Source organism: Coregonus lavaretus (assembly GCF_964263955.1).
Source record: "Coregonus lavaretus genome assembly, chromosome: 11".
Lineage (NCBI taxonomy): Eukaryota > Metazoa > Chordata > Actinopteri > Salmoniformes > Salmonidae > Coregonus > Coregonus lavaretus.
Window position 1 is genome coordinate 19,439,302 of NC_139998.1, and position 277,101 is coordinate 19,716,402.

Consider the following 277,101-nt stretch of genomic DNA (forward strand, 5'->3'; position numbering starts at 1 on the left):
CAGCCGGAACCCAGCTCCTCAGGACCATACCAATCCCAGTCCACCAGGTAACGGAGCCCTCCCCCACAGAACCTGGAGTCCAGCAGATCCCTCACCGCATACGCCGGACTCCCGTCAATGTCCAGGAGCAGGGGATGCGTCCCCCGGGGGACGGCATCCACCAGAGGACCAGGATCCACCGGCCTGAGGAGAGACACATGAAAAGTGGGTGAGACACGGTAGTGAGGGGGAAGGAGCAGCCGGTACGATACCTAATTTATCCGCCGGAGGACCTTAAATGGCCCCACAAACCAGGGGCTCAGTTTCTTGCAGGGCAGGCGGAGAGTTTTTTTTTTAGAGGTCAGCCAGACACGATAACCAGGCTGGAATACGGGGGCTTTACTGAGGTGGCGGTCGGCTTGGTCCTTCTGCTGACGAATGGCCCTCTGGAGATGGATATGGGCAGGTGTCCCAGACCTGTCCGGCCCTGCGGAACCACTCGTCAACAGCAGGCGCATCGGTCTGGCTGGGTGACCAAGGGGCCAGGGCCGGCTGGTACCCCAGGATGCACTGGAAGGGAGTGAGCCCCGTGGAGGAGTGAACGAGGGAGTTCTGGGCATATTCTGCCCAGGGAAGAAACCTCACCCACTCACCCTGCCAGTCCTGACAGTGGCAATGAAGAAACCTCCCCAGCTCCTGGTTCATGCGCTCCACCTGCCCATTCGACTGAGGCCTATACCCGGAAGTGAGGCTGGCCATGGCTCCGATCTTCTCCAGGAAAGCCTTCCACACTCGGGAGGTGAATTGGGGGTCACGATGTCCTCCGGAAGTCCATAATGCCGGAAGACCTGTTGGAACAGGATCTCAGCGACCTGGAGAGCAGAAGGAAGACCAGTTAGTGGCAAAAAATTGCATGATTTGGAGAACCGATCTACGACCACCAGGACTGTGGTGAAGCCATCACAACGTGGGAGGTCGGTGACAAAGTCTATGGACAGGTGTGACCAAGGTCGCTGAGGCACTGGGAGAGGAACTAGTTTGCCTGCCGGGGCGTTCCGAGGTGTCTTCGTTTGGACACATACGGAACAGGAGTTGCTATAGTGGGAGACATCAGTAGCCAAGGTCGGCCACCAGTATTTTTGTGAGAGAGAATGTAGGGTGCGCGTAATACCGGAGTGCCCTGCCGTAAGGGTGGTGTGCGCCCAGATCAGCAGGTGGTCACGGACCCTGGTGGGTACATACACGCGCCCCGGAGGGCCGTTGGCAGGCGCTGGGTCCTCCTGAGCCGCCAGGCGGATGTCTTCGTCCACATCTCAAACGACAGGTGCCACGATGAGAGACAGAGGCAGGATAGGACCCCCCCCAGATCCTTCCTTTCTCCGGTATGGTGCATCCTGGAGAGAGGTCGGCTTTCACATTCTGGGATCCTGGGCGGTTGGACAGAATAAACTAAAATCGAGTAAGAAATTGGGCCCACCTGGCTTGACGAGAGTTCATCCGTTTTGCTGCCCGTATGTGCTCCAAATTCCGGTGGTCAGTGAGAATCTGGAATGGATGGACTGCGCCCTCCAGCCAGTGTCTCCATTCCTCCAGAGCGAGGACCACCGCCAACAGCTCCCTGTCTCCAACTCCATAGTTCCTCTCTGCGGGGATAAGCGTTTTCGAGGAAAAGGCACAGGGATACATTTTCTCTGGCTTACCTTGCCGCTGGGAGAGGACCCCACCCACGCCCTCCTCAGATGCGTCCACCTCAGGGATGAAAGGACGAGCTGGATCTGGGTGTTTTAGGAGGGGCGCTGTGGTGAACCTCTCCTTCAGCCTCTTCAAGGCAGCGTCAGCCTCAGGGTTCCAGGCCAGCTTCTGAGGACCACCCTTAAGGAGAGAGGTGAGCGGGGCGGCTATGGAGCTGAAGGACCTGATGAAACGCCGGTAGAAATTGGCGAAGCCCAGGAAGCTCTGTAGACCCTTGATGGTGGTGGGGACTGGCCATGACCTGACAGCGTCCGTCTTCGCTCTTTCCATGAACACCCCCTGAGGACTGATCCTGTTTTTTCCATGAAGGAGATGGCCTGTTGGTGGAATTCGCATTTCTCCCCCTTCACCAACAGGCTGTGTTCCCGGAGGCGGAGTAGGACTGCTCGGACGTCCCTGACGTGCTCCTCGAATGTAGCCGAGTAGATCAGGATATCGTCGATGTACACCACCACCTGTCTACTCAACATGTCTCGGAACACGTCATTGACGAAGGACTGGAACACGGAAGGTGCGTTAGCGAGGTCGTAGGGCATGATGCAGTATTCATAGTGGCCTGAGGTAGTGCTGAATGCCGTCTTCCACTCGTCTCCTTCCCAGATTCGGATCAGGTTGTAGGCACTCCTCAGGTCCAACTTGGTAAAGTACCGGGCCCCTCACAGCTGCTCGATGGCCGACAGAACCAGAGGGAGGGGGTACCGGTACTTGGTGGTGACTGCGTTCAGCCTCCGGTAGTCAATGCATGGTCTCAGTCCTCCGTCTTTTTTGGCCATGAAGAAGAAGCTGGCGGAGGCAGGAGAGGTAGAGCGTCTGATGAACCCCTGTTTCAGGGTCTCCACCACATACTTCTCCATGGCCTCAGTCTCCACTATGGAGAGGGAGTAAATGCGACTCTTCGGGGGGTGTTGTCCCTCCAGCAGGTCAATGGCGCAGTCCCAGGGCCTGTGAGGAGGGAGACACTTAGCCTTGGAGGCTGAGAAGACATCGGAGAGATCTGCATACTCACGTGGAATGTTGGGCTGGAGGGCGGACTCCGGACTCTCTACTGACGTGGAACAACAAACCACCGGCAGGCAGGTCCTCCGGTGGTTCAACTGATGGTGGGGTTGTGTGGTCTGAGCCAGGGCAATCCCAAGACGATCCGGTGAAGGGGTGACGTGACGATGTGGAAGGACAGCTCCTCATGGTGCTCCGGTAGTGTAGGAATGGGGGTGGTGATGGGGAGAGTGACATGCGTAATGGTGCCTGATCCAAGTGGTTTATTGTCCAGCGAGGTGACATGTAGCGGAGAAGGCAGTGGCACAGTGGGCAACCCCCATTCAGAGACCAGCTCCCTATCGATAAGGTTCCCCGCTGATCCGGAATCTATCATTGCCGTGGAAAGCAAAGAGAAGGAAGAACCATTCACCGTTAGGGAAACTAAAAACAATGGTTTGGGGACAGGTGATGACGGAACACTCACGGAGCGGTGATGGGAGTCATGCCGCCTAGATAGGAAGCCACCAGGAGATCTGTGGTCCGTGGTGGTGTAGGGGGTGCTGCCCACCTCCCTGGGTGAGGACTCGGAGGCAGGGCGGCTTCCATAGCTCAGATGGGGTGAGCATCGAGGCTCCAGGTGGTGTTGGGAACGCCGTCGGTCTCTCAACATGTCTTCAAGACTAATGGACGTGGCGATGAGGGTATCAAGGTCCATCTCGTCGTCCCGACACGCGAGTTCCGTTGTGATGTCCTCCCGTAAGCATCTCCTGAAGGTTGTGCGCAGAGCACGCTCATTCCAGCCAGAAGACGCCGCCACCGTGCAAAAGCTCAGGGCGTACTCGAACGCAGCCTCCTCTCCCTGCTGTAGCCGGAGGAGACGCTCACCCCTGTCCTTTCCCTCCATGGGATGATCGAACACCGCCCTGAACCGAGCGAGGAAGGTGGAGTAGGGAAGCGCCGCGGCCTCACCTCCTTCCCAGACTGCCGTGGCCCAATCCAGCCCAATCTAGTCGTTTTCCCGTCGTACCGCTGCGGAAGGGCGAGGGGTCCCTCAGACGTTGGTGATAGCACGGGAGGAGGTGGACTGGGTGCACTCGCCGCTCTCTAAGGTGGAACCAGAGCGATGGTCAGTTTATGCAGCGTTTGGAGCACTTCCTGCATGGCGGTGTTCAGCTGGGCAATCTGCTGCTGGTGCTGGTCGAGGTGCTGGGAAACTCCAGGAGGATCACCATCCATCTTCGTGACTGGTGTGTGATTCTGTGACGAATACTGAGGAACGAAGAGGCAGACGCAGGAATCAACAATGTAAAGGTTTACTTAACACTGAGCAATAGAACAACAAAGAGAGAGTACACAACATGACACTAACAATCATACACAACACAACACTGAACAGTCCAGGGCTATATAGGGGTGGTGATGAGATGGTGAGGTGCAGGTGCGCTGAAGGTGATTAGGGTGTGTTGGGTTTCCATTCCGGTGTTGCCGAGGTGGTGCGCTCAGACCGGTGGCTCAGTAGACCGGCAAATCAGAGCGCCGGAGGGGAGCAACGGGAGGAGACGTGACAGAATACTTGTTCCTGAACTTGTTTTTATGGCTCTGCTCTGCATTGTCATGTAGCCTACTTTATTTTTGTATTTTATTATTTTATTTTAAATAAATGTTTTAGACTTAATTTTAGTATTTTGCTAAGCTTTTTCTGATAAATAAAGGTTTTATAGTGAATGGTTGGTGTTAATGGATGGTGTAAAAAACTAGATAAAACGAAAATACATTATTTAAAACAAAAAAAAATACATTGTAGAAACTAGATATTGGCAATTTTTAGCATTTAGCCTTTATATAACCCTATGAACTAATATATATACAACATTCTGCCCATATGAACAAATGTATATAGGCCAAGGGAACAATATTCTGCCCATATGAAGGAATGTATATACAATATTTGTAGCCATACATGATTTAATGAAATGCAGTAAACATGTACATTTAATAACAGACTCATGAATACAATCAGGCAATAGTTAACGTACACAACATTGTTTAACATTCTTTAATAACTGACTCATATAAATACAATCATACAATAGTCTACAGCTGGCTTCACAGCTTCCGCAGTGCTTCACAGCTTCTCGGGGAAACTCGACTTACTGTAGCCTCAAGCGGATGAAAGAGTAGCAGAAGGAGTTTGCTTCTGCTGCAGTGTTTGAGGTAAAATATAATGCGTTGTGGCGGTGCTTCGGACCATCCCGCAGGTGAAGAAGCCGGATGTGGAGGTCTTGGGCTGGCGTGGTCACACGTGGTCTGCGGTTGTGAGGACGTTTGGAAGTACTGCCAAATTCCTCTGCTGCAGAGGATACATTCATAAGAGTTACCAGCCTCAGAAATTGCAGCCCAAATAAATGCTTCACAGAGTTCAAGTAACAGACACCTCTCAACATCAACTGCTCGGAGGGGACTGTGTGAATCAGGCCTTCATGGTCGAATTGCTGCAAAGAAACCACTACTAAAGGACACCAATAAGAAGAAGAGACCTTCTTGGGCCAAGAAACACGAGCTATGGACATTAGACCTTTGGAAATGTGTCCAAATTTGAGATTTTTGGTTCAAACCGCTGTGTCTTTGTGAGACGCGGTGTGGGTGAACGGATGATCTCCTTATGTGTAGTTCCCACCGTAAAGCATGGAGGAGGAGGTGTTATGGTGTGGGGGTGCTTGCTGGTAACACTGTCAGTGATTTATTTAGAATTCAAGGCACACTTAACTAGCATGGCTACCACAACATACGCCAACCCATCTGGTTTGGGCTTAGTGGGACTAGCATTTGTTTTTCAACAGGACAATGACCCAACACACCTCCAGGCTGTGTAAGGGCTATTTTACCAAGAAGGAGAGTAATGGAGTGCTGCATCAGATGACCTGGCCTCCACAATCCCCTGACCTCAACCCAGTTGAGATGGTTTCGGATGAGTCGGACAGCAGCGTGAAGGAAAAGCAGCCAACAAGTGCTCAGCATATGTGCATTCCAGGTGAAGAGGTGGAGAGAATGCCAAGAGTGTGCAAAGCTGTCATCAAGGCAAAGGGTGGCTATTTGAAGAATCTCAAATATAAAATATATTTTGATTTGTTCAACACTGTTTTGGTTACTACATGATTCCATATGTGTTATTTCATAGTATTGATGTCTTCACTATTATTCTACAATGTAAAAAAATTGTACAAATAAAGAAAAACCCTTGAACGAGTAGGTGTGTCCAAACTTTTGACTGGTACTGTATGTAAATGAGATATTTCTGTATTTCATTTTCAATAAATGTGAAAACATTTCAAAAAACATGTTTTCACTTGTCATTATGGGGTGTGTAGATGGGTGAGAAGAAAAATCAATTTAATCAATTTTGAATTCAGGCTGTAAGACAACAACATTTGGAATAAGTAAACGGGTATGAATTCTTTCTGAAGGCACTGTTTGTCTTAACACACAGCACTCGCTAGCATCCTAAAATCACCACATAAAAATCTTCTAATCTAAAAAATGTGGTAAACAGAAACCAAATGAACAGATCTCTTAAAACCTCAAAATATTCTGCATCCAATTATAGCATTGTCATATCATGAATACTAACCTAGAACTACAAATTAATTGTTGGAAATTACATGGGAATGCAGATGGGAGACTCCATCCTTCCAAAGCCTATTCAAAATGTATTTTGAATTTGAAGCTTGCTGGCTATACCCTATCTTGAGTCTAAATCAATGTTGATCAGTTATATAAGCTAGATTTGAATGTTTCCCAGTAAAATAATAGGCCTACAGAATATTAGGTTACAGACAAAAGTGAACTATTCGCTGCTCTTAGTCTGGCATGTGATAATCATCACATAAAAAAATCATCCTACTCAAATACTGTATTTGGTCAACAGAAATAAGGAAAACATTTCAGAAAACCTCATAATGTTCTCCATCTAGCTATAGGAATGTAAATATGAAAATGCTAAGCTGTAGACCACAAATCAATTATTTTAGATATAACTGAAAATGCACATTAAAGTTCACTACCAGACAAGTCAAAACAATTTCCCTGGCTTACATGGCAATAAAGCTGCATTATTAATCTTTCGGATCCATTTGGGTAGGATACAGACCCGACCCAATTTGGATCCGATTCTCTCTCAGCTCTGACATGTCAGATGACGCAGATGCTAAGCTACAGGACTGTTTTGCTAGCACAGACTGGAACATGTTCCGGGATTCTTCAGATAGCATTGAGGAGTACACTACATCAGTCACTGGCTTCATCAATAAGTGCATTGATGATGTCGTCCCCACAGTGACTGTACGTACATACCCCAACCAGAAGCCATGGATTACAGGCAACATCCGCACTGAGCTAAAGGGTAGAGCTGCCACTTTCAAGGAGCGGGATTCTAACCCGGACGCTTATAAGAAATCCCGCTATGCCCTCCGACGAACCATCAAACAGGCAAAGAGTCAATACAGGACTAAGATTGAATCGTACTACACCGGCTCTGACGCTCGTCGGATGTGGCAGGGCTTTGCAAACTATTACAGACTACAGAGGGAAGCACAGCCGCGAGCTGCCCAGTGACACAAGCCTACCAGACAAGCTGAACCACTTCTATGCTCGCTTCGAGGCAAGCAACACCGAAGCATGCATGAGAGCACCAGCTGTTCCGGATGACTATGTGATCACGCTCTCCATAGCCGATGTGAGTAAGACTTTTAAGCAGGTCAACATTCACAAGGCCGCAGGGCCAGACAGATTACCAGGACGTGTACTCCGAGCATGTGCTGACCAACTGGCAAGTGTCTTCACCGACAATTTCAACATGTCCCTGACTGTGTCCGTAATACCAACATGTTTCAAGCAGACCACCATAGTCCCCTTGCCCAAGGACATTAAGATAACCTGCCTAAATGACTACCGACCCGTAGCACTGACGTCTGTAGTCATGAAGTGCTTTGAAAGGCTGGTCATGGCTCACATCAACACCATTATCCCAGAAACCCTAGACCCACTCCAATTTGCATACCGCCTCAACAGATCCACAGATGATGCAATCTCTATTGCACTCCACACTGCCCTTTCCCACCTGGACAAGAGGAACACCTATGTGAGAATGCTATTCATTGACTACAGCTCAGCGTTCAACACCATAGTGCCCTCAAAGCTCATCACTAAGCTAAGGATCCTGGGACTAAACACCTCCCTCTTCAACTGGATCCTGGACTTCCTGACGGGCCGCCCCCAGGTGGTAAGAGTAGGTAACAACACATCTGCCACACTGATCCTCAACATGGGGGCCCCTCAGGGGTGCGTGCTCAGTCCCCTCCTGTACTCCCTGTTCACTCATGACTGCATGGCCAGGCACGACTCCAACACCATCATTAAGTTGGCCGACAACGATGAGACAGCCTATAGGGAGGAGGTCAAAGACCTGGCCGTGTGGTGCCAGGATAACAACCTCTCCCTCAACGTGACCAAGACAAAGGAGATGATTGTGGACTACAGGAAAAAAAGAGAACTGAGCATGCCCCCATTCTCATCGACGGGGCTGTAGTGGAACAGGTTGAGATCTTCAAGTTCCTTGGTGTCCACATCACCAACGAACTATCATGGTCCAAACACACCAAGACAGTCGTGAAGAGGGCACGACAAAGCCTATTCCCCCTCAGGAGACTGAAAAGATTTGGCATGGGTCCTCAGATCCTCAAAAAGTTCTACAGCTGCACCATCGAGAGCATCCTGACTGGTTGCATCACCGCCTGGTATGGCAACTGCTCGGCCTCCGACTGCAAGTGCGTAAGGCCCAGTACATCTGTCACGCCCTGGCTCTGGGGACTCTAGTATGTTGAGCCAGGGTGTGAGTTTTCATTTGTTTTGTTCTAGTTGTTGTATATCTATGTTGGCCAGGGTGGCTCCCAATCAGAGACGGCTGTAGCTCGTTGTCTCTGATTGGGAGTCATACTTAGGTAGCCGTTAGGCATTCATTATTTGTGGTTTCTTGTTCGTGTTGGTTTGTGTTTAAACCGTAGACGTCACGTTATCGTTTGTTGTTTTGATCGTGTGATCATTAATTTAATAAATATGTTCACCTTCAACGCTGCGCCTTGGTCCTCCTCCTTAGACGATCGTGACAGAAGAAACCACCTCGACTGGATCAAGCAGCGTGACGAGGAGAGAGGATGGACTTGGGAGGAGATGAGTGCGAGTCTGGCAAGAGGGATGGAGGCCTTGGCCACGGGTAGGAGTGAAGCCCATAAATTTTTTAGGGGGGGGCTAACGCCGTGGACGAAGGGGCAGCAGGAGGCCGCCAGGTTACGGGAGTCACTGGTCACCAGGGGGAAGGAGGATGTAGAGGCACGGCGAGAGGTACTGGCGTGTGTTGCCAGTCCGGTCCGGCCTGTTCCTGATCCCCACGTAGGGCCAGTGGTGTGTGTTCCCAGTACGGTCCGGCCTGTTCCTGCCACTCGCACCAAGTCAGTGGTGCGCTTCGTCAGCCCGGCTCGGCTCGTTCCTGCTCCCCGCACCAAGTCAGTGGTGCGCTTCGTCAGCCCGGCTCGGCTCGTTCCTGCTCCCCGCACCAAGTCAGTGGTGCGCTTCGTCAGCCCGGCTCGGCCCGTTCCTGCTCCCCGCACCAAGTCAGTGGTGCGTTTCGTCAGCCCGGCTCGGCCCGTTCCTGCTCCCCGCACCAAGTCAGTGGTGCGCTTCGTCAGCCCGGCACGGCCCGTTCCTGCTCCCCGCACCAAGTCAGTGGTGCGTTTCGTCAGCCCGGCTCGGCCCATTCCTGCTCCCCGCACCAAGTCAGTGGTGCGCTTCGTCAGCCCGGCACGGCCCGTTCCTGCTCCCCGCACCAAGTCAGTGGTGCGCTTCGTCAGCCCGGCTCGGCCCGCTCCTGCTCCCCACACCAAGCCAGTGGTGTGCGTCGTCAGTCCGGCACGGCCCGTGCCTGTTCCACCGGTGGCTGGTCCGGCACCGGTCAGATGCTTCACGCCGGAGCTAGAGCAATCCGCTCCACCAGTGTGCAGTCCAGCTCCGGCCAGCGGGGAGAGGGAGCGGGGATCAGGCCCGGAGCCGGATCCGCCGCCTAGGCGGAGTGCCCACCCGGTCCCTCCCCTGTGGTATTTGGTTGGCGCGGTCGGAGTCCGCGCCTTTAGGGGGGGGTACTATCACGCCCTGGCTCTGGGGACTCTAGTATGTTGAGCCAGGGTGTGAGTTTTCATTTGTTTTGTTCTAGTTGTTGTATATCTATGTTGGCCAGGGTGGCTCCCAATCAGAGACGGCTGTAGCTCGTTGTCTCTGATTGGGAGTCATACTTAGGTAGCCGTTAGGCATTCATTATTTGTGGTTTCTTGTTCGTGTTGGTTTGTGTTTAAACCGTAGACGTCACGTTATCGTTTGTTGTTTTGATCGTGTGATCATTAATTTAATAAATATGTTCACCTTCAACGCTGCGCCTTGGTCCTCCTCCTTAGACGATCGTGACAACATCACTGGGGCCAAGCTTCCTGCCATCCAGGCCCTCAAAATTGTCAAAGACTCCAGCCACCCTAGTCATAGACTGTTCTCTCTGCTACCGCACGGCAAGCGGTACCGGAGCGCCAAGTCTAGGTCCAAAAGGCTTCTCAACAGCTTCTACCCCCAAGCCATAAGACTCCTGAACAGCTAATCATGGCTACCCGGACTACTTGCACCCCCACCCCATCTATTTACGCTGCTGCTACTCTGTTAATTGTTTATGCATAGTCACTTTAACTCTACCCACATGTACATATTACCTCAACTACCTCAACTAGCCGGTGCCCCTGCACATTGACTCTGCACCGGTACCCCCCTGTATATAGCCTCCCTACTGTTATTTTATTTTACTTCAGCTCTTTTTTTCTCAACACTTTTTTGTTGTTGTTGTTTTATTTTACTTTTTTTATTAAGAAATAAATGCATTGTTGGTTAAGGGCTGTAAGTAAGCATTTCACGGTAATGTCTACACCTGTTGTATTTGGCGCATGTGGCAAATTCAATTTGATTTGATTTGTTTTGGGTCGGATCTGGTCCACCTGGGATCCGAATCGGATCAGATATATATATATTTTTTAAATGACCGGATCCTTTCAGGAATTTTACGGATCCAATTTGGTTCGGATCTCAATATTCATTATTTATTTTCATTTATTTTCCTGAGCCTCCTTTTGCCATTGAAATGCTCAGTCTGATTATGTGGGTGTGTATTTAAATATATTTACATACACAGCCCTGATTGGCGGATAGGATCGTCTAGACTGTAGAGCCATTACCCCTTCAAAGTAGGAGGATATCAATCAATCAATCAATCAAATGTATTTATAAATCCCTTTTTACATCAGCAGATGTCAGAAAGTGCTATACAGAAACCCAGCCTAAAACCCAAACAGCAAGCAATGCAGATGTAGAAGCACAGTGGCTAGGGAAAACTCCCTAGAAAGGCAGGAACCTAGGAAGAACCAGGCTCTAATGGGTGGTCAGTCATCTTCTGGCTGTGCAGCAGCACGACCAGGTGGACTGGGGACAGCCAGGAGTCATCAGGCCAGGTGGGTCGGGGGACACTGTGGCCCCGTCCGACGATAGCCCCGGACAGGGCCAACCAGGCAGGATATAACCCCACCCACTTTGCCAAAGCACAGCCCCCACACCACTAGAGGGATATCAACAGACCACCAACTTACTACCCTGAGACAAGGCTGAGTATAGCCCACGAAGATCTCCTCCACTGCACAAGCCCGAGGGGGCACAAAACCAGACAGGAAGATCACGTCTGTGACTCAACCCACTCAAGTGACACACCCCTCCTAGGGAGAGTATGGAAGAGTACTAGTAAGCCAGTGACTCATCCCCCGTAATAGGGTCAGAGGCAGAGAATCCTAGTGGAGAGAGGGGAGCCGGCCAGGCAGAGACAGCAAGGGCGGTTCGTCGCTCCAGTGCCTTGCCGTTCACCTTCGCACCCCTGGGCCAGACTACACTCAATTATAGGACCTACTGAAGAGATGAGTCTTCAGTAAAGACTTAAAGGTCGAGACCGAGTCTGCGTCTCTCACATGGATAGGCAGACCATTAAATTTGATGGCTAGAGCAGCAGCGGCCATCTGAAGCTGAATTTGCCTCAATTCTTCGTCCGAATACTCAGGCTCAAATACAGTTTGACAACACCATGGGCACCTCTCCAGTAGTTTTCTTCACCACTCGTACGTTTTCGTTGTCAGACATATTTGTAGGTTGTTGTTTACTTTGTATAACTAATGTGTAACGTTGTCTTCATTTCTCTGCCGAAAAAAACTTAAGGGCATAACGTGCCGTTTCTACGTAGCAGGGATTCCCCCGAGAGCAAATGCGCAGTTGTTACCCATCTCCGCTGCTGTGGCAGTCGGCTACATAAAATAATGATATAAAATAATCGCAAATGTTTTAGGTGAAAAAGTACACATTTCTTGACTCAAGACAATTAGCTCATTTGGGGCGTACACTTTCAATAAAACAACGAATTTGTCCATACTTCGCAGATTTCTGAATCATGAATTCACTGCCAACAGAGCAGCTGCAAAACGGGTTTTGCAGCTGTTTCAGTACAGCACTACAGGGAGAGAGAGGGGGAGAGGGCAAACTCCACTGAACTAGTTTCAATGTATTGAATCACTTGGGAGTTTCTGGATTTTGGGTAAACTTTTCCTTTAATTAATATTCTTTCACTATGCATTCAGAATAGATCAAACATTCATAACTACATCATATTCAGGTTATCTAACTACATACAGGCATTCAGGAAAACTATGCAGTATTTACACAGTAGTCTCTACTCAATGCAATCACTACACAAGTTAAATGATTAGTTTTGCTGAGTCTTTGCAAAAACATCTGCTCAGTAAGGATATATAATTCTGTCACTAAGCAAGTCTGCATTTATAAAGATTACATAGGAAAGTTCTACTTATTATACCCCATAGCCTTTGGTGAATTAGAGAAAATAAACATGAGGTATCCAAGGAATCCTGAGGATCCAGCATCATATACTAACATATAACCTATAACTTTGGTTTAAACGCAGCCAAAAACAAAACATAAAATGTTCCACTGAAAATGTGGTAATAAAGAGAAACATTACATGATTATGTGTGATAATGTTAACTCACAGCTCCATCTTGTGGAATGATTTAATACTTTGAAGGAAATGGCTATGGAATCAATATAGAAGGGCAAACAAATGTGTATCTGTGTATAAGATGTGTATAATATATGTACATCTCTGCCCCATTTTTCAGAGTTTGCTGCTGTTGTTGTTCCATCCACACCCAGAAGCTGACTACAGCGGTTCTACACAAAGCCTATGAAGCATAGTGTAACTTAGCACTGACATTCACACTTTCACAAGTTTGATTTTGTAACCATAGCACCATGTACATTTCAAGGAGGGTCCAGTGTGTTTTGAAGAACTCAGAACCCTCAGAAGTGAGTTTTGTCAAGGTCCTGGCTGGTGGTGGTGGTGGGCTCAGCGTCTGGGTAGACCAGGAAGCCTGAGAAGGTGGTGTAGCGTCCCTGGTTGCTGTAGACGGCGTAGCGCTCGTCCTGCTGGCTGTAGAGCCACACGTTGTCCCCCCTATGCAGCGACAGCAGCAAACTCTGGCTCTGCATCTCCCTCCTCCTGGACGTGTCCTCGTCAAACACCATGGCCTGCACCTCGCCATGGCCCGTCATCAGCTTGACTGACACTGCCCTACGTGGGTGCTTCCCCACCGTGAAGGCAAAGTAGTAGGCCCCAGGGTAGCGGCATGTGAAGCGGCCCGACGTCTTGTTAAAGTGCCCTCCGATGTTGACGTACTCCACGTCAAAGGTCAGAGGCTCCTTCTCCTGGTGCCCGCCACCATTCTCCCCCAGGACCGGGGATGTCCTGGCCACGGAGAAGGCAGAGCGAGGCTCCACAGGGGCCTCAGCACTACCGCTCCAGCCGTACCTGTGGTCTCCAGGAGGGGGGCAGTTGGAGTTGGGGTAGGGCTGCCCTGGCAGGGATAGGTGGTTGTTGAGATAGCCAGTGGCGGAGATGTCGGGGTACACCAGGTAACCAGTGAAGGTGATGTAAGGGCCAGCGTTGCTGTATAGAGCATACTGAGGACTGTCCTGCAGCATCAGCCACACTGTGTCCATGGCCCTCAGGCTGATCATGACACTTTGACTCTGGACCTTCCTCCCTTTCTGTTTGTAATCGTCGTAGGCTATAGCCTGCACCTCCTGCCCATTCTTCACCAGTATGACAGACAGCATCTTCTTGGGATATTTCCCCAACGTGAAAGAGAAGTAATAGGCCCCAGAGATTCTGCAGCGGAAGTGGCCTGTGTCTGAGTTGAAATCACTTCCTGTGTTGACCAGGAGCTTGTTGAAGGTCACAGCCTTCTGGGTGCCTCCCAGGATGCTATTGGTCCGCGTCGCCGAGAAGGCGGAGCGGAGGCCCGTCGTCACAGGAGCCACATGGAGGGGTGTGACCGACCCCAGGAAGCTGAAAATGCCCAGTAGACAGGCCAGGCGCCAGGGATTGCTCCATGGTGCCACCTCAACTAGGAGAGATAAACAACAGAGTAAAAATATTGCATTTCAAAAACAACATACAACAGTTCTATTTATACCCTGGCTGTTCTATTCTGTGTTTGCTTCAGACAATTTTTGTCATTGTAACAATGTAGCTTTGTTTATTTATTTTTTTACATAAAAACACCCAGGCACCGTTTTGTTCATTGGCAGTCCACCTTATTGACTCCAAACCTTAAACGTTTTGAAATGATAGATTTTCTGAGGGTTGTATGATATTGGACTTATACAGTCAAATCGGTCAAAAACTTTTCCTTACTGCACAGCATTTCACACCTGTACAATGTAAAAACAAATTATTTCATTTTTTCAATGTTAAAAAAGTCAAGGTTACCAGGACGAATCGAATAGGGGCCCATGCAAGCAACCTGTGTGTTATGGGCTAAGATTGTGCAATGTGTCATTGTGTGATGGGCTGGCTGAAATACTATATGATTGGGTTAGGAAGTCTGGTTGAGCCCTGTCAGGACAGATCCCGCTTCTCAAATCAGATGCCTTCTGGAAGCAACAGCCCCTCTAATTCAGCTGGTATTGTCTGTTCTCTCTGTGCACAGAGAAAGAGTACTAGATTAGACCCTGGTTCATCTGTTCCTGTGTGTCTGGACAATGGAACATTTGGGAGGGGGGCAAGGTGGGGCACGGTTAGGGATTTTTTTTTTTTTGTATAAAGCCCTTTGACATGGTGGACAATTGATCGACGAAAGATCATAGTGTGACCATGGGAGGGATAGGTTGGGGGTCAATTTGGGGAATGAGGTTGTTTTAGGACAACAAGCATCAATACCTTATCATTATGTTAAACATAATTTATATATGATATATCTTTTATATATTTTTTATCCTTATTAGACTTATAAAATGCACTGTTGAAATTCTGAAGTGAGTTGTCATTTCAGGGCCTAAGCAGATATTTCACCAGCATGCTATTATTTATTGATGTTCTCTCTTTGTGTTCTTTCTAACCTGTTGATAGAGCTCTGGTAATTGCATAGTGCATGGTTGAAAGGGTGGGGGTTTCCCATCCCATCTTGAATAGGTATGGCTTCACTCACAAATTAAGCCTGTTTTATCAAACGTTTTACTTTAAATGACAAAATCTCCAACAAATACCGGAGGTCCCAATCATATGCTGTACAGCTGCTCTTGCACTAAACGAGTAGAAAACCTGCACCCAGTAAATAAAATATACTGTACATTAACACCAGTAATTTCAGGCTTATAACCTGAGATTTTTAACCTGGTTATTTTCATATTTCTACCATTGTTGCCTGTAATGTTAATTCCTAAGCACAGTTATGATATACAGTGAGGGAAAAAAGTATTTGATCCCCTGCTGATTTTGTACGTTTGCCCACTGACAAAGACATGATCAGTCTATCATTTTAATGGTAGGTTTATTTGAACAGTGAGAGAAAAAAATCCAGAAAAACGCATGTCAAACATTTTATAAATTGATTTGCATTTTAATGAGGGAAATAAGTATTTGACCATCGCGAAGCAGCTTGGTGAGAAGGTGACAACAGTTGGTGCGATTATTCGCAAATGGAAGAAACACAAAATAACTGTCAATCTCCCTCGGCCTGGGGCGCCATGCAAGATCTCACCTTGTGGAGTTGCAATGATCATGAGAACGGTGAGGAATCAGCCCAGAACTACACGGGAGGATCTTGTCAATGATCTCAAGGCAGCTGGGACCATAGTCACCAAGAAAACAATTGGTAACACACTACGCCGTGAAGGACTGAAATCCTGCAGCGCCCGCAAGGTCCCCCTGCTCAAGAAAGCACATATATAGGGCCGTCTGAAGTTTGCCAATGAACATCTGAATGATTCAGAGGAGAACTGGGTGAAAGTGTTGTAGTCAGATGAGACCAAGATCGAGCTCTTTGGCATCAACTCAACTCGCTGTGTTTGGAGGAGGAGGAATGCTGCCTATGACCCCAAGAACACCATCCCCACTGTCAAACATGGAGGTGGAAACATTATGCTTTGGGGGTGTTTTTCTGCTAAGGGGACAGGACAACTTCACCGCATCAAAGGAAACGATGGACGGGGCCATGTACCGTCACATCTTGGGTGAGAACCTCCTTCCCTCAGCCAGGGCATTGAAAATGGGTCGTGGATGGGTATTCCAGCATGACAATGACCCAAAACACACGACGAGTCAACAAAGGAGTGGCTCAAGAAAAAACACATTAAGGTCCTGGATGGCCTAGCCAGTCTCCAGAACTTAAGCCCATAGAAAATCTGTGGTGGGAGCTGAAGGTTCGAGTTGCCAAACGTCAGCCTCGAAACCTTAATGACTTGGAGAAGATCTGCAAAGAGGAGTGGGACAAAATCCCTCCTGAGATGTGTGCAAACCTGATGGCCAACTACAAGAAACGTCTGACCTCTGTGATTGCCAACAAGGGTTTTGCCACCAAGTACTATGTCATGTTTTGCAGAGGGGTCAAATACTTATTTCCCTCATTAAAATGCAAATCAATTTATAACATTTTTGACATGCGTTTTTCTGGATTTTTTTGTTGTTATTCTGTCTCTCACTGTTCAAATAAACCTACCATTAAAATTATAGACTGATCATGTCTTTGTCAGTGGGCAAATGTACAAAATCAGCGGCTGATCAAATACTTTTTTCCCTTTGTTTGTTAAACTCTGTGAAAGCTATGCTGAGAGAACAGGACAGTGAGATGGCAAAAGAGGCCATTTGTATCAAGTGCCATAATGTAAAACTCAAACAGAAAATTGAAAGATTGTTTTACTTTAAGAGAAAATTCAGAAGTCAAACTTTGTTCTTCTATTTAATGATATGGAAACATTTAGCTCCAGAACATACAGTATTTGAGTGATTACTCACAAAACCAGGACAGAAAAATACCAATACCAATTTTCACTAAATATAATCAATAAAATGGACCTTTGGAGGATTGTTGACAAATATTTGACATTTCTATCTAAAAGCATAATTATTGAAATCAAAATACAACTCATATTACAGAGCAAACGGTAAAGCTTCATATGACACACATTTTTGTTTTGTAGCACCTACAGATTAAACATTATGGAGTCTTACAGGAGGCCTGGGTAAGGCCAAAATGTCATACATATGGCAAGTTTTATAAATTATTCCTCAATTATGCTTTTAGTTACAAATGTCAAATATATGTAAACAATCCTTCCTCCAAAGGACCATTCTATGGTTTAATTTTCATAACAATCCCCAAAATAATGGTATTTTTTTGTCCTGGTTTCATGAGGAATCACTCATTTTAAGATATGGCAATCAAAATAATATCATAACAATTAAATCACTCTTACAAATTATTTGAATGAGGTCAGATTTAGTTAGGATTCTTACAGAATTACAACAGCAACAATCCCATAGCTCTTACCTCTCACAAGCCATCTCACAAAATCTAATAATTTCTGTATTGGAACACATGTAATTCTAAGCTCTACATCTTCAGTCTGTAAGTGACATGACAGCTTATGGCAGAGAAAAACAGCTCTATAGAGTTTGGGTCCTACCTGTTCTCATGTGCTGGTACAGAGTGTGCATGCCTGTAGTCAGCTGGTCACCTTCTCTCTAGTCAGCCTTTTTCCAAAATCCCTACCACTGTGCTGCTTTGCTGATGTCCACCCCCCTAGCTTCACTCTGCCTCATTGGGCAATGGTGTCTGTCCATTGGGATGAGTCAAGAGGTGGAGCTCCACAGGTTCCATTCTGATCCGTGCATCCTGATCTGGTCCGGTAGTTTACCATTGAGGGGAGGAAATAGACAGGTTTGTTTAGTCTCATGGGGGAACAGAACAGCTAGTTCACTGTGTTCCGTTTATAATCCTTAAAAGCAACAATGATACTGGTTGTAAATTATAGAGCAATGCATTGGTCATATCATAGGCATCAGAGAAATAGATGTAGAAAAATAATTGTGAAACCCATGTAGGCACAGACATTTTGTAAATAAAAATAAAAGCATATAGCCCTTTCAATTGCCCCCTTACCAATAAATTATTAACACTTTGAAATTGATCAAAAAGGGACAAGTGTGCCTGATCCAAACCATACCATATGTCTATTTCACAGCAACATTTTGTATTTTTAGTCATTTAGCAGACGCTCTTATCCAGAGTGACTTACAGTTAATGAGTGCATACATTTTGTCATACTGGCCCCCCGTGGGAATCGAACCCACAACCCTGGCGTTGCAAGCGCCATGCTCTACCAACTGATCAACAGTAAGACTAACATGAAACGAAATTAATCACAGATGTTTACACAAACATCACTTACTTTAAGATGGGGATTTGTCCAATCAATCACTGTCACTTATCATACCCATTAACCGTAATAAAAATACATTTTCCAAACTAGCTACATCTATTTACATTATCCTTTCAGGATGGTCTCATGACGCAGAAAGAGCAGAACACCGGAAGAGGTGTGTGTGCGCCGTTCGCTGTCAATGCAAACGAAAGAGAAGAGTCACAGCTAAACCCCTCATTAAAGACAAGATGGCAGGACTGCCCCGTAGGATCATTAAGGTAACTAACTGTTCAGTGCTTTACGAATTACACAGAATATTGTTGTTGTCTATGACCGATTCATGATGTCCTAGCTAGCAAATCCTGAAATGTTCCGCACTGACACTGTTAGCAATTTAGTTAGCTAGCATTTGCGGCAGCTGCAAAGTTACATCCGTTTCGTCCCTGCTCCTAATAATAAACCGAATAAAGGTGTGTTAAAAATACACCCACACTTGTAAAAGATGGAGAAGAAATGTGGCTTTTGTGTGGTTGTTTATTCGTTAATACACTATACACAGTGAATGTAGCATACTGACCAGAGTCTGAGCGCGTTAGCAATCAATATAACGTTAGCTTGCTAGTTAGTTAGCTAAAACGTTAGCCAGCCAGCCACCCATTCCAAATAGCTAGCTAACACTATAGCTATCTAGTCGTACATGTTTGTTGCAATGAATACACAATCAGACAGCCTACTCCCGTAACTGTGCCACAATATCAACGGCTGCAGTCTTTATTTTGGGCTAAATTGCTAATGAGTATAAAGATACTTAAGAGTTAAAATATTAAAGGGTCAATTTAGCAGGCAATTGAGTAAGCAATCAGAACATTACCATTGTGACAGATATTTCCCGTTAGGCCTGTGTTGCTAGCTAAGTTATAATATAGGCAGGGGCCAGGGCATAAGTGGGATCTCAGTTTTATGATCTTAATTGAAATGTATGGTTAGATTCCCCTTACCAGTCATCACTTCAAATAAAAGTTTATTGGTCTCCTACACAGACAGATTTGCAGGTGTTATAGCAGGTGCAATTCTTTGCTATGGTAGGGTAAATTCATTTGAATTGAGTCACTTTTTGACAGCAACTTCGAGCACCGTTATCTCTTCTTGAATGTTTTGGCATTCAGGTCCGAAAAGTCCCTTTCTGAGCATTTCTACAATGGGCAAATATGTATGGAAGGTTTCGTTCAAATCAAAAGGGGTGCTGTCAAAAAGTGTAGGGTGTCCAATCAAAAACGCATCCTTTGAATTGTGTAGAGAACCTCTAAGAAAACCAATGGTCCAAGCCTCATGTCTCTATCATAATCCGTTAAAAAGTTATTGGTTTTTACCATTGTGGGATGGCCAAAATTAGGGTGACTAACTCAATGGAGGCCAGAGAAAAAAACTGGTCAAAAATAAGTAAAATTGCACAGCAGAGCATCAACTAGGCTGGATGCTGTGCCAGAATGAAGGCTACCTGACAGGTTCACTTTCCCGTTGAACTCATCTTTCTTCTTGAATCTGCAGGACTTTAAACAATATAGATTTCGATTGAGACATGACATTGTATTTTCATATTTTAGTATAAGCTTTTCATATGAATGATTTTACATTTAATTCAGCTTGTGTCATCCTAATTTTGCTTTTTGTGACACGTGGAAACAACTTTGAAAACAACCACCACAATATGTAAAATCCTCAAGTTACTGTGAGAAAGCTGCACCGCTCTGTCAACAGAGCTCAGTGCTTATTTCGGATGTATTAGGTTACGAAATTTGATTTTTTTAATATACTGGTTATTAAATGTTGAAGACCGCACTGAACGATTCAGAACATGAATAAGAATAATTGTTTACGTAAAATGTATTTATAATATGAGGACGTGAAATTTCATCACCAAAACGCGTTTTCACTCACTCTGGCCAGAGTGGGTGGACACCCTAAGAAGTGATTGAATTCAAATGGCTTTACCAACTAGCTAGCTCCAACAGTGCAGTAGAATGTCTTGCAAATACAATACCAATACACAAATAATCAGAACAACAAATCAAGAAATGACAGAACTGGTCCAATGAACAATCCAGAGTAGATATATTATAGTGCGCATGTGTCAGAATCCAGAATATAAATATGTGGTGTGTATATAGACAGACAGTATATAATTAGTGAAGATCTGATTAGAAAGATAGCTAGCTAGTCATGTCACACCACAGCTGTCAGGGCTATAGGCCGAGACGCAGCAAATATTTTTGTTTAGCTAGCTATGCTGACACGAGAAGTGGGACATCAATAGAACATTTAATTTGACATACACAAGAGGAAGTGATTAGGCCTAGATGCACCAGTATACTAGAGGGTCCTTACATCCAGCACGTTCCCAGTGCACTTGGAGAAACTGTCATACAGCTGTTGTCACTCCTGAAGCTAGTGTAGCATAAAGATCAGGTCAGGAGAGAGTTGTAAGATTGGCGCAGAGGTGAACATCATACTATTAGCTATATACAGTGAGCTTAAGCTATTGTGCTATCACTTTGTGTGTTTATAATTATTGTTTTGTTCTCTCACTCCCTAGCCTAATTGTTCTCCGGTCTATCCTTCCAGTCTAGGCAGTTGTTTGTGTGGGTTGACTGTCTTCTTCACTCATTCACAGATCAATGAAGTCATGACACTGTCTATGCCCAGCATCTGCTCAGCCAGGGGACAACAGCGCCTTGTTTTCATTATCCCCCTGTCAAGTTGATGGCTCTCTGTGCTGAAACAGGCTAGGCTACATTGTGGATTCCAGAATGCCTTGTAGCTAGGTTATTAATCTATAAAACATTCACTTTGTTACAGTCAGCAAATTTGCAGGCTTCAAAGGAAAGTTACTACTAGTCGGCCTCTATCCTACAATTCATTTCAAAATTCTAAACTCGAGCCCCTCCAACATTGTGCCCCACACAGGGAATGCTGGGCTGTGCTTCCCATTCCCAAGTTCATTTGTCATTGGGAGTCGTCATTGAATCAATGCTATTATGCTAACAGAGAGGGGGACAGTCACACAGGTGGCGAGAGGGGATGGCTGCCGTTTTATGGACTTATTTTGTACATAATGTTGCTGCTACCGTCTCTTATGACCGAAAAGAGCTAAGATACAATTGACCAACATACAATTGCTTGATAATAAAATGGACGAACTAAAGGCACGAATATCCTACCAATGGGACATTAAAAACTGTAATATCTTATGTTTCACGAGTCGTGGCTGAACGATGACATGAATAACATAGAGCTGGTGGGTTATACACTGTATCGGCAGGATAGAACGGCAGCCTCTGGTAAGACAAGGGGTGGAGGTCTATGTATATTTGTAAACAACAGCTGGTGCACGATATGTAAGGAAGTCTCGAGGTTTTGCTCGCCTGAGGTAGAGTATCTCATGATAAGCTGTAGACTACACTATCTACCAAGAGCGTTTTCATCTATATTTTTCGTAGCTGTCTATTTACCACCACAAACCGATGCTGGCACTAAGACCGCACTCAATGAACTGTATACGGCCATAAGCAAACAGGAAAACGCTCATCCAGAGGTGGCGCTCCTAGTGGCCGGGGACTTTAATGCAGGGAAACTTTAATCCGTTTTACCTCATTTCGACCAGCATGTTTAATGTGCAAAGAAACTCTAGACCACCTTTACTCCACACACAGACGCGTACAAAGCTCTCCCTTGCCCTCCATTTGGAAAATCTGACCATAATTCTATCCTCATGATTCCTGCTTACAAGCAAAAACTAAAGCAGGAAGCACCAGTGACTCGGTCAGCAAAAAAGTTGTCTGATGAAACAGAACTGTTTTGCTAGCACAGACTGGAATATGTTTCGGGATTCTTCCGATGGCATTGAGGAGTACACCACATCAGTCACTGGCTTCATCAATAAGTGCATCGACGATATCGTCCCCACAGTGACTGTACGTACATACCCCAACCAGAAGCCATGGATTACAAGCAACATCCGCACTGAGCTAAAGGGTAGAGCTGCCGCTTTCAAAGAGTGGGATTTTAACCCAGAAGCTTATAAGAAATCCCGCTATGCCCCCGGACAAACCATCAAACAGGCAAAGCGTCAATACAGGACTAAGATCGAATCGTACTACACCTGCTCCGACGCTTGTCGGATGTGGCAAACTATTACAGACTACAAAGGGAAACACAGCCACGAGCTGCCCAGTGACACAAGCCTACCAGAAGAGCTAAATTACTTCTATGCTCGCTTCGAGGCAAGTAACACTGAAACATGCATGAGAGCATCAGCTGTTCCGGATGACTGTGTGATCACGCTCTCCGTAGCCGATGTGAGTAGGACCTTTAAACAGGTCAACATTAACAAAGGCCGCAGGGCCAGACGGATTACCAGGATGTGTACTCTGAGCATGCGCTGACCAACTGGCTAGTGTCTTCACTGACATTTTCAACCTCTCCCTGTCTGGGTCTGTAATACCAACATGTTTCAAGCAGACCACCATAGTCCCTGTGCCCAAGAACACTAAGATAACCTGCCTAAATGACTACCGACCCGTAGCACTCAGGTCTGTAGCCATGAAGTGCTTTGAAAGGCTGGTCATGGCTCACATCAACACCATTATCCCAGAAACCCTAGACCCACTCCAATTTGCATACCGCCTCAACAGATCGACAGATGATGCAATCTCTATTGCACTCCACACTGCCCTTTCACACCTGGACAAAAGCAATACCTATGTGAGAATGCTGTTCATTGACTACAGCTTAGCGTTCAACACCATAGTGCCCTCAAAGCTCATCACTAAGCTAAGGACCCTGGGACTAAACACCTCCCTCTGCAACTGGATCCTGGACTTCCTGACGGGCCGCCCCCAGGTGGTAAGGGTAGGTAACAACACATCCGCCACACTGATCCTCAACACGGGTGCCCCTCAGGGGTGCATGCTCAGTCCCCCCCCTCCTGTACTCCCTGTTCACTCATGACTGAATGGCCAGGCACGACTCCAACACCATCATTAAGTTTGCCGATGACACAACAGTGGTAGGCCTGATCACCGACAATGACGAGACAGCCTATAGGGAGGAGGTCAGAGACCTGGCCGTGTGGTGCCAGGATAACAACCTCTCCCTCAACGTGATCAAGGCAAAGGAGATGATTGTGGACTACAGGAAAAAGAAGAGGACCGAGCACGCCCCCATTCTCATCGACGGGGCTGTAGTGGAGCAGGTTGAGAGCTTCAAGTTCCTTGGTGTCCACATCACCAACAAACTAACATGGTCCAAGCACACCAAGACAGTCGTGAAGAGGGCACGACAAAACCTATTCCCCCTAAGGAGACTGAAAAGATTTGGCATGGGTCCTCAGATCCTCAAAAGGTTTTACAGCTGCACCATCGAGAGCACCCTGACTGGTTGCATCACTGCCAGGTATGGCAACTGCTCGGCCTCCGACTGCAAGGCACTACAGAGGGTAGTGTGTACGGGCCAAGCTTCCTGCCATCCAGGACCTCTATACCAGGCGGTGTCATAGGAAGGCCCTAAAAATTGTCAAAGACTCCAGCCACCCTAGTTCTCTCTGCTACCGCACGGCAAGCGGTACCGCAGTGCCAATTCTAGGTCCAAGAGGCTTCTAAACAGCTTCTACCCCCAAGCCATAAGACTCCTGAACATCTAATCAAATGGCTACCCAGACTATTTGCATTGCCCCCCACCCCTCTTTTATTATCTATGCATAGTCACTTTAATAACTCTACCAATATGTACATATTACCCCAATTACCTTGACTAACCTGTGCCCCGCACATTGACTCGGTACCGGTACCCCCTGTATATAGCCTCGCTATTGTTATTTTTACTGCTGGTCTTTAATTATTTGTTACTTTTATTTCGTATTATTTTATATTATTTTTTATTTGATTGTTAAAAAAAAACTATTGTATTCTTTCTAAAAACTGCATTGTTGGTTAAGGGCTTGTAAGTAAGCATTTCACTGTAAGGTTGTATTCAGCGCATGTGACAAATAATTTTTTTTTGAAAAATTTGATTTGAGTAAGAGAGGGAACACATATGATGGTTCGAGGTTGTTGGAAAAGGTGGGAGGGCTGGGAAGTTCTGGGAACTATTCTTAGTGGGCTTGGCCCCCTGAGCCCCTGTGAGCGTGTGACTGGTCCCAGGAGCCTCTCTCTTGTCTGTGTTTGGACTGTGGGTTTTTGTCTGTGGGTTATCTGAAACATTTCAGGAATCTCGCTCAGAGGTGCATTCAGGAAAAATAAAAAAAACAGCAGCATGAACAGTGGTTAATGATAGTCCACTCTTTTTGTTCCTCTATTAGTTGTCTCTCTCTCAAAGCTATCTGTAGCTTTAGGGCAATACCACAGTAATGGAATTATGCTTTGACTAACTTTTTTCACATTAATATGTATGCCAAACAAAAACCATTTGATTTCAAAGTTTAACAAACCATACAACTCCATGCACAATAACTACTTTATAGAATGTCCACAGAAAAATTTACAAAAACTAATTTAGTGAAAGAACTGTGCCGATGCATACTTTGGTAACGGAATTACATTAAAATCTCCCACAGGTATTTATGCGATAAGGTTTTCCAAAACCTCTTGAATATCTCTTCCAAATTAAGATTCAAAGATGTCTGCAGAAAGAATGGGGTATCAGCTATGACATGGCACCTTGAGTAAAAAACTTTTACAAAAACTAAAGGAATTACATCATGGGTCCCTGATCTGTACTACACAGAAAGGCATCATTATGGATATGAATGTCATACTCCTCATGTTTCACAAGTTTGGACATCACAGTAGAGTACAGCAGAGTAGATATACAATATAATGTACTGTATTGTACTGTACTCTGTGCTCTACTCACTGTACTGTGCAATACAAACTTGTGAAACATACACTACATGATCAAAAGTATGTGGACACCTGCTTGTCGAACATCTCATTCCAAAATCATGGGCATTAATATGGAGTTGTTATAACAGCTTCCACTCTTCTGGGAAGGCTTTCCACTAGATGTTGGAACATTGCTGCGGGGACTTGCTTCCATTCAGCCACAAGAGCATTAGTGAATTCGGGCACTGATGTTGGGCGATTAGGCCTGGCTCGCAGTCAGTGTTTCAATTCATCCCAAAGGTGTTCAATGGGGTTGAGCTCAGGGCTCTGTGCAGGCCAGTCAAGTTCTTCCACACCGATCTCGACAAACCATTTCTGTATGGACCTCTCTTTGTGCATGGCGGCATTGTCATGCTGAAACAGGAAAGGGCCTTCCCCAAACGGTTGCCACAAAGTTGGAAGCACAGAATCGTCTTGAAGTTCATTGCATGCTGTAGCGTTAAGATTTCCCTTCACTGGAACTAAGGGGCCTAGCCCGAACCATGAAAACAGCCACAGACCATTATCCCTCCTCCACCAAACTTTACAGTTGGCACTATGCATTGGGGCAGGTAGTGTTCTCCTGGCATCCGCCAAACCCAGATTTGTCCATCGGACATTCATCACTCCAGAGAACGCGTTTCCATTGCTCCGGAGTCCAATGGCGGCGAGCTTTACGCCACTCTAGCCGACGCTTGGCATTGCGCATGGTGATCTTAGGCTTGTGTGCGGCTGCTCGGCCATGTAAACCCATTTCATGTAGCTCCCGACGAACAGTTATTGTGCTGACGTTGCTTCCAGAGGCAGTTTGGATCTCTGTAGTGAGTGTTGCAACAGAGGACAGACGATTTTTACGCGCTTCAGCACTCGGCAGTCCCATTCTGTGAGCTTGTGTGGTCTACCACTTCGCGGCTGATCCGTTGTTGTTGCTCCTAGACGTTTCCACTTCACAATAACAGCACTTACAGTTGACCGGGGCAGCCCTAGCAGGGCAGAAATTTTACGAACTGACTTTTTGGAAAGGTGGCATCTTATGACTGTGCCACGTTGAAAGTCACTGTACTCTTCAATAAGGCCATACTGTCAATGTTTGTCTATGGCGATTGCATGGCTGTGTGCTCGATTTTATACACCTGCCAGCAACTGGTGTGGCTGAAATAGCAGAATCCACTAATGTCAAGGGGTGTCCACATACAGTACCAGTCAAAAGTGTGGACACACCTACTCATTCAAGGGTTTTTCTTTATTTGTACTATTTTCTACATTAGTGAAGACATCAAAACTATGAAATAACACATGGAATCATGTAGTAACCAAAAGAGTGTTTAACAAATTAAAATATATTTTAGATTATTTTAAGTAGCCAACCTTTGCCTTAACAGCTTTGCACACACTTGGCATTCTCTCAACCAGCTTTACCTGGAATGCTGTTCCAACAGTCTTGAAGGAGTTCCCACATATGCTGAGCACTTGTTGACTGATTTTCCTTCACTCTCCGGTCCAACTCATCCCAAACCATCTCAATTGGGTTGAGGTCGGGTGATTGTGAAGGCCAGGTCATCTGATGCAGCACGATATCACTCTCATTATTGGTCAAATAGCCCTTACACAGCCTGGAGATGTGTTGGGTCATTGTCCTGTTGAAAAACAGTCCCACTAAGCGCAAACCAGATGGGATGGCGTATCGCTGCAGAATGCTGTGGTAGCCATGCTGGTTAAGTGTGCCTTGGCTTCCAGTTCAAGCTCGCATCTACTACAAAACCATGGTGCTTGCCTACGGAGCTGTGAGGGGAACGGCACCTCCTTACATTCAGGCTCTGATCAGACCCTACACCCAAACGAGGGCACTACGTTCATCCACCTCTGGCCTGCTAGCCCCCCTACCTCTACGGAAGCACAGTTCCCGCTCAGCCCAGTCAAAGCTATTCGCTGCTCTGGCACCCCAATGGTGGAACAAGCTCCCCCACGACGCCAGGACAGCGGAGTCACTGACCACCTTCCGGAGACACTTGAAACCCTACCTCTTTAAGGAATACCTGGAATAGTATAACAGTAATCCTTCTACACCCCCACCCCCCATTGAAAAAAAAAAAAAGAAGTGGTTGTCCCACTGGCTATCCTAAATTGAATGAACCAATTTGGAAGTCGCTGGTTTCTTTGCAGCAATTCAACCTGATTCACGAACAGTTGATGTGTCTGTTACTTGAACTGTGAAGCATTTATTTGGGCTGCAATTTCTGAGGCTGGTAACTCTAATGAACGTATCCTGTAACTCTGGGTCTTCCTTTCCTGTGGTGGTCCTCATGAGAGCCAGTTTCATCATAGCGCTTGATGGTTTTTGCGACTGCACTTGAAGAAACGTTCAAAGTTCTTAATTTTCCGTATTGACTGACCCATGTCTTAAAGTAATGATGGACTGTTGTTTCTCTTTGCTTATTTGAGCTGTTCTTGCCATAATATGGACTTAGCCCTATTTGGTGAAAGACCATCTTCTGTATACCACCCCTATATTTTACATTTACATTTTAGTCATTTAGTGGATGCTCTTATCCAGAGCGACTTAGTTAGTGAGTGCATACATTTTCATACCTTGTCACAACACAACTGATTGGCTCAAACGCATTAAGAAGGAAATACATTCCACAAATTAACTTTTAACAAGGCACACCTGTTAATTGAAATGCATTCCAGGTGACTACCTCATGAAGCTGGTTGAGAGAATGCCAAGAGTGTGCAAAGCTGTCATCAAGGCAAAGTGTGGCTACTTTGAAGAATCGCAAATATAAAATAAATCAAAATATAACACTTTTTTTGGTTACTATTTGATTCCATGTGTGTTATTTCATAGTTTTGATGTCTTCACTATTATTCTACAATGTAATTTTAGCAAATGTATTGAAAATCTAATCAAATTGTATTTGTCACATACGTGTTTAGCAGATGTTATTGCGGGTGTAGCGAAATGCTTGTGCTTCTAGCTCCGACAGTGCAGTAATATCTAACAATTTCACAACATATACCCAATACACACAAATCTAGTAAGGAATAGGATTTAAGAATATATACATATATGGACAAGCAATGACTGAGTGGCATGGACTAAGATACAGTAGAATATTATAGAATAGAATACAGAATATACATATGAGATGAGTAGTGCAAGATATGTAACATTATTAATGTGACTAGTGGTCCATTTCTTAAAGTGGCCAGTGATTTCAATAGGCAGCAGCAGGTTGTAATGTGCTATGATGGCTATTTAACAGTCTGATGGCCTTGAGATAGAAGCTGTTTTTCATTCTCTCGGTCCCAGCTTTGATGCACCTGTACTGACCTCGCCTTCTGGATGATAGCGGGGTGAACAGGCAGTGGCTCAGGTGGTTGATGTCCTTTTTGGCCTTCCTGTGACATTGGGTGCTGTAGGTGTCTTGGAGGGCGGGTAGTTTGCCCCCGGTAATGCGTTCGAGCAGACCGCACCACCCTCTGGAGAGCCCTGCGGTTGCGGGCGGTACAGTTGCCGTACCAGGCGGTGATACAGCCCGACAGGATGCTCTCAATTGTGCATCTGTAAAAGTTTGTGAGGGTTTTAGGTGCCAAGCCACATTTCTTCAGCCTCCTGAGGTTGAAGAGGCACTGTTGAGCCTTCTTCACCACACTGTCTGCGTGGGTGGACCATTTCAGTTTGTCAGTGATGTGTACGCCAAGGAACTTGAAGCTTTCCACCTTCTCCACTGCGGTCCCGTCGATGTGGATAGGTGGGTGCACCCTCTGCTATTTCCTGAAGTCCACGATCATCTCAAAGTGGAGATGTTGTTTCCTACCTTCACCACCTGGGGGCGGCCCATCAGGAAGTCCAGGACCCAGTTGCACAGGGCGGGGTTCAGACCCAGGGCCTCGAGCGTAATGATGAGCTTGGTGGATACTATGGTGTTGAATGCTGAGCTATAGTCAATGAACAGCATTGTTACATAGGTATTCCTCTTGTCCAGATGGGATAGGGCAGTGTGCAGTGTGATGGCGATTATATCGTCTGTTGATCTATTGGGACGGTAAGCAAATTGAAGTGGGTCTAGGGTGACAGGTAAGGTAGAGGTGATATGATCCTTGACTAGTCTCTCAAAGCACTTCATGATGACAGAGGTGCTACGGGGCAATAGTCATTTAGTTCAGTTACCTTTGCTTTCTTGGGTACAGGAACAATGGTGGCCATCTTGAAGCATGTGGGAACAGCAGACTGGGAAAGGGAGAGATTGAATATGTCCGTAAACACACCAGCCAGCTGGTCTGCGCATGCTCTGAGGACGCGGCTAGGGATGCCGTCTGGGCCGGCAGCCTTGCGGGGGTTAACATGCTTAAATGTCTTACTCACGTCGACCACAGAGAAGGAGAGGCTACAGTCCTTGGTAGTGGGCCTCGTCGGTGGCACTGTGTTATCCTCAAAGCGGGCGAAGAAAGTGTTTAGCTTGTCTGGGAGCGAGACGTTGTGTCGGCGACGTGGCTGGTTTTTCTTTTGTAGTCTGTGATTGTCTGTAGACCCTGCCACATACGTCTCGTGTCTGAGCCGTTGAATTGCGACTCCACTTTGTCTCTATACTGATGTTTTGCCAGTTTAATTGCCTTGCGGAGTGAGTAGCTACACTGTTTGTATTCTGCCATATTCCCAGTCACCTTGCCATGGTTAAATGCGGTGGTCGCACTTTCAGTTTTGCGCAAATGCTGCCATCTATCCATGGTTTCTGGTTATGGTAGGTTTTAATAGTCACAGTTGGCACAACATCACCTATACACTTCCTGATAAACTCAGTCACCGTTTCAGTGTATTCGTCTAAATTATATTCGCAAGCTACCCGGAACATATCCCAGTCCGCGTGATCAAAACAATCTTGAAGTCTGGAGTCCGATTGGTCAAACCAGCGTTGAATAGTCCTTAGCACGGGTACTTCCTGTTTGAGGTTCTGCCTATAGGAAGGGAGGAGCAAAATGGAGTCGTGGTCAGATTTGCCGAAAGGAGGGCGGGGGAGAGCCTTATAACCATCCCGGAAGTTCGAATAGCAATGGTCGAGGATTTTAGCAGCGCGAGTACAACAGTCGATATGTTGATAGAACTTCGGCAGCCTAGTCCTCAAATTTGCTTTGTTAAAATCCCCGGCTGCAATAAATGCAGCCTCAGGATATGTGGTTTCCAGTTTGCATAAAGTCCAGTGAAGTTCTTTGAGGGCCGTCGTGGTATCGGCTTGAGGGGGAATAAACACGGCTGTGACTATAACCGAAGATAATTATCTTGGGAGATAATACGGTCAGCATTTGATTGTGAGGTATTCTAGGTCGAGTGAACAGAAGGACTTGAGTTCCTGTATGTTACTACAATTACACCATGAGTTGTTAATCATGAAACACAGTTACCGCCGCTCTGATATCCAATCGTTTTTCCCGGCTGTATGTAATGATACAAAACACTTTCTGAGCTAATAATGTCAAAAATAATACATACAAAAACAAAATACCACAAAGTTTCCTAAGAGCTAGTCGCGAGGCCGCCATCCTCGTCAGCGCCAGGTACTACAGAAATATGTAATTTACATAAGTATTCACACCCCTGAGTCTTGTTGCTTGCTAGCTACTCTGTTGACAGTTTGACAAGAACATGTGGTAGCTAACTAACTTGATAATTGTTTACAAACAAATTATTGAATGTGCTAGAAAGCTAAACTGCTAGCTAGTTGACTGCTGTGGCTAGCCAAAAAGTTGGATAATCTTATCATTTGAGGCTTTGAAAGTGTTCTTACACTATGATTTTGAACATTCAAAGCAACTGGGAAACGTCCATGGCAGGCACTGTTGTCACCTTAACTTGCTACATAACTTCTGAGTGATAGTAAGCATGAGCACTACCAACAATCAGCCTACACCACTGCGCACACACCCGTCGTCACTATGACAACTAGCGTAGCCATGTCAGCAAATGACAAAACTGATATGAGTGTTAAGGCCTGCAGTGTGAATAAGGCTTAAGAGCTTTGCACACCTGGATTGTACGATATTTGCCCATTTTAATTTTTTTATAAATATTATAGCCTCCTGAGTGGCGCAGTGGTCTAAGGCACTGCATCGCAGTGCTAACTGTGCCACTAGAGATCCTGGTTCGAATCCAGGCTCTGTCGCAGCCGGCCGCGACCGGGAGTCTCATGGGCGGCGCACAATTGGCCCAGCGTCGTCCAGGGTAGGGGAGGGAATGGCCGGCAGGGATGTAGCTCAGTTGATAGAGCATGGCGTTTGCAACGCCAGGGTTGTGGGTTTGATTCCCACGGGGGGCCGGTATAAAAAATAATGTATTCACTAACTGTAAGTCGCTCTGGATAAGAGCGTCTGCTAAATGACTAAAATGTAAATGTAAATGTATTCAAGCTCTGTCAAGTTGATTGTTGATCATGGCTAGACAGCCATTTAAGTCTTGCCATAGATTTTCAAGCCGATTTTAAGTCAAAACTGTAACTAGACCTCTCAGGAACATTCAATGTCGTCTTGGTAAGCAACTCCAGTGTAGATTTGGCCTTGTGTTTTAGGTGATTGTCCTGCTCAAAGGTGAATTCGTATCCCAGTGTCTGTTGGAAAGCAGTCTGAACCAGGTTTTCCTCTAGGATTTTGCCTGTGCGTATAGCTTTATTGTTTGTTTTTTTCCAAACAAAACTCCTTAGTCCTTGCCGATGACTAGCATACCCATAACATGATGCAGCCACCTCCATGCTTGAAAATATTAAGTGGTACTCAGTGATATGTTGTTGGATTTGCCCCAAACATAATGCTTTGTATTCAGGACAAAACGTTAATTTCTTTGCCACATTCTTTGCAGTATTACTTAAGTGCCTTGTTGCAAACAGGATGCATGTTTTGGTATATTTGTATTCTGTACAGGCTTCCTTCTTTTCACTCTGTCATTTAGGTTGGTATTGTGGAGTAACTACAATGTTGTTGATCCATCCTCAGTTTTCTCATATCTCAACTATTAAACTCTGTAACTGTTTTAAAATCACCATTTGCGTCATGGTGAAATCCCTGACAGGTTTCCTTCCTTTCCGGCAACTGAGTTAGGAAGGAAGCCTGTATCTTTGTAGTGGCTTGGTGTATTGATACACCATCCAAAGCCTAATTAATAACTTCACCATGCTCAAAGGGATATTTAGCGTCTGCTTTTTTAATTTTTACACATCTACCAATCGGTACCCTTTGCGAGGCATTGAAAAACCTCCCTGGTCGATTGAGGGACCTTGCAGATAATTGTATGTGTGGGGTACAGAGATGGGATAGTAATTCAAAAATCATGTTAACCACTATTATTGAACACACAATGAGTTTATACAACTTATTATACGATTTGTTAAGCACATTTTTACTCCTGAACTTATTTAGCCTTGCTAAATCCAGGCTCTGTCGCAGCCGGCCGCGACCGGGAGACTCATGGGCGGCGCACAATTGGCCCAGCGTCGTCCAGGGTAGGGGAGGGAATGGCCGGCAGGGATATGTAGCTCAGTTGATAGAGCATGGCGTTTGCAACGCCAGGGTTGTGGGTTCGTTTCCCATGGGGGGCCAGTATTATTTTTTTTATTTTTTTATATATAAAATATGTATTCACTAACTGAAAGTCGCTCTGGATAAGAGCGTCTGCTAAATGACAAAAATTTTAAATGTAAATGTTTTTGTTAATTTCAAAAATGTTCTACAAACAAATTTCCACTTTGACATTATGGGGTATTGTGTGTAGATCAGTGACACAAAATGTCAATTTAATCAATTTAAAATTGAGGCTGTAACACAAAATGTGGAAAAAGTAAAGGGGTGTGAATACTTTCTGAAGGCGCTGTAGGTCAACATGTAAACAATGTGGGAGTAGCTATTCTCTGCTTCAGATGACCGATGCCCATAAGGCCTGTAATGCCATCATACTGTATGTCTATGGCTTCATTGGCGATGCATGCCATATGATAAGCTGCTAAATGAATTTTATATAGCTGATATAATGAGAGAGCGTGAAAATCAAATAAAACAGATTGGAGATCTTACAACTAGACAAAAAAGAAATGTTCATTTTCGAGAAACAACACAGACACATTAGAGACAGAACCCCTTCCCGTCTTTATTGCAGGATTGTGATATGTGATTAATCAACATTGATACATCATTTGGAATAGTAGTTTAACAATTAAAACAGTTTAAACACATAGATGAATCAACACTTCATCACTTCAAAATGTACAAATAAGCTAACGCGTATGTAAAGATTAGACATCTTAGTCTAAACAACAATGGATACTTGAGTAGTAGCAAGTAGGCTATTATTACTAAACATAATTTCAGGTGAACAAAAAAACTCCATACCAGCGGTGGCCAACCTTGCTCCACTGATCCCTGATCTACTGGGTGAGCAGACGTCTATTCCAGCCCAGCAATAGCACACTTGATTATCAACTCATTAGATTTGATAAATTGAATCAGGTGTGTTATTGCTGGTTGAAACCGAACCCTGCATATTCAGAAGACCTCCAGCAGGGTTGGCCTGCTCCAATTGTAATAGGTTTATACATTGTGTGTGATGTTTAACTGTGTTTTTGTATACAACGTTTGCTAACATAGGTAGGCCTACACATATAACCCATGGCATATAGGATATATGACTGTTGGCCACACTAGCATTGGCAACAACTACCCGGACGGAAAACAGTGAAACAGTGACGCACATAACGCACAGCACCCCTTCTACGGGCAAGTGGGGAAGGGTTCTTGAAATGTAGCATCCAATCAAAATTCTGCAATTCAATTGTTTTTGCAATACAACATTCTGCAGACCTTCACGGGAGGCATGACAACGTAATTTTGGAGGTATGGCAACGCGAGACTACCAATTTCGTAACGGTATTACAAGTTTTAATCACTTAATAATGTATAAATAATTGATATCGGTAAAATCAATAACTAATTGGTAGGGCTACCATTACTTGTTACTTCTGTGAACTTTCATTATCCTCCCTCTTCATGAGGGAGAGACATTTGAAAATATCTTAAAGATATGTGGGTTTTTGGTAAGAATTACAAGGCACAAAGAAGTGTTTCTTAAACTTAGAAGGTAAACAATTTCTCAAACGAAATATGTGTTGATATTAATTGGCAGGCGTCTTTCTCAACATTGTTGGGTTTTGATGCATTTCTGATACCTTTTTAAGACTTTTTCTGGTAAATGTTTTCTAAGTCCCCTTTTCCATTTGTTCATCCAGAACTCAAACCCTTTAGTCATGCGTAATTTTTTAAGATAGAAAATGTTTGAAAAAGAATCCATGCCTTCATTTCCCCAAAATATAGTCGCTATAGCTTTTCATTTGAAACACAATTTGTAATACTCCTATGAACTAGACATGTTGGTGCTCATGGGTCGTTTTAGATGGAAATGCCATTTAGATGCATGAAATGTGAATTTGTTATATACAGTGCATTCGGAAAGTATTCAGACCTTGACTTTTTCCAAAAAATTTTACGCTACAGCCTTATTCTAAAATAGATTAAATAGTTTTTTCCCTCAATCTAAACACAATACCCCATAATGACGAAGCAAAAACTGTTTTTTAGAAATTTCGGCTAATTTATTTATATATATATATTTTTTAACTGATTACATTTACATAAGTATTCAGACCCTTTACTCAGTACTTTGCTGAAGCACCTTTGGCAGCGATTACAGCCTCGAATCTTCTTGGGTATGACGCTACAAGCTTGGCACACCTGTACTTGGGGAGTTTATCCCATTCTACTCTGCCGATCCTCACAAGCTCTGTCAGGTTGGATGGGGAGCGTCGCTGCACAGCTATTTTCAAGTCTCTCCAGAGATGTTCAATTGGGTTCAAGTCCGGGTTCTGGCTGGTCCACTCAAGGACATTCAGAGACTTGTCCCGAAGCCACTCCTGCATTGTCTTGGCTGTGTGCTTAGGGTCGTTGTCCTGTTGGAAGGTGAACCTTCGCCCCAGTCAGGTCCTGAGCGCTCTGGAGCAGGTTCCCATCAAGGATCTCTCTGTACTTTGCTTCGTTCATCTTTCCCTCGATCCTGAGTAGTCTCCCAGTCCCTGCCGCTGAAAAACATCCCCACAGCATGATCTTGTCACCACCATGCTTCACCGTAGGGATGGTGCCAGGTTTCCTCCAGACGTGACGCTTGGCATTCAGGCCAAAGAGTTCTATCTTGGTTTCATCAGACCAGATAATCTTGTTTCTCATGGTCTGAGAGTCCTTTAGGTGCCTTTTGGCAAACTCCAAGCGGGCTGTCATGTGCCTTTTACTGAGTAGTGGCTTCCGTCCGCCTGATTGGTGGAGTGCTGCAGAGATGGTTGTCCTTCTGGAAGGTTTTCCCATCTCCACAGAGGAACTCTAGAGCTCTGTCAGAGTGACCATCAGGTTCTTGGTCACCTCCCTGACCAAGGCCCTTCTCCCCCGATTGCTCAGTTTGGCCGGGCGGCCAGCTCTAGGAAGAGTCTTGGTAGTTTCAAACTTCTTCCATTTAAGAATGATGGAGACCACTGTGTTCTTGGGGACCTTTAATGCTGCATAAATGTTTTGGTACCCTTCCCCAGATCTGTGCCTCGACACAATCCTGTCTCGGAGCTCTACGGACAATTCCTTCGACATCATGGCTTGGTTTTTGCTCTGACATGCACTGTCAACTGTGGGACCTTATATAGACAGGTGTGTGCCTTTCCAAATCATGTCCAATCAATTGAATTCACCACAGGTGGACTCCAATCAAGTTGTAGAAACATCTCAAGGATGATCAATGGAAACAGGATGCACCTGAGCTCAATTTCGAGTCTCATAGCAAATGGTCTGAATACTTATGTAAACAATTTGTAAAACAATTAAAAATAAGAACATTTTTTGCAAACATTTCTAAAAACCTGTTTTCGCTTTGTCATATTGGGGTATTGTGTGTAGATTGAGGGGAGGGGGGTATTTAATGAATTTTAGAATAAGGCTGTAACGTAACAAAATGTGGAAAAAGTCAAGGGGTCTGAATATTTTCCGAATGCACTGTATTGGTATTTTAGGCTACTATGGGCAAGTGAAGAGGAATAGGCCCGTAAAAGTCCATTGTTGTTGCTGCACGTGCAGTATTCCTGTTGCTGCACGTGCAGTATTCCTGTTACAGGTGTCACCCAGCCTCTTGCATTACCATAAGGCCGTATCAGCTGGCTTATGTTCCGTCACGTTGAGAAGGGTGTGTGTTTCTCCAGGGCCTAAAATTAACACCCGCCACCTGCCAAATACTGGTAGATTTTGGCATTGGTGTGTAACATTTATACTTCACCAGCCACGTTGGCGGGTGGTCAGGGCTCCACAGTGCGAGCATTTCACTCGCATTTTTTAATAAAAATAGTCAAGTATGATCACCTTTACAGTAAAATAAATGCTGCAGTAGCAGTTTTCAAAGTATTTCCGCCGTTTTGTTTCATAGCTGGTAAATTAATCGCACAAAGTCAAAGAACTACGAATCCTATATAGCCTATCCCACCTCGCGCAATAACACTGCCAGGCTCTGCGCATGTGAAGAGCTGAGTGAAATATTCATTTTTAGAAGCGCTGCGCACAGTTATAAAAGTTGGTCTAATTTAATTGAAACTAAAGTATACTGAAGTGAGACTTTGTTTCTTGGCAATTTACATTGTTATGTTCACAAACTAGGTTGTTTTTCTATGTTTGAGTTTCAACTGCTAGGGAAGAGAAGACTAAGCTTCTACTAGTAAAACTCAATCTCACAGATACAAACATGACTCCAGGCGCTCTACCACGGTACTCTCCACGGTTTAAATGGGCAGGTGAACATTTATCTTATCTGTGACATTTTGGTTAAAAGACTCAGGTCACAAAAAAAAGTATTAAATAATATAATATAATAATATGCCTTTTAGCAGACGCTTTTATCCAAAGCGACTTACAGTCATGCGTGCATACATTTTTTTTGTGTATGAGTGGTCCCGGGGATCGAACCCACTACCTTGGCGTTACAAGCGCCGTGCTCTACCAGCTGAGCTACAGAGGACCACATTATTATGTATTATTCAATACACCACATTAGTTACTTCTTACTAGTAATACATATTGTTTTAGAAACATTACAAAGCATACTCATGTTTTTTTATGTTTTGTTGGTGTAATCTTTGTGACAAAATAAATATTTTGGCAGGTAAAAAATCTGAGTGGCTGGTCGATTTTTAAATCTACCTGCAACAGTGGCTGGTGGACAAAAAAGTAAATGTTATGCCCTGGTCTCAGCCCTGAGCCGGGGGCACTTGGCTTCCATGATGAGCTAGTCAGCCTACAAGATGTACTCTTCTGCAGTGGTTGATGGGGAAACTTAGCCCTAGTTGTCACCTGGGTCGTATTCATTAGGAAAACATTTTGGAAAGGTTTGCAACGGAAAACAAAAATGAGTAGACTCAGCTGCCTGATATTCTGCTATAGACCCACTAAGCGTAGTGACTCACTGCTAGCTGCCTAGTAGGAGGCGTGGGCCAGGACAGGTTGCTTATGTTTTCTCCATCCATTTGCTAGAGAAATGTTAGGCTAGATGTTTTGGGCTGTAGGCAATGTCTTTGAAAGATTGATCAGTCCTAACACTGAAATTAGTGGATTTTCTTAGTACTGTAAGGGATGAGTAAGCAGGGGAACAAACTTACAAATGTGCCTGCTGAACAATGGTTACCACCACTAGATTGATAGATTCATAAATACAGACCAACATACTCAGTGTTTGTGTGTCTGTATTTGCATCTAGGCCTAACACTGTTTGTATCTCTGTCGTTTGTCAGGAGACTCAGCGCTTGATGGCAGAGCCTGTTCCAGGCATCAAGGCGGAGCCTGACGAAGGTAACGCCCGCTACTTCCATGTGGTCATCGCCGGGCCCCAAGACTCGCCCTTCGAAGGCGGCACGTTTAAACTTGAACTCTTTCTTCCCGAGGAATACCCCATGGCAGCTCCAAAAGTACGCTTTATGACCAAAATATACCACCCCAACGTAGACAAGCTGGGAAGAATATGTCTAGACATATTGAAAGGTAAGGGGCACTTGACTTGCGTCATTTTGCACCAACATGGTAGCCTGGCATCCAAACTGATTTTGCTATGTTTCACTGTTGTTTCAGTTCAGGTTAAGTAAACCAACAGTGCGACCATTTTACTTGCATATGCACCTAAATATTTTGCTGTGCGACCTGGAATTTTTATTTAGGAGCACCAGTGCGCCTAGAAAAAAATGATAGTTGTTGCAATGATTACTTCACTGTACCGCAGCCCCTTAGAGCCACTGAGAGTACACTGAGCGCAGATTCATGCACATCATGCTTGCACCATTACTACAAAGAAAACAGCTTGTTACCTCATTTTTCATTGTGCTCCTAAATTTATTTGCGCTCCTACATTTTTCAACTTAGGTGCTCACATGCTCCTTTAAAAAAAGTTCAACGTAGAGCCCTGGAGCGCAATGTTCAGTCAGGTTTAATCAGGCCACCAACATGGCAGGTTTTGTCAATACAACATGGCTGCTTGAACACAAATAATATTTAGTCTGAGGTTGTTAGCAATAACATGGCAAATGATGTCCTGAAAGCAATTAAAAAATTGAGTAGGTGGTAGCAGGTGCAGCTAATACAGGGACAGATATTCCTTTCATCCCCCTAATAGGTTAGGTTTAGGAAGGGATTATCTGATTCTAGGTCTGACATTTAGGGACATCTACCTTTCTGGAAATATCAAAATATATTTGACCTGTTTTATCATCAAAAGTATCTATGTACAATCGAAGATAATCATATCATCATCTGACTGATAACAGATAGCTAGGGCCCACCTGCGACAACGGTATCTAGCTAGCTGTACACCGGTAGACATTGTCCTTCGTCCCCGCCTGTCGGGCAGTGTTTTCCCATAGTTCTGTTAAAGACGGCGAGGGCAGGTGTTCGACAGGTGGGAGCGAAGGAAACTGTGTGCTAGCTTAGCCAGCTAGTCCGGTACACAGCAGGCGGGGGCTACACCATGTGCTAACTAGCCATGTGTGCTAGCAAACTAGCTAGCACACTGTGTCGCTGGTTAGCTAGCACACGGTATCGCCCCAGCCTGCTGTGCTAGCGGTAGGCGGGGGCAACCGGTAGACAGTGTCCTTCGCCCCCGCCTGTCGGGCACTGTTTTCCCGCAGTTCTGTTAACGACGGTGAGGGCAGGTGTTCAGCAGGTGGAAGCAAAGGACACTGTCTACTGGTGCCAACCCTGCTAGCTAGTAAGGAGGACTCAGGGAGGCGGGGGCGAAAAAACTCAGGAATGCCCACATGCAGGAATGCCCCGATTTGCAGGCTGCAGTTGCACACTATTGGCGCTCTCTCTCCATGCCACTTTCCACACAGACCAAGCCCCGCCCCCTGTCACTCAAGCAGCGCAGAAGGGCGGCAGTTGTTGCTCGACCACTTGTATTCAGTCTGCATGGTCAATGCAGTACATGCAACAAAAATGTTGACGACCATGAAGCAGATTTTCTGCTTTGCTTCTTAATATAAACTATAATTACACATAGTTTGTGTATCTTACTGTCTGCAAACAGCTAGTTTGTCTTTTCTTAGCAAGTTGTGGCTAACAAATCGTTTTAGCCGCAAATGCTAATAGCTAGTTAGCTGGCTAGCTAACTAATAAATGTACTAGTCAGAGCGAACGTAGCTAGCTAATACAGCCTGATACCTAAATCAGCATATTTTTTTGTGCAAAAGTATCTTCTAAATCAAAGAGGAATAGGCGAAGCATGAATGTTAGCTACATGAAGTATCTAATAAAAAACATTTAATGTAGCCAAAGATTATAGGGTCCCCTAGGAAACACTAACCAACGCGTTCCTACCCTGTCACAATAACACCTCCCTGGCTTTTTCATTCGTTATCATGTCAAACAGCACTCTATTCAAAGTGCCCACTATTATATACTAACTATCTACCTAACTTTCGAACGTTGCTATGGGAACAGCCAAACAACAGGAAGTGAGGGATTCGACTTCCGCTTTACTTCCCTACTGAAGCCTGCCGGTGGCAAACTTGCCAGAGTAAATCATTTGAAAGAGTACATTTATAGAGTATATAAGTCAAGTAAATAAGTGTAAGTGTAATTTTATATTTATTTCATTCAAGTTCGCTAACGTTAGCTAGACTTACTAGTAGGCTAGTTCTGTTGTGATAATAACGTTAGTTGTGTTGTGTTAAGGCCCGGGTCATCCACCAAGCCAATAACAATAACGATAACTATAAAATGTTGGTGAGCATCCACACTAGAGGAAAGTTTATTGTTCTCCAGTCCTACACCTGTCAATCCACTGATCAACGCATCCTTCTGCACGCTGCCTATTAATAAGGTGGTAACACAAGACCATTCATGAGGTCTGGTCTGGTTCAGATCATTCAGTGCTTTCAGGGTGTGTTCATTGTCATAGTGACAACTGCAAATAATACTTCAATGTATACACGTAGGCCTAATGAAAAATAATATAGTAACTTGTATTTAAATGTAGCAATTCAACAACAAACGCCATTTAGCCTGCACATCTTTTACAGCATGTCATTGCCTTGTTGCTCAAGTGGTTTGCAAGTGATTTCCATTTTTCTAATGGTTGTCAATTCCTTTGGGTCTTCGTTTTCACTGTGCTCATCTCTGTATGTCCTGTGCAACTATTTGCAATGCATCAGTGCAATAATGTTATCATAACTTGCCAAAAGTGATCACACCAATGCACCTTTTCTCCTCACATTTCCTCGACATGCATTTTCTATGCTGTAGGCCTGTTTTACATTCAGCAATTAGCAAGCCTGCTTCATTCCCCAAATAGGCTATTAGGTCTAGTATAAAAAATGATCTAAATAAATGTCCTATAGCTTTTGTAGCCTATAGCTTTTCCTGGGATTTCACGAGAAGAGAGATGCCTATTGCGGAGAGGCTTGCGTAGCCTATAGCCTGTTGCGCTCGGGAGCAGCTGGAAGAGAGAGGCTAGTGATGTGTAGCCGAAGTAAGAAGCTAGATATTACACCATTCATTAGCTAAATATTAGGGCTATAGGCTAAATATTTACCTGTCAAAGTCCAAGAAAAATAAGTTAACAGATTATGAAATGGCAGATCTGTAGTGCGTTCCTCCAGGCTGCACTCTGTGGTCCCCGGGCTACAACAACACAGTGCAATGAGGAATTTATTATTGTTAAAGTGAATACACAATTATTTTAAACTGCAGCGATGTAGGCTAATTTGAATAACCGCTCACATGTCCTGTTTTGTTTCATGCCGAAATAACTGCATAGGCCAACAGCCTAGGCCTGGTTATGCAACCATTTGGATCAGTTTGGGTCTATTCTCGACAGTTTAGAAGGACCAGAAAGGTACATTGGCAGGCCACTCATATGGTATAGGCCTATTTTGTCAGGATGTAGCTTTTTAAGATAGGCCTACTATAGGAAAATATGGGCTTCTCCTTCCAACTCCCCGTCCGTTAATTCTGTAGCCTATTTTACATTCAGCAAGCAAGAAAAAGTGTGCATCTCTTCTTCAATAGGCTATTAATAGGCTAAAGAAAATAAGTCTAAATAAGTGTCCAACAAGCTTTTGTAGTCTGGCTTTTCCTGGGACTCCAAGATTTAAAAGGAATAGCCGTGGCAGCTGAGAGGCCAGGTGCGTAATTATGTAACAGAACAATGAAGACAGACCGTCTCGAGATGTAGCCTATAGCCTAACATGCTGACCACACCACACCGCTCGCGCGAGCATTGCGAGCGTCTGTGTAGCCAGGCGCTAAAATAGTTATATTTGTGACACTTGACGCGCTGCAAGTCGCCTCATTGGTTTTTAGGAGCATATACCCATGTGGGTGATTGAAAGATAAACTGAGGTCCACACTCCAGTCCAGTTGGTGGTGGTAATGCACCTTAAAGTTGGTTGCCAACCGCCATATAAAGTCAGACGAAGAAGACGACTGAAGGAGAGATTACTAGAAACTAACTCTGTTTACCCTTTTATCTGTGGGTTAATTGTTGGAGTAGAGGACCTTGTGCATGTCAAGTAAAATAACAACCCAATGTTTACATCCCAGGACAAATTAGCTAGCAACAGCAAGCTAGCTAGCTAAATTGCCATGAATGTTTAATGCTTTTCGACCTGTCCCCAAATGAATGTAGTTTGTTCAGAGTTCGTTTTCATATTTCAATCTGCGTGTCCTGATCGCGTCTGGCGTGGATGGACAAAATCAACATGTGCCCGGTCTAGTCAGCATGTAAGAGCCAATTTATGCTTGATCCGAAAATGTGGTCGGAGGCGCCGTATGGATGGTGTGACTCAATTGCAGAGGCCAAATTGAGCTCCGTACCGCATCGCTGTGCACCTCTAAAATGTAACAATGCGGAGGGCTCCATATAGCACCGCATTGACATGATTGGTTGATGGTAGGTGAGGGCGGGAGGTCCTGTTTTAACAAAAACTGACTTCCTTTACAACTTACTTCAAAATAGTGCTGCTCGGCGAAGCGCAAGAAGTATGAATGCCCGGTCTTCTGCAGAGGCCGTATCACCATAAATGCTGCACGGCCCATGCAGATGTCGGATTGACTATGCAGCACCTTTAACTTAGAAGCTTATGCATATTAGCCCATTATTCATAAGCTCAATCTTAGGCTTAATACTGCAGTGAATATATCCAGTCAATTTACACAGCGAAATAAAAAAGTTGATCAGACAATGAAGTCATAGGTAGCATTGTGTGCACTCCCGAGGCTGCGCTGAGTGCGCTCCCTCCCTGCATCTAGGGTTTTTTCTCTGCAGTTTAGCCTAAAAGGTCCAGCCACATTAGCAGGACAGTTATATGGTGTATTTTGTTATGATGTATCAGCTAACAGAAACATGCTAATGCAGGGATTTCTAGTAGCGTGCATATTAATTATGATAATGCAGGAGCACGGAGGTTGTATCCATAGTTTCCACTTTTGGCTTGCATGTTTTTAGTGTTCGAAAATGAGGTAGATAAAATTAGAATATTCTAATTTATTTCCATAATTCCAACAGTTCACCCAAGTGTATTGATCTAAGTCAAATTACCATTGCAGTATTTGGTAAAAAATAAGGCCTAGATTTTTTTCCCCATATCGTGCAGCCCTATGTGGCAGTGTGGAAATTATCTCAAATGAGTGCAGAATGGAGAAAAACACATTTCGAAATCGCTTAGAATGTATGTTGCCACCCTAGGGTCATGCACTACTCACAAAGCAAATGTATAACTTGTATTATTCAAAAACATCATACCATCAACATTTTGAAAAATATTGTGATATGATATTTTGGCCTTAACGCCCAGCCCTAACAGATACAGGGGAGATGAGACGGCTTTAACTGTCTGTTACACTGCTGCATCTGCTCTGTATCTCTGTCATACACATCAGTGAGTTCAGGCTCATTAGTGGGACAGGCCTGGGCATTGTTTCCTACCATATACCCACTGCATTAGAATCATGTTTGGCCTGCGAGCGCTATGAGGGATTTTCCTTTTTAATCTCACCCAAAAGATCAAGGGCCTCTCAGATTACACTTTTGACCTCCCACTCGAGCCGCATATCCCCATTGCTGCGACATGCCACTAGCTGCCTCACCACTGCCCCTATCGCTCAAAATGGATACATTGCTCAGACTTCTCTTCCTTCATCCCTCACTTTCTCCCCCTCCTCATTTGTACTTTTTTGTTTTCATATAAAATCTCCTTTCACAGATAAATGGTCTCCAGCCTTACAGATCCGCACAGTTCTGCTATCAATCCAGGCATTACTAAGCGCTCCTAACCCTGATGATCCTCTAGCGAATGACGTTGCGGAGCAGTGGAAATCCAATGAAGCTCAAGCCATAGAGACAGGTGAGTCTTGATGAAGCCCGGCTCTGAGCAGTGAACGCCTCCATAGTGCATTCCTACCCACTCTCCACACCCACTTGCCTGGGTCATGTTCGTTATGGCATGCAACAGAAAGGGAAAGTTAACTATTTTTTTTAGACAAGTCCAGGGAGTTCCTGTTTATTTTCTTGTGTGTTTGATGCCCAGTGAACACAACCCTGTTAAAATTTTACACAGTAGCTCAGTCTCTCAATGCAGCCTACCATTCAGCCAATCCAACACTGAATAATTTTGGTGCTAATGCTCTATCTTGCTGGTAACTTTAGATGCTACACCTTATGAACTCATGACTTAATTTGATATAAACATTTAATTTGTATATTGTAGCTTTTTTACTCTGTGGCCTACCCTGCAAAGCAAGTACAAATGTGACGGAGTTACAACTTGAAGCCTCAAGGATTCAACCGAAAGACTAATAAATAGCTGACTCACCAGTCAACACAGCATTTCGTTTTTCGATCTACACTTGCTTTCTGAGCTCATCTCTCTTCCTTATTTTGTGTTGCAGCCCGGACCTGGACCAGGCTTTACGCTCAGAACAACATAGAAGTTTAGAAAAGGCGACAAGCTGAGCGAAACCAAGCGGGAAGTCAGTGTGAACACAAATTCCTCATGTTCTGCCAAGACCACTTCTTCTTCCTACTTCATTTGCATTTAAAGGACACCGTCTTGGAGGGAAAAAAGTTATTATAATAAAAAATAAAAACACATTTAAGGAATATTAAAAAAGAGGAAAAAAAGACCAGTGAATTGGTGATATAAGAAAAATGGAAAAACCTGACTTGTTGTGTTTGTCGTAATTCACTACTGTTCAGATGCATGGGCAGATCTAACTCACCTCCTGGTGTTCTTTTTCCATAGTTTTGGGAGGAAACCACCAATATCCGCTTTAACGAGCTTCGTACGAAAAATTAAAATAAAAGTGTTGTTTGTCAGTCCAATGTTTGTTTCGGGGGTAGGGTAGGATTTATTGTCCAAGATTGCCTAACTTTTTACTTTTCTTTTAACTTTGTTGTCGCTCGTGATGCTGGTTGTTTATTGAAAGCAGCTGATTAGCCCCATGTAATAGACAAACCCTTTGAGACAGACTATGGATGGACTCATTCCTCTGTAGAAGGCCTACTAGCAAAACAACATCAACCTAGCTCCTGCTAAACCACATCTCTGACTTGAATATTAAATACAAGTAACAATATAATGACTAAACAATTAATCTGAGCTTGCCATCATCACGTTTAACTGTTAAAACCGCTGTCCATGTAGAGACCCTAACGTAGGCTTGTAACCTTTGTGTGGGTGTGGGAGGGCGATAGGGATGGTGGGGACAGGAATTCCATACTTCTGTTATTCTGTCTTTTTATTTTATTTGAATGTTTCCCTGACATGGGTCTACTACAGTGGAGGCTGGTGGGAGGAGCTATAGGAGGATGGGCTCATTGTAATGGCTGTAATGGAGTCAAACGTGGTTTACATATGTTTGATACGTTCCATTGAATGCATTCCAGCCATTACAATGAGCCCGTCCTCCTATAGCTCCTCACACCAGCCTCCTCTGTAATACTAATGACTCTCTGGCTACATGGCTCTTTTAGCTTCTTGTTCTTCCTGTTTGTCACAATCTGTTACAAGACACAACTGTTGACTTCCTCCCCATGGCATTTATTTAAGGAAATAATAAGGGGGCGCATTGGAGTTGTCAGTTCGGCAGTGTGTGATGAGGGGAATTGTGTTCGAAGGGGTTGTGGGGAGGTAAGGGGGTGGGGGGTGGGGGGTGGGGGGGATCACGGAACAACAAAAGATCAAAGAAGTGTCTCAACTGTCAATATTTGTCTTTGGTTTGAAAAGTCTGTATTCAATTCAATGTAAATTCATTCTTTCTATTAAGTGGAAAATGTTTGCCTGCTCTCCGAATGGTATGAAAACAGTCCACCTGCTTTTTTTTTTTTTCTGTAAATAAAATCTGTTGATTAATAAGAAAATGTTGTAAGCCTTTGTTTTTTGAGGAAGTAAGGACAGTAGGTTAGGACTTTTGGCATATCCTCCATTCTGTCATTGAATTGCATAAATTGAACTCAACAGGTCAGATTGAACAGTGAATGAACCATTACTGCCCTCAGATGAGTTCAGAAAAAATAGTAACCCTTGCTTATTGCAAGACAGTCTTCACTCTGGTCCTAGATTTTTAGTTAGTTTGTCCTTCAATTGATGGTGTGAAAGTCAGCCACCTCATTGTGATACAAATAACTGAATTTGCTCACACCTTCAAATTATCTTAATAGATGGAGTTAATACATATTCCATTATCTAAAACAGCAGGACACGTTTATGACGGGGCAGGTGCTTAAATTGTGAAACTCGATTCACAATTATAGGACAGCATTGTAAGGTGAAGCGCGATACAATTGTATGTGCGATGTTACAGATTTGACTGAGCTGGCTACAAGGTAAATTATTGGTGGAGAACACTGCATTCAGAGTGCAGCAGCCTACTTGCTTGCATCTTTAGCTAAAATAAACGGTGATGTTTTCTTATGGACCTCGACATGGGGTCTTGACTTTCCTCAAGAAGAACCACTTATGCCAGAATGTAAAGTTTGAAATAGTATACTTACAGTTAATAGTAGCGCCGTAAACAACTTGAAAATTAGACTGAGTAGGCTAAGATTACGACAACCGAGGGCGTTTCATGTATGTTTTAGTTTGGGAAACGACTAGTTATTGAACATCTAATCGTGCCATGTAACGTCGCAGGGGCTGGCACTGATATGTGGCCACTGCGTAGTAGTGAGGTCAGCAAGATGCGGTGCTCACGGACTACAGATGGGGCGAGTTGGCGGAGGGAACATGCAGTTAGCCAGGATGTTATGCAGAATCATCACCAACACTCCGGGGATATGTGATGCTTAATTGTTGTGAACGAATAGATGAATAACGTTCAAACTGGATTCCCTGAAGGTTTATTTTGAGATTCTGTGCATAGTTTCTTGCTGCTCTCTTGGCCAAGTAGGCACTTGACTTGATCTGGTTGGATTTATGCACTCCAGCTTTCGGATATCCTTGGAGCACGAATATTGTGAATATATGATGAAGTTTAAACCCAACCAGACGAGGATTTATGATGGCGAAGGTTTCAAGAGGCGAGCGGCATGTTTATGTTTCAAGAATGAAAAAGAGGACGAGGTATGGATGGTCGAGAGGATTAGTTTCCCGACCATAAACATGGGATAGATATTCACATGACTGACGCATCACAACACATTGGCCTATTTTACCACATTCTTTATTATCTTCCAGATCTTGTATAGAAAACCTTGAGTAAACGTTCCATATAAATTGATTTTGTCTACCTCTGTGACAAAATCCTAAGTGGCACTAGTCATGGGAGAGAACTTCACAGGGTGGGTGGGGTAGGTCTGTTGATAAACAGTGTGTGTGCAAGAGCAAGAGAAAGTAAGAAATACAGGGAGAGAGAAAGACAGTTATTGTTAAATGGAAGTCCAGCTTCATGGGAATCAGCTATAAATGCACAAACATCTGACCTATAAAATGATATGCTTATGAGAGCTCATGGACATCCTGGCAGTCACTCTCTGACAACACTGGTCCGTATGTCATCGCTGTCATGTAATTTCCAGTGATACAGAAAGAGGAATAATGCATGCTTAGATGCCACTTAGACTTTTATAGTTTTTTCAACATCAAAGTTTCATTGACATGGATAAGCTATGCTTTCTCGGGCCATGGTTTTAATAAACAAATAAACAAAAACAACTGTGCCCAATTGGAAACAGGGTGAGACTTAGGCTACTGTATTTGGGCATATAGTTTACCACCTTTTTGGACCTATAATCACGTTTCCATCCAACCATTTCATGCAGATGAATTACCTGACTCGTGAAAAAAACATCAGTAGATGTGAAAATGCAATGGAAACCCATTTCAATAGGTACATGGGGATTTCACTGCAAAAGTTATTTTTAAGTGCACAACGTCGTCATGCACATCCTTTTATCAGCAAAAAGTCAGTTTGATGGAAACGTATCTGGTGGCAAAATGTGCATATTGTTTTATGCAGATTTTAGAATATTCGTATGAAAATCTGTCACAAATTGGATGGAAACCTAGCTATCAAAACCAAATCAAATTTTATTGGTCACATACACATATTTAGCAGCGAAATGCTTGTGTTCTTAGCTCCAAAAGTTCAGTAGTATTTAAGAATTCACAACAATACATACATCTAAAAGTAAAATAATGGAATTAAGAAATATATCAATATTAGGATGAGCAATGTCGGTGTGGCATTGGTGTAGGCCATCATTGTAAATAAGAATTTGTTCTTAACTGACTTGCCTAGTTAAATAAAGGTAAAATAAATAAAACATTGACTAGAATACAGTATATAAAAATGAAATGAGTAAAACATTATGTAAACATTATTAAAGTGACTAGTGTTCCATGTCTATATACATAGGGCAGCAGCCTTTAAGGTGCAGGGTTGAGTAACCGGGTGGTAGCCGGCTAGTGATGGCTATTTAACAGTCTGAAGGCCTTGAGATAGAAGCTTTTTTCAGTCTCGGTCCCAGCTTTGATGCACCTGTACTGACCCCGCCTTCTGGATGATAGCATTCAACACCATAGTACCCTCCAAGCTCATCATTAAGCTCAAGGTCCTGGGTCTGAACCCCGCCCTGTGCAACTGGGTCCTGGACTTCCTGACGGGCCGCCCCCAGGTGGTGAAGGTAGGAAACAACATCTCCACTTCGCTGATCCTCAACACTGGGGCCCCACAAGGGTGCGTGCTCAGCCCCCTCCTGTACTCCCTGTTCACCCATGACTGCGTGGCCAAGCACGCCTCCAACTCAATCATCAAGTTTGCAGACGACACAACAGTAGTAGGCTTGATTGGTGAGGGCCCTGGCGGTGAGGGCCCTGGCGGAGTGGTGTCAGGAAAATAACCTCTCACTCAACATTAACAAAACAAAGGAGATGATCGTGGACTTCAGGAAACAGCAGAGGGTGCACCCCCCTATCCACATCGACGGGACCGCAGTGGAGAAGGTGGAAAGCTTCAAGTTCCTTGGCATACACATCACCGACAAACTGAAATGGTCCACCCATGCAGACAGTGTGGTGAAGAAGGCGCAACAGAGCCTCTTCAACCTCAGGAGGCTGAAGAAATGTGGCTTATCACCTAAAACCCTCACAAACTTTTACAGATGCACAATTGAGAGCATCCTGTCGGGCTGTATCACCGCCTGGTACGGCAACTGTACCGCCCACAACCGCAGGGCTCTCCAGAGGGTGGTGCGGTCTGCCGAACGCATTTCCGGGGGCAAACTACCCGCCCTCCAAGACACATACAGCACCCAATGTCACAGGAAGGCCAAAAAGATCATCAAGGACATCAACCACCCGAGCCACTGCCTGTTCACCCCGCTATCATCCAGAAGGCGAGGTCAGTACAGGTGCATCAAAGCTGGGACCGAGAGAATGAAAAACAGCTTCTATCTCAAGGCCATCAGACTGTTAAATAGCCATCACTAGCACATTAGAGGCTGCTGCTGCCTGTTGAAATCACTGGCCACTTTAAGAAATGGAACACTAGTCACTTTAATAATGTTTACATATCTTGCACTACTCATCTCATATGTATATACTGCATTCTATTCTATAATATTCTTCTGTATCTTAGTCCATGCCGCTCTGTCATTGCTTGTCCATATATGTATATATTCTTAAATCCCATTCCTTACTTTTTTGGGTGTATTGGGTATATGTTGTGAAATTGGTAGATATTACTACACTGTCGGAGCTAGAAGCACAAGCATTTCGCTACACCCGCTATAACATCTGCTAAACACGTGTATGTGACAAATAACATTTGATTTGATTTGATTTGAACAGGCCGTGGCTCGAGTGGTTGATGTCCTTGATGATCTTTTTGTCCTTCCTGTGACATCGGGTGCTGTAAAAGTTTGTGAGGGTTTTAGGGGCATAGCCAAATTTCTTCAGCCTCCTGAGGTTGAAGAGGCACTGTTGCGCCTTTTTCACCACACTGTCTGTGTGGGTGGACTATTTCAGATTGTCAGTGATGTGTACGCCAAGAAACGTTAAGCTTTTTACCTTCTCCACTGCGGCCCCGTCGATATGGATAGGGCCGTGCTCCCTCTGCTGTTTCCTGAAGTCCATGATCAGCTCCTTCATTTTATTGACGTTGAGGGAGAGGTAATTTTTCCTGGCACCACTCCGCCAGGGCCCTCACCTCCTCCCTGTAGGCTGTCTCGTCATTGTTGGTAATCAGGCATACTACTGTTGTGTCGTCTGCAAACTTGATGATTGAGTTGGAGGCGTGCGTGGCCACGCAGTCATGGGTGAACAGGGAGTACATGAGGGGGCTGAGCACGCACTCTTGTGGGGCCCCAATGTTGCGGAACAGTGTAGTGGAGGTGTTGTTTCCTACCTTCACCACCTGGCGGCGGCCCGTCAGGAAGTCCAGGACCCAGTTACACAGGGTGGGGTTCAGACCCAGGGCCCCGAGCTTAATGATGAGCTTGGAGGGTAGTATGGTGTTGAATGCTGAGCAATAGCCAATGAACAGCATTCTTACATAGGTATTCTTCTTGTCCAGATGGGATTGGGCAGTGTGCAGTGCGATGGCGATTGCATCGTCTGTGGATCTATTGGGGCGGTATGCAAATTTCAGTGGGTCTAGGGTGTCAGGTAAGGTGGAGGTGATATGATCCTTAACTAGCCTCTCAAAGCACTTAATGATGACAGAAGTGAGTGCTACGGGGTGATAGTCATTTAGTTCAGTTACCTTTGCTTTCTTGGATACAGGAACAATGGTGGACATCTTCAAGCAAGTGGGGACAGCAGACTGGGATAGGGAGAGATTGAATATGTCCATAAACACTCCAGCCAGCTGGTCTGCGCATGCTCTGAGGACGCGGCTAGGGATGCCGTCTGGGCTCTTAAATGTCTTACTCACGTCGGTCACAGAGAACGAGAGTACTTCCTGTTTGAGTTTCTGCCTATAGGAAGGGAGGAGCAGAATGGAGTCGTGTTCTGATTGGCCGAAGGGAGGGCGGGGGGAGGGCCTTGTAGCCATCCCGGAAGGGAGAGTAACAATGGTCGAGAGTTTTTGAAGTGCGAGTACTACAGGCAATGTGTTGATAGAACTTCGAGAGAGTTTTCCTCAAATTTGCTTTGTTAAAATCCGCAGCTACAATAAATGCTGCCTCAGAATATGTGGTTTCCAGTTTGCACAAAGTCCAGTGTAGTTCCTTGAGGGCCGTCGTGGTATCAGCTTGAGGGGGAATATACACGGCTGTGACTATAACCGGAAATAATTATCTTGGGAGGTAATACGGTCTGAATTTGATTGTGAGGTATTCTAGGTCGGGTGAACAAAAGGACTTGAGTTCCTGTACGTTATCACAATCACACCATGAGTAGTTAATCATGAAACATACACCTCCACCTTTCTTCTTCCCGGAGAGTTCTTTATTCCTGTATGCGTGATGTACTGAGTACCCAGCTGGCTGTATGGATGGGGACAGCATGTCCGGAGAGAGCCATGATTCCGTGAAACAGTATGTTACAGTCCCTGATGTCTCTGTGGAAGGAGATCCTCGCCCTGAGCTTGTCTACTTTATTGTCCAGGGACTGAACATTAGCAAGTTATATACTCGGAAGCGGTGGATAGTGTGCATGCCTCCTGAGTCGGACTAGAAGTCCACTCCGAATACCTCTTCTCCGCCGGCGGTGTCTTGGAGCAGCCTCTGGGATAAGTTCAATTGCCCTGGGGGGTTCGATTAGGTAAAGTTGTATTTCTGGTCATAATGCTGGTGAGTTACCACCGCTCTGATATCCAAAAGTTATTTCCGGCTGTATGTAATAACACAAAAAACATTCTGGGCTAATAATGTAAGAAGAAAAAAAATACTGCAAAGTTGCTTAGGAGCTAGAAGCAGAGCTGCCATGTCTGTCGGCGCCATCATTGAGGATCACATAAGGCTAGCATGCTGTAATTGCATTCTGAAGCTGGAATAGGGGTTGTCCTGTTCCTTTGGATTGATTTCAAGCTATAATCACTTGTCTCCAAAATATGATAGCCGGGAAATAGACAAAAACCTCCAGGGGTCCAAGACACAACGTCCGAAGAACCTTCAGGGGACCATGACGCAACATCCCAAGAAAGTCCTAAAAACGTCCTCAGGGATATCCCTGGGACAAACCGGAAACTAGACAAAACCGCAAGGGAATCATGACACAACATCCTGACCATTTCATAGCGACATATTATAAACATCACTGTAGATTTAGACGTATTCGTCGCCCATCTTTTGTTATGTCTCGTGGGCTTCATGACCACGTCTATATAACAATTCAATAATGATGATACGGTGGACGGGAATCAGTTCAACCATTTATCTAGAACAGTAGTCAGCAACCGGTCGATCCAAGGCATTCCTAGTCGATAGCCAAACATTTCTGTAAAAAAAACAACGATAAAGCCTTGCGTTCCTATTTTATTTATTTGTCTCGCGCTGTTGGATGTAGCTGCCCCCGATTTCAGCTGTCCTTCGTGCCGGGTAGGCGAAGTGTTCCCATTTTGAACCATTTCATGTGTCTGAAGGTACAAACTCTTCCTTCCCGGTGGACCCGGAGAGCAAGGCAAGTGCACTATAGGTCCAACGCTGGCCAATCGGATGTCTCAGAATACCGTGTCTGCAGTAACGTAGCAGGCGTAAAAGAAAGCTATAGCAAAATTGAGATTTCAAAACTTTTAAAACCCTAACTAGAGAGACTGTCAACAAATACAGCAAAGAGCTGCTGTTTTTACGAGTGAGTTCATGTTTTTACTCAACACTGTCAACACTTATAAGCCATAAAATGCGTGTTCTTCCTACCACTCCCACTCGCGCTACAACCAGCAACGCAGCTGTAATGAGTGAGTAGGAAAGTGTATCATAGGCTTGTGTTGTTATTATTAGCGGCTTGGATCATTTTCAATATCAAGGAATATTTCTTTGTTCATAGGAGTAACAACATGAATTTGTGCATGAGTTTCGCTATCAGCTGGAAGACGGTGTCCCTTTTTGGTCAGTGTCAGCGGAGGAAAGGGAGAGCGGAGGGACGTTGAGAGACCCTCAGTCTGCTGCTCTCCCTCCGAGGAGACTGACCATCAGATGCAGGCACCATCAGCCCAGTAAAATAAAAAGCTAATTTTTAAATGTATGCTCACTCAGCTGTGCCTCACAAGTAGTACAACAACTGATATATTACCAGTGTGCTCATATAGCCTACCTCAAATTTTGAAATATAATTTTTAAGAATGGTCCGAACAACAATGCATTGGCAGAGCAATTCAAGCAAAGCCAATATGCGGTGATCATGTATTGGGCCTATAGCTTACTGTACAAACCTCCATTGCTACAGTAATGTTTTTAATAGGTTAATGTTGCATAGGCTTACGTTTTTAAGTCATGTTAAAAAGAAATCGGAGCGGTATATCTCGGCTTGCATCTTGACTCAGAAAGTGATCTTGACTCAGAAAAGGATGGTGACCACTGATCTAGAACGTGCTCGGTCTACAATATACAACACCCATGATGCTCTGAGGCACAACCCCAATACACAACAGTCACCACCAGTGGCTTGTATTCATGGATGCCAAGGGAATCCAGGCTTCCCAAAATATTTCAAAATTATTATAGATTTTTTAAAATAATCTTTAGTCTCTGTGTTTTCATAATTTTCTGTCAGTTCGCAAGTGACTGAATCTCACCTGATAATTCATCAGAGCGAGGGAAACAGCACCCCTCTGTCTCAGTATTTGTAGCCCATGTATCTGATGCTGTCTGGACCAAAAGAGTATAACATGTTGCCGCCGTAGCATTTGATTGATTGAAGCCAGCAAGCATTTGGCCTCCCTTGATTAAAGAATTATGAAAGAATTAGCCAATCCGCGTTGAGCTGAGCTCAACTGTGAGTTGTCCTGGTGCAGCAAAACGCCTCCCAGTTTAGATTTGGCTTCATACCAATCAAATCACATCCTAAGCATAATGTCATTTTCATTTCTGGTCTGCTTGTGTTGATGTCCTGCAGTAGCTAGCTTTCTAAATCGGCCCTTTCCTAAGCTGTGGATGGAGATGGGGATTTGGACTTGTGGTTTTGACTTAATTCTTTGTACATGCCAATGATTTTGACGGCAATTCTGATCTAACCATAAATTAATATGTTGTGCCACTGGCCTGAAACATTGAAGTTCAATATGTAGCCTAGATGTAGCCTAGTTGGCTCACATTAACTAGCTAGCTAACTTAGCTGGTTCATTTTTGCCCATGCAAGGATGTTAGGCTAGCAAGCATTTTAGCTAGGTAGCCTATGACAACAAAAACTAAAAGTGTACTGCATGACAGAGCCATAGACCGTTTTGCCAACATGAATGACAGGAGGATGGCATTGGCATTCAACCAGTCTACAGGTAGGGTGCGTCAACATGTTTTGTTTTACTTGCGCACACACACACACACACCGAAATCTGTACCATTGACAGCCACATGATATTTAGCAACATTGATTGGACTAAATCATTTTTGGTATCTTTAAGTTTGTTTTCAGTGTATTAAACTAAGCATACAGTGGGGAGAACAAGTATTTGATACACTGCTGATTTTGCAGGTTTTCCTACTTACAAAGCATGTAGAAGTCTGTAATTTTTATCATAGGTACACTTCAACTGTGAGAGACGGAATCTAAAACAAAAATCCAGAAAATCACATTGTATGATTTTTAAGTAATTAATTTGCATTTTATTGCATGACATAAGTATTTGATACATCAGAAAAGCAGAACTTAATATTTGGTACAGAAACCTTTGTTTGCAATTACAGAGATCATACATTTCCTGTAGGTCTTGACCAGGTTTGCACACACTGCAGCAGGGATTTTGGCCCACTCCTCCATACAAACCTTCTCCAGATCCTTCAGGTTTCGGGGCTGTCGCTGGGCAATACGGACTTTCAGCTCCCTCCAAAGATTTTCTATTGGGTTCAGGTCTGGAGACTGGCTAGGCCACTCCAGGACCTTGAGATGCTTCTTACGGAGCCACTCCTTAGTTGCCCTGGCTGTGTGTTTCGGGTCGTTGTCATGCTGGAAGACCCAGCCACGACCCATCTTCAATGCTCTTACTGAGGGAAGGAGGTTGTTGGCCAAGATCTCGCGATACATGGCCCCATCCATCCTCCCCTCAATACGGTGCAGTCGTCCTGTCCCCTTTGCAGAAAAGCATCCCCAAAGAATGATGTTTCCACCTCCATGCTTCACGGTTGGGATGGTGTTCTTGGGGTTGTACTCATCCTTCTTCTTCCTCCAAATACGGCAAGTGGAGTTTAGACGAAAAAGCTCTATTTTTGTCTCATCAGAACACATGACCTTCTCCCATTCCTCCTCCGGATCATCCAGATGGTCATTGGCAAACTTCAGAAGGGCCTGGACATGCGCTGGCTTGAGCAGGGGGACCTTGCGTGCGCTGCAGGATTTTAATCCATGACGGCGTAGTGTGTTACTAATGGGTTTCTTTGAGACTGTGGTCCCAGCTCTCTTCAGGTCATTGACCAGATCCTGCCGTGTAGTTCTGGGCTGATCCCTCACCTTCCTCATGATCATTGATGCCCCACGAGGTGAGATCTTGCATGGAGCCCCAGACCGAGGGTGATTGACCGTCATCTTGAACTTTTTCAATTTTCTAATAATTGCGCCAACAGTTGTTTCCTTCTCACCAAGCTGCTTGCCTATTGTCCTGTAGCCCATCCCAGCCTTGTGCAGGTCTACAATTTTATCCCTGATGTCCTTACACAGCTCTCTGGTCTTGGCCATTGTGGAGAGGTTGGAGTCTGTTTGATTGAGTGTGTGGACAGGTGTCTTTTATACAGGTAACAAGTTCAAACAGGTGCAGTTAATACAGGTAATGAGTGGAGAACAGGAGGGCTTCTTAAAGAAAAACTAACAGGTCTGTGAGAGTCGGAATTCTTACTGGTTGGTAGGTGATCAAATACTTATGTCATGCAATAAAATGCAAATTAATTACTTAAAAATCATACAATGTGATTTTCTGGATTTTTGTTTTAGATTCTGTCTCTCACAGTTGAAGTGTACCTATGACAAAAAGTATAGTCTATAATTTTAATGGTAGGTTTATTTGAACAGTGAGAGACAGAATAACAACAAAAAAATCCAGAAAAACGAATGTAAAAAATGTTATAAATTGATTTGCATTTTAATGAGGGAAATAAGTATTTGACCCCTCTGCAAAACATGACTTAGTACTTGGTGGCAAAACCCTTGTTGGCAATCACAGAGGTCAGACGTTTCTTGTAGTTGGCCACCAGGTTTGCACACATCTCAGGAGGGATTTTGTTCCACTCCTCTTTGCAGATCTTCTCCAAGTCATTAAGGTTTCGAGCCTGACGTTTGGCAACTCGAACCTTCAGCTCCCTCCACAGATTTTCTATGGGATTAAGGTCTGGAGACTGGCTAGGCCACTCCAGGTCCTTAATGTGCTTCTTCTTGAGCCACTCTTTTGTTGCCTTGGCCATGTGTTTTGGGTCATTGTCATGCTGGAATACCCATCCACGACCCATTTTCAATGCCCTGGCTGAGGGAAGGAGGTTCTCACCCAAGATTTGACGGTACATGGCCCCGTCTATCGTCCCTTTGATGCGGTGAAGTTGTCCTGTCCCCTTAGCAGAAAAACACCCCCAAAGCATAATGTTTCCACCTCCATGTTTGACGGTGGGGATGGTGTTCTTGGGGTCATAGGCAGCATTCCTCCTCCTCCAAACACGGCGAGTTGAGTTGATGCCAAAGAGCTCGATTTTGGTCTCATCTGACCACAACACTTTCACCCAGTTCTCCTCTGAATCATTCAGATGTTCATTGGCAAACTTCAGACGGGCCTGTATATGTGCTTTCTTGAGCAGGGGGACCTTGCGGGCGCTGCAGGATTTCAGTCCTTCATGGCGTAGTGTGTTACCAATTGTTTTCTTGGTGACTATGGTCCCAGCTGCCTTGAGATCATTGACAAGATCCTCCCGTGTAGTTCTGGGCTGATTCCTCACCGTTCTCATGATCATTGCAACTCCACGAGGTGAGATCTTGCATGGAGCCCCAGGCCGAGGGAGATTGACAGTTATTTTGTGTTTCTTCCACACCTGGGAGCCAGAAATCTTTCTGATTGAGAGGGGGTCAAATACTTATTTCCCTCATTAAAATGCAAATCAATTTATAACATTTTTGACATGTGTTTTTCTGGATTTTGTTGTTGTTATTCTGTCTCTCACTGTTCAAATAACCTACCATTAAAATTATAGACTGATCATTTCTTTGTCAGTGGGCAAACTTACAAAATCAGCAGGGGATCAAATACTTTTTTCCCTCACTGTATATTGATGATGATTAAATGTTTAAGTTGAAATGGTGCTGGAATAGCGGAGGCAGTGCTCCTGTTGTCTTTGTGCTGACTTGCGGTAACTCTGTGGTTCTAAATCAGTAGTTGTTTAGTAAACTGTCAAAAACATTAGCTTGACCATGCTGCAGGTGATGTAATACACACACTGTTTAGGACTTAACATGGGACTGAAGGGGTAAGAGAGGGGGCATCTTGGATCATGACTGCTCTGCCTGGTGACAAGACCCCGTCTCTCAGGCCTGCATGTGATTGGGAGAGCCAGGGGGGCGAGGGATGAGTGTTACACTATGTGCTAAATACCCTATCAGGTGCAATTTATAGAAACACTGGGGCAGAGGCAATAGCTGTCCCCTGGGTCATTCCACCTCAAGAAGCACAAGAATTAGGATTTCGACACCAGATTGTTCTGATATCGTTACTGTTGTTAAAAACAGATAAGCTTAGCATTCCTGCAACATTATTTTGTTGAAATATAATTTGATCTCTGAGAAATTAAGCTAATTGATCACCCAAATTTTATTTAGAGGATTCATATAATATTTAATAAATATTGTACCTAACATCCGATTTGGACCCAACCTTTTTCTAACAATGAGTTATACATGAAGAATCCAAAGAAATGGTCAAAGCCACCTAGCGATTACAGATGTGAGTCTTTCTGGGTAAGTCTCTAAGAGCTTTCCACACCTGGATTGTGGGACATTTGCACATTATTATTTTCAAAATGCTTCCAGCTCTGTCAAATTGGTTGTTGATCATTGCTAGACAACCATCTTCAGGTCTTGCCATAGATTTTCAAGTAGATTTAAGTCAAAACTGAAACTCGGCCACTCAGGAACATTCACTGTCTTCTTGGTAAGCAACTCCAGTGTAGATTTGGCCTTGTGTTTTAGGTTATTGTCCTGCTGAAAGGTGAATTAATCTCCCAGTGTCTGGTGAAAGAAGACTGAACCAAGTTTTCCTTTAGAACTTTGCCTGTGCTTAGCTCCATTCTGTTTCTTTTTTATCCTGAAAAACGATTACAAGCATACCCATAAAATTATGCAGAAGCCACCACTATGCTTGAAAATATGGAGAGTGGTAGTCAGTAATGTGTTGAATTGGATTTGCCCCAAACATAACACTTTGTATTCAGGAAAAAAAGTGAATTGCTTTGCCACATTTTGTGCACTATTAGTTTAGTGCCTTGTTGCAAACAGGATGCATGTTTTGGAATATTTTTATTCTGTACAGGTTTCCTTCTTTTCACTTTGTCATTTAGGTTAGTATTGTGGAGAAACTGCAATGTTGTTGATCCATCCTCAGTTTTCTCTTATCACAGCCATTAAACTCTGAAACTGTTTTAAAATCACCATTGGCCTCATGGTGAAATCCCTTAGCTGTTTCCTTCCTCTCCGGCAACTGAGTTAGGAAGGATGACTGTATCCTTGTAGTGACTGGGAGTATTGATACACCATCCAAAGAGCAGTTAATAACTTCTCCATGCTCAAAGGGATATTCAATGTCTGCTTTTTTATTCACCCATACACCAATAGGTGCCCTTCTGTGCGAGACATAGGAAAACCTCCCTGGTCTTTGTGGTTGAATCTGTGTTTGAAATTCACTGCTCGACTGAAGGACCTTAGTGGTAGTCATTCAAAAATTATGTTTAACACTATTATTTCACACAGAGTGAGTCCATGCAACTTATTATGTGACTTGTTAAGACATTATGGGGTATGGTGTGTAGGCCAGTGACAAAAAATATACATATATTTTAAATTCAGGCTGTAAAACAATAAAATGTGGAAAAAGTCAAGAGGTGTGAATACTTTCTGAAGGCACTGTATGTCAAGACCCATTATATAAATAAATATGCGGGGCATATAAACAGTGTAACTAAAATACAATGTATAGTAGAAATATTAGAATGAGCTATGACGTGGATACAGTATTTAAATGCACAGTGTGAAACAGGAAGTGTCCAGTGGTTCAATGACTCCATAACGTGACAGTACCATTGGCTGTGTGTGTGTATGTGAGTGTGTTTGTGAGTATGAGGTGTGTGTGTGTGTGTGTATTGTGTGAATAAGTGTGCATCACATGCAAACAAAAGCATGGATTGCTGTCATACCTGGTCCGTAGACTGCTTAAAAAAACGCTCATTTTGTCAACTATCCCTTCAACAATGGGGGGGGGGGGTTTAAAAAAAAAAAATCACCTAATAGCAAGAACAGCACCATCTAGTGATCAGAACCTGATAATACCAGGATGTAGGATGGGCCATGAACCCAACAACTTCAATGACTAATTTATCTGAACAGGGGGGAAAAAACATCACCAAATTCACTGAGAATACATTACATAGGATGAAGAACCAATACTCCGAGCTTCAGCTCCATACTACTTGTCAAACGTAGAAAACTGATACTATATACTCGTTGTTGGGGTGGGATTGGCATAGGGTGTGGGTGGTCCGTGGTTGGCTTTTGACCACTTCTATGGATTCCTCATGTCTTACGCATTGTTAAAAAAAATGGATGTTAGGTACTATCATTATTGAATATTATATGAATCCTACAAATTAAAATGGCCAGTTTGGGTGCAATCAATTAGCTTAATTTCTTCGAGATCAAATTATATTTAAACAAAATAATGTTTCTGGAATGCTTATCTTATCCGTTTCTAACTTTCAGAACAATCTGAGATGGTGGATGTCATAGCTTGCTGAAATGACATGGAATGAACCCCCTGTCAGATTCACTCTCCCACCTCTCCCCTCTCTCACCTAGGCTCTCTCTTTTACTTGTTCTCTCTATCCACCCCTCCCCTTTCTTTCTCTCTCTCTCACTCTCTCACCCATTCTTTCTTTAGTAAGCTATGGTATTCATCTCTAGTAGGTTATATTGTCTTTGATTTCCTGTGTGGTGTTTCACACTGTCTGTGGTAGGCTATCCATCCAATCTGCATGCCTGCTTTACAATCCCTTCTCCAAGATGTCAGTAAACTCTCCAGAGAGGAGGCCAGAGGTCATATTCATTAGGCACCAAATGTAAGAAAACTGACTGAAACAGGGAGGGACTAAACTTGTCCAATGAGAAATGCTCATTTTAGGTTTTCGCTACAAAATGTTGTGCCCTCATGAATACGGCCCAGCAGACCAGGTGGACAGGAACAAGTCTGGGAACAGGTGCTAGACAAGAAGAGGAAGTTAGTGTTGTTGTTGGATCCAGACAACAGGATCCTCAGATTCCTTCCCCGAACTTAACTGTAGGAGACCTTAGCTGAGACGTTGTAAGTTGGCAGGGTGACAGAGTGTGTATATTATTCACAGTAATACAATGAAGAGGTGAGAACACAGGAAATTCCCCCTAAGTGGCATAGATCTCCATTCTCTAAGAAATATATTTCATACTGTTATGAGAATTATTTAACTAACTATTTCAGTGTCTCTGTGCGTCTCCCAAAAGGATCAAGAAACGGACACAGTCCCGGTCTGCATAGTCAGAGATGTTTATTCATTGAGAATTCTGCCATCACAATTTCAGAGTCCATCTTTTATACACACACGTCATACAAAAATCCCTCCCCTCTTTAGGCGGGCTGTTTTCCTATGCTCTCCTAACCATTAGGTCACACACACATGTTCTTATCATAGGCTGCCTTCCTTAGTTATCGCCGTCCTCACAATATCCTGCACCATATTTCATACTCCTTAAAAAGCCTAAAAGTTTCTCTCCTCCCTCTTTATCTTGGTTTCTCAGTTGTCTGTAAACAGTTTTCCTTGTCCTTTGTTGTCTGGTCTAACTCTTACTCACATTGCTAAATAATAATAATAATAATATGACATTTAGCAGACACTTTTATCCAAAGCGACTTACAGTCATGTGTGCATAAATTTTTACGTATGGGTGGTCCCGGGGATCGAACCCACTACCCTGGCGTTACAAGCGCCGTGCTCTACCAATTGAGCTACAGAAGCTCAATGTCATAGTCTTTACTGGTCCTACACTCACACATTCTAACACATTTCACACAGTTTCAGGGTGTAATAATTAGTCATTAATAATTATTCTATCACATACATGCATCTGAGGAGCCATTTTCATTCAGAGATGGGTACATTAGATTTGTAGCTTCCCCCGTAGAATAGATTTTACACTTCTTTAAAAGACAGACACAAAGACAGTTTGGTGCTAAATAAAGATGCATAGCATTTTACTATCAGGAGGAAAAACAGTCACAGCCACAATTTATTGCAGTAACAAAGGCTATGATAAAAATCCTTGCAATTAATTAAATTAAATCGCCCTGCCAAGTTGAGCTGTTTTACCATAAGTAGGTAGCCTGGTTAAGCCAGACTGAACGCTGCACTCACCATTGTTTCAGTTCAAGTGAAACAACGATGAAACATACCGAAATCAGTGGATTCCAGGCTCATAAGTAGTTGCAGTAATGTGAGCTTGTTTACGGTTTTCTTCCCACTGAAACTTGACAAGGCCGTCACACTGGTGTGTTGGATCAGGGCTGGTCACTGGTCAAAGATATTCAGCTGCTCTGGTAAACTGTTGTGGTTTTCATGCAGAAAGGCAACTGCTGATCCAGTGCTTTTGCAAAACCTGTTTGGTTGTGAGTGTGCATCAGAGAGAGAGAGAGAGAGAGAGAGAGAGAGAGAGTGCATGTATGTGTGTTCTGCGTTGCATGCATGTGAATGCTTGAGAGAGTGCATGTGTGTGTAGTTTGTGCGTAAGAGTGTATGCATTGGAGTTGGGAGTGAGAGTGCTGCTGCCAATGTTTCTCCAAACATCTTGGGCTCTGGGTTTATATGTAGTTAGTGTGGGTGACACCCCTCTTTCTGTGCCAATTCTCAAAGGTAGTGTTACACACCCTGTTGCATGATAAGTATTTACTTCAATAATACCAGCCTATAAACAGCCACTCCTTGTGATCCTTTGGGTTGTAATCTTATAGTTTGCTAATTCACAGTTTAATCTTTCCAAGGTTCTCTGGGTCTATTTTGGTCGCCCGATAACACCTAGTATTTCTGAGATTGCAGGTTATTCTATATAAGGCAATTCCACAGTAACGGAATTGCGCTGAGATTTTTGTCTCTTTAAATGTATGCTAAACAAAAACCATTGATTTCAACGTTTTTTCAAACCATGCAACTCAATGCACAAGGCCTACTTTTAACAATTGAACATTTTACAAAAACACATTTACTGGAAGAACTGTGCAGATGCAAAGTTCGGTAACAGAATTTCGGTAAAATCTCCTTCAGTTTTTTGTGTCCACGTTTTCCCAAAACTCTTTTAAATATCTAAATTAAAATCCAACGATGTCTGCAGGATGAATGGGGTGTCAGCTATGACATGACACATTGAATTTGAAAAAATCGATTTTGGTTATTGAGCTACAGTAAGTGAAGTGGATTTACATCCGGTAATGGAATTTCATCATGGATCCCTGATCTGGACTACACAAAGGCATAATTATGGATATGAATGTCATTATCTTCATGGTGATGTATCCTAAATAGGTACACAAAGTTATAAATATGCAAAACCACCTTTGCATATTTGCTTCTTATTCTACACACTGGCTATTATTTGAGCCTTTGAGCAAGGCACTTAACCCTCATTTGCTCCAGGGGCGCCGTACTACTATGGCTGACCCTGTAAATCAACATATTTCACTGCACTTATCCGGTGTATGTGACAATAAAACATATTTATTTATTTATTTAAATGGGATCTGCCCCCAAACAAGACCAAATTTGGTTTGTCCAGACCGGACCAAATCTGAACCAATCATACATGTCTATGTTTCACAGATTGGACATCAAAGTACAACACAGTAGAGCTCAATAGAGTACAGTACAACACAGTAGAGTATAGTTCAGTACAGTACAATAAAATACAGTACATTATAGTGCACTCAACTCTAGTGTGTTCTACTGTGTACTGAACTCTATGGTACTGTACTTAACTATACTCTACTTTTCTTTACTGAACTGACACGAACTAATTGATAGGCCTACTTTTACTTGTTACTTCTGTGAACTTTCATTATCCTCCCTCATGAGGGAGAGAAATTCGAAAATATCTTAAGGATATGTGGGTTTTTGGGAATGGAATTTTAAGGCACAAGGCAATGTTTCTTAAACTTACAGAAGCCAGAACAATTTCTCCAAAACTAAATATAAGGGCTGATATTAGTTGGCAGAGGTCTTTACTTCAACATAATTGTGTTTTGATGTAGACTGAGTATACCAAACATTAGGAACACCTTCATAATATTGAGTTGCACCACTGCCTTTTGCCCTCAGAACAGCCTCAATTCGTCTGGGAATGGACTCGAAAGCGTTCCACGGGGATGCTGGCCCATGTCGATTCCAATGCTTCCCACAGTTGTGTCAAGTTGGCTGGATGTCCTTTGGGTGGTGGACCATTCATGATACACACGGGAAACTTAAAAACCCAGCAGCGTTGCAGTTCTTGACACAAACCGGTGCGCCTGGCACCTACTACCATACCCTGTAAAAAAGGCACTTAAATATTTTGTCTTGCCCATTCACCTTCTGAATGGCACACATACACAATCCATGTCTCAATTGTCTCAAGGCTTAAAAATCCTTTAACCTGTCTCCTCCCCCTACACTGATTGAAGTGGATTTAAAAAGTGACATCTATAAGGGATCATAGCTTTCACCTGCAGTCACCTGGTCAGTCTATGTCATGGAAAGAGCAGGTGTCCTTAATGTTTTGTATACTCAGAATTTTTCTGGTAGATGTTTTCTAAGACCCATTTTCCATTTGTTTGGCTGTGTACTTAAGGTCGTTGTCCTGTTGGAAGGTGAACCTTCGCCCCAGTCTGAGGTCCTGAGCGCTCTGGAGCAGGTTTTCATCAAGGATCTCTCTGTACTTTGCTCCGTTCATATTTCCCTCGATCCTGAATAGTCTCCCAGTCCCTGCCGCTGAAAAACATCCCAACAGCATGATGCTGCCACCATCATGCTTCACCGTAGGGATGGTGCGAGGTTTCCTCCAGATGTGACGCTTGGCATTCAGGCCAAAGAGTTCAATCTTGGTTTCATCAGACCAGAGAATCTTGTTTCTCATGGTCTGAGAGTCTTTAGGTGCCTTTTGGCAAACTCCAAGCGGGCTGTCATGTGCCTTTTACTGAGGAGTGGCTTCCGTCTGGCCACCCTACCATAAAGGCCTGAATGGTGGAGTGCTGCAGAGATGGTTGTCCTTCTGGAAGTTTCTCCCATCTCCACAGAGGAACTCAGAAGTTCTGTCAGAGTGACCATCGGGTTCTTGCTCCCCCTCCTTCTCCCCCGATTGCTCAGTTTGGCCAGGCGGCCAGCTCTAGGAAGAGTCTTGGTTGTTCCAAACTTCTTCCATTTAAGAATGATGGATGCCACTGTGTTCTTGGGGACCTTCAATGCTGCAGAATTTATTTGGTACCCTTCCCCAGATATATGCCTCGACACAATCCTGTCTCTGAGATCTACGGACAATTCCTTCGACCTCATTACATTTACATTTACGTCATTTAGCAGACGCTCTTATCCAGAGCGACTTACAAATTGGTGCATTCACCTAATAGCTAGTGGGATAACCACTTTACAATATGTTTTTTTCTTCTTCTTTCTTTGGGGTGGGGTAAGGGGGGGTAGAAGGATTACTTTATCCTATCCCAGGTATTCCTTAAAGAGGTGGGGTTTCAAGTGTCTCCGGAAGGTGGTGAGTGACTCCGCTGTCCTGGCGTCGTGAGGGAGCTTGTTCCACCATTGGGGTGCCAGAGCAGCGAACAGTTTTGACTGGGCTGAGCGGGAACTGTGCTTCCGCAGAGGTAGGGGGGCCAGCAGGCCAGAGGTGGATGAACGCAATGCCCTCGTTTGGGTGTAGGGACTGATCAGAGCCTGAAGGTACGGAGGTGCCGTTCCCCTCACAGCTCTGTAGGCAAGCACCATGGTCTTGTAGCAGATGCGAGCTTCAACTGGAAGCCAGTGGAGTGTGCGGAGGAGCGGGGTAACGTGAGAGAACTTGGGAAGGTTGAACACCAGACGTGCTGCGGCATTCTGGATGAGTTGTAGGGGTTTAATGGCACAGGCAGGGAGCCCAGCCAACAGCGAGTTGCAGTAATCCAGACGGGAGATGACAAGTGCCTGGATTAGGACCTGTGCCGCTTCCTGTGTAAGGCAGGGTCGTACTCTCCGAATGTTGTAGAGCATGAACCTACAGGATCGGGTCACCGCCTTGATGTTAGCGGAGAACGACAGGGTGTTGTCCAGGGTCACGCCAAGGCTCTTCGCACTCTGGGAGGAGGACACAACGGAGTTGTCAACCGTGATGGCGAGATCATGGAACGGGCAGTCCTTCCCCGGGAGGAAGAGCAGCTCCGTCTTGCCGAGGTTCAGCTTGAGGTGGTGATCCGTCATCCACACTGATATGTCTGCCAGACATGCAGAGATGCGATTCGCCACCTGGTTATCAGAAGGGGGAAAGGAGAAGATTAGTTGTGTGTCGTCTGCGTAGCAATGATAGGAGAGGCCATGTGAGGATATGACAGAGCCAAGTGACTTGGTGTATAGCGAGAATAGGAGAGGGCCTAGAACTGAGCCCTGGGGGACACGAGTGGTGAGAGCACGTGGTGCGGAGACAGATTCTCGCCACGCCACTTGGTAGGAGCGGCGACCGGTCAGGTAGGACGCAATCCAAGAGTGAGCCGCGCCGGAGATGCCCAACTCGGAGAGGGTGGAGAGGAGGATCTGATGGTTCACAGTATCAAAGGCAGCAGACAGGTCTAGAAGGACAAGAGCAGAGGAGAGAGAGTTAGCTTTAGCAGTGCGGAGAGCCTCCGTGACACAGAGAAGAGCAGTCTCAGTTGAATGACCAGTCTCGAAACCTGCCTGTTTTGGATCAAGAAGGTCATTCTGAGAGAGATAGCAAGAGAGTTGGCTAAAGACGGCACGCTCAAGAGTTTTGGAGAGAAAAGAAAGAAGGGATACTGGTCTGTAGTTGTTGACATCAGAGGGATCGAGTGTAGGTTTTTTGAGAAGGGGTGCAACTCTCGCTCTCTTGAAGACGGAAGGGACATAGCCAGCGGTCAAGGATGAGTTGATGAGCGAGGTGAGGTAAGGGAGAAGGTCACTGGAGATGGTCTGGAGAAGAGAGGAGGGGATAGGGTCAAGCTGGCAGGTTGTTGGGCGGCCGGCCGTCACAAGTCGCAAGATTTCATCTGGAGAGAGAGGGGAGAAAGAAGTCAAAGCATAGGGTAGGGCAGTGTGAGCAGGACCAGCAGTGTCATTTGACTTAACAAACGAGGATCGGATGTCGTCAACCTTCTTTACAAAATGGTTGACGAAGTCATCCACAGAGAGGGAGGAGGAGGGGGGGGGGGGATTCAGCAGGGAGGAGAAGGTGGCAAAGAGCTTCCTAGGGTTAGAGGCAGATGCTTGGAATTTAGAGTGGTAGAAAGTGACTTTAGCAGCAGAAACAGAGGAAGAATATGTAGAGAGGAGGGAGTGAAAAGATGCCATGGCTCATGGCTTGGTTTTTGCTCTGACATGCACTGTCAATTGTGGGACCTTATATAGACAGGTGGTGCCTTTCCAAATCATCAGAAACAGCTCAAGGATGATCAATGGAAACAGGATGCACTTGAGCTCAATTTCGAGTCTCATAGCAAAGGGTCTGAATACTTATGTAAATAACGTATTTCTGTTTTTTATTTTTAATACATTTGCAAACATTTCTAAAAACCTGTTTTTGCTTTGTCATTACGGGGTATTGTGTGTAGATTGATGATATTTTGTTTTTGAATATGGCAGTAACGTAACAAAATGTGGAAAAAGTCAAGGGGTCTGAAAACTTTCCGAATGCACTGTATGTCTTAATTTCTCAAAAATATATTAATGTGGGATCCAGACACTGTGGGTAGATCCCCTTACCTGTACCCTGCTGCCATCTGACTCTAAGCCACCTGTTGTTAAATGCCATGGTTATAGACCTGGGCATGGGTGGGCATGTGATTGGCACAGAGCTGAACTGGGGTTTCTTCCGCTGGCAGCTTTGCCCATCATGGACCCCCCTCACCCTGGAAGGTACTGCTTCTGGTGTCAGATATACTATACGACAAACTGTATATGTCAATGGTCAGATACCCAGATGAAGGCTGTACTGCTGATCAATGTGTTGGTTAATATATGATATAAAGATGCATTTTATATCCATTGTTTTCCTCAAATGAAAATCATTCTACATTTTTTACATTTTAGTTCTTTAGCAGATGCTCTCATCCAGAGCGACTTACAGTTAGTGCATTCATCTTAAGATAGCTAGGTGGGACAACCACATATCACAGTCATAGTAAGTAAAACATTTCTCAAAGTAGCCATCAGCAAAGTCAGAGCTAGTAAGGTATAGGTTTAGACTCCCACACATCCAGTTTATCCCTCAATTCATGCACCTTTGTTGGACTTTGAGGTAGTGTAGTTAGGTAACTCCCACTGGCCAGAAACTAGAGGCTTGTGGGCCAGATGTGGCCTACTATTTGAGTATCATCAAATAGTCTTTGGCCTTTGCAGGTGTTGCTGGTGAGCAGCAGTCGGCACCCAGACCAGTGGATCGTCCCAGGAGGAGGGATGGAGCCTGAGGAGGAGCCGTGTGGAGCTGCAGTCAGAGAGGTGTATGAAGAGGTGAGCCCACCCATATACATTTTGTTATCCTAATCATCTATCTGCAATGCACCAAGTTAGAGGAACAGTTTCCTAGATAAATGAGTAGCACTTGAAGGGGAGACCTCGGTTCTAAATGTTCTAGATTGAGGATGGTATACACTGCACAGACAGCCAGTTGAGCTAATGGTTAAGTGGTTAAGTGAAAAGAGTGACAGTACTTGTTCACGGACTCTGTGTGTGTTCTGCCATGCTCTGCCCCAGGGAGTCATGTGTTGACAGCTGTGAGGAATGGAGCGGTGACATTTAGAGACAGTGTCCATTTACCCACGTCCTCCTCGTCCTGAGAGAGACATGACCCTGAATAGAGTTAAATGAGTTCCACAGCAACACAGGCTGTTGGAGGCTAATAACTCAAATTGTCCATCCACTCTTCTGTAAAATTCAACACATCCACTCCAAAGAAAGTCATAATGGAAGTTTAATGGAGGTTTAATTTGCGCTTGAGTGTCAAATTTTTTAGATCTTATGATTATAACATAATTCTGTTTTATCATGTATACCCACTTGGTGGCTAAATATATATATATACGATAACAAGTTCAAATGTAAGACATTGAACCCTGTTGAGCCCATGTTTGTCAAAAATGTGGATTAGTTTTTTACCCTCAAGTATTATCTTTGTATTTCAACAATGGGCAGTTTACTTAGTTTTATTACATTACAAAAATATTTTACAATCCCCCCAAAACATATTGGAATTATCCTATCATAGAGCTGAAGTGTGCTGGTAGAGGCCTGTGTCATATGAGCCTGTGGTCCTGGTAACCTGGCCCCAGCCAGCCCCCAGCCAGTGGGACCCGGGAGGGGTGCAGGAACCTAAACCTGAATTATGGCTCTTCCCCAGGATCATGTGACCAGAGCAATGGGCTCCAGTCCTGAATTGCTGCCAGTTGTTGCCAGTCTCCCAAAACAGTCAGCGGCCGGGTCACAAGAATCTTTTAATATTTTTTCTCATGCATACATCACAATCCGTTATATCTTAGTGGACCGTATGATATTCTCATGGACAGTATAATGAGTTTTGAACTTGCTCCATGGCTAAATGTCACCCACCTCCATAATGTTTGTTATCAGCCATTTCATTTAATCGCTTTCTTTCACAAATGTTTTGTGTGACATTAGGCCTTTATATTAGCCTGGTCACCAATCTGTTTGTGTTGTCTTGCCAACTCCCTCACTAACGTGTCACTGTTTGGCATCAGTGATGTTGTGCTAAAAAAAAAAGTGGGTAAACGCTGATCGCTGTTTGCGGTGAGTAAAGTAAAGCTCTCTATACTTTCAATTAATCTTTCTGCAAAAGGTGGGTAAACGCTTGTGCAAAATAAAATAAAATCCTAAATGCCGTTTACGTGCGTCTACCCTCTACTACATCTCTGTTTGGCGTGACGATTGACAATGACAGCAATGGAGTTGGAAAGACAGCACCAACAGATCTGGAACCAGGCTAACATTATGGCTATGATCATTAGCCTGTGTTCTTGGACGTGTTGTTATTTTCCGGACCAAACTGCTGTGTGCGTCAGTCTATGTGGCATGCTAGGATGGCATAGGTCCTCCTGGGGATTCTCTCTTGAGATGGGCCAAAACCAGAACAGAGAGTTAACATGCAGTCCTCTTCATGGGCGATGCTGAGACTGAGTTATATGGGAGCAGAGACACGCTTCCCTTTGGCTAGTCACGTTGTTCTGCCGGAATTCCGTCTCGGCATGAAAATATCCCACAGTCAGTCAATGTTCCCTTCCGGCTTTTGCAGGGGGTGAGGGTAGGTTACTGTCAAACCTGTCATCATTGGTTGGGGAAAAACATATGTGCCTTACCAAACAAGCACATTCCTTGCTTGTGAATATCATGGTATATGTATTCTTTTTTAGTTGTTATAATCTGTGATAGAGTAATTTATCCTAAAGACATGTATTTGTTTTTGTAAAGGACGTCACACTGCTTGCTTAGTGAGTACCACTTTCCCCTGATTCAGCTCTTACCGAGGCTCGAACCCAGGATATCTGCCTCGCAAACACACGTGACCGCCCTCCTGAAGCGTCTTACCCAGTCGACACCACAGAAAAGCTAGCTATTCTGTAGCAGAAGTGGGGACACTTCAGGCTGTGGAGTGAGTTTCACAGATCCCCCCCCATCTGCTACATTCACCCCCGAAACTCACTCCACAGCGACCCCAGCGTTGAGCTGAGCGCAACTACAAATATGGGTCAGGGCACCATTTTAAGGGACGTCACACTGCTTGCTTAGCGAGTACCGCTTCCCCCTGATTCAGCTCATACCGAGACTTGAACTCAGGACCTCAGCCTCGTAAGCACGTGAACATCTCCTAAAAGGTCTTACCCAGTCATGCCACCGAAAAACTAGCTATTCGGCAGCGCAAGTGGGGACACTTCAGGCTGAGGAGGGAGTTTCTCAGCTCCCCATATACTACACTTACATTTAGTAGAATTTGATTCGGTTTTCTGAAATGAATTGTCCTGCTGAGGGTCATTTAACAGTATAGTACAGCTCTCTGTGCACTACATGATAGTCCATATCAGCTGTAACGTAACTTTTAAAAGTGATTCTGTCTTATGGATAATGTAGGATGTGGGAATGTATTGGTGTTATACTGGTGTTTATACACTAGCTGACTGTCCTTTGTTGTTATTTGGATGTCTGTGTCACTGTCCAGGCTGGTGTAAAGGGAAAGCTTGGCAGGTTACTGGGGGTTTTCGAGGTAAGCCTCACAAACCATCATGTCATAGCACACTGTAGCATAGCACTGTATATCATAATGCATTATCACATCATATCAAAACATTGCAACATTATTATTAAGCCCAATTCCTTAACCTTACACCAGTGGTATTCAAAGTCGGGGTTGCGACCCCGTGGGGTAAGTGTAGTGGGGTCGCCACATAATAATTTTTCAATTTGGGGGGGTCAAAAGACAAAAAGAGTACAGATTATTGAGTACATTTATTTTATTGAGTAAATGTATTTTGGTTCTTTTTAATAAGAGAGAGAAAAATGTAATGAATCAAAGGTTATTTGTTGATGCAAAAATCGAAATGTACCGATTTTTGGGTTGTGTCATTAGATTTGGGCTGGAGTGGGGTTGCCAGGAATTCTGGCAAAACAATGGGGTCCCCGCTGAAAAAGTTTGAATTCCACACAACACTTAAAAGCCCTGCATGCAATACAGAAACACTTACAGGAGTGAAAGGGTATTATTATGATTTGAAGCAGTCTGTCTGTTTGTCTGTCCTGTAGCACAACCAGGACAGGAAACACAGGACGTACGTCTATGTCCTGACTGTGACAGAGACCTTGGAGGACTGGGAGGATTCTGTCAACATCGGTAAGCTTCTACTGTATGAAGACATCTGGTTAGGGATCTGGTTATTTTCCCACATCTCTTTAGACCTTTATGCACGTCTTTCGTCTAAGCCTTTCCTCTCCGACACAATTGGTGGGAAACGGGGAACTTTTTTTGAGAAATTTAGACAAACAATATTTTCTTACTACACCTACAACACTACAACTTTCTTCACCCCCGCACCCCTGTTTCTCTCACACCCAGGACCCTGGCCCTTTCTCTCTCCCAGTCTGTGATGTTGACATCAAAACATTGCAACACACAAACACACTTGTGCCTCACGAAACAAAAGGGTTTTGATCTCCTAAGCAGTCAGGGCCGTGAAATTAGGTTTGAGGACTGTTAGTTTGCCTCCTGGGTACTTACCGAAAATCATCATAGATAATATTTGCTAATTCTATTGATAGAGTGCTTTAAAGTCAATTCCAGTAGGTAATTAATATCATTAAAAGGCGAACGCACGAATACTGCTTGGAGTGTGTAAGTTGGAGTTGCTCTTTGGAGGGGTTTATGCATAGTACTCATGTTGTATCTAAAAATGAATTCTTTAGATTAGTCAAATTGCAATGGATTTATTAAATAGGTACAAGGTTAATAGGTTAAAGAAATTGAACACTTTCATGTTACGACGATAGGGCACCTTCATATAGAGGCTGACTTCAGTTCAGTTGGCAGGAGACCTCTTGTAAAACCTGAGAGAGGAATTTAGACAGACAGACTGACAGAGGGTCTCTGTTGTCACTTAGGATACTGGCCCAGAGGGACACGTCCATGTCTGTACATGTCTACAGTAATAGTTGTCAAACACCTGTTGAACTTCAGTAATGTTAGCGTCTAGCTGGAATTCAAAATAACATTTGAAGAATGGTTTGAAAATACAGTATTTAATGTCCACTTATGTTTTGACACTTAGTTTGTATATCTATATGAGGTAAATAAAATTGTTTATCAAATTATAATGAGATGAAACTGGCCGAATTGTGTTTTGAATAAGTTACTTGTATATTTATTGTATATGTGTAATATTTACATGAAGACATTTTCCATGTTCTGTAACTATGTGGTATCTGTGCAAATTACTGTCAAGTAAATATTGTACAGCAGAAAACACCACACTAACTAGACACATTCTATACAGCACTGTAATTGTTAAGTAATGGACTACATCCCAAAAACGATCACCATAATTTGTTTAGGATGCAGTAGCCAGTGGGGCGATTCCACACCAACGGGACATGATACAGACAAAATATTGGTGTCATTATACTCCTTATAGTGTGCTCTAACATATGGAGTATGTCTAGATTCTGATTTTTTTTTTTTTTCACATTTAAAATATTAATATGAATATCTCAAAACTACCCTTTTTGATTTTGTTCATTTTAAGACATTGTTTGGAAAAATATAATCTACAAGTACATCAAATTCCCAGAGTGGGCTCTGTTCATTCTGAAGTTCTGATAAACGTAATGAGCACCACCAACACAGTGAATGGTAAATGGATTCAAAGGTAACTCCCTCTGCTGGTGATTTGCTGAATATGCAATCCTAAAGGAGGTCTGTGATGGGTATGAGCTGTAACGTCAATTTCTATGTATAAAATGGATCATATCATTAAAAATACCAGAGAGATCATTGTGGGAATTTGATGTGTTTGAAGAGTATAATGTTCCAAACAATATGTCTAAAAATAAGCTCATATTCATATTAATATTTGTTATGTTGAATAAAAGTTGTATTTCAGAATCTAGACATACTCCATATGTTAGAGCACACTATGAGGAGTATAATGACACCAATATGTTGTCTGTATCATGTACGGTTCACTGATCATAAGATCTTTCAGAAGGCATGTATAGGTCTAAAAAGGGCCCAGAATGGCCACTTTAATCATGATTTTTATTTTTTTATGGTTTGTGATATAAATGTAAAAAGTATGTCAAACATGCTTCCTCTCTATTAAGTTTCTATGTGAGAATTGGCAGAACAATCTGAAATCCAAAAAATTTGCTCCCGCTGGCGTGGAATTGCCCAGTGTTTCAAATAAAGCACTTGACAAGGGACCCTGTAACTCAAAACGTGAACCATTTGTAGCCTGTCTAAAAAAAATGGTGAAAATCTTTCACCCATAAATAGAATTCAGGCCTGTTCACAAGGTCCATGCATATTTGCTGTACACAGTTGTTTTCCAGTCATCGTCACTCACTGTGCTGTGGCCCCCTCCCTCTGTCCTCTTTTGCGCCATACAAGGCCTGTGATTGTGCCCAATCGGGCTCTACATTTGTGGTCTTACAAGTTACACTCACCTTCTCCTCCAGGGCTAGTGCTTGTGGAGTACCTGAGGGGTCAGTGTATACCCCCCCCCCCCCCTCCATCCACTTATCCCCCTCAGTATCCCATTTTAATGTCAGAGGGCACTTTGGAGGGCCTTTTGCAAAATACTTGAATGATAATATATGTCTAGAAATTGGAGGGCAGGAGAAAGTGGTTTTGAAGAGATGTATAAATAAGGTAAACTGATGGTTAACTGGTTTTTATGGGAACTCTTTATACAGAGGCTTTGGTTAAAAGCAGATGTGACAGCTTCATAAACACCACTGGAGGAATGACAGAAATGTCCAATCCTACTATAGGTCAAGTTCTCAACATTCAGCGGCGTTGCTGTACATTTCTTTCAGAGCTGGTTGGTGTGAAGGAGTGGGGAAAATGTGTAAAGGAGTACAGCGGTTTAGCCACTGTTTTCAAATGAATGTTCGTATTGGGAAGTCCAACAAGAAGCACATACAGTGCATTCAGAAAGTATTCAGACCCCTTGACTTTTTCCACATTTTGTTACGTTATAGCCTTATTCTAAATTGGATTAAATAGTTTTTTCCCCCCTCATCAATCAACACACAATACCCCATAATGACAAAGCAAAAACAGGTTTGAGAAATCTTTGCAAATGTATATATTTTTATTTATTTACATAAGTATTAAGACCCTTTACTCAGTACTTTGTTGAAGCACCTTTGACAGCGATTACAGCCTTGAGTCTTCTTGGGTATGACACTACAAGTTTGGCACACCTGTATTTGGGGAGTTTCTCAAATTCTTCTCTGCAGATCCTCTCAAGCTCTGTCAGGTTGGATGGGGAGCGTCGCTTCACAGCTATTTTCAGGTCTCTCCAGAGATGTTCGATCGGGTTCAAGTCCGGGCTCTGGCTGGGCCACTCAAGGACATTCAGAGACTTGTCCCGAAGGCACTCCTGCGTTGTCTTGGCTGATGCTGCCACCCCCATGCTTCAACGTAGGGATGGTGCCAGGTTTCCTCCAGACGTGGCGCTTGGCATTTAAGCCAAAGAGTTCAATCTTGGTTTCATCAGACCAGAGAACCTTGTTTCTCATGGTCTGTGAGTCCTTTAGGTGCCTTTTGGTAAACTCCAAGCGGGCTGTCATGTGCCTTTTTAATGAGGAGTGGCTTCCGTCTGGCCACTCTACCATAAAGGCCTGATTGGTGGAGTGCTGCAGAGATGGTTGTCCTGGAAGGTTCTCCCATCTCCACAGAGGAACTTTGGAGCTCTGACAGAGTGATTATCGGGTTCTTGGTCACCTCCCTGACCAAGGCCCTTCTCCCCCGATTGCTCAGTTTGGCCGGACGGCCATTTCTAGGAAGAGTCTTGGTGGTTCCAAACTTCTTCCATTTAAGAATGATGGAGGCCACTGTGTTCTTGGGGACTTTCAATGCTACAAAAAATGGTGGTACCCTTCCCCAGATCTGTGCCTCGACACAATCCTGTCTCGGAGCTCTACTGACATAGCTTGGTTTTTGCTCATGCACTGTCAACTGTGGGACCTTATATAGACAGGTGTGTGCCTTTCCAAATCATGTTGAATTTACAACAGGTGGACTCCAATCAAGTTGTAGAAACATCTCAAGGATGATCAATGGAAACAGGATGCAACTGAGCTTAATTTCTCATAGCAAATGGTCTGAATACTTATGTAAAATTATTATTATTATTTATTTTTTTATACATTTGCAAACATTTCTAAAAACCTGTTTTCGCTTCGTCATTATGGAGTATTGTGTGTAGATTGATGAGGATTTTTTATTTTATTTAGGCTGTAACGTAACAACATTTTGAAAATACTTTCCGAATGCACTGTATACATGGGGGATACAACCATCCCAGCTCTGCAGATTTTGCTGTGAAGATACAGAATCATTAGATCATTTGTTTTGGTACTATTCATATGTAGCTTGTTTTTGGTCACTGGTTTAGTTAGGAATGGCTGAAGAATTGCAACATCTTACCTGAAGCTAACTATGCAAATAGCACTGCTGGGTTATTTAAAAAGTCATAGTCAATCGATCAATAATATAATAACTCTTAGCAAAACATTTTCTTTAATTTACAATCTGTAGAAACTATAAGAATAGAAAGGTTCATAACTTTTGTGAAACATCACAGCACATTTGAAAAATATATGGCAAATAGAAATCAAAACTGGATGGTGTTCAGAGATAGATGGGAGGGGTTGAGTGGAGCTGAAGGGTGGGACTAAAAATAACAAGATATGTAATGTAAAATATACTGTGTCCGTAAAATGCATATAGGTTCAGAACTTTTATGAAAATGCACAGTTGAAAAATATATGGCAAATAGAAATCAAAACTGGATGGTGTTCAAAGATACATGGGATGGGTTGAGGTTAGCTGAAGGATGGGACTAAAAACAAACAAAAGATAACTATTGTAAAATATACTGTGTTCGTAAAATGTATATAGTATGTATAAGCTGGAAGTAGAAGCCAAAGTGTTGTTGTCCATTAGTTTACTCCAGATAGGGGAGGGGTGGTAGGGTTATATATCTTCAATATTAAAGCTGATCTACCCCCTAAGAAAAAAAAAACAGTTTTTGTTCGTTTTTGACCATTTTGATTGAAAAAAATCACAGTAAGGTACTTAATTGTTACCCAGAAATGTTTTGATATCGTGTTAAAAACGGCTGCATTGGGCCTTTAATACAGCCCTCATCTGACCTCTCTCTCTCTCTCTCTTTGCGCTACCTATTTCAGGTAGGAAACGGAAGTGGTTCAAGATCGACGAGGCTATCCAGGTGTTGCAGGGCCACAAGCCTGTCCATGCTGAGTACCTGCGCCGACTCACAGCCACCTGTATCCCCACCTGCAGCTCCACCTGTTGCAACCCCACCAACGGCAACACCTGGGTCTCCCCCCTGATGGACGACAACGCCCCTAACTACGTCACCTCCACACAGGGGACAGATAGGGGACCTCCCTTGGTCAACAGATAGGAAAGACATCGCAATCAGAGGAACCAGCATCATAAGAGGACCTAGCCTAGGTGCCAGTCTGTTTCTGCCATCTTGCCAACTCCTTGTGTGTCATGTTTGGCTTGACAATGACCATGATGGAGTTGTCAAGAGCTCAAACTGATCTGGGACCAAGCTAAGTAGGACTCAAGAGGACTCTAGAGAGGACGTACCCAGAACATGCTTTTTGTATGGATTAGTTTCTGTGTTGACTCTTAATATGTACAGTATGAACTTTCTAAAGTTAAAAGGAATTCATTATTTTATTAGGGGGCTTGAAGAGTGCGAAAATGTATCAAATGGATATTCAGTATTTTTCTTTGTATATTGTTTTTATCGACTGTCACCAGCCAAATAAAGATATATATTATTAATAAAAACTGGTCCTTAAAGCTAATCTCTGTTAACGGGATCCATTAGTCATCAGCTTTCTATCATCAGAATGACGTCAACCTCAATGTGAGAGGTCCTTTGTTTCAAGTTATTCTTACAAGTTAGTCTTACATTTTGATTCCGTAAAGTCATAGTCTACTACGTTCATTGGTCAGTGCAGCCCTTTGGTGAACTGCTTTCTGCTTGAAGTAGCTCTGGTAGGCCAATAGAAGGTAGTGTTAGCTCTAGAAAGGCTCATGTCCTTTATGCCAAAACCCCAATAACTTTAACTCTTCACTGCCAAAGTACATTAAATTGAGATATCTCTTGTTGAACAAGTAAATAATTTATTTGGGAAAATGTCTAAACCACTAGACAGAAAGTGATATCAAACTTTTATTTGCCCATTTTGATTGTTGTCCTACCGCTTATTGTTGTATAGTAATAAGTAGCACCATTTCAATGTCCTTACGAGCTGTTTTCTAGTTTACATAGTGAGTTTGAGCTTGGTATATTTGGAAAGAAGACATCTGGGAGATTATGAGGAAATGATCAGAAGATAGATAGGAGTTACATAGTTCAGAATACACAAGCTCAAGCACACACAAAATAACAGTTTTTTTGTTTTTTATTTTGAAAGTAATCTTTCATTGACAAGCTATAAGTGAGTTATTGATGACTAGAGCTGGAAACATCAGATGGCTTCCACAGCATGTGAACAATATCAGAAAAAAAAGGGATTGATAGACCTAACAACTAGAAATGGGCAGATGTTTTAGTAAGTGGTGTCAGGTGTGGTCATGGGACGTTTCCAAGTGTCCCTAAACCTCTCCAAAGTGGCATATGTCTGTATATTAGATAATTCCAGTACTATTACATATTTGCAATCCCTAAATGCTATTTGTTCAGTATAAAAACACAATTTCTACAACACCAACCTCTCTCAAACATTGTGGTGGTGTCAGGGGACATACAGGGGATATCAAAGTGTTTTTTCAACCTAGTCACTCGGTGGACATTCGATGTTGCCATTAAGTCATACATCATCAGATAACATTGGCAATAGGCTAGATTTGTTCCTACCAACCTAAGGATTAATTTGATATCCCCCATGTAGCTATAGCTCAAACACAGACCAAATCTAAGCTTGCCTTGTAAGATGTTTGCTGTTTGGTGAAAACGTTGTGTAAAATAAACATTTTGACTCTCGGGCTGGTGATCAATAACGGTAGGTCACAGGCAGACAAATAAGATATCCCCATGCTCTGTGGAGTCCCGGCTTTCAGTGTGTATCAAATGTATTCCATGTTTATTTATTTTATGCTTCACAACGCTAACTGGAATGTAGGTAGCAGCCATCTTGAAATGAGGTCATCGGCTCGGCCTGCCCTTATAAATTCGTATGCCCATATTTGTTAGTAAGTCACCAAAGATTTGAAGGCACCGATCAATAGTCAAGATACTCGGCTTTCCGCAGACCCTGCTTTTTTGCATATAGGGGCTACCTATATGAATTGACTGAATTGAATAAAAACAATCAAATAGGGTCCCCAAATATGGGGACTTTATATTTAAGAGGTTTTAACAAATGTGTTTTGAGTGGGAAAATGTTTTAAGTGGAAACATTTTCCAAGTTACATTGATATTTTTCTGGGATGGCTATAATATAACTTACAGGGATTTTTTTGTTGTGTGGGCCTGCATGATTGACTAGTGAAAGCATGAAGGCCTGTGACTGACATGTCTTTCAAACGGAACACAGAACAGAGAGAATGTAATGCGTGGATCAGTTATATCTGAAGCTGGGAATGTGAAGTCCTATCAAGTGCCTTAACAGCCATATTAACCTGTGTAATGTGTGTCAAATTCATAAGATTTGAATGTGGGCACTGGGAGGGAAAACAGATCATTTTAGCACAGATACTTTTGCTAGCCTGGTGAAACTAGCCTGATTGTGCGATAGCTCACATTTTGTTTCACTTGACAATTGAAAAGAAACTAAACGTGAGTGCGTCGGTCAGTCTGCTTGACCAGGCTAAATTTTTGCTGGAGGAGAAACAGATTGTTATAGAAAGGTTTGAGAGGGCTTGTGCCTTGAGCTGATCATCAAGGAGACTATGATGATTTTGCATTGTATTTAGAATGTATGTGAAGATGTAATATATGCTTAGCAAGTGTTGCCAAAACGACTCCATTTTGTTAATGGTTCGATTTTTGATATGTACATTATTATTGAAAAATATTATTTGTTTTTCAAGGGGACTCTTCCCTCCTTTATTATTAGAATTTGGAGGAATTAAACAGGACAGAGCATAAACAAGAACATATAGTGATGTGATCAACTCACCAAATTCAAAGAGGGAGGCAGTGAGCTCTGTCTTTGACATATAACTGAAAGGAACAAAAACTCTGATGGTATTGCATACAGCATGTTGTAGTTATTTTATCTTTCCAATCAAAGTAATTGAGGGTTACACAACTGCATGTGTACACAAATGTGTACCCACAATGTGTTCTCTGCTCTTCACTCTCATTCTTAAATAAAGATACTGTATTTAAATATCAAAACTGGACTATGTTTTTGATGATTGAGTTTCTCAAAGTAGATTATTATAGCTTGTGTGTTATTAAATGTCTTAGTCAAATGTAACATACCCAAGTTTTCAAACTTCAACAATCCTTCAGAGGCATTGCTCTCATTGTCTACTACAAGAATGGTGGCAGAAGGAAGGCGAAGAGCTATCAAGGAATGCAGTGGACTGGCATGTCTACAAGCGTTGTAGTTTCTGTCTGGGCAGGGGCTAGTCTGACTTGAAATTGCCTTCCTTATTAGCCCATAATGTGTCTTGTGATCACTTTTGTATTTTGTCTGAGCTTTTCAGTCAGCAATTTCCAAGGATCTTTGCTGTACTAATATTACTGGCAGGGAAAAACGTGATTTTAGCATTGCTTTTAAATTCATTTTGTTCTTTATTTGGACATTACTAATTCTCAAGGTATTTTCCAAAATCCCAGGAAGTCAACTCATTTCCCTTTCCTTTTCCTCCATCTGTCAATCGAACTCATGTACCACCTCCTGCAAATGTTTTAGCCTCTCACAACTATTACCTCAGCAGGGTCATGAAAGGGTTGTGTTCAAGAAAGCAAATGGTCAATAAACAGGGGAGCTGTTGTGTAATAATGACTGATGGCCACATTGTGATGCTTGCTCACTCCCGCCATTTGCTAAATTGGTGTCAAAGTTGGATGGTATCCAGTGAGTCAATGGTCCGCGTGGTGCATTCTGGGTCAAGGAGTGAATGGGAGTCAATTGAGCTCAAAACCCCAACTTTATCCTTTCTTAGAGTATCTTTTACACTAGCCATCATAGTTCATTACAAACTTTCCCAAGGGAGATAAAGGTAGACTCAGCGATGTAAAGTAGATGCACAAAGTAAACAGAATAGTGGGTAAATTTCCGCAACAACTAAGAATGGTGAAGCGCAAGGGTAAACTTCTCCGCTGTTTTGGTCCTGTGGCTCCAACGATGTAACAGCATGAATCAAATATGTGCGCATGCGCAGATACTGTGTGTGACTGTGTGAGAGCGAAGTCTTGCATCTCGCTCATCTCAATATCTGCGGTGCTGCTTGTGGCAACATCATTTCGCTGAGTCTACCTTTAAAGGCGTCCGCATACCATAGGCGAAATTGTCATGGTGGATGGTGGGGCATGTCCCCCCTCAATATTCAGAACAGGTCACGGGCCCCCCAGATAGCATATGAACACGTCATAAGCGATGGCAAAATGTGTAGAATTGCAGGAAATAGCTTTAATGGTCGACTTTGCGCACGAAAAATTATCCTACTCCTCTTTCTCAATTTTCTAACATAAACGGGGTGTGCCTTTGGTGGCTCATCGATGTGTCATTCTCATTCTGGTCATGCACGCCGCGACCGACATAGCTAGTTTGTTAGCTAAGCGAGCCACTGTAGCTAGCCAATAACTCCTCCAGTGTGTGTTTAAGTCATTTCACAGGATTTGTTTTTGGACGGAAGCTGTAGAGATCGGTAAGAAATGGCACTTTGTAGCCAAATATCTTATTCATCCATTTTCTCTTTAAGCATTAAGGACCTGGTATGATGGTACATTGATCAGTTATACAGTTTAAAGCTGATATTTTTGTGTTTTTGCCCAAAGTCGACCTTTAAAGTAACTGTCCAGTGTTTCCAGATTTCTAAGAAATATGAGTGAAATAGTTTTCCTTCCAAAAATGTTTAATTAAGTATGTTAGGTGAGATGAGATGAGGGCAGTGGAAAGGTAGCCCACTAAATGACAGGTAATCTAAGAAAGAAGACGAGTAGGCGGCCAGTATGTTGCAAAAAACTTTAGTGAACTATTAACATAATATATTTACAAAGTAATAGATGTAGTGGAAGTCAGCATTGTACATCAGGACGCACAACTGCAACGCGTTTCGACTAGTAGTTGAAATGCGTTGCAGTTGTGCGTCCCGATGTACAATGCTGACTGCTCCGATATGTATTCTTTCGTAAATACAGTTGAAGTCGGAAGTTTACATACACCTTAGCCAAATACATTTAAACTCAGTTTTTCACAATTCCTGACATTTAATCCTAGTAAAAATTCCCTGTCTTAGGTCAGTTAGGATCACCACTTTATTTTAAGAATGTGAAATGTCAGAATAATAGTAGAGAGAATGATTTATTTCAGCTTTTATTTATTTCATCACATTCCCAGTGGGTCGTAAGTTTATATACACTCAATTAGTATTTGGTAGCATTGCCTTTCAATTGTTTATCTTGGGTCAAACGTTTCGGTAGCCTTCCACAAGCTTCCCACAATAAGTTGGGTGAATTTTGGCCCATTCCTCCTGACAGAGCTGGTGTAACTGAGTCAGGTTTGTAGGCCTCCTTACTCACACAGTTCTGCCCACATATTTTCTACAGGATTGAGGTCAGGGCTTTGTGATGGCCACTCCAATACCTTGACTTTGTTGTCCTTAAGCCATTTTGTGGGGGGGGGGGGGGATTTAATCAGTTTTAGAATAAGGCTATAAAGTAACAAAATGTGGAAAAAGTCAAGGGGTCTGAATACTTTCCGAATGCACTGTAACTGCATGCCAGTTATGATTATTTTTATATGGGCATTTTCGTGGAACAGTTTCATTAAAAAAAATCTTAATTAAAATTATACAAATCTAAAAGTTAAAATTATACTAATGCACGAGCACCAACCTTTGCCATATGGACACATTGATACACCTTGATCCATTGGAGGCAAAATAAATTAGCGCATGGAACTCAGATAGCCTACAGGCCAATGCAGCAGTAGGCCTATAACTTCCATCTTCAACTAAGTAAAATACATACGCCTAAAACCGACAAATAAAAACTGTAGAAAATATCCTGATGAAAATGTAAGTTCTTTCAATCGCATACTCTATAATCCGCGTCTGCCTCCATTTCTATCTGTCTTGATTTGAGCTATCCCTAGTGAAGTGCAACATTGTATCAACTCAGCAGGTTGGCGTGCTCAGGTGCCCGCGCTCCCTCAACGTTATCCGGACAGAAACCACACACATGCTCATTGCTCACATGGAGCACTCCAAACAAAAGACAATGAAACAATTGACAAAACTCCTAAATGATGGTTATGAAATAAACCAAAACTTGTTTCTCACAGGTTGTGAACTCTACAAACAACGTTTCCACTCCGAGAATGAGAACAGTAAATGACTAATACATGCATAAACAGAAATTAATGTAACCAAATGACGGGGCTTAACTGCACATGTACTAGGTTTATTGGTTACACATGTAATGGGGAATCTATAAAAAGAAACAATCAAAGGGCAAACAATTCACACAATTAAATAATTAATGTGCAAGAAGTGGCAGCTGAGCACATTCTGGAGAGCTTAGTGCATGCATTCTGGAGAGAGATCGTTTATCTTCTGCACACACCCGTCCCCTTCTTCTTGTCTCAACATTTTAAATTATACTCAAGACACATTATCTTCTCACATTGTTGATGCTTTTCACTGACAGCGCAACTCAATAATCAGCTAGGCCTATTGCCATGCACGCTGCCCAAATTGCTGGCTTCCAAAATAGGCATAGGCCTATGCACTTGTGATTTGAAACAATCCACAGCTATTTTTTTGAAAGAAGCTAATAATCCTCTGTGGCTAAGTCAAGCTCTCTGGTAAAGTATTTTGAATGATTTTATTTAGACAGGAGTAATAATATAATTTTGGCAAAACATCAATTTACTTTAGGGGAAGCCAGCATCCGAACACTGTGCACCCGCCAACTTTCCTTTCGAATTCGCAAGTGGCTGAAACTAGATTCCTGTATATATAATGACGAGATACTCATGTCTAAACCCTAACAATGTGAGTCGTTGTCCCAAAGGCGGGAATGCAGGCGACAAGCTTAGGTCTGAATATTACACCCATAGAAACGCATTGAGCTTATTCAGGATATATTTTTGTGAGAGTGAGCCCTCTCGCTTCGCCTCTTCCTCTCTGCTAAAACTAGCGAGCAAAACAGCGCCCCTGTGTCTTACTACGTAGCCATTGTATCTGATGCTGTCTGGTCAGAAAAAGTATGACATGCCATACTCCTTTTGTCCAGACAGCATCAGATACCTGATCTACACTTACAGAGACAGAGGGGCGCTGTTTCACTCGCTCGGATGCTTTATCTGAGATTGATGCTTCTTTCTGTCGGCGTGCTTGTCTCGGTCAAATAAATGATCAATATTTTATATAGGCAGGCAAGGATGTACGGTACACCGGCCCTGCCTTCCACTTGTAAAGTGTTACAGTGGCCCCGTGTAGCTCAGTTGGTAGAGCTTGGCGTTTGCAACGCCAGGGTTGTGGGTTCGTTTCCCTGGCCAGTATGAAAAAAAAAATGTATGCACTCACTAACTGAATGTCGCTCTGGATAAGAGCGTCTGCTAAATTACTAAAATGTCAAATGTTTTCAAAATACCCCTCCATATACCCCTCAAAATACCCTTCAAGAGATAATGAGTCATGTCAAACTACAGTGGGGAGAACAAGTATTTGATACACTGCCGATTTTGCAGGTTTTCCTACTTACAAAGCATGTAGAGGTCTGTAATTTTTATCATAGGTACACTTCAACTGTGAGAGACGGAATCTAAAACAAAAATCCCGAAAATCACATTGTATGATTTTTATGTAATTAATTTGCATTTTATTGCATGACATAAGTATTTTATCACCTACCAACCAGTAAGAATTCCTGCTCTCACAGATCTGTTAGTTTTTCTTTAAGAAGCCCTCCTGTTCTCCACTCATTACCTGTATTAACTGCACCTGTTTGAACTCGTTACCTGTATAAAAGACACCTGTCCACACACTCAATCAAACAGACTCCAACCTCTCCACAATGGCCAAGACCAGAGAGCTGTGTAAGGACATCAGGGATAAAATTGTAGACCTGCACAAGGCTGGGATGGGCTACAGGACAATAGGCAAGCAGCTTGGTGAGAAGGCAACAACTGTTGGCGCAATTATTAGAAAATTGAAGAAGTTCAAGATGACGGTCAATCACCCTCGGTCTGGGGCTCCATGCAAGATCTCATCTCGTGGGGCATCAATGATCATGAGGAAGGTGAGGGATCAGTCCAGAACTACATGGCAGGACCTGGTCAATGACCTGAAGAGAGCTGGGACCACAGTCTCAAAGAAAACCATTAGTAACACACTACGCCGTCATGGATTAAAATCCTGCAGTGCACGCAAGGTCCCCCTGGTCAAGCCAGCGCATGTCCAGGCCCGTCTGAAGTTTGCCAATTACCATCTGGATGATCCAGAGGAGGAATGGGAGAAGGTCATGTGGTCTGATGAGACAAAAATAGAGCTTTTTGGTCTAAATTCCACTCGCCGTGTTTGGAGGAAGAAGGATGAGTACAACCCCAAGAACACCATCCCAACCGTGAAGCATGGAGGTGGAAACATCATTCTATGGGGATGCTTTTCTTCAAAGGGGACAGGACGACTGCACCGTATTGAGGGGAGGATGGATGGAGCCATGTATCGCGAGATCTTGGCCAACAACCTCCTTCCCTCAGTAAGAGCATTGAAGATGGGTCATGGCTGGGTCTTCCAGCATGACAACGACCCGAAACACACAGCCAGGGCAACTAAGGAGTGACTCCGTAAGAAGCATCTCAAGGTCCTGGAGTGGCTAGCCAGTCTCCAGACCTGAACCCAATAGAAAATCTTTGGAGGGAGCTGAAAGTCCGTATTGCCCAGCGACAGCCCCGAAACCTGAAGGATCTGGAGAAGGTCTGTATGGAGGAGTGGGCCAAAATCCCTGCTGCAGTGTGTGCAAACCTGGTCAAGACCTACAGGAAACGTATGATCTCTGTAATTGCAAACAAAGGTTTCTGTACCAAAAATTAAGTTCTGGTTTTCTGATGTATCAAATACTTATGTCATGCAATAAAATGCAGATTAATTACTTAAAAATCATACAATGTGATTTTCGGGATTTTTGGATTCCGTCTCTCCCAGTTGAAGTGTACCTATGATAAAAATTACAGACCTCTACATGCTTTGTAAGTAGGAAAACCTGCAAAATCAGCAGTGTATCAAATACTTGTTCTCCCCACTGTATGTAGAATTGCAGGAAATCTGTTTAAAATGTCAACAAAAAGAAATCTGGGGACGACCAAGGATGCTGTGTCAGAGTGGTGTAGGTGGATAAGTAGGAATCAGGCGCAGGAAACCAGGAGGACTTCAACAGAACTTTACTAAAGTCCAAACACAATAATCAGTCGCCAACCCAACCGGGTGGCGCGAACAATTACGCACGAAACAACAGTGCGGAAACAACAAGAAAAGCGCACGCAGTGCGAGCTCTCGAAATAACACAATAACGAGAGAACCAAACTCGTAGAGGCAGGCTGACATAAACAATCACGCATAACACCTGACCCAAACACACGAAACTAAATAAGGGAACAATTAAGACACAAATAAGGGACAGGTGTTATGAACAGACAAAACCAAATGAACATGAAACATAGAACGGTGGCAGCTAGTACTCCGGAGACGACGACCGCCGAAGCCTGCCCGAACAAGGAAGAGGAGCAGCCTCGGCCGAAACCGTGACAGTACCCCCCCCTTGACGCGCGGCTCCAGCCGTGCGCCGACCCGGAGCTCGGGGACGACCCGGACGACGCGGAGCAGGGCGCGCAGGATGACCCCGATGGAACTCGGTCAGTAGGGACTGGTCTAATACGTCCCTCCTTGGCACCCAGCACCGCTCCTCCGGACCGTACCCCTCCCACTCCACGAGATATTGAAGACCCCCCATCCGGCGTCTAGAATCCAGGATGGACCTCACGGTGTACGCCGGAGCCCCCTCGATGTCCAACGGGGGCGGAGGAGTCTCCTCAATCTCAAAGTCCTGGAGTGGACCAGCTACCACCGGCCTGAGGAGAGACACATGGAACGAGGGGTTAATATTTTTGTAATCAACAGGTAGTTCTAACCTATAACTCACCTCGTTCAATCTCCTCAGGACTTTAAATGGCCCCACAAACCGCCGACCCAGCTTCCGGCAGGGCAGGCGGAGGGGCAGGTTTCTGGTTGAGAGCCAGACTCGATCTCCAGGTGCGTACACTGGCCCCTCACTGCGGTGTAAGTCGGCGCTCGTCTTCTGTCGACGTATGGCACGCTGCAGATGGACGTGTGCAGCGTCCCACGTCTCCTCCGAGCGCCGTACCCACTCATCCACAGCGGGGGCCTCGATCTGGCTCTCATGCCATGGTGCCAGCACCGGCTGGTACCCTAACACACACTGAAAAGGGGTTAGTTGGGTGGAGGAGTGGCGAAGAGAGTTCTGTGCCATCTCGGCCCAGGGCACATATCTCGCCCACTCCTCCGGCCGGCCCTGACAGTATGACCTCAGAAACCTACCCACATCCTGGTTGACACGTTCAACCTGCCCATTACTCTCCGGGTGGTAACCCGAGGTAAGGCTTACCGAAACCCCCAACCGTTCCATAAATGCTCTCCACACTCTAGAGGTGAACTGGGGGCCTCGGTCAGACACTATATCCTCGGGTACCCCGTAATGCCGGAAGACATGGGTGAACAGAGCCTCTGCGGTCTGTAGGGCAGTGGGTAGACCCGGCATGGGAAGGAGACGACAGGCCTTAGAGAACCGATCCACAACGACCAGGATGGTAGTATTCCCCTGTGAGGGGGGAAGGTCGGTAACAAAATCCACCGAGAGGTGGGACCAGGGTCGTTGTGGAATAGGCAGGGGTTGTAACTTACCCCTGGGCAAATGTCTGGGCGCCTTACACTGGGCACACACCGAACAGGAGGAGACATAAATCCTCACATCCCTAGCTAACGTTGGCCACCAGTACTTCGTGCTAAGGCAGTGCACTGTCCGGCCGATACCCGGATGGCCAGAGGAGGGGGACGTATGAGCCCAACAAATGAGGCGATCGCGTACCTCGAGCGGAACGTACGTCCGACCCACAGGACACTGTGGAGGACTCGGGTCGGTGCGTAACGCCCGCTCGATCTCACCATCAACCTCCCACACCACCGGAGCAACCAGACAAGACTCCGGTAGTATGGGCGTGGACTCAACTGACCTCTCCTCTGCGTCATACCGCCGAGACAGAGCATCTGCCTTCCCATTCTGGGACCCAGGGATGTATGTGATTTTAAACACAAACCGGGCTAGGAACATAGTCCAGCGAGCCTGGCGAGGATTCAGTCTCCTAGCTGCCCGGATGTACTCCAGGTTACGATGGTCAGTTAGAATGAGGAAAGGGTGTTGAGCCCCCTCGAGCCAATGCCGCCACACCTTTAGGGCCTGTACCACGGCTAACAGCTCCCTGTCTCCTACGTCATAATTCCGCTCCGCCGGACTGAGCTTCTTTGAGTAAAACGCACAGGGACGGAGTTTAGGTGGAGTGCCAGAACGCTGGGAAAGAACGGCCCCTATCCCGGCCTCTGACGCGTCCACCTCTACTTGGAACGGTAAAGAGGGATCCGGATGCGCCAACACCGGCGCCGAGGTAAACAGGTCCTTCAGTCTCCCAAATGCCCTGTCCGCCTCAGCTGACCACCGCAAGCGCACCGGACCCCCCTTTAACAGAGACGTTATGGGAGCTGCCACCTGTCCAAAACCCCGGATAAACCTCCGGTAATAATTCGCAAAACCCAAGAACCGTTGCACCTCCTTCACAGTGGTTGGGGTCTGCCAATTACGCACAGCTGACACCCGGTCTACCTCCATCTTCACCCCTGACGCAGATAACTGGTAACCCAGAAAGGAGACCGACTTCTGGAAAAACAGACATTTCTCTGCCTTGACATATAGGTCATGCTCCAACAGCCTCCTCAATACTCGGCGCACCAGGGCTACATGCTCAGCACGGGTAGGACTATACACCAGAATGTCGTCGATGTACACAACTACTCCCTGTCCCTGCATGTCCCGGAAAATCTCATCGACGAAGGATTGGAAGACTGAGGGAGCATTCATCAACCCATATGGCATGACTAGATACTCGTAGTGTCCGGAAGTCGTGCTAAACGCTGTCTTCCATTCATCGCCCTCTCGAATGCGCACCAAGTTATATGCGCTCCTAAGATCCAATTTTGTAAAGAACTGCGCACCGTGCAGTGACTCCGTCATAGTCGCAATCAGAGGAAGTGGATAGCTGTACTTCACTGTGATCTGATTGAGACCGCGGTAATCAATACACGGGCGCAGACCTCCATCCTTTTTCTTCACAAAAAAGAAACTTGAGGAAGCGGGTGAAACGGAGGCCCGTATGTATCCCTGTCTAAGAGACTCAGAGATGTATGTCTCCATAGCCTTTCTCTCCTCTTGAGACAAGGGATACACATGGCTCCGCGGGAGAGCTGCTCCTGACTGGAGATCTATCGCACAATCCCCCCGTCTATGAGGCGGCAGCTGCGCCGCCCTAGTCTTACTGAACGCCAGTGCCAAATCCTCATACTCGGGGGGAATCTGCAGTGCTGGCATTAGATTCGGACTCTCCACCGAGGTCGCCCCTATGGAAACACCCAGACACCGCCCCTCACATTGAGCAGACCACCCTTTAAGAGCTTTCTCTCGCCACCTAATAATAGGGTCATGAGTCATCAACCAGGGAAGACCCAGCACTACCGGATACGCAGGAGAGTCAATCAGATAGAGCTGAATTCTCTCCTCATGACCCTCCTGCGCCATCATCTGAAGGGGTGCTGTGACTTCCCTAATCAACCCAGACCCTAACGGACGGCTATCTAGGGCATGGACGGGGAAAGGCTTATCCACTGGAAGGAGGGGAATCCCTAACTCTATACAGAACTGGCGATCTACAAAATTCCCAGCTGCGCCTGAATCTACCAGCGCCTTATGCTGGGAACGAGGTGCAACCTGTGGGAAACAAACAGGCAAGGTTAGGTGCACGACAGAAAGCTCTGGGTAAGCAGGGCGCCTACTCACCTGGGGGGACCCCCCAATGCGTGACCTGCCATCTCCCTCACTGGAGGACCCGCCCCAACACCTAGCCGCAGTGTGCCCTCCACGACCACAGTTGGTGCAAGGGCCGGGTCCCCTCGGGCTCCTCCTCCTCCGTTCCCTAGCGCCAGCACCTCCGAGCTCCATAGGGCTCGGCTCGGAGGTGCTGGAGAGTGGAATGGGCGAACCCCCCCCTCCGGGACGCCCACGGGTGGCGAGCAGGGTATCCAGCCGGATGGCCATGTCGACCAGCTGGTCGAAAGTCAACGACGTGTCCCTGCACGCCAACTCTCGCTGGACGTCCTCCCGGAGGCTGCAGCGGAAATGGTCGATATGGGCCCGCTCATTCCACCCTGCATCAGCCGCTAGGGTCCGAAACTCCAAGGCAAAGTCATGGGCGCTCCTCATCCCCTGTCGGAGGTAGAATAGACGTTCCCCCGCCGCCTTCCCCTCTGGTGGATGGTCGAACACAGCACGGAAGCGGCGGGAGAACTCCGCATAGTTCGTGGTAGCGGCGTCCATTCTCCTCCACTCGGCGTTGGCCCACTCCAACGCCTTGCCGGTGAGACAGGAGATGAGGGCTGAGACGCTCTCGTGTCCCGAGGGCGCCGGGTGTACGGTGGCGAGGTAGAGCTCCACCTGCAGCAGGAACCCTTGACACCCGGCAGTGGAGCCGTCGTACGCCCTCGGGAGCGAGAGCCGAATCCCACTAGGTTCCGGAGATGAGACAGGAGGGCTGACCGATGGGGCTGGTTCGGTTCGTGGAGGTGTGGGAACCCCGCTGGTCTCCCATCGGTGCAGAGTATTCATCACCCCCTCCAGGGCGTGACAGACCTGGTTGATGCGGTCCTCCTGACCACGAAGACGTTCAGCCATCTCGGCTGTCGGCGCGGTCGCTCCTGCTGATTCCATGGAAGAGTTGCGTGATTCTGTCAGAGTGGTGTAGGTGGATAAGTAGGAATCAGGCGCAGGAAACCAGGAGGACTTCAACAGAACTTTACTAAAGTCCAAACACAATAATCAGTCGCCAACCCAACCGGGTGGCGCGAACAATTACGCACGAAACAACAGTGCGGAAACAACAAGAAAAGCGCACGCAGTGCGAGCTCTCGAAATAACACAATAACGAGAGAACCAAACTCGTAGAGGCAGGCTGACATAAACAATCACGCATAACACCTGACCCAAACACACGAAACTAAATAAGGGAACAATTAAGACACAAATAAGGGACAGGTGTTATGAACAGACAAAACCAAATGAACATGAAACATAGAACGGTGGCAGCTAGTACTCCGGAGACGACGACCGCCGAAGCCTGCCCGAACAAGGAAGAGGAGCAGCCTCGGCCGAAACCGTGACATGCTGGGATCCCTCGTGTACTGTTGCCACTTCATAGAAGAATCCCTACTGTTGACCAATCACCGCAACCTGGTCTCAGAGCATTTCGTATTATACTGTATGAAAATCAGAAAACATAATTTAGTATGATATGTTACGTTTCGTATTGTATATATTAATTTGTGGATGTCCATCACCCATTTCATATATGTTACGAATTACAATTCGTATTATATGTTACGAATTTGCAAATGTACAATTTCTTACAAATTTGCAAAAACGTATATGTTACGAATTCTAGCTAGGTGGCTTGGTTGATAATGGTTAGGGTTAGGGTTTAGGGTAGGGTTGAATTTAGGAGTTAGGTTAAAGGGTTAAGGTTAGGGTTAGGGGAAGGGTTAGCTAAAAGGGTTAAGGTTAGGGTTAGGTGAAGGGTTAGCTAAAAGGGTTAAGGTTAGGGGAAGGGTTAGCTAACATGCTAAGTAGTTGGAAAATAGTTTGAAAATAGTAAGTAATTTAGTTGAAAAGTTGCTTAATAGCAAAATGCTAATGTTGTCCGTGACGAGACTCGAACTCACAACCTTTGGGTTGCTAGACATTCACTTTAGGTAACCATCGGTATTATGTAACTATACCAAACATAACATATTATACTAAATGGATTGTCTCAGATAGCAGAGCTTTCTTTTCACTGCTACACCTGGCTATCAGGAAGGAGACGCGTTCTGTCTCCTAGAGATTAACGTACTTTGGTACGAAAAGTGCAAATCAATCCCAGAACAACAGCAAAGGACCTTGTGAAGATGCTGGAGGAAACAGGTACAAAAGTATTTATATCCACAGTAAATTGAGTCCTATATCGACATAACCTGAAAGGCCGCTCAGCAAGGAAGAAGCCACTGCTCCAAAACCGCCATAAAAAAGCCAGACTACGGTTTGCAACTGCACATGGGGACAAAGATCGTACTTTTTGGAGAAATATCCTCTGGTCTGATGAAACAAAAATAGAACTGTTTGGCCATAATGACAGTCGTTATATTTGGAGGAAAAAGGGGGGTGCTTGCAAGCCGAAGAACACCATCCCAAACGTGAAGCACGGGGGTGGCAGCATCATGCTGTGGGGGTGCTTTGCTCCAGGAGGGACTGGTGCACTTCACAAAATAGATGGTATCATGAGGAAGGAAAATTATGTGGATATATTGAACCAACATCTCAAGACATCAGTCAGGAAGTTAAAGCTTGGTCGCAAATGGGTCTTCCAAATGGACAATGACCCCAAGCATACTTCCAAAGTTGTGGCAAAATGGATTAAGAACAACAAAGTCAAGGTATTGGAGTGGCCATCACAAAGCCCTGACCTCAATCCTATAGAAAATGTGTGTGCGGAACTGAAAAAGCTTGTGCAAGCAAGGAGGCCTACAAACCTGACTCAGTTACACCTGCTCTGTCAGGAGGAATGTGCCTAAATTCACCCAACTTATTGTGGGAAGCTTGTGAAAGGCTACCCGAAACGTTTGACCCAAGTTAAACAATTTAAAGGCAATGATACCAAATACTAATTGAGTGTATGTAAACTTCTGACCCACTGGGAATGTGATGAAAGAAATAAAAGCAGAAATAAATAATGATCTCTATTATTATTCTGACATTTCACATTATTAAAATAAAGTGGTGATCCTAACTGACCTAAAACAGGGAATTTTTACTAGGATTAAATGTCAGGAATGGTGAAAAACTGAGTTTAAATATATTTGGCTAAAGTGTATGTAAACTTCCGACTTCAACTGTATCTCCCTGGCATATTACATCATTTATGCAGCAGCATACAATACATTTATATACAGAACCAGAATTTAAAAAACAGTACACTACACTTCCTATGCATCATGTAAATACTCTAAAACAGGTTCATCTCAACATCTAATTTAATTCATCTGCACTGATCTAAGGACACATGATAGGTATAGTATTTCATCAAATGAGAGACTTAATTTCAACCATTAGAGAATGTGAACCAATTCCAGTAGAGAATGTGAAATAAGTTCATTATCCAAGTGGTATAAATACATAATACATGCATTATAAATATTATAATGATTATATTATATTATCAAAACAAGTTAAATCTGTGCTTCAATGCACATCTGGTGTGCATTATAAAAACAGAGGAAGAAAGAGAAGGTGGGGAGAAAGGTGTGAGAGTGTAAAAGACAGAAAGGGAAAGAGATAAGAACAGGGGAGCAGGGAAGACAGTATAATGATTAATGAACTACAGTGCAACTAAACTTCATATTCTCTAAGGTCATCACAATTACATAATAGTGTCTCTAGCGGTGTCTCCTAACCAGCCTTGGGCCTCCAGTTGTCCCGAGGGTTATCTTAGAGCGGTGGCGATGACGGGACTAGGGGTTGTCATCCTCTCTCACATCAAAACATACCTGCAGACAAAAGACAGATGGAGAGAGAGATAGAATTTAAAAAAAAACTAATGCTAACGCTGTCAGTCATCATAATCATCAGGAGGTGAAATGCAAAACTGACCTTAGATCATTAACTCTGGGACTACTACATCTCTATCTGTATTTCAATGTAAAGCATCTCTTTAATAATAATTCCTGTTGACCCGACGAAGTGACTTCTCACCTCTGATCATGATGTGCCCTCTATGTGTCAGGCAGTTCAGAAGCGGGAGGGGTTCACTGACACAGCTGATATAACCTACAGGATTTAGGGAGAAGGGGGAGAGGGATGAAGTGAAGGAGAGACTGTCATTGAGAAAATAAGGTAGTTAAAGAGACAGTGTTCAACAGTAATCTGTGTGCGTGGCCTCACCTTGTGTCCACACTGAGTGGCTGCAGAGTCCTTTATATTGAAAAACATGCAGACACACGAGGACAAACAATATAGCGTAGTTCTATAAATATAAATAATGGGAGTGTCTTACTATTCTCCATGGTTGGTCCTCTTGCCTATTATTTGAAGGTGGAAGGAGCCACAATTATACACCTGAGCCTGCTTACTGCACAACACAATCCATTAATCAGATTGATACACAAGTGTGGGTTATAGGGTGTCTAATTGTTCTACATTTTTTCAATATGGGTGACTTTTAAAAGAGCCCGTTTTGTTTTTGTATAGACATTACCTAAACAGCACCCTCACCTGAGAAGTAGAAATCAAAGGGCGAGAAACTGGGAATTGAATAACTGCAGTTGACATAGCTAAGTAAATGGAAGAATACTCTTATTGCAATATGGGTGGCTCTTAAAAGAGCCTTTGGTTGTGCATAGTGTAGTCTATGGTGTTTCCAGGGAACAGCACCATCTTTGAAGAAGTAGGAGGTGAAGATCTCCCCGCACACGGATTGCATCCCGTGCTGCGTTGTTGGCCCCCATCCTTGCAACATCCTGCAGAGCAGTAGACCTCTCCTCTGGCACACCTCTGGTCCCCTCCTGGTCCTCGTGTCCATCCTCATGAAGTTATGCAGGACACAGGTAGCCTTCACACATGCCTGAATTCCCCCAACAAGGCAGTCCCAGATGGCCTTGGTCACCTAACCGTGCAGTGCCCTATACGGTAACTCTAGGCAATCGTTTTGATGGAATCTCCAGTTGCAAGGTATCTGTAGGAATATGGAAGATAATATAATTACTTTTACATCACCAGGTCATTTTTTCTTTATTTTATTTTACATTTATTTAACCAGGTAAGCCAGTTGAGAAAAAGTTCTCATTTACAACTGCGACCTGGCCAAGATAAAGCAAAGCAGTGTGATAAAAACAACAACAACACAGTGTTACACATGGGATAAAACAAAACATACAGTCAATAACACAATAGAAAATCTATATACAGTGTGTGCAAATGTAGTAAGTTATGGAGGTAAGGCAATAAATAGGCCATAGTGCAAAATAATTACAATTTAGTATTAACACTGGAGTGATAGATGTGCAGAAGAAGATGTGCAAATAGAGATACTGGAGTGCAAATGAGCAAAATAAATAACAATATGGGGATGAGGTAGTTGGGTGGGCTAATTAAAGATGGGCTGTGTACAGGTGCAGTGATCGGTAAGCTGCTCTGACAACTGATGCTTAAAGTTAGTGAGGGAGATAAGAGTCTCCAGCTTCAGAGACTTTTGCAGTTCGTTCCAGTCATTAGCAGCAGAGAACTGGAAGGAATGGCGGCCAAAGGAGGTGTTGGCTTTGGGGATGACCAGTGAGATATACCTGCTGGAGCGCATAATACGGGTGGGTGTTGCTATGGTGGCCAATGAGCTAAGATAAGGCGGGGATTTGTCTAGCAGTGATTTATAGATGACCTGGAGCCAGTGGGATTGGCGACGAATATGTAGTGAGGGCCAGCCAACGAGAGCGTACAGGTCACAATGGTGGGTAGTATATGGGGCTTTGGTGACAAAACGGATGGCACTGTGATAGACTACATCCAATTAGCGGAGTAGAGTGTTGGAGGCTATTTTGTAAATGACATCGCCGAAGTCAAGGATCGGTAGGATAGTCCGTTTTACGAGGGCATGTTTGGCAGCATGAGTGAAGGAGGCTTTGTTGCGAAATAGGAAGCCGATTCTAGATTTAACTTTGGATTGGAGATGCTTAATGTGAGTCTGGAAGGAGAGTTTACAATCTAACCAGACACCTAGGTATTTGTAGTTGTCCACATATTCTAAGTCAGACCCGCCGAGAATAGTGATTCTAGTCGGGCAGGCGGGTGCAAGCAGCGTTTGATTGAAGATCATGCATTTAGTTTTACTAGCGTTTAAGAACAGTTGGAGGCTACGGAAGGAGTGTTGTATGGCATTGAAGCTCGTTTGGAGGTTTGTTAACACAGTGTCCAATGACGGGCCAGACGTATACAAAATGGTGTCGTCTGCGTAGAGGTGGATCTGAGAGTCACCAGCAGCAAGAGCGACATCATTGATATACACAGGGAATAGAGTCAGCCCGAGAATTGAACCCTGTGGCACCCCCATAGAGACTGCCAGAGGTCCAGACAACAGGCCCTCCGATTTGACACATTGAACTCTATCTGAGAAGTAGTTGGTGAATCAGCCGAGGCAGTCATTTGAGAAACCAAGGCTATTTAGTCTGCCAATAAGAATGCGGTGATTGACAGAGTCGTAGCCAGGTGGAAAGCATGGCCAGCCGTAGCAAAATGCTTATTGAAATTCTCGTAGATTTATCGGTGGTGACAGTGTTTCCTAGCCTCAGTGCAGTGGGCAGCTGGGAGGAGGTGCTCTTACTCTCCAAGGACTTTACAGTGTCCCAAAACTATTTGGAGTTAGTGCTACAGGATGCACATTTCTGTTTGAAAAAGCTAGCCTTTGCTTTCCTAACTGATTGTGTATATTGGTTCCTGACTTCCCTGAAAAGTTGCATATCGCGAGGGCTGTTCGATGCTAATGCAGTACGCCACAGGATTTTTTTGTGCTGGTCAAGGGCAGTCAAGTCTGGGGTGAACCAGGGCCTATTTCTGTTGAAATTTTTTGAATGGGGCATGCTTATTTAGATGGAGAGGAAAGCACTTTTAAAGAACAACCAGGCATCCTCTACTGACGGAATGAGGTCAATATCCATCTAGGATACCCAGGCCAGGTCAATTAGAAAGGCCTGCTCGCTGAAGTGTTTTAGGGAGCGTTTGACAGTGATGAGGGGTGGTCGTTTGACCGCGGACCCATTACGGACGCAGGCAATGAGGCAGTGATCGCTGAGATCCTGGTTGAAGACAGTGGAGGTGTATTTAGAGGGTAAATTAGTCAGGATGATATCTATGAGGGTGCCCATGTTTACGGATTCAGGGTTGTACCTGGTAGGTTCCTTGATAATTTGTGTGAGATTGAGGGCATCTAGTTTAGATTGTAGGATGGCCGGGGTGTTAAGCATATCCCAGTTTAGGTCACCAAGCAGTACGAACTCTGAGGATAGATGGGGGGCAATCAATTCACATATGGTGTCCAGGGCACAGCTGGGGGCTGAGGGGGGTCTGTAGCAAGCGGCAACAGTGATAGACTTATTTCTGGAGAGGTGGATTTTTAGAAGTAGAAGCTCAAACTGTTTGGGCACAGACCTGGATAGTATGATAGAGCTCTGCAGGCTATCTCTACAGTAGATTACAACTCCGCCCCCTTTGGCAGTTCTATCTAGACGGAAAATGTTGTAGTTGGGGATGTAGTTGGGACACTGCTAGAACATCAGGGTTGGCGGAGTGTGCTAACGCAGTGAGTAACTCAAACTTAGGGAGGAGGCTTCTGATGTTAACATGCAAAAAACCAAGGCTTTTACGGTTACAGAAGTCAACAAATGAGAGCGCCTGGGGAGTAGGAGTGATACTGGGGGCTACAGGGCCTGGGTTAACCGCTACATCACCAGATGAACAGAGGAGGAGTAGAATAAGGATACGGCTAAAGGCTTTAAGAACTGGTCTTCTAGTGCGTTGGGTACAGAGAATAAAAGGGGCAGATTTCCGGGCGTTGTAGAATAGATTCAGGGCATTATGTGCAGACAAGGATATGGAAGGATATGAGTACAGTGGAGGTAAACCTAAGCGTTGGGTAACGATGAAAGAGGTAGCATCACTGGAGGCACCGATTGAGCCGGTCTCCGTGTGTATGGTGGGTGGGACAAAGGAGCTCTTTGAGGCTGGTTGAGCAGGACTGGGGGCTCTACAGTGAAATTGTATAATAAGAACTAACAGGAACAGCAATAGGCAAGGCATATTGACATGGGAGAGAGGCATAAAGCAATAACAAGTGTTATTCGAGAGAGCTAAGACAACAACTGGTAAGGGCGACGAAAGTTTGGGCTGAGGCTAAACAGATAAACAGGACAGATAAACAGGATGGGGGTACCGTGTAAAGGAACAGTCCAGCAGGCATCAGCTGTGCAGCTGAGGGATCATAAGATCCAGTGAACAGCAATAGGTGAGACCGGGAGCAGTTCGAATGGCTGCTACAGCACAGGCGAGCAGGAAGCACGGCTGTTGATTGCGTGTGCTAGCGGGCCGGGGCTAGCAGATGGATCTTCGTGGTCGTCGCAACGGGAAGCCTGTTGAAACCACATCAGACGATTACGTCGGCAGACCAGTCGTGATGGATCGGCGGGGCTCTGTGTCGACACTAGGAGGTCCCGTCCGGTTGACAGAGAAGTAGATAGCTGGGAGATGGGCCTGGCTTGAGGCTAGCTAAAGGCTAACTGGTGCTTGATTCGCGGGCGGTGGTGATTAGCCAACAACATCAATTCGGTTGCAGCTAGCTAGTTGCGATGATCCGATGTTAAGGTCCAGTGATTCAGTGATTCCGGCAGAAAATCCGATATGTTCTTGGTCGATAGCGCGCTGTGCAGACAGTGCAGACTGGCCGATAATAGTCCAGGCTAGAGCTGGCTGGTAGGTAGTGCAGGCCACGGACAATGGTAAAAACTAATGGCAAGTAGCTAGTTAGCTAGTTAGCTGGCTAGCTGGCTAGTTTCAACTGGAGGTTCTGGATAAAAAGGTAAAATAAATAATAGAATCCATTCCACATTGGGTGAGGCAGGTTGCAGGAAAGTATATTTAGTTGAAGGATGAAAAGTGTGATTGAGAAATATATATGAAAGAGACAAAAAACAGGCTATTTACACGGACACACTACAGAGTACACGACCGCACTGCTACGCCATCTTGGATCATCATTGTGGATTACTACAGTATAATATAACTCAGGGTTCTTCAATTCCGGTCCTGGAGGGCCGAGACACCTCTGTTTTTCATCCTCTCCTTCTAATCAGGGGCTAATTCAGACCTGGGACACCAGGTGAGTGCAATTAACTACCAGGTAGAAATAAAAAACAGAAGTGTTTCGGCCCTCCAGGACCGGAATTGAAGAACCCTGATATAACTTATAACAAATCATGATAACATTGGATAGATAGATGCATGTGCACACACATGTGCATGTGTAGCATATGACAAAAGCAAGATCATATCAAGGATAGCATCACAAATTAATACATAAATACCACTTGAAGCTTGATGATGAGTTGATCATTTGAATCAGCCTTGTAGTGCTAAGACAAAAACAAAAATGTGCACCACTTTGAGTCCCCAGGACCAGGACTGAGAACCACTGCTCTTCATTGGGACCTCTTCTTCGGCATACAGGCTTTCACAGCTTTCTGTGTCTGAGGACAGAAAACATCACAAGAAACAGACTTCTTATACTCAAATTAGACAGCACTGAATATTGTTACTATTATCTCTGTCCTCACTTCTTTCTAGGGACTGGAACTACACAAAAGTACCTTCCCTATCCAGAATAGCCTACTCTCTCCCTTCTTTGACAGTTGGAGCTGATATCCTTTCACTCTCTTCCATGGCTGTTAGCCAGCTACCTACAAATGCATCTGGAGTTTGTTTTTCACAATGATAATTACATCAAGATAGCTAGCTAATATGAAGTTATGTAGCTGGTGAAATTTAATTCACTTAGCAAGCTAGCTAGCTATAAAGGTGGCTAGATAGCTAGCTAGCTACGTTAGCAGTTCATTTGAGTTAGCCTGCACTGTAGCTAGTTAGCTAATAATACATCTTTTTTTTTTTACATTTTCAAAATGTATTTACTTACAGTACTTGAATAGGTTCTCCCAGCCATGTGGACGATTGGAAACAGGGCAGCAAAGTTTGTTTGTCACCAGAGCAGTTTAGAGCATATTACTATTTACCTGTGAATATATTAATGAAATGGAGAACGGATAAAACTATTACCCATTTAATAACCAGCCCTTATTGCTGCACAACAGTACTGCTGCTATATGCTGCCGGACGCCCACAAGCAAGCCACTCTGTAATTTACCGTGTGCTAGTGTACACAGGCATCATGGGGAAAAGTCCACAATGAAACTGACATTAAATGTGGAGAATGGTACATTCGCATTTGTTGGCTATCAAGTAGCCTATTAATTTATATGCCATTGTAGGCTCCTGTAGCCTCCTACCATTCGATACAATAAATATGTTGCAATGACGATGTCACTGGAGTCGTTGCAAATCAATTTGTGCAACTTGTGTAGCCTACCTGGAGCTGGCAAACGGATTTAATAAATAGCCTATAACTTCAGTTTATTGTTGTTGTAGCCTTTTGTTATTGTGCAATTATTAATGGCCACGTTTAGTTAATTAAATTGGAACTGATCAACTGTGATTTCACAGCTCTATCACAATTGCGGATAAACTGTTGTTAGAATGCATTAGATTGATGTAACAGTCAGTCAGACTTGGCTGCAGGTAAACATAAAACACTGGCTATTGTTGACAAGCATATTAGTTCATATCCATATTATTAATATTTGATTCAGTGATGAATTATGACCCCATCCTTAGTAGCCTATTCCAGCAGGCTATTGGGCAACACAAGCACTTCTTACCTCGAAATCGCCTCATTATTCATGTTGAATAAATGAGTCTGTCAATTTGAACTAAGCAAGCTGCTAAATCGTTCACCTTACATCTTGCCTACATCTCGCCTAGGCTTAACATGAGATATAGGCTTATCAGACGCTATAGGCTACCTGCATCTAGCAAACAAAACCATGGCAAAATTGAATTACAATCATAAACCCATATTTTAGTCAGTAGCCTGTGCCTACTGAAATGATAAACCAATCTCACAAATAGGCAATTTATAACGGTTTGTAGTCTGGCACATAATAATGAAACAATTGCCAGCAAATAGCCTAACATTAGTTTTTGGAAGTTTGCCCAAGTGTTTCTTGCGCAGAGATTGAAATCCTCTGTACAACTTTCATCACTCAAACTCTCCTGTCGGATTTATGTAGTTAGTTATGCACATGCGCAAAGGGGAATTATTTTCAATCACAGCAGTCAAACGAGTGAAATCGAGATCCATTGATGGAAAATGATCTGGCGAGTTTAATAAGGGCGAATTGTATTTTCTCTCGCGACATGTTAAAAATTCCTTTATTACATCACGTTAGCTCGCAATAATTTATTATTTTAATGGAAAACCGAATTTAGCTTCTTACGTTATTACAAGGTACGTCGATAACGTTATGGAAAAGGGGTTTATTGGATAAGCTAAATGTGGCAACTCCTCTCTTTCTACTCAAAACATGTTTTAGGCTGGTTTTCAGGCATTGTGGGCAACTTTTGAGTGATCGACCTGGCAACCCTGGGTCAGAAACCCCAGTTGTTATCCTCACTCCCGCTGTTTGATACCGAAGAGGAAAAAAAGGATACTACGAAAATGAAACCCATGGTAAATTGATTGAATCAGGTTTTAGACACCTTGCTGGATCAAAAACATGCACACTGTATGTGGCCCCATTGCCCTTTGAAGTACAGTAAAGTCATCTAGCCAACGTTTCAAAACAGTGGTCACCAACCGGTCGACCGCGATCGACTGGTCAATCTTCAAGGCATTCCTAATCGATCACCAAACATTTCTGTAGAAAAGCCAATGATAAAGGCTTGCGCTCCTTGTTTTATTATTATTCGTGTTCCGCTGTTGACGGTAGGGAACCTTGATTCAGAAGCCCTGCGCACCGGGTAGGCAAAGTGTTCCCATTTTGAACCATTTCATTTGTCTGAAATTACAAACTCCATCTACCCGGCGGACCGGGAGATCTGTGGCTAAATCGAGTTCGCCTACTGCGCTGGCCAATCGCATCGGATAGCTCAAATCACAGTGCCTACAAGTTTGATACTAGCCAACGTGAGATTTCATAACTTTTAAAACCATGACCAGAGAGAGAGAGAGTGTCAAAGAATACAGCAAAGAGCTGCTGTTTTTATGAGTGAGTTCATGTTAAATGTTTTATTACGCACTGTCCACTGTTTTTATTCAACACTATTACAAAACATAAAACGCCTTCTCCCTCCCACTCGCGCTGCAGCTGCAATGAATGAGAAGACAAGTGTATCGATAGCCCTGCGTTTTTATTATTATTAGCAGCTCGTCGTGTATATTTTAATATCGAGGAATATTTCACTTTCTGTGGTCATAGGAACCACATTCATTTGTGCTTGAGGCAGATGCGGATGCGGTGCGACTCGAGTTTCGCCATCAGATGGAAGGCGGTGTCCCCTGTCTCTGGTCAGTCTCACCTGAGGAAAGGAAGGAGAGAGCAGAGACCGCGAGAGGCTGACCCTTTGCTGCTCCCTTCCTCCGCTGAGACTAATGCCGTGTTCAAAACAACTGGGATCTCGGACATCTCCTACTTCAGTGCGTTCAAAACAACTGGGAACTCAAAAAAAAAAAAAAAGATATCTCCTACTTCAGTGCGTTCAAAACAACTGGGAACTCAACAACAACAAAAAAAAGATATCCGACTGGGAAAAATCGTTTTCAACGGGTCATCCAACTCAGAATTCCAACTCGGAAACTCGGGCATCTTCCTAGAGCCCCGACATTCTGACGTCATGATTTAACCAAGTTTTTTCCCCCCGAGTTCCCAGTTATCGTGAAAGCACCAGGACCATCAGTCCAGTAAAATAAAAAAGCAAATTATTAGCAAATTATTTCATTTTATACTCAGCTGTGCCTCGCAAGTGCTACACCAACTGATTAATTTTGTTATCAAAGCTCGAGTTTTGAAATTGCCTATAATAGGGTCTGAGAAGAAAAATATTGGCAGGCCAGGCATATAGCCAATATGCTGTGATAATGTATTAGGCCTGCCTACTGCACAAATGTCATTCCTACAGAACTCTTTTATTAGGTAAATGTAAGTCATGTTTTTAAAAAATCTGAGCGGTAGATCTTGGCTTGATTTTTGACTGCGAAAGTTATCTTTACTCAGAAAAGGTTGGTGGCCACTGTTTTAAAACAATGAAATGTCTTGAACATAGTTCTTACAGAGCCCAGCCCTCTCGCGTCCCGCCCCCTCACAGCTGCTGAAGCTCAAGCTGCTGTATCAAGCAGTGGGCTTGTCAGGTGTACGGAGTAACTAACAACGGCGTAAACTTTCCCCTTGGAAAACCGATCGTATTTCATTTGATTGACAAACACAAATCGATACCATGCTTAGACGGATACTTCAAATGGTAAGATTCCAGAATCAAATCGACAGGCGTGCAGTGTGAAACCAAGTCCGTTTTCTTGTGTTGTACAGGCCTTCCCTTCTGTGTCTGTCTGTTGTCAGCCAGCGAGGCCGACACAACAAAACCAGCCTATTGATACATGGCTCTGATGCTAGCTAGTTATTTAAGGTTCGCTAGCTGGCTCAAATGTCCACGTATATAAACAGTCAGTCTGAACAGTCAGTAGACAGTTAACTTAGCGTGTTGTTACAATTCATTTACTACTAACTTAGCTGAAGATGATAGTTTGGCTCATGCTATGGCTGATGGTTAAAATGTAGTTAGCTCGCTAACTACCTAGCGACGGTACCTAACGTTACGCAACATGTCCGGCCACCTAGCTAGCGCTACAGGTTAGCGGTTGTAATTGTTACTAGTTAGATAGCCAGCTAACCTAGTTCTCTGGAGGATGCCCAAGACTAGCAGGCTAGCTACGTTAACCTAGGACCGCTACCTAGATGGCCAACGTTAGCCTTCTCGTTTAGCTATGTGGGTAGATAATTAGCTTTGTAGCAAATAATTAATGGCAATATCAGACATTCCCTCCAAAGATTTTTATAACTAACCCAAGATAAACCACAGCCTGTCGTTTCTAATGTAACGGGCAGAACAAGCAAGGAGGGAACGCCTACTCTGTGAAGTGCGCGTGTGCAATAACTTTTCGCTCATGCGTTCCTTCTAAACAACGCAATTTTTTCAACTTTGCCAATGGTAAAGTCTACAAAACGTAGTCGACTCTGTTCGTAACCCATTATAGTTTTTGAAACAGAACTGTATTGAGATAAAATGTTTAATCGATGAGAAAATTAGCCAAAATCGGCCAAAATTCATCCTGCTCCATCTTTCAATTCAATTTCATTTTAAGGGCTTTATTGGCATGGGAAACGTATGTTAACATTGCCAAAGCAAGTGAAGTAGATAGTAAACAAAAGTGAAATAAACAATAAATATTAACAGTAAACATTACACTCAGAAGTTCCAAAAGAATAAAGACATTTCAAATGTCATATTATGTATGTGTGTGTGTGTATATATATATATATATATATATATATATATATATATATATATATATAAATAGTTAAAGTACAAATGGGAAAATAAATCAACATAAATATGGGTTGTATTTACAATGGTGTTTGTTCTTAACTGGTTTCCCTTTTCTTGTGGCAACAGGTCACAAATCTTGCTGCTGTGATGGCACACTGTGGTTTTTCACCCAGTAGATAAGGGAGTTTATCAAAATTGGGTTTGTTTTCGAATTCTTTGTGGATCTCTGTAATCTGAGGGAAATATGTGTCTCTAATATGGTCATACATTTGGCAGGAGGTTAGGAAGTGCAGCTCAGTTTCCACCTCATTTTGTTGGCAGTGTGAACATAGCCTGTCTTCTCTTGAGAGCCAGGTATGCCTACGGCGGCCTTTCTCAATAGCAAGGCTATGCTCACTGAGTCTGTACATAGTCAAAGCTTTCCTTAAGTTTGGGTCAGTCACAGTGGTCAGGTATTCTGCCGCTGTGTACTCTCTGTTTAGAGCCAAATAGCATTCTAGTTTGCTCTGTTTTTTTGTTAATTCTTTCCAATGTGTCAAGTAATTCTCTTTTTGTTTTCTCATGATTTGGTTGGGTCTAATTGTGTTGTTGTTGTTGTCCTGGGGCTCTGTGGGTCTGTTTGTTTGTGAACAGAGCCCCAGGACCAGCTTACTTAGGGGACTCTTCTCCAAGTTAATCTCTTTGTAGTTGATGGCTTTGTTATGGAAGGTTTGGGAATCACTTCCTTTTAAGTGGTTATAGAATTTAACGTCTCTTTTCTGGATTTTGATAATTAGCAGGTATCGGCCTCATTCTGCTCTGCATGCATTCTTTGGTGGTTTACGTTGTACACAGAGGATCTTTTTGCAGAATTCTGCATGCAGAGTCTCAATTTGGTATTTGTCCCATTTTGTGAATTCTTGGTTGGTGAGTGGACCCCAGACCTCACAACCATAAAGGGTAATGGGTTCTATAACTGATTCAAGTATTTTTAGCCAGATCCTAATTGGTATGTCAAATTTTATGTTCCTTTTGATGGCATAGAAGGCCCTTCCTGCCTTGTCTCTCAGATCGTTCACAGCTTTGTGGAAGTTACCTGTGGCGCTGATGTTTAGGCCGAGGTATGTATAGTTTTTTGTGTGCTCTAGGGCAACGGTGTTTAGATGGAATTTGTATTTGTGGTGCTGGCAACTGGACCTTTTTTGGAACACCATTATTTTTGTCTTACTGAGATTTACTGTCAGGGCCCAGGTCTGACAGGATCTGTGCAGAAGATCTAGGTGCTGCTGTAGGCCCTCCTTGGTTGGTGACAGAAGCACCAGATCATCAGCAAACAGTAGACATTTGACTTCAGATTCTAGTAGGGTGAGGCCGGGTGCTGCAGACTTTTCTAGTGCCCTCGCCAATTCGTTGATATATATGTTGAAGAGGGTGGGGCTTAAACTGCATCCCTGTCTCACCCCACGGCCCTGTGGAAAGAAATGTGTTTTTTGCCAATTTTAACCAATAATGTCGTATGTCTTTCCCCCAACCCCACTTTCCATCAATTTGTATAGCAGACCCTCATGCCAAATTGAGTCAAAAGCTTTTTTGAAATCAACAAAGCATGAGAAGACTTTGCCTTTGTTTGTTTCTTTGTCAATTAGGGTGTGCAGGGTGAATACATGGTCTGTCGTACGGTAATTTGGTAAAACGCCAATTTGACATTTGCTCAGTACATTGTTTTCACTGAGGAAATGAACTAGTCTGCTATTAATGATAATGCAGAGGATTTTCCCAAGGTTGCTGTTGACGCATATCCCACAGTAGTTATTGGGGTCAAATTTGTCTCCACTTTTGTGGATTGGGGTGATCAGTCCTTCTTTCTGACATTCTTTGACCAATCCGTGATTGCCAACATGTTCAAAACAAAATGTAGTTCGAGGCATTGGTGGAATCAAAGCTACCGAATGTTGTAAAAGTTAGCTACAGCTAGCTAGCCCCATTCCAACAATTCATGTTGCATGACCTCGGTTGTAGTGGTCAGACAGCAGAACAGTCTTTGTCCATGCTAAACCACAGATGGACATTAATTCAGTGATATCAGAGAGGATTCTTTGATGATATTCAGATATTTATCTCTAGCCTACTTGTCAATCACCACAACCGTTTTGGTCAGTTACACTTGATCTTGTTTGCTAATTCTGTCACATACTGCATTTCACTTGTATTTCACATTAGGTCTTTCCCCTATGTTATTTGGAATTGTCAAGGAAAGATTACATACTCAGTAAAGTTGGATGCTGGCTAGGACACCATGAGGTTATGGGTTAAAAAAAATTAGGTAAAGATGAAGACAATCAGTTCTAGGAGATACTCCCTCAATGTGATCCACATTGGCAACTTTCCATGTTTCAAACACTGTATGAGCGTGGTATGCCATGTAGAGTTCTGGACCTCAGTGAAAACCACCCAAAAAAACAGACAGCCCTAAATTGTATATTATGACACTGGCAGGCCAGTTTCCCGCCAAAGATGTGCTCCGATGTTAGAACCTCACAGAAGTTATATTTTGGCTTGTGTAGAGAACCCTCAACACAAATGATCGGCACCAACCATAGCCAGCCAAAATTGATTTTGATTAAATGTTATCTTCTTCAAAAAATACACAAACGTATAGATTTCCTGAATTCCTTACAATGTGGAAGATAACACTGCTTTGTTCTTTTGGTTAATCATCATCATGTGTACTGAAGGACTTCTCTACACACAATGTTGAAAATGAGTCAGTCACACAGTCAGAAAGTAGCCTCTAGTCTAGTAGGCCTAAAGGCGTCCACATGCTTCCCATCCCAAACACTTCGGAAGAGTTTGTGCATATATTATGACGACGTTTTGTGCTGGTTTTGTTCGTTTTGGTCTTCGGCATAAGCATTGGAAAGCACAGGGATGGGATCATCATTTTGGTCAATTATGTAGCCCACGACCCCTAATGTATGCAATACATTAAGATGCACGTGTACTACAAATACAATGGGAGAAACCCAGCAGTAGATTTATAGCTATTCAATCAGACCAAAAAGAGAAGAGAATATTTACAAACAATAGAAAAAAATTAGAGGAACATCACACTAATTTTGATCAATGATTTGTTGTCACAGAGAGGGCCGATATATCGGCGCTATATTGTATAGTTTTGACAATATCGCAATATTATTTTTGCGCTAGTTGACTGTACCTGCACCAAAACTCCAGTATTTTTCCTTTATAGCTTGTGCTCCATCTTTTTAAATAAGGAGCCATTTTGTTTTCAGCACTTCTTATTTCCATGATTGATCGAAACTCTTTTTTTCATGGCTCTCTCTTGTCCCTCTGCAGCAGACATATGGTGAGCAATATATTTGAAACATCGAATCTCAATAAAATCACAGTATCGAATCGCAAATCCATATAGAATCGTGAGAATCGCAGTATTGTGAGGTTCCCGGCAATTCCCAGCCCTAAACATAACACTATCACATTTGCCTGTTGGCTGTGAAAATGTTTGTTAATCAATGATCAGAAGTTAGTTTATCTTCACGTGCATTTCGTTGTTATTTTGTTTAACTCGACCCTCACAGTCGGCATTGCTGTCATTTGTGAGCAGGTCCTTCTGCATATACCACTACGCGCAAACAGATGAAATGGTGTAATATCTGCCCACCCGGGTAAGAATTGGGCACACCCAATCTTTTCCCCCCAGACAAGTGCAGTACATCACCTGTAAGGATTGGAAGGTATATGATGGAAGAATAGCACAGTGTATGTAAGTGTACTACTGCCTTCGAGGACCGATATTTTGTAGTGCATGGGGTAGAGTGCATGCCTCTGCACCGCAGTATCATAGGATCGAGCCTCCCTTCAGCTGATCCCACTCTCTCAATACATTGGCTGGAGCGATGCCAGGCCTATGGTAAGAGGCCGTATTAAGACGCATACACCGCGCTACAGTATTCCACCTCTATGAAAGTGTTGTCACGCACAGGCCCCACATGTGAACAGGAGTCAGAACATCTGAACAGGGGTCTGCAGTGCAGAGGCAACCAGAAAAGCCTGGTCCTCTGAGACAGTAGTACTCTTACATGCACTGTGCTACAGTAGCTCCATCTTGCTCGCTGATAGGCTAGGTGGAATTGTCACCATATCGCTTTCATCTATCCAACACTCTCAGGTCTAACAAGTAGGGGCTAGGGTTTGATTGGGATTCGGAAGTGTCAATTTATCTTACCTAGATTCCTCACGTTCTCTTTCCTCACCTCCTTTTCAAAATGGATTAGAGGGTTAGATCGGAGGTTGCTCCCTTCAACCTTTCTCCTCCAATGCATTTTGAAAAGGCGAGGAGAGAGGATGCGAGGAATTGACGAAGGGCCACACAGTGGTAGGTGTTAAACATATCAACTAACCACATCATATGATATAGCAATCTGATGCTCGACTGTGCAGTCGATGACGTGGCACACAATCATTGGTTGATGTAATGCAACATCAGCAATGTAGTCAGGAAGAAACACCATCACATAATTACGCCAATATACTTAGGTAATAGACATGACTGGGTGACATGATAAATAGATGTAAGCAACTGAATACAATGGAAATAAATGATAATAGTATACAATGACCATTACAAGATAAAGGTAGATTCAGCAATGTGACGTTACAATGAGCAGTGGGGCGACTTCTGCAACAAACAAAGAGAAGTGACGCGAGAGCTTAAGCTCGTCAGCATTTGTCACACGACTATCATGCTACAAGAGAGTGAACCAAACTATTGTGCAGAAGCGCAGATGCTGTCCAGTATCTGTGTGATTGCTGTTGAGTGCAGCAATTTGCAATATATTTGGTTCACACTGCTTGTTGTGTCATGACATATTGCTGAGTCTCAGTTAAGTATCAATACATAAACACATGCATCCACTCACTCAGATGACTGCATTACTCTGGATATTGCATTCACAATATGTGACCTTGGACTTCAATTGAATCAACATAAAAGCAGCATAAGTAAATGTGTGAGTTTGAAATGGTTATTCACTCACCACTTTCTTTCTGACTTTCCTCCTGCTGGTCGTCACAGCCTCATCTGTACTAGACGTTTCATCTTGGTGTATGCCAATCGTCAAATCTGACAAGTAGGCCTAAACAAAGTCCTATTCAAAATATTGTTAATATAAATAAGTACAGTAAAATGGCGCCATCTATATTTTCTTAGAATATTATTTTACATGTACACATTTAGCACTTCACATTTAGCAGTCTATCCTGATTGAGAAGGACAAGGAGGCGTAGCCACTTAGAATATTAGGATGTTACCCTTGTTTATTTGTTTGTCATTTACCGTTTACTGACTGACTGGAGTTGCACTTACTGCATTGATTTTAGGAATTCCAGTGGAATGGATCTTTAATAGTGTTATGATTGAGACATCTGCTAATCAAAAATAAGAATCAATGGCACAATGTTAACATGAAACTGTCTGCCTTACCTCTAGATGTGATTTTTAGAAGCTTGACTCCCATTTCTGGTGTTGCTGGAAGTTGATTTCTGGTGTTTCTGGAAGTTGATAGACACCCATAGGCCCACACCACAGCAGCCTGGTATTCACATGGAAGAAAAACAGAGAATAAACAACCTATCATGTGATCAAGTAATTTCCCTTTAGAATATACATAATTTGTTCCACAATCTCCACACATCTTTGAGGAGGTGGAACAGGCAGAGCAAACTAGGCCCTTCTTACTCTGGTCTGTGCTTGCCAGAATTATGTTTGTACTTTATCCAACAATAATGTGCCAAATTTAAAGCTAAAACATATCATAAACAACTTGGGACTTCTATGGCATTTTGCTTGTCTTTAGACAGCACTGGCCTGGATGAGGCTTATCCAATTACCACTCTCATCCTGTTGACAAATGACGTATGAGGCTGGCATACACCCCTAGCAGAAAGGGGGCGTGGTTTGGCATAACTTGGTTAGAGAAAAAACATTTGCGTACCCAACATCTCGCGTCAGATGGCATCACTCCTACGCGACGCTCGTCCCTCAACCGATCTGTCTTGTAGGATGTGGAACTCTTCTTTTAAAAATCTAGATTTTACTAATCCGCCTATCACTAGTTCCTAATTCTGAAAATCACTCTGCTCTCGGTAGCTATGACTCACTAGCTCCTTAGTACTACGGCAAACCATGCTCGTTCAGCTGAGCAAACCTTCTCCAGCTAGAAGTCTAGTGCAAGCTTGTTTGAATGGCCATATACTGAACAAAAATATATAAATGCAACATGTAAAGTATTGGTCCCATGTTTCATGAGGTGAAATAAAAGATCCCAGACATTTTCCATACGCACAAAAAGCTTATTTAGCACAAATTTGTTTACATCCCTGTTAGTGAGCATTTCTCCTTTGCCAAGATTATCCATCCACCTGACATCAAGAAGCTGATTAAAGAGCATAATCATTACACAGGTGCACCTTATGTTGGGGACAATAAAAGGCCACTCTAAAATGTGCAGTTTTGTCACACAACACAATGCCACAGATGTCTCAAGTTTTGAGGGAACGTGCAATTGGCATGCTGACTGCAGGAATGTCCACCAGAGCTGTTGCCAGATGGTTGAATACTAATTTCTCTACCATAAGATGCCTCCAACGTTGTTTTAGATAATTTAGCAGTATGTCCAACCGGCCTCACAACCGCAGACCATGTGTAACCACACCAGCCCAGGACCTCCACATCCGGCTGATGAAACTGAGGAGTATTTTTGTCTGTAATAAAGTCCTTTTGTGGGATAAAACTCATTCTGATTCCCAGGCCCACCCATGGCTCCGCCCCTGCCCAGTCATGTGAAATCCATAGATTAGGGCCTAATGCATTTATTTAAATTGACCAATTTCCTTTTATGAACTAACTCAGTGAAATTGTTGATTTTTTTTTTTTTTTTCAGTATAGTTTGAAAGCTTGTTGATGAAGTTGTATGGCATCAAAGTTATGGGACTGTTTTCTGAAATCAGCATGTATCTGACAGCTGTCACTGTGCCTTGCTACTTTGTAACATTTGGCCAATGCGATAACCTTGCAGAGAGCAGTTGGGTCATTCTACAGATTCGGTGCCTTTTGTGATTGAGGAGGATGAAACAATGAACATTAAAATCTTAAGCTTTTTTTTTATTTGATGTGACAAAGTAATGTGTGTACTTGATAGAAAATACCTTTTCCCATCTCAATGTAGAGTATTAAGTTATTATTCTGTATTATTTTCTCAAACAAGTCCCAATTTAATTCAACCCCGTCACAGTCATTTTGTTATTCAACTATTCATTTTTCCAATAAGCTTGAGATCAGCTTCTGGCATAATCTCACAGTTTAGATGTCCCTTGTAAATAATGGCATATTGTAATTAAAGAGAAAATCAAGAAAAACTGACCAGCACCATCCTTTCCAGTTTACGATGAAGAAATTTCTAATCTAACTCCACATTTTCGCAAGAAATGTGCAAGAATGCTGCGTAATTCCTGACAAAATTGAAATAGCCTTATTTACCCTGATTTAATACACACAATAAAAACACTATTGATGTTATATTTTGTGTATTTAATACAAAAATGTAAAAAAATTCTCGTAACAGGGATGAATGCACCGCAACAGGGTTGAAAATCATGTAACAGGGTTGAGTGAAAAGCATCACGTGTCATATGTTTTATCTTTTGAGATCACTAACATGTTGCCATTTTTTAAACATTTTAAACATTTTTAAACCTACTGTCAACATAGCTTTTAAAATCTAAAGAATCTAGATGAAAGCTAGACAGAGTAAAACACATTAATGAACTAATAACAGTAACAACATCTGAAATTGTAGGTCAAGGTCAAGTCAATGACCAGTTTACTCTCCAAAACTAATTACTGTATCCTTTTAATCACTATGTAGTAAAATGAACGTGAACTTGCAGATAATACTCCTAAATATGTCAGTACAAACCAGTCGGCTAGTGAACATGAACCCCTCACGCACCAGTTGCCAAGGCAGTATACTGTATGTGTTTTTAGACTAGTCTTCATTTACATTCTCTAGTCTTTTTATGCATTACCAAATTATGCTTTAAAGCAACAAAACTTTATTTTCTGTTGATTGTGTGTCCATGACCACCACCACCTCGTGTCTTAAAGATCTTACATTTCCAGGAGAATTACCTGACCACCGGCGCGCGGATGTCCCTCACCTTCCTCTCTATGTGTGTTTCCTTTCTGCTGCTGTTTTTTCCATTGTTGAATCTGAAATTGTAGGTCAAGGTCAAGTCAATGACCTGCTTACTCTTCAAGACTAAATATTGTATCCTTTTAATCACTATGTAGTAAAATGAACATGAACTTGCAGATAATACTCCTAAATATGTCAATGTATATAGGAGAGAGAACAAATTAATTGTCACTTTTTTAAAGTTATTATTTTCAAAAATTCCTCGTACTTTTAGTTGATACTGTAAAACCGTAAACAACAAACATTCAACAAGAAAATATGATTGGTATTAAGCAATATACATTAAATATTGCTAAGATTTAACAGCTATTCAACCCTGTAACAGCCATTCAACCCCGTAACATTGAAAAATGTGATGGGGTTGAATGTGACAGGGTTGAAGATTTTGTGCTAATCTGTTGCTAATTCGGGATGCTAGCAGCTAGCAGTGTGCCACATGGCCTTATTCAACAAAATACATTGTTATACTTCATAGCTATAAAAACAATTATTGGTAAAATCTTAACTATGAATTCCCCCCCCCCCCCCCCCCCCCCCCCCCCCCCCCCCCCCCCCAAACAGAGTTGAATACCTGAGATTGACAAAGCCCATATGTGCTTAAAAAACATGAAATATTTATAAAAAGTGAGAGAGCAGCTTACCACTTGTCACACCAGGCTTCTCTGAAGACTTGTATGATGTCACTTCCTCATAAATGATGTCCACAGGATCAAACCATTATTTAATTGTGAGTGGGGGTATTGTTGCGTTACGGGGTTGAAAGAAATACAAGGACAGGGGTAAAAGCCTGAATTTCTCAGAAAATAAAATGTCTTATGCTGAGAAAATGGATTATGCATAATAAGGGGGCATATACAATTAATTTAACAAAAAAAAAGCATTATTATTTAACACTGTGTACTCAAAATGAGTCACGCCATTTGCATGATGGTCAATAGGGACAGGCGAAATTCTTAATACTCCTAAGAAAAGCAAACATATAAGTATTGAAATTCATCTCTGTTTAAAATCATATTCTCTACTCCATATTAAAAACATGTAAAACTTTGAAATGTTGTAATTTAAGTGTAGTTTGATAAATGTTCTGACAAGTTATAACACTAGTACATCTTGGGACACTGACAATACTGAAATGTCACCGAATCTGTAGAATGACCCAGTTAACTGTGCTGTAGAACTCGGTGCACTAATCACGGCAGAACAGATATCATAACTAATTTATGCATTAGCTAGAACTTCACTACGATAGCTTGCTAGAGGGAGAGAGTATTCAGCATTGTGTGTGTGAGTGTTAACTGGCGTTGTTAGCATCGTTGTCTTTTCACTTCATATGGATTGATTTGAGACTGGTTCAGCCAGCAAGCAGACACTAGCTAGCTAATGCGTTAGCTAGCACATTTTTATGCACATTTTAACATTTTATACATTCTGATTCTACCACAACAAAGCACCGAAGCTTGATGTAGAATTAGGTAGTGAAGACTTGCTAAAGAAAACTGTCAATATTAGCTACAAGTTTATAGTTTTTGGTAAGATTAAGTCTGACTCTTGAGGATGAAAGGGGGTTCAGTGGACGATGTCACCTTGGTGTTAGGACAGCATATTTAAGCTGAACTTCTTTTTAGCTATCCCAGTAGTGTTTGTAAGTTATCAGACCGATCAGTGCAGACTGCCGTCGTGAGACAATGGCATGCCCATAGGTAGGCTGGACACTTGAAATTGAAACGCTTTTTTCTGAAAAAAACTAGTTCATTGCATCTGCCGTTGAGCCCAGTTTCATAATATTACCATATGTCCCAGCAGCTTGTCGTAGTTTTGAAGTAATCACGAAAAAACAGGCCTTATTTTAGGGAATTTTTCACCCTGCCAGCTCTTATTAGTTCTATTGAGCACCGTGGCACCAACTCGCCTTCCGAATGTTTTATTCCCAGCCCATCGTCACAATGCCTGCTTCGCTATTATTGGCAATGAGACCTGCCCACGCTGGTAGTTAAAACGTCAACAACAACAAAAAAATACTCATGGTTTCTGAGGTCGTCCCATTGTTTTCTTTAGGGGAAATATAGGTATGTCTATTTCGGAAAATATCTCGCAATATGTATATTTACATTTTTTCAAGTCGGGCACCATTTTAATCATGAGAATCTCCTCTTTGTAATTATGTAAGTCTGGGTGTTCATTTTTTCCCTACTTCCTCATTACGCAGACATAAGCACAGTTGACACCTTCGAGGTGCAGATGTTTACTTTCTACACGATTTGGTTTTTTTCAGTTTCGTCCTAAGAACAGTGGTAATATGAAAAGTGATAAATTTTTTTCTGCCTTTCAGAAATGGAATTCTAAGCATAATTCCAGTCAAAATAGACTCTGCGAACGTTTGATTCAATTCATTTGCTATGGGCTCGCGCTAGTGTTCCAGCTTTGCCAACGTTCTATTGCCGTTTTTCAGCCTTGGGTGAATTTTTGACTCGTTCTATTGTCCAGCCTACCGTAGGAGCGAAGAGGACGTAAAAGAAGGAAGTGTACCCATCAATATGTACTGTGATTTGTTGATTCAACTCAACTAACGTTACAAAAATACATTCCATTGAATGAGCCACATTGGGGATAAGACAAATAGACAATTTTTCTTAACCTTTAAACTGCCGTTCTTTAATCAATTTTTCGTTACAAAAATTCATACAATTCCAGGTGAATTCACAATGCATCTGCGCTGCTGCCAGCAACGGTTTGGGTCTCACGGTACCTCCCTTTGATGGTTAAGCATTGCACCTGTACTACCATTACTGTCCCTCAATTCCACATTGCAAAGTTAGCATTTCATCACATTTTCGTGTAACTTCTCAAAGTATTGCCATACAGGACTTCACTGCTGTCGGTTGCCTTTCTCTGCCATTTTTCCAACTGTTAACGACGATGACGTAATGGTGGAGAGTCGACTCCAAAATAACTCTTTTTATTTATTTATTTATTTCACCTTTATTTAACCAGGTAAACCAGTTGAGAACAAGTTCTCATTTACAACTGCGACCTGGCCAAGATAAAGCAAAGCAGTGCGATAAAAACAACAACACAGAGTTACATATGGGGTAAAACAAAACAAAGTCAAAAAAATACAACAGAAATACATATATATACAGTGTGTGCAAATTTAGCAAGTTATGGAGGTAAGGCAATAAAATAGGCTATAGTGCAAAATAATTACAATTAGTATTAACACTGGAATGATAGATGTGCAAGAGATGATGTGCAAATAGAGATACTGGGGTACAAATGAGCAAAATAAATAACAATATAGGGATGAGGTAGTTGGGCGGGCTAATTTCAGATGGGCTGTGTACAGGTGCAGTGATCGGTAAGGTGCTCTGACAACTGATGCTTAAAGTTAGTGAGGGAGATAAGTGTCTCCAGCTTCAGAGATTTTTGCAATTTGTTCCAGTCATTGGCAGCAGAGAACTGGAAGGAATTGCGGCCAAAGGAGGTGTTGGCTTTGGGGATGACCAGTGAGATAACGTCGACTCCCATTTCTGAGTGTCAAGATTATATTCCGCAATGAGATTCAGTATTTTTGGAATGTAGGAGACTGATTAGTTGCCGTACTTCCGAGAACACAAACACAAATGTTTTCATAGTGAGGGATGGAGAGAGGGGGGAGGGGCACAGTATAGGCTGGACGGCCACCAGGCAGACAGTCAGAACCGTGCACTAGGCCTATTGGCAATCAAACGCTGTATCTCGCAATGGAATGCTGTATCTTGCAATTTCTTGACTTGCAATGTCTCAACTTCATTAAAGCAGGGCGTATCATCAATGAATAGGCTAGGATATTCTAAACGCAACAGACCGAAGACTGAACACACTCGCATCATTAGCAAAGAGGATGAGCAGGCGAGCCAGCGTGAGGGAGAGAGAGGAGGGGAAAGGCAGAAAGAACTGGCCGTGCGCAAATGTCTTGGTAATCTGTTTCTCGCAATGTATTGTCTTGCATGCCTCGCAAATTCACATAAGTATCCTAAAGTTAGCCTCTTCCTCTCTGGTTTTATTGAAATTACACAACTTTCCCCAGGCCTTTATAGCCTACTGCTAGTTAGTCTATAATACGGAAAATATGTTTTGTGATAACTGAACTGTGATTAAAAATGGTGGGGGAAAAGGGTTTTCGGTGATTTTTTTTATTTTTTTTTATGTGTTAAGGATCCCAATTTCATTTAAATGTTCACACCCCTAAGCCACATTAGTTAACATAATTTGAATGAACATTCTACATTACCATGGGAATTATTGTATCACAATACCAGGTAGCCATTGTGAGTGTGCCCATGATTGCCAGGGTTAGAGGTTCCAAGCCAATTTTATTTATTGTTTGCTACAACACCTTGCTTGTTTCAGCAAGGGGCAACAAAGTTTAATCACTTTAAGAGTCCATGTTATCGCATAAACGAACTCAACCGCATGAATGCCCGGCCGTCCCATCTTCCGTCAGCTGTTAATTCAAAAAAAATATGTGTATATATATATATATATATATATATATTCTCTCAACCAGCTTCACCTGGAATGCTTTTCCAACAGTCTTGAAGGAGTTCCCACATATGCTGAGCACCTGTTGGCTGCTTTTCCTTCACTCTGCCATCCGACTCATCCCAAACCATCTCAATTGGGTTGAGGTCCCTGGGACCCTGGGAATAAACACCTCCCTCTGCAACTGGATCCTGGACTTCCTGACGGGCCGCCCCCAGGTGGTAAGGGTAGGTAACAACACATCCGCCACGCTGATCCTTAACACGGGTCCCCTCAGCGGTGTGTGCTCAGTCCCCTCCTGTACTCCCTGTTCAGTCATGACTGCATGGCCAGGCACGACTCCAACGCCATCATTAAGTTTGCCAATGACACAACAGTGGTAGGCCTGATCACCGACAACGACGAGACAGCCTATAGGGAGGAGGTGAGAGACCTGGCCGTGTGGTGCCAGGACAACAACCTCTCCCTCAACGTGATCAAGACAAAGGAGATGATTGTGGACTACAGGAAAAATAAGGTATATTCTGCCCAATTCTCATCGACAGGGCTGTAGTGGAGCAGGTTGAGAGCTTCAAGTTCCTTGGTGTCCACATGACCAACAAACTAACATGGTCCAAGCACACCAAGACAGTCATGAAGAGGGCACGACAAAACCTATTCCCCCTAAGGTGGGTCCTCAGATCCTCAAAAGGTTCTACAGCTGCACCATCGAGAGCATCCTGACTGGTTGCATCACTACCTGGTATGGCAACTGCTCGGCCTCTGACCGCAAGGCAGTACAGAGGGTAGTGCGTACGGCCCAGTACATCACTGGGGCCAAGCCTCCTGCCATCCAGGACCTCTATACCAGGCGGTGTCAGAGGAAGGCCCTAAAAATTGTCAAAGATTCCAGCCACCCTAGTCATAGACTGCTCTCTCTGCTACTGCACGGCAAGCGGTACCGGAGCGCCAAGTCTAAGTCCAAGAGGCTTCTAAACAGCTTCTACCCCCAAGCCATAAGACTCCTGAACATCTAATCAAATGGCTACCCAGACTATTTGCATTGACACCCCTGAGTCAATACTTTGTAGAAGCACCTTTTGGCAGCTACTACAGCTGTGAGTATTTCTGGGTACGTCTCTAAGAGCTTTCCATACCTGGATTGTGCAACATTCATCCATTATTCTTTTCAATATTCTTCAAGCTCTGTCAAATTGCTTGTTGATCGTTGCTAGACAACCATTTTCAGGTCTTGCCATAGTTTTTCCAGTAGATTTAAGTCAAAACTATAACTTGGCCACTCAGGAACATTCACTGTCTTCTTGGTAAGCAACTCCAGTGTAGATTTGGGCTTATGTTTTAGGTTATTGTCCTGCTGAAAGGTGAATTCATCTCCCAGTGTCTGGTGGAAAGCTGACTGAACCAGATTTTCCTCTAAGAATTTGCCTGTGCTTAGCTCCATTCTGCTTCTTTTTTTATCCTGAAACTCCCCAGTCCTTAACAATTACAAGCATACCCATAACATGATGCAGCCACCACTATGCTTGAAAAATATGGAGTGTGCTACTCGGTAATGTGTTGTATTGGATTTGCCCCAAACACAACACTTTGTATTCAGGACAAAAGGTTAGTTGCAGTATTACTTTACTGCCTTATTGCAAACAGGATGCATGTTATGGAATATTTTCATTCTGTACAGGCTTCCTCTTTTTCACTCTGTCAATTAGGTTAGTATTGTGGAGTAACTACAATGTTGTTGATCCATCCTCAGTTTTCTCCTATCACAGCCATTAAACGCTGTAACTGTTTTAAAGTCACCATTGGCCTCATGGTGAAATCCCTGAGTGGATTCCATGCTCTCCGGCAACTGAGTTAGGAATGACGGCTGTATCTTTGTAGTGACTGGGTGTATTGATACACCATCCAAAGTGTAATTCATAACTTCACCATGCTCAAAGTAATATTTAATGTCTGCTTTTTAGATTATTATTTTTTTTACCAATAGGTATCCTTCTTTGCAAGGCATTGGAAAACCTCCCTGGTCTTCGTGGTTAAATATGTTTGAAATTCACTGCTTGACTGAGGGACCTTTACAGATAATTGTATGTGTGGGGTACAGAGATGAAAAATGTTAACCCTTTCTTCAACAACACACACTCGCATCATTAGCTAAATCTAATTAACATAATAAACAAAATCCCCATCATAGTCCGTCTGTTAAAGCAGAGCTAGAGCGGTGTTTGTCAGACCATGAGACATCACGAAAATCGGTCTTCTCAAGAAAATTTCGAACGTGTCCGAACGTGGCCCCTCTGTGGAAAGATGACTCACGAACACGTTGTTTTCCGTTTTGCTCTACGACCCCCACAGAAGTTGGTACTGCCTCGTCTGCCAACTTCTGTCTGTAGCGTCCGAACAGTTTGGACTACACACTATTGAGTCTCTCACGAACACATGCATGTCAGATGTTTTGCTCTTGGACGCCCAGAAGCCTCACAAGACTAGTCTGAAGTTCCCAGGTACCAGTTTAAAAAAAGGAATGGAAGTATGTATGGAGATGGTTTAGTGCCTAAAATAAGGGGTTAAATGCATGTAAAATGTTTCCTGATCTTTCTTATCTCTCAAATATAGAACAGACACTTCATAACAAACTTCCTTTAGATTTTTTGTGGGGGACTGTCTGTTGTTCCATGTAGTGAATCTGTTATTCAATGCATTTCGATGGTCTAATAGCAGTAATGCCAAATTCAATGTTTCATAAAAAATAAAGACATGTTTTCTTGATACCTTAAAGGGTCATAACATTCCATATCAAATAGCTAAATGATCCTTGGTATGACATCTTAAAACAATTCCAGATTTTAGCTTTATAGAACCCCCCCACCACCACCACCACCACCCCTCCCCTGGCTTAGACAGGGTTTAGAGGGTTAAACACTATTGCACACAGTCCATGCATCTTATTATGTGACTTGTTAAGCATATTTTTACTCCTGAACTTACTTAGGCTTGCCATAATGAAGGGGTTGAATACTTATTGACTGAAGACATTTCAGCTTTTCATTTGTAATTAATTTGTAAAAATTTCTAAAAACATAATTCCCCTTTGACATTTATGGGGTATTGGGTGTAGGCCAGTGAAAAAGAAAATCAAAATTTTATCCATTTGAAATTCAGGCTGTAACACAACAAAATGTGGAAAAACTTAAGGGGTGTGAATACTTTCTGAAGGCTCTGAAAATAAAACGGTTATTATGGTTATTTTATTTTCATGATAGTCTTCATCAATAACTGTCGGTTACATGGTTTTATGGTAATTGTGCCAGCCCTAGTCTAGGCTATTCAGTTTAAGCTAGCGTAACTGTGGAAGAAAATAACATACCGGAGCTGTTCTTCAATACCCATAACATGCCAACGCTACTCGTTTTGGTAGATTTCAGCGAATGGATGGCCTAACAAGATGCCCACTGCTGTGACTCACATTTGACCATGTTACCTCCCTCCCTTGTTTTGCCTCCCTCCTACAGACTCCTGGGAAAGGAGGCGCTCAGAACTCTGATTCAGACCAGCCCAGTGCAGACCTCAACAATGACCAGACCTCCGAGGTAACAATTGTCTCGTGTAACTCACTTGACTGACTGTATTGCCTACCAAAGTGGGAACCCCTGGGCTACTGTTCCACTGAACATTAAGTTGTAGGGCCATGATCCCTCTCCTGTATCCTGTAGTCTGATAACATCTATGTCTGTATGTAGGGGTTCATCTGTCCCCAGTGCATGAAGTCCCACAACTCAGCAGAGGAGCTGTTCAAGCACTATGAACTATACCACGATTCGGGAGACCAGCCCTCCCACATGGGCCCTGGCCGGTAAGAACCCCTTTCTCTACTGTTTAACATAAGGGTTATACTTCGTTGTCCTTGAGCTAGGCCTGTAGAATACTAGACTTATCCTATACCTTTTTCCTCCTATGGCGCCTAGTCATAACATTTACCAGGACACCCACACATTTTCTTCTTCCTCAGTCTATCTTATCCTTATATACTTACAGTAATTACAAAGTGTTCTATAGAAGTACAGATGAATAAAGAACATTTAAAGTACATTTCAGGTAAATGTCCTCCTTTTTTCCTTCAGTGAAGACCTTGTGCTTCTCCGGCAAGAGTTGCAAGAACTACAGACTTCGCTCAAGGTACGAACATACATTTTTGGGAAGAGATTATATAGATCATTTATTAGGTTTATTGATTGTGTGTGTTTCAGGAGGAGAAATGGTTCTCTGGGGAGCTGAAGAAGGAACTGGACAAAGTGCAAGGACACCTGAAGCAAGTAATTTCTCTAAGATGCCTAATATCAAATCATATCTTATGACGGTCACTTCCTCAGAAATTAAAGCCCTCCTCAGTTCCAATACATTTTCATTTCAAATTGTACCAGAATGCCTTGGGGAATTGACATGAAATAAGGATGTGGTAGCAGTCAAGCGATAATAAAATAACAAACTACAGTCAAATGCATTTTACAGTTAGGCAATGCTTGATACAACGCTTAGCTGGTATGGTGTGACATCAGTATTCCTCTCTTTTCAGGCTCCACAGAACGATGGCCAGACGGGCTCAGAGGATTCTGGTGAGTGAATTAAGATCATGTTCATTAGGCCCCAAACAGAAGAAAACATTCAGAAACTAATAAGTACTTTATGTAATCGTCCAATAAGAAATGTTTGTTTTCATTTTCCCTTGCACAACGTTTTGCTATGGTGTGCTCAAATGAACACATCCCAGTTCTTGAATTCCTATGGACTTTAATCACTGAGATATTGATGCTCATTCCTTTCCCTTTCCCCCGTGCAGCCCTGGCAATTAAGCTAAACGAGGCGGAGACGGAGACGTTCAACATCAAGCAGATGAAAGACCTGTTTGAGCAGAAGGCTGCCCAGCTGGCCACAGATATAGTGGGTTAGTGTGTGGCGGCCATCTTTATATCCAGCGTCAGTGTGGTGGGTGTGACTGGGAGCACTGTGTGTTGCTGGCTGACTCTGTTGGAAACCACAGTGGAAGTTCTTCTCCACACTTCCTATCTGGGCCATAGTGTGAATCTATTGTGTTGTGTTCAGTAGGGAGTCTGAGGAATAGTTCATTTAGCTCCTCTAAAGCTGCTTTGATTGAACAACACTATTTCACTATTCATTGTGTAAATGTATATTTTTTGGGAAATGGATGTTCCATAGGCAGGTAGCTCTGAGGTAAGGGTAAGGATAGAAGATAAATAGACAGATTTATACTTTATTGATCCCTAAAGGGAAATTCTATTTAATGTGTGTTGGTGACCCTGATAGCCGTAAAGTCTCGTTATGATGAGGAGAAGAGCCTGAGGGAGGCTGCAGACCAGAGGCTGGCAAACCTGAGCCAGGAGCTGCAGAGAGAGAGGCAGGACAAGGACCAGCTCCACACTGAACTGGTAACTAACAGAGACTGTGTGTAAACACTCTCAGACATGGATACATAAAAGCATTCACACACTCAGACATATACAGTCATGCATACACACACACTCAGGCACACACACACACACACACACACATATATATATATATATATATACACACACACGCACAGGCACACATACAGATAGGAACCTTTCTACACATACTGTACAGCTATAGACATGTCACAGTGCACAAAAATAAACACAATGTTATTTTTGAGAAAATGCTAACTTGCACTGATTATATCATTTGCTTGTAGCCTATATTTTAACTTCCATACTAGACTATATTTCCAGAGTTTTATTTTCACCTCGTACTCAGTACTTGTTGTTAGTAAACACATTGGATGTTGGGCTTAGTTTCTGGGAAACCCATTTGTCAACAAAGATGACAGTGACCGATAAAGCTAATAGAGGGTTTCACTGATAAACACTGAAATTAAGGCAATTTGTTGTTGTCTGTTTGGATATCCTGGAGCCTTCATAGATGTTTGCACCTAATAGGGTCCTTTCTTCACTGTTGTTATGGATACATGGAGTTTGTGTATAGTGTATATAACCATGTATATGTATATAACCATGTATTTTATGATGAAGGAAGTTGAATTAGTCATGACTGGGATTGCTGGGGTTACCATCTCTTTCTAGGTAGTTCAGATAGTTTTCATTGTCATTCATTTCTATGTCAGAGAGGAGAGGGCAGAAAAGACACTTATGATGTTATGAACCTCACCCCAAACCTTTACCCTAACTCTAAAGTGGTCCCCTAACCCCTCTTCACTTCCCCCAAACCTCTTCCCCTCTGCTCTAACCTTCTGCCCCCTAGCTGCAGCGGCCAGGAGTGGAGGACGTGGAGGTACTGCGGAAGGAGCTGATTCAGGTGCAGACGTTGATGGACAGCATGACACGTGAGAGGGAGGAGGAGTCAGAACGCCTCAAGAGCAAATACGAGCAGCTGCAGGCTGACCACACCAGCTCAGAGGTAAGGCTGCAGGGGGAATGGCCCATCTTGATCTTGGTTTAGTTTTGTGTTACTGGTCCAGTATTTACTGCTAGTATCTTCACTATTCCTCAGTGCAAGGCAGGCCCAAGGGGTTAGGGCAGCTAGTCAACTAGTGCTTTGGCTCCTCTGTTTGCACAAGATAGACTTTAGTAAACATGCTTGTAATCATCTATACACACACTCACACAATCACGTACTAGGGATGTAACGATTCACCGATATGCTTCGTCCCCGGTTCAAATGCTTAAGATGCAAGTACATTGGTACGCGGGAGCCCAAACCGATCCAAATGAAACATGCATCATATATATATATATATATATATATATATATATATATATATATATATATATATATATATATATATATATATATATATACACACACACACACAGTCACTCAGCTCAGAGAAGTCGACTCAGACAGATCCAGCTCCTGACCTCCATCACTATAAGATATTAATTAAAAATGGAAAATGAATATGTTCATGCAACAATTGTTAGTGCATTGAATCGTATTCTTACCGCATCGATTCGTTCCACGAATCAAATTGAATCACACCGAATTGTTTCAAACTAAAAGTATCATTCTTGCATGGTATCTGAGCCCATGTATTTACACTGAACAAAAATATAAACGCAACATGTAAAGTGTTGGTCCCATGTTTCATGAGCTGTAATAAAAGATCCCAGAAATGTTCCATACGCACAAAAAACGTATTTCTCTCAAAGGTTGTGCACAAATTTGTTTACATCCCTGTTAGTGAGCATTTCTCCTTTGCCAAGATAATCCATCCACCTGACAGGTGTGGCATGTCAAGAAGCTGATTAAACAGCATGATCATTACACAGGTGCAACTTGTGCTGGCGACAATAAAAGGCCACTCTAAAATGTGCCGTTTTGTTACACAACACAATGCCACAGATACAATTGGCATGCTGACTGCAGGAATGTCCACCAGAGCTGTTGCCAGAGAATTGAATGTTCATTTCTCTACCATAAACCGCCTCCAATGTCATTTTAGAGAATTTGGCAGTATATTTCCTTATATGAACTCAGTTAAATCTTTGAAACTCAGTTAAATCTTTGAAATTGTTGCATTTATATTTTTGTTTAGTATAGATTCGTATCGAATCGTGCTTGTAAAGAGAGAAGCACATCCCTATCACATACACAGTCAGAAAACGATGTAAATAAGTGAATGAAAAAGGAAACGTTTTATATGCCCTTTAACAATTGTTGAATTGTCGCGTACTTCATTCACATCGCGTTGACATCATAGAAGGGTTCTCCAAGTGGATATGAAGTTTTTGTTTAACCATTTCTCATTAACCAGAAACCCTTTTACTCTCGTTCTACAACCTTTGCCTAGTCGTAAACACTGATTAGACGTTACACTGACTCTCCCTCACCTAGCACCTACACTTAAAAACACGCTCTAGATTGGCTACAATAAACTTCATATTCAATGTTTTTAGATAAAGGGATGTTTGATCCTGCAGTGTCTGTCTCTGCATAATTCAGCGATATTTCATGCATTATTGACTTTGGGAGGAGAAGGAGAAGACTAGCAGGGAGTATTTCTGACTGTGGTTTCATCCCAAATGGCACCCTATTCCCTACATAGTATACTACTTTTGGGCAGGTCCCTGGTGCACTAAATAGGGAATAGGGTGTTATTTTGGATGAAACCTGTGTCCGCTCCAGGTCCCCCTCAATCTCTATCTCTCTCTGCCAGTCCCCATTTCCCATCAGTCTCCTCTCTGGACTGCAATACAGACCTCTGGTTGATATATTCAACTGCACAATAAGGGATTGAATGATTACATTCAAATATTAAAAGACCTTGGCTCTGTTTTTTGTTTATTATTCTTTTAATTACGTAATAGCCTTCAGCTGTAATTAATTAACGAGTGCTGCTGTTGTGGTGAGTTAACTGCCTGGGACAGTAGTTTAGAATCCCACTGGTTCTTCTGGGTGACACATCAGCCTCTTGTTTTCTGTTTCAATCGCTTTAATCTCTCGGGATTTCAACAGCAGTCCAAACATAGATAATTAGGCAGAAATATGCTAAATGAGCTTTATACACAAACACGCACAAACTACTTTTAATTGGCTCTCCTAATAGATGACACAACTTGCATCACTTCAGAATATAAAAAGCTGAAGTATTTTGCATATGAATACATTTTGTTGAAGGTCGCTACTGTTAAGGACTCACATGACCTTTTATAACGGAATAATAAATTGTGAATAAAGCTCATAGGTTCATGGAGATCTTGCCTGGCTCATCCTGTAGTCCTACATGGGCTAGTAGACTACAGTACCCATCCACCCCTGTCCTACTTGGGCTAGACTACACCACACCCTGTCCACAACCTGTTTTAACTGTGCTAGACTACACGACCCATCCACCCCGACTTTAGTAGATCCGCTTAATAACCCCAACTTTGTAACACTAACAACCGCTTCCTGCTTGCTCCCGAGGGTCACCTAGCTGGACGATGTGCAGATTTCGTTATCAGGAATGTGATTTCTTTATTTTAGGTGTCCCTGCTCCCTGTATGTTTGTTTTTATGTGACTGCATACAAATTGTGATTCTTTGCTCGGCTCGCTCTTTGTTCTGTATGGATGCTCTGTAGGCTTGCTGTTTTGTCTTTTAAAGAATGCCAAGTCGTGGCATGTGAATGCTTTTAAAATATTTTTTTATTTGTGGTTAAACCCCATGTCGCCAGTGGGTGTGTAATTCTCCTGAATCTGGAGTGTTGACCACTCGTCCAGAATCTGGCACAAAGGCATGTGAATGTTTTTCATGTATACAAAGTAAAGTATCTCACATTGTTTTTGTGTGTGTTCCAGATGACCATCTCCCAGCTGAAGGCAGAGCTAGAAAAGGGACCTCAGGAGGCAGCCGTGTACACCCAGCAGATCCACCAACTCCAGAGCTCTCTGAACAACCTGCAGCAACAGAGCCAGGTAACACACAATTCCACACACACACACTTTCACACAACTAATACTTCCCCTCCCATAGTTTAATCGATGCTCCATCAGTCCATGTCACCACCATCACAAATTCAGGGTATTGACCTCCCGTTAAGACACTTCGTTTGACACCTTCATTTGACACCTTTACAATCCTAACAACAGATGAAACACTAACACTTGCGCTTCCACCTATGGATGTGCCAACCGAAATAGCAATAGACACTAAGTCCCCAATTTACGGTGACTGCAGTCATTTTAACGTGCCATACCGACTGCCCCTCGCTAAAACGTGGTAGCCTTGCAATGCCATTCTCTAAATATCTTAACCCAGCCTCCTCACGTACCACCCTCTCCATCTCAATGCTCTGCTGTCACCAGCCTGTGATGAGCTTTCATTGGCAACTTCACATGTTGACAAAACATGCATGCACACACACAACCACAGGCCTATAATTAAACCAGCCGGGGGTTAATCTCTGCCATACCCCTGCCATGGCAACCTGTCACTTTGGGCTGAAATATACGATTGCAGGTAACCGCAGCGATGTGCCCGGTGGGGCTTTCAGCTTTAAGGGCTGTTGTTTGGGTTGCCAGATAGGAATTAAAGCCCCCCATGTCCGGCGTGTTGGTCGTCCTGCCGACACAGCTGCTCTCTGTTCCCCAAGTAAGTGTCTGGGAGAGAGGGGGGATTAGGGAGCTGGATGGTAGCCCACCACAGAACCCCCACTCAGGCTCACTTAAAAAAGAGATGTAAATCTCAATTTGACTTCCTTGGTTAAATAAAAGATAAAAAAATTAATAACGTGATTTTCCGGTGGCATGCATTGAAACGGCTTTCTTTTACAAAATAACTCTGAAATAAGATACTTATTTTCAATTAATTGTCAACATATAACACCATATTAAGGTGTGGGATGTTCACTGTATTACAAGGAACAACTAGCAGGTCTATTTTTCTCCAGCACCTAGCATAATCTGTCCGTTCACAATTCACCTGTGGGGAAAATGGCGTCTCAACACCCGAAAACAGAAGGAGTTGGCCGGTACTGTCCAAGAGATTGTTCGTGAGGAAATTACCTCTCCCCTCAACTTGCAATTAAAACCGGTAAATTAATCTCTTGCACTGCTCACTTCTAAAGTGGATACCTACTCAACTAAAGTGGAACATTTGGAGACAGCAGCCAATGTGACAGAGGGGCGACTCCATGACCTGGAAATAGCATGAAATAAGATGGTCATCTATCTCCTAAAAAAGGCAACAGAATCACTCAAATAGTTAATGGAAATTCAATGTGCGGGTCACAGGACTGGAAACTGGTGTGGACATGGGAACCCAACTTCCTTAATGAGCAGTCTTTTCTATGAACTGTTTGGGCTGGAGAAGCTGGGTCCCATGCCACTGATAAACATTGTGCACCGCACGTGTCCTCTCCACAACGAATCTCGGTGTATGATTGTACGAATCCACAGTTTTGTAGTCAGACGGCGAACTGCTGAAACAGAGGGCGACCTACAAGGTGAGATCCCAGCTACACAAGCTAAACCTGAGATGCGGCTTCATCCACCCGACAAAACTCAAACCTTCCAGAATACAACACACACACTTTCCACTGCCAAGGAGACTCAAGACCTCAAAAAGCACATCAAGGCCAACACACAAGGGGACGAACTGACAGATCTATGCTAACCCCAATTTGACTGGCTCAATATTCAGGTACGCTTTCCATGCACAATCACACATTCTAGCCTATGACTATGATGCTGCCCACAGCTTAAGACAATGATGAAGACACCCCCTCAATTGGGTAAAAGGAACACTTTATTATTGCTGAACATTGGACTTATTATTATATAGCCTATGGTCCAGGCCATTTAGACAATGATGACGCCACACTTATGAATAAAAAATGGCCAATATATTGAAGTGTCATACAGACTGGGGCTGCTTCCTTGTGGGGCTACAGCGCATTGCTTCCCTATGCTCTAAAAATGGCAATATAAATTGGAAGCTATTCCCCTACAATTGTTATTGTACTACTGTTTAGGATAGATGGCCAGTCCCATATGGGCTACCACACAATTCCTTAATATTTTTATGTTGATTGCTTTCCCCCTCCATTTACGCTAATGACTTTATTTGTTTAATGTCATTTAAACCATATTGCTAATAATAATGAGGATAATGAATCAAGAGCTTTTTCTCCTACAGCCATCCTATTTGACTGTTTAGGCTTGCATACCAGTTATATTTAGCCTACTTTTTTCCTTTTCTGTCTTTTTTTTCTTCATTAGCCACCCTAACTCATCAAGTATGCAAACTAAAATGTAAAGGTCTGAAAATTGTTACTTATTTTGTTTAATTTAATTTATTTTTGAATACCTTAAAGACCCCCCCCAAAAAAAATATGCTGCTTAATACTAGAACCGCCATAGGCCAACGGCCACTGACGTTTTGATTTTGTGAATAAATAAAAAAAATTGCATAAATAAATAATTCCTGCTCCTTCCCTAAATGTTTGTATTTTACACTGCTTATTTGTTAGAATTTTGAAATCACAAACAGAAAAGTATTTAGAGCCTTGATACCTGTAAAAATAAGCTGTTTTGGGACAGTTTTATTTACTATAAATCTATTACTAATTTTAATTTATTGTAAGGGAAATGAAAACATGCTACATGTTGCGGTAGGTCTTTTAGAATAATGCAAAACATATCCTTGACTCTATCCAGCGACGCAAACGATACCAGACTACTGAATGAATGACAAATGTATGGAATGGGCGATAATTGTGCAAGTTACTTCACAATCAAATTGAAATTAGGCCTAACTGAATGATGAGGGTGAAGAGGTTGATTTTAATTTAGAACAACAGTGTAATGATGAGTTTGTTATGCCTATTTATCAGCGTTGGCGCTCATGTTAATAATTTGACTGCGTTGATATCATTGTATCTGACGTTTTACAGGACTGTTTTATTTACTGTAACTCTATTACTAATCAGATTTATTGTAAGGGGAAACAAAAACATGCTATGTGTTGCAATAGGCCTTAAGAATAATACAAAACATATCCTTGACTCTATCCAAGTTGATAAGCGGGAAACAAATGATGCCAGTCAGCCTGCACAGCCGGCCCATTGAAACTACACCTAAACTATACCAAAACTAATTTCACACAGAATGAGTTAGCCTATAGACAAGATAAAATTGGCAATATTCTGATGAGTGACAATATTAGGTTTGTCAGTTGTCAAATTGTACATGAAGAGATGGGTGCATCTTGTAATTTACAGATGGAGGGAAAAGAGCATCTCTTTATCAAATCCTCCTTCAGAGTCACATGCAGTAAAATATTTAGATTTCTATATAGTATCAGAAATAGCATATTCTGCAGTTTCTATGACACTTACATTTGTCAAATAACTTTCAAAATTCCAAATGTAACTTTTTTCAAGAATATGCGTGCTGTCCATGCATTCAGCACATGACCACTCACGTGGCAGCATTGCTCTGGCTATTAAGCAAAAGCTGGTAACATAATACAATTAAAATTAAAATATGCTATTCTGTCGTCAATGGATGAATGGGCAATAGAAACCAGTTAGAAACTGATAATGGTGCATGTGACTTCAATGAACTGAATGATGAGGGTGAAGAGGAGGATTTGAATTTGATTTGATCTGAATGATGAGGGTGAAGATGATTGAATTTAGAACAGTAGTGTAATGATGAAGAATTGTGGGCGGTCTAATTATTTTATTATGAAAGGCTGGAAATGGTATACAATTTCCCCTCAGAATCAAATCAGACACAGTCTCCTGAGTGGCGCAGTGGTCTAAGGCACTGCATCGCAGGGCTAGCTGTGCCACTAGAGATCCTGGTTCGAAACCCGGGCTCTGTCGTAGCCGGCCGCGACCGGGAGACCCACGGGGAGGCGCACAATTGGCCCAGCGTCGTCCAGGGTAGGGGAGGGAATGGCCGGCAGGGATGTAGCGCAGTTAGTAGAGCATGGCGTTTGCAACGCCAGGGTTGTGGGTTCGATTCCCACGGGGGGCCAGTATGAATTTATTTTATTAAAAATAATGTATGCACTCACTAACTGTAAGTCGCTCTGGATAAGAGCGTCTGCTAAATGACTAAAATGTAAAATGAGTACAACATACAATGTGTGTAGTTCACAATGGCAAGCCGAACCAAACGAATGGACGCACTGGCAGCATTGCAAATGCTGCAGAATTTAGATGAGTTGGAATCGGATGGAGGATCAGATATTGAGCTTGAAATCGACATTGCCGATGAAGGGTCTTCATCTGATTCTGATGTTGACTTTGAGCCTCTGCCGCAGAAAAACCAGAACAGAGCCAACTGCCACGGTGAGACAAGAGTCTGGGAGGGATGGCACGGTTTGGGAAGAAAAGAGTGACGAATTTATGTGACATCAGAGATTGTACTGTTGCTCATGCACACAGAAAAGGAAACAGTGTGGGATATGTCTATGGAAGAACTGTAATCGTTTATTGCAATCTTGTATATCCTTGGGGCATATGGTGGAAAGAGCATGGATTTGGAGTCATTTTGGTCTGATTGGTATGGGGTGGACTTTTTCAGAGAGACCATGCCACGCAACCGCTTCAGAGAGATTATGCGACACCTGCGGCAGGTGCACACGAAACAAGGCCCATGAAAACTGTGTGCAGTGCAACCGATTTGTTTGTGGGGCTTGCTCACACAAAGCCCCAACGCTGACTGTGGACCCAAAGCATAAAGAGAAGACGAGATTGATTCATGCATAAAGGCACGAGTATAAGGGCACAGTAGTGTCCGAGACAATCAACAAATGACTGTTTTTAGATTTCCACAAATATTTATTTATGCAATTCATCCTTTTTATAATTGTTCATGCACTGGTGCTTTTGTTTAGCAATAAAGCAAATAATTTCATTTGTGCACCTGGCTGGTTATATTATTATTATTATTATATTTTTCAATTCTACTTTGTTAAAAGAAGCTGTAACTGGACGTAAAAAATTACTATAACTCTAATCGAATCTTCAAATGAAGTTGATCAAATGGATTACACTGTTTTTATTGTAAGGGAAACTAAAATAGGCTATAGGCCTACTGTTTTTTTCTAGGACTTTGTAGAATTATACAAAACACCCTTGACTCTATCTAAACAAATAACTATTGTTATATATTTTTTTATTGATATATTTTCACAAATATTTATTCATGCAATTCATCCTTTACAATAGTTTATGCTCTATTTATCAAGCGTTGGTGCTTATGTTAGCTGCACCTTGCGGGTTGATATGCATATGCTAAAGGAACGCCCGGCAACGTTCTCTAGAGGATGCTTATAGGCTGAAAGGACAGACTGGTCTAGTCTTAAGAGACTCCATAGGTAAGGCTGCCACTCGCAACCCTGTAGTGATAGTGCAGAGTGGGGGGAACTGGGGAGGGAGGGGGGGAATGGTTTACAGGGAGGGTGTTAACGGTTAACCGTTATTCAGTTAGCTGCCAAAAATACATTTGACCAGTCATGCTTATCGGTCTATAGGAGACCATGTAAAGCGCGCCTCCCATTCGCCATTCGGGTGTATAGGCTAAAGCCTGCCTACCGTTGACTATCAGCGCGTCACCCACCACTTTGCAATGTGAGCTTGAGGCAGTATAATTGTTTGAAACCTGAACGTATTATTTGAAGTAAAGTAAAGAGGCATGTCTTACCTTGCTTCAAAGTAGCCTTGCGAAAATCCATCCGTAGAAATGTGGAGGCAATTTTATAAAGACTTCCTCATGCCATTAACCAACATTTCTCTCCTGTTCTGTTGGTTTTCCTATCCACTTTCTTTCGTTGTCCAGAAGCCAAAGGCACAATCCTAGTCATATTAGCAGCCCATCATAGTAGTTGCTATTAGATTCCCCCTCTTTCTAAGTTTCTAACAGAGATTTTCATCTCTGTCACATATGGAACTGCTCGCATTAGGTGCGCAGTTTAGAACTGTGTTTTCCGCAAATTGCATTTGGGCAAATGTTTGAAAATTACGTTTTGTGAGCTGCTTCGTTACAGGAGTTGCATGTTCAATAATAGGCTATAGCCTTTTGACAGTAAGACGATAGGCTTGCTATTGTTGCATGTTTCCATTAAGCTCTTAATGAAAAATGTCCGGTCCTTGTATGTATGCATGCATACTATCGGGGAGGAAGAGGCGAAGCGAGAGGTTTCACTATCGCCTAAATCTGTCCATAATAAGTCCAATGTGTTTCTATGGGCTTATTTTGGGCCTAAGCTTGTCACCTGCCTTGGGACGACTCCCATTTTTAGGGTGGAAACATAAGCATCTCGTCATTATATACAGATCTCTGATAGTATTTTCTGTTGGTCACGTCATTTTACTGTTTGGAAAATGTTTTACCTTTTGTTGACCGGTTAATGAGTCAGTCGGCAGCAACATTTACAGAAATGTGCATCCCAATCCTTATTTTTATTACACATCCATGGACTTATCAACACTAAAGATAACAATTATATAATTAATATTCTCTCTTGGAATTTGAAAGGGCTTAATTGTCCTATCAAAACGTTCCAGCTGTCTTGATATCCTAGCAAGAAACCATATTAATATAGCAATGCTCCAAGAAACACACCTGCCCCAAATGGATGCAGATAGAATGCAGAACCATTTGTACAAACTGGCTGCTTTTTTTATCAGCCCCAACCAAAACTAAAGGTGTAATCCATAATGATACATAAGAAACTCAATCACCATCTTGGGTAAAGGCGAAGACCAAGAAGGCAGAATCACTTTCCTTAAATGTATCCATAATGGAAAGAAATTGCTTTTATTAATGTGTATGCTCTAAATTCATATGATCCTACGTTTTTTAAAATCTTTGTACAGAATATTGTCAGAATTAACTGAATTCCAACTGGTTATTGGGACAGACATTAATGCCATTTTGGACATGGGGAACAAGTCTAATAAGACCAACTACATTTTGACAGCGTGCTAGTTTCGCGCCAGCATTTTCGCTGGGAGAGACAACGACACTGGTTATCAGAGAGAAATTAAACACCCCAAATATTGCTGGAATAAGATAATATCGGTTGTACTTGCAGTATATTTGTGGCGTTCATGGTATAATTGTATTTGATCGTTTGTGTTCTATCAGGAATACTAAGGTGAGGAAGTGCATCTGGCTGCGTTTTGTGTGTATTTATTTTCGCGCTAGCAGAGGGAGTGACTTGCTAGAAGAAAAAAATAATCATGGGAAATTACAATTACCAGTATTAGTTTTGACAGTGCTGTCATTCTAAATGATTTAGTAAATTGGGAATATACGTATATTTGGTATTGCTATTAGATGGCTAGGTAAACTAGCAAGCTAACACATTTTGTGGCTAACTAGCTAACCAGCTCGCTCAGTGAAAGTGAATTGGCTGCACTTGTTTGCTAGCCAGCTAATTTGATGGATGACTAGTTAACGTTAGCAAGCTACGGGTATTCTTGACAATTGTCAGCTATATCGTTTGATGTTAATTAGCAAAATTGTCGATGAACATCAAACCAACCCTAGCCGTCAGTTTGCCACGTTGCCCGATGTTTATGTTGTAGCTAGCTAGCTAACGTTTAACTATTTGCCTTGGCTAGTGTTTGTAAACTTCAGGTAAGTTAGATTTGATATCTATTTTTAGAAAATAAGTTACAGTATTACGCTTGTGTAGATGCCCAGTCCTGTATGTTGACCAGTTACCAGCTAATGGCCTGTAGTTAGAAGCGGGTAAATTAGCTAAAAGGATTAAATGGTACAGATAAGTGATGTTTTGATTCTGGCAGTGATGCCCAGCCTGACCCCTCTTTTATACGTTACACTGTTACTTTTTCCAAATCATAGTCGCATGCATCATGTAGCCTAGACCATAGGCCCATATGATTTGATAAGGTTTGTATCACAACTAAAGTGGCCAAATAACTAAAAACGTAGCCTATAGAGCTAGGTGCATCGCAGTGCTAACTGTGCCACTAGAGATCCTGGTTCGAGTCCAGGCTCTGTCGCAGCCGGCCGCGACCGGGAGACTCATGGGCGGCGCACAATTGGCCCAGCGTCGTCCAGGGTAGGGGAGGGAATGGCCGGCAGGGATGTAGCTCAGTTGATAGAGCATGGCATTTGCAATGCCAGGGTTGTGGGTTCGATTCCCACGGGGGGGCAGTATAAAAAAAATATGTATTCACTAACTGTAAGTCGCTCTGGATAAGAGCGTCTGCTAAATGACTAAAATGTAAAATGTAAAAACTACAATCCACACGGAACCAAGGCTCTTCAACATGTACTCTCTGATTGCAACCTCATTTGATGCCTGGCGAGCACATAATCCAAAAGCAAAAGAGTACACTTTCTACTCAAACAGATTTAAAACATTGTTACGAAGCGATTTTATATTATCTACACCTCTACTTTCAAAAATTAAGAAAATAGGAATTCGACATATGAGCTTGTCTGATCATCATGCCTACTACTGCCAACTACACATTTCAGAATCTCCTAGAAGAGCCACAAGATGGAGTTTGAACATTTCATTACTACAAAATCCGACATTCTGTGATCGATTTGAAATGTAATTAAATTAATTCATAATGATTTTTAAAATATCAGTCTAACCCTCGGATTCTATAGGATGCCACCAAAGGTTATATAAAAAATAATGCAACTGCATTTGGATCTGGGTTGAATAAATCACAATTGAAGAAGATATCAGAATTGGAAATGTTAACTCCGTTGTAGTGTTCTCAACAAACACGTTTTTCAGACCAGGTAGCTATTACTCTTTCCAAAGTCAAGACGGAACTTAATTTGTTGATAAGACAAAGAGCAGAATTTGCCATCCATCGAGTTACTCAACCAACAAGCTACGAAGTAATTATCAATTAGCTGATATAGCAACTATTGAATCTGAAACAGGAGAATCACTATCAGAACCCAAATTAATCAAAGATGATTCTGCTTCAATAAAGAACTGTACACCTCTGATTGTAAATCCACATCAACCCAGACTAAGTCCTTTCTAAAATTAATTAAGAACTTATCTTCTCTCAACAGAGGAAGCAGCCTCGCTGGGAGCCCAAATCTCTCTCAATGAACTCAAAAGGGCATTGGATAGCATGAATAAAGTCAAATCATCTGGATGGGACGGTATTCCTCCTGAGGTTTATTTAAAATGTTGGAATCAATTAGGTCCACTATTTCTCAATTATTAACACAGCCGTTTAGAAAGTTTCATTTGGGAGAGATGTAAATACAGCACTAATTTCACTTTTATAAAAAAAAGGTAAGGATGCCACCCAGTGTTCTCACTATTGCCCCCTATCTTTGATAAACACAGATATTATACTGTTTTCCTAAATGTTGTTGTCCCGTCTCAAGACTTACTTACCCAAATTGGTCTACACGGACCAAAGCAGGTTTGTTAAACATTTATCCTCTGATAATCTGACTTGCATATATTAAATGCTTTATCAGAAACAACAGCACCTTAGGCTGTTTTATCTCTCGATGCAGAAAAACTTTTTTAGACTAGAATGTTCATATCTCTTGTCTGTCTTGGAACATATGGGAATTTGCTCCAATTTCATTAATATGATTAAAATTCTATATGCCAATCCCTCAGCCATGGCTATAACAGGCAATATCTGCTCTTCTCTGTTCAGAATCACTAGAAGCAGCAGACAAGGTGAGATATTTTTATTATACATTGAACCCCTGGCCCAGGCAATTGGTCAATCAAAGGAAATAACATACATTTCCTTAATCTACTGATCACTTCATCTCATTACACGCAGACGATATTTTACTATATCTAGACACTGTATCTCAATCACTCCCAAATGCATTGAAAATCATAGATAACTTGAGATTAAGCTAAATGTATAAAATGAATCTAACTAAATCAGCCCTACTGCATCTCTACTTATGGAATCCCAATCATTTAACATTTTAAATATTTGGGAGTAGATATATTTCCTTCCTTTTAGATTATACCATTGCCTGAAACTTTAACACAATGCTCAAATCAATTCGATCTGACCTCAGTAGATAGACTAATATCCCAGTTGTTTCAAACGGCAGAATATCTATTGTCAAAATGAATATATTCTAAAGGTGGAATTTTTGTAGTTCAATGCTTCAAATGTCTACCCCTTCTGGCTATTGGGATACAGTTCATACTGTGGTTTCAAAATTCATATGGCAAGGTAAGTGATCCCGGATCAAATTAAACTTACATAAAAGGAAAGACGTAGGAGGACTCTCCGTACCAAACTTGAAATTGTATTTCCATTACTGCTGGCAGGCAGCTCTGCCGCAAGAAAATGTGTTGGCTCTTAGATGGCAATCCCCCCACTCTCTCCCAATTCGCTAGTGGAAACAGTTACTATTAGAAGTGATAACATTAGAATTATCGACAGCGAGAATTTAATGGTGCTAGTCAAGGAACAATGAAGGCCTGGACAAATATACTTGACTCTGTAAAGAATAATCTCCACTAAAGCCCAACCCATACAAATAAACAATCTATAAAGCCCAACATTTTGTTACGTTACAGCCTTATTCTAAAATGGGTTAAATTATTTGTTTTCCTCATCAATCTAAACACAATACCCAATAATGACAAAGCGAAAACAGGTTTTTAGAAATGTTTGCAAATTTATTAAAAATAAAACACAGAAATACCTTATTTACACAAGTATTCAGACCCTTTGCTATGAGACTCGAAATTGAGCTCAGGTGCATCCTGTTTTCTTTGATCATCCTTGAGATGTTTCTACAACTTGATTGGAGAAGTTTGGAACCACCAAGACACTTCCTAGAGCTGGTCGCCCGGCCAAACTGAGCAATTGGGGGAAAAGGGCCTGGGTCAAGGAGGTGACCAAGAACCCGATGGTCACTGACAGAGCTCCAGAGTTCCTCTGTGGAGATGGGAGAACCTTCCAGAAGGACAACCATCTATGCAGCACTCCACCAATCAGACCGTTATGGTAGAGTGGCCAGAAGCCACTCCTCAGTAAAAGGCACATGACAGCCCGCTTGGAGTTTACCAAAAGGCACCTTAAGGACTCTCAGACCATGAGAAAGAAGATTCTCTGGTCTGATGAAACCAAGATTGAACTCTTTGGCCTGAATGCCAAGTGTCACGTCTGGAGGAAACCTGGCACCATCCCTACGGTGAAGCATGGTGGTGGCAGCATCATGCTGTGGAGATGTTTTTCAGTTGCAGGGACTGGGAGACTAGTCCGGATCAAGGAAAAATGAACGGAGCAAAGTACAGAGAGATCTTTGAAAACCTGCTCCAGAGCGCTCAGGACCTCAGACTGGGACAAAGGTTCACCTTCCGACAGGACAACGACACTAAGCACACAGCCAAGACAACGCAAGAGTGTCTTCGGGAGCCCGAATTATTTGCACAAATTAGCTTTGTCGTTATGGGGTATTGTGTATAGATTGATGAAGGGGGGGGGGGGAGAATTGAATCAATTTTAGAATAAGTCTGTAACGTAACAAAATGTGGAAAAAGTAAAGGGGTCTGAATACTTTCCGAATGCACTGTGTGTACGTGTACAGTGTTAGTCTTTGGTTTTTCCATTTATGTTTTGAGGTTGGACTTTAGCACGTATAGCTCGTAGGGCGCACCGATTGGTGTCACCTCGTTAGTCAGTAAGTGTTACTCCTGTGCTGGTTGCCATCTCGTTAGTGGGAAGGTGTTTCACCTGTGTTGGCCCAGGTGCTAGTTAGGAGTGGCTGGCCCAGTGCTCCAGTTGAGCTTGAGAGATGTTGGGGAGAGCTACACTTTACATCAGCTGTGGTGTTATTTCAAGCTCAACCTATTGATGTTGGAAAGAAGCTGAGTTTTGGTGTTTGTTTCCCCTGTTTGTTTTGCTCCATATTCCTTTTACTCTATCCTAAGTTGTTGTGGGTTTTTCTTTTAGTTTGTATTTTCGGAGGCAAACCTAGTGGGCATCCATGGTGGGTGTCTTTAAGAACCCCTTACTTGTGGCTTTACCAACTTTCAGTGGGCACCCACATGGGTGCCTTTCAGAACCCCTTTTGAACCCCTTTCTGTTTTGTTTGGTTGTCAGTGATTTTTCTTTTTTAGTTCCCTTTGTTGTGAGCGACATTTTGAGTTTGTCTTGTGGGAATGTAACACACACACAGTGAGCTCTAAAAGTATTGGGACACTGACGTTTTTTGTTGTTTTTGGCTCTGTACTCCAGCACTTTGGATTTGATACATGACTGTGGAATGATACAATGACTGAGGTTAAAGTGCAGACTGTCAGCTTTAATTTCAGGGTATTTTCATCCATATCGGGTGAACAGTTTAGAAATTACACAACTTTTTGTACATAGTCCCCCCATTTTAGTGGACCAAAAGTATTGGGAGAAATTCACTTGTGTGTTAAAGTAGTAAAAAGTTAAGTATTTGGTCCCATATTCGTAGCATGCTTGTGATTCTACATATTTGTTGGATGCATTTGCTGTTTGTTTTGGTTGTGTTTCAGATTATTTTGTGCCCAATATAAATTAATGGTAAATAATGTATTGTGTCATTTTGGAGTCACTTTTATTGTTAATAAGAATAGAATATGTTTCTAAACACTTCTACATTAATGTGGATGCTACCATGATTACGGATAATCCTGAATGAATCGTGACTGATGAGTGAGAGTTAGACGCACAAAAACAGTATCATACCCACAAGACATGCTAGTTTCTGTAGAGATAAATCATATCAAAACTGAACTGTGCAATGTAGTAGGGAGTTGTAGTTTCCAACAGGCCAATATTCTACTTAGCTCATAAAACGTGGTAATGAACTACAATGACCATAATCCATTGCGTGCCATCTTAAACTTGTCCAGTCTGTGCGGAGCATACACAGAGACTGAGGAGGGAACCGTGATATTTTTAAAAATAGTCTAACCGAAACTGAACCGACCTCAAAAAGCACTAATCGCTCAGCACTACTGACAACCAACCTGAGTTGCTAGGCGGGGTGAGAAGGGGTGGTAAACATGTTTTCCGGATGCGGGGTGTTGGACGGAGACATGTTGGGCTAGGGGGAATGGGATGGGGAGTTGGAGGTGTATTATTACAAAATCCTGTTTGATCAATATGATAATTTATCTGTGTGTGTTTCTTATTTTTGTTTGTCTTTTGAATGGCAGCCAACAGGTACATGTTATATAAACGGAATATATTAATTGATATTGTACCTGTAACCCCCCCCCCCCCCCCCCCCCCACCCAAAAAAATGACTAAACAAATAAAAACTTGGTCTAAAATAAATCATAATAATAATAATAAAACAAACCTGTCTGCTTGGTGTCTTGTCTGGATACTCACATATGCTACCTAGACAGAGGAAAGAAGAGGGGATGTATTGTATAGACAGGTGTAGTGTAGCTGTCTAAGCTGCAGCCTCTGTGCTTAAACGCATGTCTACAGTGTTGGCATGGGTTGGAATCCGGCCTACTGCCCTATGATACAACCCCTCTCCACCCTTCCCCACTGTCATCCTCTCCCTATCTGCTCAAAAATATTTAGAAAAGAAAAGACGGGAGGACAGAGGAAAGTTGAGTAGAAACCGAGAGAAGAGGTGGATACTGGACAGAGTGAAACAACGAGGAAGGGGAGGGAAAGAGGTACAGAAAGAAAATATGCATAAAGACAGGAGATAGCGAGAAATCGGGGAGAGATGAACAAAGGTTGAAACTAGGACATGGAAGGAGAGGGATGGACAGAGGGTTTGAAAGAAGAGGGAGCGATAGAGCCACTCGTAAACGAGGCTCAGCTGCTGTGGGACAGGAGGAGGAGCGGCAAAAGATCAGTGTCTGGGATGTTCTATATCCCAGTCATGTCCCCCAGTTAGCAGCATTGTCATTAACACAATTGTATTCTATATCATTGCCCTTGTGCCAAGTTTACTACACACACACACACGTCATACAGACACACACACACACCCCGGTATTCAAGTTTCTGTCGTAAAACATATTCCTCTGAAATGTAATTCCACCCCCCTCTGCAGGTCTGTAGGGATGCAGTGTTCTATTCAGAGGTTGAACGACCAACGTCACTATGATACGTGAGAAGGCATCTGTACATTTTGTTTGGTTTAACAGGAACTGAGCTGTTAATAAGAGTCCTATTAAATTAATCCTCATATCCTCACTTTGGTAAACATCTCCCAATGGCAACTATTCTAAGGAGCTGTGTGTGTATAACACTTTCCATTACATTTAGTTTTTCTATTACACATGACCTTGAAATCAGAAGCGGGAAGGTTCTTACGCCCTTTAGCAGATTGCCCCTTAGAGTATCCGTTTCTGTATTTCAAAACATTCTGAAATGCCTCTTCACAACCTGTTAATATGCCATTTAGCAGACTATTTTATCCAAAGCAATTTATATAACTTATGTAAGCATATACATCTACAGTGGGGAAAAGAAGTATTTAGTCAGCCACCAATTGTGCAAGTTCTCCCACTTAAAAAGATGAGAGAGGCCTGTAATTTTCATCATAGGTACACGTCAACTATGACAGACAAAATGAGGGAAAAAAATCCAGAAAATCACATTGTAGGATTTTTAATGAATTTATTTGCAAATTATGGTGGAAAATAAGTATTTGGTCAATAACAAAAGTTTCTCAATACTTTGTTATATACCCTTTGTTGGCAATGACACAGGTCAAATGTTTTCTGTAAGTCTTCACAAGGTTTCCACACACTGTTGCTGGTATTTTGGCCCATTCCTCCATGCAGATCTCCTCTAGAGCAGTGATGTTTTGGGGCTGTCGCTGGGCAACACGGACTTTCAACTCCCTCCAAAGATTTTCTATGGGGTTGAGATCTGGAGACTCCAGGACCTTGAAATGCTTCTTACGAAGCCACTCCCTCGTTGCCCGGGCGGTGTGTTTGGGATCATTGTCATGCTGAAAGACCCAGCCACGTTTCATCTTCAATGCCCTTGCTGATGGAAGGAGGTTTTCACTCAAAATCTCACGATACATGGCCCCATTCATTCTTTCTTTTACACGGATCAGTCGTCCTGGTCCCTTTGCAGAAAAACAGCCCCAAAGTATGATGTTTTCACTCCCATGCTTCACAGTAGGTATGGTATTCTTTGGATGCAACTCAGCATTCTTTGTCCTCCAAACACGACGAGTTGAGTTTTTACCAAAAAGTTCTATTTTGGTTTCATCTGACCATATGACATTCTCCCAATCCTCTTCTGGATGCACTCTAGCAAACTTCAGACGGGCCTGGACATGTACTGGCTTAAGCAGGGGGACACGTCTAGCACTGCAGGATTTGAGTCCCTGGCGGCGTAGTGTGTTACTGATGGTAGGCTTTGTTACTTTGGTCCCAGCTCTCTGCAGGTCATTCACTAGGTCCCCCCGTGTGGTTCTGGGATTTTTGCTCACCGTTCTTGTGATCATTTTGACCCCACGGGGTGAGATCTTGCGTGGAGCCCCAGATCGAGGGAGATTATCAGTGGTCTTGTATGTCTTCCATTTCCTAATAATTGCTCCCACAGTTGATTTCTTCAAACCAAGCTGCTTACCTATTGCAGATTCAGTCTTCCCAGCCTGGTGCAGGTCTACAATTTTGTTTCTGGTGTCCTTTGACAGCTCTTTGGTCTTGGCCGTAGTGGAGTTTGGAGTGTGACTGTTTGAGGTTGTGGACAGGTGTCTTTTATACTGATAACAAGTTCAAACAGGTGCCATTAATACAGGTAACGAGTGGAGGACAGAGGAGCCTCTTAAAGAAGAAGTTACAGGTCTGTGAGAGCCAGAAATCTTGCTTGTTTGTATGTGACCAAATACTTATTTTCCACCATAATTTGCAAATAAATTCATAAAAAATCCTACAATGTGATTTTCTGGATTTTCTTTTCTCAATTTGTCTGTCATAGTTGACGTGTACCTATGATGAAAATTACAGGCCTCTCTCATCTTTTTAAGTGGGAGAACTTGCACAATTGGTGGCTGACTAAATACTTTTTTTCCCCACTGTATGTGTTTGTGATGATCTCTGCCGGAATTGTACCCACGACCTTGGTGTTGCTAGCACCACAGTCTTACACACGGAGCCACACAGGACCATAATCACTAGCTAATCACTTTACCCCCTCTGGTTCCCTCCTCCAGATGCTATCAGAGAAGCTGGTGCGCAGGGAGAAGGAGTTTCAGGAGCTGGAGGAGGGCCTGAGGGCTGAGCAGGTCTCCAAGAAGACAGCCCAGGCCAGCCTGCACCAGAGGGAGCTGGAGGTGCAAGAGCTCCAGGCCCGGGCGGCGGCTGCCGAGGCCAGCCTGCAGAGAGCCCAGGCAGAGCTGGGGGAGCTGGGGGACCAAGCCGGGAGGCTTCGAAGGGAGGTGGCTGAGCTGGAGGCCAAGCACAGGGAGGTGAAGATGGAGAGGAAGCAGCTGCAGCAGCAGAGGGAGGAGAGGGAGAGCCAGGGCCTGGTGCAGCAGAGTGAGATCAGCCAGGTTAGTGAGTAACACATGCACACGGTCAGACACCAATAACTTACGTGTCAGACTCTCACACATACATATAAACATACACAGACACCAGTGAGACACACGCGCACAGGCAAACACGTGCACACACACAGGTCAGACGCACACAAGTCTTTGCTCATTAATGATACTGTATATTAGGTATAAGCCTCCCTCTCTTCCTCCCCTCCTCCTCTGTGTTGTAGCTGCATGCTAAGCTGCTGGAGGCGGAGCGCCAGCTGGGGGAGGTGCAGGGCCGTCTGAAGGAGCAGAGGCAGCTCTCTGGGGAGAAACTGAAGGACCGCGAGCAGCAAGCCGCCGACCTGCAGATCAAACTGTCCCGCTCAGAGGAACAGGTAGGGACACCACGAGTTCCATAAAAGATGAGTATAGACATAGACATAGAATTACTAGAACAGACATTCCCATTTAAAGGGATACTTCGGGATTTTGGCAATGATCCCCAGAGGCAGATGGACTTGTGGATACCATTTTTTATGTCTCTGTGTCCAGTATGAAGGAAGTTAGAGAGAGTTTAGTGCGCCAATGTTAACTAGCGTTAGCACAATGACTGGAAGTCTATGGGTATCTGCTAGCACATGCTAGCAGATACCTATAGACTTCCAGTCATTGCGCTAACGCTAGTTAGCAAATTTCTTCAATCTGCATGCAGAGACATAAAAATGGTATCCACGAGTTCATCGGAGTAGATAAAGGGCCTCATTGCCAAAATCCTGAAGTGTCCCTTTAAGTCCATGTTCCCTGATGGGTGGACCAGCTGTGATATTGACCATGTATTTTTATGGGAGCAGTAGAGTTGAACAGAGACCGATACTGTTATATGTTGCACAAGGTCCTTTATAGATTGGCCTGCCTAGTAGAATTGTCTCTCTATAGGTGGGGGTTCGGAATGAGGCCATAAACAGAGGTACTGTATTGGGGTTGACCTCTGTATGTGTGTCCTGCTGTAGTTGAAGGAGAACAGCAGTAAGACATTGGACCTGCAGCACCAGCTGGAGAAAGCTAAGCAGCAACACCAGGAGCTCCAGGGCCTGCTGCAGAACACCAACACCAAGCTGCGAGAGGCACAGGTACTACCGGACATGTCAACGTAGCAGTTAAAGAAAAGTATTTTGTCAGTACAACTCACCTCTTTCACTGTGTGTGTATAGTAGAACCTATGTGAAGTGATGCTCAGCACCAGAAAACCCACCACACATTAGTACAAGGTCGTATTTACTAGGGCACACCTTAGCAAAACAGAAAACAACATTTGTTATTGGACAAGACCATGTCGTCCCACCCCGTTTCAGTCCATTTCTTTTCCTGTCTGATGTCTAATGAACAGGACCCAGGACTTCTGCTTAGAAAGTGCTTCAGACAGCACGTTTGTTTGACTCTTCTCCCTCTGCCGCTTTGTCCCTGTCATGTTAGAATGACCTGGAGCAGGTGCTGCGTCAGATTGGGGACAAGGACCAGAAGATCCAGAACCTGGATGCCCTGCTGCAGAAGAGCAAGGACAGTGTGAGCCAGCTGGAGGCCGAGAGGGAGGACCTGGTGGCCAAAATCCAGGCTGGGGAGGGAGAGGCGGCCGTGCTCAACCAGCTACAGGAGAAGAACCACACACTACAGACGCAGGTAGGGCTGGGCGGTAAACCGTATTTTACTATATACGGTATTGATGCACGGACCGGTTTGGATATTTACTTTACCTTACATAACGGTATTACAATGTTTGGTTTGTTAAATGTAATATACATGTAAAAACTGAGTGATAAAAAGGGTGGCAATCGTCCGTTCTTACCGCCAGTAAAAAACGAACAGTTGAACTGCTAATTTGCTAGCAAGAGCTTTTTCTCATGAATAGGGCCTGTGAGGCAGCACTAGTGCCGAATGTGCGCACATGCACTTTTTTTTGCCATGAATCTTGCCTGTGAGGCAGTTCTGGTGCCAAAAGCACCCTAGAAATCGGCACAATGCCCCTTGTGGCGAAAGTAAGAACTGACATTGAATCTATTGAAAATACTTTGTCAAAGAGAAGAATAATTATTCTGATAAAGGAAAAGTGACTTTTTTTTTTTTTTTTACAAAATAGAGGCATACAAAGACAAAACAAGTGTGGTACAGTGTGGAAATGATAACAAATTAGTGAAGGAATGCAGAAATTGATGAAAATGCTGAAAATTATTTTGGGTTGTAGTTTGAACAATCTAAAACAATCAGAAAAGAGAAGGCCCCATTTAAAACCACTTAGAATGTATTTGTTGCCAACCTAGGGTAATGCACTACTCATGAAGCATATTTAGAACTTGTATTATTCAAAAACATAAAATAACGTAATTCCGTAAAAAAATTGAAAAAAATTGGGATTATATCGCCCAGCCCTAGACGCAGGTAGGAGCAAGACCACACACACGTGCATGCACATACAGACGTATACAAACACATAATACAGAGGGCACACGTAGTGCGGTACAATGATCCGTAGATGTGTGTTATTCAATTAATGTGCATAGGTGTAAATTCATCCAGTGTAGATACGTATAGATTGCATTTGGATTACTGTTGCAGTGCTTTTATGGGTTGGTAATTGGATTTGTTCCGACATTTCTTAATTTCTTTCTATTTACTTTTTGGATTCTGTGTGTATTTTTTTGTATTGCAAGGTGTTACTGCACTGTTGGAGCTAGAAACACAAGCATTTCACTGCACCTGCGATAACATCTGCAAATCTGTGTATGCAACCAATAAACTTTGATTTGCTTTGATGTAGTTCAAAGAACACTACTGACGTGATACAATGTACCACAGTAAAAACATACAGTAGCCTAATCATTGTCTGAAAAACAACTCATTGTCTCTCTCTTTCTGTTTTGGGAGCTATAGGTCACACACCTGACAGACAAACTGAAGAACCAATCGGAGAGCCACAAGCAGGCCCAGGACAACCTCCACAAGCAGTTGCAGGAGCAGAAGACCCTCCTGCGGGCGGCACAGGACCAAGCCCAGGCTGTGGAGACCTCTCTAAAGGAACTGAACGCCCAGCTGACCGAAAGCAGGGAGAAGGTGGCCCAACTGGACACACAGGTAGGGTGAATGGACTTATGGCTGGATAAATATTCTACCTCCCCCTTTACCCTTGACTGGAGAGAGGGACATACAAATAGGAGCACAGGCAGATTGTGGCCGAGCTGGGGGTCGAACCCCCGTCGCCAGACGGGCATGTGAAGAGTGTTAACCACTCAACCAGATTCCAGCACTGAAAAGTTGTCTTGTTGTTTCCCCAGTTGAAGGCTAAGACAGAGATGCTGCTGTCGGCCGAGGCAGCCAAGGCAGCCCAGAGAGTAGACCTGGAGAACCACCTGGAGACGGCCCAGCATGCACTGCAGGACAAGCAGCAGGTCAGCCATAGTTTCTATTTCTGTTCTATGTCTGAGGTCAGCTCACTCATAGTACTGCAGGCTAAGATGGATGACGTCAGCAGAATAGGCTCATACTAGATGAAAATCTGATCTACCAGAATACTCCTTCAATGGAGACCCGTCTCTTGACATAATATCACTGATTGATTTCTTTTCTCAAATGAACCTGAGTCTGTGAGACAATGTGTCCTAGCTGAGGGCTAGGCCCCATTCCAATTCTTTAAAAGTGCATCCTTCCGGGGGCTTCACGAGTGGCGCAGTGATCTAAGGCACTGCATCGCAGTGCTTGAGGCGTCACTGCAGACCTGGGTTCGATCCCGGGCTATGTCGCAGCCGGCCACGACCGGGAGACCCATGAGGCGGCGCACAATTGGCCCAGCTTCGCCCGGGTTAGGGGAGGGTTTGGCCGGCCGGGATGTCCTTGTCCCATCGCGCTCTAGCGACTCCTGTGGCGGGCTGGGTACATGCACACTGACACAGTTGTACTGTGTTTTCTCCGACACATTGGTGCGGCTGGCTTCCGGGTTAAGCAGTGTGTCAAGAAGCAGTGCGGCTTGGCAGGGTCGTGTTTCGGAGGACGCATGGCTCTCAACCATCGCCTCTCCCGAGTCCGTACGGGAGTTGCAGCGATGGGACAAGACTGTAACTACCAGTTGGATACCACGAAATTGGGGAGGAAAAGGGCATCTTTCCTTCCTTGAAGTAATCACTGATTAGACAGGACAGGGGAAAGTAATGTGGTGGAGCCCTTGTGTTCTCTTGTCCAATCATGTCTAGTCAATGATTACTTCAAGGAAAGAAGGATGCACTTTTAGAGAATTTGAATGGGGCCTTAGTAACACCTCATCTCTCCTGTCCTTATAGGAGCTGAGTAAGAGCCAGGCGTGTGGGGAGGAGCAGGGCCGGAGGCTGCAGGAGAGACAGGAGCAGTGTGGCCAGCTGGATGCCAGTCTGAAAGAGGTCAAAGACAAACTACTGATCTCAGAACAGCGCGTAGAGCAGCTGGAGGTGCGGGCCAAGGTAAGTTAAATGCACGCATTCACACACACAAGATTTGTGTTTATTACGATATGAAGGGGGTTTAGCGCATACACACATCTTGCTATCAGGGTTGCAGTAGACAGTCACTGTGAGGTCACTGAAATGGCTGTGTGTGTGTGTTCTCTGTGCCTGTGACAGAAAGCGGAGGCGGAGGGGGTGGAGCTGCGTGCTGCCAGGGAGCAGGCCCAGCAGGAAGTGCAGAAGCTCCAGAAGCAGGGGTCAGAAGTCAAGGGAAAGCTGAAGGAGCTGTGTTGCCAATTGGAGACTGAGAAGGCTGGGTGAGAACTTACTGCAGCTTCTTTATGCTGTCACAGTCAGCTTACCATGCCAATGGACACGACAGGGTCAAAGTTCAACATACAGTGCATTCGGAAAGAATTCAGACCCCTTGATTCTTCCCACATTTTGTTACGTTACAGCCTTATTCTAAACTGGATTTTTTTTAAATCCTCATCTATCTACACGCAATGACAAAGCGAAAACAGGTTTTTAGAAATGTTAGCTAATTTAATAAAAAATAAAAAATAAACCTTATTTACATAAGTATTCAGACCCTTTGCTATGAGACTCGAAATTGAGCTCAGGTGCATCCTGTTTCAATTGATCATCCTTGAGATGTTTCTACAACTTGATTGGAGTCCACCTGTAGTCAATTCAATTGATTGGACATGATTTGGAAAGGCACACACCTGTAGGTAGGTGACCAAGAACCCAATGGTCACTCTGACAGAGCTCCAGAATTCCTCTGTGGAGATGGGAGAACCTTCCAGAAGGAAAACCATCTCTGCAGCACTCCACCAATCAGGCCTTAATGGTAGAGTTGCCAGACGGAAGCCACTCCTCAGTAAAGGGCACATGACAGCACACTTGGAGTTTGCCAAAAGTCACCTAAAGGACTCTGACCATGAGAAACAAGATTTTCTGGTCTGATGAAATCAAGATTGAACTCTTTGGCCTGAATGCCAAGCGTCACGTCTGGAGGAAACCTTGCACCATCCCTACGGTGAAGCATGGTGGTGGCAGCATCATGCTGTGGGGATGTTTTTCAGCGGCAGGGACTGGGAGTCTAGTCAGGATCAAGGGAAAGATGAACGGAGCAAAGTACAGAGAGATCCTTGATGAAAACCTGCTCAGGACCTGAGACTGGGGTGAAGGTTCACCTTCCAACAAGACAACAACCCTAAGCACACAGCCAAGACAACGCAGGAGTGGCTTCGGGAACAGTCTCTGAATGTCCTTGAGTGGCCCAGCCAGAGCCTGGACTTGAACCTGATCAAACATGTCTGGAGAGACCTGAAAATAGCTGTGCAGCAACGCTCCTCATCCAACCTGACAGAGCTTGAGAGGATCTGCAGAGAAGAATGGGAGAAACTCCCCAAACACAGGTGTGCCAAGCTAGTAGCGTCATACCCAAGAAGACTCATGGCTGTAATCGCTGCCAATGGTGCTTCAACAAAGTACTGAGTAAAGGTTCTGAATACTTATGTAAATGTGATATTTCAGTTTTCTTTTTTCATACATTTGCTAACATTTCTAAAAACCTGTTTTTGCTTTGTCATTATGGGGTGTTGTGTGTAGATTGATGAGGGAAAAAAACAATTTAATCAATTTTAGAATAAGGCTGTAAGGTAACAAAATGTGGAAAAAGTCAAGGGGCCTGAATACTTTTCGAATGCACTGTATCATCTCCCTACGACAGGGAAAATGACTGTTGCAGCAACCGTCTACAGACAGTCCACCTGAGAATAAATTAAATGTGGTTCTGGCCATCCACTTTCCTTGTTGTTAGTCATTGATCCACATCCAGTACTCTTTGTGACCGGTCTCTGCATCTTTCCATGGTTCTTTCAGGGCTGTTGCGTTACAGGAGGAGCTGAAGAGAAAAACCTCCTCCCTGAGTGACACGCGACAGCAGCTGGAGCAATGTGAGCAGGAGAAGACCTCCCTCCAGGCCAACTTGGAAAAGCTAGCCCAGGAGGGGCAGGCGCAGCAGGCAGAGCTGGACAGGAAATCCCAGGGCTTGGCCAGGGAGCTCCAGAAGGCCCAGCAGGAGAAGGAGGCCCAGGGGAAGGAGCTGTTGGTGGTCAAGGATGGCCTGGCTAAGGCCTCCAAAGCCATCAAGGACAGCCAGAGCCAGCTGGACAAGGAGAGGAAGAGCAGCAAGGCAGTTATGGAGGAGAGGGTGGGTTTAATGTGTTGTGGCGTGGTTGACCTCCATGTGGAAGGCACAGACAGCAACGTGAAGGAGTCAGGAAGCTCCTTGGGCCCATATTCATAAAGTGTTACAGTGGGAATGCTAATATACTGTAGGATCAGTTTTGCCTTTTAGATCATAATGAATAAGATTACATTGACGGGTGGACCGGATCCTGGATCCGCACTCCTACTCTTTATGTATAGGGGCCCTGCTCTTCTAGAATTGTATTTGTCAGTGTTATCACCAGAAGTCTCTTAGACTCTAGGTCAAATCCAACATAAATATATCTGTGTTAATATGAAAATGTTTTCTTGTTTTAGGAGAAGTCCCATGAGAAGGCCAGACAGGATCTGCTGAAGGCCACAGAGGCCACCACCAAGGAGATGGCAGAGGTCAAAGGGCAGTTGGACAAGATCATAGAGGTAAGCAACCCATAGACATGAATACATGGTCCCATTCATTAGGCAGCAAATGGAAGAAAACTGACTGACAACACTCATCTTCGTTTTAGTTGCAAAATGTTTTGCTATGGTGTGCCCTAATGAACACGACCCAGATACCGATTGTCCATGCCCTCACAATGGGTTCTATTTTGTGTCTGCCTTTGTAGGCAGAAAAAGGGCTGAAGATGCAGCTGACAGCATTAACAGAGCAGCACACCAAGACCCAGGAGACCCTGAAAGAGAAGGAGAAGGGGGTGCAGCAGCTGCAGGCACAGCTGAAGACAGCCCAGGGGTCCTTCAGCCAGGAAAAGAAGAAGCTGGAGAGCCAAGTGACCGAGCTGCAAGGAGCACATGCCAAGAAGGTAAGATGACATACATACACACACACACACACACACACTTAATTCTATGTATCTCCATGTTTTGGACTAAATGTGTGTGTTCCAGGCTGAGGAGGAGGGTCGTCTGAGGGAGCAGGTGTCAGGCCTCGGCCAGGATTTGAGCTCTGAGAGGACCAGGACCACTGAGCTACAGAAGGTTCTAGAGCAGAGTCAAGAAGGCCTAGCCAAGCTGCAGTCTGACTACTACGGCAAGGAGTCAGAGTTGTCATCTCTCAGACAGGACCTCAAGGTGGGTGGGAGACCATGCATGCATAGAAATAGAATTACTAGAACGGGCATCCACATTCAATTATATTTCAATGGATGGAGGTCAGGGTCAGTGGGAGTTACACAGGAAGAATCATTGTGTGAGAAGAAGAATCGTTGTGTGAGAGGAGAATATATGTGAGAAGACAAAGGTAGTTATGAGGAATCAATGGAGATACCAGAGACCGTGTCAGACCGCATGTACATATTGATCATCATCTGACACAAGTGTCTGCCTAACGGTCTACCAGGACAAGTGTGTAACCCGTGCCTGTTTGCTGTGTGTATGAACCGTGTACTGTATATGACCCATGCCTGTGTGTACTCTCTGTTCAGGCGTCTGAGGAGAGGCTGACCCTGTTCCAGGAGGAGTTGGCTGCTAACCGGACCCAGCTGACTGGTCTAGAGGGGCAGGTCCAGGAGGTAAAGGCTGCCAGGGCCTCCCTGGAGCAGGAGCTGGCTAAACGGGATCAGAGGCTTGGCCAGCAGGAGACAGCCCTCAAAGAGTTGCAGAAACAACAGGTTGATTGATTGATTTTATTTGCACGCAGTACATACAGACCCAGGGTCCTGTTCAAAAGCAACTGAGTTCCCTGTCCATATAATCATATTCGTTATGAGAGCCAGGAGGGAAGACTTATTGTCTCACTCGGGGGTATCCCATTTTGTTTTGTGTAATGAATCTCTTGCTATAATTGTTGAACATCTAATTCCAACCCATAGTCAGACCTAGGGTTGCAAAGCTACCGGTAATTTACCAAGTTACTGAAATCTTCAGTCATTTTGGTCATTAACAGAAACTACGTCAATCTATCATAATTTTGGTAATTTATACTTTTTAAAAGTTATTCATATATAGTATTCATTTTTTATATCTGTGTCCGTATTGTCCATGAGTTTCTAGTGGATAGACCATATGGTTCAAGAGAAAACAGCCTAATCAATGAAAAAAGCATCTAATCAACAATTACCATATTTTCAATTACCTCTGTAACTTGCCACCAGTTTGACACCAAGACATTGACAACAAATACATATTGACAAATAAGTGTGTAAAAAATAATATCTCATGCTTAAACCCTCATTAAACACCAATGGTATTCTCTAAATTGATGGATTATACTGTATATAAGATCATGTTTTACAGCTTTGTCATTCCATTTTTTTTTTTTTTTTTTAAATCATCTTATTTAATTATTTCAGATATTTTACATGTGGTAAGGCCAAAAGATGATTAGACACCTGTGATAATCTGAAGTACCCAAAAGGGCCACTAGATGTATTGTGACAGATTACACAAAATCCTTGAAAGATACCAAAATTCTGGTAGTTTACTGGTAAACTTAGAAACTTTTCAGTAATATACCCTCCCTTTGCAATCCTAGTCAGAGCGTCGTGTTTTGGGGACTTTGATCAATCTCTGACGCCATCTCTTACCCCCTCCCCTCCCCCACCTAGGGTGTGACCCAGGAGGAGCTGCAGAAGGAGAGGGGCAGAGCGGAGGAGCTGAGCCAGACTAAGGCTGTCCTGGAGAAGGACACGACCAGACTGGGCTCTGAGCTGAAGTCACTCAGGGAGAGGAGTGACAAGGTGAGGCCCTCCTTAGGCTGATGCATTTATTAATCCCCTATTTTGATTCACGAGTGGTCCTCGATCTAGGATCATTGAACAGGTCACAGGGATAGTCACTCCATTGAGTGGAAGGGGGAGGGGTTGATTCTGAATTGAGCCAACTGAATCCCATATCAGCCCCTATCCTCTAGGTACTCCTGTAGATCTGAGATTATTGGATAGGTATTAGCAAAATAGCCACAATTCCACCTGACCTCTGAGGACAAGATGGAACTGCTATCATATTGCTTACACCAGTGGTTCCCAACCAGGGGTACTTGGCCTATCCATAGGGGGTACTCATGAGACCATAGGTCTACTGGTAAAATGCACATCAGTGGGTACTTCAGGGGTACTCCTGGCAGAGCAAAATTCAGTTGTTGGTACAGTAACCAAAAAATATTTGGAACCTCTGGCTTACATCTATCCATTTCCCCCCCTCCTCATCCCCCTCTTCTTCACCCCTCTCCCCCCAGGAGTTGAGGGAGCTGCGGGAATCCAAGCAACTGTTGATCCAGCAGAAGCTGGAGACGCAGGGCCGGGTGGAGGAGGTGCAGGCAGCCCTGGAGCAGGAGAAGACCCAGCACCAGGCCACCAGAGACAGTGTTACCCAGAAAGAGGAGAAGCTACGGGCAGAGACCCAGGAGGTCCAGGCCCAGCTGGTACGCTTAGTCGTTCACCTACCCAATAATGCTCCAGATGGCATCAACACTTAAAGGAGCTACAGTGCAGTCGGAAAGTATTCAGACACCTTAAATAGTTTTTTCCCCCTCATCAATCTACACACAATACCCCATAATGACAAAGCAAAAACAGGTTTTTAGAAATGTTTGCAATTTTTTAATTAAATGAAATATCACATTTACATAAGTATTCAGACCCTTTACTCAGTACTTTTTGGAAGCGATTATAGCCTCTAGTCTTCTTGGGTATGACGCTACAAGCTTGGCACACCTGTATTTGGGGAGTTTCTCCCATTCTTCTCTGCAGATCCTCTCAAGCTCTGTCAGGTTGGATGGGGAGCGTTGCTACACAGCTATTTTCAGGTCTCTCCAGAGATGTTCGATCGGGTTCAAGTCTGGGCTCTGGCTGGGCCACTCAAGGACATTCAGAGACTTGTCCCGAAGCCACTCCTGCGTTGTCTTGGCTGTGTGCTTATGGTCGTTGTCCTGTTGGAAGGTGAACCTTCGCCCCAGTCTCAGGTCCTGAGCGCTCTGGAGCAGGTTTTCATCAAGGATCTCTGTACTTTGATCCGTTCATCTTTCCCTCAATCCTGACTAGTCTCCCAGTCCCTGCCGCTGAAAAACATCCCCACAGCATGATGCTGCCACCACCATGCTTCACCGTAGGGATGGTGCCAGGTTTCCTCCAGACATGACGCTTGTCATTTTAGGCCAAAGAGTTCAATCTTGGTTTCATCAGACCAGAGAATCTTGTTTCTCATGGTCTGAGAGTCCTTTAGGTGCCTTTTGCCAAACTCCAAGCGGGCTGTCATGTGCCTTTTTAATGAGGGGTAGTTTTCGTCTGGCCACTCTACCAATAATGGCCTGATTGGTGGAGTGCTACAGAGATGGTTGTCCTTCTGGAAGGTTCTCCCATCTCCACAGAGGAACTCTGGAGCTCTGTTAGTGACCATCGGGTTCTTGGTCACCTCCCTGACCAAGGCCTTTCTCCTCAGATTGCTAAGTTTGGCCGGGCGGCCAGCTCTAGGAACAGTCTTGGTGGTTCCAAACTTCTTCAATTTAACCATGATGGAGGCCACTGTGTTCTTGGGGACCTTCAATGCTCCAGACATTTTTTGGTACCCTTCCCCAGATCTGTGCCTCGACACAACCCTGTCTCGGAGCTCTACGGACAATTCCTTCGACCTCATGGCTTGGATTTTGCTCTGACATGCACTGTCTACTGTGGGACCTTATGTAGACAGTTGTGTGCCTTTCCAAATCATGTCCAATCAATTGAATTTACCACAGGTGGACTCCAATCAAGTTGTAGAAACATCTCAAGGATGATCAATGGAAACAGGATGCACCTGAGCTCAATTTCGAGTCTCATAGCAAAGGGTCTGAATACTTACGTTAATAAGGTATTTCTGTTTTACATTTTAAATAAATTAGCAAAAATGTCTAAACCTGTTTTTGCTTTGTCATTATGGGGTATTGTGTGTAGATTGATGAGCAAAACATTTAATTGAATCCATTTTAGAACAAGGCTGTAATGTAACAAAATTTTGAAAAAGTGAAGGGGTCTGAATACTTTCCGAATGCACTGAGATGTTTGGCATTTTAATGCTATTTGCTGGTGGAAATGTATCATATGTACAGTAGCTCTCTTAACAGAAAACACACACACAAAAGCACTTAGTGCTTTTACATGCTGTGTTTTGTAGACAAGCAATGTTTTTGTCACTTGCTGTGTTTCACTGTGTGGTGGTGTCTTTTAGGTATCGTCACTCAGATGTGTTGTAGACCTCCTGTAGGTGTGTGGCTTTTCTCTTCAAAACTTCTAAATACCCTGTTATCTTTCCCTCTCCCCCTTCTTCCTCCCCCCGCCCCGCCTCCCCAGGCGTCAGAGCGTAATGCTCGGGAGGGGCAGGCGAAGCGGGGAGAGGAGGCGGAGGCGCGGCTGGGCCTACAGGTGACGGCGCTCAACGAGAACGTGGCCACGCTGAAGAGGGAGTGGCAGGGGAGCCAGCGGCACTGCGTCGAGCTGGAGAAGCAGACCGACGAACTGCGGGGCGAGATCGCCGTGCTGGAGGCCACTGTGCAGAACAACCAGGACGAGAGGCGTGTGCTGCTGGAGAGGTGAGAGAGAGGAGTGGGTGTGAAGTTGTCTCCAGAATTACCATGTGACGTGTTTATACCAGAAACTACCTTCTAGCAAAAATCGCCTAGATCTACCCTAGTGGGTGTCTTCGAAACAAAAGGGCAGGTTGGCTGTTAGCCTATCCAGCAAGGTGTCAAAGCTAACTGATTACCGGTAGTTTGACTGCTAGAATTTGTACCCGTTATAACCGCCCTGTAATGCAGCAGAAGTTGCTTTGGAGGTGATTAGTGCTTTGATTTGTATTTTTTCCCCCTTTAACTCTCTCTCTCCCTCTTTCCTCTTTTTCTCTCCTCCTATTGTAGCTTTTAGCCTTCAACCATTTTGACTGTGTTATGGCTGTGTTTCAGGTGTGTGAATGGTGAGGGGGAGATGGAGAAACTGCAGGCCAAGGTAGTGGAGATGAGGAGGAAACTGGATGATACGACAGCCGCCATGCAAGAGCTGGGCAGAGAGAACCAGTCACTACAGGTAACAATACACGATACATAACACTATGTTAGACACATGTATTATGACGTCAGCTGCAACATTCTATATAATAATAATATGCCATTTAGCAGACGCTTTTATCCAAAGCGACTTACAGTCATGCGTGCATACATTTTTTTTTTTTTTGTGTATGGGTGGTCCCGGGGATCGAACCCACTACCTTGGCGTTACAAGCGCAGTGCTCTACCAGCTGAGCTGTAGCTGAACTAGACAATAAAACACACACACATACACCAGTCTACATGTATTAGGACTTCAGATGCATCGTTTTATATGACCTGTAGCTGAACTCAGTCATTATTAAGTACAATACAGAGTCCACATCCATGGAGCCCGACAGTCCGACGACCCATTATTACATAATTGTATTAATCTCATTTAATAGGCTGCTATCGAGTTGTGGACTTACTGTATGTCACAATAGACCGCGCCGCTCTGCGGCTTCGAACACTGTAGGATACGTTCGATGAATAGTTTGTCAATAGAGCTGTGTGTGTTGGAGTGTTAGTGGAGCTGGTTTTCATGCTGTGTGTATGCATGTGCTCTAACCCCTCTCCTTGTCCCTGTCTGTAGATAAAGCAGTCACAGTCTCTGACCAGGAAGTGGGCGGAGGACCACGAGGTACAGAACTGCATGGACTGTGGGAAGGGCTTCTCTCTCGCCATTAGGAAGGTGAGTTGTATTACACGTCGGTCTGTTCATCTGGGTTGTGTTCATTAGGGCAAATATTTTGCAACAACAAATGAATGTTTCTTATTGGACAAGTCCAGGTAGTCCCTCCCTGTTTCAGTCGGTTTTATTTTGTTTGCTGCCTCACGAACACGACCATGGTAAACGTTGGAGGAGCCACAAAGGAGTTAACTAACAAAAACTTTTAGTTTTTTTCTAAACTGCTGTGCAGAGCCGTGGTTGAATGATAACGCTCCCGACACGTGCCATGTACAAATCTCCCCACCAGAGAGCAGTGTTCAATCCACCTGTCCACCCTTCCCACTATTTCTCCCAGTTGCCTGTAACCCATTTTGATTTCCAAACTCTCTCTCAAAGTGAAAATACCCTAAAAATACATATAGAACAAAAGAGTAGTCAGCATAACCTAACTGCCCATCCTGCTAACTGACTCTCTCTCTACTCCCCCACCGCGCAGCACCACTGCAGACACTGTGGCAACATCTTCTGTGCAGAGTGCTCCGCCAAGAACGCCCTCATACCCTCCTCCAAGAAGCCTGTGCGGGTTTGTGAGACATGCTTCGAGGATCTCCAGGGCTGACCCCCCCCCCCCCATTCCTGAGCTATGGGACTGAATGGGATGGAATCGGGCGCATCTGTATAGTGCCTTTGCCGCTCCTGACCTGAAGTCGACCATGTCAGTCGGTCGGACAGAGTATGGTAATGGGGAGAGCTCAACAGCACCATCCATTACTCCACACATCTACAGTGGCTTGCGAAAGTATTCACACCCCTTGGCATTTTTCCTATTTTGTTGCCTTAAAACCTGGAATTAAAATTGGATTTTGGGGGGGGTTTGTATCATTTCATTTACACAACATGCCTACCACTTTGACGATGCAACATATTTTTTATTGTGAAACAAGAAATAACACAAAAACTTGAGTGTGCATAACTATTCACCCCCCCAAAGTCAATACTTTGTAGAGCCACCTTTTGCAGCAATTACAGCTGCAAGTCTCTTGGGGTATGTCTCTATAAGCTTGGCACATCTAGCCATTGGGATTTTTGCCCATTCTTCAAGGCAAAACTGCTCCGTCTCCTTCAAGTTGGATGGGTTCCGCTGGTGTACAGCAATCTTTAAGTCATACCACAGATTCTCAATTGGATTGAGGTCTGGGCTTTGACTAGGCCATTCCAAGACATTTAAATGTTTCCCCTTAAACCACTCGAGTGTTGCTTTAGCAGTATACTTAGGGTCATTGTCCTGCTGGAAGGTGAACCTCTGTCCCAGTCTCAAATCTCTGGAAGACTGAAACAGGTTTCCCTCAAAAATGTCCCTGTATTTAGCGCCATCCATCATTCCTTCAATTCTGACCAGTTTCCCAGTCCCTGCCGATGGAAAAACATCTCCACAGTATGATGATGCTTCCACCACGCTTCACTGTGGGGATGGTGTTCTCGGGGTGATGAGAGGTGTTGGGTTTGCGCCAGACATAGCGTTTTCCTTGATGGCCAAAAAGCTCAATTTTAGTCTCATCTGACCAGAGTACCTTCTCCCATATGTTTGGGGAGTCTCCCACATGCTTATTTTTTTCTTCAAGCAATGGCTTTTTTCTGGCCACTCTTCTGTAAAGCCCAGCTCTGTGGAGTGTACGGCTTAAAGTGGTCCAATGACAGATACTCCAATCTCCGCTGTGGAGCTTTGCAGCTCCTTCAGGGTTATCTTTGGTCTCTTTGTTTTCTCTCTGATTAATGCCCTCCTTGCCTGGTCCGTGAGTTTTGGTGGGCGGCCCTCTCTTGGCAGGTTTGTTGTGGTGCCATATTCTTTCAATTTTTTTATAATGGATTTAATGGTGCTCTGTGGGATGTTCAAAGTTTCTGATATTTTTTTATAACCCAACCCTGATCTGTATTTCTCCACAACTTTGTCCCTGACCTGTTTGGAGAGCTCCTTGGTCTTCATGGTGCCGCTTGCTTGGTGGTGTCCCTTGCTTAGTGGTGTTGCAGACTCTTGGGCCTTTCAGAACAGGTGTGTGTATATATACTGGGATCATGTGACAGATCATGTGACACTTAGATTGCACACAGGTGGACTTTATTTAACTAATTATGTGACTTCTGAAGGTAATTGGTTGCACCAGATCTTATTTAGAGGCTTCATAGCAAAGGAGGCGAATACATATGCATGCACCACTAATTTATTTCATTTCACTTCACCAATTTGGACTATTTTGTGTATGAAATCCAAATAAAAATCAATTTAAATTACAGGTTGTAATGCAACAAAATAGGAAAAACGCCAAGGGGGATGAATACTTTTGCACTGTACCTCGAACAGCGGCCATCAGTTGACTGTTAGTGTCTAGAAGGGTTGTGAAGGCAGGTGTAAGACGGGGGTTAATACCGACGAAAGGATAAAGAGTTACCTTGAAAGGTAGAAAGCAGTGGTTCTGTTTTGTTTTAGAAGTATTTTGTTCACGACCCAAAGAATGTCTAACTGGAGGCGTCCAACTGTCCTGAGATGGCATGATATGAAGCAAAATGGAAAGCATGGATTTTTTTATACCTTTATTTCATTTCAATTACTTTTTAAATCTAGCTGAAAGCTTTGAATTTTTGACTCGTAAGGTCATACATTTTATCATGAATTCAGACATGCTTGATATACATCAGATTTTTTTTCAATGCTGCTCATCTTTGTACAAAACTGAATTACTTTTTTGTTTTGCACCGTTGTTGATCTCTTGCAAACGACTACTTGTGTTGCTTCTTTTTCTCAGTGAATGTAGACATGATCGACCGTCCACGTGGTTGGTTGCATGTGCTGTTTCTGTCGCCTGTATCCCATTCAACATCATGACTACTGCAGGAGCTGTGTGTCCTCTGCTTTGAAGCAATAATTGTCCACGTGTATGCGTGCACGTGTATATGTGGTGCTTTAGGAATGTGTGTGTGTGTGTGTGGCTGCAGTGTTGTCAGTTTGTATGTCTGCATGGTGGACTGTTTAAACCTTCTCTCTACAACACTTTTGTACATGTCAATGTTGATTTACACTAATTGCTAACTCTTTAAGACCTGTCAAACAGAACTGATAACACTTAAATAAATGTAATCCTCGTTCAAGTATTTTATTGTCTTGCTGACAAGCTCTTAATGGGTGATTCTCATGAAACTAGTTTTAAACATGTCTGTAGCAAATTCAGTTACGAAACCATAATGCATCTGCAAAAATCAACTATCATTCTGAAGACAAAGTCTTATTTTTAAATTCATTTTCACCCCAAATTCTCATTACCGAAATGCGTCCATATTAAATTCTCAGGTCATTTTATACAATAAAAAACTTAGTTGAGTAAAACACTTGCTGTAAATCATAAATGTTGGTCCATAAATCATACAATTGTTATACTAGTTGAAGCTTACATTAAACTATAATATTTATTACGTAAAAACTGTCTGTCGGCATGTCTCATTACCGTATCATCTAGAGCAGGGTTTCCCTAGAACTACACAGCTGATTTAAAATAATCAAAGCTTGATGATGAGTTGGTTATTTGAATCAGCTGTGTAGTGCTAGGGCAAAAATCCAAACGTGCTCCCAGGTGGGGCCCCAGGACCGACTTTGGGAAACCCTGATCTAGAGAAGTAGTCTTTAGAAGAACACAAGTTAAAAAGCTAAAATTGGGAAAAATGCAGATATCATTACCTTATAAACATTGAGGTATGAATGGGTAGATTGAGCTAAGGGTCTCTCATTACCGAAACATAAATGTCTCATTACCATGTCATTTTTAGGTCTGTTTCAGTAATGAGAACCTTAATTTCGATAATGATACTAAGCTAATGTATAGTCAATGGAAGTGCTGTGCTGGTAACTTTATTTCTTTACTAGGACCACTCCTTAAACCTGTTGAAAATTAGTTTTTGTAAAACAGTTATTTGATTAAGTAGGTTTTGTCAAGATATGGGGTGTATAAACCCTGTTTAACTTACTTTAAGCCCCAATTAGCAGTTTGTTTCAGCAAAGAGCAACCCCACCACTTAAAGAAGAATATCCCCCATTTTGACATGTGTACCTGTTTTCACACTTACCTATACTGTGGTTGAATATCCCAAGACAGTTTTTAGTCCATATGTCACGTATTTAGATACTGTACTTTATAGGCATATTGTGTTTTGCCATTTGCCCATAGGATCCCATTCAATCCAGAAATACTTCTAAAATATCTTACAACCACAAATATCCATGTCCTAATACACCAATATTACCTGTAAAGACCTTGGATAAATATTTCCCCCCTCCCCCCAAAAAGTCAGTTATGTTTAAGTCCAGTTTTGACATTTGAAAATACATGCATATAATTACAGTACTTATACTGAAATAAGTGGTATTTTAGTCAATTACATTTAAGATGAGTGATTTTAGTATTATGCAAGTCATTTGGGATTAACAAATGACACACTTTGATGATTTGTTGGGTTACTGAAGCTCTGATAGAGATCAGTACAGGTTTAATGGAAATTATGCAACACTCATTACCGAAACATGCAGTCTAATCTCCGAAACCTGCTCATCATTACTGTAATGCACCAATATTTAGGAAATATTAGGACAAATTTATACAATTTTGGCATAATCTGACAGTGACTTTTGTTCTTTATCCAAATATGTGAACATAAATAAAATATAATAAATGTATACACAAGTGATTATGACAAAAGATTCAAAGGTTGTGATACGATTTTACGAAATACATTTTAATAATTACATTTAATGTGTTTAACTAAGGCCTTTTCATTAGGGAAGCAATGTTAAAAAATATAATTGATTTGTTTATTACTTTTATGGACTTTAAAAAGTGTTGCGAGAATTATAAATTTTGCATTGGTAGTTGTTTTGCATTGGTAGTTGTAAAATGCATTATCAAAAAACAAGAATAATTATGAAATAGATAAGTACAGATCCTAATCTCGGTGATTCAAGAGGAAATGTATTAAAAAATTACACTTGAGTTTTGTCACGTCAGTTTCATGAGAATGAACCTAAAAACAGTGCCTTCAGGAAGTATTCACACCCCTTGCCTTTTTCCACATTTTGTTGTGTTACAAGGTGGGATAAAAAAAAATATATTTGTATTTTTTGTCAACGATCTACACAAAATTCTCTGTCAGTGTAAGAAAAATTCTAACATTTGTAAAAACAATTGTGAAAAATAAAACATATCTTGATTACATAAGTATTCAACCCCCTGAGTCAATAAATGTTAGAATCACCTTTGGCAGCGATTTACAGCTGTGAGTCTTTCTGGGTAAGTCTCTAATAGCTTTGCACACCTGGATTGTATAATGTTTGCACATTGTTCTTTTAAAAATTCTTTAAGCTCTGTCAAGTTGGTTGTTGATCATTGCTAGACTGCCATTTTCAAGTCTTGTCATAGATTTCCAAGCCAATTTAAGTAAAAACTGTAACTAGGCCACACAGGAACATTCAATGGCGTCTTGGTAAACAACTCCAGTGTATATTTGGCCGTGTGTTTTAGGGTATTGTCCTGCTGAAAGCTGAATTTGTCTCCCAGTGTCTGTTGGAAAGCAGACAACCAGGTTTTCCTCTAGGATTTCGCCTGTGCTTAGCGCTATTCCATTATATTTTTATCCTAAAAAATTCCCTAGTCCTTGCCGGAAACTAGCATACCCATAATATGATGCAGCCACCACCATGCTTGATAATAGGAAGTGTTACTCAGTGATGCGTTGTTTGATTTGCCCCAAACATAACGCTTTTTATTCAGTACATGAAGTTCATTTATTTGCTAATTTTTTTGCAGTTTTACTTTAGTTCCTTATTGCAAACAGGATGCATGTTTTGGGATATTTGTATTCTGTACAGGTTTCCTTCTTTTCACTCTGTCTTTTAGGTTAGTATTGTGGAGTAACTACAATGTTGTTGATTCATCCTATCACAGCCATTAAACTCACCATTGGTCTCATGGTGAAATCCCTGAGCGGTTTCCTTCCTCTCTGGAAACTGAGTTAGGCCTGCATCTTTGTAGTTACTGGGTGTATTGATACACCATCCAAAGTGTAATTCATAACTTCACCATGCTCAACGGGATATTCAATGTCTGCTTTTTTTTTATCCATCTACCAATAGGTGCCCTTCTTTGAGGTATTGGAAAAGCTCCCTGGTCTTTGTAGTTGGATCTGTGTTTGAAATTCACTGCTCGACAGAGGGACCTTACAGATAATTTTATGTGTGGGGTACAGAGATGATTTTTGAATGCCTACCTCATGTTAAACACTTATTGTACACAGTGAGTCCATGCAACTAATTATATGTCAAAAAACATAATACACCATCATTTCAAAGTGGAATTGTGTGTAGGCCAGTGACACTCAGTTTAATACATTTTAAATTCAGGCTGTAACACAAAATGTAGAAAAAGTCAAGGGGTGTGAATACTTTCTGAATACGTACTGATTTGAACTGCTCCTGCACTGTCTGGTCAATCCACAGTCAATGATACAGGCTCTTAGTTTAAAGACTGCCATGTTATTGTGAGTGACTTGTTTGTGTGGCATGGTTAGCTGTCTGGCTTCTGGTTTGCTGTATGTCTAACTGTCCATCTAGCTCAGAGTTTCCCAAACTTGGTCCTGGGTATAACCCCCCCTCCCCTCGCCCTCCCTCCCCCTCCCCCTCCCCACCCCTCCCCACCCCTCCCCACCCCTCTCCCTCCTCCCCCCTCCTCTCCCTCCCCCTCCTCTCCCTCCCCCTCCTCCCCACCCCACCCCTCTCCCTCCTCACCACCCCACCCCTCTCCCTCCTCACCACCCCACCCCTCTCCCTCCTCACCCCTCTCCCTCATCACGTGCACATTTTGGTTTCGAATAACCAACACAGAGTTTGGGGAAACCCTGATATAGCTGTCTGGGTGTGTCTGTCTGGCTAGCTAGCTGTGTCTATTTAGCTGGCTGTGTGTCTGTCTAGCTTTCTTTGAAGGACTGAACACCCTTTACTCTCTCTATGCCAGTCCTCCCTCTACTCTGGGTTCCAGAGAAGAAGGTCATTCTGAAACACGTGGCTTTGTACCAGGTCACTTTGATCAAGTAGACTCGTGTCGTTAGCATCCATCTCTGCATTGTTTTTTTGTTTTTTTTGTCTACCTCAGATTGGTACAGGCATATAAATAGCACTATGGTTAACCTGAAAGATTATTCTTTCCCTGCTGCCCAGTCCCTACAGATCAAGTTCCCCAGCTTGATAGATGTATTTAATTTAAGTTGTCACTAAGGCCAAGAGATTGGAGGTCTAGGCTGCACCTCAACATATTCTGGGTTAAGAGCCGTCACAGGCACAGCCTCTCTGTGCCAAGTATCGCCCCACTAACTCCACCCTTACAGTTGAGCAGTGGTCACCAACCCTGGTCCTGGAGAGGGCTACAAGGTTAGTGCAGGCTTTTGTTCCAGCCCATCACTAACACCTCTGTTTCATAGCTACTGCTCATCAATACTTTAATTTGAAACGGGTGTTTCAGTGCTCGGCTGGAGCAAAAACCTGCCCCCCTGTAACTCTGTCATAGGGTTTACCATCTTATTGTACGACATTGTCACTTACTAATACCAAGGCTATTGTAATTATCTTTGTAAAATGTTTAGTTTTTTTCTTCCATAAGAAAATTTAAGGTTAACACTTGTATATAAAGAAACGTCGACAAATGTAATGTAAAAAAAAGTCCATTGTCTTACTGAATTCATTTTAGGGAATGGCACTACTACACAAATTAATCTGTGGTTTATTTCACGTGGATGTCGGCCGTCATCATGCATGATGTTACTATTGGCTTTATAGTTCATTCTTCTTCCTCCACTTTAGAGGATATCATGGCACCGTTCGTATACTTTAGAAATTAGTCTTTCCTGATTTCCTTCAGGTAAGCACAAATCTATAAGTGGATGGATAGATGAAAGGAAGGTTAACACTCACTTCCACCGATCTGTGACTACAAGGAAGGAAGGATACATTTCTGGTGTATTGCAACAGGGCTCGTATGTAGTGGGTGTGCCTTAAGCCAAAGGTCGCGTTACCCTGCTCAAACGTTGCGTGCCACGTCATCGACTGACAGATTTCTATGATGTGGTTAGCTGATACGTAAAATATCTATCCAGGCGTTGTAAGATCTGGCATGCGTCAGCAACGCCTGGGCAGAGGACCGGCCCAAGGTCATGGGTGCGTTCCAAGGCTAAGGTGAGTCGACGCAACATCCAATGGTTGCGTTCCACGTCATCGACTGATAAATTGCTATAACAGATGTGGGTAGCTGATACTTACTTAAAATACCTATCCAAGTGTTAGATCTGTCAGGCATCAGCGCAGTCTAAGCTCTGGAACGCGGTCCTTGTTTGTCAGGCTAATTGTCATGTTGACAGTCAGGAACCCTGTGTTCCCTTGGAGCACTGCCACCACACAGTTTGTCACTGACCGCCTGACCTTGAAGGAGGGATGTGTGTGTGATTAGAGAAAGAATAATATCAATTGACCAGATGTACCACTTTTGTTTGTTTTCAAATGTTCCATCATGAGTTAGACTAAATAAAACTAGGTGTTTCTATTTTCCTTGGTGGTCAGTGTCTGTTTTATACCAGTGTGTTAGAGTATGATCTCTCACCCACTTGGATGATAATGACATGGGTTAGTTGTACTGTTCTGACTTGTGATGTATTGTTAGCCGCATACATTTATAATGTATTCTGAGCACCCATCAGCAACACAGGACAAAGTCAACACTTCTCATTTTCAACAATTTATTGTCATCTTATGGTAACACAATGCACTTTCAAAGCAAACCTGAATTTTAGAAATTATCCAGCTAGTATTTTAAAATGGCTTAGGAGGAACCACAGTGCATGACACAGTAATAGTAGTCCTTGTTTTAGTCTAGGGCAGTGCTCACCAACCCTGGTACTGGAAAGATTCACCAAGAGTGCAGGTTTTCCTTCCAGCCCAGCACCAACCAACACACCTGATTAAACTAATCAAAGGTATCGACAACGAGCTAGTTTAATCAAGTGCATTTGTGTTGGTCTGTACTTAGAACCAGCCTAGTTGTACTGGGCTGGCCTGGTTACACATCCACCATGTTTCTGGAACTCTGCTGGAAAGGACAATGTGAAAATAAAATATCATAGCCTATGGTTTAGGACCTATAGTGGGAGGCCCCAGAAGCAGTATTTGTGGTCCCCTGTTGTAGTGAACGTCAGATGTCTCAGATCTGGGAGGACTCTAGCCACAGTGAGGAGCTCTTCACCCGGGGAGGCTGCTGGGAATCCAGTCTCAGCAGTGTCGTCACAGCGCCCTCTATCTCTGAGATCCACACCCTCTGGAAACGCACACATTTGTATTGTGGTTGATATTGTTCCCCTTTCTACATCCTTTTGTTCTTTTTTAAATCATGTAAAGTGTGTTGTGACCTTTGAAATGCACTTGAAATTAAACTTGACACACTCACAGGGTACCATGAGGATACTTGGCTCACTAACTCATGCCTAGGGTTGCAAAGCGACCAGTAATTTTGTTAATTAACAATGTCTATGGCAATTATCGTAACTTTGGTCATTATTCTTGAATAACAAAAAAAAAAGTATTAAATATATATCATTTTTTTATATCTGTGTCCATATTGTCCATGAGTTTCTAGTATATAGACCATATGGTTCAAGAGAAAATAGCCTATTTGATAAAAATTACATCTACAATGGGATTATTTTCTATTACCTCTGTAACTCAACCAACTATATACTTTTTTTTTTTACAACTGCCACGAGTTTGACAAATACACTACCAGTGAAAAGTTTGGACACCTACTCATTCAAGGGTTTTTCTTTATTTTTACTATTTTTTACATTGTAGAATAAAAACTATAAAATAACACATATGGAATCTTGTAGTAACCAAAAAAGTGTTAAACACATCAAAATATATTTTATATTTGATTTTCTTCAAATAGCCACCCTTTGCCATGATGACAGCTTTGCACACTCTTGGCATTCTCTCAACCAGATTCATGAGGTAGTCACCTGGAATGCATTTCAATTAACAGGTGTGCCTTCTAAAAGTTAATTTGTGGAATTGCTTTCCTTCTTAATGCGTTTGAGCCAATCAGTTGTGTTGTGACAAGGTAGGGGGGGTATACAGACGATAGCCCTATTTGGTAAAAGACAAAGTCCATATTATGACAAGAACAGCTCAAATAAGCAACGAGAAACGAGTCCATCATTACTTTAAGACATGAAGGTCAGTCAATACAGAACATTTCAAGAACTTTGAAAATTTCTTCAAGTGCAGTCGCAAAACCTGTCAAGCGCTATGATGAAACTGGCTCTCATGAGGACCGCCACAGGAATGGAAGACCCAGAGTTACCTCTGCTGCAAAGGATAAGTTCATTAGAGTTACCAGCCTCATAAATTGCAGCCCAAATAAATGCTTCACAGAGTTCAAGTCACAGACACATCTCAAGATCAACTGTTCAGAGGGGACTGTGTGAATCAGGCCTTCATGGTCGAATTGCTGCAAAGAAACCATTACTAAATGACACCAATAATAAGAAGAGACCTGCTTGGGCCAAGAAACACGAGCATGGACAGACAGGTGGAAATTTGTCCTTTTGTCTGGAGTGCAAATTGGAGATTTCTGGTTCCAACCGCCGTGTCTTTGTGAGATGCGGTGTGGGTGAACGGATGATCTCCGCATGTGTAGTTCCCACCATAAAGCATGGGGGAGGAGGTGTCATGATGTGGGGGTGTTTTGCTGGTGACACTATCAGCGATTGATTTAGAATTCAAGGCACACTTAACCAGCATGGCTACCACAGCATTCTGCAGCGATACGCCATCCCATCTGGTTTGGGCTTAGTGGGACTCTCATTTGTTTTTCAACAGGACAATGACCCAACACACCTCAGGCTGTGCAAGGGCTATTTGACCAAGAAGGAGAGTGATGGAGTGCTGCATCAGATGACCTGGCCTCCACAATCCCCCGACCTCAACCCAATTGAGATAGTTTGGGATGAGTCGGACGGCAGAGTGAAGGAAAAGCAGCCAACAAGTGCTTAGCATATATGGGAACTCCTTCAAGACTGTTGGAAAAGCATTCCAGGTGAAGCTGGTTGAGAGAATGCCAAGAGTGTGCAAAGCTGTCATCAAGGCAAAGGGTGGCTATCTGAAGAATCTCAAATATAAAATATATTTTGATTTGTTTAACACTTTTTTGGATACTACATGATTCCATGTGTTATTTCATAGTTTTGATGTCTTCACTATTATTCTACAATGCAGAAAATAGTAAAAAATAAAGAAAAACCCTTGAATGAGTTGGTGTCCAAACTTTTGACTGGTACTGTACATATGGACAAATAAATTAAAGTGTAAAAAATTAATAAATTATATTCCATGCCGAAACACTCATATTAAAACACAAATGGTATTCACTATGCCCCGATTCAGACCCGGGTTAAGCGCGCGTAAATGGAACGTTCCTTTTTATGCGCGTTCTGACCTTGAATTTAAGCATGAAAATAGCATGCTATTCACCCACTATTTGTTTGGGGTGGAGATCTAAGAAATGAAGGTGTGGCTGAGGTGCATCTACTGATAAGCCATATTTTGACCTTGACTTAATTCCACCACCTTTATGCGCGAGGAAACCATGAATAAGGTTGAGCAAACCTGCCGGTTCTAAGTGGAAAAAACGTATCTTTGTTCCGATAAAAATAACAGCATTCTCCATGCACTGTAATTTTATTAAATGGACAGGAGCTATTGATTAGAGCTCGGTAAATGAGTAATCCGTTTGGAGAAGGGGATTGTAAATACACACAGCAATTGTTTTAGAAGATCTTTCCTTATTATCCCTGGAGACGAATGTGAAACCAGCTATATGAAACCAAACTGAAAATCATAACGTATTGCAGCCCCTTTCCACAGTGTAATAGGCTATAAATACAGTGGGGGAAAAAAGAATTTAGTCAGCCACCAATTGTGCAAGTTCTCCCACTTAAAAAGATGAGAGGCCTGTAATTTTCATCATAGGTACACGTCAACTATGACAGACAAAATGAGGAAAATAAATCCAGAAAATCACATTGTAGGATTTTTAATGAATTTATTTGCAATTTATGGTGGAAAATAAGTATTTGGTCAATAACAAAAGTTTCTCAATACTTTGTTATATACCCTTTGTTGGCAATGACACAGGTCAAACGTTTTCTGTAAGTCTTCACAAGGTTTTCACACACTGTTGCTGGTATTTTGGCCCATTCCTCCATGCAGATCTCCTCTAGAGCAGTGATGTTTTGGGGCTGTCGCTGGGCAACACGGACTTTCAACTCCCTCCAAATATTTTCTATGGGGTTGAGATCTGGAGACTGGCTAGGCCACTCCAGGACCTTGAAATGCTTCTTACGAAGCCACTCCTTCGTTGCCCGGGCGGTGTGTTTGGGATCATTGTCATGCTGAAAGACCCAGCCACGTTTCATCTTCAATGCCCTTGCTGATGGAAGGAGGTTTTCACTCAAAATCTCACGATACATGGCCCCATTCATTCTTTCCTTTACACGGATCAGTCGTCCTGGTCCCTTTGCAGAAAAACAGCCCCAAAGCATGATGTTTTCACCCCCATTCTTCACAGTAGGTATGGTGTTCTTTGGATGCAACTCAGCATTCTTTGTCCTCCAAACACGACGAGTTGAGTTTTTACCAAAAAGTTCTATTTTGGTTTCATCTGACCATATGACATTTTCCCAATCCTCTTCTGGATCATCCAAATGCACTCTAGCAAACTTCAGACGGGCCTGGACATGTACTGGCTTAAGCAGGGGGACACGTCTTGCACTGCAGGATTTGAGTCCCTGGCGGCATAGTGTGTTACTGATGGTAGGCTTTGTTACTTTGGTCCCAGCTCTCTGCAAGTCATTCACTAGGTCCCCCCGTGTGGTTCTGGGATTTTTGCTCACCGTTCTTGTGATTCTTTGACCCCACAGGGTGAGCTGTTGCGTGGAGCCCCAGATCGAGGGAGATTATCAGTGGTCTTGTATGTCTTCCATTTCCTAATAATTGCTCCCACAGTTGATTTCTTCAAACCAAGCTGCTTACCTATTGCAGATTCAGTCTTCCCAGCCTGGTGCAGGTCTACAATTTTGTTTCTGGTGTCCTTTGACAGCTGGCCATAGTGGAGTTTGGAGTGTGACTGTTTGAGGTTGTGGACAGGTGTCTTTTATACTGATAACAAGTTCAAACAGGTGCCATTAATACAGGTAACGAGTGGAGGACAGAGGAGCCTCTTAAAGAAGAAGTTACAGGTCTGTGAGAGCCAGAAATCTGGCTTGTTTGTAGGTGACCAAATACTTATTTTCCACCATAATTTGCAAATAAATTCATAAAAAATCCTACAATGTGATTTTCTGGATTTTTTTCCCTCAAATTTGTCTGTCATAGTTGACGTGTACCTATGATGAAAATTACAGGCCTCTCTCATCTTTTTAAGTGGGAGAACTTGCACAATTGGTGGCTGACTAAATACTTTTTTTCCCCCACTGTAGCTGTGCCGTTATTCAGAATTGTAATTGTGTGTGTCCTCATAATTTGATGTATGCCTTTAGAATGTTTTAATTATAGCCTATGTCCATGCATTTCTCAGTTTTATTTCACAATTTGTATCATGTTAAATATTTGCCAGTATCGGGAGGCACCGTCAGTAACACCCACATACATTTATAACTGTCACTTTAGTGTTTGTTTTCTTCTATTTGTAACTTACATTTCACATCATTCCATTCCGTTTACCTTTCTTTCCTCTGTCACGTCCGTGTAAGTTGTTCCTGAGGGTCACTAGCATTAGTGGATCTTATTAGGCTAACGTTGTGAAATAATTTGGGACATGTGGCCTATTTGAATCATTATGGAACTCAGACCACACGTAGCAGGTTAAACCTGGAGCCTGGCGGATGGTTCATGACGACTGGACCGTTGTCATACAGTTCCATGATTAGTGAGAATTAAGGTAGATTTATAGGACTTGTTCAACCCCTATTGTACACTTTCATCCACTTTCCAATATTTCATGGATTGAACTTGAATATGACAACTTTCAGGATGAATCAAACCACTATTTTTAATTCATCAATATATTTAGTGCGTTAAGGCTCTAAACCTGCTTTTTTTTAATGATTCATATATACTTTCCTAACCCCAAAATGTGCCTACATAATCTACAAGATCAGAGTTTTTACATCTACCAGTCGGTGTTGAAACGGAGATGAATATGCATATATTTAGATGGTTTCTTTCATTTTTATTTTGTATTTTTATTTAACTAGGCAAGTCAATTAAGAACAAAATTATGGCTTACCAAGAGGCAAAAAGCCTCCTGCTGGGACGGGGGCTGGGATTAAAAATAAAAATATAGGACAAAAACACACATCACGACAAGAGAGACACCACAACACTCCATACAACAACAAAGCATGGCAGCAACACAACATGACAACATGGCATTAGCACAACATGTTAGCACCACAAACATGGTCCAAACATTGTTAGGCACAGACAACAGCACAAAGGGCAAAAAGGTTGAGACAACAATACATCACGTGAAGCAGCCACAAGTGTTAGTAAGCGTGTCCATGATTGAGTCCGAATGTAGAGATGGAGATAAAACTGTCCAGTTTGAGTGTTTTTTTGCAGCTCACTCCAGTCGCTAGCTGCAGCGAACTGATCCCTATTTTCTGAACCTGTTCTCTCGATGTATTCTAGTCTGTCAACAATATTCAAATAAAAAGGTACACCATTAAGATAAATGTACTGACAACCCTATTGAATGAACACTCCAGGAGAAAATCTGATGCCAGCAAGTGGGAGGGTTTTCAACAGTTTAATTACATTTAATCAGAGTGTGCAAGGGAACCACGCCTGCAAAGCCTGTTTTGCACCTGCACAAGGTAAGTCTGAATACCAACTACTGAGAAAGGCATAATTTCCTAAATTGGAATCGGGACTTAAGTTGGTTTATATTAACGATAATGTTTTACAGCTTTATATTTTTTATTTAAAAAATAATCTTATTGAATTATTAAATATATTTTCCACGTGATAATGCCAGAGAGAGGGCCAGAGATTAGACACCTGTGATAATCTGAAGTACCCAAAAGGGTCACTAGATGTCGTGATAATTACATAAAATCATTGAAAGACACCAAAATTCTGGTAGTTTACTGGTAAACTTTGAAAGTTTCCAGTAATATACCCACCCTTTGCAACCTTACTCATGCCTAGTAATGAAGGATATTCCACCTAACCTAGATGTATCAACGAGCAAGGTATTGGAATACACACTTCTCTGCTTGTGTCCGATCGTCTGATGACCAACTAGTGCTGAGCAATTAACCGAAATGTAGGTTATTTGATTGACTGAAGTCTGTTCAATTATTTGAATTCCATTTCGTTCTGTTTTTTTCTGTGAGCTCGATGTGCAGTTTCTGTAGAGATAAATCAGATCAAGCCTGAACTGTGCAATGTAGTAGGGAGTTGTAGTTTCCAATAGGCCAATATTTTACATAGTTTAGTAAAATAAAACATGGTAATTAACTACAATGACCCTAATCCATTGCGGGCCCACTTAAACTTGTTCATCTGTGCGGAGCAGGACACAGACAGAGAAGAGAGAACTAGCAATCGAGAGGGATAGAAAGCAGTTGATCTTGATAGTTGGTATTCAGAAGTCATAAAAGTATGCCTTATTTACTTTGAACAACTACAAAAATAGTGATTTTGTAAGACAGCATAGGCAGCAGCTCTTTAGAGATGAGATGACTTGGAATTAAATAGTCATCAAATAAAACAAATATTTTATTAAAGTAATGTGAATAAATTATGGTTCATAAGTGATAAGCAGTAATGGGCAGTCACTACCATCATGGGACTTAAATTAATTGTTTTATTCTGTGTTGTTACAGCATTCAACCCACATAATGCACAGTGCTTTTAATGTCAAAAATACATTTAAACCGAAAGCCATGATTCTTTTTTAAATAATCGGACCGAAACAACCTCAAAAAGCACTAAATCGCTCAGCACTATGACAAACACTAACTGGAGCGAGTCACTTGATTTCTGGGAGGATAGCAATTTGTATGTTTGCTCAGAGAAAATCTCCTAGACAAATATAGACTGTAAATAGCTCAACAATGATTATTATCAGGCATGGGAATTAAACATGGTGATGAATGAAGGATTTTATATGGCAGTATTCAACTAGCAACTCATCTAAAATTAATAATCTTTGACCCTGCTGTTTGAGATGGGAATTTCATGATAATGATAGATCCATGCCTTACATAAGATAGCGTAACATGAGATACCACATAACGAAATGTTGCCAGACACCATGGTGCATTTACACATGAACAACCAAATCGGTATGCAATGTAAAAATACAGTGTTTTTGTTAGGCCTACAACACGTACAGTGCGTTTACTTTAAGTTCAGAGTGCTCTTACTGTACCTTGACGGCCTCGGACGGCGCTTGTAGAACGAAGGCAGCGATACACTGCTGGTAGCGGTTCTGGTGCATGATGATGAAGGATTGGGGTAGCCCTGACGCTGAGAAGAGAAGGAGGAAACATGGCAGGGTCATATTCATTAGTGCACACCGTAGAAAAACATAGAAAAAGTTTTGTCCCGGAAAATGAAAGCAAGCGTTTCTTATTGGAAGTTCAGGTAGTGCCTCCCTGTTTTGGCCCTTTTGCTTCTAATGAATACAACTCAGTTTACATTTAGCAGATGCGCTTATCCAGAGTGATTTACAGTAGTGAATGCATACATTTTCGTACTGGTCCCTGTGGGAATCGAACCCACAACCCTGGCATTGCAAGCGCCATGCTCTACCAACTGAGCCACACGGGACCAGTTCTGTTGCAAACACACATAAGCAGTACAGAAGGAAGAGTACTGAACAAATAACTCAGGACTGATACTGTAATCGATTACAGATTACTAATCTGCGGTTTAGATAACTGTGGATTGCACAATATGTTTTTATCATAGGTTTCATTATTGATATCAAGTCAGTATCTTATCAGTAAGTAAAGCAGCGTTTCCCAAACTGTCCTCGGGATCCCTTGGAGGTGCACGTTTTGGTTTTTGCCCCAACACTACACAGCTGATTCAAATGATCAAAGTTTATGATTAGTTGATTATTTAATCAGATGTGTAGTGCTAGATCACAAATCAAAATGTACACCCCTTGGGGTCCCGAGGACTGAGTTTGGGAAACCCTGAAGTAAAGCAAGAGGTGTGAACAAGTGCCAAATAGCCTAAATGTAATAGATTAGTAGATGTTCATAGGCCTATGTTTAAATCAGTGATGAGGTCCTGGGATCAGGTTGTACATTATTTTCCATAAAAACATACACTGTTAAGTTACTGCACTGTTGAGAGGAGAGCTTGCAACTAAGCATGTCATTTTACCATTTACTCCCCGCTGTATCCTGTGCATATGACAAATAAACTTTGATTTGACAATCACATTAAGGTTGACAAAAGCCAAAATGCTTGTGTGTGTTACTAGGACATGTTCCTTAAACTGTGGAAACTATATAATTGAGTGCTGGCCTTTTTCAATTAATATATCATGCAGGTGTTGATCCCTCCCCACCTGCTGCGTTGAGTTGGTCGACGCTCTTGAGCTGGAGGCGGTCCAGCGAGACGGGCTGGTCCAGGACGGTGAAGGTACAGCCCTCCTTCAGCAGCTGGTCAAACTCCTGGTTCTGAGGGAGGCGCAAAGGATTCTGTTCAGGACCTGTGGACTTCTAAACAGGGGGGGGGGGGGGGGGATTAGAGGATTAAGTACTATACGTAAGTAGTTGTTTTAAGTACTATACGTAGGTAGTTGTTAAGTAAGTTATAATGCATATGTAGTTAAGTATATATGTGAGAAAATCATATAGATATGGGTCCTACCTTCTTGTTCCTCTTGATCTTGGTGATGAGGAGGAACTCGTCAAAGAGAAACAGGTACACATCATGCAGCTTGGCATTCTCTGGTGGTAACACATATAGAGATGATGTCAGGACATGGCCGATGTAAAACTACAGTACTTCAAACGTATTTTAATTAGTCTTGTCTGATTCCTCTGTATGTCACCGACCTGTGAGCACTAGTTTCCCCTCGTGCAGGAGGCTCCGACGAGCGATGAGGTTTTCCAGGGTGACTGCTTTCAGGAGATGCTTCAGATTCTGTTCATAGCCAAATGAAGGGCTGAGGTTAGGTTGTGGGTAGACGCATAATTTATTTGCATTCTTACGAGTTCATATGTGGTGGGAGTATATTTTATTTTTATCATATCACACCGTTATATCTCTTGCATGCATATCTAGCTTTGCGGATCATGATGTTCAGATATCACTTGATTTTTATCTGAAAAAACTAAGATGCTTCAGACAGCTTTCTCTTTACTTTACATCAATGCATTGATATCATTCAAGATACAGCTAAGTTGTTGTTGTACTGTATCTGACTTGTGTATCAAACGTTAACCATATGATCTGTTCTATTCTAATCCAAACCAAAGAATATCCATTTTTCGTGGCCAGAGGTAAAGACACCAACCCAAGACCAGCATCATTGGAAAGCTTAAGGACAGAGGCCCATGTTCCTCCAGGAACTAAGTACAGAGGCCCATGTTCCTCCAGGAACTAAGTACAGAGGCCCATGTTCCTCCAGGAACTAAGTACAGAGGCCCATGTTCCTCCAGGAACTAAGAGGATTAAGTCAATTAAGTGAATTATATTCTATTATGTATTTGTGCAAACCCAGTTTGGTATTCAAAGCTCAACTCTCTCACTATTGTGAATGGACCCTTACCTCAGGGACGAAGGCCCGCTTGCCTCTCTCCCACACTGGCAGCCACACCAGGGCATCTCTCAGCTGTTTCACCTTCTGGTAGTTGTCCAGCCATTTGACTTTGCCCTCCAGATCACCTACAAAACACACCCACACACACACAACAAAACACACCCACACAACACACACACAACCACACACAGAGGGGGAGGGATGTGTGTGACACAAACAAACCAACAAGGACACTAAACTGCATTCCACTCCACCACTGTTTGATAGTGAGCAGTGCACACTAATTAGGAACATCGATTCTGGCTGGCGTATTCCTGGCTTTGGAACACACATAACAGTCTTAACAAGGATGTCACTTTGTTGTCATCAGATTATATTAATATAATTTATGTAACTTCATATTAGTTTAATAATATAGTCCTATAGTACATACTTCCCACGGGGGGCCAGTATGAAAGATGTATGCACTCACTAATTGTAAGTCGCTCTGGATAAGAGCATCTGCTAAATGACGTAAATGTACTTTGTAAAATGTTCAGCTATGTGCACAATTTTTATTGAACTATCAATTTGTCTGGCATTGGCAATGAAACAAAGCAATTTGAAATTGTATCTCTGATGTTGCATCTCAAAAGTTGCTGATACGGATATCATTAAATGATGACGACAGTTGTCTGTGTGTCTCAACATAGGTGTGATCTATGATGCAACAATCACATTCAGAGATTAGACTGCGCCCACCTCTTACTGTATACACCCACCGCACCCATTAAACATTGACCTATTCAGCCCAGCCTGCCATTGTGACAATGCTATTCCCAGGCCTCATCAACTCACTGTATACCTCTGTTATTGTCTGTACAGTCACACCCTGGCTATGGGAAAGAACTTTGAAGCACACAGTAAAAGCACTGGAATAGAAAAACAGGTTCGATATACAATAACAATCACATTCAAGGTACAATACTGGTACACATTTCCCCACAGCCGGTCCTGTCCATCTAGTTATAGAGTGAACCACCAAAACGCGTCTGCAAGTACAGGCACGCAGAGAAGACTTCAACTGTCACAGATTTTGGTTGCTGCCCAAACAAACAAACAAACAAACTGCCTATTTGTTACCATTTCTAAAATACATGTATTTGTATATCCCCCTTGGTTGTATTTGCTGAGAAGACTGTGTGCAAATTAACTTTTCCACAGTGTATATTTTGTAATGGGCGTGAAGATGTGAGTTAAGCCAGGAGATGTGTAAGTGGCTGACAAAAGCCCACATAGCTCTGTCAGAAAAACCCCTAGAGCTGATGGCCTGAACGGCAGGGCTGCTGTTTCCTACGTAGAAATAGAACTCCTAGAATGGCATCTCCATTCAAGTCAATGGGGGTGATAGGAGGACCGGTGGCCATTTAGAATTCTATTTCTATGTTTTCCTCCATAGTAAGACACAGGAGAGGATAGCTGACTGACTCTGCTTGTGTATGTTAAAGTTTCCTTACATGGCAAAAACGTTCATGTTGTGGTTAGAGACAGAGGAGCCACTAGTGATGACTAACTACTGTTGAATTAGGTTTAGATGAGTCACCTCAGCTGATAACATCAGCCATTATGCAAATAACCCAGATAATCCAATAATGGCTTCACAGAATTCCAAGTCAGATTTATTTACACTAATAATATGTGTGATGATCCACTGACTATAGAGAGTCAGTGTGGTGGTGAGGGGTAACGTAACGTAGTCATGTGTTGCAGTAAGAATGTGCAATAAAGTAGTGTGGTAAGGTTGCACTGTTTTGTAGAAATATCAGATTCGCCTGAGATCCTGACCATGTTGTACACATTGTAGGCAATGGTCTGGCAAAGCTATTTTGTTATTCTCATTGGATGTTATGGGGAAATAAGACTTTCTGTTTTTAATTGAAAATGAACAGTTGTGAAGCGGGCAGTGTTCAGGGGCTGTGTGGGTGTTTGAGTGAAAAAGACTCAGAGGAAAACCAACCAGTATAAACGCACAGCCCCCTTCATGATTGACGCATCATGCTGAAAACATCAAAGAGCCTCACCAGATGCATCTGTTCAAGGCCAGGCAAATAGGAGATATGGTACAGCAGCCTGTGTAGTGATGGGTTTTACAATACAGTGTTTCAGTGGCAAGGGTGAAGGAGGGGGATGCTCACATATGGAGGTGTCCACCTGGTCCACCACTCTCTGCAGGGCGCTCTCCTCCTCCTCCGTCCGGCTCCTCTTCCCCACGTTCTTCAGCAGCAGGGGGTAGCGGGTCAGACGTTGCAACGGCGCCACCAACAGGTCACGCAACTGCAGTCTCCGACACTCCTGGTTCCTCTCACACCACTAAGAAGGAAGGGGAGAGAGAGAGACAAAGACAGCGTAGTGGGGAGAGAGAGAGCGTAGAGGGGAGAGAGAGAGAGAGCGTAGAGGGGAGAGAGAAAGAGAGCGTAGAGGGGAGAGAGAGAGAGAGAAAGAGAGCGTAGAGAGGAGAGAGAGAGAAAGAGAGCATAGAGGAGAGAGAGCGAGAGCGTAGAGGGGAGAGAGAGCGCGTAGAGGGGAGAGAGAGCACGTAGAGGGGAGAGAGAGAGCGCGTAGAGGGGAGAGAGAGAGCGCGTAGAGGGGAGAGAGAGAGAGCGTAGAGGGTAGAGAGAGAGCGCGTAGAGGGGAGAGAGAGAGAGCGCGTAGAGGGGAGAGAGAGAGAGCGCGTAGAGGGGAGAGAGAGAGCGCGTAGAGGGGAGAGAGAGAGAGCGCGTAGAGGGGAGAGAGAGAGCGCGTAGAGGGGCGAGAGAGAGAGCGTAGAGGGGCGAGAGAGAGAGAGAGCGTAGAGGGGAGAGAGAGAGAGAGCGCGTAGAGGGGAGAGAGAGAGAGAGAGCGTAGAGGGGAGAGAGAGAGAGCGTAGAGGGGAGAGAGAGCGAGAGCGTAGAGGGGAGAGAGAGAGAGCGTAGAGGGGAGAGAGAGAGAGAGCGTAGAGGGGAGAGAGAGAGAGCGTAGAGGGGAGAGAGAGAGAGAGCGTAGAGGGGAGAGAGAGAGAGAGCGTAGAGGGGAGAGAGAGAGAGAGCGTAGAGGGGAGAGAGAGCGTAGAGGGGAGAGAGAGAGAGCGTAGAGGGGAGAGAGAGAGAGCGTAGAGGGGAGAGAGAGAGAGAGCGTAGAGGGGAGAGAGAGAGAGAGAGAGCGTAAAGGGGAGAGAGAGAGAGAGCATAGAGGGGAGAGAGAGTTAAAGCCAAATTAAGTACTATAAGTAGGTTGATAAGTAAGTCTGTGACAAAATCTGATATTGAGAGAGAAAGCAATTGAGTAAGAGTGTGGGAGAAAATAAGAGAAAGAGAAGAGACAGGTCAGGAAGTAAGAGTGAAAGAGAGCACGTATTAGGGAGAACTGAGGGATGGGGTAGGGTAGGAGGGAAAGGGAAGTTGTGAGGAAGAAAAATGATCTCAGCTGAGAGCAAAAAAACAGCAGGGTTGCAAAAAAGAAAGAGTCACAATCGCAGGAGACTAATTGTCACATTCCAATTGTCAGCGAGCCCCAGTGACTCTGTTCGCTCACACTTGACCCGGTTCTATCCTACCTTACTGCATTATTGTGTGTGGTTGTTAGGGACAAGGTACAGCGCAACCTTGCCCCAACCAACCCTGATTTATAGTTCCAAATAAGCAGCGCTCGGCGGCTCCGGCCTGCAGTACAGTGTACCTTCACGTAGGAGCCAAAGTCCTCTCTGTGCTTCAGGCTGTCCAGATAAAAGAGTGCAGTGGAATAGTTGAGGCAGTATTTCTGCAGACAGTGGCATATGCTCTCCCGGATCGCCTGCCAACAGATAGAGAGAGATATATGTAAATGGTTAGCTAAGCAGTAAGCTCATAGAGAAACAGAAAAATCTCATCAAAGTTTATTGGTCGTGTACACAGATTTGCCGGTGTAATAGCACAGTGGTTCCCAACCTTTTTGGGTTACTGTACCACCAACTGAATTTTGCTCTGCCAGGAGTACCCCTGGAGTACCCCCTCATGTGCATTTTACCAGTAAGCCTATGGTCTCATGGGTCTTCTCAAGTACCCCCTATGGATAGGCCAAGTACCCCCAGGGGTCCTAGTAAGATGAATGCACTAACTGTAAGTCGCTCTGGATAAGAGCGTCGGCTAAATGAATCAAATGTAAAAAATGTACCCCTGGTTGGGAACCACTATTATAGCAAGTGCAGCGAAATGCTTATGTTACTAGCTCCAACAGTGCAGTAGAATGTTTAATACAATTAAAATACATAAATAATGCTACAATTCTCATCAAGAAATAACAATCCAAAGTAGAGTGTAGGAATCCAGAATATAAATATGTGGTGTGTATAGACAGTATATCATTTGGAAAAGAAAAAAAGCTGCTGGGCCACAGGAAAAACTGTGCTACTTATTCATAGATAATTTCATGGAGGGTGATAGAGATTTACGTCTAGTATACCATATTTGAGTAGGTCACTTTTTAAAACAACACATGACTAATTATATTGATACTTATGATTTTATACTTGTTCTCTGGTTTATAATGAGTGTGTGTGTGCGCGCCTGTTTCAAGTTTTATTAGTCGTATGTACAGGATACACATGGCATACACCGTCCAACGAAATGCTTACGTGTAGGTTCCTTCTCGACAACGCAACAAAATAATACAATCTAAGAATACAAATGTAAAGTAAATTACAGTAGAATAGAATATTCTCTGTGTGTGTAAACGCGTGTGCTTGTGCATTCAAGTATTTGAACGTGTGTGTGTTTGTGTGTGTGTCCATACCTTGAGGAGGAGCTCCTGCAGGGTGGGGGTGGGCCCGCCCCCTGCTACTGGAATCTTCCAGGACTCCTTGATGACATGCAGCAGGCTGGTGAGGAAGCCAAAGCTCACCTGGGGAACAACACATCACATTACAGAGTCCACAAGAAAATGTAATATCATAGATAGACAAAGTCTACATGAAGATGTCATGCCATAGACTATTGCTGTGTAGTCATATAATAGAGTATAATAGAGATCGGTTCTAAGCTGACATTTGGAATTGTTTTAAAATGGTCATAATGGATCATTTAGCAATTTGATTTATAATTTTAGGACCCTTTTAGGTATCAATTTTTTTTTGAAAAAAAATGAATTTGGCTTTTACTACTATAGCCCAGAGAAACGCATTGAATAACACATTCATAAATGGCAAAAAAGACATTCAAAGAACAAGGTTTTGAAGTGTCTGTCCTATATCTAGGAGATATAACTAAAATGTAAAACGTAAATATAAGAAAGCTTTAAAAAAAAAAAGTATATATATATATATATATATACATATACATATACATACACACATACACAGTGGGGAGAACAAGTATTTGATACACTGCCGATTTTGCAGGTTTTCCTACTTACAAAGCATGTAGAGGTCTGTCATTTTTTATCATAGGTACACTTCAACTGTGAGAGACTGAATCTAAAACAAAAATCCAGAAAATCACATTGTATGATTTTTAAGTAATGAATTTGCATTTTATTGCATGACATAAGTATTTGATCACCTACCAACCAGTAAGAATTCCAGCTCTCACAGACCTGTTAGTTTTTCTTTAAGAAGCCCTCCTGTTCTCCACTCATTACCTGTATTAACTGCACCTGTTTGAACTCGTTACCTGTATAAAAGACACCTGTCCACACACTCAATCAAACAGACTCCAACCTCTCCACAATGGCCAAGACCAGAGAGCTGTGTAAGGACATCAGGGATAAAATTGTAGACCTGCACAAGGCTGGGATGGGCTACAGGACAATAGGCAAGCAGCTTGGTGAGAAGGCAACAACTGTTGGCGCAATTTTTAGAAAATTGAAGAAGTTCAAGATGACGGTCAATCGACTCGGTCAGGGGCTCCATGCAAGATCTCACCTCGTGGGGCATCAATGATCATGAGGAAGGTGAGGGATCAGCCCAGAACTACACGGCAGGACCTGGTCAATGACCTGAAGAGAGCTGGGACCACAGTCTCAAAGAAAACCATTAGTAACACACTACGCCGTCATGGATTAAAATCCTGCAGCGCACGCAAGGTCCCCCTGCTCAAGCCAGCGCATGTCCAGGCCCGTCTGAAGTTTGCCAATGACCATCTGGATGATCCAGAGGAGGAATGGGAGAAGGTCATGTAGTCTGATGAGACAAAAATAGAGCTTTTTGGTCTAAACTCCACTCGCCGTGTTTGGAGGAAGAAGAAGGATGAGTACAACCCCAAGAACACCATCCCAACCGTGAAGCATGGAGGTGGAAACATCATTCTTTGGGGATGCTTTTCTGCAAAGGGGACAGGACGACTGCACCGTATTGAGCGGAGGATGGATGGGCCAACAACCTCCTTCCCTCAGTAAGAGCATTGAAGATGGGTCGTGGCTGGGTCTTCCAGCATGACAACGACCCGAAACACACAGCCAGGGCAACTAAGGAGTGGCTCCGTAAGAATCATCTCAAGGTCCTGGAGTGGCCTAGCCAGTCTCCAGACCTGAACCCAATAGAAAATCTTGAGGGAGCTGAAAGTCCGTATTGCCCAGCGACAGCCCCGAAACCTAAAGGATCTGGAGAAGGTCTGTATGGAGGAGTGGGCCAAAATTCCTGCTGCAGTGTGTGCAAACTTGGTCAAGACCTACAGGAAACGTATGATCTCTGTAATTGCAAACAAAGGTTTCTGTACCAAATATTAAGTTCTGCTTTTCTGATGTATCAAATACTTATGTCATGCAATAAAATGCAAATTAATTACTTAAAAATCATACAATGTGATTTTCTGGATTTTTGTTTTAGATTCCGTCTCTCACAGTTGAAGTGTACCTATGATAAAAATTACAGACCTCTACATGCTTTGTAAGTAGGAAAACCTGCAAAATCGGCAGTGTATCAAATACTTGTTCTCCCCACTGTGTGTGTAATATATATATATATATATATATATATATATATATATATATATATAGTACCAGTCAAAAGTTTGGACACACCTCCTCATTCAAGGGTTTTTCTTTCTTTTTACATTGTAGAATAATAGTGAAGACATCAAAACTATAAAATAACACATATGGAATCATGTAGCAACCAAAAAAGTGTTAAACAATTCAAAATATATTTTGTAATTGAGAATCTTCAAATAGCCACCCTTTGCCTTGATGACAGCTTTGCACACTCTTGGCATTCTCTCAACCAGCTTCATGAGGTAGTCACCTGGAATGCATTTCAATTAACAGGTGTGCCTTCTTAAAAGTTAATTTGTGGAATTTATTTCCTTTTAATGTGTTTGAGCCAATCAGTTGTGTTGTGACAAGGTAGGGGGATATACAGAAGATAGCCCTATTTGGTAACAGTCCATATTATGCAAGAACAGCTCAAATAGGCAAAGAGAAATGACAGTCCATCATTACTTTAAGACATGAAGGTCAGTCAATACGGAACATTTAATAACTTTGAACGTTTCTTCAAGTACAGTTGCAAAAACCATCAAGCGCTATGATGAAACTGGCTCTCATGAGGACCGCCACAGGAATGGAAGACCCAGAGTTACCTCTGCTGCAGAGGAGAAGTTCATTAGAGTTACCAGCCTCAGAAATTGCAGCCCAAATAAATGCTTCACAGTTCAAGTAACAGACAAATCTCAACATCAACTGTTCAGAAGAGACTGTGTGAATCAGGCCTTCATGGTCGAATTTCTGCAAAGAAACCACTACTAAAGGACACCAATAAGAATAACAGACTTACTTGGACCAAGAAACACGAGCAATGGACATTAGACCGGTGGAAATCTGTAATTTGGTCTTGAGTCCAAATTGGAGATTTCTGGTTCCAACCGCCGTGTCTTTGTGAGAAGCGGTGTGGGTGAATGGATGATCTCCGCATGTGTATTTCTCACCGTAAAGCATGGAGGAGGTGGTGTTATGGTGTGGGGGTGCTTTGCTGGTGACACTGTCTGTGATTTATTTAGAATTCAAGGCACACTTAACCAGCATGGCTACCACAGCATTCTGCAGCGATACGCCATCCCATCTGGTTTGGGCTTAGTGGGACTATCATTTGTTTTTCAACAGGACAATGACCCAACACTCCAGGCTCTGCAAGGGCTAATTTACCAAGAAGGAGAGTGATGGAGTGCTGCATCAGATGACCTGGACACCACAATCCCCCGACATCAACCCAATTGAGATGGTTTGGGATGAGTCGGACCGCAGAGTGAAGGAAAAGCAGCCAACAAGTGCTCGGCATATGTGGGAACTCCTTCAAGACTGTTGAAAAAGCATTCAAGGTGAAGCTGGTTGAGAGAATGCCAAGAGTGTGCAAAGCTGTCATCAAGGCAAAGGGTGGCTACTTTGAAGAATTTAAAATATATTTTGATTTGTTTAACACTTTTTTGGTTACTACATAATTCCATATGTGTTATTTTATAGTTTTGATGTCTTCGCTATTATTCTACAATGTAGAAAATAGTAAAAATAAAGAAAAACCCTTGAGTAGGTGTCCAAACTTTTGACTGGTACTGTATGTATGTATGTATACACACACACCTTCAGACAAGTCCCGTGACACTTGTGGGGGGTCGTAGAGCAAAACGGAAACCACCATCGTGAGTCTCCTCTTTACATAGAGTGGTCATAGTAGTTTGAAGGTCAAACCATTCGGACGCTACATACGTTTTCGTGAGAAGACCGATTTTCGGGATGTCTCATGGTCTGACAAACACCACTCTATCTCTGCCACCTTTCAACACAGATATCTCTAGCTTAAAACCGATGGATTTTGATGGGGATTTTTTTATCATGTTACTTAGATTGACGCACTGTTGTGTCAATCGACTCTAGGGGGTTAAAAAAGATCATACTTTAGGAATGAACAGATGACTGAAGATGTAATGGTTTCTGCGGTAATGGACTCAACAACGTGAAGAAAGTTTGTTGCTCCTTGCTAAAACAAGCAAGGTGTTGTAGCAAACAAGTCTTCGGTTGCCTAGGCAACGCCCCCCACAGTGCAGCAGCAGCACACATAGAAATAGAATGAATAGAACGGCTTGGAAGCTCTAACCCTGGCAATTTGACTGGTAAACTCATTACATGGGTACACTCGCAATGTCTGCCTGGTATTGTGATGCAAAAATGTCCATGGTAATGTAGAATGTTCATTCAAATGATGTAAACTGATGTGGCTCATGCAATGGAATGTATATTTTTTATGTCAACAAATCATAGCACAAATTGATGGTTACACTTCCTGCTTTTATTTCCTGCATCGCTCCAATGGGTACACTCGCAATGGCTGCCAGTCCCATTACGCCATCATTTACATTTTTTTACATTTTTAGTCATTTAGCAGACGCTCTTATCCAGAGCGACTTACAGGAGCAATTAGGGTTAAGTGCCTTGCTCAAGGGCACATCGACAGATTTTTCACCTAGTCGGCTCTGGGATTAGAACCAGCGACCTTTCGGTTACTGGCACAACGCTCTTACCCACTAAGCTACCTGCCGCCCATTGACTTGAATGGGGAGGCCCGTTCTATTCATTCTATTTCTATATCAGCACATGCAGTCAGGAGAGGAAAATAAGAAGTATTCAAACGGTTATTAAGGAGCTGCAGTCATTCGGCTGGCCAGTTACCGCCATCCAAAATTCCATGACCGTCACAGCCCTACTAATCCAACCTAATGTAATATACAGTATGTAGCTCTATGGTCTCACCAGACACAGCTCGTTGAGGTTGGCAAACAGCCTCCAAGAGTCCACGTCAGGCAGGCAGTCCTTCATCTGCAAGTTGGTCAGCGTGGCCAGAAACACCTGAAGGACACAATATATATATTTATTTTTAATTAAACACATTAAAAACACAAACACATTAGAAATATATTAGATATTACACAAAGAAACACAAACAAAAGGGAGGGGTTGGATCTGTTTGTGCTGTATTCGATTTCATAGTAGAGATGAGGTAACATTTCATCTAAAGCTGAAGAAAGAGTTCCCCAACAAAGCCACACAAAGCAAAGGTGTTTGGTTGCAGTGGTGAGGCGCCATTCCTGTTCAAAAGTATGTGTGTGTGTGTGTGTGTGTGTGGAGGCGTATATCTAGTAAGTCACCTCTTTGAGCACCATGAGCTGATCCAGGAAGTAAACACACTCGCTGGTGAAGAGTTCCCAGATGGCTTCCTGTCTCTTGTAGTCCTGAGGGTCACAGTCAGACATCAGCTGAGACGAATCACAGTTCCTCAGGAACTCCTCTAGAGAACAGTCCTGGGGATGGAGGGAATGATAAGACAGATGGATGGTTGGATATATGTTATTTGAATAATACTAAAACCATAATACACGGGGGGGCTGATTCATTGTGGTTTTAACACGGCTGTGCCGGTGCGGTCATAAGTACAAGGCGACAGCATTCTGTAACCTGTCTTGTTACTATCCTCAATGCTGTAACTCTATTATCGTCTGCTGTCTAGATAAAGTTTATAAATGTATGGTTGTCATGTGCGTAGGCCAACAATAAAGTCTTGTTCCCGTCCAATGTGTCATTTATAGGTTTCATGGGCTTCCTTGTTCCTATAGTAATTCTTAGGAGCACTGACTCAATTATGACTGGGTCCCAAGTTACAAATGCAGACATGTAACAATTAGACATTACACAGCTAGGAGGGAAAAGGGCTTCTTCAGCTCTGGTGTTCATATGCCTTTCCTCACCTTGTACTTCTGGAAGTCTGTGTCCCTCCAGTCTTGAATCCGTTCCTTCAATAGACATTTCTCAATATCAGATGAAGTGCGTGTTGTTTTCCCTTTAGTCTGAGAGGAACAAATACAGGTCAAACATTACTTGAACAATCAATCCGTTTTCTTTTTACTATAGATATGAGTGTCTGTTTGTCTAAGTGGGAATGTGTGTGTGTGTATAGTAAGAGTGAATGTGTGTATGTATCTGTGTGTGTATGAGTACGAGCGTATGTGTATGAGTACGAGCGTGTGTGTGTGTGTGCCCGCTTGTGTGCACGGTCATGCACTTATGGAAGTGAACAGTGGAACAGTGAACTACAGTACACACAAATAGTGTTTTGTTCATATATTTGCCCATCTATCTATCAGTCTGGTCAAACACCTTTAATATGAATTGATTTGGATTGAATTGGTTTGGCTCAGTGTGTTGACACATTATGAAATCTCAGGAGGCCATGAGAACAGAGGGGAAGAAAGTGTATTCATTAATATGCTTTGATTAAAAGTGGGTCAGAGAACAATATCCTTAATTCCATTGCAGCTTGCCTGAGCACACTGGCAGCTTCAACGCACTAGCAAACAAACCACAAACAACTAGACTGACTGGTGGCAGGGCAGGCTAGCTAGGGCGTGTAGCAGGTGGAAAACAACAAACAGACAGCACACATACCGTGCCACGTATGGAGAAAGGCCACTTGGGTTTTTTGGTGTCTGTGGAAACGGAGAACACAGTATTGTCATTATCTACAAAGGCCTAGCTTCATAGGTCTGCTGTTGAGAAAATGTAAATTAGATAGGATTTTACAGGAAATGACGCTTTAAGTGCAAACAGCCTTATCATTTTGCCTGAATGTGGCAATAATCTGAAAATAGTTAAGGAATGTTGCTTATATATTTGTGTAAGTGAACTTCTGATGCAGGTACTAACATCATAGCTAGGTAACCATAGAATTAGAATACTATTTCCTAACTAATTCCTAATATTAAATAGTAATTTAATAGGATCTCTATGTAGGTAACTGTAAAATAATATCTATAACAAATAACACTGTAGGCCTAAAATCTGGTCTTAAAAGTAATCAAAAACAAGCTGTTGACAAAAATGTATCAATAAAGTGAAGAAAAGCAGCTTTGGCGTTAACCTGAGAAGTTGAGTATGTCTGCCGCCCCATTGGACACAAACAGGTCCCCCGGCGAAACATCCAATCCGGGCAGACTGACCACCACAGAACTCCGCCTCCTCTCCTGCAGTCTGGGGGAACAGGAAGAGATCAGGGTATGAAGAGGGAGAAAGTTTGTAGAACATTCTGACCAATAAAGGACAGTTTCTATACAAAACTGACCAATAAGGCCCAATAGTAACCAAGGACTTTCTAACTAGTGTGACTAACAGTATTTTAGGTGTGAGGTATACAGTATGTCAAAATTAGGTATATCATCATATAAAAAGGTATAACAGTGAGTAATGGCATAATAAGTGAGGTGTAATACAACGTGAGGAATAGAGCATGTCAGTGAGGTACAGCATAATACCGTTGTAATAATGACAATGAGTAATGGTGTAATAAATGGAGGTACATTAATCAACATAATGGGGTCAACAGACTGCCAAGAAGACTGTTTAACCGGAAACAACTGAATTCCTTTTGGCATTTCTACATTATTGAAATACCATGTGTACTCACTGCACTGTGAACAAGCAAGCGAATGAGGGTTTGTGATAAATATTAACATAAAAGCATGAGAACTAGAGTCTACTGTATGGAACAGTGGCAGGATTTGCCTCCATAATATGGGTGGATAGAAATAATAATACGTTTAATATGTAAAGAACTGTTGTTACCCCCAAGGTGCTCAAAAATTATAATAAACAATCCAGAATATAAAACACAAACAAAACTATGTACAGGTGTCGCCAGATCCGGAGGACATGGGAACAGAATTAGCAGATGTCCTTGAAAGCTTTTCTGAACAGCACAGTCTTGAGCTGTGCCTTAAAGGAGGACAGAGACTCTGCGGCCGTAATAGTGTCTAGAAGTGCGTTCCACGGCAGCGGAGCCATGCAACTGAAAGTCCTGGCATCCATAGATTTTAGTCTGCTGCGGGGCTGCTGAAGGGAGACGGATCTGGAGGAGCGAAGGGTGCGTGTGGGGCAGGAGGGTAGAATGGAGGTCAGACCGGTACTTGGGTCCAGAGTTGTGGATAGCTTGGTAGGTGTGAACCAGGATTTTGTAGTCTATGCGTGAGCATATGGGAAGCCAGTGGAGGTTAACAGCACTGGAGTGATGTGCTCGCAGGGGGAGGTGTGGGTGAGGACACGTGCAGCACAGTTATGGACATATTGTAGCCTGTTTTAGGCACTTGGCAGATGTGCCAACAAAAAGGGCATTACGATAGTCCAAACGGGATGAAATAAAGGAGTGGATGAGTCGCTCAGCTGCAGGGTGTGATAGCATAGGTCGTAACCTGGCAATGTTCCGTAGATTGAAAAATTAGACTGGTCACAATTTTGATGTGGGCCTCAAACGAGAGCTGACTGTCAAATATCACACCCAGGTTGTGAACCTCACTGGAGGGGAGGACCTTGACATCATCAATATTGAGGCTGTAGCTGCTGATGTTGTTTTATGATGGTGCGCGTGTCAATCAGGACGGCCTCTGTCTTTTTGCAGTTTAACTGCAGGAAACTCAACTGCATCCACGCTTTGATGTCCTGTAGGCAGCTGACCAGAAGTGCACAGGTGTGCAGTGGCACTGGCAGTGTCAGTGTTTGTGGAGACATACAGCTGAGTGTCATCAGCATGAAAGTGAAAGCCCAGTCCTTGTTTCCTCAAGATGTTTCCCAGTGCCAGCATGTAGATACAAATCAATAGTGGCCCCAGGACTGAGCCTTGAGGGACCCCCTGTCGGACCACAACTGTGTCTGACCTACTAGGACCGATGGCCAGTCCAGGACAGTGTCTGACAGGCCCAGGAGCTTCTCCATGCGGTCCAGCAGGATGGCACGGCTGACCGTGCCGAATGCTGCACTGAGGTACAGCAGTATGAGGATGCTGGCAGCCCCAGTCAGCATTCATGAGGAGGTAATTGGTTACCCTTACCAGGGCAGTCTCGGTACTGTGTCTAGCTCTGTAACCCAACTGGAAGGGCTCAAGTAGGTTGTGATTGGCCAGAAGGTTTTGGAGTTGGCTAGAAACAGCATGTTCGAGGACCTTCCTCAGGAAGGACAGGTTGGAAATAGGCCTGTAGTTCTGGCGGTTGTCATGGTCAGATCCAGGCTTTTTAAGTACTGGTGTGACTGCAGACAGTTTGAGCTGAGGAGGGACACAACCAGTGATGAGGGACTTGTTAATTTCTGTGAAGAAAGGCTCCAGAGCAGGTAAGCAGGTCTTGACAAGGGAAGTGGGGATAGGGTCAAATGAGCAAGTGGTGGGCCTCATTGTCCTAACCAGCTTGGTTACATCAAGTAGTGTCTAACAGGTCATCCTAGCTCTCGCGTGTTGTTGTTAAGGGTAAACTGAAGGTAAACACAGAAGGTAAATACCCAAATGATCAATTCAAATCAAGCAGAATTAATGAATTAAAGACTGCCAATTAAAGCCCCCATGCAGTCTTTGTAATTGTATTTTTAAATCATCACTGTATGTCTAATAAATCATTGTGTGTGTTTATGAAAATAACTTAAAAATACATTTTTTATCATTTATTTCCCTGAGCCTCCTAGCTCTGATTGGCTGATAGGATGGTCTAGCACCCACCCCCATACCCAGATGAACAGTCATTGGTCATATTGTGACATCATGAAATTCCAGCTTTTTTTCTTTCTTTTTTTACACCTCTTACACAAAAAGGGCATCATCATTTTCACAATTTCAAAGTGTTTTTTAAACTTTTTTTTTGATGGAAATATCTTCTTTTTTTAACAGGAAAATCTTGTTTTTAACTGCATCGCACCTTTAAGGAATTGATGTGTTGTTGACATCTTATGCATTAGTTATGTAGTTTGCTATGGTAGAAAGTATTTAATTGTCATTTTTTTTCTAAAAGTTCTAGACAAAATAAATCATACAAAAATAAAATTATTCATGGCAAAAGTATTGAACCCCATGAGTCAATACATGTTAGACTCATATTTGGCAGCGATTAGGGGGAAATTCAGACCACAGTTACGCACAAGTAAATGGTACTTTTTATGTACTTTTCTCTCTACGCGTATTCTGACCTTGAACTTAAGCAGGGGGAAATTGCCAGTGCCACCAAGTTACACATTTGGGGTGGAGATCAAAGAAAGAGGCGTGGCGGAGGTGTGTCTACACCGTATTCTGACCTTCACTTAATTCCCTAAGAATTCCACCACCTTTACGCACAGGGAAACAGTTGAATAAGGTTGAGCGAACCTGCCAGTTCCAAGTGGAAAAAGCATCTACTTTCTTTTTTCCAATAGAAATAACAGCATTCTCAATGCACTGTAATTTATAAATTGATATGATAAGAACAGTCATTTGGAAGCAAACAGAAAATCATAACTTGACATGTGTTGCGGCCCCTTTTCCACAGTAAAGTAGGCTATAAATAGCTGTGCCGTTATTCAACATTTTAATTGTATGCCCTCATAATTTGCGGGGATGGAATTTGGAGACCCAAACTATAGGCTTCTGTAGCGCCGAACATAGAGTTGATTTATGCACTTTAGAATGTTTTAATTATTATGCCCAGGCTTACCTCAGTTTTATTTAACAATTTGTATCATGTTAAATATTAGCCACTATCGGGAGCCACCGTCAGTAATACCCACATATATATAACTGTCACTTCAGTGTTCATTTCCTTTAATATGTAGCCTACATTTTACATAATTCCATTTAGTTTACCCTTCTTTCTCATGTCTGTGTAGTTGTTCCTGAGGGTCGCTAGCAATAGTGGATCATATTAGGCTAACGTTGTACAATAACGTAGCGTATTTGAATCATTATAGAATTCAGACCACACGTAGCAGTTTAAACCTGGAGCAGAGTTCACGACGTCTGGACCGTTGTCATTACAGTTCCATGATTAGTGAGGATTATGGAAGAGTTATTGGACTAGCCTATTGTTCAACCACTACTGTACACTTTTTTCACCTTCCAATATTTAATGGATTGAACTTGAATATGGATTAGTCGAACCACTGCATTTTTGTGCATAAAGGCTCTCCAAACCAGTTGTTTATGATTCATAGATACTTTCCTAACCCTAAACTTTGTCTAAATAATCTAAAAAAATCAGAGTATCTACCAGTTGGTGTTGAAACTGAGACAAATATGCATTTATTTAGATGGCTTTCATTCATTGATCCCTAATATTGTGAACCCGTTCTCTCAATGTATTCTAGTGACCAGGTCTGGAACCAACAGGACCCAAACTGCTTCTACCCCCAAGCCATTAGACTGCTAAATAGTTACTTAAATAGTTAACCAATAGCTACCCGGACTATCTGGATTGACCCTTTATGCACTAACTCTTCACATACGCTGATGCTACTGTTTATCATCTATCCTGTAGCCTAGTCACTTTCCCTACGTACAGTATATATACACATATCTACCTCAATTACCTCATACCCCTGCACATCGACTCGGTACCCTGTGTATATAGACAAGTTATCGTTACTCATTGTGTATTTATTCCTTGTGTTATTATTTTTCTATTATTTCTATATTTTTTTCTCTGCATTGTTGGGAACGGCCCTTAAGTAAGGATTTCACTGTTAGTCTACACCTGTTGTTTACAAAGCATGTGACAAATACAATTTTATTTGCTTTGTGTCTGTTGACAAAATTCCAATTAAAGGTTTAAAGGGATGGCTTAAGATAAATGTAGTAAAACCCCTATTGAATGAAAACTCCACAAGAAAATCTGTTGGCCAGCAAATAGGAGGGTTTTCAGTGGTTGAATGTATTTATCCCATTCATGCTAGGTCATATTCATTAGGGCACACCGTAGCAAAACATTTTGCAACGGAAAACAGTCCGGTTTTTTTCAGTTTGGTGCCTAATGAATACGATCCTGGTTTCGTAACTCTGTGACATACAGTTGAAGTCGGAAGTTTACATACACATACACTCAGTTCCTTTCCTGAGGATGGCTCACCCCTCACAGTTTTGGGGGATTTCAACCTCCCTACGTCCACATTTGACTCATTTCTCTCTGCCTCCTTCTTTCCACTCCTCTCCTCTTTTGACCTCACCCTCTCACCGTCCCCCCCCTACTCACAAGGCAGGCAATACGCTTGACCTCATCTTTACTAGATGCTGCTCTTCTACTAATCTCACTGCAACTCCCCTCCATGTCTCCGACCACTACTTTGTTTCCTTTTCTCTCTCGCTCTCTGCCCCTACACAGATGGTAATGCGCCGCCGCAACCTTCGCTCTCTCTCTCCCACTACTCTCTCCTCTTCCATCCTATCATCTCTTCCCTCTGCTCAATCCTTCTCCCTCCAATCTCCTGATTCTGCCTCCTCAACCCTCCTCTCCTCCCTTTCTGCATCCTTTGACTCTCTGTGTCCCCTATCCTCCCGGCCGGCTCGGTCCTCCCCTCCAGCTCCGTGGCTTGATGACTCATTGCGAGCTCACAGAACAGAGCTCCGGGCAGCGGAGCGGAAATGGAAGAAAACTAAACTCCCTGCCGACCTGGCATCTTTTCACTCCCTCCTCTCTACATTTTCTTCATCTGTTTCTGCTGCTAAGGCCACTTTCTACCACTCTAAATTCCAAGCATCTGCCTCTAACCCTAGGAAGCTCTTTGCCACATTTTCCTCCCTGCTGAATCCTCCCCCCCCCCCCCCCCCCCTCCTCCTCTCTCTCTGTGGATGACTTCGTCAACCACTTTGAAAAGAAGGTTGACGACATCCGATCCTCGTTTGTTAAGTCTAATGACACTGCTGGTCCTACTCACACTGCCCTACCCTATGCTTTGACTTCTTTCTCCCCTCTCTCTCCAGATAAAATCCTGCGACTTGTGACTGCAGGCCGCCCAACAACCTGCCCGCTTGACCCCATCCCCTCCTCTCTTCTCCAGACCATCTCCGGTGACCTTCTCCCCTACCTCACCTCGCTGATCAACTCATCCTTGACCGCTGGCCATGTCCCTTCCGTCTTCAAGAGAGCGAGAGTTGCACCCCTTCTCAAAAAACCAACACTCGATCCCACTGATGTCAACAACTACAGACCAGTATCCCTTCTTTCTTTTCTTTCCAAAACTATTGAGCGTGCCGTCTTTAGCCAACTCTCTTGCTATCTCTCTCAGAATGACCTTCTTGATCCAAACCAGTCAGGTTTCAGGACTGGTCATTCAACTGAGACTGCTCTTCTCTGTGTCACGGAGGCTCTCCGCACTGCTAAAGCTAACTCTCTCTCCTCTGCTCTTGTCCTTCTAGACCTGTCTGCTGCCTTTGATACTGTGAACCATCAGATTCTCCTCTCCACCCTCTCCGAGCTGGGCATCTCCGGCGCGGCTCACTCCTGGATTGCGTCCTACCTGACCGGTCGCTCCTACCAAGTGGCGTGGCGAGAAGCTGTCTCCGCACCACGTGCTCTCACCACTGGTGTCCCCCAGGGCTCAGTTCTAGGCCCTCTCCTATTCTCCCTATACACCAAGTCACTTGGCTCTGTCATATCCTCACATGGCCTCTCCTATCATTTCTACGCTGACGATACACAACTAATCTTCTCCTTTCCCCCTTCTGATAACCAGGTGGCGAATCGCATCTCTGCATGTCTGGCAGACATATCAGTATGGATGACGGATCACCACCTCAAGCTGAACCCTGGCAAGACGGAGCTGCTCTTCCTCCCGGGGAAGGACTGCCCGTTCCATGATCTCGCCATCACGGTTGACAACTCCGTTGTGTCCTCCTCCCAGAGTGCGAAGAGCCTTGGCGTGACCCTGGACAACACCCTGTCGTTCTCCGCTAACATCAAGGCGGTGACCCGATCCTGCAGGTTCATGCTCTACAACATTCGGAGAGTACGACCCTGCCTTACACAGGAAGCGGCACAGGTCCTAATCCAGGCACTTGTCATCTCCCGTCTGGATTACTGCAACTCGCTGTTGGCTGGGCTCCCTGCCTGTGCCATTAAACCCCTACAACTCATCCAGAATGCCGCAGCCCGTCTGGTGTTCAACCTTCCCAAGTTCTCTCACGTCACCCCCCTCCTCCGCACACTCCACTGGCTTCCAGTTGAAGCTCGCATCCGTTACAAGACCATGGTGCTTGCCTATGGAGCAGTGAGGGGAACGGCACCTCCGTACCTTCGGGCTCTGATCAGTCCCTACACCCAAACGAGGGCATTGCGTTCATCCACCTCTGGCCTGCTGGCTCCCCTTCCTCTGCGGAAGCATAGTTCCCGCTCAGCCCAGTCAAAACTGTTCGCTGCTCTGGCACCCCAATGGTGGAACAAGCTCCCTCACGACGCCAGGACAGCGGAGTCACTCACCACCTTCCGGAGACATTTGAAACCCCACCTCTTTAAGGAATACCTGGGATAGGATAAAGTAATCCTTCTACCCCCCCCCCCCCCCCCCCCCAAAAAAAAAAAAAAAAAAAAAAAAAGTGGTTTTCCCACTGGCTATAGGGTGAATGCACCAATTTGTAAGTCGCTCTGGATAAGAGCGTCTGCTAAATGACGTAAATGTGCCCTTGAGCAAGGCACTTAACCCTAATTGCTCCTGTAAGTCGCTCTGGATAAGAGCGTCTGCTAAATGACTAAAATGTTAAATGTTAAATGTAATTAAAACTCGTTTTTCAACCACTCCACAAGTTGGTTAGGATATCTACTTTGTGCATGACACAAATAATTTTTCCAACAATTGTTTACAGACAGATTATTTCACTTATAATTCACTGTATCACAATTCCAGTGGTTCAGAAGTTTACATACACTAAGTTGACTGTGCCTTTAAACAGCTTGGAAAATTCCAGAAAATAATGTCATGGCTTTAGAAGCTTCTGATAAGGCTAATTGACATCATTTGAGTCAATTGGAGGTGTACCTGTGGATGTATTTCAAGGCCTACCTTCAAACTCAGTGCCTCTTTGCTTGACATCATAGGAAAATCAAAAGAAATCAGCCAAGATCTCAGAAAAAAATGTGTAGACCTCAACAAGTATAAACACCATGGGACCACGCAGCCGTCATACCGCTCAGGAAGGAGACGCGTTCTGTCTCCTAGAGATGAACGTACTTTGGTGCGAAAAGTGCAAATCAATCCAGAACAGCAAAGGACCTTGTGAAGATGCTGGAGGACACAGGTACAAAAGTATCTATATCCACAGCAAATCTAGTCCTATATCGACATAACCTGAAAGGCCGCTCAGCAAGGAAGAAGCCACTGCTCCAAAACCGCCATAAAAAAGCCAGACTACGGTTTGCAACTGCACATGGGGACAAAGATCGTACTTTTTGGAGAAATGTCCTCTGGTCTGATGAAACAAAATTAGAACTGTTTGGCCATAATGACCATCCGTTATGTTTGGAGGAAAAAGGGGAAGGCTTGCAAGCCGAAGAACACCATCCCAACCGTGAAGCACGGGGGTGGCAGCATCATGCTGTGGGTGTGCTTTGCTGCAGGAGGGCCTGGTGCACTTCACAAAATAGATGGCATCATGAGGAAGGAAAATTATGTGGATATATTGAAGCAACATCTCAAGACATCAGTCAGGAAGTTAAAGCTTGGTCGCAAATGGGTCTTCCAAATGGACAACGACCCCAAGCATACTTCCAAAGTTGTGGCAAAATGGCTTAAGGACAACAATGTCAAGGTATTGGAGTGGCCATCACAAAGCCCTGACCTCAATCCTATAGAAAATGTGTGGGCAGAACTGAAAAAGCGTGTGCGAGCAAGGAGGCCTGCAAACCTGACTCAGTTACACCAGCTCTGTCAGGAGGAATGGGCCAAAATTCACCCAACTTATTGTGGGAAGCTTGTGAAAGGCTACCTGACACATTTGACCCAAGTTAAACAATTTAAAGGCAACGCTACCAAATACTAATTGAGTGTATGTAAACTTCTGACCCAATGGGAATGTGATGAAATAAATCACTCTATTATTTTTCTGACATTTCACATTCTTAAAATAAAGTGGTGATCCTAACTGACCTAAGACAGGGAATTTTTACTAGGATTAAATGTCAGGAATTGTGAAAAACTGAGTTTAAATGTATTTGGCTAAGGTGTATGTAAACTTCCGACTTCAACTGTAGTTCAGAGCTAATCGGTTATAGGCAAATTCCCCTCCTGCCATGAAATAATGTACAGGCATTGTGGTAATTTTTGGCTAAGCCAAGTGGGGACACATACAGTGAGAGAAAAAAGTATTTGATCCCCTGCTGATTTTGTACGTTTGCCCACTGACAAAGAAATGATCAGTCTATAATTTTAATGGTAGGTTTATTTGAACAGTGAGAGACAGAATAACAACAAAAAAATCCAGAAAAACACATGTCAAAAATGTTATTAATTGATTTGCATTTTAATGAGGGAAATAAGTATTTGACCCCCCTCTCAATCAGAAAGATTTCTGTCTCCCAGGTGTCTTTTATACAGGTAACGAGCTGAGATTAGGAGCACACTCTTAAAGGGAGTGCTCCTAATCTCAGTTTGTTACCTGTATAAAAGACACCTGTCCACAGAAGCAATCAATCAGATTCCAAACTCTCCACCATGGCCAATACCAAAGAGCTCTCCAAGGATGTCAGGGACAAGATTGTAGACCTACACAAGGCTGGAATGGGCTACAAGACCATCGCCAAGCAGCTTGGTGAGAAGGTGACAACAGTTGGTGCGATTATTTGCAAATGGAAGAAACACAAAATAACTGTCAATCTCCCTCGGCCTGAGGCTCCATGCAAGATCTCACCTCGTGGAGTTGCAATGATCATGAGAACGGTGAGGAATCAGCCCAGAACTACACGGGAGGATCTTGTCAATGATCTCAAGACAGCTAGGACCATAGTCACCAAGAAAACAATTGGTAACACACTACGCCGTGAAGGACTGAAATCCTGCAGCGCCCGCAAGGTCCCCCTGCTCAAGAAAGCACATATACAGGGCCGTCTGAAGTTTGCCAATGAACATCTGAATGATTCAGAGGAGAACTGGGTGAAAGTGTTGTGGTCAGATGAGACCAAAATCGAGCTCTTTGGCTTCAACTCAACTCGCCGTGTTTGGAGGAGGAGGAATGCTGCGTATGACCCCAAGAACACCATCCCCACCGTCAAACATGGAGGTGGAAACATTATGCTTTGGGGGTGTTTTTCTGCTAAGGGGACAGGACAACTTCACCGCATCAAAGGAACGATGGACGGGGCCATGTACCGTCAAATCTTGGGTGAGAACCTCCTTCCCTCAGCCAGGGCATTGAAAATGGGTTGTGGATGGGTATTCCAGCATGACAATGGCCAAGGCAAAACAAAGGAGTGGCTCAAGCCAGCCTCCAGACCTTAATCCCATTGAAAATCTGTGGAGGGAGCTGAAGGTTTGAGTTGCCAAATGTCAGCCTCGAAACCTTAATGACTTGGAGAAGATCTGCAAAGAGGAGTGGAACAAAATCCCTCCTGAGATGTGTGCAAACCTGGTGGCCAACTACAAGAAACGTCTGACCTCTGTGATTGCCAACAAGGGTTATGCCACCAAGTACTAAGTCATGTTTTGCAGAGGGGTCAAATACTTATTTTCCTCATTAAAATGCAAATCAATTTATAACATTTTTGACATGCATTTTTCTGGATTTTTTTGTTGTTATTCTGTCTCTCACTGTTCAAATAAACCTACCATTAAAATTATAGACTGATCATGTCTTTGTCAGTGGGCAAACGTACAAAATCAACAGGGGATCAAATACTTTTTTCCCCTCACTGTAACATTCAAATCACTCTGTGGAGTTGCAGGCAACACACTAACCTATTATGGCAAGCCTCCTTGTCCTGTAAAAAGAGACGAAAGAGCATTGGTTAGGATAATTATATGTTGAACATGGCTTGTTATACAGCAGATACTAATGTGAAAGAGCAAACACAGACCGTGAACGATAGTACAGTACATCTATCTAAACATTAGGGATCGGTTTCTTGGACACAGATTAACCATAGTCTTGGACTAAGAAGAACTTTCAAAACAGAGAATCTCCATTGAACGTGCTTTTTAGTCCAGGACTAAGATTCATTTGGGTTCAATTATGATTTTAGAGCCTTGGGTGTGATTTGAAAGGTGCACAAACTCATGCAGTGTACATAACACAAATCAACATTACACAGGCCTCCTGGTCCTACACAACATGGCTATATCTCTTACAAACAAGTGTTTTTCATGTGGTCGTTTGAATTAGAATAGCCCTCTAATATCTGCAGAGAATGTCGGGGCTCTATTGAGAATGGCCCAGGTTGAATGCTGGGAGCCCAATGAATAGATCCCCCCCCCCCCCACCCCCACCCAATATCTTATTCTATCTATTATTGGATGATTGCTGACGGTGGTGAATAGGAGGCCTGTGTGTGTGTGTGTGTGAGTGAAAGACTGAGGCTTGCTGGGTGGTGGGGCTACGCTGAGCTGTCAGTGTAACTGCTGATTCATTTGCTGTCAAAAGCTGGCATTGTGAGCAGCCACCACAGGAGGCCAGGGAGAATGAGAGGGCTACTACCCAGGAGGAATGTGGTGGAGGAGCTACTGGCCATCTGATTTACAAGGCTCAGATAAAAACTCATTATAAAGCCACAGTGTGGCATACGGCTGCAATTCATGTGCAACTGAATCATTTTGGTGATTATAACATTAAACTCACCTGATCATCGCTATTATCAGGAAATTCAAAGTCTTTACTAACACTTTGCACACTACGTGCGCACAGAGATTCTTGTCTCGTGCAAGTGATACCATTGTCAAAAGTATTTGATCTATGTGATCTGCTTTTCCCCAGGTCTGCAGATGAATTGGGCTGATTATCGTGGTGGTTCTCTCCATCGGGAGGTGGGCAGGCCGCCAGCGGAGACTTGTGCCTGTGTATTGGGGAGAGGGGACTCAAAAGGGATGGTGTCTCTTCCGTACCCGACTCCTCTTGTGTGCTGTTCATCCTCATCGGGTCCCGGAAGTCCACCTGCGGACGTCGCGTGCTCCTCATCCTCCTCAAGGTAGGGGACGTGGAGATACGAGCCAGGGCTTGTCGGTCAAACTGGGTGAGCAAGCCGTCGGTCTCGTGTTTCAGTTTGGAGTGCGTTCTGGCCAAATCTATATGCATGATAAAGGGGTTGCTGGTCTGCGTCTCCTTATCTTCGGTGAGTTTTGAGACCGTTTGCGTCTCAACATTGGTCACCCCCGTCACAGCCTCATTCTCATTCTCTAGCCACTGAATGTAACTCCAGTCCAAACTTTTCTCAGTGTCCTGGCCATCCTCGTGCACTATAACCTGTTTCAGAGTAGACATCTTGACCAAGATGGCATTGTAGACCTAATTATGTCAGAAAAACGTTGGTCCGTAGGTCCTTGTTTTTACCAGGTGTGTTGGGGTCAGATCATCCAGGTGCATTCCACTGGCAGTTTAGCAGCAAGCAACCACGTTTCAGACACGTTTCTGGGAAATAAACAAAATATCTGTATTAGGTAGGTCTAATACAATAGCCTACGAGTTAAACACAAAGCAGTCTGGGCGTGCAGTCAAGTCAATCTTTTTTGTTCAGAGTTCAGACCACGTTGTGAAACAGTGAAATTATGGATTTGTGAGCTGCATACTTATCACATGTTTTGTCAACAGAGGGTGGGGGCAGGGGAAGTTAGCTTACAGTTGGTGTTCATAATGTACAGAAAGTAGGCCCTGTCTCTAACAAGCTCCAAGACTACTGTTGCCTTAGCTACAGATTGCACACCAGATAATGTGATACACTACATGGTCAAACATCTCATTCCAAAATCATGGACATTAATATGGCGTTGGTCCCCCCTTAGCTGTTATAAGAGCCTCAACTCTTCTGGGAAGGTTTTTCCACTAGATATTGGAACATTGCTACGGGGACTTGCTTCCATTCAGCCACAAGAGCATTGGTGAGGTCGGGCACTGATGTTGGGCGTTTAAGCCTGGCGTTCCAATTCAACACAAAGATGTTCGATGGGGTTGAGGTCAGGGCTCTGTGCAGCCCAGTCAAGTTCTTCCACACTGATCTCGACAAACCATTTCTGGTATGGACCTCGCTTTGTGCATGGGGGCATTGTCATGCTGAAACAGGAAAGGGCCTTCCCCAAACTGTAGCCACAAAGTTGGAAGCACAGATTCGTCTAGAATGTCATTGTATGCTGTAGCGTTAAGATTTCCCTTCACTGGAACTAAGGGGCCTAGCCCGAACCATGAAAAACAGCCCCAGACCATTATTCCTCCTCCACTAAACTTTCCAGTTGGCACTATGCATTGGGGCAGGTAGCATTCTCCTGGCATCCGCCAAACCCATATTTGTCCGTCGGACTGCCAAATGGTGAAGCGTGATTCATCACTCCAGAGAATGCGTTTCCAGAAGAACAGTTATTGTGTTGACGTTGTTTCCAGAGGCAGTTTGGAACTCAGTTGTGAGTGTTGCAACAGAGGACAGATGATTTTTATGCGCTAAGCACTTCAGCACCCGGCGGTTCCGTTCTGTGAGTGGCTGAGCCGTTGTTGTAGACGTTTCCACTTCACAATAACAGCACTTACAGTTGACCGGAGCAGCTCTAGCAGGGCAGAAATTTGACTAACTTACTTTTTGGAAAGGTGGCATCCTACGGTGGTGCCACTTTCAAAGTCAATGAGCTCTTCAGTACGGGCCATTCTACTGCCAATGTTTGTCTATGGAGATTGCATGGTTGTGTGCTCGATTTTATACACCTGTCAGCAACGGGTGTGGCTGAAATAGCCGAATCCACTAATTTGAAGGGTGTCCACATCCTTTTGTATATATAGTGTACATGTTTGGCCGAATCGAGAACATAGATACTATAGCGAAGTTAAAGTTGGTCGAAAATGTACTGTGCTACGCCAAACAGTACCTATCCTGTAATGCCCAGTAATGGATACCAAAAATCTTGGCGTACAATCTGTAGCTATCGTTGCCTGTAAAAAAACTGTAGTCTTACCTTCGTCATTGCCGATAGCTATGGGGTTTAAAGTCTACTTAAAACAACCCAAAGATTGTATTATTGAACACAGTAGAACATTGATGCTGCTGAACACAGTAGAACATTGATGCTGCACTACACTGCAACGTTGTATCAGTTCAGTGTCATCCATTGACAGTTTATCGCGTGGGAAACAAAGAACGACACAAGCACCTGATCCAACTTTCCAATACTCCATTTAGACGTTTACATTGGGCCCCTCCAGGCCATGTAAAGTGATATTCAATCAAATCAGGTAGGATTGTTTCATAAACACATCAGAATTCCCAACAATAAAAACAATTACAGACCTATGAGCTCTTTAGCGTTGTCGCCGTGTGCGGATTTCAGAAGAGAAACCCCGCACACCCACGAGGTGATTACAGTGGGAAAAACATTATAAACTACATTATCTAGGCTACAATTATCATCACCCAATGATAGGCTAAATAACAACAAATTACTCACATGACAAAAGTTAAAAAGGAGTCGACTGAAGAAGAGCAAATCCAGCTGTGTTTCCTCTCTATTTCGCAATGGCTCATCCGCTGCGCTGGCGCTGTAGCGACGACTTTGGGGTGCTGCGCTTCGGGTTGTTCATGCCAATCCGACCGCCCTGTGAAACAAAAAAGTGGAGCCAACTCCCGGCACTAGTCTCGGCCACTGTTCATACTGTTCCTTTTCACATGACAAAGCTCAGAGACATGTGTAATGCCTCGGAAAGATTTCATGAGTGCGTGTCCAATTGTTTCCTACCCGAAATTTGAATGGGTGTTGTGAGTCACCGAGAAAGTTTAGTTCAGACAATGGATATGTACGCAATGCTATTGTGACAAGTACCGTATAATTAGTGGGAGGGACTGAACTAAAGGACCGTTAATATGTAGGCATACTAGTCTTTTTCTATCCAGCATTGAGTTGAGGTAAAGGTGTGTGTGTGAACATAGAGAGGATCCGTTACATCACGTGCGAAAGCAGGGCCGTGCACAGACCTTTGGGGGGTGGGGCTGCTCAAACTAAAAAAAGGACAGCCTCCCCCCCAAAAAACATAAAATCGACTTTCATGATTCATAACTACAAATTCATAACATCGCAACTGCCTCTGTAGCAAAAATGTCAACATATGCCTATTTATTTTCTACAACAAACACTTGTCATTACACAGTGTAGGCAGGTGACGTTGACACGGTCGTAACTAGTTACCATTTACATTTACATTTTAGTCATTTAAAATGTCGTCTATCTATTTAGCAGACGCTCTTATCCAGAGCGACTTACAGTTAGTGAGTGCATAAATTTTTTCATACCACAGCCACAAAGTCATAAACCCCGCCCATTTATCGTCTTAAAATGTGTTTTTAAACCTAACCACACCGCTAACCTTATAGCTAACCCTAAATTAAGACCAACAAGCTTATTTTTGTTTTCATACATTTTTCGATATACCCAATTTTGACGTTGTGTCTGTGGTAACTAGTGGAAACAGGATGACACTGGAGTGAAAATGTATTCCTGTCCCCACTTGTCCTGTCAAATGTTTCCCCGTACTGTCCTGATCTGATCCCGCAATAGTTCGATAACACTGGAACATTCCTGTCCCGTACCCGATAAAAAGCACTCCCGTCCCGCACAATTATTTACGTTTAGAAATCAGAGATAACTTCCTCTGTCAGCTGCTGCTGGTCATGAGACAGTTGTCCGCACACACCCCAGCTAGCACATAACGTTCTGAGAACCATATTTTTCTTAGTGTTTGCTGAGAGCATGTTTGTCCTATAGTTTATTTGCATACAACATTCCCACAACTTTCTGGGAATGGTGCAGGATAGTTGCTTGGCTTTGGAACATTCTAATCACATTTAAGGAAATTTTTTTATTTTCTTGATATTTTATTACTTTAACAGAATGTTTCCTAAAAGTTCAAACATGGTTACATTTAATTAAAATGTTGGTAATGTTCTAGGAACGTTCTCCAACTGGTTTGACATTGGGAATGTTCTCAAATAGTTCAGAGAACGTTAAGAAATAACGTTCTGTGGGAATAATAGGTCGAGTTTTTTAAACATTCTGAGAACAGAAATGAAAATGTTGCATGTTCTGGGAATGTTTATTTTTAGGTTGCAGGGAGGTTCTGAGAACCTTTTACTCTGGTTCCTTAAAAGTTTTCCATTTTATTAATGCTCTGAGAATATAAATTATATGTTATTTGGAGGTTTTTGAATAACTTCCTTAAATCTTTTAATAACACTGCTATCTTATTTTGTGTTATCCTGTTTGAACTCCAAGCATAGATAGGACACATGGAAATTAATTTCCTTAGGTATTAATCATGCAAACATATGCTTATTGTGACACGACACTTGTACGTTTTGAACCTATAATCTTCTGGTCATTATCCATGGAATTAGTCCACTGCACCACCAGGATGGAGCTAGCATGCCATGTTTTGTTACACATACAAAGCTGCTAATTTTTGTCTATTCAAACAGACCCCGTTTCCAAGGAAACAAGCACTCATTAAGATCAGGTGTGGCCACTTAGTGGGAGCGGCCAACACACCTGAACACACTTAATAAGATAGACGACAGAGAAATGCTGAGAACGGAATGTATATGTTTTTAAATAACGTTCTCAGAACATTCTCAGAATATTGCTAAACTTTTCTTGTGGTTTTTATGGAAAGTTTTCTTAAAGTTCTGTGAACAGAATGTATATTTTTAAATAACATTCTTAGAACGTTCTCTGGATGTTTTCTTGTGGTTTCTATGGAAAGTTTTCTTAACTTTCTTGGAACAATTTGAGAACGTGAATTTAAAAAGAACCATGAGGAAACCTGTAGGAAACATTATGCTGAAGTACTGAAATTCCCACAGAAGAATTATGTTTCTTAACATTCTCTGAGCTATTTTAGAACATTCCCAATGTCAAACCAGTTGGAGAACGTTCCTAGAACATTACCAAAATTGAAACTAAATGTTACCATGTTTGAACTTTTAGGAAATGTTCTGTCAAAGTAATAAAATACCAAGAAAATAACAGTTTTTGGTCAAGTTCCTTAAATGTGCTGAGAATGTTCGAAAGTCAAGCAACGATCCGGCAACATTCCCAGAAAGTTGTGGGAAGGTTCTATTCAAAATAATCATAGGACAACCATGCTCTCACCAAACTCTAAGAGAGGGTTTCCCAAACTCAGTCCTGGGGCCCTCCCTGCGTGCACGTTTTCGTTTTTGCCCTAGCACTACACAGCTGATTCAAATAATCAAAGCTTGATGATGAGTTGGTTATTTGAATCAGCTGTGTAGTGTTAGGGCAAAAACCAAAAAGTGCACCCAGGGGGAGCCCCAGGACCGAGTTTGGGAAACCCTGCTCTAAGAAACATATGGTTCTCAGAACACATCCGCCACGCTGACCCTCAACACGGGGGCCCCTCAGGGGTGTGTGCTTAGTCCCCTCCTGTACTCCCTGTTCACTCATGATTGCGTGGCCGTGCACGACTCCAACACCATCATTAACTTTGCAGATGACATAACGTTGGTAGGCCTGATCACCGACGACGATGAGACTGCCTACAGGGAGGAGGTCAGAGACCTGGCAGTGTGGTGCCAGGACAACAACCTCTCCCTCAACGTCAGCAAGACAAAGGAGCTGATCGTGAACTACAGGAAACAGAAGGCCGAGCACGCTCCCATCCACATCGATAGGGCTGTTGTGGAGCAGGTCGAGAGCTTCAAGTTCCTTGTGTTCACATCACTAAGGAACTATCATGGTCCACACAAATCAACACAGTCGTGAAGAGGGCTCTCAGATCCTCAAAAAGTTATACAGCTGCACCAGTGAGAGCATCTTGACTGGCTGCATCACCGCTTGGTATGGCAACTGCTTGAAATATGACTGCAAGGCGCTACAGAGGGTAGTGCAGACAGAGGCCGAAATCCCTGCCTTCCAGGACCTCTATACCAGGCGGTGTCAGAGGAAGGCCCATAAAATTGTCAGACTCCAGCCATCAAAGTCATAGACTGTTCTCTCTGGTACGACATAGCAAGCAGTACCGATGCACAAAGTCTGGAACCAACAGGACCATGAACAGCTTCTACCCCAAAGCTATAAGACTGCTAAATAGATAGTTAAATAGTTAACCAATATCTACCCGGAATATCTGCATTGACCCTTTTTGCACTAACTCTTTTGACTCATCACCTACACTGCTGTTACTGTTTATTATCTATCCCGTTGCCTAGTCACTTTATCCCTACCTATATGTACATACACTATACATACAAAAGTATGTGGACACCCCTTCAAATTAGTGGATTCGGTTATTTCAGCCACTGTAAGTGCTGTTATTGTGAAGAGGAAACTTCTAGGAGCAACAACGGCACATCCGCGAAGTGGTAGGCCACACAAGCTCACAGAACGGGACCACTGAAGCACGTAAAAATCATCTGTCCTCTGTTGCAACACTCACTACCGAGTTCCAAACTGCCTCTGGAAGCAACGTCAGCACAAGAACTGTTCGTCGGGAGCTTAATGAAATGGGTTTCCATGGCCGAGTAGCCGCACACAAGCCTAAGATCACCATGCGCAATGCCAAGTGTCGGCTGGAGTGGTGTGAAGCTTGTCATCATTGGACTCTGGAGCAGTGGAAACGCGTTCTCTGGAGTGATGAATCACGCTTCACCATCTGGCAGTCCGACGGACAAATCTGGGTTTGGCGGATGCCAGGAGAACGCTACCTGCCCGAATGCATAGTGCCAACTGTAAAGTTTGGTGGAGGAGGAATAATGGTCTGGGGCTGTTTTTCATGGTTCGGGCTAGGCCCCTTTAGTTCCAGTGAAGGTCAATCTTAACGGTACAGCATACGATGACATTCTAGACGATTCTGCGCTTCCAACTTTGTGGCAACAGTTTTGGGAACGCCCTTTCCTGTTTCAGCATGACAATGCCCTTGTGCACAAAGCGAGGTCCATAAAGAAATGTTTTGTCGAGATCGGTGTTGAAGAACTTGACTGGCCTGCACAACCCTGACCTCAACCCCATTGAACACCTTTGGGATGAATTGGAACAGTGACTGCAAGTCAGGCCTAATCGCCCAACATCAGTGTTTGACCTAACTAATGCTTTTGTGGCTGAATGGAAGCAAGTCCACACAGGCAACTTTCTCATGAGCGCTGAGCAGCAGCCAAATGAAGCAGTTGCTATGGCTACTCACATGCAGAGCGGGGGACAGACAGATGAGCAGCTAACGGAGGAAGTTATATCTGATTTCTGCTTGTAAAAATTTGCACGGGACAGGACGGAAGTGATTTTTAGGAAAGTTCCGGGGTTACAGAACTGTTGCGGGTTCAGGACAGTACCGGGAACAAATTGACAGGACAAAATGGGGCAGGAATTAATTTTCACTCCTGTGTCAACCTCTACTGCGCTGTGTCGTGATGGGTGAGTGTGTTGTTGTAGAAAATAAATAGGCATATAAATGTTGACATTTTGGCTACAGAGGGTATGTTATTAGTTTTTAATGATGAATTATGAAAGGGTGGGAGGCTGCCCTTTTTTATTTTGAGCACCTGTGCACGGCCCCCCAAATGTTTGTGCACGGCCCTGCTTGTGTGTGTGTGTGTGTGTGTGTGTATGAGAGAGAGAGAGAGTGATTGTTGTTATAGCTATAGTTATGTATTTTATACTGGCCCTGCCTCACTAGCAGGTGATTGTTGTTATAGCCTGCTGAACACTAGATGGCAATGTAGGCTAGATTATATCACCATGTCACCACTGGCTGTGTGGTTTAAAATGATCAGTGATGCCCCCATGGCGTCCTTTGGTGTCAATATTGGCATCCTTTGGTTTCAGTATTTGTCATGCATTCACCACTGTTCTGAAGAATAATCATCATCATCATTATAATTTTCCGCAGCAGCATCATCATCTTTCTACATAGTTATGAGAACAGAGTGGTGAAGAGAACAGAGGTGTATTCAGTTGCAAGAGATATACATTTAATGAATAGAGCAGACACAATTCCTTATTCTACATGGAAGACAATCATGTCTGTTCTACACTTACCTCGGAAACCCATACTACAATTTTGCGTAATTGCGTCAGATGTTCGATACCATCCTATGTTACTTGCATCTGTCTACTAGAGATTAGTTCTACACAAATAATTTGTATCTGGAGGTTCTGTTACATTGCACTCTCCTGAACCTGATTAGTCCTTAATGAGAAAAGGGAGGGGTCACAGATCAACACATTCCATCTCCAAATGTGCAAGCTGGCCAATGGACCCCAGACTCACTGGAGAACACCAGGGGTCACCAAGAGGTTAAAGGTTAAATAGTCAATGGCAAATATCCTTCAGAGAGTTTGACTTTTACGACATATAAATGGTTCTAAACCTAATTCTTCAAAGTTCAACCTCTCATACATACAGTATACAGTAGGCCTAGGTGTGACTCAACTCACATAGTGTCAATACCTTTATCTTTATGGATCATGTGATGCAGTACACACACACACACACACACACACACACTTTGAAGCAAAATCCATGGAAGCAGGATATCTTTAATTCTGTCAGGAATTACATTTTATATTTAGCTTTGCGGTCGTTTACAGGCCTATTCAGAATGCAACTGTTCACTTACATTAATGCATGACCATGCTCCCCCCATGAGTAGGGTATGTTGGGGGAAAACGCCCCCTTAAGGAAAATGTATATTTTCTGAAACAAAAAAGTTATGTTTTCAAAGATTTAGATATGTGCATATTGGCTATCCTTAGGCAAACAAATTTAGAATGGAAATAAGTGGGCATAATTAATAGTTTTTTGTTATTTGATAAAAACATAAACTTTGAAACGGGGCGTTTTGCCACACAACAAAACACTACAAAACAGCCCCTCTATTTGGCAAAATGCTCCCTGAGGATTAACGTGTTAAAATCCAATTTTTTTGTAATTCACTCTTAAAAGCTAAAGTCTAGGTATCTAATTTTAATTAAATAAAGCAAATATCGAAACAAAATGGCATTGCACATCTCACTATTAATATCCTCACTCTGATGAGGTTTTGATGTAAGGTCCCTCTTTTCATTTTTGCCCTACCTGTCCAAATCATCCTAAAGTTTCTAAAAATGTTACTTATAGGGGCATTTGCCCCAAACATGCTCATCTTAAATTTTACTATTTCATTAAAGGTTCACGCCAGCCGTTTTAGATCCACTTGATTTCGATAAACAATGATCTCGAAGTATCATCAAGCTGTTACATACTCATCAATAAGTATTTTTAAAACTGCTTTTACTGAAGCCAGAGTCTCTCCTGGAAACACACTAGCTGTGGGGATAACATTATAAATATGAATGTTTTTTAATTCTAATTGGCTGATGCAAACCAAAACAAACTCACCACATGGCTACTTAATCAAAAAAGCTACTGTAACATTAGCCCAGCAGTTGTGCAAGACCATGAAATTAATGAGGAAGATAATGAGCCATTGCAAAACCCAAGAGGTATGCAGTACGTAACACAGTGGTAAATTTATTTGGAAATCGTTGCAACCCGTAACATTAATGTGGCTATAGCTAGCTAGCTTAGCTTGATCCCAGTGCATGCTACATTTTACATCACCTGAAACTTCAAGTGGACAATAAAAATAAAAAATAAAAATCCTTCATATGAACATTTGTTGTGATGCTATTGTGAAAGCTGAAACAGCATGCATGCCTATTAGCTTGTTAGATGGCTAATTGTTAGATTGGACATTATACTGTATCTCAACAAATAAACTATACTAGATCTCAATCAATAAGCTAACGTTATAGCGAGCTAGCTAGCATCTTGGCTACATATGATTTCGTCTGAATATGCTTTCCATAGCAAACTATACGTGATTATAATTGAGCATTTGGTGGACAGCAGTGTTATAGGACGATAATGCCTGGAATTTTTGTGTCCTTACCAGAAATTGTGGACAGTGAGCAACAGACATGCTGTCTTATGTCTGATGTTAATTTTCTTTATGTAGGTGTACCTGTGGGCATTGTCAGACAATACCAACCGAGGTGGAGAACGTCAGCTGCCAGGAGATTCCACAGGTTTGTGTAGGATACTTTGTAGTTCATTGTAAGAGATACTTTATCAGCGTTACCATTCAATATTACAGCATAACTTATTTCAATAGTTTATCAGATGTCGGCAGGTGCCTCCAGAAGAACCATGCCATTGCATGGTAGATCTCTGTCACGATCGTTGAGGGACGGGTCAGACCAAGGTGCAGCGTGGTATGCGAACATGTTTATTTTATAGAATAAACATACAAAAACAACAAAACAACGTCACGTATACAAATACAAGCCTACACACGGAACAAGATCCCACAACTAAGGTAGGCAAACAGGCTACTTAAATATGAACCCCAATCAGAGACAACGAGCGACAGCTGCCTCTGATTGGGAATCACACCTGGCCAAACCTAGAAATAAACATCTTGAATCTAAACATAGAAATAATAACATATCATCACGCCCTGACCAAACCAACTAAAGACCACCGACCTCTCAAGGCCAGGGCGTGACAGTACCCCCCCCAAAGGTGCGTACTCCGGCCGCACCAACCTGACTCATTAGGGGAGGGTCCGGGTGGGCTTTCAGCCACGGAGGTGGATCCGGCTCTGGGCGTGATGACCTCTTCCTCTCGGCCTCCCCGTTGCGCCCCTGGTCTGGACCTCGGCGCGATGCTTCCCCTCTGCATCCTCCCACGATGCACCAAGCCCTGTCTGGACCCTGGTGTGGGAGACCCCGAACCTGGAGAGGGGCGGACGTCTGGGCCTGGATCGGCAATCCTCCCGCGATGCACCAAGCCCTGTCTGGACCCTGGTGTGGGAGACCCCGAACCTGGAGAGGGGCTGACGTCTGGGCCTGGATCGGCAATCCCCCCACGATGCACCAAGCCCTGTCTGGACCCTGGTGTGGGAGGCCCCGACCCTGGAGAGGGGCTGACTTCTGGGTCTGGAGTGGAGCCGCTGACTGTTGCTGGACCAGGCACCGGTGGAACTGGGGACACGCACCACTGGTCTGGTGCGAGGAGCAGGAACGGGCCGGCCGGACTGGAGACACGCACCACAGGTCTGGTGCGAGGAGCAGGAACGGGCCGGGCCGGACTGGAGACATGCACTACAGGTCTGGTGCGAGGAGCAGGTACGGGGCGTACCGGGCTGGCGACACGTACCACCGGTTTGGTGCGAGGAGCAGGGACGGGCCGTACTGGACTGGGAACACGCACCACTGGCTTGGTGCGGGGAGCAGGTACGGGGCGTACCAGGCTGGCGACACGCACCACTGGTGTGGTGCGAGGAGCAGGGACGGGGCGTACTGGACTGGGAACACGCACCACTGGCTTGGTGCGGGGAGCAGGTACGGGGCGTACCGGGCTGGCGACACACACCACTGGTTTGGTGCGAGGAGCAGGGACGGGCCGTACTGGACTGGGGACACGCACCACAGGTCTGGTGCGAGGAGCAGGAACGGGCCGCGCCGGGCCGGACTGGGAACACGCACTACTGGCCTGGTGCGGGGAGCAGGTATGGGGGGTACCGGACTGGCGACACGTACCACCGGTTTGGTGCGAGGAGCAGGGACGGGCCGTACTGGACTGGATACACGCACCACTGGAATGGTGCAGGGAGCAGGTACGGGCTGTGCCGGACTGGATACACGCACCAGTGGAGTGGACTGCTCTGGCTCCGGAGTGGAGCCGCTGACCGGAGCTGGACTTGGCACCGGTGGAGCGGACTGCTCTGGCTCCGGAATGGAGCCGCTGACCGGAGCTGGATCAGGCACCAGTGGAGCGGACTGCTCTGGCTCCGGAGTGGAGCAACCGACCGGAGCTGGATCAGGCACCGATGGAGCGGATTGCTCTGGCTCCAGAGTGGAGCAAACTTCCGTATCCGTATCCATCCCCATCTCTGGAGCAGGACTAAACGCCGTGCCCACCCTGGACACCGATGCAGAGGAAAATTCCAGCCCTGTAATAGGACTGGTTGCCGGTCCCAGACTGGGCACCGACACGTTTAGGAGCTCCCTGCAAGGGACCGTCGCTGGAGGTCGGGTGAGTTGTGTGGTTGGAGGAGGTGTAGAAACACCACCTCTCTCCCGTCGCTCCAATGTACTCACCATGCGCACCATTGCGCTGCCAAGCGCCTGGATCCTGCTCGCCTGCCGTTGGATACGTTCCTCCCAAGATTCGGACGGACCGACTGTACCTGCTGACTCCATTTTAGGTGCGTGTTTCTGTCCTGGAACGGCCGTGCCGGACTGGGAACAAACATCACTGGCTTGGTGCGGGGAGCAGGCACGGGCCGTGCCGGACTGGGAACACCCGCCACTGGCTTGGTGTGAGGAGCAGGCACGGGGTGTACCGGGCTGGGAACTGGCGTTAAATATGTACGACTGTTCCAGTCCTTCTCTCTCCGCGCCCAATCCTCCTCCAGTGAGGACTCCTCCGGGAGCCCCCACGAGTTAGGGAACAGAAACTCATCGTCATCGTCATCCTCCGACTCCCCAGTGTAAAACTGTTCCCATTCCTGTTCCCATGGTCGTAGGGACTCCAACTGGAACCCCCACCGGGTGCAGTGGTCGGGGCTCTTCTCTCTCGATCCGCAGGTCTTGGAGGACCTCCTCTCTAGTCAGCCCTTTCCCGGCCTCCTGCTGCCTCGTCGTCCACCCCGTGAGCCCCCCTTCAACATTTTCTTGGGGCTGCTTCTTGGGCTTCCTCTTCTGCCGGCTTCGTTGATGTCGCCGTTGATCCTCTCTAACCCGGGCTTCCTCTGTCTGTTTCCAAGGACAGCGATCCATCCCAGCCTGGATCTCCTCCCATGTCCAAGATCCCTTACCATCCAGGATCTCCTCCCATGTCCAGGATGTCTGCTCCTGGCCACGCTGCTTGGTCCTCGTTTGGTGGGATCTTCTGTCACGATCGTTGAGAGACGGGTCACACCAAGGTGCAGCGTGGTATGCGAACATGTTTATTTTTTAGAATAAACATACAAAAACAACGTAACGTGAAGTCCTCAGGCTATACAAATACAAGCCTACACATGGAACAAGATCCCACAACTAAGGTAGGCAAACAGGCTACTTAAGTATGATCCACAATCAGAGACAACGAGCGACAGCTGCCTCTGATTGGGAATCACACCCGGCCAAACCTAGAAATACACATCTAGAATCTAAACATAGAAATAATAACATAGATCCTCATGCCCTGACCAAACCAACTAAAGACCACCGGCCTCTCAAGGCCAGGGCGTGACAATCACCCTGGTCTTGTGACATTCTGTGTTAATGGGTATGCATTACAACATGTCATGAACATACACAGAGTGTACAAAACATTAGGGAAACCTTCCTAATATTGAGTTGCACCCCCTTTTGCCCTCAGAACAGCCTCAATTCACCAGGGCATGGACTCAAGGTGTCAAAAGCATTCCACAGGGATGCTGGCCCATGTTGACTCCAATGCTTCCCACAGTTGTGTCAAGTTGTCTGGATGTCCTTTGGGTGGTGGACCATTCTTGATACACACGAGAAACTGTTGAGCGTGAAAAACCCAGCAGCGTTGCAGTTCTTGACACAATCAAACCGGTGCGCATGGCACCTACTACCATTCCCGTTTAAATGCACTTAAATATTTTGTCTTGCCCATTCACCCTCTGAATGGCACACATACCCAATCCATGTCTCAAGGCTTGAAATGCCTTCTTTAACCTGTCATCTCCTCTTCATCTACACTGATTGAAGTGGATTTAACAGTTGACATCAATAAGAAGGGATCATAACTTTCACCTGATCAGTCTATGTAATGGAAAGAGCAGGTGTTCCTAATGTTTGTACTCTCAGTGTGTACAGGTAAGATTATGGAGAACTGAGTTTGAGAGGACTGAATAAGTAAGTATAATGAATGCATTGAATGGAATAAGATTGATGTTATCGTAATTTTAAAAAATAAAATAATGTTGCATCAATGATCCTCATGTAACTAAGTGAACAGGTTCTTCACATAACTGCATCTGAGAGTACTGTATAAGCAAGTATAGTGAATGTATTACATCTGGAATAAACTATTGGTGTTATTGTAAAAGTAATCATTTGTAGTTTGTCTGTTGCATCCTCATGTAACCAAACAGTAATGAACAGGTTCTTCACATAATGAGTATCATGTTCATAGAAACACAGAAAACAAGGTACAAAGGGTCTTTATTTTTCACAAGTTAGCAGATGGTACTGTATGGACAGATGTTGGGGGATCAGGTTGTCCAAGTTGACCATGGAAGCTGCTGCCAGGTACAGGATATCCTTTGGTGTCTGACCAGTCCGAGTGCTGCGAGAGAGATAAGCACTCAATTCTGTAGAGATAGACATAGAGACCAATTGAAATTGACACTCCTTCATGATGATGAAGAGGAAAAAGTGTCAGTGGAATCTAGTAGTGCAAGACAGGCTCAGTGTTGAGAGGGGAGGGATCACACATGAGGTCAAAAAGCGGGATGGGGCAAGATCAAGCAGGGTGTGAAGTCGAATTGATGAGTAATAATGTGTTAGTGAATTTTATTTACTGTTCATACAGTAATGAGAAAAAATGCACAGGGCTAATCACAGTGTTTGGAGAGGAAATATTAAATGCTCCAGTGGATGAGGGCACATGGGACATGGCATCAGTTCATGTCAGGAGATGGCACTGGTAGTGGAGTGGTCATCACCTCTTAATTAGGGAACATGAGGGGTCTTAGCTGTAAACACAAATAGCAGATACACGGAGTTACAAATTAATCAGAACTGAAAATGTTATCTAGTCTACATACAGTAATGAATAGGGCTTCAGTTCTTCAGAGGGCAGGAAACCAGGTGCTTCTTTTTTGCTTATGTTGTGATTGAGTAATAACTTTACTATTCATGCCAAGTGAGTTGATGAGGGATCAGGCTAGCTTCCTCTCCATCGACACACATCTGCTTACACATGGGAATGATAAAGCAACATTAACTATGCCTAGATGGTTTTATCTTTCAACAGTTAAATACCTCCACATCACTATAAAAAACTGATTACAATTTCTCTCTCTAAACAAGTGGTTATCTTTAGGCTCTCCTACTCGTATATATACAAGTTTATAGATCTAACTTCCATATATATATATATATATATATATATATATACACTACCGTTCAAAAGTTTGGGGTCACTTAGAAATGTCCTTGTTTTTGAAAGAAAAGCAAATTTTTTGTGCATTAAAATAACATCAAATTGATCAGAAATACAGTGTAGACATTGTTAATGTTGTAAATGGCTATTGTAGCTGGAAACGGCAGATTTTTTAAATGGAATATCTACATAGGCGTACAGAGGCCCATTATAAGCAACCATCAGTCCTGTGTTCCAATGGCACGTTGTGTTTGCTAATCCAAGTTTATAATTTTAAAAGGCTAATTGATCATTAGAAAACCCTTTTGCAATTATGTTAGCACAGCTGAAAACTGTTGTGCTGATTAAAGAAGCAATAAAACTGGCCTTCTTGAGACTAGTTGAGTATCTGGAGCATCAGCAATTGTGGGTTCGATTACAGGCTCAAAATGGCCAGAAACAAATAACTTTCTTCTGAAACTCGTCAGTCTATTCTTGTTCTGAGAAATTAAGGCTATTCCATGCGAGAAATTGCCAAGCAACTGAAGATATTGTACAACGCTGTGTACTACTCCCTTCACAGAACAGCGCAAACTGGCTCTAACCAGAATAGAAAGAGGAGTGGGAGGCCCCGGTGCAAAACTGAGCAAGAGGACAAATACATTAGAGTGTCTAGTTTGAGAAACAGACACCTCACAGGTCCTCAACTGGCAGCTTCATTAAATAGTACCCGCAAAACACCAGTCTCAACGTCAACAGTGAAGTGGCGGCTCCGGGATGCTGACCTAGGCAGAGTTGCAAAGAAAAAGCCATATCTCAGACTGGCCAATAAAACAAAAATATTAAGATGGGCAGTCTGAGATATGGCTTTTTCTTTGCAACTCTGCCTAGAAGGTCAGCATCCCGGAGTCACCTCTTCACTGTTGATGCTGAGACTGGTGTTTTGCGGGTACTATTTGATGCTCCAGATACTCAACTAGTCTCAAGAAGGCCAGTTTTATTGCTTCTTTAATCAGCACAACCGTTTTCAGCTGGGCTAATATAATTGCAAAATGATTTTTATAATGATCAATTAGCCTTTTAAAATGATAAACTTGGATTAGCAAACATAATGTGCCATTGGAACACAGGACTGATTGTTGCTGATAATGGGCCTCTGTAGATGCCTATGTAGATATTCCATTAAAAATCAGCCGTTTCCAGCTACAATAGCCATTTACAACATAAAAAATGTCTACACTGTATTTCTGATCAATTTGGTGTTATTTGAATGGACAAAAAAAAAAAGATTTTCTTTCGAAAACAAGGACATTTCTAAGTGACCCCAAACTTTTGAACAGTAGTGTATATATACACACACACAACATTTTCTAAATGGCAAATATTACATACATTTACCTCAATCGTTTTGTTGGTGTGACTTAAAAAGTTGAGATGAGAGAGATTAATAAATGTTTTGTTGAGTACAAAAAGAGTAGTGGCAGCCAAGTGACAGTGGTTTCTGTGAAAATTACTGGCAGGGGGCGTTTTACCTCAAGACACCCTAACCTAGGCTACTTTAGACGGATCGTCAGTAGGTACCACAGCCACAAAGTCATAAACCCCATTTCTACAATTTATCTTCTTAAAATGCTATTTTAAACCTAACCACACTGCTCATCTTATACCTGACCTTAAATGAAGACCAAAAAGCTAATTTTGACTTTGTGACAGTGGTAACCCTTTAGACGGGATAGGCTGGCTGCTCTCTATCTGCAACTCTGACAGAACCAGTCTCCTCCCCCAAAGTTGATGTGAAAAAGAGGACGTTATGCTGTCTGTCACACGGGAAGAAGTTGGATTCATGAACTAAAACGACAGTTGAAAAAAATATATAATAACTCAAAAGTTTTTGCATTGTCGTCTTTTTCTAATTTGGACTGGGGAAAACAGCAAAACATGTCTCGTTTTGGGGCGTTAGTCTTCGCAATTTGACGAGTGAAACGCAGGTTTGTTGCCAAGGTACATTGTAACGTGTAAGCGGACAACTTCATCAAACCAAGACTACTGCATGTCCTGCTTACCTGGAAAGCCGACTTTTGGACAGAATTAAGCGAAAATGTCAGACAACAGATCTAGTTTTCTTCATATTGGAGACATTGTGTCGCTTTACGCGGAAGGCACTATCAATGGCTTCATCAGTACATTGGGGTATGTTCCCTCTAATTAAATATTATGTAAATCTAAACCATGTTTTATTAAAATGTGACAACCATGGCATGTAGGCCTACAGCTTCATTTGTTGGCCAATACATTAAATTAGCCAATGTAGGTAACACATGGCAGTGTCAGTGGGTGTGGGGTTCAAAAGTCGGAAGTTGAAGAAAAGGCCTAACACAAGCGATTCCATCAAGGAGGAAATGCAGCCTAGAAACCTTGCACAGTTATGCAAATATAACAGGAATACAAAGCATTATAATGAAGTAAACTGCATGTTAGTAGGCCTGTACCTCTCCAGTGTAAACAATACGTGTGTAATGTCCAGTCACACATGCTGTCAGACACGTTATTAGTCTTTGGGCGCCAAATGGTTTACTGGGAAAATATCGTGCTGTAATCATGACATACTCAAACTAGTATTAATCGTTTTCACAAAAGGTTGTGGCTCTTTTGGCAGAACAACACGCACTGTGAGACAGCTGAAGAATTCCACTTGATTGCTCACACCTGTTTGATCAACATGTCTCGCTTGACCTGTAATGTTGGGAATTTGTATATGTTCACCAGGGTGTCCCCAATGCAACTTGAATAATGGTTAGGTTGTTGAATGCACTATTGTGGCCAATGATAGAAAACTTTCAAGAACTGTTCCTTTTTTTTTTTATTCATCACATTTTTTACTATGGGGCAATGAATACCTTTCCAAATGTACAGAGAATTGACAGAGGTACTTTCATGTGTTTTACCAAACAGTGAAGGGTCGAATAAGGTATGCCTACAGGTGCACCCTAGTCTAGAGGAAATGCGTGGCTTTCTGTGATTACAGAAGATCAGTGACTAGCCTGTACTCTGAGTGTGGGAGTACTGGTTGCTGAACCCCAGAGCAGGCCTAAAGAGGACTTTGTGAAATGGTGTACTATTGTACACTTTTTTTTTTTTTTAAGCCATCGAAAGTTTACTATTAGGAATAACAGCTAATTCCATGGACCATCTGAGATTTTCTACAAATATTGACTCTCAGAAGATAATTGACTAATGGACATCTGCTTTGATATTATCCTATACCAACAATGCACCAGAAAGACAGCAAAGGAGTTTCTTCTTTTAATCACTATAGTGCTAAGTTGAAATGTGGCTCCAGCACTTTAGAGAATTTCGAAGCGCTGCCATCTTGGCCCCAGAACAGGCAGGTGTGAATAGACACTTGTTCTGTGGAATGAGTCTGCCCTACCCACTTCGCTCTCTCGCGATCTCTATCTACTTTCTCTTTCTGTGCTTTCAAACAGCCACTCCAAAAGCATAGCAGGCATTTGCCTATCCATCAGACTGTTACCATGGTTACTCCATGGATATCGGTCTGAAAGAAGTCACTGTAAAAAATACGCAATAGTCTCTACAAGGCAGTATGTGGAATACATTTTTTACACTTTACCGGTTGTACATGCTGTTGGTCATTTTGGCGGTATGAGGTGGAAATTGGGTATCCCCAGGAAAGTGTTGTTTACCTGACATTTTGCAGCGCCGGTAGGTTCTGTCGCTTGTATTTTCAATCTGTTGACCCATTGCACGTGATGCACAATATATAAACAATAGCCGAATGTAGTCGACCGACACGTGTTTCCTCGCAATCAGCTGGAAGTGTGTGCTGTTCGGTTAGGCTTGGCCATATTGTGCAAGTGTTGGTCAGGTGCGAATTGCATCAGTATTGAAAATAAAAACCGGAAATACAAACGATATACAGACCAGCGTACTGAAGGTCGGGTTGATAACACTTCCCTGTGGATATTTTGTATCAGATTACCTCCGACATAGGGACAAAATCGGCGGACAACAGGTAAAGTAAGTTGAAATGAAGTTTAACATTCTGACTTGTAATGGGACTGTTTGTGAATGCTGAGCCTACATGTTAGAGACGAGTGTGCAAGTATTTACCTGGGATTCTAAAGAGGCTAAGCAGGCATGAGCCTGGAAACCTGACGTTGAATTCAACGTCGGGCATAAATGAGCATTTGGATCAGGAAAGTTTCCTTTCACTACCTCTACAAGCCAGAATGTTGAATAAAATGATATTTTAACTAACTTTACCGGTTGTCCGTGTGGTTGGTCCTTATGCAGGTAGGAATGTGAGACAATCTATCCACAGACAAGTATGATTACATCAACTTTTCAAAGCACTGGTTGTACGTTCAGATTTCTATCAACTGGAGCATGCGCACAATATGAAAATGCATGCACGAGACGCATGCATACTTCTGCGCATGCTTCAGGTGATGGAAATCTTCGCTTTGAAAAGTAGCTGTAATGATAACTGAAAAGTAGCTGTGACATCACCAGGCAGGCCAAAGCTCCATCCCACCAAAACAGGCTGTAATTTCAGCCGGTCTTTTCAAACAGCTCATACACTAAACGGGCATTATCATAATTTTCACAATTTCACAGTATTATTCCAACCTCAGTGTGGAAATGTATATAAAACACAGGAAAATCCCATTTTTGACTTCACACGGCCTTTAAAATATCATTTTATTCAACATTCTGGTTTGTAGAGGTCGTGAGAGGAAACTTTCCTGATCCAAACGCTCCTTTCTGCGTGACGTTGAATCCAATGCAATTTAACGTCGGGTTTCCAGGCTAGCATGAGCAGAGGATCACTCCTGAATTCCACTCTCTTGACGTCGACGATCATGATGGTAACTCGGAACCCCATTGTGTTCATGAGACACAACAGCCTCATTCCAGTAACTTCAAAATGTTTCCTTGCGATAACCACTGATCTGTAAAGTGAGTGGATAAGTGAAATCTCATTGCTTTCACCAATCGTACTATGCCAGATTAGCAATGCCAAGCAGGAAGGAATGGAGACGGGGCCAATGTTTAGATGGGGACAGACTGGCTTGTAACCTGGGCAGATGAAGCCTATAAAGGCCACAAATGGACCTGTGCCAACAATATGAATCATGACTTACTTTGTGTTACTGAAAAGTCGATGCAGTCAGATAACTGGTCAAGGCCCATCTCAATGCAAATGTCAGGGCCATAAAATGTCTAAACGTAAAGTGGATAGTAGAGAGCTCTGCTGTTTTGAACGAAAGGCATAAAGTCAGTAATGAATCAGTGATTAATTAACGAATGCAGTCTGACGCAGCCAGGTCTGTGTGGTGTGCTTTATCAGCACTACACACACCTAAAAATAAGCCTAATTCAAGGCCCAGGAAGTCATTGGCAGAGTTCCTGCCCGACTACATTGCAGGCGCATGCTTTATCTTACAAAGCCTGGACAGGTACAGTGAGGGGAAAAAAGTATTTGTTCCCGTGCTGATTTTGTACGTTTGCCCACTGATAAGGACATGATCAGTCTATAATTTTAATGGTAGGTTTATTTGAACAGTGAGAGACAGAATAACAACAAAAAAAAACAGAAAAACACATGTCAAAAATGTTATAAATTGATTTGCATTTTAATGAGGGAAATAAGTATTTGATCCCTCTGCAAAACATGACTTAGTACTTGGTGGCAAAACCCTTGTTGGCAATCAGAGGTCAGACGTTTCTTGTAGTCAGGAGGGATTTTGTCCCACTCCTCTTTGCAGATCTTCTCCAAGTCATTAAGGTTTCGAGCCTGACGTTTGGCAACTCGAACCTTTAGCTCCCTCCACCGATTTTCTATGGGATTAAGGTCTGGAGACTGGCTAGGCCACTCCAGGACCTTAATGTGCTTCTTCTTGAACCACTCCTTTGTTGCCTTGGCCTTGTGTTTTGGGTCATTGTCATGCTGGAATACCCATCCACGACCCATTTCCAATGCCCTGGCTGAGGGAAGGAGGTTCTCACCCAAGATTTGACGGTACATGGCCCCGTCCATCGTCCCTTTGATGCGGTGAAGTTGTCCTATCCCCTTAGCAGAAAAACACCCCCAAAGCATAATGTTTCCACCTCCATGTTTGACGGTGGGGATGGTGTTCTTGGGGTCATAGGCAGCATTCCTCCTCCTCCAAACACGGCGAGTTGAGTTGAAGCCAAAGAGCTCGATTTTGGTCTCATCTGACCACAACACTTTCACCCAGTTCTCCTCTGAATCATTCAGATGTTCATTGGCAAACTTCAGACGGCCCTGTATATGTGCTTTCTTGAGCAGGGGGACCTTGCGGGCGCTGCAGGATTTCAGTCCTTCACGGCGTAGTGTGTTACCAATTGTTTTCTTGGTGACTATGGTCCCAGCTGCCTTGAGATCATTGACAAGATCCTCCCGTGTAGTTCTGGGCTGATTCCTCACCGTTCTCATGATCATTGCAACTCCACGAGGTGAGATCTTGCATGGAGCCCCAGGGCGAGGGAGATTGACAGTTATTTTGTGTTTCTTCCATTTGCGAATAATCGCACCAACTGTTGTCACCTTCTCACCAAGCTGCTTGGCGATGGTCTTGTAGCCCATTCCAGCCTTGTGTAGGTCTACAATCTTGTCCCTGACATCCATGGAGAGCTCTTTGGTCTTGGCCATGGTGGAGAGTTTGGAATCTGATTGATTGATTGCTTCTGTGGACAGGTGTCTTTTATACAGGTAACAAACTGAGATTAGGAGCACTCCCTTTAAGAGTGTGCTCCTAATCTCAGCTCGTTACCTGTATAAAAGACACCTGGGAGCCAGAAATCTTTCTGATTGAGAGGGGGTCAAATACTTACAGTGGGGAAAAAAAGTATTTAGTCAGCCACCAATTGTGTAAGTTCTCCCACTTAAAAAGATGAGAGGCCTGTAATTTTCATCATAGGTACACGTCAACTATGACAGACAAAATGAGAAAATGTTTTCCAGAAAATCACATTGTAGGATTTTTAATGAATTTATTTGCAAATTATGGTGGAAAATAAGTATTTGGTCAATAACAAAAGTTTCTCAATACTTTGTTATATACCCTTTGTTGGCAATGACACAGGTCAAACGTTTTCTGTAAGTCTTCACAAGGTTTTCACACACTGTTGCTGGTATTTTGGTCCATTCCTCCATGCAGATCTCCTCTAGAGCATTGATGTTTTGGGGCTGTCGCTGGGCAACACGGACTTTCAACTCCCTCCAAAGATTTTCTATGGGATTGAGATCTGGAGACTGGCTAGGCCACTCCAGGACCTTGAAATGCTTCTTACGAAGCCACTCCTTCGTTGCCCGGGTGGTGTGTTTGGGATCATTGTCATGCTGAAAGACCCAGCCACGTTTCATCTTCAATGCCCTTGCTGATGGAAGGAGGTTTTCACTCAAAATCTCACGATACATGGCCCCATTCATTATTTCCTTTACACGGATCAGTCGTCCTGGTCCCTTTGCAGAAAAACAGCCCCAAAGCATGATGTTTCCACCCCCATGCTTCACAGTAGGTATGGTGTTCTTTGGATGCAACTCAGCATTCTTTGTCCTCCAAACACGACGAGTTGAGTTTTTACCAAAAAGTTATATTTTGGTTTCATCTGACCATATGACATTCTCCCAATCCTCTTCTGGATCATCCAAATGCACTCTAGCAAACTTCAGACGGGCCTGGACATGTACTGGCTTAAGCAGGGGGACACGTCTTGCACTGCAGGATTTGAGTCCCTGGCGGCGTAGTGTGTTACTGATGGTAGGCTTTGTTACTTTGGTCCCAGCTCTCTGCAGGTCATTCACTAGGTCCCCCGTGTGGTTCTGGGACTTTTGCTCACCGTTCTTGTGATCATTTTGACCCCACGGGGTGAGAACTTGCGTGGAGCCCCAGATCGAGGGAGATTATCAGTGGTCTTGTATGTCTTGCATTTCCTAATAATTGCTCCCACAGTTGATTTCTTCAAACCAAGCTGCTTACCTATTGCAGATTCAGTCTTCCCAGCCTGGTGCAGGTCTACAATTTTGTTTCTGGTGTCCTTTGACAGCTCTTTGGTCTTGGCCATAGTGGAGTTTGGTGTGTGACTGTTTGAAGTTGTGGACAGGTGTCTTTTATACTGATAACAAGTTAAAACAGGTGCCATTAATACAGGTAACGAGTGGAGGACAGAGGAGCCTCTTAAAGAAGAAGTTACAGGTCTGTGAGAGCCAGAAATCTTGCTTGTTTGTAGGTGACCAAATACTTATTTTCCACCATAATTTGCAAATAAATTCATTAAAAATCCTACAATGTGATTTTCTGGATTTCTTTTTCTCAATTTGTCTGTCATAGTTGACGTGTACCTATGATGAAAATTACAGGCCTCTCTCATCTTTTTAAGTGGGAGAACATGCACAATTGGTGTCTGACTAAATACTTTTTTCCCCACTGTATTTCCCTCATGAAAATGCAAATCAATTTATAACATTTTTGACATGCGTTTTTCTGGATTTTTTTTGTCGTTATTCTGTCTCTCACTGTTCAAATAAACCTACCATTTAAAATCATAGACTGATCATTTCTTTGTCAGTGGGCAAACGTACAAAATCAGCAGAGGATCAAATACTTTTTTCCCTCACTGTATGTAACATATCAACTAACCATTTCATATGTAAGGCCATGCTTTTTGGTATGGAAATGGAGGCACTGTGCTTCGACTGTTCCAGCATTATCCATACTATGCCAGTGTTGCTGCAGGTAGAACATCCTAGTAAATGTTCTGTATTTGACACAAAATGAACGAGGGTTCGATACGAGCGGGTTCTCCCGAGTGGCGCAGTGGTCTAAGGCACTGTATTGCAGTGCTAGCTGTGCCACTAGAGATCCTGGTTCGTATCCAGGCTCTGTCGTAGCCGGCCGCGACCGGGAGACCCATGGGGCGGCACACAATTGGCCCAGCGTCGTCCAGGATAGGGGAGGGAATGGCCGGCAGGGATGTAGCTCAGTTGGTTGAGCATGGCGTTTGCAACGCCAGGGTTGTGGGTTCAATTCCCACGGGGGGCCAGTAAAAAAAATAATAATATATATATAAAAAGAATAATGTATGCACTCACTAACTGTAAGTCGCTCTGGATAAGAGACTAAAATGTAAATGTGAAAATGATACCCGGTCGGGAATTCACTACAATATACTTCCATTGACTCTCCCCATTAATTGCTGCTATTTGACACATGTTTAGCTACAACTTCCAAGTCCGTTGGAGAGGATCAGCTTGAGCAAAGTGAGGCGTAGAATCACTGATCTACAAATAGTATTCCCTGCCAAATAATAGGTTTTGTGTGATTTTTAAGATTAGCAGAGCTATGCCTCCCCTGGCTTAGGCGATCCCACTCCGTCAAACACACACAACCAGACATTGATTGATTTATTGGAGACAGCTTGTGTCAATTACAGAACATTTCCTAGGATTTTCTACCTGCAGCAACAATGGTGGATAATGCTGGAAATACTGGTTTACACACTAAAAAGCATGGCCCTAATCATATAATTTAGGTTGTTTTCCTGTTTAGATGTCGCAGATGCATGCCAGATCTTACGTAAAAAACCTATCCAGGCATAGTGTCAGCTAATCACATCATGGTCGCATCCCATGCTCAGACATTGCATGCATCAACCAATGGTTGCGTGCCACATCGTTGACTGTGCAGTCGGGCACCAGATTGCTACAACATACAGTGCCTTCGGAAAGTATTCAGACCCCTTAACCTTTTCCAGATTTGTTACGTTACAGCCGTATTCTAAAATGGATTAAATAAATAAAAATCCTCAGCAATCTACACACAATATCCCATAATGACAAAGCGAGAACTTTTCATTTTTGTATTAAATGGCAAATGTATAAAAAAAAAAAGAATAAAAAAAAGACCCAATTTACATAAGTCACTTTGCTCTGAGACTCGAAATTGAGCTCAGGTGCATCCTGTTTCCATTGATCATTGTTGACATGTTTCTACAATTTGTTTGGAGTCCACCTGTGGTAAATTCAATTGATTGGACATGATTTGGAAAGGCACACACTTGTTTTATATAATGTGCCACAGTTGACAGTGCATGTCAGAGCAAAAACCAAGCCATGAGGTCGAAGGAATTGTCCGTAGAGCTCCGAGACAGGATTGTGTCGAGGCACAGCTCTGGGGAAGGGTACCAAAAAATGTCTGCAGCATTGAAGGTCCCCAAGAACACAGTGGCCTCCAGCATTCTTAAATGGAAGAAGTTTGGAATCACCAAGACTCTTCCTAGAGCTGGCTGCCCGGCCAAACTGAGCAATCGGGGGAGAAGGGCCTTGGTCAGGGAGGTGACCAAGAACCCGATGGTCACTCTGACAGAGCTCCAGAGTTCCTCTGTGGAGATGGGAGAAACTTCCAGAAGGACAACCATCTCTGCAGCACTTATGGAAGAGTGACCAGACAGAAGCCACTCCTCAGTTAAAGGCACATGACAGCCCGCTTGGAGTTTACCAAGAGGCACCTAAAGACTCTCAGACCATTAATGCCAAGCGTCACGTCTGGAAGAAACCTAGCACCATCCCGACGGTGAAGCATGGTGGTGGCAGCATCATGCTGTGGGGATGTTTTTCAGCAGCAGGGACTGGGAGACTATTCAGGATCGAGGGAAAGATGAGAGATCAAAGTACAGAGAGATCCTTGATGAAAACCTGCTCCAGAGCGCTCAGGACTTCAGACTGGGGTGAAGGTTCACCTTCCAACAGGACAACATTTACATTTTAGTCATTTAGCAGACGCTCTTATCCAGAGCGACTTATAGTTAGTGAATGCATACATTATTTATTTTTTTCATACTGGCCCCCCGTGGGAAATGAACCTACATCCCTGCCGGCCAAACCCTCCCCTACCTTGGACGACGCTGGACCAATTGTGCGCCGCCCATGGGTCTCCCGGTTGCGGCCGGGTGCGACAGAGCCTGGACTCGAACCAGGATCTCTAGTGGCACAGCTAGCACTGCGATGCAGTGCCTTAGACCACTGCGCCACTCGGGAGACAACGACCCTAAGCACACAGCCAAGACAACGCAGGAGTGGCTACGGGACAAGATTGAGTGTCCTTGAGTGGCCCAGCCAGAACCTGAATTTGAACCTGATTGAACATCTCTGGAGAGACCTGAAAAAAGCTGTGCAGCAACGATCCCCATCCAACCTGACAGAGCTTGAGAGGATCTGCAGAGAAGAATGGGAGAAACTCCCTAAATACAGGTGTGCCAAGCTTGTAGCGTCATACCCAAGAAGACTCGATGCTGTAATTGCTGCCAAAGGTGCTTCAACAAAGTACTGAGAAAAGGGTCTGAATACTTATGTAAATGGGATATTTCCGGGGGGGTTTTGTAATACATTTGCAAAAATTCATAAAATCCTATTTTTGCTTTGTCATTATGGTGTATTATTGTGTGTAGATTGATGAAGAAAAATAACAATTTAATAAATTTTAGAATAAGGCTGTAATGTAACAAAATGTGGAAAAAGTCAAGGGGTCTGAATACTGTATGTGGTTAGTTGATACGTAAAATACCTATCCAGGTGCTGTATGATCTGGCAGGTGTCAGCAACATCTGAGCAGAGGAACGCCGCCCCATATCTTATCTTATAGCAATCTGGTGCCCGACTGCACAGTCTGACATGGTACGTAACCATTAGTTGATGCATGCAACGTCTGCGCATCTATTAGGGCAGGAACTCAAACATTGTCTGTCCCTAATGGCACCCTATATAGTGTACCCTCCAATTCCTCACCTCCCCCTCAAAACACATTGCAGGAGAAGATCCAAGATTTGAGGAAACCAATGGTTTGACGACTAGTAACGTTTTCAGACACAGGAATGGTATCATGAATGTTGGCTGGCATTGCCATTACTGTATGCGTCACATGCAACCTCAGCCCGACTGGCTTTGATAAGTCTATAATTCCATATTGACACATGATAGTAACGTATAACCTCTTTCTTCAAATAAGCTCCTCAGCTCACACCTCCTTTTACAAACACTCAGAGTTCCCCTCAGGCTGATTCTTTGCCTAAGTCCAATCGTCTTCTGCTGCTGTGCTTATCTTGCTGACATTGTCAAGCAAACAGACCAAACAAGTCCACACATTCTAGTTTAGTAGCACTAGCTAATTTGGACGCATAAGGTAACTGTTCATGCACCAGTATTTCAGCTACATAGCATAAATGACTGCGGTTAACGTCATCCTTGGGCATGCACTAAATGTTATCTGGTTTGTAGTGTACATTTTAGTCATTTAGCAGACACTCTTATCCAGAGCGACTTACAGTTAGTGAGTGCATACATTCCTTTTTTTTATACTGGCCCCCCGTGGGAATCGAACCCACAACCCTGGCGTTGCAAGCGCCATGCTCTACCAACTGAGCTACACGGGACCCTACATGTAAGGATGTAATGTCAGTCTTATAATTGCAGATGTCATCACCAGCACAGTTGAAGTGTGTCCTTATGACAGAGATCTGTTATCGATAGATTGCAAAACTCTCATTGAGCGGTAATTTGGCCATTCTACAGCTTTTTACTATCAGAAGATCTCAGTGTGGTCACACATTGTTGATTTTCTCAGCCTTGTCACGGTCTGGGGTCTTTTGCCTTGCCATAATGTGTAATGGAGCGATAATTGGCCTACATTGTCTGTATCCTGTCAGCTGGATGTGCTGCTGATGCTTTTTTTAACTGAGTTCCAGGATCAGGGTCGCATTCATTAGGTCATGCATTGGAAAGTGTTTCTTATTGTAGTCCTACCCTGTTTAGGTGTCTTCCATTTGGTTCCTAATGAATATGACCCAGCTATTTGAAATGCACTGGCTGTCATGGCACTGGTCAAAGGCCCACTGTTTCAATTGAGCAAAGTCGTAGGCCTATTCATTTAGAGCACACTAGCAAAACATTTTGCAACGGAACATTTAAATGGGTTTCTTATTGGACAAGGTTCAGGCAGTCCCTCCCTGTTTCAGTTCGTAATTCTTCCATTTGGTGCCTAATGAATGCGACCTCAGGCTCTCTGGGAACTTGAGGTTACTCATTTATGCGCTAAACAGACTATTGAGTAGTCTTTAGTTTATCTCGAGTCTTCCGGTTTTGAGGTGTAGCACATGATGTGACATCCTATTGTTTCTCATTTAGATGGGACTTTGATATGGGAGCTGAGGAATAGGAAATATGCACAGCCACAGCCAGCCAGTTAGGACTTAATGATCAAGAGCCATGGCAGCAATAGGAACTGCCTGACTGACTCACTGCACAGGACTGCTAGCTTTGTCTGAACCAGAGGGACCGTGCCTTGCATTTTCCCCTTAGTAGAGTAGATTAATGGCTATGTCCGTGTAATCCATTAAATCCAGTAAAGTGTCTAAGCTAAATTAGGGATGTGACAAATTAAAAACAATTTCTTAACATTTAAACAACAATTGTTTTTAAATCTGTTTCCCGTTAAAAGAAAGAAATTCATAGAATTCCATGTGAATTCACAATGCAGCTGCACTGCTGCCAGCAAAGGTTTGGGTCTAACGGTGCGTCCCTTTCAGAGGGTTAAGCATTGCACCTGTACTACCATTACTGTACCTCAATTCCATTTCACCACCTTCTCATTTAACTTCTCAAAGTATGGCCATACAGGACTTTGCTGCCATTTTCCCAACTGTTAACAACAATGACGTAGTGGTGGAGAGTTGACTCCAAAATAATTGATTCCTCGATTCCTTGCACATTGACTCCCATTTCTGAGTGTTAAGATTCGAGTCCGCTAGGAATGGACTCAGAAGATTCAGTATTTTTGGAAAGGAGGAGACTGATTTAGTTCCGTACTTCCGAGAACAGGAACACTCACATCTTGCATAGCGAGCTAGCGAGAGGGGAGGGGCACAGTATAGGCAGGTCGGCCACCAGGCAGACAGTCAGAACCGCGCACAAAGCAGATCTATCGGTAATCAAAAGCTGGATCTCGCAATTGAATGCTGTATCTTGCGATTTCTTGGCTTGCAATGTCTCACAACTTCAGTAAATCAGGACCTATCATCAATGAATAGGCTAGGATATTCTACACGCAACAGACCAAAGACTGAACACACACTCGCATCATTAGTGACGAGAAAGAGCAGGCGAGGGAGAGAAAGGAGGCAGGCAAAAAGAAACGTGATCATATTGTAATCTGTATCTCGCAATGTCTTGCAAGGTTATTATAGTTTTGTGTTTTTATATTCTTTTTTATTTCTATTAGTTTATTTTTATTAGAAGTTCCGTTTCAGTTAGTTTTCAGACCTGATTTGCTAGTTTCTATTTAGTTGAAGTTGTATCAAAATATTTATATCTAGTTTTATATTATTTAGTTTCAGTTTTGGTGTTGGGGACAGAAAGCATGTGTGGGAGGGTAGGAGCCATTTGTGTTTTGTTTTTTGGGATGTCACTTGGGGGGGGCAGTAACACCCACTAAATCAAATCAAATCAAATTGATTTATAAAGCCCTTTTTACACAAAGTGCTTATACAGAAACCCAGCCTAAAACCCCAAACAGCAAGCAATGCAGATGTAGAAGCAAGGCAGGGACCTAGGAAGAAACCTAGAGAGGAACCAGGCTCAGAGGGGTGGCCAGATTGTTCTTCAAGATGTTCAAATGTTCATAGATGACCAGCAAGGTCAAATAATAATCACAGTGGTTGTAGAGGATGCAACAGGTCAGTACCTCCACAAGTAAATGTCAGTTGACTTTTCATAGCGGAGCATTCAGAGGTCTAGAGAGAGAGGTCGAGAGAGAGGGGGAATGTGGACACCTGCTCGTCAAACATCTCATTCCAAAATCATGGGCATTAATATGGAGTTGGTCCCACCTTTGCTATAACAGCCTCCACTCTTCTGGGAAGGCTTTCCACTAGATGTTGTAACATTGCTGCTGGGACTTGCTTCCATTCAGCCACGAGCATTAGTGAGGTCGGGCACTGATGTTTGGTGATTAGGCCTGGCTCGCAGTCGGCGTTCCAATTCATCCCAAAGGTGTTTGATGGGGTTGAGGTCAGGGCTCTGTGCAGGACAGTCAAGTTCTTCCACACTGATCTTGACAAACCAATTCTGTATGGACCTCGCTTTGTGCACATTGTCATGCTGAAACAGGAAAGGGCCTTCCCTAAACTGTTGCCACAAAGTAGAAGCTCTGATTGTCTAGAATGTCATTGTATGCTGTAGCGTTAAGATTTCTCTTCACTGGAACTAAGGGGCCTAGTCCGAACCATGAAAAACAGCCCCAGACCATTATTCCTCCTCCACCAAACTTTACAGTTGGCACTATGCATTCGGGCAAGTAGCGTTCTCCTGGCATCTGCCAAACCCAGATTCGTCCGTCGGACTGCCAGATTGTGAAGCGTTATTAATCACTTCAGAGTCCAATGGCGGCGAGCTTTACACCACTCCAGCCGACGCTTGACATTGTGCATGGTAACATTAGGCTTGTGTGCGGCTGCTTGGCCATGGAAACCCATTTAATAAAGCTCCTGACTAACAGTTATTGTGCTGACGTTGCTTTCAGAGGCAGTTTGGAACTCGGTAGTGAGTGTTGCAACCCGAGGACTGACGTTTTTTACACGCTACACGCTTCAGCATTCGGCGGTCCCGTTCTGTGAGCTTGTGTGGCCTGTCAATCGTGAATAGTAATTTTGTTGGTGAAACATCAATGCAGCGTCTGCATACCAACCATTTTATCTCAATCAGTTTTAGTACTGAGTTGTACTCCGCTTTGCCTCAAGAACAGCCTTAATTCTTTGGGGAATGGAAACAGTGCTCAATTGGTATCAAGGGAACTAATGTGTGCCAGGAAAACATTCCCCACACCATTATGCCACCAGCCTGTACCGTTGACACCAGGCAGGATGGGGCCATGGACTCATGCTGCTTACGCCAAATTCTGACTCTGCCATCAGCATGACGCAACATGAACCGGGATTCGTCGGACCAGGCAATGTTTTTCTGTTCCTCAGTTGTCCAGTGTTGGTGATTGCGTGCCCCTGGAGCTGCTACTTCTTGTTTTTAGCTGATAGGAGTGGAACCCGGTGTGGTAGTCTGCTGCAATTGCCCATCCGTGACAGGACCGACGAGTTGTGCGTTCCGAGATGCCGTTCTGCACACCACTGTTTAATCCTTAGGAGTCTAAGCTGGGGTTGGAGGCAGTGTTGCCAACTAATTTTCAGAGGAAGTTGCTAGAGGCAGGTCGATTTGTTGCTAAATTACGTTGTGATGTCATTGCGTGATGACGTCATTACGTAATAACGTGAAACTGCGTAATTACGTAGAATACACAATAACGTTACTCAAATTGACTGGCCATCTCGGCGACAAATATGATTTGACATTTGTTAGTTTAGATTTGTTTGTTTATTATCACATATATTTTTATATGCAAAAGTAATATAATCACAACACATTTTATTTATTTATTTTTGAATTATTGAACAATTACACATTATTGAACAATTACATTTACTTTTCTTATTAACTAGTAAACCTACACATTCTGAACAATTATAATTTTAAGCTGTGTATTGGTAGTTAACATGCAACCTAACTGATCAACAATTATAGGTACAAGCTAATAACAAGGTATATATGCTATCTTATTGAACAAGCAACTTAACTCAAATAATGATGTGTGCGCTAGGCATCTCTCTCCAGCACTCTACAGGTTGTTGTGCTGCTTGGCTGGCCTGCTGCTGCCTGTGCACGAGCTGAGCCCCTGCTGCTGACGTCACTCACAATGCACCTTTTCAGCCAGGCACGTGTGTTGTGACTGAGTGTGTGACAGAGAAAATCGGTTTTGTTGTAATTTAGAGGGAAAATGTGTGCATTTTAGCGTTTGAGTCACCTTTCAAAAGTTGCTAAAAGTTCAAAATACATTTTTAAAAGTAGCTACATTTGTTGCTAGGTGCTGTTTGAAAAAAAAGTTGCCAGGGTAGTCTGAAAAGTTGCTAAATCTAGCACCAAAATTGCTAAGTTGGCATCACTGGTTGGGGGTTCTACTAAGCTAACGTGGAATTGTTTTAAGATGGTCATACTAAGGATCGTTTGGCTTTTTGATTTAGAATTTTAGAACCCCTTAAGGCAGCGTTTCCCAAACTCAGTTCTCGGGACCCAAAGGGGTGCATGTTTCGTTTTTTGCCCTAACACTACACAGCTGATTCAAATGATCAGATCTTGATGATTAGTTGATTATTTGAATCAGCTGTGTAGTGCTTGGGCAAAAATCTAAAAGTGCACCCCTTGGGGTCCCGTGGACCAAGTTTGGGAAAACCTGCCTTAAGGTATAATTTGTTAAATTTTTTATTATTTGAGGAAACATTTAATTTGGCCTAGAGGGGTCATAATAGTTTGTAGGCCAAACTGTTCGGACACTACAGACGTTAAAGTGAGAAGACGGATTTTCAGCCCATAGGACTGCCACTGACTGGATGTTTTTTGTTTGTCGCACCATTCTCGGTAAACCCTAGACACGGTTGTGTGTGAAAAGCCCAGGAGGCCAGCCGTTTACGAGATACTGGAACAGGTGCGCCTGGCACTGAATATCATACCACGCTCAAAGTCGCTTAGGTCACTTGGTTTGCCCATTCTAACATTCAATCGAACAGTAACTGGATGCTTTATAAAGCAAGCCACGGCCATGTGACTCACTTTGTAGGAGCGAACCATTTTCATGAACTGGGTGGTGTACCTAATTAACTGGCCACTGAGTGTATACAGTGAGTGAATTTTGGAGCAGATGGTGTTAACTGTAGCATAGCCTACTTGTGTTTTAGTTTCAATCAAAGCACATATTTTGCCTAGTGGCGCTCTGTTGAGTTTTGGCCACATGGCAGAAAAATGCGACAATTCACACAATCATCCTGAAATCTCATTAGAAATTAGGTGGTGTGTTTTGTCTTACAGTAACGTTATACTGTGCTGTTATATTCAGGTCTGTTATGTAGAATGCTGTAATGTGATCTTGCAGACATTGATTCAGCTTTGATCTAACTTGATTAAACAAGCCCATTCGCCAGAGTAGCCTGTTCTTTATGAGTAGAGCAGAGACTGTGCGAAAAGTAGAGAATCCTGCACATGCGCAGAAGCTTCGGGACCTTTAGCTGTCAGGAAGAGGGGTTCAGAAAATTGGCTCCACAGCCACAGTTTTAACTTTAGTAGTACATGTAAGAAGAATGAAGTTAGCGACCTAGACAATTCCCCCTCCCCTGTTAGCTAGTGATAGCTACTGACAGTGATGCATAAGCTAGGTCTATTTGCAACATTGCCATCTCCTGGCCGCATTTACCCGCCAGATTCAGTAGCATGAAAACATAAATTATTTTTTACGTTTTTTAAATTTAATTTTTGTCAAATATAATAGTTTCAGTGTAGTTCTAGTTTTTCAAACTGTTTTTTCAATTATTTTGTTTCAGTTACTTAAATCTTTCTTTCATTATTATTTTTAGTTTCTGTTTTAGTTTACCATAATACCCTTGATGTCTTGTCTTGCAAATTTACCAAAGTAGCCAAAAGTTTGCCTCTTCTCTGGTTTTATTTAAATTACACTACTTTCCCCAGGCCTTTATAGCCTGATTGTCTAGTTAGGCTATAACACGGCAAATAATAGGTTTTGTGATAACTGCACTGTGACATAAAAACAGTTTTTATGTTAGGGATTTTTTTCTTAACGCTAACGATCCCAATTTTGTGTAATTAAACGTTCACACCCCTAGGATGAATGTGATTATGACATAGGCTATTAGTGCATGTAGATGCCAGGGGCCTGTTCAGGAGGGTGCAGAATGTTGAGATAGAAATATATTGTGTATAACAATCCTGTCATTCATTGTCTGTCTGAAAGAATAAGTAATTGTCTAAGCTCTATGTTTTGAATGTTCCAGATCACTAAATACACCACTGCTGTTTAAATCAGGGGCTGAGCTTAAATCTATGAATGTGTTCAAATCTGGAGTCAAATGAGGATATGGATTTCACAGAGGAGGAGCGATACAAAAGTTACTGAGTGTGCTAGAAGTAACATGCGGAAAATGAAAACACCCCAGACTTTTGCTAGGTGACGACGATAAGCTATTTGTAAATATTTTTCAATTGTAGGTCAAGGGCATCGAACTGCATTGGATAGTTGCATTGCAGGGCACGACAGCGCCTCTTCCCCCTCAGGAGGCTGAAAAGATTTGGCATGGGCCCTCAGATCCTCAAAAAGTTCTAAAACCGCACCATTAAGAGCATCTTGACTGGCTGCATCACCGCTTGGTATGGCAACTGCAAGGCACCCAACCGCAAGGCGGTACAGAGGGTGGTGAGTACGGCCCAGTACATCACTGGGGCCGAGCTCCCTGCCATCCAGGACCTCTATACCAGGCGGTGTCAGAGGAAGGCCCAAAAAATGGTCAGACTCCAGCCACCCTACTGCATGGAAAGCGGTATCAGTGCACCAAGTCTGGAACCAACAGGACCCTGAACAATTTCTACGCCACAAGCCATGACTGCTAAACAGGACTACTAAATAGCTAATCAAATGGCTATCCGGACTACCTGCATTGACCCTTCTTTGCACTGACTCTCTTGCTCTGACTCTATGCACACACACTGGACTTAATCCACACACTCACACATACTTACACTGACACCCCAACACATACATACACACACACACACACACACATACATACACACATAACTGACGCCACACACACACACACCACATACGCTGCTGCTACTGTCTTATCTATCCTGTTGCCTAGTGACTTTATCCCGACCTATACTGTATGTAAATAGCTACTTCAATGACCTCGTACCCATGCACAGCTACTTGGTGCTGGTACTCCCTGTATATAGCCATGTTATTTTTATCTTTAACTCTGAATTGTTGAAAAAGGACCCGTAAGTAAGCTTTTCACTGTTAGTCTACACCCGTTTACGAAGCAGGTGACAAATAAAATGTGATTTGATACAATAATCTGCAGGTGATTTCTGTAGCAGTGCAGACTAGCAGAGATGATTGATTGACACACACACACACACACACACACACACACCAAGGATGAAATGGACCACGAGGAGCTAGAGTCAACACAATAAGAGGATGCCTCACACTGGGCTTCTTTCACATACCGGGTGGAACTTAACTTCACGTTGCCTGATGGCTCTGTTTTTGTCTCAGGCTGGCATAAGGTTAGCCTGGTCCCAGATCTGTTTAAGCTGTCATGCCAACTACAGTGCCATCAGAAAGTATTCATACCCCTTGACTTATTCCACATTTTGTGTTACAGCCTGAATTCAACATGGATCAAATATACTTTATATTTTTTTGTCACCCATCTACACAATTCCCCATAATGTCAAAGTGAAAACATGTTTTAAGAAATGTTAGCAAATTTATTGAAAATGAAATACAGAAATATATCATTTACATAAGTATTCACACACCTGAGTCAATACATGTTAGAATCACCTTTGGCAGCGATTACAGCTGTGAGTCTTTCTGGGTAAGTCTTTAAGAGCTTTGCACCCCTGGATTGTGCAATATTTGCATTATATTAAAACAATTAAAAAATCAAGCTCTGTCAAGTTGGTTGTTGATCATTGCTAGACAGACATTTGAAAGTCTTGCCATAGATTTAAGCCGATTTTTAAATCAAAACTGTAGCTAGGCCACTCAGGAACATTCAATGTCGTCTTGGTAAGCAAGACCAGTGTATATTTGGCCTTGTGTTTTAGGTTCTTGTCCTGCTGAAAGGTGAATTTGTCTCCCAGTGTCTGTTGGAAAGCAGTCTGAACCAGGTTTTCCTATAGGATTTTGCCTGTGCTTAGCGCTATTCTGTTTAATTTTTATCCTAAAAAAACGTCCTAGTCCTTGCTGATGACAACCATACCCATAACATGATGCAGCCACCACCATGCTTGAAAATATGAAAAGTGGTACTCCGTGACATTGTGTTGGATTTTCCCCAAACGTAACGCTTTGTATTCAGGACATAAAGTTAATTTATTTGCCACTTTTTTTGCAGTTTTACTTTAGAGCCTTATTGCAAACAGGATGCATGTTTTGGAATATTTGTATATTTTACAGGCTTCTTTCTATTCACATTACGATTAGTATTGTGGAGTAACTACAATGTTGTTGCTCCAGTCTCTGTTTTCTCCTATCACAGCCATTAAACTCTAACTGTTTTAAAGTCACCATTGGTCTCATGGTGAAATCCCTGAGCGGTTTCCTTTCTCTCCGGCAACTGAGTTAGGAAGGACGTCTGTGTCTTTGTAGTGACTGGATGTATTGATACACCGTCCAAAGTGTAATTCATAACTTCACCATGCTCAAAGGGATATTCAATCTCTTTTTTTTTTTTTTACCCATCTACCAATGTGTCCTTCTTTGCAAGGCATTGGAAAACCTCCCTGTAATTTGTGGTTGAATCCGTGTTTGAAATTCACTGCTCGACTGAGGGACCTTACAATTATCTGTATGTGTGGGGTACAGAGATTAGGTAGTCATTCAAAAATCATGTTAAACTATTACTGCCACAGAGTGAGTCCATGCAACTTATTATGTGACTTGTTAAGTACATTTATACTCCTGAACTAATTTAGGCTTGCCAGAACAAAGGGGTTGAATACTTATTGACTCAAGACATTTCAGCGTTTCATTTCTAAAAACAATTCCACTTTGACGTTATGGGGTATTGTGTGGAGGCCAGTGACTCAATCTCAATTAATCTATTTTAAATTCAGTCTGTAACACAACAAAATGTGGAAAAGGTCAAGGGGTGTGAATACTTTCTAAATGCACTGTATATGGTCAATAGGGCATGACAATGACCACCAAAGGAGTTGGCAAGAGAGCACAAACAGATATTTACATTTACATTTTACATTTTAGTCATTTAGCAGACGCTCTTATCCAGAGCGACTTACAGTTAGTGAATACATATATATATTTTTTTATACTGTCCCCCCGTGGGAATCGAACCCACAACCCTGGCGTTGCAAACGCCATGCTCTATCAACTGAGCTACATCCCTGCCGGCCATTCCCTCCCCTACCCTGGACGACGCTGGGCCAATTGTGCGCCGCCCATGAGTCTCCCGGTCACGGCCGGCTGCGACAGAGCCTGGATTCGAACCAGGATCTAGTGGCACAGTTAGCACTGCGATGCAGTGCCTTAGACCACTGCGCCACTCAGGAGATGTGTGATGAGGCTAGCATAAGATGAGATGTGACACATTTTAGAATAACACACTGTCTTTCACAGGATGTAGCCAGGTCATATAAAAGCTGGAAGTGAAGAACAGAGGCACATTCTCTGCCAACAGAATCATGTTTAGTTGATCTTGTGGCTTCAAAGCCTGTGAGAATTTAGTAAAAACAGACACATAGCAGTGTGTTAGTTCAGTGTGGATGGACAGTATTTCATTGTGTAGTTCTACAGTCAAAGATAAGTTTTTCTAAATATGTTTTTATTGTAAATTGTCAGCAAAACAATTGCTGTGGGAGGCTGGTGGCATAGTCACATAGCAAATTTAGACATTGACTATAAAAGCCAGGCATGCGGTGTGGAACATCAACATGTAGGCCTTATCACCCACACACAGAAGCCACGAGCGTTTCCTGTGGCCGCACCAGCCTGTGCCCCACCATAGCATGTACACAATCCACTGTTTCCTTTTCAACTAGACCAGGGCCTGTATTCACGAAGAATCTTAGAGTATTAGCGCTGATCTATGATCAGTTTTGTCTTTTAGATCAGAATTAATATGATTACATGGAATAGGGGTCAACCTGATACTAGATCAGCACACATGCTCTAACGCTTTTTGAATACTGGCCCTGTTATCATTGTAGAACACAGTAACCATCTGCTGTTATAGTTACACAATAATGAAACCTGGCAATGCTCTGAATTCAACATGACATCCAATGAGGATGATCACATCTCATGCGATGCGTGCCGATTTCTTCCTTACATGCTACAGGTAACTGACAAAATAAAGGAAACACCAACATAGTGTCTTAATTTAATAAGGCGTTGGGCCACCACGAGCCGCCAGAACAGCTTCAATGCGCCTTGGCATAGATTCTACTAAGTGTCTGGAACTCTATTGGAGGGATGCGACGCCATTCTTCCACGAGATATTCCATCATTTGGTGTTTTGGCGCCGCTCCAGAATCTCCCATAAGTGTTCAATTGGGTTGAGATCTGGTGGCTGAAATGGCCATGGCATATCGTGAAACATCAGCAAGTTGAGCAGTCTTCGTCACTGAAGCTCCTGCCAAATGTGCCCCAACAATCAACCTCTTTCAAAAAAACTGAAATGGTGTGTGTGATGTAGGATGTTTTTGTGTTCTTCCCAGGCTTGTTGATGACAGGTGTGTGGTGCAGCCGGACGCAGGAGACCTGGCCATTCCGCCCAAAAAGTTCAGAGGTGAGTGGGAGGAGTCAATGACTAGCTGGCCAACCACAGAGTCCTGAGTCCTTACTAATATAGTTGTATTTGAATGAATTAACTCACAGCTTTTCTGCCAAGTTAGCAGTGAGGGGCAGTCTAGTAGTGCAGCATGCCATGGTTACTGCAGTCCACACACACACACACACAAACACCCTCCCAAGGCTGAGCAGGCCACTATAGCTCCATGTTGTTTTAACAGTGTGGTTTACAGGATGAGGTTTAAGTGTTTAACTGACTTTACAGAATCCCATTGAGTAAACAGCCATTAACCACAAACATGGTATATACCCCCACCCAGTCACACAGACTCAAGTGACAGTTAAAGTGACACATTGCCAACATGTAAAGTGTTGGTCCCATGTTTTATGAGCTGATATAAAATATCCCAGAATTTTTAAATCGCTTATTTCTCAAAAATGTTGTGGACAAATTTGTTAACATCCCTGTTAGTGAGCATTTATTTTTTTGCCAAGATAATCCATCCACCTGACAGGTGTGGCATATCAAGAAGCTGATTAAACAGCATGATCATTCCACAGGTGCACCTTGTGCTGGGGACAATAAAAGGCCACTCTAAAATGTGCAGGATCTTTTTTGTTGTTGTTGTTGTTATTTTAGCATTTTAGGATCTTCTGAGAACAGCCACCCGGACAGCTGATGAAACTGTGGGTTTGCACAACCGAAGAAGTTCTGCACAAACTGTCAGAAACAGTCACAGGGAAGCTCATCTGTGTTGTCGTCGTCCTCACCAGGGTCTTGACCTGACCGCAGTTCGGCGGCGTAACCGACTTCAATGGGCAAATGCTCACCTTCAATGGCCACTGGCATGCTGGAGAAGTGTGCTCTTCACAGATGAACCCCGGTTTCAACTGTACTGGGCAGATGGCGTCGTGTGGGCGAGCAGTTTGCTGATGTCAACGTTGTGAACAGAGTGCCCCATGGTGGCGATGGGGTTATGGTATGGGCAGGCATAAGCTACGGACAACAAAGACAATTGCATTTTAGTGATGGCAATTTGAATGCACAGAGATAACGTGACGAGATCCTGAGGCCCATTATCGTGCCATTCATTCGCAGTCATCACCTCATGTTTCAGCATGATAATGCACGGCCCCATGTCGCAAGGATCTGTACACAATTCCTGGAAACTGAAAAAGTCCCAGTTCGTCCATGGCATGAATACTCACCAGACATGTCACCCATTGAGCATGTTTGGGATGCTCTGTATGTTAGGGATGCTCTGGATCACGGAGCTGGTGGATGTTAGAGACATTGCACTCCTCCACCTTCCGTTTGAGGATGCCCCACAGATGCTCAATAGGGTTTAGGTCTGGAGACATGCTTGGCCAGTCCATCACCTTTACCCTCAGCTTTCTTAGCAAGGCAGTGGTCGTCTTGGAGGTGTGTTTGGGGTCGTTATCATGTTGGAATACTGCCCTGCGGCCCAGTCGCCGAAGGGAGGGGATCATGCTCTGCTTCAGTATGTCACAGTACATGTTGGCATTCATGGTTCCCTCGATGAACTGTAGCTCCCCAGTGCCGGCAGCACTCATGCAGCCCCAGACCGTGACACTCCCACCACCACGCTTGACTGTAGGCAAGACACACTTGTCTTTGTACTCCTCACCTGGTTGCCGCCACACACACTTGACACCATCTGAACCAAATAAGTTTATCTTGGTCTCATCAGACCACAGGTCATGGTTTCAGTAATCCATGTCCTTAGTCTGCTTGTCTTCAGCAAACTGTTTGCGGGCTTTCTTGTGCGTCATCTTTAGAAGAGGCTTCCTTCTGGGACAACAGCTATGCAGACCAATTTGATGCAGTGTGCGGCGTATGGTCTGAGCACTGACAGGCTGACCCCCCCACCCCTTCAACCTCTGCAGCAATGCTGGCAGCACTCATACGTCTATTTCCCAAAGACAACCTCTTGATATGACGCTGAGCACGTGCACTCAACTTCTTTGGTCGACCATGGCGAGGCCTGTTCTGAGTGGAACCTGTCCTGTTAAACCGCTGTATGGTCTTGGCCACTGTGCTGCAGCTCAGTTTCAGGGTCTTGGCAATCTTCTTATAGCCCAGGCCATCTTTATGTAGAGCAACAATTCTTTTTTTCAGATCCTCAGAGAGTTCTTTGCCATGCGGTGCCATGTTGAACTTCCAGTGACCAGTATGAGGGAGTGTGAGAGCGATGACACCAAATTTAACACACCTGCTCCCCATTCACACCTGAGACCTTGTAACACTAACGAGTCACATGACACTGAGGAGGGAAAATGGCTAATTGGGCCCAATTTGGACATTTTCACTTAGGGGTGTACTCACTTTTGTTGCCAGCGATTTAGACATTAATGGCTGTGTTGAGTTATTTTGAGGGGACAGCAAATTTACACTGTTATACAAGCTGTACACTCACTACTTTACATTGTAGCAAAGTGTCATTTCTTCAGTGTTGTCACATGAAAAGATGTACTCAAATATTTACAAAAATGTGAGGGGTGTACTCACTTTTGTGAGATACTGTATGTATCTGTGACCAACAGATGCATATCTGTATTCCCAGTCATGTGAAGTCCATAGATTAGGGCTTAATGAATTTATTTCACTTGACTGATTTCCTTATATGAACTGCAACTCAGTAAAATCTTTGAAATTGTTTCATGTTGCATTTTTATATTTTTGTTCAGTGTAGTATGTTTGTCTGTGTGATTCATGTGTACAGTTGAAGTCGGAAGTTTACATACACTTCGGTTGGAGTCATTAAAACTTGTTTTTCAACCACTCCACAAATTTCTTGTTAACAAACTATAGTTTTGGCAAGTCGGTTAGGACATCTACTTTGTGCATGACACAAGTAATGTTTCCAACAATTGTTTACAGACAGATTATTTGACTTATAATTCACTGTATCACAATTCCAGTGGGTCAGAAGTTTATATACACTAAGTTGACTGTGCCTTTAAACAAAAAACTATCCGCAACTATAAACACCATGGGACCACGCAGCCGTCATACCGCTCAGGAAGGAAACGCATTCTGTCTCCTAGAGATTAACGTACTTTGGTGCGAAAAGTGCAAATCAATCCCAGAACAACAACAAAGGACCTTGTGAAGATGCTGGAGGAAACAGGTACAAAAGTATCTACAGTAAAACGAGTCCTATATCAACATAACCTGAAAGACCGCTCAGCTAGAAAGAAGCCACTGCTCCAAAACCGCCATAAAAAAGCCAGAGTACGGTTTGCAATTGCACATGGGGACAAAGATCGTACTTTTTGGAGAAATGTCCTCTGGTCTGATGAAACAAAAATATAACTGTTTGGCCATAATGACCATCGTTATGTTTGGAGGAAAAAGGGGGTGGCTTGCAAGCCGGAGAACACCATCCCAACCGTGAAGCACGGGGGTGGCATCATCATGCTGTGGGGGTGCTTTGCTGCAGGAGGGACTGGTGCACTTCACAAAATAGATGGCATCATGAGGAAGGAAAATTATGTGGATATATTGAAGCAACATCTCAAGACATCAGTCAGGAAGTTAAAGCTTGGTTGCAAATGGGTTTTCCAAATGGACAATTACCCCAAGCATACTTCCAAAGTTGTGACAAAATGGCTTAACCACAACAAAGTCAAGGTATTGGAGTAGCCATCACAAAGCCCTGACCTCAATCCTATAGAACATTTTGTGGGCAGAACTGAAAAAGCGTGTGCGAGTAAGGAGGCCTACAAACCGGACTCAGTTACACCAGCTCTGTCAGGAGGAATGGGCCAAAATTCACCCAACTTTATGTGGGAAGCTTGTGGAAGGCTACCGGAAACGTTTGACCCAAGTTAAACAATTTTAAAGGCAATGCTTCCAAATACTAATTGAGTGTATGTAAACTTCTGACCCACTGGGAATGTGATGAAAGAAATAAAAGCTGAAATAAATAATTATCTCTACCATTATTCTGACATTTCACATTCTTAAAATAAAGTGGTGTTCCTAACTGACCTAAGACAGGGAATTTTTACTAGGATTAAATGTCAGGAATTGTGAAAAACAGAGTTGCAATGTATTTGGCTAAGGTGTATGTAAACTTCCGACTTCAACTGTATGTATTCCTCACTCTCGCTCACTCACCTCCCTTCCTGTTTCTATTTCTTGATCTTTCTTTGTCTTTTTCTCCCCTATCCATCTCTCTTTTCCTCTCTCTCTCCAGACTGCCTGTTCAAGGTATGTCCGATGAACAGGTACTCAGCTCAGAAGCAGTTCTGGAAGGCCAAACAGGGCAAACAAGGCAACAATGACACAGAAGGAGACCTATTCAAGAAGTTACAGGTATGACCTTTCTCCAAGTCCTAGTGTAATTCATTCACGGTCCTGGGCACGACACCCACAGGGTGTGCAGGATTTCGATCCATCCTAGTACTAACACAATTGATTCACCTAATCAAGGGCTTGATCATTATTATAGTTGATTGGTCTAATCAAGTATGTTAGTAGTGGGCTAGAACAAAAGTCTGCACACCCTGTGGGTCCCAAGGACCTGGATTGAAAAGCACTGCTTTAAGGCAAACAGGATCAGTTTGAGCAAGGCGAGGCACAGATTCGCTGATCTTGATCACATAATAAGTAGTAATTTGGGATGCAACGTGATGCAACGTGATTTGTAGATCGGTGATTCTGTGCAATCTGACTACAATGTAGTTAGCCTCAAGCATGTTTGTCTTCATTTCCCAGCATGCAGCAGAACTGGAACAGAAGCAAAATGACACAGAGAATAAGAAGCTGCTGGGAGAGGTGGTCAAGTACAGTAATGTCATCCAGGTAACGGCCAACTACAGCCAACTCCCCTTTCTTATCAGAGACGATCTCTCTGTTTGCTTTGTGCCCGTAACCTTGTGTATGTTTTCACTTGGTCACCAAAAGGCTGCCTTTCTGTCTGTAGTCTGGCCTGTAGAGCCTCACATTGCCAATGAGGTGATTTGACAGACTACATTTTGAATGGCACATAGTAAATTAAGCTTGTATCATTTCCAATTTTCAGTTAACTGCAGGTTTGTTCCATGTGGTTTCATGAGGCTTGTGGCCTCTAACTCTGCTTAAAACCGTCGTATTGAAGGATTTCAAAGGAATTGGTTTGGTCAGTTCCAGTCTCGCCACATGATTTGGCTGTTAAAAGATAAGGCTTTTTCATTTAGTGCTCTGTGTGCTTCTTTAAAGCTAAAGTCAATTTGAATGATCTATCCAGAAAAGGGACTCTTTTATATGATGAGAATAGAATTTGGGTAATGTTCTGATCCCTAATACCAAGCAGAAACTAAATTAAAAGGCTTTTGAAGTCAATTCCAAATAAAGTATAGACAAATTCTGAGCTCATAACAAATTGGTTTGATGATTGAATAAATTAGCCCTACATTACTTCACTTTAATAAAGAAACCAAATTCTAACGGTAACTGTTTCTTAGCAATAAATACATGTGATTGGTAAATATTAGAGTTAGGTGTTGGGGTGGGATTTGAACCAGGGACCTTGTGTATGACCTTGTGTTGTGAATGATGTGTCCTAGTGAATTGGCTCCATTTTATTTTCACCTCAGCTTCTGCATATAAAAAGTAACAAGTACCTGACAGTGAACAAGCGTCTGCCGGCGCTGCTGGAGAAGAACGCCATGCGTGTGTCTCTGGACCCAGCCGGCAATGAGGGCTCCTGGTTCTACATCCAGCCCTTCTGGAAGCTCCGCAGCGAGGGCGATAATGTAGGTACCTTTAGTGCTGATCTTGGATCTGTGTAGCTCAGTTGGTAGAGCATGGCGCTTGCAACGCCAGGGTTGTGGGTTCGATTTCCACGGGGGACCAGTATGAAAAATGTATGCACTCACTAACTGTAAGTCACTCTGGATAAGAGCGTCTGCTAAATGACTAAAATGTAAATGTAAGTCCTCCCTGTCTATATAATCTTAATCATTGTGATCTGAAAAGCAAAACATGATCCTAGATCAGCGCTCTTACTCTGAGACTCTTTATGAAAAGGAGCTTGACCTAACTGTAACTACAGGCCACTGCTTTGAAGATGCCCTATAACTAGGGCCAGGAGTTTTTCCCGAACAAAAACTCCTAGCCCTACTTACCATAGATATGTTATGGCATACCAAACCTCATAATGAACCTCAGTATTGTTGAGATGTTTAAGTTGTGAGAGGATGTTTTTTTCTTTAAGGACTGTCTTAATATTGCAAATGTCCTGTTTTAATTACATTGGTATTATGTCCATGTCAAGGTAATGTCTTCATCCTGCTGAAATAACTCGACTGGTTGTCTCCTTTCCTTTGCTTTAGCATCCTATGGTGGAAGGTATTCTTCTTGTTTGAAGTGCATGGTGTGTGTGTGTTTAGGCCATGAGCATTGCTGTGAAAGCATGGTAGCACTAGCCTTGTATGAGCATTGCTGTGAAAGCATGGTAGCACTAGCCTTGTATGAGCATTGCTGTGAAAGCATGGTAGCACTAGCCTTGTATGAGCATTGCTGTGAAAGCATGGTAGCACTAGCCTTGTATGAGCATTGCTGTGAAAGCATGGTAGCACTAGCCTTGTATGAGCATTGCTGTGAAAGCATGGTAGCACTAGCCTTGTATGAGCATTGCTGTGAAAGCATGGTAGCACTAGTCTTGTATGAGCATTGCTGTGAAAGCATGGTAGCACTAGCCTTGTATGAGCATTGCTGTGAAAGCATGGTAGCACTAGCCTTGTATGAGCATTGCTGTGAAAGCATGGTAGCACTAGCCTTGTATGAGCATTGCTGTGAAAGCATGGTAGCACTAGCCTTGTATGAGCATTGCTGTGAAAGCATGGTAGCACTAGCCTTGTATGAGCATTGCTGTGAAAGCATGGTAGCACTAGCCTTGTATGAGCATTGCTGTGAAAGCATGGTAGCACTAGCCTTGTATGAGCATTGCTGTGAAAGCATGGTAGCACTAGCCTTGTATGAGCATTGCTGTGAAAGCATGGTAGCACTAGCCTTGTATGAGCATTGCTGTGAAAGCATGGTAGCACTAGCCTTGTATGAGCATTGCTGTGAAAGCATGGTAGCACTAGCCTTGTATGAGCATTGCTGTGAAAGCATGGTAGCACTAGCCTTGTATGAGCATTGCTGTGAAAGCATGGTAGCACTAGCCTTGTATGAGCATTGCTGTGAAAGCATGGTAGCACTAGCCTTGTATGAGCATTGCTGTGAAAGCATGGTAGCACTAGCCTTGTATGAGCATTGAAAAACTGAAGTACGTGTTGGCATTTCCACTACTCTTCTACAATTTGCAATTTTTTCCCTTAACTCTTATTGACTAACAAGATCTGGGAGATTTAGATTACAGCAATGATATAGATTCTTAGTTATTGTATTGGAATTGCCTGCATTTAAGTGAAACTCTTCTCTTGTCATTTTGTTGAGTCTATTTACAGTCTGTTTATTATGATATGTATGTGGTTTGAATGTAGAGTAGAGTTTGAATGTAGATGTTTGAGACTATGGTGCATACAGTACACTGCATTCAGCAATTCCCGCTACTAAAACACATTACTGTATAAATGAATGTCAATGCGCTGTGTACACCCCACAGGCTACACTTCCTTCATTGTACCATGGTTTGTGCTCATCTGCTATTTAGAACGGCACACAGAAAAAGCCCATCTCCTTGGCTTGCATTGTTGTGGGGAATGCTTATCCCTAGATAGATGGTACACTTTGCATGGGACAGGGTGTGACTGTGGACCTTTGCTGTTTGACGTGTGTCAGATCCTCTCATTCCTCTGTGCTGTGATTTGCCTCATTTATATGTGTGTTATATTTTATTCTACTTTACTCTATTTGTAATAATGTGTATGCTAGTGTCTGACCTGTGTGGTTGGTCCCTAGGTGGTGGTGGGGGACAAGGTGGTCCTGATGCCTGTGAACGCAGGGCAGCCTCTCCATGCCAGCAACATTGAGCTGTTAGACAACCCCGGCTGCAAGGAGGTAAGATCCATTGAACTGTTTGATTAGAGCTATAGTACTGATTGACTATGTAAAAATATACTGGATACTATGCATGGCAAAACGGTGCAGAAGGATGACGGCTATGTTATCTGTCCCAGCATGCAATCTCCAACAATTCCTGCATTGTTGTGTTTTTGAAGACTCCAAAAAAAGCTGCTGGTCAGCAGGTTTGTCTTCTAAGCGTGTATGATGAGATGCGAGTTGCAGAATTTCGAATCCAGGCGGCAATTCGAATCTAGGCATGTTTTTGTTTAGGCGTGTCTTTGTTTTCTAACCTTATCCTAACCTTAACTACTTGCTAGTATACCTAAACTTACCCTAACCCCCAACCCTTACCTTAACCACTCGCTAGCATGCCTTAATAATAACCTTACCCTAACGTCTAACCCTAACCACTTGCTAAATCAACTGTATCATAACATGCGTTTGGAAACCTGCCTGGTTTTTGGTATTAAGAACGTTAAGTCTAGTGGTAGCGCTGCAGACAACAGTCCACACATACCCGCTGGTAACGGGGTTACGAATGCCACCTCTGCCCCTACTCTGTCTCTCCCTCTACCTTCCGACTATCACGGTCCATAAAAAGACCCTTCCTGGTTGCAGAACTGGCAAAGTTGCAGGTATGGGAAACCTGCTGACCAGCAGCTACACTACATGACAAAGTATGTACAGTCGTGGTCAAAAGTTTTGAGAATTTTCACAAAGTCTGCTGCCTCAGTTTTGATGATGGCAATATGCATATACTCCAGAATGTCATGAAGAGTGATCAGATGAATTGCAATTAATTGCAAATCCCTCTTTGCCATGAAAATGAACTTAATCCCCCAAAAACGTTTCCACTGCATTTCAGCCCTGCCACAAAAGGACCAGCTGCCATCATGTCAGTGATTCTCTCGTTAACGCAAGGCTGGAGATCACTGTCATGCTGATTGAGTTAGAATAACAGACTGGTAGCTTTAAAAGGAGGGTAGTGCTTGAAATCATTGTTCTTCCTCTGTTAACCATGGTTACCTGCAAGGAAACACATGCCGTCATCATTGCTTTGCACAAAAAGGGCTTCACAGGCAAGGATATTGCTGCTAGTAAGATTGCATCTAAATCAACCATTTATCGGATCATCAAGAACTTCAAGGAGAGAGGTTCAATTGTTGTGAAGAAGGCATTAGGGTGCCCAAGAAAGTCCAGCAAGCGCCAGGACCGTCTCCTAAAGTTGATTCAGCTGCGGGATCGGGGCACCACCAGTGCAGAGCTTGCTCAGGAATGGCAGCAGGCAGGTATGAGTGCATCTGCACGCACAGTGAGGCGCCGACTTGGTCTGGTGTCAAGAAGGGCAGCGAGGAAGCCACTTCTCTCCAGGAAAAACATCAGGGACAGACTGATATTCTGCAAAAGGTACAGGGATTGGACTGCTGAGGACTGGGGTAAAGTCATTTTCTCTGATGAATCCCCTTTCCGTTTGTTTGGGGCATCCGTAAAACACCTGGTCCGGAGAAGACAAGGTGAGCGCTACCATCAGTCCTGTGTCATGCCAACAGTAAAGCATCCTGAGACCATTCATTTGTGGGGTTGCTTATCAGCCAAGGGAGTGGGCTCACTCACAATGTTTCCTAAGAACACAGCCATGAATAAAGAATGGTACCAACACATCCTCCGAGAGCAACTTCTCCCAACCATCCAAGAACAGTTTGGTGACGACCAATGCCTTTTCCAGCATGATGGAGCACCTTGCCATAAGGCAAAAGTGATAACTAAGTGGCTCGGAAAACAAAACATCGATATTTTGGGTCCATGGCCAGGAAACTCCCCAGGCCTTAATCCCATTGAGAACTTGTGGTCAATCCTCAAGAGGCGGGTGGACAAACAAAAACCCACAAATTCGGACAAACTCCAAGCATTGATTATGCAAGAATGGGCTGCCATCAGTCAGGATGTGGCCCAGAAGTTAATTGACAGCATGCCAGGGCGGATTGCAGAGGTCTTGAAAAAGAATGGTCAACACTGTAAATATTGACTCTTTGCATAAACTTAGTCTTAGTCAGTAAAAGCCTTTGACACTTATGGAATGCTTGTAATTATACTTCAGTATACCATAGTAACATCTGACAAAAATATCTCATAACACTGAAGCAGCAAACTTTGTGAAGACCAATACTTGTGTCATTCTCAAAACTTTTGACCACGACTGTAGATACCTGCTCGTAGAACATCTCATTCGAAAAAATCATGGTCATTAGTATGGAGTGGGTCCCCCCTTTTGCTGCTATAACAGCCTCCACTCTTCTGCGAAGGCTTTCCACTAGATGTTGGAACATTGCTGCGGGGACTTGCTTCCATTCAGCCACGCGCATTAGTGAGGTCGGGCACTGATGTTGGGGGATTAGGCCTGGCTCGCAGTCGGCGTTCCAATTCATCCCAAAGGTGTTCGATGGGGTTGAGGTCAGGGCTCTGTGCAGGCCAGTCAAGATCTTCCACATCGATTTTTGACAAACCATTTCTGTATGGACCTCGCTTTGTGCACTGGGGCATTGTCATGCTGAAACAGGAAATGGCCTTCCCCAAACTGTTGCCACAAAGTTGGAAGCACAGAATTATCTAGAATGTCATTGTATGTTGTAGTGTTAAGATTTCTCTTCACTGGAACTAAGTGGCCTAGACCGAACCATGAAAAACAGCCCCAGACCATTATTCCTCCTCCACCAAACTTTACAGTTGGTAGGTAGCGTTCTCCTGTCATCTGCCAAACCCAGAGTCGTCCGTCAGATTGCCAGATGGTGAAGCGTGATTCATCACTCCAGAGAACGCGTTTCCAATGGTAGCGAGCTTTACACCACTACAGCCGACGCATGGCATTGCGCATGGTGATCTTAGGCTTGTGTGCGGCTGCTCGGCCATGGAAACACATTTCATGAAGCTCCCGACAAACAGCTTTTGTGCTGATATTGCTTCCAGAGGCAGTTTGGAACTCGGTAGTGAGTGTTGCAACTGAGGACAGACGGTTTTTACGCTCTACGCACTTCAGCACTCGGTTGTCCCGTTCTGTGAGCTTGTGTGGCCTACCACTTTGCGGCTGAGCCGTTGTTGCTCCTAGACGTTTCCACTTCACAATAACAGCACTTACATTTGACCGGAGCAGCTCTAGCAGGGCAGAAATTTGACGAACTGACTTCTTGGAAAGGTGGCATCCTATGACGGTGCCACGTTGAAAATCACAGAGCTCTTCGGTAAGGCCATTCTACTGCCAATGTTTTTCTATGGAGATTGCATGGCTGTGTACTCGATTTTATACACCTGTCAGCAAGGGGTGTGGCTGAAATAGCCAAATCCACTAATTTGAAGGTGTGTCCACATACTTTTGTGTGTATAGTGTATCTGAGGCTCTGCAAAGATGTGTGTAGTCATGACAGTCTGTGGGTCTTCCCTGCTCCTCTCCTTGGTTGAACTGTAGGTGAACGCTGTGAACTGCAACACCAGCTGGAAGGTCACTCTGTTCATGAAGTTCAGTGACTACAGAGAGGACGTCCTCAAAGGAGTGAGTGTTCTTTTTCATCTTACCTAAATGCTTCCCATCACTGCCTACCTTTTTATGCAGAGGGTTGTACAGTATACACAGTGTGTTGATTGGTGCTCTCTGCTTGCACACCCACATTTAGGCAACAAATGTTTGATTTACAAATAGTTATAGCATCATTATACCATTTTTGCTCAGTTTATAAGAGCTCACTCAAATAATGTGTTCATTTAATCTAAGTGTTTCTTTTCAGTTCCTTAGCCCAAACAGCTAAACCATGCTGTCGTCTCTCTCTTGGTCAGGGTGATGTGGTGCGTCTGTTCCACGCCGAGCAGGAGAAGTTCCTGACATGTGACGAGTACAGGAATCAGCAGCACATCTTCCTCAGGACTACCCTGCGACAGTCTGCTACCTCCGCCACCAGTTCCAAAGCACTCTGGGAAATAGAGGTACCTGCACAATGATTGCGTCCCATTTCTCCCAAAGTGCACTCCTCCCCACACATGTATTAGTGTGGGTTAGAGGGAGTTTCCACCATATTTCTTACAGCATTCCTTTTCCATTAAATCAACAAAGACAATTGAACAAGTGCATACTTAGGACATAAAATTGAGACAGAGCGAGAAGTACTTTGTCTGCTCTGAATTTAGCTCTTGATATGGTAGGACGAGTAGAAACACCTATTTTGAATAGGCAGTATCACAGAGGGAGATTTAAACGAGTGTCTTCCTCTTGAACAAATACATGAAATCATACATCGTAGTGTTATGAATTGGCTGACTAGTGATGTCCGTTATCGGCCATTGTGAGTGGTTTTGTGGGAGCTTTCTGGTATGATTATTGTGTTTTTAAATGTGTTTCTCCATTGTAGGTTGTGCACTACGACCCCTGCAGAGGGGGTGCCGGCCAGTGGAACAGCCTGTTTCGCTTCAAACACCTGGCCACTGGGAACTACCTGGCAGCAGAGGTAGGCTGTTAATTTCTCTTCGCTCGCTCGCTCACTCGCACACACAGGCTTAGGCGGTATCCAGATTGTCACCTTCATGCCGACCTTGTGCCATCCTGGATATTCGGTAATACCGGCACTGAACACAAGGGTCGCTGTTTTTCAAACCCCACTGAGCCACTGTAATCCGAAGGTTAGCAATGCTAACAAGTACATGTCAAATCCCATAGAGAATGCTCATGAGCGCATTGCGAATTTTCTTATACAGTCTGACCTGAACTATTTGCAGGACAGACATCCCAGCTCATAAAGTTATACAATTAACTCAAAAATGCTACTCACAGTTTGCTGCACGCACAAAACAAATATTAGACAGCAAGGCTCTTGATCCAGGAGGGGATTCTCTGCTGTTACCAAGCAAAGTTTGATTTTGGAAGAAGCTAACCATTTGGATAGATGGCTAACTAGCTACTAAATTAGCAAGCTAAATGCGCAACTGCAGAGCTTTTAGCACATTTTAGACTGTTAACTTAATAGTTCTAAGAGATCCAGCTGGCAAACATTTAGTTGTGAATTCCATACTGTAACTAGATCACCTGACTCGTGCTGCACAACACTGAGTGACTCACAAGGCTCCGGTCTCTCGTCGCTGTGTGCTTGTAAACAAACACCATGTGACTGGGGACTGACTACCTGTAAGCTTCAGAATGAAAAATTATGTGACAAGTGAAATGAAGAACGCAATGTTCTTTATCTCCTAATGTATTGCACAAGTTGATGGCAGGTATTTCATTTAAAAGTAGCTACAAATATTGAAATGTATTAAAAAAACTTTAAAGAAATAGATTTGACGGTATTGAAAAACCATCCCATGGCTATTTCCAAATACCCCGGTATAAGGTATACTTCCTACGTAAAGACTAACCATGAATTACTCATCAGTAATACAGGATGTTGTTCACGTACATTACTTTCCTATCACATGTACATTGCTTTCTTTATCACATCACATGATATTTGACAAAATACGTGGAATTATTCAAATGACCGACATTACCAACCCTTGTTCGATTTTTTTTCTGACTTGACTGATTGCCAGTGTATGGGTGTTTTCAACTCGGGTTAACATCCTGTCACTACTAGTTAATAATGCCTACCTTACATGGAACTGAGAGATGCCAATACACCACAATGGAGCACTCAGTCTCTGTACCGTCTCTGTACTGTCTCTTATGTCAGTCCTCGCAGTGGTCAGGCTGTGAGGGTGCTGATCTAGGATCAGGTCCTCCCTGTCAATATCATCTTATTCAATATGATCTGGTCCTCTGTAGCTCAGCTGGTAGAGCACAGCGCTTGTAACACCAAGGTAGTGGGTTCAATCCCCGGGACCACCCATACACAAAACAATTATGCACGCATGACTGTAAGTCGCTTTGGATAAAAGCGTCTGCTAAATGGCTTATTATTATTATGATTATTATGATTATTATTATATTATCTGAAAGTTAACACTGATCAGCACTGAATACTGTTTGTACTTTGTGTGCTCTACTGATTACTCATGTATGGCATGAAAACTATAGTCAGAGTTGTGATTTGGCTAGGCCTCTAGCTACAGACTGTGTTTATGTACATTATACATCTGGGAGAAGGCTAGTAGTGAGAGGTGAGCAGATGTTGATGTTCCAGATGTGCTGTAGATGGCAGTGTTCCCATTGTTATGGCCCTCTCTCTGCAATGTCCTGTATTGTGTTGTACAGGTGCAGCACTGCAAGAAGAATTCCCCAAAGGGGATAAGAAAGTTGATCAAATCAGTCAACTTAATCACAATCAACAATATGTTCTTCTAGAATAGTTTCTCAGACAATGGTGTGCAGTGTGTGTGGGTCTGAGTTTCTTCTCTTCCTATAGATTAATCCTGATTTCCGGGATGAGAGTGTGGATTCTAAAACAGAGGTGAGTCAGGTCAGTGATACACTATTCATGTTTTCAGATTCCTGTCTGATGGACCTTAGTCTGGACCTCAGGTCCACTGATTTTAACATGGTATACTGTGCATTCGGAAAGTATTCAGACCCCTTGATTTCTTTGACATTTTGTTACGTTACAGCCTTATTCTAAAATTGATTAAATAAAACAACTTCCCCTCATTAATCTACACACAATACCCCATAATGACAAAGCGAAAACAGGTTTTTAGGAAATTTAGCAAATGTATAAAAAAATACCTTATTTACATATATTCAGACCCTTTGCTATGAGACTCGAAATTGAGCTTTGGTGCATCCTGTTTCCATTGATCATCCTTGAGATGTTTCTACAACTTGTTTGGAGTCCACCTGTGGTAAATTCAATTGATTGGACATGATTTGGAAAGACACTCACCTGTCTATATAAGGTCCCACAGTTGACAGTGCATGTCAGAGCAAAAACCAAGCCACATGATTGTGTCGAGGCACAGATCTGTGGAAGGGTACAAAAAAATGTCTGCAACATTGAAGGTCCCCAAGAACACAGTGGCCTCCATCATTCTTAAATGGAAGAAGCTTGGAACCTCCAAGACTCTTCATAGAGCTGGCCACCTGGCCAAACTGAGCAATCGGGGGAGAAGGGCCTTGGTCAGGGAGGTGACCAAGAACCCGATGGTCACTCTGACAGAGCTCCAGAGTTTCCAGAAGGACAACCATCTCTGCAGCACTCCACCAATCAGGCCTTTATAGTAGAGTGGCCAGACGGAAGCCACTCCTCCTGTAAAAGGCACATGTCAGCCCGCTTGGAGTTTGCCAAAAGGCATCTAAAGGACTCTCAGACCATGAGAAACAAGATTCTCTGGTCTGATGAAACCAAGATTAAACTCTTTGGCCTAAATGCCAAGTGTCACGTCTGGAGGAAACCAGGCACCGCTCATCACCTGGCCAATACCATCCCTACGGTGAAGCTTGGTGGTGGCAGCATCATGCTGTGGGGATGTTTTTCAGTAGCAGGGACTGGGAGACTATTCAGGATAGAGGGAAAGATGAACGGAGCAAAGCACAGAGAGATCCTTGATGATAACCTGCTCCAGACTGCTCAGGACCTCAGACTGGGGCGAAGGTTCACCTTCCAACAGGACAAAGACCCTAAGCACACAGCCAAGACAATGCAGCAGTGGCATTGGGACAAGTCTCTGAATGTCCTTGAGTGGCCCAGCCAGAGCCCGGACTTGAACCCGATCGAACATCTCTGGAGAGACCTGAAAATAGCTGTGCAGCGACGCTCCCAATCCAACCTGACAGAGCTTGAGAGGATCTGCAGAGAAGAATGGGAGAAACTCCTCAAATACAGGTGTGCCAAGCTTGTAGCGTCATAGCCAAGAAGACTCGAGGCTGTATTCGCTGCCAAAGGTGCTTCAACAAAGTACTGAGTAAAGGGTCTGAATAGCTGTTTTTGCTTAGTCATTACGGGGTATTGTGTTTAGATTGATCAGGAAAAAAAACACATTTAATCCAATTTAGAGTAAGGCTGTAACGTAACAAAATGTGGAAAAAGTGAAGGGGGGTCTATGAGTATTCTGCTATGTGTGATGTTTACTTAATGATAATGAAGGTCATTCAATAGATTGTTTAGAGCAGTTGAACAACGCATGACAACGGTCTCTCCTAGAAAATCAAATACAAACAGTACTGCATAAAGGGTAGATCAAAAGCTTATGGACCTGTGAATCCTCTACAAACAGTGTGTTACTGCTAAGAGAGCAACTCTGCGTGTGTGTGTTTCTCTGCAGTGGTAGAGGGAGTGTGCCTGTCAAACACTGGGCCTCCTGCCGGGGCACCTTGTTCTCTCACACCACCTCAAACTCCTATTACACAATCCTCTCTCACACTCACCAGCAAGAACATATGCTTCTGCTCACGTGCACTCTCTCTCTTTCTTCCTTTCTTCTCTCTCTCGCTCACTTTAGACTTTATCTCACTCACTCACTCACTCTCACATGCGAACACACACACACACACACACACACACTCACACACAATGTACAAAACGTATTTCCAGACAGCTTTTTTCTGCACAAAGCTACCTTCTGCATTGGTATTCTGCCTCCGCAAGGAGCACTCGCGCGCGCACACAGTCGGCTCAGACGCTCAGGGGGCTCCTTACATAAAGTCTGGGTGTGGGGGTGCCTTGTGAGAGAGGGAGGGGAGACAGACGTGCTGTCTGCTCTGCTGTTATATGCTGCTGGATGGAGTGAGTCACCAGAGGAAAGGAAAGGAGAGTGGAGGAGAGGAGAGGTGCGGAGACACGGGGGCGGCTCAGAGGAGCTGCTTCCCATTGACATGCAGAGAGCGCTGCAGCGGTTAACCCTCTCAGTACTGTCTGATTATCTGTCTGCAGCATCCACACAGTGCAGTCCAAACCTCATCCACAGTCTCATTGTTATTACGTAAGCTGCCATAGTTTTTTTTCTCAGTGCTATGGATCTGTGGCACAGGCTTATTGATATGAGCATTGAGAATGGTAGTTGTAAGAACTTTGGTATTCTCCTCCTTGTGTGTGCCTGTTATCTGTCTGTCTGCAGACGGAGATGGATACAGTGTACTCCCAGAGGAAGCGTCAGGCTGCAGAGAAGATAGCCTACACCCTGGTGTCTGTGCCCCATGGCAACGACATCGCCTCTCTGTTTGAGCTGGACGCCACCACACTGCAGAGGGTTGACTGTCTGGTGCCCAGGTCAGACTGGCCCCTAAAACACACTTAAGATATCTAAAACACTTCGAACACTTTTAAAGGACTCTTGGAAGAGATCTCAATTACAGCCTAATTAACTATAAACACACTTAAAACACACTTTGCCTTCCCTCAGGAACTCGTACGTACGGCTGAGACACCTGTGTACCAACACCTGGGTGACTAGCGCCAACTTTCCCATCGACACTGAGGAGGAGCGCCCCGTCATGCTCAAGGTCCCACATTACCCCCTCTGCTTTTTAAGTTTTTTTGTGCATCAAAACTCACTTATCGCAACGTAGTCACAAACTCCTCCCCCCAACTTTTCCCCATTGTCAATTACTATTAGAAATAGGGTTTGTTGTGGAGTTTGGAAGGATTGTGCTTGAGTCTGTTGGCTGATACTGAATGCCCTCTACACACAGATTGGCACGTGCCTTACGAAGGAGGACAAGGAGGCATTTGCCATTGTCTCTGTGCCCCTGTCTGAGGTCCGAGACCTGGACTTTGCTAACGATGCCAACAAGGTCCTGGAGTCGACCGTGAGGCAGCTGCAGAACGGCAACATTGCTCAGAACGATAGGAGGTACAGAACAGTCTAGCCCTATATAGGACGCTGCTCAGAACGATAGGAGGTACAGAACAGTCTAGCCCTATATAGGACGCTGCTCAGAATGATAGGAGGTACAGAACAGTCTAGCCCTATATAGGACGCTGCTCAGAATGATAGGAGGTACAGAACAGTCTAGCCCTATATAGGACGCTGCTCAGAACGATAGGAGGTACAGAACAGTCTAGCCCTATATAGGACGCTGCTCAGAACGATAGGAGGTACAGAACAGTCTAGCCCTATATAGGACGCTGCTCAGAATGATAGGAGGTACAGAACAGTCTAGCCCTATATAGGACGCTGCTCAGAACGATAGGAGGTACAGAACAGTCTAGCCCTATATAGGACGCTGCTCAGAATGATAGGAGGTACAGAACAGTCTAGCCCTATATAGGACGCTGCTCAGAATGATAGGAGGTACAGAACAGTCTAGCCCTATATAGGACGCTGCTCAGAACGATAGGAGGTACAGAACAGTCTAGCCCTATATAGGACGCTGCTCAGAATGATAATCCTTTTACTGAAGGCATATCTATAATCCGTAACTCCTTGTCCGTCCATCCAGATTGTATAATGTGTGGATATCTGTGAAGAAACCAAATGAGCCTAACTTTTCTCCAAACCGGCACCTATAACTCAGCTGTAGTAGACAGCACGAAAGACACTCTTCCGCAAAGCCTACCACTGTTTTCCCCAGCCGAGTTATACTGTAGGTGCCGGTTTGGAGAAAAGTTAGGCTCATATGGTTTCTTTACAGATATCTACACATTATACAATCTGGATGGATTGGACAAGTACCCCCCTAAAACATTTTCAGGCTCCACATTCTAACCGTCTAGGACAACCATGCGCCAAGACATCCTGTCTGTGTCTGAAAATGTTACTAGCCGTCAAATCCTTGCTTCCTCTTTTATTGTTTCCGCCAATCGCCTTTCTTAAAGCGCATTGGATGTCGGAGGGGAGGGACTTTGGATCCTCTCCTTCCTTGCTTTGAGATGGAGCAGAATCTGAGAATTAAGAAAATGGGGACGGAGAAAGCAATTATTTGACGGCTAGTAACGATTTTAGACAGAGCAATGCAATTGAAAATAGCTCCTGAGTACAATACATGTGATAGCCCTACAATCAGTTTAGGAGGGACAGTATGCCCCCTAGTGACACATCCGAGGGTTACATTGTGTATTTGGTTTATTTAGAATACTATGTGATCCAATCAGGTTTAAATGAGTCTCCGTTTTAATTTCCTCATTCCCTGTGGCTGCTCTATGTCCACAACAACTGTGGCTCTCAGACAGACAATCTGTTCTGTGTACTACTGTCATATCCACCAATGTTCTTCTCCTGCTACCATAAAACATACTTTCAGACTGCTGAAGCAAGTGTACCAATGCTCTTTTGCGGGCCCATGTTTCCCAGGTTTGTGACCAAGCTGTTGGAGGACCTGATCTTCTTTGTGTGCGAGGTCCCCAACAACGGTCAGGACGTACTGTCTGTGGTCATCTCCAACCCAAACAGAGAGAGGCAGAAACTAATGAGGGAACAGAACATTCTAGCCCAGGTCAGCTCAATCATACACTCACACACACTCTCCCAGAATATTACCTAAACAAGTCTAGCTTTGGTCTTGCTTCTGCTTTGGCCAGTTCCTGTATTGTCTGTCGTTGTCTTAACAAATATATTGGGTAATGATGGCAAAGAGAAGCATGCAGACCTTGATCTCTTTTTCTTCATTGACCAGTTTAGATTTACATCTACAACAGCTGTTAAATTGAACAACAACTGTGCAGATTTCTTTTGACGTCATAGACATATTGACTAATGCAGAAGCAGACTGGCACGCAAGCTAGAGGAAGGTGAATTCCACTCTCTCTTCCTCATGGTCATTACACTGTGATTTATGGGGATTAGAGTGCAGAGAGTAGGCGGTCCATCTGATAGCAGTAATTAAAGGGAGCAATAACTCAAGTCCATTATGCCAAAGGCTATGCTAATAGCATTGTCATAGCATTGTTAGCACTAATGATGCTGGCAGTGGTCATTATCAGAATTAGGGAGGATACAGACAACATCAACAAAATCTCCTTTTGAGGTGCAATTGCTTTGGCATCAACAAGTTATCGTTTCATAATCGTGTAACCTCTGAAATGCCTCTTTCTCTCTCACACGGTGTCTGTCTCCAGATTTTTGGTATTCTGAAGGCCCCGTTCACAGACCTGGGGGAGGGTCCCATGCTGAAGCTGGAGGACTTGGGGGACCAGCGCTACGCTCCCTTTAAGTACATGCTGCGGCTGTGCTACCGAGTGTTGCGCCACTCCCAACAAGACTACCGCAAGAATCAGGTTAGTAGTCCTCCCTAGTTGTCCTCAAAACCTACCTTCCTTGGTCAATAAATTCAGTGACTATAGTACCATACTAGTGTATGGATTTGTGTTAGCATATCTCAGAACTCATCATTAGTTAATGCAGTCACATGAATGTGAGAGATGAAAATCCTTTGTTGTGTTTTGGTTAATGTAGCTCAAGTAGAAATAGAATACCATGTCTGTCATTTAAAGTATGCCCATGAGGGTGAAGTCAAATTGTTGTGGTCTGAGGGGCTTTCCCATTCTAGTAGTTCCAACGCTATGCTCTTAACCCTGCTATCCCACTAGAACATATGTATTCCTGTGATGGTATCGATTGCGATTAACTGGTCTCATTCTGCCCTCCAGGAGTACATAGCCAAGAAGTTCTCCATCATGCAGTCTCAGATCGGTTACGAGATCCTGGCTGAGGACACCATCACTGCCCTGCTCCACAACAACCGCAAGCTGCTGGAGAAACACATCACAGCCAAGGAGATCGAGACCTTCGTCAATCTGCTGCGACGCAACCGAGAGCCCAGGTCAGGGCAGAGCAGGGAGGAGGGATGTGCTATACATAACACACATTATAACATGCATATGACACAAAAACACATTTGATCCACAATGATCCCAACGTTTGGGTTAGATATACAAACTGGGGCTATAACGCACAATGTGCCAAAAAAATAAGTATAATACTGTATATTTGTGTTGCCTATGGTTGCGAGATATTTTAAAGCCACTGTACTGGGTTCAAAGTCTTTGAGCAGATTTAGTCCAATAAGTTTGGTTGTCCTCTGTCTTCCTATCAGGTTTCTGGACTACCTGTCAGACCTGTGTGTGTCCAATAAGACGGCCATCCCAGTGACACAGGAGCTCATCTGTAAATTCATGCTGAACCCCGCCAACGCTGAAATCCTCATCCAGACCAAGTGAGTCACACACACAAACACCCTGTTCTCTCTACCTAACACTGTAGTGCAGGTGAAGTCTGTTCAGAATCAGCTTCTCAGATTGGGGACTGTTACCTGTCTTTTTACTGTGCAATGGGCATGACTCTGTTAAACACTAATTCACATTCAGCTGGCACATCTGTATAAAAAGACAGCTTGGATGAATATCAGTTAGCTAGTGGATGCAGAATTGTACACAGTTCAAATATAGTACAGTATAGTACATAGTAGGCACTAAGTATCCAGGCAAGGTGTTCAGATGTAAGCAGCGAAGAGAATTGGCAGATTATGCATGTGGTACAAGCTGCAGAAAGAATGCTCTGTATTGCGCTTCATCTCCTTTGGCCATCTTCCACCCCTCTCCCCCTCCCCCCAGGCTCATCCCCAACATGGATACAACCCTGCAGTCGTCCGTGCTGCAGGAGGACACCGAGGAGGACGAGGAGGTGTGGCTCTACTGGATTGACAGCCACAAGGAGCCACACGGCAAGTCCATCCGCCACCTGGCCCAGGACGCCAAGGGCAACCACAAGCTGGACAACGACGTCATCACCTACTACAGGTACTAGACAGCTACTGCAGCAGGGCGTTCTGGGAATCTTTATTAGACACTAAGTGCCGAAACATTGGTTCTCCAATTTATTTATGTATCAAGTATTCATGGTCCTTTAGTCTAGTCTATAATATAATAATAATAATAATATGCCATTTAGTAGACGCTTTTATCCAAAGCGACTTACAGTCATGTGCGCATAAATTTTTACGTATGGGTGGTCCCGGGGATCGAACCCACTACCCTGGCGTTACAAGCGCCATGCTCTACCAATTGAGCTACCACCTTGTCAACCATTTGGGTATGCGTTTTCAGCTCCTACTTTGTGAATAAATAATGAGTCCCACTTTTTTCCTTACCATTGATTGATTGAAACACATTTACTGTCACAGTTCAACAACTGGCTGGCCGTATTTGGCCCAGGGTTATTTTATTTGGCCTCAAGTTTTCTGAGCAAAAAAAATGTTTTAATTGTTGGACCAGCAAATCAGCTCCAAGTGATTTTTAATTTTGGAAATCTGTTCCAAAGTATTCCCACGCATAATAGAGAGATGTGATCGTATACAAATGTAAGCAAGGTGTGAAATTATTGTTTTAGTCAAATATTATATCTGTTTGGGCTTTTTGCGGTCAATTTGCTATCTACAAATTATTTGTAATTATGTTCTGCCCCCCTGACAATCCACTCTAGTAGAAATAGGCTATATCTAGTTGATGATCCCTATACTACAGTATGTCATATTTCTATGGGACTTGCAGGCGCTATTCCTTTTACATTTCTATGACACCTCTTCTCCATCCATTTCCTCTCTATCTCCCCCATCCACCTTCCAGATACCAGCTCAACCTGTTTGCTAAGATGTGTCTGGACCGCCAGTACTTGGCTATCAACCAGGTGTCCAGCCAGCTGCCTGTGGACCTGATCCTGCGCTGCATGTTTGACGACTACCTGCCCTACAACTTGCGAGCCTCCTTCTGCCGCCTCATGCTGCACATGCACGTGAACCGCGAGCCCCAGGAGGCCGTGGTGGCCGTGCGCTACGCCCGCCTCTGGACCGAGATCCCCTCCAAGATCACCATCCACGAGTGAGTGTGTTTATGTGTGGCTTTGGGATCTGTGGATCTGGCAATAACGTATCTGTAACTGGCACACCACCTGAAAGAAAATGACCTCTGGGTAGAGAATCATCGCAGATTAATTGCATCTTCAGTTTGCTACATTTTTTAATGCATGTAGGTAGCGACAGCACTTTCTTTTCTCTACAGAATCATTGCAGTCAGATTTTCTAGGCTGAAGGTCTATTTCACAGTTTTAAACAACTTGAACAAGTGATTTCTCTGTTCATTCGTTTCTCATGTAAAGACTAGAGTTGCTATGCTATACCATAACTATCCTCTATAACTGTCACCCCAGGTATGAGTATGAGTTCACTGACACCTCCAGAGAGGAGATGAAGAGGAAGTTTGCCCCCACCATGGAGTTTGTAGAGGAATACCTCAAGGACGTGGTCAGTCAGCCCTTTCCCTTTGGAGACGAAGAGAAGAATGAACTGACTCTGGAGGTAAAAGATGGTACACAACTATTTGTGTGATTGGTTGTAATCCAAACTATGGATATAGACATGCTCACTTTCTTTTTTTGTGTTTTTCACAATACATTTTACAATACAACACCACATACACAATAATACAACTCTTACAACAGTCGTTCTCCCACCCCACCCAGTGGTGACCACCCTACCCATCACAAAGATGGTGATAGACATGATTACTTTCTGATTTTCAAGTTGTCTAACTCTGGTCTCTGTGGGGAAATCCTCATCCCTCTCATCTCCTGTCCTGTAGGTGGTGCACCTGGCCCGTAACCTGGTTTATTTTGGCTTCTACAGCTTCAGTGAGCTGCTGCGTCTCACGCGCACCCTGCTGGCCATCCTGGACTTTGTCCAGCACCCACTCACCTACATGGCCGAGCTCAGCAAGAGCCCCGAGGCAGGTCAGTCTCACAGAGAATGAATGAGTGAATTAATTAATGGATTAAAACATCTAATTAAAACACAAAACTATTTATTTGTTTACCACGTTTATTAAGCATGCACATTTCATATTGATTAATACAATATAGATAGGTATATGACATGGTACATCAGTAGATATGTTATATGAGTACACTGAACAAAAATATAAACGCAACATTTTCAATGATTTTACTGAGTTACAGTTCATATAAGAACATCAGTCAATTTAAATAAATTCATTAGGCCCTAATCTATGGATTTCACATGACTGGGCAGGGTTGCAGCCGTGGGTAGGCCTTGGAGGGCATAGGCCCACCCACTTGGCAGCCAGGCCCAGCCAATCAGAATGAGTTTATCCCCACAAAAGGGCTTTACATTAACATTTTAGTCATTTAGCAGACGCTATTATCACACAGACATAAATACTTCTCAGGACCCCCTCACACCCCCTAAGATGATACCGCAGGTGAAGAAGCCGTATGTGGAGGTCCTGGACTGGCGTGGTTACACGTGGTCTGTGGTTTTGAGGCCGGTTAGGCGTACTGCAAAATTCTCTAAAACAACGTTGGAGGCGGCTTATGGTAGAGAAATGAACATTAAATTATCTGGCAACAGCTGTGGGGGACATTCCTGTAGTCAACATGCCAATTTCACGCTCCCTCAAAACTTGAGACATCTGTGGCATTGTGTTGTGTGACAAAACTGCACATTTTAGAGTAGCCTTTTATTGTCCCAGCCCAAGGCGCACCTGTGTAATGATCATGCTGTTTAATCAGCTTCTTGATATGCCACACATGTCAGGTGGATGGATTATCTTGGCAAAGGAGAAACGCTCACTAACAGGGATGTAAACAAATTTGTGGACAACATTTTAGAGAAATAAGCTTTTTGTGCGGATGGAAAATGTCTGGGATTTTTTTATTTCAGCTCATGAATCATGGGACCAACACTTTACATGTTGTGTTAATATGTTTGTTCAGTGTAGATGACAGTGTCCAGATCACAATCAGAAACAACTTTAAGAGACATGGGTTCTGCTCCCCATCTTTTTATGAAACCTACTGTAGTCTAAAGAGCTTGTATGTCCTAGATTGTGTTCATTAGGACACATTTTTACATTTACATTTTAGTCATTTAGCAGACGCTCTTATCCAGAGCGACTTACAGTTAGTGAGTGCATACATTTTCATACTGGTCCCCCGTGGGAATCGAACCCGCAACCCTGGCGTTGCAAGCGCCATGCTCTACTAACTGAGCTACACGGGACACACAATGGAAAATGTTGCCAGGTAGTCCCTCTCTTTTTCAGTCTGTTTCCTTATGTTTGGTGCCCAATGAACACCTCCATGGTCTCGCTGTCCTCCAGGGAACAATGTGTTGCGTACCATCCACGGCGTGGGGGAGATGATGACTCAAATGGTGCTGAGTAGAGGGCAAGTCCAGCCTCACCACCTCCCGAACACGCCCCCGTCCCTCCAGGATGGAAAACAACCTCTCTGTCTGCCCGACAACGAGGATGTCATGGTCATGGACACCAAGCTCAAAATCATTGAGATCCTACAGGTGAGTGGAGCGCCACCATGTGGTCTGGAGGGCCAGTTACCTGTAACTGTTGTAATGTAGTGGCTTGAGGCTGGCTGTGGTCAAATTCTCTATACCTGTCTCCAATGCTTTTGAATACTTGAGGGGAAGTGATTGATTGTATACTTCTGGTACAATATTGTACTATAAATGGTTCCTTCCTGTATTATACATATGCTAAAATGTTTTCTATTCTACTGGGCCATTTACTTTATGTTTGTATTCTTAACTTTTATTATTTCTTATTGTTGCATTGTCGAGAAGGAACCTGCAAGTAAGCATTTAGTTGGATGGTGTATACCAGGGGTCGGCAACAGGCTGACCAAAACTGGCCTGCGAGTGATAATTTTTTGTTGAAAAAATCACCAGGAATTCAGCTAGAAATGAGTTTCATTTAGGAAATCTGTTCCCAAGTATTCCCACAAATAGAAAAAGAGATGTGATCGTGACTCAATGCAATCAAGGTATGCCATTATTGTTATTTTCAAATGCAATTTATTTTTGGGCTTAGTTGTGGTCTACTTGCAGTGTACAAATTATTATAATTTTGTTCCTGCCCCCCGACCATCCGCTTCGACAAAACTCGGCCCACGGCTGAATCTAGTTGCCTGCCCCTGATATATACCATGTGTGGTAACGCAACAACAAAAAGTTGGTATCCACTGTTTAAGGTCTCTGATTTCCCTATTTTAGCTTTGTATACATTTGAGGTATTTAACATTGTGATCCTTTTATCTGCTTCCATCTTGTTCTCCCATTAGTTCATTCTGAGTGTGCGACTGGACTATAGGATCACCTACCTGCTGTCCATCTATAAGAAAGAGTTTGGGGACAGTAATCTATCGGACAGTTCTATGTCATTATCTGAATTCCCCTCAATGTCAGGTAATGCTCTACCATTACATAAGGACATCTTGGCCTGGTCCCAGATCTGTTTGTACTGTCTTGCCAACTCCTATGCTCGAAATGGGACCAGGCTAGGGGAATCTTGAGTGTTTCAGTTAATACCTGAGGGGAATCCTGCTGGTTTGTTGATTACTGTTGTAATCGGTTGTTTGCGCTGTGCTGTCACAGTCACTAATGACTTTCTGTAATTGGGCTTTCTATAATTGGGTTCAGTGATTTCACAATATTTTGCACAGTTTCAGATCCAGACATTGATGAGATTGCAGCAAAAGCAGAGACCATGTTTGCTGGAAGGTAAGTAAGCTGTGTGCATATGCATTTGTGTGTGTGTGTGAGAAAAAGGGTGCACTGTGGTTTTAGTTCAGAGAAAAGTGCTGTCTGTGAGTGTATATGTCTGTGTGTGCCAGTGTCTGTCTAAAACCTTCGGTCGCCAGCTGGACGGTATTTCCTAAGACACATTGGTGCAGCTGGCTTCCGGGTTAAGCGGTCGGGTGTTAAGAAGCGCGGTTTAGCGGGTAATGTTTCGGAGTGACCCTCAACACGGGGGCCCCTCAGGTGTGTGTGTGTGTGTACTCCCTGTTCACCCACGACTGCGTGGCCATGCACGACTCCAATACCATCATCAAGTTTCATGACAACACGACGGTGGTAGGCCTGATCACCGACGGTGATGAGACTGCCTACAGGGAGGAGGTCAGAGACTTGGCAGTGTGGTGCCATAACAACAACCTCTCCCTCAACGTCAGTAAGACCAAGGAGCTGATCGTGGACTACAGGAGTAAGAGGGGAGAGCACGCCCCCATCCACATCGACAGGGCTGTAGTGGAGCGGGTCGAGCGCTTCAAATTCCTTGGCGTCCACATCACTAAGGACTTAACATGGTCCACTCACAGCCACAGGAGTCGTGACGATTTAATACATTTTAGAATAAGGCTGTAACGTAACAAAATGTGGAAAAAGTCAAGGGGTTTGAATACTTTCCGAATGCACTGTACATTACATATATACACACACACACACACACACACACCGACACAACACACATGCACACACACACCATTATACCTCAATTACCTCATACCCCTGTTTTTTATTCCTATTGTGTTACAATTGTTTTGTTCTTTTTTTAACTCTGCATCATTGGGAAGGGCTCGTAAGCAATCATTTCACGTTAAATCTACACCCGTTCTATTCGGCACGTAAAAAAAAAAAATTGGATTTGATTTTAACCCTGTGTCTGGTGCTTTCAGTTCAGAGCGTCGTTCTGTGTCTAACATTGTCTCTGTCTAACCCTGTGTCTGGTACTTCTAGGTCAGAGTGTAATGCTGTGGAGCTGGATGACGAGGGAGGCAGGACCTTTCTGAGGGTTCTGATCCACCTCATCATGCAGGACTACCCCCCGCTGGTGTCCGGCTCGCTGCAGCTCATGTTCAAACACTTCAGCCAGAGAGCCGAGGTCCTACAGGCCTTCAAACAGGTAAAGGCACAGTTGGTGCGTGCGTGTGCGTCCGCCTGATCTGTGTGTGTGTCTGATCTCACTGTGTGTGTTTCTGTGGTCTCCTACAGGTCCAGTTGCTGGTGTCGGAGCAGGATGTGGAGAACTACAATCAGATCAAGACCGACCTGGACCAGCTCAGGCTGACTGTGGAGAAGTCTGAACTGTGGGTGGAGAAGAGTGGAGGCTACGGCAGTGAGGACATAGGAGACAGCCAGGGCAAGGAGCAGACCATGGAGGTACAACACTATACTGCACAGTACACTATACTGCAGTACACTATACTGCAGTACGGTATAGTATGCCCCCTACAGGCCACACATCATAGAGGACTAATGGCTAAGGGTGGTCTGAATCCTAACTCGATATCCAAGTCAAAAATCCAAATGTATTTTTGTGTGGTGTGTGATTGACAGGAGGCGGGGATCCTGAGTCCAGTACAGGATGGGGATGTGAAGCCCCATATAGACAGCAACAAAGCCAACAACTACAACATCGTCAAAGAGGTGGGCTGCCATTCTGTCCCCTTATACTGTGTTTGGTATTGGCAGCATAATCAATTACAGTCAGTGCAGTCTTTGAATATACATCATGATGCTGGGGTCATTGATTGCCCACTGACAATTTACAGACCTCACATTACTGGCCAATGTGTGGCCAACATGAGCTGGACTTGCCTGACTTGTAACCTGACTTGCCTTTCTTAAATGCTCCTGAGGGGATACATAGAATTGAATTGAATGAGGTTCAGTAACATCTGAAAAATCAAGTGTTTTTTTAGACTTATTGCTATGTAGCCGTTAAATGCTTGTATGTTTGTCTGATCTGTGTGTGTGTGGTCAGTAGATCCTGCTGCGGCTCAGTAAGCTGTGTTACCCCAGTAAGAAGAGTTGTGTGCAGCAGCAGAGGCTACTGAAAAACATGGGGGCTCACTCTGTGGTGCTGGACCTGCTCCAGATACCTTATGAGAAGGTGAGCACATCATCACGTTTAGAGATTTCAGTAATTACAGTAAGTGTCAAACACACCGAGTCCATTTGGGATTATAAAATAAATGCTTCAAATGAGGCGCCTCAAAGCCTTACATGGATTTTGTCATGCTCACTAACCAGAATTTACCTGGATAAAGCTTGACTGGATAGATAAACGCTGCCTGGAGCTTTGTTGGACCGTCTGTATGGATTGATTTTGTGGTGATGCAGTTGTGAAACAGTGTTGTGACTCCTGTCTGTCCCCAGAGTGATGAGAAGATGAATGAGATCATGACACTGGCCCATGTGTTCCTGCAGAACTTCTGTAGAGGGAACAGCCAGAACCAGGCTCTGCTCCACAAATACCTCAACCTGTTCCTTACACCAGGGGTACGCTCACACGAACACACACACACTCATTCACACACACTGTGAGCACACACACACACACTGTATGCATGCATGCATGGACTCACACTCACAAACACATACACGGGACATACGTGTTTGTTCACATGTCTTAATATTATTCAACTCAATAAATGCATTCTATTACTGGAGATCCAGATGTGAATTCACTGTACACATCTTCTCCCTCTCTCCAGCTCCTGGAGGCTGAGACCATGCGCCACATCTTCATGAACAACTTCCACCTGTGCAACGAGATCAGCGACCGCGTGGTCCACCATTTTGTCCACTGCATCGAGACGCACGGCCGACACGTCCAGTACCTCAAGTTCCTCCAGACCATCGTCAAGGCCGACGGGAAGTACGTGAAAAAGTGCCAGGACAAGGTCATGACCGAGGTGAGAGGGGGATGATGATGATGATGATGCTGTCTTTGCTGTGGAGACATAACGCAATAGCATGGTTATCTCCAAACTAGCCAGGGCTTGCTAGAGATGTTTCAAACACGAGAAACTTAAAATGTGACTACTTAAAGAAAATACCTTGTGGATGAATTAATGAATTTGCCACTCCCATTGACGTTGGTCGGAATCTTGGTTGAGGGCGTTACAGGAAGTCATTGCATGTTGAGTCTCAGTTTAGGTTAACAGGAAGAATGAACCAATATCACACTATGTCTTGCTCATATCAATAGCAAACTATCAATATCATATCGAATGGTCAATATTGGTACCCCGTATTCCCTGTCTAACCTCCACTCGTCTGTCTCCCTTTCTGTCCATCCCACCCCCAGCTGGTGAACGGTGGTGAGGACGTGCTGGTGTTCTACAACGACCGCTCCTCCTTCCCGGTGCTGTTCCAGATGATGTGCTGCGAGCGGGAGCGTGGGGACGAGAGCGGCGCCCTGGCCTACCACAACACCTTGGTAGAGCTCCTCGCCGTCTGCACCGAGGGCAAGAACGTCTACACCGAGCTGAAATGTAACTCCCTGCTGCCCCTCGACGACATCGTCAAAGTGGTCACCCACGAAGACTGCATCCCTGAGGTACGGGAGAAGGGATGGGTCATATTGAGAGGCTGTGTTATTGGGTGCTGTGGTGTGATTCAGTATTCTAATGTGATTTACTACCCTTGTATTCAGCCTCACCTGTACTAATCTGAATATACAGAGGATAGGTAAAAGTGGCATGATGCTTGGTAAACGCTTACTGTGAATTGGAATTAATCTGTTCAGCTGTTTCGCATCAGTGCAGATGAGGGAAAGTAATACAGGATAGTATTTCATTATAGACAATTGGCAAGCACCCATTGTTTGCATACAGAGAGTGGTCAGAGGTTTATTTTCGTTGATTCAAACCCATGCATAACATTTGATTCCAGAACAGCCAGCCTTGATATAGCTTAGCATTCATTCACCTCAGTGTAATCTTTCACACCTGCCATTCATCTGAATACATTGTTTCTATTGGCCCTCCCTCCCCAGGTGAAGACAGCCTACGTGAACTTTGTGATCCACTGCTACGTGGACACAGAGGTAGAGATGAAGGAGATCTACACCAGCCACCACATCTGGAAGCTCTTTGAGAACTTCCTGGTGGACATGGCACGGGTAACGTCCTCACTAAGGTCCTCCTCATAGCACTACCAGGGTTGTGTCTCAATAGTTCAAAACCGGTTCCTTTTCCTCAGTTTCCTTGTGTCCTCTCCCTCATCTGCACTGATATGAACACAAAATATACACTGAGTGTACAAAATATTAAGAACACCTTCCTTTTGCCCTCAGAATAGCCTAAATTCGTCGGGCATGGACTCTATAAAGTGTCGAAAGCGTTTCACATGGTTGCTTGCCCATGTTGACTCCAATGCTTCCCACAGTTGTGTCAAGTTGTCCTTTGGGTGGTGGACCATTCTTGATACACACGAGAAGCTGTTGAGTGTGGAAAACCCAGCGGCGTTGCAGTTCTTGACACAAACCGGTGTGCCTGGCACCTACTACTTCTACTACGACTGTGACTACTACCATACCCCATTCAAAGGCACTTAAATATTTTGTTTTGTCCATTCATCCTCTGAATGGCACACATACACAATCGCCGTACACTCCACTGGCTTCCAGTTGAAGCTCGCATCTGCTACAAGACCATGGTGCTTGCCTACGGAGCTGTGAGGGGAACGGCACCTCCTTACCTTCAGGCTCTGATCAGTCCCTACACTTTGAAAGCATTCAACTTTCCAGCTGAAATAATACATTTAATAAAAATATTATATCATGTCTTAAAGCAAAAATATACACACATACATTATCAGGGATGTCCTCTCTCCCCCCTCCTGTTTGCACTGGGAATTGAACCGCTTGCAGAAATAATTAGACAGTACCCAAACGTAACAGGTATTGGTAAACTAAACGTATTTAATGACGATCTCCTTTATACACCAGAATAATATGGAAAACTCAATGCCCCCTTGTTAACTCAATGCCCCCCGAGTGGCGCAGTGGTCTAAGGCACTGCATCGCAGTGCTAGCTGTGCCACTAGAGATCCTGGGTCGAATCCAGGCTCTGTCGTAGCCGGCCGCGACCGGGAGACCCATGGGGCGGCGCACAATTGGCCCAGCGTCGTCCAATGTAGGGGAGGGAATGGCCGGCAGGGATGTAGCTCAGTTGGTAGAGCATGGCGTTCGCAACGCCAGGGTTGTGGTTTCGATTCCCACGGGGGGCCAGTATGATTTTTTTTTAAATAATGTATACACTCACTAACTGTAAGTCGCTCTGGATAAGAGCGTTTGCTAAATGACTAAAATCTTTTTTGTAAATGTAAAAAATATATTCTGAACTACTTCTGAAATTATGGCAACATGAAAAGGGATAACTCATGATCTACAACAATCCTTTAAGTGGACCACAAAAACATATTAAATCCTCAGGATGCTTAATAAGTGACAACAAATATATAAAGATAACTTTATCCCATTACTCAACAACATGAATGTAGATCTAATTAAATGGAACAATCTCCTCATAAGTCTTACAGGTAGAATAAACCTCTTTTAGGCTCCCAAAGTTCAGTAATACCAATTACCCCACCGAAGACATTCTTTAAAAAAGTATACTCGGCCATAACAGACTAAACTCCTAGAATAAATAGCAAAGTTGTCCCTTATTCTGAGGGTGGTTTTAACCTTCCAGATTTGGAATTGTATCAACTCGCCACCCAAGGCAATTACTTGTGACATATTGTTAAATGCACTAAAGAGGAACAATATTGAAGATGCACATGCTCTTCCCCATCATCTTTTCACGTGTCTGTTTTCAAAGGATGTAGCTAAGAACATTAACAACTTCATAATTAACAACACTATAACAACATGGAAGAAAATGAAACTGATTCTACAAGAACCAATATCATTCCCTAAAAACACAACCCTATGGAACAATCCTTGGATAGCTTTCAGAATTCACAGATAAATTGGTCCACATGGAAACCTAAAGGCATAGAAACCGTAAATGACTTGGTAATAGGAAATACATGTATAATCATTTCCATTACCAAATTAAAAAGAAATGACCAATGTAGATATTTTCAAATATATGCAACTTAAAAGTTTTATATCACAAAATGTTGACCTGAAAGCTTTTGTACATCAGAGCGATGTTGAGGCAATCCTATTTGAATCAGAAAAATAAAGTTATATGATAGGTAAGATGTATACCAAACCATGCAGAGAGCATATCCAACTGACAATCTCTTATTCAAAAATATAAACTATTGGAACAAGACTTAAAAAGAACTGATATTGGCAAAAGATGGAGGGAGTGTTGGAACATAACGAACGAAATTACAATTAACGAAAATGTACGCCTAATCCTGTATAAACTAATGTATAGATTTTATTATACAAGAGATTAAAATTCACACATTCTACAGCACAATGGCAGAGTCATGTCTTAAGTGTAAAACTAACAATGACTCAATAATTAATGCCTTTTGGGAGTACTATCAATTACAATAAACTGACTGTCAGAAATTGTACAATTCAAGGTGACTTTTAATCCGTCTATCTGCATATTTCAAGACATGGCATATGGGGGTTCACTGGAAGTGAAATGATACTCCAACGTTAAGAGAATGGAAGAATCAAATGCTTTATTATTTAAATATGGAAAAAAATCTGGCTACAGACAGAAACAACAGAACACAATTTGAAGTCATATGAGGCTGAGTCTTACAAGCATTAGAAACATTGGGTGTGGGAACGTGGGTCTGAGCAAGTGTGATGTTATTAATGTTTGTGGATATGTACAGTATGTATGTAAATGTTAAGTTTAGTCTAATGTTTTTGTCTATGCATATTTTTGTTTGTCATATAAAATATTACAACAACAAAATGAGAGATACCCCAGGTAAGTCTCTCCCCCCTCACTCCTGAGTGACAGACTTCACATCCCCCTCTCCTCATCTATGGTTTTAGGTGTGCAACAGCACCACAGACCGTAACCATGCCAACGTTCCCTTGGAGAGGTACGTGACGGAGACAGTGATGGCCATCGTCAAGGGCTTCTTTAGCTCCCAGTTCCCTGTCAACAACTCCAACCTGCAGGTACGGCTGGGAGAGAGGTTAACCTTGTACATGGGCATTTAAATACCTTCCCCAGGTCACTTCCAAACGTTGGATTTACTTAAGAGTAGTGGACAGTGGACCAGAGTTGGTCATTTGTGTTTCAATTCAGTCAGTTCAGGCACTTCAGGCAAATGCTTATCCATTTGATAGGTGCTTGCACAACATTTTTGAGTGCTATTGAAGTATTTGTTGGAGTGTTTTAGTGACTGTTTATCCCCTCCTCTCTCTCCTATGTCAGACCCACCAGCCCATCTTCATCCAGCTGCTCCAGTCCTCCTTCAGGATCTACAACTGCACCTGGATCAGCTCAGCCCAGAAGAACAACATCGAGGGCTGCATCAAAACACTGGCTGACGTGGGTGAGTCTCGCAGCCCGATGATTGCACTTTGACAGGCCTTGACTAAGGTTGGTAGACTGGAAACGTCAGTGATTTTTATAATGACATGGAGACATTGCAAGTATTTTAAATATCATCCAATAAACCCTGTATATGTTAGTCTGTCACCACTGTGTATGCAGGCAATATTGAAAGAAAGTAGGCCTATATGCCTTTCTCTGTTGGTTGATTGGGTGTCATGTCAGCTTGTGTCAATGTGTGTGTCTGGGAGAGATATGGGCCCATCTTCAGAAAGCGATTCAATATGGTCTACAAGGCTAATCTGATCTGATATCAGCACTCCTACTTTGAGGCTCCTTCAGTTCCTAGTTATAAAGTCTCCGCCCTGTCTCCTCTCCAGCCAAGGCGCGTGCCATAGCCATCCCGGTGGATCTGGACAGCCAGGTGAACACTCTGTCTCTGAAGGCCCACACCTACAGGGTGGAGCGTGCTGTCAAGGACTGGAGGATCTCCGCACGCACCCGGCTCCGCAAGGAGCTCCTGGGAGGGCCTGACTACAAGAGCATCATCGAGAAGCTGCAGGTGATAACAAACACACACAAATATGCATGCACACACATACGCCACTGGCGGTTCTTGCCGTTCAAGATTAGGGGGGACGGTTTTGTATATTTATGAGCATGGCCTTATTTCTGTTACAGCATATTGGATGACTGTCATTCATATTCCATTCACCCAGTTCACCCAGTTCAATGTAACATCCATAGGTTTAGGCTACTACATCATACTCGAATTTGCCCTATATAATACCCATCATGAAGTTGCTACAACCTAGCTTAAAAATTAAAGTTTATAATGTAGGTGCACAGGTCGAGAGACAAATTGGAGTGATCAAGGTGACAGAGACAGTGAAACATTCAATACCGCCTTGCACACTCTTGCCTGCATCCAGCTGATCTGGGGTGTAATCATTTGTCCAAAACAAGAGTTTCTATTGGACAAATTCCGGTAGGTCCATCCCCATTCCGTTTGCTTCCATTTAAGAAACGTTTTGCAACAGAATTGGCAGAATGAATACACCCCTGATCACCCGCACACACAGTTCACTTTCATAGCAGCCACATACAGCATCATCACTTTGCTCGTTGTATAATTCCTTCTCGCATCTACACGTACTCCTCCTTTCACCTTTTCCCTTCGCTTGTGGACTTCAGTGCACAACACAACAGCTGTCTCTGACCAGATGCAAAAAACCTCTCCAAGCCAAACCTTCATTCTATGACCGCTAACCGCTACACAGCCTACATCGTTGTTACCATCTTAAAGTTTATAGTCAACAAACTAGAACTAACTCGTAAACCCATAATCCAATCCATGTGTACAATCATGCAGTACAGTGTACAGCAAAATGTTTAGCAGTTACACCGGCGGGCCCGGTGGCAATACATCTATAAAACGAAAGCTTACCTTGACTTGGAAGAGTTGCAGTGTTGGATAGCCTTAGCCAGCAAGCTAACATAAATAGCATTCCTCTCTGTTTGAGTCAGAGGTTGAGTAGGTAAAATTAACTGCATTATCTAAGTAAGTGAAAGGTAAACTAAGAAGGTAAAAAATACAACAAAATATAGCTAGCTCTCGCACTCTCTGCTGCTTCTCCTTCATTTTTGAAGAAAATCGTTTTTTCAAAATCAAAACTGTTCAATTATTGTCTATCTCTCTGAGTCAACGTCTCACCACACTTTAAGTACTGCAGTGCTAGCTAGCTGTAGCCTTTCAGTACTAGATTCATTCTCTGATCCTTTGATTGGATGGACAAGATGTTACTTCATACTGCCAGAGCTCTGATAGGTTGGAGGACGTCCTCTGGAAGTCGTCATAATTAATGTGTAAGTCTATGGAAGGGGGTAAGAGCCATGAGCCTCCTAGGTTTGTATTGAAGTCAATGTACCCAGAGGAGGATGGAAAATATCTGTTCTCCGGCTACACAATGGTGCTATTCTAGATGGTGCTGTTGAGGCTACTGTAGACGGTCATTGCAAAACAGTGTGTTTTAATCAGTTATTTGGTGACATGTAAATATATTTCGTATAGTTTTAAACAATATTTCACTGCGTAGGATTATTATCCTCCCCTTCCTCTGAGAAGCCTCCACTGGAATACACACACACATATGTATACGTGCATGAACACACACACACACACGCTATACTGCAGAGGTATTGTATACATTGTGTCATGTGTCCAGGGTGTGGTGGCGTGTCTAGAGGAGCAGTTCAGTCCTATGGTGCAGGCTGAGTTCTCTGTGTTGGTGGATGTACTACACAGCCCTGAGCTGCTGTTCCCAGAGGCTGCCAGACTGCGCTGTGAGAGTGGGGCCTTCATGTCCAAGTGAGTGTGGCAGAGGTACAGATGCAGTCACAGACACTGATCAGACACACCATCACAAACACAATCTATGGGCTGCATTTACTGAGCATTTACACCAGTGCAAAGTTTGCATTTGGCCGTCCATTGTTCTGGTTCGTGTTTTACTTTAGACTTCCAAAATGTTTCCAAAAATAAATTGTCTCATTTAATGTTTTGTGTCCTCACGATTTTCCAGTCATAAGTCATAGGTCACACGTCTGTTGGTGTGCTTAGATGACTTAAAGCCATGGTACTGATGTTCCGCCTGTACTCTTCCCTTTGTCATTCAGACTGATCAAACACACCAAGAAGCTGATGGACAAGGAGGAAAAGCTGTGCATTAAGATCCTGCAGACACTCAGAGAGATGCTGGACAAGAAGGAGGCCTTCGATGAGCCTGTGAGTACTGAACCGGACAAAACAAGGGTGTGTTACATACAGGGTGTTAGGGATGTACAGGACAACAGGAGGATACTGTATCAATACTAGGGTTGCAAAGGGAGGGTATATTACTGGAAACTTTCTAAGTTTATCAGTAAACTTGACAGAATTTTGTTAACTTTCACATTTTGGGGGGCAATTTTATAATATGACATCTAGTGGCCGTTTTGGGTACTTCAGATGATCACAGGCGTCTGTAATTCTCTGGCCCGCTTTGTGGCCTTATCACCAATGTTCCCTCACATTTTTGTGGGCACTGAGCAAATTGTAGGTCTTGTGAGCAGAAACTTGAACATTGTGAGAATTTTGTGCCACTTCCGGTGCACGTTTACAGTGAACACTGAGGCTGTACCCTTACAGTTTTAGACAGTAGCTAATAGGCTATTGTGGCTATTTGAGCAACAAAACCAATGGAGCAAATCCCATAACATTTTCACGTGGAAATAGCTTTTGATTTCTATGATATAGCCTACAGTAGCATATACTGTATGTGGTGTTCAATGCAGGCCTACATTGCATGAGACTTTTAAAAACGTTTTTACATTATGAAGGGCTTGACATTAATTCATGATTTTTTACTTGGCCTGTAACACCATGGGCAAAATAGGTGACTGTAAATTGCATTGTATTTTGTTTTATGATGCAAGAAACCACTTTACAAAATAAAATGTATTATTATTACCATACAGAGAATTAGACAATGAAGACTACCACTCTGCCTATTGGCTTGTTTTCATATTCAAGCCGGTCTCAGAATACAACACTGCCCCTTTAATTAAGACATAAGCGTTTTACCTGACTGGCTTTTCAAAGACAGATTGAAATGTAGCCTACATGTTTTGTGCTCTTGTAGGAAGCAGTAACTCCCCATTGCTGACCTATACTTATCTATAACTGGGCTAATAACTCGCTAACTAGTAAAGAATATCAACAAATGTGCACACCTGCGGCTCTGCGCTCTGATCTGAACGGATCTGAAAAGCCATTCACTTGCGGGTGATTGAAAGGCCGCTTGTGGGTTACCCCCCAATAGAATTGTACTCCGTTGCGCTCAATCTTGCAAAGTTAGATTTGTTTTGGTTTGGTTTGTTGCATTGAAAAGGGGGCTCATATAATGTTGATTCGATCACAGAAAAAACGTTGATCTATATAGTGCAAACTAATGGGGCGAACTCAGTGAAGTTCAATCTCTTGAGTTTCTGCGCAGTATGGCATTTCTTCTGCGCAGCACTTCTGGAAGAAGTGCGCGAATGCGCACGTGCGCAGTTTAGAGCGGACATTGCTTATCACATATAAAATAATTTAAATAAATAAAACATTTACAATAAAATGTTTTATAACAAAGCTATAAACATTATACTAAATACAGTATCAACTTAGTGAATAACGGTGGTGTTTTAATGAGGGTTTCAACATTAAATATCCTTTATATATATTTTTTTACACACTTAGTAAAATAGATGTGTTTGTTATAAATTGCAAAACTGGTGGCAGTTGTGAAAAAAGTCAATTATTGGAAGAGTTGCAGAGTTAATTGAAAATAATGCCATTGTTGATTAGATGCTATTTTCATTAGTTAGGCCATTTTCTCTTGAACTATATGGTCTATCCACCAGAAACTCATGGACAATATGGTCACAGATATAGAAAATGAATACTAAAGTGCCTTCAGAAAGTATTCATACCCCTTGACTTATTCCACATTTTGTGTTACAGTCTGAATTCAACATGGATTAAATTGATACCCCATAATGACAAACTGAAAACATGTTTTTAGAAATTGTTGCAAATTTATTGAAAATTAAATACAGAAATATCTAGATTACATAGGTATTCACACCCTTGAGTCAATACATGTT

At 43.4% G+C, this 277,101-nt stretch overlaps 6 protein-coding genes across 8 annotated transcripts in view; 4 read left to right on the forward strand and 2 right to left on the reverse strand.

Annotated features, from left to right (window-relative positions):
- Positions 1 to 12,432: 12,432 nt before the first annotated feature.
- On the reverse strand, positions 12,433 to 18,718 carry LOC311136761 (complement C1q tumor necrosis factor-related protein 4-like). Its single transcript, XM_084171035.1, has 3 exons — positions 18,634 to 18,718; positions 17,869 to 18,082; positions 12,433 to 14,309 (listed from the first exon to the last, which is right to left on the reverse strand). Exons 2-3 carry the CDS (start codon positions 17,897 to 17,899, stop codon positions 13,204 to 13,206), a joined length of 1,137 nt encoding a protein of 378 aa, XP_084027161.1. The 5' UTR covers positions 17,900 to 18,082; positions 18,634 to 18,718; the 3' UTR covers positions 12,433 to 13,203.
- Positions 18,719 to 18,784: 66 nt separating this feature from the next.
- On the forward strand, positions 18,785 to 46,469 carry LOC311136884 (ubiquitin-conjugating enzyme E2 N). The gene is made up of 4 exons (XM_084171198.1): positions 18,785 to 18,884; positions 38,366 to 38,612; positions 44,324 to 44,464; positions 45,009 to 46,469. Exons 1-4 carry the CDS (start codon positions 18,855 to 18,857, stop codon positions 45,053 to 45,055), a joined length of 465 nt encoding a protein of 154 aa, XP_084027324.1. The 5' UTR covers positions 18,785 to 18,854; the 3' UTR covers positions 45,056 to 46,469.
- Positions 46,470 to 47,372: 903 nt separating this feature from the next.
- LOC311136733 (diphosphoinositol polyphosphate phosphohydrolase 3-beta-like) lies at positions 47,373 to 77,694 on the forward strand. Its single transcript, XM_084171001.1, has 5 exons — positions 47,373 to 47,680; positions 68,551 to 68,661; positions 71,378 to 71,422; positions 71,959 to 72,046; positions 77,125 to 77,694. Exons 1-5 carry the CDS (start codon positions 47,534 to 47,536, stop codon positions 77,361 to 77,363), a joined length of 630 nt encoding a protein of 209 aa, XP_084027127.1. The 5' UTR covers positions 47,373 to 47,533; the 3' UTR covers positions 77,364 to 77,694.
- Positions 77,695 to 103,555: 25,861 nt separating this feature from the next.
- On the forward strand, positions 103,556 to 160,040 carry LOC311136929 (early endosome antigen 1-like). The gene is made up of 29 exons (XM_084171248.1): positions 103,556 to 103,688; positions 121,057 to 121,134; positions 121,285 to 121,397; positions 121,666 to 121,720; positions 121,792 to 121,857; positions 122,118 to 122,157; positions 122,382 to 122,486; positions 122,867 to 122,988; positions 123,842 to 123,997; positions 126,879 to 126,995; positions 143,217 to 143,555; positions 143,774 to 143,923; positions 144,539 to 144,658; positions 145,002 to 145,205; positions 146,454 to 146,654; positions 146,855 to 146,968; positions 147,854 to 148,009; positions 148,169 to 148,308; positions 149,882 to 150,212; positions 150,548 to 150,649; positions 150,838 to 151,032; positions 151,118 to 151,300; positions 151,654 to 151,839; positions 152,776 to 152,907; positions 153,405 to 153,590; positions 155,494 to 155,732; positions 156,102 to 156,222; positions 156,817 to 156,915; positions 157,391 to 160,040. Exons 1-29 carry the CDS (start codon positions 103,665 to 103,667, stop codon positions 157,511 to 157,513), a joined length of 4,197 nt encoding a protein of 1,398 aa, XP_084027374.1. The 5' UTR covers positions 103,556 to 103,664; the 3' UTR covers positions 157,514 to 160,040.
- Positions 160,041 to 165,698: 5,658 nt separating this feature from the next.
- Positions 165,699 to 202,554, reverse strand: LOC311137279 (pleckstrin homology domain-containing family G member 7-like). Of its 2 annotated transcripts, none has more exons than XM_084171697.1 (17): positions 202,182 to 202,554; positions 199,381 to 200,166; positions 198,504 to 198,526; positions 187,705 to 187,814; positions 187,233 to 187,273; positions 186,536 to 186,634; positions 185,939 to 186,091; positions 185,544 to 185,639; positions 180,603 to 180,710; positions 179,511 to 179,624; positions 177,992 to 178,166; positions 175,827 to 175,942; positions 175,111 to 175,198; positions 174,923 to 175,002; positions 174,618 to 174,771; positions 173,466 to 173,563; positions 165,699 to 166,289 (listed from the first exon to the last, which is right to left on the reverse strand). In XM_084171697.1, exons 2-17 carry the CDS (start codon positions 200,017 to 200,019, stop codon positions 166,176 to 166,178), a joined length of 2,208 nt encoding a protein of 735 aa, XP_084027823.1. In that variant the 5' UTR covers positions 200,020 to 200,166; positions 202,182 to 202,554; the 3' UTR covers positions 165,699 to 166,175. The 2 variants fall into 2 exon arrangements, with proteins under 2 accessions (XP_084027823.1, XP_084027824.1); XM_084171698.1 differs by having other exon boundaries at positions 165,708 to 166,289; positions 174,618 to 174,729; positions 202,182 to 202,452.
- A 14,161-nt stretch (positions 202,555 to 216,715) lies between these two features.
- Positions 216,716 to 277,101, forward strand: part of LOC311136775 (inositol 1,4,5-trisphosphate-gated calcium channel ITPR2-like) — a 124,085-nt gene continuing 63,699 nt past the window's right edge. Inside the window, exons 1-37 of one of the 2 annotated variants that reach the window (XM_084171046.1) lie at positions 216,716 to 217,074; positions 238,337 to 238,407; positions 242,633 to 242,751; positions 243,154 to 243,240; positions 244,014 to 244,172; positions 246,325 to 246,423; positions 249,890 to 249,973; positions 250,255 to 250,401; positions 250,824 to 250,919; positions 252,810 to 252,863; positions 255,454 to 255,605; positions 255,739 to 255,838; positions 256,028 to 256,188; positions 257,629 to 257,770; positions 258,393 to 258,551; positions 258,924 to 259,096; positions 259,370 to 259,489; positions 259,887 to 260,072; positions 260,898 to 261,149; positions 261,478 to 261,625; positions 261,909 to 262,056; positions 263,445 to 263,641; positions 264,421 to 264,544; positions 264,802 to 264,859; positions 265,877 to 266,042; positions 266,132 to 266,299; positions 266,477 to 266,566; positions 266,907 to 267,032; positions 267,299 to 267,421; positions 267,637 to 267,837; positions 268,233 to 268,484; positions 268,923 to 269,048; positions 271,908 to 272,036; positions 272,296 to 272,416; positions 272,796 to 272,977; positions 274,641 to 274,783; positions 275,092 to 275,200. In XM_084171046.1, the coding sequence (XP_084027172.1) occupies positions 216,983 to 217,074; positions 238,337 to 238,407; positions 242,633 to 242,751; positions 243,154 to 243,240; positions 244,014 to 244,172; positions 246,325 to 246,423; positions 249,890 to 249,973; positions 250,255 to 250,401; positions 250,824 to 250,919; positions 252,810 to 252,863; positions 255,454 to 255,605; positions 255,739 to 255,838; positions 256,028 to 256,188; positions 257,629 to 257,770; positions 258,393 to 258,551; positions 258,924 to 259,096; positions 259,370 to 259,489; positions 259,887 to 260,072; positions 260,898 to 261,149; positions 261,478 to 261,625; positions 261,909 to 262,056; positions 263,445 to 263,641; positions 264,421 to 264,544; positions 264,802 to 264,859; positions 265,877 to 266,042; positions 266,132 to 266,299; positions 266,477 to 266,566; positions 266,907 to 267,032; positions 267,299 to 267,421; positions 267,637 to 267,837; positions 268,233 to 268,484; positions 268,923 to 269,048; positions 271,908 to 272,036; positions 272,296 to 272,416; positions 272,796 to 272,977; positions 274,641 to 274,783; positions 275,092 to 275,200 (5,064 nt within the window). In that variant the 5' untranslated portion in view covers positions 216,716 to 216,982. The remainder of the gene's footprint in view (positions 217,075 to 238,336; positions 238,408 to 242,632; positions 242,752 to 243,153; positions 243,241 to 244,013; positions 244,173 to 246,324; positions 246,424 to 249,889; positions 249,974 to 250,254; positions 250,402 to 250,823; positions 250,920 to 252,809; positions 252,864 to 255,453; positions 255,606 to 255,738; positions 255,839 to 256,027; positions 256,189 to 257,628; positions 257,771 to 258,392; positions 258,552 to 258,923; positions 259,097 to 259,369; positions 259,490 to 259,886; positions 260,073 to 260,897; positions 261,150 to 261,477; positions 261,626 to 261,908; positions 262,057 to 263,444; positions 263,642 to 264,420; positions 264,545 to 264,801; positions 264,860 to 265,876; positions 266,043 to 266,131; positions 266,300 to 266,476; positions 266,567 to 266,906; positions 267,033 to 267,298; positions 267,422 to 267,636; positions 267,838 to 268,232; positions 268,485 to 268,922; positions 269,049 to 271,907; positions 272,037 to 272,295; positions 272,417 to 272,795; positions 272,978 to 274,640; positions 274,784 to 275,091; positions 275,201 to 277,101) is intronic. The other variant, XM_084171047.1, reaches the window with a different exon arrangement.

What these genes read in the sequence shown, in the direction of transcription:
- LOC311136761 (XM_084171035.1), bottom strand. Translation starts at nt 17,899, where the DNA reads ATGCACACTCTGTACCAGCACATGAGAACAG. An exon ending in GTACCAGCACATGAGAACAG is followed by an intron (nt 14,310 to 17,868) that starts GTAGGACCCAAA and finishes TATCTCTCCTAG; the next exon opens with TTGAGGTGGCACCATGGAGC.
- LOC311136884 (XM_084171198.1), top strand. Translation starts at nt 18,855, where the DNA reads ATGGCAGGACTGCCCCGTAGGATCATTAAG. An exon ending in ATGTCTAGACATATTGAAAG is followed by an intron (nt 38,613 to 44,323) that starts GTAAGGGGCACT and finishes CTCCTTTCACAG; the next exon opens with ATAAATGGTCTCCAGCCTTA. An exon ending in AGCTCAAGCCATAGAGACAG is followed by an intron (nt 44,465 to 45,008) that starts GTGAGTCTTGAT and finishes TTTGTGTTGCAG; the next exon opens with CCCGGACCTGGACCAGGCTT.
- LOC311136733 (XM_084171001.1), top strand. Translation starts at nt 47,534, where the DNA reads ATGCACTCCAGCTTTCGGATATCCTTGGAGCACGAATATTGTGAATAT. An exon ending in TCAGAGAGGTGTATGAAGAG is followed by an intron (nt 68,662 to 71,377) that starts GTGAGCCCACCC and finishes GTCACTGTCCAG; the next exon opens with GCTGGTGTAAAGGGAAAGCT. An exon ending in GGAGGATTCTGTCAACATCG is followed by an intron (nt 72,047 to 77,124) that starts GTAAGCTTCTAC and finishes TACCTATTTCAG; the next exon opens with GTAGGAAACGGAAGTGGTTC.
- LOC311136929 (XM_084171248.1), top strand. Translation starts at nt 103,665, where the DNA reads ATGCTTAGACGGATACTTCAAATG. An exon ending in TGGCCCAACTGGACACACAG is followed by an intron (nt 146,655 to 146,854) that starts GTAGGGTGAATG and finishes TTGTTTCCCCAG; the next exon opens with TTGAAGGCTAAGACAGAGAT. An exon ending in AGGCAGTTATGGAGGAGAGG is followed by an intron (nt 150,213 to 150,547) that starts GTGGGTTTAATG and finishes TTCTTGTTTTAG; the next exon opens with GAGAAGTCCCATGAGAAGGC.
- LOC311137279 (XM_084171697.1), bottom strand. Translation starts at nt 200,019, where the DNA reads ATGTCTACTCTGAAACAGGTTATAGTGCACGAGGATGGCCAGGACACT. An exon ending in ACTTTGGCTCCTACGTGAAG is followed by an intron (nt 178,167 to 179,510) that starts GTACACTGTACT and finishes CTTCCTTCTTAG; the next exon opens with TGGTGTGAGAGGAACCAGGA. An exon ending in AGATCAAGAGGAACAAGAAG is followed by an intron (nt 174,772 to 174,922) that starts GTAGGACCCATA and finishes CCCCCTGTTTAG; the next exon opens with AAGTCCACAGGTCCTGAACA.